Below are 288,358 nucleotides of genomic sequence, written 5' to 3' on the forward strand. Positions count from 1 at the left end.
AATGAAACAGGATTTCAGAGTTTAAGTACATTATTCCAAGTTACACATGTCCTACCAGGTGGAGATGAAACTATTACTAGTCTTCCTCTAGAACTCAACATTTACCCACTATGATAAACTGTCTCATACTCACTGTGTCTTCTTTATTTACTCTAGTAATTCTTGACTGGAAGAGCTGTGTATAGGGGGGATTGAATAGGGGAAATGTACTAATTAGAATTTTTGAATTATGAAAATTTCAAGATACACCTCTTAGATCTTCCTCCCCAGAGATTCTGATCTGCCCCTTGATGGTAGGAAGGATCTGTAATTTGATCTAAGAAAAACTCCCCAAGGAATTTTGCTTCGTCCTCTCTGGTTGAGAACCATCAGGGAACAGTTACCTTTGCTGCATCCTAGACTGCATACTTCTAACTTCACCCTTTCAGACATCTGATTTCCAATTGGACTTTTTGCTGGTTTTTGACTTTCATCATTCGTCTTTGTTCTGGGTGTCTGGCTTTGTTTACTAACCCCACATTAGATGGGGAACCACAGCTCCCAGGTTGAGCTCTATCTCCCATCAGCTGCTCCCAAAGAGGCTGCAGACCTTCAGGTTGGGCTCCCTCGTGGCCTCATTCTGTCCACAGTATAAAAAGATTCTTTCTTCATTTTCAATATTCCCCCCCTTGGGGCTTTAAGTAAGTTTTAATAAGAGGTCAGTAATTGTAGCACAACAGATTTAGGGAAAATCGGTTGCAGAAAAAACGTCCTAGAAGATATATGACCAGAAGTCAATTCCTCTGTTTGGTGTTTTCAAGTGACCTCTGAGACATGAGAATGCTTGATGGTAAAAATAGCAAAAAGAGTTATCTGCTGACTTTGGAAATTGTGTACTTTCCTGGCATCATTTAATTAAATCCAGTAAGCATTTGTTCAGTTCTTAATACACTGGGCACTTTCAGAGGCATTGCAGATGATATCAAAGTGAGTGAGACATACATACACTGCTCTTAAGAAACCTAGAAGGAAGAACACAACTGCAACTAACAGTAATAAAAAGCAGGAGAACTACAGCAGAGGTGTAAAGCAATGCTCCTGGAATCCTCGGAGGCTGTTAACTTTTTTAGTTGTAGGTATCTTGGGATTCAAAGCACAAGAACCACATCACAGCTGAGCCTCCTGGGAAAAGTACCTGTTAAACCACTAGGAACTGAAGCAGAGAAGGATGAGGGAGATCAGCAGGAGGAGAGGCTGGAGAGGAAGGGAAGGGCAAGTTCATGCAGAATGTCGAGTACTATCTTGTTCAGTATTATCTATCTTTGGGTTCAAATTATACAATGTGCTTCATTTGTGGAGCTGGTGAATCTGCTAGGAACTAGCTGATTGTGATTTCCATTGACTAGACTTAAGGGTACTGGTGGGCTCTCTTCTCTCCTAGCTATTCAGGAGATTGACTCTGAATGTGTTTCCCTGAGAGTGACAGATATGCACAAGCTCTTTTTCTTTGTTGTTGAGCAAGTCTGTGTGACTCATACCAAACTCAGGGCAAAATGAAATTAAGAGAAGCAGGTAGAAACTACTGTTTCCATAAGACAGCGCTTATACATTATGTGCCCATGACACCAAAAAGGAAAAGATAGATCCTACCATTAAGAATGATTGCCCTTACTATTAATTGACCTGATCAATCTGTAGTAGTCTAGAAGCTAATTTTTAATCGCCAAGTCTGAGATTCAGAGACAGAAAGCTTGTTATTACGCCTATTACTTTTCTGCCAAATTTACGCCCTCTACTAAAAACACCACCACCATGTAATTGTTTTCCTTACTCCCATCCCATCCTTTCCTCTTCACTTGATCTCCTAACTTATGTTCCATTATCTCAACCTAAAAAATTAGGCTAAATTGGTTAATCTTTTGCATGCAGTAAAAATCTTCTTCCTAAAATCTCCTTCCTATTCCCTTTCCTGAGGCCTGAGTTATCCCATTCTTGCCATATATTTAGGCCTATTAGCTACATTTTCTCAAGGAGACCATTCATTACCCTTCTTGAGTAAAGAATGAAATTTAAGTTTTCCTTTAAATGTCAGGAATCCAGGATTCTGTTTGGATCAGTGACTTTGAAATGTTTGCAAGTACATAAATTTCCATTTATTGCCACTTTAAAAAATATAATCTGACAAAAGGGGCATGAAGTTACTTATTACAAACTATGCAATAAATTATATCTATCTACCCATCCATCTATTCAACAGAATTTTATTGAATTTCCCTTAGCTAGTTTCTTGGAATATAAAGGTGAACAGCAATTAAAGCTGATCTACTTTACATATTCCTGTGACTTATGCAGTATTATATTAACAAGGAAATAATTATACTACACAAAATCCATCAGTAAGCCTGCTTGCTTTAGAACTTTAGTAATTAGTCACTTAGGAAGGATAAGGAGTTTACACTGGTTGATATTGATCCCATCTACAAAAACAACTCATAGATGAGGGAAATCGGTATGGCCTCTGGTAGTTAGGAAAGAATTAGCAGAGAAGCTGGGACCACATAGGAGCCTTGAAAGATGATTAGTAATTAGATAAATTGAAGGCAAAGAGATGTTCTTCCTACTGTGGGAAGGTTGAGAAATACATTCCTTTCCCCCAATGGCAAAGCTGTTTTCCACTCTTATATATCCTCAATTTCATTATGTCTGGCCATGCAAAGCAGGACCAGTTTGAAACCAACACTTTAGGTTTTAGGATCCTTGCTTGTGGCAACATTGACAAATTATCATTTGGTCTTTTGCTTATATCAGTCAGGTGAACAAAATATATAGAAACTTAGAGAAATCATCTCATCTAAAGGGTGTCCTGCAATGTGATCTATTTACCATTTTTATGTGAAGTGAGGGGATACTCCTTGAAGGCAGGGACAATTTTTGTTTGTTTTGAGTTTTTGCTTCCCCCCCCCCCATTTATTGTATAGAAACTTGTTTATAGTAGGCATTCAATGAATATTGAGGATATTGGGTAGAGGAAGGGGATAGAAATTATAATTCTCCATTGCCTCTTAGGAGGTAATTTTATGTAGGTTTAATACAGGTGAGAATGAGGAAACTATGAACCTGCAAAAACTGATTTTGTTGACTAACGAAAGAACTGAGTGCTGAGAAATTATTTTGTTTCCTAAAATCATAGACTATTAGAAACTTTGCCATCTGGAAACCATATTAGTAAGAATGGAATAGCCCATTTTGCATAGAGGATCTTAGTTACTTTGAGTCAACTAGCATTGCTAACCCATGTTTAGAGCTATAGGTGAGTGGTTTCTATGTATAACATTCTAAATTTATCTTAACTTTGTAGTTTCCAAAGTAACAGAATCTTGAGTCTACTTTGCAGTCCAGACAGGATGTACACCTCTTTACATCAAACCCTTGCTTTGCTTTGAGCCAATCAAAACTCTGTTTCATTTAAATTTCACCTAAACTCCACCCTTCCCTCGAATCCTACAAGAACCCTGCCTCTTCCTTTGTTTGATGAGAGTGATTACATAGTTACTCTGAAGTGGCATCCTTGTTGCAGCAAGAAAATAAACCTATCTTCTTTAGAGTGTAAATTTGCTCCTATGGTCTTTATCAGATGGGCTTTATCAAACCTTAATACTTGAGATCGAGATTTTAGGGAAAGAGGAGACTATTTTTCTCCACTTGCTCAATAGTATTTGTTTCAAAGATTATTGGTCTTTGGTTAATAATCTTTGTTTTAGCTAATTATTAGTCTCTGCTCAATCAATAATCTTTGTTTCGAATAATCTTTGTTTCAAAAATACATGCACTGTCCTTAATGGAAAAGGTTATTTGATGTAAACTAGAGGGACTTGGGGTAAATTGCTCCTTATAGAAGCATGCATATAAGAGTGTAATATCCTGGTCATTCCAATGCTTGGGGATGTAAAAAATTAGATAATTTCCCATTGCCACAGGGCAGAGATGTTGTCTCTTTTGTTCAGTGATGTATTCTAAGCACCTAACAATTTCTGGCATGTATTTGGTTCTCAACGCATATTTATTGAATCATATGCTTGCGCGCGTGCAGACACACACACACACACACACACACACACACCCTCTGTTACACATACACAGAGCTTTGCTGTGAAGGCCTGGAGGGAATCAAGTAAACGTATAATTTCAGTCTTGAAGAAACAAAGAAAGGCAATTGTTTGTTTCACCTTGTTTGTTCCTACCTTTTATAATCTGGAATATGAAGCTTTACTCCCATTCACACTGTCCCCATTTATTATACCTTCTGGATTATAATAATCTTGAATTGCTTTTAGTTACTTACAAGATAAAATCAAATTCTCAGCTTGCTAACAAAAGATCTGTGCATTCTGACTCAGTCGACATTTTCATGTTCTTATCCTGTTACTCCCTCATTAGAACAAGAAACTATTTTTTTTAAATCCCAACTTGTTGTGACAGTGATTGCTCCCAGGATATTCATGTGCTTCCCTGACATATACCTCTACCTTAAGGGACCGACCCAGTGACTAGTTTTGGCAGATGAACTGTGAACGAAGTGACAGGATTCACTTCCAGGTTAAGGAAGTTAGAAGCTGTTGTGCCTCCTTCTTCTCTCTCGTTCCCTAAAAGACAAACTTGGAAGCTACGTGTTGTAAATGACTCAACACCAAGATAGATGAGAGGAGCTTGCCTATATCAGAATTCACATAAGAAACATGAATGACAAACAAAGCTTTATTGTGCTAACACATTGGAATTGTCAGCTTTTTGTGTTATAGCAGTTAGCATTATTTACTCGGCATAATACAACATTTATACTGCAGGGGAGCAGAATTTTCTACCCCTAAATGTGTCTCTATGACTTGATTATTTTTAAGAACAAAAGACTCAGGAAGAAACTTTGACTTTCTCCATAACTGCCTAAAAGAATTTAAGATAGAAGGCCTGTTCTGGGAAGGCGCTATCACCATAGAGAACTATAGTATAATGTGAACGAGGTGTGGTAGACAGGGAGGAACCCAGCAAGGCCCATTTGATCGGAGTCCTCTCCCTGTCCCATTGTCTCTGCGTGGCATGGCAAACATTTGTTTATCAAATATTTGCTTTTCCATCTCCATGTGAATTACCAGCCTCCCCTTTGAAGTCCCAAGCCACTTCCCCAATATCGTCTTTTGTCTTTAGCTGAAGTTGGTATTAAAGGTGGTAGCTTTGGCCATTTTGGTGAGTTACTCAGTTTTCCTGGGTTTCTCCCCTGTATATATGTTATTAAACTTTGTTGGATTTTCTTCTGTTATTCTGTCTCATGTCAATTTAATTCTTTAACAGCCAGAAGAAACTAGAAGGATAGAGGAAAATTTCTTCCTCTTCTGTAATATTCAAGCTGTTCTCCAATCTGGGATGCCCACATTTCTACATCTCTGTCAGAAGCCTTCCTATTTCTCAAGGTCCAAAAAATAGGTCCAACAATTTTGAGAAGCCTGCCTAATTGCTTCAAATCAAAGGGAAAGATTTATCTGCTTTCCCTCTGATGACCCATTGCATCTCTAGTCTGCAACACTTATTTAGAATTAGCTGTTAATGGCCTAGAGAGTATAGCCTTGATTATTACTTACCTCTTTAAGTACAGTGGTAATTTGTCCCCTACCTTCATTATGACTTCTGCATCTTTTATTGCATTGTGATCCCCAAAGACATGGGACAAAATGCATGCAAGCTCCTTCTAGTGATTAATTCTATGATGGATTTTTATCTTATGAACATTCTAATGAAGAATTTTTTACTGGAAATGTCCAGCATGTCGAGACATGTAGATATTTTTCTCAGACAATTTTTGAATAAAACTTGCTCCTTTCTAAAGCTATTTTTATTCCAATTTGAGAAAAATTGAAATTGATGTAAGGAATTTTCCAAAGTGGTTACAAATGACATTACCCATTGCTTCTCTGAAGTGGTAATTTAAATGATAATCTAGTGTAGTCACCAAGGAAAACTGCACATCTTCAGTGAAACTCAAAACACCTCTCCTTGACCATGAAGATTTGACTATGTGATGGGGCCATCCTTTTCCCCACATTGTGGATATACAAACCTCTACCCTGCATTTGGCCTAAGTTTTCCCCTAACTATTTTCTTCTCTGATGTTATTCTCTAATTATTCTATGTGCCCTGCCAAGGACATTGTAGAGGATAGGATTATCTAGTCCTGGGGTAAGCTGGTCTCTTAAACTACTACATTTGTGACAACATGGATGGACATTGAGGGTATTATGCAAAGTGAAATAAGTCAGAGGGAGAAGGTCAAATACCGTATGATTTCCTTCATTAAGTAGTAGATAATAACAACAATAAACAAACACATAGAGACAGAGATTGGATTGGTGGTTACCAGGGGGGAAGTGGGGAGGGAGGAGGGCGAAAGGGATAATTCGGCACATGTGTGTGGTGATGGGTTGTAATTAGAATTTGGGTGGTGAACATGATGTAATCTATGCAGAAATAGAAGTATAATGATGTACACCTGAAATTTATACAATGTTATAAACCAGTGTTACTGCAATAAACAAACAAACAAACAAAAAACTACTACAAGTATTAAAATAAGAGATGAATGGTTTGAAAATTACTAACGTTAAATGAGCTCTTTGTCCTAGTTTCAAATGTTGAGATACTAAGCCCGTTTGAACATATTTCTGTTTATGAGTTTAGACCGGTTTGCTATCACTGTCACCTGGCTCTTTTATGCTAGTTGAACTGATATGGTTGTTTTTTTAAAAACAATATTCTCTTCTGAACAGATTAGAAACTTCATAACTGACTCACCAGGAAGCCTCCAATCTAGTCTTGCATGGAAACAACGAGTTGAAAGGGAAGAGGAGTGCTCCTTCCCAGAACTTTAGTCCACCCCTTGTGTACAAAACACTGAAGATGAGGCCATGTCTTACTTCCACCCATTACACCCATCATGTCTTTTGTTTTCTCCCTACAATGAGGCAGACAAAACGCTGATGGAATTCTGTGATAGCTGTTTCAAGGTCAATGTGTCTGTAGCTAAACAATAATTAGCTGCTCCCTGAGTATATCTGAAAACATGAATCTTTTTCCAAATTGAATTGTAGAGACTAAGTTAACTGGAGGTTTATTTCATTTTATACCGTTGCTCTGAAAAGTCAGGTGTAAGTCAAACTTTATTTGAAATGCACTAGGGAAGCTGGCTACGTAAAGAGACCCCAGGTTAATGCTTTTATAGTTTGGATGATTACCATTGCATCAATGGGGAATTTTATAAATTGGCTTCTGAAAGCAAGGACCACCCTATAGTGTGTTACTAAGAGTTCCATGACACTTGCGTTTCTTTGTCATATCTATTCTGATATTCATGGGCTGACATAAAACACATGCCCTCCCTCTCTCCTCAGATTTTCCCTCTTTTGTTTTACAGCTCCACCAGTCATTATTATTATTTTATCATAAAGATTGCCAGAGTGTTTTGATAATGATATTCACCATTGTGAGAAATTCTGCCACTGTGAAATCAATTATAAAACACTTTTAACTATAAGATTAGGTTCTATACAGAACCTGGATGCCAGTCTTGCTCTGGGACTCCAAATTATTGCTATTTAAAGAATTTTGCATTAAAAAGGAAGCAAAAAGAAGAAGGGGATTGTTTTCAAAATGGGCTTGTTATTACCCCCATATTGTATCCATAAATTGTAATTCTGTATTAAATTTGACATGAACTTCAGCTTCCACAAGAGCAATTCCAGGAAACATTGTCATTTCAGGTGGAGACTATATTCTGAACCCTGCGTTGTCCCATTGAATAGATTAGTAAAGTGATAGTAACGGATTCGTAAACTGAGCATAAGAGAGATCAAGCAAACAGCTATATTCCTTAGAATAATGCCCAGTTCATAGTAAGCACCCAATAATGTGTGTCGATTGAATGAATGAATGAACTTGCTTGAGATCAACATTTATTAAAAGAAAAAACAACACCTGGGCTTAGGTTTCTTTGATTCATAAGTCCTTTCCACCATATTCACTCAAACCTCATGACCTGTGAATTGTCCATTTGGATTCTGAGAGGTTTAATAAAAATTTTATTTTCTTCATGACTATTTTGACCAAATTAAGTGACAGTTGAAAATAATATAATGAGAGGCTAAAGTATATGTTAGGCATAGTGTGAAAGACAGCTATGAATTCTACTATTGACTCAAGGCTGTTTTAAATGAGTCAAAAGGAAAGAGCTTCTATATAAGCAAAAGTTAGTAGCAAAGGCTCATTTATTTCAGGTTTCAAATAGTAGTGGAAAAGAAAGCACAACTTGAGTAAAATAGATGAACAGGAGAAAAAAGGACCCTGTGTTTTCCTGCTTTTTTTTTTTTTTTTTTTTTTTTTGGTGAGGAAGAGTGGCCCTGAGCTAACATCCATGTCTGTCTTCCTCTATGTTGTATGTGGGATGCCACCGCAGCACGGCTTGATGAGGTGCTTTGGTCCGCACCTGGGATTTGAACATGTGAACCTTGTGCTGCTGAAGCAGAGGGTATGAAGTTAACCACTATGCCACTGGGCCAGCCTCAATCTTCTTGCTGTTTTAAGGAGGTATTTAAAGAGAGATTCTACTATTATTGAATTGGATTTAGATGAAATCAACAGCAGTTCATTCAGCTCATCCAGAATCCAAACATCCAGAATGCCTAAATATTTCATCTTGAGGAAGACGGGTTGTGCAGAGAATATCTTAAAAGTAAGAAAATTCTAAACAAGAACTTTGACTGGCTAGCTGGCTCATAAAATTGCTCGGCACAGACACATTATTCAGCACACACTTAGTAACTGTCAGCTATTACTGCTATTAAGGGAGAGAAAGGTAAAGAGATGATTCTTCTTGATTTCCTTGTCAGCTTCTGTAGAATTTTATCTCCAAAGACTCCTTATTTATAACTGTCTTATAATACCTGGAGCCTTTCATTTTGCCTTGTTCAACCATATTTGTTGTTGTCTTATTTTCCCTAGTAGATTGTAAACTAATTGGATGAAGAAACCAGCATTTCTTTCTGTTCTCACCACAAAACCTAGCCTGGTGCCTTTCATACGGTATTTAAGGCAGGGAAAAGAAGGAAGGGAAGGATGTAGAAAGCAAGGAGGAAATGATATTTTCAAATAATGGCTTAAATGTATTGAGTTTTTGACAGATTCCAAGTTCTTCACAACCACTGTCTAATTTAATTCTGCCAATAATTCTGTGATCTAGGCATTATTAGTTCCATTTTATGGATGAGGAAGTTAAGGCTTGAAAAGGGTAAATAATTTGCTGAAGATCTCATAGTCAATAACATTGCATTTTTTTTTTTTCTTTTTGGTGAGGAAGATTAGCCCTGAGCTAACATCTGTTGCTAATCCTCCTCTTTTTGCTGAGGAAGATTGGCCCTGGGCTAACATCTGTGCCCGTCTTCCTCTACTTTACATGTGGGACGCCTGCCACAACATGGCTTGACGAGTGGTGTGTAGGTCCGTGCCCGGCATATGATCCTGTGAACCATGGGCCAGCAAAGTGGAGTGTGCGAACTTAACCCCTATGCCACTGGGCTGGTCCCAAGAATCTATGTTTCATCCATTATTCATTGCTACTGTTGGGGCCCAGGGCAGGCCACCCCAAAATATCCCACAATAGCATATTGATTATTTTGCATTAAAGTTACCTGAGCAGCAAAAAGGGCCTTCTGACCCTCCCGTCTCTGTTCCCCTGAAAGCAGGAAATAAATCTCCCATGGGAAATGTGCTCTCCCAGCATCCTTATCACCAGAGCAAGGGAATTCAGGGCTGAGAATCCTGCATAAACAAACCTTGCTAATTTAGTACCTCAAGCCTAAATTCTGCTTAAATTCCTCACCAATTACCTACTGCAAACCTAAGTTTCTTTGCCCTGTCAATTCTTTACAAATTTACTGTTTCTTTGTGTAAAAGATATATATACTTCCTACTTTGTTCACTCTCCGAGCACCATTTCTTTATGGTCTCCAATATGTGTGTATTAAACTGAGTTTTTCTCCTGTTAATCTGATCTTGTGTCAATTTTATTATTAGTCCAGCCATAAGAACACAAAGAGGGAAGAAAGGGGATTTTGCTCCACCCTGACACTACCTCTAAGGAAAGGAAGAAAGAAAGGAAGGGTAAAGGAGGAAAGGAAGGCAGACAGAAAAATCGGAGGGAAGGAAGATAGGAAGAAAACAAGAAATCAAGAAAGTAGGAATGAGGAGAGGACTGTGTTTTGGACCTGGTCAGTAATTAGGAATAAGCTTTGATTTGCAAGAAGCTATTGCAGTTCCTGTGTGTGCTTTTTGTGCGTGTACGTGAAAAGTTTCAGATAACACTGAAGTTATAGGGTATAGGTGGGTTCCTAAAACATTGCCTTGAAGAAATTCAATTCCAATTGGTTCTTTGGCGAGTTTCTCTCTGGGATAGAAGATCACTTCCATATAACCAAAAACCTTAGAGTTACACCAAACCTGTCACCTTAACTGGGCTGGGACTATGGCCGTGGAGAAAGGGTAATGAATTAATTGCCCTTAACCAACCAAAAGGTTTAAATCAGGATGTTGACCTTTTTGACGGCTTAACAATAGTGTCATTTTGTTAAGTCTCTGGTTAAGAGGCAGAACAATGCCCAATTCCTTTCAGAACCTGAAAATCCCCGTTTTACATTGTTTTCTGTCAAAATATGATTTGTTTTAATTTTTGGTACAACATTTAAGATATTAAGAAATGTTCTTAAGGATGACCCCATGTGGGGTTTTATTCATACTATATTATAACCTCCTTATGGCTTGAGGAAATTTATTTTGTCAGGGAGATAAGTAGAGCTGGCACTTTTTGGAGTAGACAATTGTTACAAATATTTTCATAGCTCTTGAAGGAGAGCAGCATTTGTCACCCCCAAATATGCTTCATTGGGGTAAGGGTTATTTTAGGTTAATTATTTTTAAGAAACAGCAGACACGGGAGAAGCTCTGAAAACTGAGTAGAAGTTAGCCTTCTGTAAGATACATTTACATTTATAAGGGAAATCTCCATTTGTAAGGGTATCTTCCTCTCTGTACCAGGAAGAGGAGGATGACTAAATCTCTAGAAACTCTTATCAGTGGAGATGGCAGAGACTTAAATCTGCGTAACAACCATACCCTCAAATTCTCCCATAACTGTCTCCCCACCCCACAACATCTCCTTTTGTCTTTAGCTGGAGAAGGTATTTAAGGTGATGGATTGGGCCATTTCCAGGAGTTACTCAGTTTTCTTGGGTATCTCCCATGTGTGTAGGAGGTATACATGTTATTAAACCTCTGTTTTTCTCCTGTTAATTTGTCTTTTATTACAGGAGGATCTCAGCCAAGAACTAGAAGGGTAGAGGGAAAATTATTTTTCCTCCTCCACATTCTTTAACCCACCCATAATACCTACCACAACTCCTGACTTAGGACGACTTGTGTTGCTTAAGCTCTCCATCCTTTAGAAATTATTTTGATTAGAAATGAGGCAGATTCAGGCTGAGAAGGAAAGATATATATAGAGTCCTGTGCGAATTCTTTTTCTTAAATTTGATCCCCTTAATAAAACAGGCATTAAATAAATAAAGTTTTTTACTAAGTCTTATAATCATTACTGAAATAAAATCTTAATATAAATTCCTAATTTAGGGAGAGAAAAAATATAAGACAAAAAGAAGGCATAGGAAGCAAGAAAGAAAAGAGCAGGTACAGAAAATGTTAATGGAAAGATGGTCTTCTATTGAGAAGTGGGGGCAATGGAAGTCCTCTTAGAAAATTAAGGAAAATTCCCTCTCCTTCCATGACACCCCTAACCTTCTTGCTTTGGAGAATGATGAAGGGAATAAGGACGACTGACATTCTTGTAATCCTACAAGCTGATTATACTTATTCATTTTACATATGTTTGTGGCATGCCTATTGACATCAAGGAGTGAATGCCAAAACACCCTTACATCATTTAACCCTGTGGGGGAGGAATGAATTTCCCTCTACCCTTCTAGATTCTTCTGGCTGGTCTAAGAATTAAATTGAGATAGGTTATTAGGAGAAAATCAAATTTAATTGATTTTGTACACAGGGGAACCCCACATACATGAGTGGGGCAGAGACCCTACACACATGAAAGGTTCAGAGACAGAAAGGTAAAATGAGGTATTTACGCTATTTTGAACTAGGAAATGGAATAGGAGCCTGAGGCTTTAGAGGAGAGGAGCGAAATTCATGGGACGATAAGAAGAGCAGATGTTCACTAATTAGAGGTTTGCCCTGCCACACGGATAGATCATAAAAAGTTATTTTTGGTAATAACTCTTATTATGGGCAAGGTCCCCAATTTAAATTCCTTAAGGGAGAGGTAAAGGTTTCTTTTGAGCCTACAGGATCTCGATTGCCTTTAGCTCAAAATATTTCACAGGCTAAAGTGGCACATCTTGGGGAGGCCTGTTCTGAACTCCTTCCCCCTCAAAATCCTGTGAAGTGCTATACTCTCATATAAAAGAAAAGTCACATGACTATTTCAAATGCATACACTGAGTTTGGAATGGAGCACAATACTATGCTTAAAAAAATCATGAGTTGGGTCAGGAGCATGAAGAATAGAGGAAACTTGAAGGATAGAAGAAATTCCAATATGACGTGATAGCTATGGGCACAATTCTCTGCTATTAGTCTTAATGTGGAACTGACATAAGGTGAAGATAACACAGGAAGTAAGAGAGTGAGTGTCTGCTGGTAACAGAGAGAATGATTACTATTTGCTATTTAGCACTTGTTAAGTTATTGCAGTTCCCTAAGGCTGTAGGAATTATGTTTGAAGGCACATATGTTTTTAAGTTAATAAAAATTGAATTAGAAAAATTATAAAAGTCTTACTATGAGCTTTGGAAAATAAAGCTCAAATCAAATATACACCATTGACCTGGTAAAGGTCTCATGTCATGCTTTCTCATGATCTTAAGTATTTCACCATTAGTTTTGCCAGAAAGACTATGAGAGCTTATGATTTTTTAAAAACTAAAACCTTTCTAGATGGTCTTTGAAAACAAAAAGACAAATGTCAGAAAGCTACAGCCATACAAGGTATTATATGATATAGTTGTATTATATTGCTTGCATTTAAAAATAATATAATTTTAAAGACATTTCCATGCTAATTTACAATAGAATCAAATTTTCATTTGAAAGGAAATAAATCATATATTAAATTCAGGGGGAAAAATATCTCAGAAATATTACAAAATTACACTTTGTACTTTACATTTATTTGACTGAGGAAATCTTTTCAGAGGATTGGGATATGAGTTGTCAAGAATTTTTTTTTTTTTTTTTTTTGGTGAGGAAGATTAGCCCTGAGATAACATCCATTGCCAATCCTCCTCATTTTGCTGAGGAAGATTGGCCCTGGGCTAACATCCATGTCCATCTTCCTCTACTCGATACGTGGGGTGCCTGCCACAGCATGGCTTGATAAGCAGTGCATTGGTCCATGCCCAGGATCCGAACCTGCAAACCCCGGGCTGCCGAAGTGGAGTGCGTGAACTTAACTACTACGGCACCGGGCCGGCCCCAAGAAATTTTAAAAAATGAAAATAAATGCAAATGAGCAAAATAAAAAACAGCTGGTCATAGCCAAAGTGAATGAACTGGTGACAGGGACAGGGTAGTGATTATGTAGCGCAGGCTCAGAGATCCAGACCTCCAGATTCAAGTCCTACCACTGCCATCTGCTACTTGTATGACTTTGGGCAAGTTACTTGGCTTCCCTGTGACTTCTCATTTTCTTCTTCTGTAAAATGGGGATAATAATAGTACCTATTTCCTATGGTGTTTGTGAGGATTAAATGAAATGTACATGTCACATAGGAGAGTGCTTGACACAAAATATGTTCTATATAAGCACCTGTTGTTATTACTGTTATCTGAGAGGTGTTGAGGGGTGGGTAGCCACCTTGACACTGGGAGATCACTGGGAAACTGAAGAGCAGAGTAAGGAGGGATTAAGAGCAAACTTTAATTATACATCTACCATGGGAGGGGAAGATGATAAGGATTACCAGCAAATTTAAGCCCTAGTTGATGACAAACATGCACACTTTTTATTTCAAGACACAAAGGAAAAAAATAAAAAGATGTCTTAATAAAAATTAAAAAATAATTATTTAAAATATTATAAAAATATTTCCTAAATAGAGAACAATTTGAAAGTAAGTTCAAGGCTTCTAATAGAGAACAAAATTGTATGCATTTTCATGACTTGCAGATATTGGTGAAGTGTTATTTCTCTATAGATTTTGACATAATGTCTACCCTTTGGGCATCAAGTTATTTGCTTTTATTTTAGTTTTCATTTTCACTACTCACTGTTGTCATATTTCTAAAAAAGGGAGGCTTCCCAGAAGGTTACTTTTAGGCCCATACTCAGATAAATGAACATTTTCTTTTCCTTCATAAAAAAACATTGAATGCAAATTATCACAAATTGAAGTGTATGGAGTAGGGTGGAGAAAAGAAGGAATAAGAAAGGGTTGGAGGTAAGACCTGACTTTAGAAGAAATGATTGAATATGCACACTATACAATAGAAATGGTTTCCTCGACCCCTGAGGAGATTTCAAGTGAATCCAGAATAGCAGAGACTAACAACAGCTCTCAAAGTTAACAGGCCACCGGGCAAAATAAATACTTAGGATATTAATTAAAGCAGCAAGAGAATGAATTATGCGTTAACCAAGTGAAATTTACCTTGAGTGAAGGCTCTGAAGGTAATTAAAATGAAATTAAAGCCTGCTGTTTGAGCAGGAGTAGTGGCCTTTACTATTTCTGAAAAGTTAGAGGGGAGTTTAAATAAACAGCTTGATTTGAGATTTAATTTCAATTTTAGCATGACCTTTGTTAGAGCAGGTGTCGGAAATAGCATCGTATGAAGGGAGGGTCCCTTAGATGGGCACAGCAGTGAATTGCCAAAGAGGAAGGAGGCATAGGAACAAGTATAGTGGTAGTTGGAAAGGCGAAGCACTGGGGTGGAGGTAATGTGAAAAATTAAGAGGAGGGAGGAAGGGGCTGGCCAAGTGTTATTACTAGTACGTAAACCTAGGCAAATCACATTCCTTGTGAAGTCTTGACTTTTGCTTTTTTTCCCTAGGCTTAACCACATCCATACATCCTGGCTAATTTAATACCTAGGGAGAGTAAAATTAATTGTCAACTGATTCCTAGCCACTGCCTTTTGGAATTTAAAGGGGATCTTTAGTTCCAAATCCAATTGCAGCAAGTGTATTGACTATTTTAAAGATGACATTGAGAAAGAAAAGTGTATTTGAAAAGGTAGGATTGTTATGTTCCTGAAGAACCCCCCACCCATCAGTGTTCTTAAGAACATTATTAAGATGAGAAGACTGAAGAGAGGTTAATTGAAGACAAATTGGATATTAAAGTTTTAAATATGTAAACCATAGCTCTCCATCTAGATCAATGAAATAGCTGATGTCCAATGTCTGAAACAGTTATGGGTTTGCAGAAAACTTTGCTTGAAGTTTCAACCTGGAGGTTTAGGTAAATTTTGCCATGAAGAAATATATGTTTGAGGCTATGATATTTCATGTGTTTTTCACATGCACCTGTCACCGGCACCAGTCAGATCGGTGCAGTGTGTCCCAGGTTCTTGTTCCACAGACACAAAGGAATTTGAGAGCAGACACACAGCAGAAGTTTTGACTGAGGAGGATTTATTAGCAAAGTGCAAGTACACCCCCAAGGGGAGGGGCGGGCAGGCGTCAGGTGAGCAACTGCCCCGAAGTAGTGGTGGTCGGGGGCTATGGAGGTGGGGGTCTTGGGGTGGGTGAGGGCCTTGGAAGGCCCCCAATGGGGGCATTGTGTCCACCCCCATATCAGGAGTGGGGGATTTTTTTCCTTACATAGGCATCTCCGGAACTGTCATGATGGTGATTTCCCAAAAGGGGGGTCAAAACCGCAATGCAAATGAGGGTATAGTGAGGCTTGGGGCTACTCTCGGTCAGGGCCGGGGGTAGTGCTGGACGTCCAAAGAGCCCCTGCCTGGTAATCAGGACGCTGCACCTGTTGGAATGACCTTGCTCCCAGCTCATAGCTAGCTTCCTGCCTATCTCACACCTACCTGTAAAAACTGTCTTTGAAAGGAACAGAGGATAAGTCCACCTTTTCTACCCTTTTTTTTCTCAATCAGTATAATTCTTTGTCTCCTTAAGTCTGATGAATCTGATTAATTTTTAGTCTGACCCAATTTCTTTCAAAGACATAGTTTTATTATCGAAGTCTCTAATTATGGGCCGATTAGGCAGCTTCTATCTAATGCTATTTGAAAGGTGCATAAGGCTTTGTTCTTCCCTAATATCTTATCTACAAGTCTTTAAAGGAAACCATGTGCCTTGGCTGTGTGGGCTAAAATTCTGCGAATTAAAATATTTGCTATGAGTTTGTCAATACAAATAATGATGTCTCCATTTTGCCAGTTTTAAAATGCAAGTGCATCATCATGAGAAAGAATGGCCTTGAGATTGCCATAGCATGTTCTTATTAGAAAACGAATACTTTTTATGCGTCATGTTTATTTCATCTTGGAAGAAATAGAGACGCTAACTTTAAGAGAATGAATAGTATAAATCCTATTGGATGAGAGTGGGTGGGGAGGACAATATGTAGTGGAATAAATAGAATAAGCCCAAGGAGAATCTCCAATGAGAGGTCTGGGTTGGAGCATTTGGGATGTCAGATCCATAAGTGATGGCTTTCCATTGTACATCTTGATATATGAGATCTGACGAGGAAGGGCTAATGACAAAAGTAGTTATAAAAACAAATAGTTAATGAGCAATAACTAAGTTCTCTGTTAGGGATTACATATTCAAGGATGAATAATATGTGATCTTTGATCTCAAGAAGTTTGCTATCTATTGGATAGTCAGATGCTTTTAGAAAACATGCAAACACACAAAATATGGAAAGTGCTATGCATCAAGGGTGCACAAAGTTCTAAGGAATGTTAGAAGAGAGCACATCCATTGTGTATAGGGCAATCAGGGAGGTCTTCACAGAGAAAGTACAATTTTAGATGAATCTTGAAGGGTGAATGGTAGTTTATCATGCAGAAAAGAAAGAGGAACATTCCTGGTAGGAACATGGAAAGAAAAATCAGAAGGTATTTAGGAAATAATGAATTATTCTGTTTGATGGAGAGTAGAGTTTTTGGATAGGAGGAGTTGTAGCAAAAGGATTAGAGGTAACAGGGCTTGGAACTCACACAGGACTGGGAATAGTGCCTGTTCCCACCACACAGACTGGAAACCTTCGAGTTTCATGGGGCACTGATATGAGAACACAAAGTGGGCTTGCCTCAGCAGAGGGGAATAATTAACCCTGGACTGATCACTGCTCTGGTTCCAATTAACAAATCTTAAAAGCGAGATCCAAAAGGATCAAACCAATTCCAAGTAACTTAAGTGTATTACAGAACCAGGCTCAAGAATATTTATAGGAATATAAAAATATCCAATGCCCAGCAAGGTAAAATTCAGAATGTCTGGCATCCAATCAGAAATAACCATTCATGCAAAGAAGCAGGAAAATACTACCCATATTGAGGAGATAAACTGAGAAATCGAAACTAACCCAGACTGACAAAGATTTTAGAATTAGCAGAGTAGGACATTAAAAGTTATTATAAATGTAGCCCATACTTCAAAAAGGTTAATAGAGATACGGAATATATGAAAAAGATCTAAATTGAACTTCTAAAGGTGAAAACTACAATGTCTGAGATGAAAAATCCTCTGATTGGGATTAACATCAGATTAGATACTGCAGAACAAATGATTAGTGAATTTGAAGATTTGGTAATAGAAACTATCCCAAATGAAACACAGGGAGAAGAGGGAATGTATTACTTTTCTATGGCTACTTTAATAAATTACCACAAGCTTGATGGCTTACAAGTAACAGAAATTTATTCTCTCACAGCTCTGGAGGTCAGAAGTCAAAATCAGTTTCACTGGGTCAAAATCAAGGTGTTGGCAGGGCTGTACTCTCTTTGGAAGACTTAGAGGAGACTCCATTTCTTTGCCTTTTCTAGCGTCTAGAGCTGCATTCCTTGCATTCTTTAGCTCATGGGCCCTCACTTGCTCTTCAGAGCAGACAGCACAGCACCTTACTTCAGTGGTCACACTACCTTCTTCTTCTGTGTTAAATCTGCCTCTGCCTGCCTCTTAGGAGGACACTTGTGATTACATTAAGGGTTCACCCAGATAATTCAAGATAATCTCCCCATTTCAAGATCCTTAACTTAATCAGTCTGCAAACTCTCTTTTGCCACAAAAGGTAATATTCACAGGTTCCAGGTATTAGGGCCTGGATGTCTTTGGGGGCTGTTATTCAGCTTACCATGGGGAATTTTAAAAAATGAACAGAGGATAGCGTTGTGAGACAATGTCGAGAGACACAATACACTTGTATTTAGAATCCTTGAAGGAGAAGAGAAAGAGTATGAAAGAAAAGAGTTGAAGAAATAATAAGCATTTTTTTTTCCAAATAATAAGGAATTATTTTCCAAATAAACTCACAAATTTAAGAAACACTGTGATTCCAAAGCAAAAGAAACATAAACATAACTACACTAGGGCACATCATACTCAAACAGTTGAACCCAGAGAAATTTTTTTAAAAACTCCAGATTAGAAAGACATTACATAAGAGAAACAAAGATAAGGATGACAGTAGACTTCTTGTTGCAAACAATATAAGTGAGAAAACAATGATGCAATATTTTTAAAGTACTGAAAGTAAACAACATCAACTTAGAATTTTATGTCCAGTAAAAATATCTTTTAAAAATGAAGGTGCAATAAAGACTTTTTTTAGACAAAAACAGCAAAAAATTATTCACCACCAGCACATTCATACTATAAGAAATACGATAGTAAATCTTTCAGACAGAAGAAAAATGACAACAAGTAGAAATATGGATATACACAAAGGAACAAAGAGCAATGGAAATGGAAACCTCATGTGTAAATATATCATATTTTTTCCTCCTTTAATAACTTCTTTACAGACTAACAGACTGTTTAAAGAAAAATTATAGCATTGTGGGATTTTTAACATATGTAAAAATAAAATGCATGACAATAGCACAAAGTTAGGGAGGAAGAATTGGAAGCATATTATTGTAAGGTTCATATACTGCATGTGAAGTGGCATAATACCACTTGAAGGCCAACAGTGATGAGTTAAAGATGTACACTATAAACCCTAAAGCAACAATTGAGCTATGAAAGCAAAGAGCTATACCTAATTAGCCAACAAAGGAGAAAAAAATATAATGATAAAATTATTCCATTAATCCAATAGAAGGCAGGAAAATAGGAAAACGAGAAGAAAGGCTAGAAGGGACATTTAGAAAACAAACAACAAGGTGACAGATATAAATATAATCATATAAATAATTACAGAAGTGGCATGATCCATATATGCCAATTAATAAAATTGTCAGATTAGATAAAAAAGTAAGACACAACTTTATGCTGCTTATAATAAACATACATCAAATACAAAAATGCAAATAGATTAAAAGGATGGAATACCATGCTAACGCTTATCAATATAAAGTTGCAGCGTTATATTTATATCAGACAAAGTAGATTTCAGAGAAAATAATATCATCAGAGGTAAAGAAATCATTTCATAATGAGAAAAAAGACAATTCATCAAAAGGATATAATACACCTAAATGGTTATGCCCCTAATAATAGAGCTTTCAAATACATGAAACAAAAAAGATAAAACTGTAAGGAGAAACAGAAAAATTCACAATTATAGTTGAAGATTTCAGTACCATTCTTTTAATAATTGACAGGCCAAGAACACAGCAAATCAGTAAGACTACAGCAGCATGATCAACCAAGTTAAAGATATAACAACATGATAGATCAAGTTGACCTAACTGACATTTAAACAATATGCCACTCAATAACAGAGGAATATATATTTTAAAAATATTTAAATGGACCATTTACAAAGATAGACCATATTCTGGGTCATCAAATAAGTTTCAATAAACTTAAAAGCATTCAAGCCAGACAACATGTGTTCTTTCACACCAGTGGAACTAAATGAGAAATCATCAGCAGAAAGATGCCTGGGAAAACTCCAAATATTTGAAACTAACTTACAAACTTGTAGATAACCCATGGGACAAAGAAAAAATTAAAAGTAAATTAGAAAGTATTTTAAACTGACTGAGAGGTAAAACTCAGCATATCAAAATTTGTGGGATACTGCTAAATCCATACTTAGGGAAAATTTATGGCACTAAATACTTGTATTAGAAAGGAGAAAAGTGTCAAGTCAATTACCTCATCTTCCACATTAAGAAACTAGAAAAAAGAACAAATTAACCCAAAATCAGTAGAAAAAAGGAAATTACAAAGATGAGAGTAAAAATCAAGGAACTAGAAAACAGAAACATAATAGAGAAAATCAATAAAACCCAAAGCCAATTCTTTGAGAAGATGAATAAAATTGATAAATCTCTAGCCAGACTGATTGTGAAAAAAAGACAGAAGACATAAATTACCCATATCAGGAATGACATAGGTGACGCCACTAGAGATCCTGAAGAAATGAAAAGAAAATTAAGAGAATATTATGGATAACTTTTTGCCAATAAATTTAACAACTTAGATAAAATGAACAAATTCCTTGTATGACACAAATTACCAAAGCTCATACTGAAATAGATAACCTGGATAGCCCTCTATCTATTAAAGAAATTGAAATTGTAGTTTAAAAACTTTCCTACAGGGGCTGGCCTGGTGGCATAGTGGTTAAGCTTGCGGGCTTCACTTCAGCAGCCTGGAGTTTGCAGGTTTGGATCCTGGGCGTGGACCTACACCCTGCTTATCAAGCCATGCTGTGGTGGCGTCCCACATATCAAGTAGAGGAAGATAAGCACAGATGTTAGCCCAGGGCCAATCTTCCTCAGCAAAAAGAGGAAGATTGGCAACAGATGTTAGCTCAGGGCTAATCTTCCTCACCAAAACAAACAAACAAACAAACAAACACAAACTTAAAAAAATAAAATAAAAATAAAAACTTCCCTACAAAGAGAATTCCCATCTCGATAGTTTCATTGGTGAATTCTACCAAACATTTAAGGAAGAAATAATACCAGTTTTACAAAACTCGTACAGAAAAGAGAAGAGACTACTCCCCATCCATTCTATGAAGCCAAAATTACTCTGACACAAAATCAGCCAATAGCAGTACAAAAAACCTACAAACCAATATTCCTCATGAATGAGAATGTGAAGTTCTAAAGAAATATTTGCAAACTGAATCCACCAATATGTAAAAAGAATACTACTTCGTGATCAACTAGGATTTATAGGAATACAAGATTTGTTTAACATTCAAAAAAATCAACCAATGTAATTCATTATAATAGCAAACTAAAAAGGAAAAACTGTGATCATCTCATCAGATGTATAAAAAGCATTTGAAAGAAAATCCATTGTTCGTTCTAGGGAAAAGAACTCACCAAACTAGTATAAGAGAATTTATTCAAGCTAATAAAGGATATATATTGAAAGCCCACAGGTAACATGATACCACATAGTGAAAGTGTGGGTGCTGTACCCCTAAGATCGAATACTAGACAAAGATATCCACTCACTATTTCTATTTGATATTGTACTGGAGGTTCTATATAGCAAAAAGGGCAGAAAAAGAAAATGTATTCAAATGGAAAAGAAATAGGTAAAATTGCCTTTATTCACAGATGACATTGTCATCTATGTAGCAAATCCTATACGAAAAAGCTTCAAAAACTAATAAGTCAGTTTGCCAAGGTTGTAGGACAAAAGATCAATATAAAAACCCATTTTATTTCTATATAGTAGCAATGAATAACCAGAAATTGAAATAATAGTGTTTACAATAGCATAAAAAATATGAAATACTTAGAGATAAATTTGAAAAAAGAGTGAAAGTCTTGTACAATAAAAATCACAAAACATTTCTGAAAGAAATTGAGAAATATACTGTGTTCATGGTTCAGAAGATTTATTATTATTAAAATTCCAACTATCCCCAGATTGATGTATAGATTCAAAACAATTCAATCAAAATCCCATCATTATATATTAGGAAATGCAAATTAAAACCACAATGTGATACCATCACTCATCTATTAGTCTAAAATTAAAAAGATTGTCCATACCAAATGTTGTCAAGGATGTGAAGCACCTGGAACTTTCTTACAGTCTGGACAGATTGCACTCAGTGAAATAGTGCAATCACTTTGGGAAACTTTTGGCATTTTCTTAAAAAGTTAAATGCATACCTACCATATGATCCAGCCATTTCACTCCTAAAAGACTATGTTTACACAAAAACTTGTACATGTTGGGGCCTAGGGCAGGCCACCCCAAAATATCCCACAATAGCATATTGATAATTTTGAATTAAAAGTTTCTTGAGAAGCAAAAAAGGCATTCTGACCCTCCTGTCTCTGTTCCCCCTGAAAGCAGGACGTAATCTCCCATGTGAAATGTGTCTCCCTGCATCCTTGTCACCAGAGCGAGGCAATTCTGGACAGAGAGGCCTGCATAAACAAATCTTCCTACCTCAAGCCTAAACTCTGCTTAAATTCCTCGCTAATTATGTACCCCAAACCTAAGTTTCTTTGTCCTGTCAATTCTTCACAAATTTACCGCCTCTTTGTGTAAAAGATATATATACTGTCTGCTTTGTTCACTCTCCGAGCATCATTTCTTTATGGTCTCCAACATGTATGTATTAAACTGGGTTTTTCTCCTGTCAATCTGATCTTGTGTCAATTTTACTATTAGTCCAGCCGTAAGAACACAAGAAGGGTAGAAAGGAGATTTTCCCCCGTCCCAACATACACTATGTTGTAACTGCTCTGTTTTTAATAGTGAAAAACTGGAACAACCCAAATGTCCATGAAAAGGTGAATAGAGAAACAAACTGTGATATATTACATGATTGAATACCACTCAGTAATAAAAAGGAATGAGTTCTTAATACATGCTCCAACATGGAAAGATCTCAAAATACTTGAGTGAAGGAAGCCTATACAAAAAAAAAGCACATAATGTATGACTACATTTTTGTAAAAATCTAAGATTTGCAAACTAATGTTTACCAACTTATAGCAGATAAGTGGTTGCTTGGGGAGAGTGGGGACAAGAAGGAGTGAAATGAAGGGATTACCAAGGTGTAAAAGAAAGTTTTGAGTAGTAATAGATATGTTCATTATATTGATTATGGTCATGATTTCATGGCGTTTACGTGTGTTAAAACTTACCACAGTGTACAAAATAAATATGTGTAGTTTATTGTATGTTAATTACTTAAGTCAAAAATACTGCTTTTAAAAAAAATTCTGCTTTTTTTTAAAAAAGAAATTTCTGGGATGGAAAAATAATTATGCTTAAAAGTCTGAAGTAAGCCTTTCCTTTTTAAAGATACTAAAACATATATATTTGTAAACCGTCCTATAATCACAGATGCATAAAAGTACAAAGAAATTCTTTTATTTAGAGACTTGAATTTCTGCAAATACTGTACCTGAAGCACAAGTACACTATTTAAAAATGAAACAAAGTACAGGTGAAAACAGAGGTCGGAAATGCAAGACATGCTAATTCAAAATGTAATTTTGACATTTAGTTGATAAATATCTTACCTTCTGCATTTGTACAGAATTGAAAATTGACTAGGACATTAGTGAGAACACCCAAAGACTATTTACTGGACCTGAAATGTAAAAGTAAGGTGGCATGGGAACAGTGATTTATGAATATAGCCTGGTTCAGTAAAAGAAGTGAATGTAAAAATCTCAAGCATATACCTTGCTAAATAATTTCTCAGTATAATATTAACTCCATGGGCTGAAAATTGCCCAAAAAGAAACATAAAACTGGTATCCAGGAAAAGCTAAGAGGGCAATTAGTCCCTTCCTTGTCAGATTGTTCCTTTGTAGGCACTCACTTTTATTTGACCTGATGTGGTTTTAAAAAATCCTTGTAAATGGATTATCATCCAATCTCATTTCAATCACTTCCTTCAAGAATCTGTTCTTTAAATTTGTTGTCTTTGACGTCAGTAAAATCATGATCTTCCGTATATTCAGTTCTCAATTTTATGTAATCAACTTTATCTCATCCACTGATGGTTGTAGACCTGTTTTGACATTTGTGCTTTTCTGATGTCTTTTATTCAATGGATTAACATTATTCAGGCTTCCAAAAGCTTCTATTTCTTCCCTTGGCTGTCTTCCTTTTGGCTATTTCTCTGGTAACTTACACCCTTAGTCGTGTGTGTGTGTGTGTGTGTGTGTGTGTATTCTCTCCCTCTCTTGGTAAAATTAAACATGGCAACAGTCAATTAGTAATTCTTGTTGTCAGCTTAATAAAAATATTTAGTAGGAAGAGGTTAAGAAGATCAAGAAAAATGAGTTTAGGATTCCTCTGCCATCAGTTTTTTGCAGCTTGCCTTTTACCACTAATGGGCTGAATTTCTAATAGTCTTCGTTTTTAGTGACTATGCATATTTCTCCTGAGAAATCATAATTTCTTTATATTAATAAACAGTTCTGTCTTTTGAAACTTTCTACATTGCACTTAGAGACCAAGATTCCATCCAAGAAAGTTGTATTTGCTTCTTAAGTGACAGGATGATTATCCTGTGGTGCTTTTGTTGTGTGCTAACAACAAATATGGGCAATGCCTTAAGGGCAGGGGTGAAGAAGGACTTGGAAACGAGGGTCAATGAAACATGTATTTATTCATTAGTTTCACCAGCAAAATGTCTGCCATATCCACTTTCAATAGGGTCAAATATTATTCAGGAGGGAGGGTAAATATGTTTGATATCGCTATAATGAGGCAAGAGCTAAAATGAATCAGTTTTTTCTGAAATGATCTTTTGACTGTGCAAGTGTTCCCATTAGCTGTGAGGACCAGCTGCAGATAACATATGTGTTGTGTATAGTTAAAAATTATCAGGGGCCGGGCCTGTGGCGTAGTGGTTAAGTGCCCACGCTCCGCTGCTGGGGACCCGGGTTCATATCCCGGGTGCACACGGACGCACCGTGTGTCAGGCCATGCTGCGGTGGCCTCCCGCATAAAGTGGATGGATGAGGAAGATCGGCCAGATGTTAACCCAGGGCTAGTCTTCCTCAGCAAAAGAGGAGGATTGGCAGATGTTAGCTCAGGGCTGATCTTCCTCACAAAAAAAAAAAAAAAATCTAGGTATTTTAGTCTCTGATGGTACCCTAGTGATTCAAGCTCACTAGTCTGCATTGAGACTGAAACAAACTTTGATTTTTAGTATGATTAAGCAAGCTTGATTTAGTCCTTACATTGTGTTAGGTAAAAGTATATTTTATATAACTGTTTTTCCCAGTGTTACAGAAGTTTATTCTGAGTGAAAGTACTTTCAACTTAACCTCATCAACAACAGCTAATGAGCTAAAATAAATTTGCTCTTAAGTTGCTGGCCAATGAGGAGCTTGTAGAGACCCTGAATATGTGCTCAGACATTAACTGACTTGCCAGACTAGCCCCATGAACCAGTCTGGGTAAAAAAAATTTTTCCCTTTGACTCACTGGCATGGTTTCAACTGTGATGTTTTGTAAACTAGTGAGTATAGTTTGGGTGTTAAAACGTACTGTAATGAGTCCAATAGACGAGATGAAAATACGCATTCCAAAACATTTCAGACTCTGACGATGTAATGGGACCCTGGATAAGCAGAGAATGAGCATTTTCCTGGTGAATTTCATCAAAATAGAGCATGATTTAACTCACAAATTACTTAATATATATCCTGCCTTATTCCTAAAATGATTTGATGATTTGAAAGGAGGTTCAAAGGTTTAATATCAGCAAGAAAAAAAGCAAATAAGCAAAGTGGATAATGGACCAATACGTTATATAGACAATGCTCTAAACCTTTGAAATTTCTCACTGTGGCAACTTCTAAGCTGTCTCTTACTCTTCCTCCTCCTTTCTAAAATATAACAAATGTATGAAAAACAAAAATGAAAAAGATGGATGCTTCCAAGTTGGGTATATTCTTGTACCAATCTTTTATTTTTTAATAGTCTATACTATTTAATGCTAATGAGTCCATTCACGTTTTGGAAACAGAATAGACCTCCATCATAATATAGCTTACTTAGATTGGGTAATAATTATGATAACTGTTAAAATTTACTGAATGCTTAATATATGCCACCTCCTGTTATAAGCACCTTACATGTGTTAACTTATACAATTCTCTCAACAATTCTCTGGAATAGTTACTATTATTTTCTTCACTTTACATATGAGGAAACTGAGGTACAGAGAAATTAAGGGCTTTTTTCTAAGGACACACAGCTGGCAAGTACTATAACCCAGATGGTTTGATTGTGATTTTTTTCTTTTTGGTGAGGAGGATTAGCCCTGAGCTAACATCTGTTGCCAATCCTCCTCTTTTTGGTGAGGAAGATTGGCCCTGGGCTAACATCCATGCCCATCTTCCTCTACTTTATATGTGGGATGGCTGCCACAGCATGGCTTGATAAGCGGTGGGTAGGTCTGCTCCCAGGACAAGAACCTGCGAACCCTGGGCCTCCGAAGTAGAGCGCATGAACTTAACCACTATGCAACCGGGCTGGTCCCAGTTTGATTGTGATCTTAAGCACCTTAACCAAGGTACCCTGCCTCTGTGAGTATACTATGACACTTCTTCTAAACATGGTAACTAAATAAAGTACATACATGGTAACTAAATAAAATAAAGGACATATTGTACTTCCTGTCACTAAACCAATCAATAATTATTACATTCTTAAGCAAGGATTAAGCTTTGTCATGAATTGTGCTCTAATACATTTCAAAGGGACTCCACTGTACCTCACTAGTTTATTTGGATGTTTTGAACGTTTTTTAAGAGGGAAGTTACTTCATTTCTGTTTCAACTAAAGTCAAGAAATTGCTAAAATAATATACTTAAATATAGGTTTCAAATCTATTGATATTTGGTATCATAGTCCAGGGAAGAGCTGAGGCCAATTCTACATAGTTTAAACAGCAGGCTTTTAGCATTATTATTAGTCATTTCAGACATCATTAAAGGGCTGACTTGATCTCTGTGAATTTGGGTCTACCTGCTTATACGCTCTTGCTATTGTTGCTGTTCTGCTTCTGTGTACCACAGTGACTGCGGTTCTGGCAACCTATGTGAGGCTGGGCAAATTCACAACCCTGTGATGGCTCACTTTTCTTATCTCTGAAATGGGGATGAGAATATAAGTTCCTGGGGTAACAGAGAGGGATAAATGAGGAAATTTGAAAAAAAACGCTGCTATTATTATCATATTCTTATCCCTTGACTTTGATTCTTGCCTATTTGTCAAATATGATTTCTTGGATAGCTTTTCCTTAAACTTTTACTGACTCATGTCTGTGCACTTGTGACTCTTTGGCACTTGCTTCATTGACTGTCACCCAACCATTCTACAAACAGCAAATGAAACCCTACTATGTTGCAGGCATTTGCACAATGCATTAGGAATAAAAAAAAGTATGATTGTCCTGTTACTTTTCCTATGATTAATTTACTCATTAAAGAATGATTCATTTTTGAGCAGTATATTCCAGACTCTTCTGGATAAAGTGTGCTAGAACACAGGACAGAGTATTCCTCTTTGTTCTGAATGTATTTCAACTAGTGAGATGGTGGAGAGAGAAGTGCCATGTCACTAAGTAACATCCAGGTTAAATACTAATGAATGATCCTTTCAGCTCTCATGATTTGAATATATATGAGTATTTTTAAAGTTTTGTTTTCCCCATGAGATATGTCTCTGGCTTATCTGATTTAGCTAATTTTATAGGCTTCTCAGTTCCCTTTCATTAGCCCTCTCATTTCCTAGATCAACATCCAACATGGCTTCAGCAAAATATAGGTGCAAATTATTTGAGCACTCACGACATATTGTTTTGAGGGATTCAAAGGGAGGGATATTGGCGCCTGCATTTGGTACCAGTGTTATGTGGCATTATATTTCAGATTACAATCTAGTGTATTTAAGAATTAATTCTCTATGTGAGAAAAACTTCTTTTGAAGGAAGAAAATAAGCATTCTTTAGATATCTCAGTTCTGACAAAAGATTTGCTTGTCATCCTGTCCACTAACACAATTTGAATTGTAGATTTGAAACAAGTATTTGAATCTTTTAACATTCCCCTAAATAAACATATGTATAAGATTTATTTGAGAAACTGAGAAATAAGTGTCTCTCCTTTACATTTTCTTGGTAACTATCTCAGTTTTCCATTTTACAAAAGCATATCTCTTAACTGAATTAATGGCCACATGGTTATTTTATGTTCTAGTTATTCTCACAGAAGCCTGTTCACTTCTACTATCTAACTATATTGCTTTCCTATCCAGGGAGATGGATGGGCATGGAAGAAACTAGGTGATGAAGGTTAAAAAGAAAGTAAAATATAAATTCTAGTTCAAAATTAAGTTAATTAATAATAGGAACTTAATAAATATTTCCTGAAGGCACTGAATAAAAATGACATTAATATTTTGATATTTTTCAGAATAAAATTAGCCCGTTCATTTTATTAGATATTTTAGGGATAAGGCTTAAGTATAAATAATACCCTGCAATCTTTGCAATTTAGGAGGACTGGTAAAAAAAGGAAAGGCCTTTCCTTCCCATAATGATAAAAACATAACAAAAATAATAATTAGATACCACCTTCTATATTCCAAGCACTTTTCTAAGAGCTAGTTTGCATAAGAACCTCACGAGGAAAACATTATGATTATCCGCAATCTATAGATGAAGGAACTGAGACACAGAAAAATTAACTCATACGAATGATAAGTGGCAGAGCTTCTCTAGTGTTTGTATTCTTAATATTAACATTTATTCCAAATATAGTAATTTATTTGTAATATATGTAGGAGTGTTCTTTACAAAATTAGTATGTATTTTCTTTTATTCATTCAAGAAATATTAAACATTTGTCATACACCAGGAACTATATAAAGTCTTGAAGCTGCAGCACTGAACAAGATAGATACAGTTTGTGTCTTCATATAGTTTACAATTTAGTGAAAAAATTTAAATTTTGAGCGCCTACTTAGACATACGCTATCTACAGACATAATCATTGATGACTCAAAAAGAGGGCCATTTCTAGGGACCAGTGGAAGTTGACTTTCTCCTCCCTGTCCAATTTCACTTGCTCCACAAAATTTTGACCTAATATTCAGACTATTCCAATCTTTCTTACGTTGAATTTACTTGTAAATTTCACATATCTGATGTCTCTTTCTATCATGTCAACATTGTCTTATATTGTTATCTGAAGGTTTTATGCATGAATATCTTTTATATATTTCCCATGGCTGTAGGTTTTTTGGAGATAAGGACGACGTGTTATGCTTCTTCAGTGTTCTCCCTCTACATATCAGAAGAAATACTAGACGTTTAATTAGGTTGTACTGATGGTGACATCTCAGGTTGATAACACAGTGCCTTTTTCATTTTGGCAAACATTCTTTGGATTGAATTGAATTAAATCATAATTTTCTTGGATTAGATGACTTCTTGAAGTGCTATGTGCAACCATATCTATCAAAAAAAAATCTAATTAACAAAATTTAATTTATTGTTATGATTTTCAGCCAAGATGTATTAGCATGCTTTTTAAGAAAAGCTAGTACACAGATTTAAAGCCTGGGTTCTCCTATAAATTAAATTGTGGAGATAAATATCTGGTACAATTTGGCTATTAGGATTTAGGAAGTAAATTAAGTATTTAGATCTCAAAAAGGCCACAGATTTCCTTTCTTGTGCACAGAGGGATGGATAAGAAAATAAAGTGAGGCACAGGAAAATAGTTGCAATGAAACAAATACTTGAAATACTAAAAACTTCCACATCCTGAAAGGCAAAAATAGAAGTACTCTTTGATGTTGAAGATCCCAACAAAAGTAGCCTCTCTCTTTTACATTGGTCTGCCTGCTACCCTGAATATTTTCAAAATAATTTTCAAAATAAATAGGTGTCTATGTTTGTTTTGGTGTTGGACTATGTGAACAGAAGGCAGAGAGGCAGGCAGCCTTGCGGTCATGATGTCAGTGACGGCTGAGATCCTGAACTCCATTTCTATCCTGCGTCACCTTGTTTAAGTCTACTCCTGAGGGGAACGTGAGCATTTGGTTTGATTGGAGACCCACTCAGTGCCTTGGGAGTAGACTGCATGTCAGTATTAATGAAAGGTGCACTGCTTGTGTAGCTTGCATTAGAGTAGCCATAAATTGACAAAAGTGAACCATGTGCTGCAATCAGACAATATATATATTTTTTGTTTTACCAGAAAATCACATCACATCTATGCATCTGCCCAGTGGGACTATTTAAACTCTGACTCAATCTAGAAGTCACTATTCCCAGCCTTAAAAAAGTCTCATCTATAAAGTATGGAACAAAAGATAGGGGCAGGTTTCAGAGTTAGCAGGACCTGAAGTAGAGTCTCAGAGATGCAGTAAGCAGAGAGCTTATTAGAATAGAGCAAGGGGCCATTCTTGGGTATAGACTTGGTGACAGACCTTTTGGAGATTATCACAGCAACGAAGGGGCTAAAGAATCTCTATTACATATCTAAGTGTTGAGGCTTTGTGGGTTGAGACCCTAATTCATATTTAAGGTTCTTTGTAAAGAAGTTTTGCCCACTGATGAATGGTGTGGAAAAAAGAAGAGTGTGAGACACACAAAAGGAATCTATAAACTTTAGGCAAAAAAAAGGAGAGACATCCACATCAGATTAGAACAAAAACATGTTTTATAACTCGTGGTTTCGGTTTTTATCAAAGGCTCACTATATATTATTTATAATTTATTGTATTTGTTTGTACTTTAGTTGACCATGGTTTTTACGTTATAATAGATGGGTTCAGGTTTTCTTAGTTAATTATTTTTTGTATATGTGTGTTTGTGTTTTGTTATCTTTTGTATCTATTAGGAATATATTTAGCTACAAACTATTAAAGACCCAAAATATCGAGGGCTAAACAATACAGAAAGGTCTTTCATTCTCACATAGATGAAAAGTGGAAGTAAGTAGTCCAAGATTGATGCAGAGAATCAATAATCATCAGGGACCCAACTCCTTCACTCTGGTTACTTGGCCATTCTCAACACATGGCTATCACTGCATGGGCCAATATGGCTGCACAAAAGCCAGGCATCATACCTCATTCCAGCATATGAGGACAGAAGGAGGGCAGAAGGGACAGCCTCCTGGTCTATCCTGAAAGTCACATATGATTGTTCTGCTTACATTTTTTGGCCAGACCTTAGTAACACACCCCCATCTAGCTGCAGGGGAGTTGGGAGGGTGGTAATGTGTTTATTTTCCTGAGTGGCCCAATGCTCAGCTAAAATATGTTTTTATTCTAAGTAATGAAGAAGAAGAACAGACATTTGGAGACAAACCAGTTTCTGACACATTTTCATAAAATTGGCAGTCCAGGCTTTCCCAGTGACGTGTGGACCTCACTCATTATTCATTCAACATTCCACAATATACGGCAAAGAAGAGAAGAAGAGCCAGATAGAAAGCTATTGCTTTAACAAAGCTTAATCCTACTAAGTTTTGCTAGACTTACACTTACATGTCTGATGAAAGAAAAATTCAACTGAAGCTATAAGGTTTTTGTATAATAGTGTTGTTGAACCACATATAGTTGCACTACAAGATACTTCTATAAAGCAATGAATTAAACAGCCATTTTGCACATACTATTAAAAAAAACTTGTAGCAAGTGCTTAAGTGATGAACTTGAAAACTGCATGCTAAGATAAAGTGTGGTTTTGATAAATAAACATGCAACCTCAAAATTTTAGGAAAACAGTACTTCTTTCTTTATAATAAGTAATAAGGAAGACAATTTGTGGCAAATGAATATAAAAGTGCTCTACCCTACTGAACCTCTTTCAACATTGATGTCCATTTTACCAATAAAAAAATCCAAATGAAGTAGAGAATAATTAATCACAAACTACATTAATATGAACTAAAAGTCTATACTTACTTTCTGTAAAATTAACCAAGGAAGTGAGGAAAATGTTAATGTAATATATAATGCAAATGTGATTTCCTGTCTTTGGAGATTTAAGACCTTATAGTCTCTTACCTTAGGGAAATGGGTGATGGAATTTTAAAAGCTAGAGAATAAATTGACAGCTTTGTAATTTTCTGAGAGTATTACTCAAGTGGCAGCAATTATTTTAAAAGATTATTGAGACGTGTGGAACCTAGAGGATACTTATGATTTAACTGTCTATAAATATGCTCTTCATCATGTGTGAAGATGTTCTTTTCATCCAGTCTCAACAGCGGTGACACATCTGCAGTATTCCATCCCTTCTTCCTCTCACGGTTCCAGAATGGCACACAAGGTGGGTGACTTTGAGGGATTAGCTCATAGGTTCCAATATCCCTTGAAAGATAAAAAGAGGATCCCCAAAACCTTATCCATGTGCATCATATTCTCTCATGGCTGACCAACTTTTAAGTGGGTTGGTCAACTGCCTAAAAATTATACCAATGCTTATTTTACAGATTTAGAAAAAAAATTGAAATGGAGATCATAGTTATATTGGTCTGAGGGTACCATACATCAAGTCATCACAGTGATGTAACCTTCTCATGCATGAAATTGTAGCCTAACTTGCACTTTCATTTTTTGCCTCATTCTAAAGAATAAATTTTATCTTATGTCTACCCTACAACTGTGACAATGAGTTTCAGCCCAAAGCAATGATGTTTTCTCTTGTGACTTGGTATCATGTTAGAATTGTCATTTGCTGAGCTCTCACCATATGCTAGGCGTGGTAAATACAATATTGAAAGCTACCAACTCTTATTCTCATTTTCAGATGGGAAATTGAGATCCAGTGAAGTTAGATAACTTCTTCAAACTGGGAAATTAGAAAATTCTACTTTGAATCCAGATCTGTCTGACATGTAGACTCATATAGATTTTTTAAATGAGAGCTTTTAGATTAGAGGACACTTTTGAAGATTCTTTAACAATGAAAAGTTTTAGACCTGGTACATGACTTAGGTTTCAATTACAACGAGGTATCTTCTGAGGAGATAAAATTTTATGTCATTATATTTCCCCTAATTCATTTGTTTCCAGTTATAATTTATCCTCAGGAAACTAGCTCATGATCCTGTTGTTTTACATACTGGTCCCTTATCCAAGTAAGCATGGTTTTCTCTAATCTACATCCAGGTGACCTATTTATAATTTTGGTAAAGAGTGTAGACTCTGTATTGTGGAGGAATTTCTGAGCCCCAGATCATGAAAAATTAAAGAACACAAACTACCCATTGCTTTTCTGGGATGATCCATTCAGGATCAGAAAGGATACTAGCTTCTTTCGCCTGAGTATAAGCATCAGCTTCAGTTTTGTTTGTTATTGTTAAGGATGATACATGATATTTCCCTGGGATTGGGCTTCCAGACTGTTTTGAGATTTTTAAAGTCATTAATGATCCTACTATCACAGCTGACAAAGCTGGAAGCAGATTCCAATCCAAATGTACCAGATGAAGTACTCCAGATTAGGGAGTACTTTGTATATATGGTATGGATATGATACATGGGATATATTGGTCCCCTTGGATATATTGGTCCCCCTTGGATATATTGGGGATATATATATATATATATATAAAATAGGATATATTGGTCCCCTTGGACAATGCCAGGACCATATGGGCTTCTGAATGTTTCAAGAGCAGGTTTTGCTGCGATGTTAGAAGAGTTTGGTGCTGCTCTGTGATGACCATGTAACCTAGGTAAGGTCTAGGGCTTGTTGAGTGAGAATGCATAAAAACTTAGCATGTTCATAAATTCTTGGTAATTCTGAGTTCCTGGTGATGGACTCAAGCTTAATTACAAAGGCAGAAGCGACTCTTTATCTTTTACAAATCTTCTCCACTACTGCCTGCCTGCAGGAGGCAGCGTGGTGGAGTGGAAAGAATATAGCATCTGGATTATGCTAATCTCGGTTAGACCCCTGGCTGTGGAATTTGGAGGCCATGTGGTCTGGAACCAGTCACCTGACCACTCCAAGACAATTTTCTCAATCATAAATTTATCACAATAACAAATATATTAACAGGGCTGTTGTGAGAGTCTAATAAAAAAAATCAGATGCAGCTGTCTATAAACGGAAAGGAATTGTTCAAAGGCTAGCTTCCTCAGAGCCTTTTTTGGAAAGGGATTAGCAGTATATACCCACTAGAAAATATGTTAATGCTCATAATTAACTAAACTAACTATAGTTTAACTATAGTTAAACTGTTAAACTATAGTTAAACTATAGTTTAAGCTAACTATAACTAAAAATAGTTACTATATTTTTCTACAGATGATGCTGACAGAGTCAAGGTTAACTAAGGAGAAATCTTGCAATGGTTTGCAATAGTAAGTGACATAGAAGGTAACTGCATTGGGTACAGATTAATGAAAGTCTACAAACACTAATTTTCTTTTGCTCTCAATATATTTAACAATAGTTAAAGACTATAGAAACTGGGAATTCCATACAATTCTCTTCACGACTGTGAGACTTAATTCTTGCATACCTCTTGAAGCAGTTTCAATTAATATGATGGGGTAGCAAATAATGTGATCCACACTATCTATGTAATTAAAATTTTATTTCTGTCTATTCAGCACTACAGTACATGAAAACTGCTTGGTTTATCGGCAAAAGGTTTGGTGTGTGTGACTGAGATTTTCTCACAAAATATGGGTTACATTACATCCATATTCACTTCAGAGGACCCTGGGGCAATAGAGGCTTGCAGGGCTGCCGATCGGGTGAGGCACGATTCGTCCCCAGCAGCTGAAATTGTTGTCTATCCAATAGATGTTTCCTTCCTATTGGGTGAGACATGTCCTACGTATTATGTCATCAAGATGAGGATTCTAAGAAATCTGTACTGAAGTTCTAGAAATTACCATTATTGTCAAGTTCTGAAAGGTGTATGCTTTCCTACTAGTAAGGTCAAATTGGAGCCAATATCGAAATCCCTCAGAAAAACGGAAATGTTCATTAACAGAGAAACATCCAGACTTGACATTCAAGAAATTTCAACAGGATGCAATATGAGGGGATGAATCTTTGCAGCAACCTCCACTACCTCTGATTTCTTCAAGCTACCCATTTACTCTAAAATAACCACAATTCCCAGAGTCTGTCATGGGCATTGATAAGTCACTAAGGCAGATGCGCTGATCTGTAGAGGCTGACTTGTGAACAAGCTGCTTTGGAGATAGGCAACCTCATACAGCATGCTCTAAAATATGGGGCAGCAGGGATGAATTCATCTTTGCAGAGTAGAATAACAAATGTGCCATTTAAAAATAAGTTTTGTTATGAAGTAGAAAATTATGTGTTTATATTAATTATTAAAATGACAAAATGATTATAGTATAGTTCTATTAATAATATGTTAATGTTGTTAATGAAATTTAAAATATTTATAGATCATTACAAATTATTTTCTTGAACAACACTGGCATAGAGCCAATTAGTAGTGATAATACTAACAGCTGACACGTGTTGATCTCAGACTGTGTCCTGAGTGTTTTATTGGCTTTATCTATAATTGTCAGATAAGACATGTTAAGGCTTGGAGAAATTAAGTCATTTGCCTATGCTTACTAATTCAGCAAGTGTTGTTCCGGGACTCACACTGGTCAAATTCCAAAGGCCACACTCTTCAGGACCCTAGTACATTACCTCCTTCCCGTCACATGCTTTCTGCTTGGGTTTTATAAGCAAAGTAATAAGCAAACTGTGGTACATTAGCATGTGCTTTTCTCTTCATTAGGAAATTTCATTCCCCAGAACTTCTACTCATCCACTCTCTGAACATCGTTGAAGGTTCTGATCAAGTCCCACAATTCTTTACCAGTCCATGCCGATGTTTTTCCTGTCTCAATTTTTATTACCGGGAGAATATACACTCATGCCTCTAAGCCCTCAGTTAACGACATTCTTGTATTGTTTTCAAGTCTTAAAAAAAGAAAAAAAAGTCCTGCAAGCTCAGGGATAATGTCAGGGACATTGTCTTCATTTGTGTATTTTGGCAAAATTCCTTGTACACTCCCGGACATACCATAAGGTAAAATGAAGAGTTGTTGATTGGTGAATTTATACAAGTTATGCTCATTTAAATGCTTATTTTTAAAATCGACTCTCATATAGCTTCTCCCCTGCTCCCGCCCCCAGGTGATTTAGGGGTGAGTCCTATGTGACCTCCCAAGATCTCATTCAATGCAAAGATTGCAATATCATGAAAAGCTGAGATATTTTGCATTGAGAAATGTCTTTTAAATGGATGCAATTTAAATCTTACATTCTTTCTTTCCTATTTTCTCTTGCTAAATGTGCTGTTAGTATATATTTGTGTATTGGGATGACCGCTGTTCCTTGCATTTTTTTCCACACAAGCAGTCCAGAGTATTTTGTTTATAAAAACTGCCATTCCCCACGAAGAGGTGGTGCACTTTAAATGAAGAGGTCTTATAAGCGATCATCTTCATGAGAAAATTATTTTCCCCATTTCAAGTAGGAAATGTAAGAAATTTCATTTTATCATGTTTCTCTAGGCTCCATTTACATTAAACATTTGCCGTTGTTCTTGCCTTGATATATGAGTGATATATATGAGTGATTTTTCAAGACACTCAAATCTGCTGAGCTGCAAGTCCTCGGTTACTCATGACTCCACACTGGAAAGTAGATGAACAGAACTCATTTTTGTTTTGTGGTGGATAAAGCAGCTCCATTTTTGTTTCTTGGGCATCCCTTTTGTAAACCATCATTCATTCATTTATTGAGAGCTTCTTATGAATAAAGCACTGTTCTAGGATCTGACATTACAAGAATTCAAATCTAAAAAGGTCCCTGCCCTCACAGAACTTACATTTTAGTGCAGGTTGACAGATAATTAACGGCAACAACAAAAATACAGTAACTTCTGAAAACCAAAAGTTTTCTCATAACTCATCTCCTGGCATCTTTTGACCTGAATTAATGAAAGACTGTTTGTAATCTTTATTCATCACAATTAGAGTGGATATTCATATATTTTACTATAGAATAGTTAATATGCTTGATTTGGGATTGCTGCCCCAGGTCCTATGGGGAGTGTAACAGAAATAGAATGTATGCACTGTATTGCTTTTCTAAAATTAGGAAACATCTGAATTCCCAAAGGTATTTGTCTGTACGAGTTTCAGATAACTGATTGTGACCTGTATAATGTGGGTAGTGATAAATCCTATGAATAAAATAAAGTAGGGAAAAGTGATAGGAAGTGCAAGGAAGGGCTCTTCCCTTTCTTGAATTTTAGTTTATTGAGTTCTTGTTGTTTTCACAGCTCTCTGGTGTCTTTAAAATGTTTATTTTTGCTATGTGTTTTTGTTCTACAGTGGGAGCTTTGGCCTACTGCCTCCCACTGCATTTTATTCAGAACCAGAATGCTGATATCTGCTTCTTTCAAATTGTGTCACAGATGTAGAAAAGTTAAATATCCTCAAATCCAACCATTTGGCTATAATAAATGTCGATATATACGTATATCTAAGTGTTTATTTTAGATACCACACCCAGGAGAGTCTTAATTCATACTATTATTGACTTCATTTTTCTCATTAGCACCTAATATCACCAAGTCACTCTAATGATGAAATACAGGAATTGCAGAATGCGTCTAATTTTTCTCTCATTCCTGTGATATTATTTCTCTTAGTCCCTCAGCAGGTGTCAGACAACTTGTGATGGATCTTCTGGGTAATATGGTTAAGTCCATGTTTTTTTCTCTCTACTCGATTGAATAACATCTCCTTGTATTTTTTTTATCACTTTACATTTATAAAGAATTTTTTAAGTTTATATTGAAGATAGTTTTATTCTAAAATAATATCCTTTGTTAACATTTAAGTTGGGATATATATGGACTATCAGCTATGTGACCTTGGACAATTTAAACTCCCTGAGCTTTTTTTTAAAATTTATCTTTAATTGAGAATGATAAATAAACTTGCCTGTCAATATCACTCTACTGTTACTACCTTTCTCCTTATTTTTTATGATTTCTACCTCACTGGATTGTTTTGAATATCAAATGCATTAATGGATATAAAGTAGTCAGCTCTGGTGGTCTAGTGGTTAAGATTCAGCACTCTCACTGCCGTGGGCTGGGTTTGGTTCCCAGTCAGGGGAACCATACCACTCATCTGTCATCTGTCATTTGTCATACTGTGGTGGCTCTGTGTTGCTGTGATGCTTAGATATTTCAAACACCAGCAGGGTTACTCATGGTGGACAGGTTTCAGCGGAGCTCTCCAACTAAGACAGACTAGGAAGAAGGACCTGGCCACCCACTTCCAAAAAAACTGGCCATGAAAACCCTGCGAATAGCAATGGAACATTGTCTGATATAGAAGGTAAGAGGATGGCACAAAAAGACCCAGCAGGGTTTTGCTCTGCTGTATACAGGGTCACTAGGAGTCGGAATTGACTCCACAGCACTAACAACAACAAAAAATGGATATAAAAAATTCTTTGAAAATGCTAATTTCCATTCAATGTTATTTATGGTTCTTGTGATTAGTAGAATAAATAGGTGACATGTAGGAATAACCCCAAAGAGAATTAAATTAAATGATAATGATATATAAGAAAAATATCCATTCATCAATTCTAGGAAATAATGACTTATAACAGGCCACATGTTTGCAAATATGTGAAACTTAAAAGTAGGAAAAATATCAGATTTGATGTTAGGAAATGAAGGTTATTATATCAGTAAACTTATCAAAGTTAGTATGACATAAAATGAAAAAGACTCTAACAAAATTTATAAGACATTTTGTCCATGCTTTACTTCTGCTTTGGTGACAAAAGGAACACAATTGTAACAAAAACTCAGAAGGACACAAAGGTTTTTATTCACTCTTACCTGGAGCAATCGGTTTAAGAGTAAAAGTTTTGAAATAGCATATATTAAAGAATTTATATCAAAAAACAAAGATTAAAAAAAGTACCTGGGAAATTATCTGGTATAATTTTTTTCTAGTTGCAATACATTTGTCACATCAGACAAAATAAACTTAAAAGTCAGATTTACTCTAGATTGATTTTCCACCTAATTTTTAAATATATATTAGACAGGTTGGTGATAAAATATTCAAAGGTGTTTTTAACTACTTATTTTGCATTGTATTAATAATAAAACATCCTTTTCCTTGCCTCTAGCAAACCCAGAAGCAAAAATTACTTCTAACACCCAGATGGTATATTTTTAACATTCATTGAAATCAAAAACAAACATGACATAGTTGCCTACCTGTCAAGCTTGTATGCGGATATTCACTGTTCACATAAAACTGCTTATGTTTTGAAATGATAATTTGTATTGCAGTAATATAAATACAGCTTTTACAGTGATGGTGAGGTAGTCTGATGTAGAATAAAGAAGTCTAAATGAGAAAACAGGACACTGGGTTCTGGTTCTGACTGCATGAGTAAGTTTGTGCCAGTCTCTTAACTACACCAGACTTTTGCTTTTTTATTGGCTAAATGACAAGGGTGGAGTAGACAACTTTTAAGATTCCTTCTAGTTCAAATATGTTTTAATTTTATAAGCTATGTACCCAGGTGTGCAGAAAAAGTAATTAATTTTTTTCTGTGAATCAACTTAAATTCTATAAAGTGCCTCTTCTGCCTGATACCAGACAGTGTAATTTTGGTTTATGCTCACTAGATTTTGTCTGGTAATATTTAAACACAATCAGTTAATGATTGTCCCTTTTTTCTCATTCATCGTAACTTGGGTGGCATCTAAATTGCTACACTGTTGGGGGGGGTTACCTGGTCATCAGTTTGTGTCTGCCCATGGTGGCATCTGCTGAAGTGCACACAGTCTCCTGTCTGGTTTACGGGCATCACAGCCTTCCACAGTGAGGTCCTCTGAAATATCTGAATTCGGCTCTATGTAGTCCGGGTCACTCCCCCTTGTTATGATCAAAGATGCTTACAGATGTCTTGTCTTTCTCTGTCTCTTTCTCAGCTAACATCTACAACTTTTTTTTTCTTGGGGGCATAAAAAATATAAGCTGCTCTCCGGTGAAGCCAAATGGAAGCATCTGGATGCCGCCCGGGCCAGTCTCAGCTTACCTATACCTCATTTTCTTATCTGTTACCATGAAGACCCAATGAAAACTCCTGAACCCGGGTTTGGGAAGCAGGGTCAAGTCCTCTCCACTCTCAGATCTTCAAACCCATCCAGGGTTACATCACATCCCTGTCCAGAATATAGCTAGAGAGGTGCGCGAGACGCAGCTCTGCCGAGTCTGTCACGGTCTGATTTTCTTGCTCCCTCTCCAGCTCTCCTTTTTCTTCTCTCTTTGAGGGTTCTCTGTCTAATCTCAGAAAGGGAGGATGGTGACTAGAACAAGATCACATATTCTGCAATCTCTATTGTTAGACCAGGATCTCGGGCCTGCGATGTGAAAATGCTTGTAACTCAAAAGACCTTTTGTTCTTCAACATATGACCATGGACATCAAAATTCTACCTTAAAACTCAGTACTGAGAATTGACTCATATTTTATCTGCATATCTTTTCCTTTGCGCTTTTGGCTGAGGAAGATTCGCCCTGAGCTAACATCTGCTGCCAATCTTTTTCTTTCTTTCTTTTTTGTATGTGAGCCGCCACCATAGCACAGCCACTGATAAATGAGTGGTGGAGGTCCACGCCCAGTAACCGGACCTGGGCCACCAAAGCGAAGCATGCCGAACTTAACCACTAGGCCACTGGGGCTAGCCTACTCTGTATTTTTTGCAGTAAAGACATTTTTCTGAGGGCAGATGTGAAGGTGGAGGGGTTTTGCTTCTTGGGACTAGGAAGAGATTTGTATATTCCTCATTCACATATGAGTTCATATTTGAAAATGTTATCTCTTCACATAATTTTCAATATTTTATCCTTTGGTCTCAATTTTTGTAGTAAGGTACTTTTGATAAATGATTCTTTTTTTAGGCTATCATAATACACACAGGTAATAGAAATGGAGTTTGATTTTTTAAAGTATATCAATATTGCAAAATCCTGAGGTTACTTAGGCACGCTCAATAAATACCTTTTATTTTTGTGGCCCTGAACAGGGATGGAAATTGTGAAGTTATTTCATTTTCAATATCACTGGAAATAGACTACTTCCCAGATTCTTTATCATACAGAAATAAATAATTTGGACCTAAAATTTTGCTTTTCAAAAAAAAAAAAAATGTCAGGGTGGCATCAGAAAAATGACAGAATAGACAGCTCCAACTTCCTGTAAACCAGCACAAAAACATCAAAAAACAAGCAGAAACTGTCAGAAGCAACTTTGTCGGAACTATGGGAAAGAGTTAAAGTTTACAGCAGCCAAACTAGTGCTAAATAAAAAAAAGGCAACTTAAAAATGGTAGGAAAATTTTATGGTGTTTTTACTTCCCCTTGCCCTGCCTCTCCCCAGCTCAACTGGCAGTCTTGAAGGTGGCAGCCCGCAAATCCAGGGTGGGATCTTGGTCCCTGATTCTGGAAGGAGCGGAGCAGACGTTGTTTGCACTTTATTGTGTATGTCTGTTCTGACCTATCTGGGGGCTACCTGAAGTTCCGATGCAGGGCACTTATCTTTGTTTTACCTAACTTGAAATTCATCCAGGCTGGAAAAGTATTGTTGGAAAGCATTGTAAGGTAGAAGAGCAACATGCAGGTGCCTGGGGCAAAAGATTGTGGTTGAAACATACAATAGACTACTCTAAAGCCGGAGAAGAAAAGCCTGGGAGAGAATTTCTTAGGAAAATTAGGGTTTTTTCAAAGCACGTGTGTGTACAGAGGAGTTTAACACATGCACAGGAAGAAAAATACAAGCTCAGAAAACATCTGAGAAGACCCTAAGCTTTCAGACGCCAAGCAGGCTGATCTCTAGGCAAAGTGTAAGCTTGGTTAAATGTAGCGGGAGGGCCCCAGCACAGAGACAATCTGCAAAGATTTGGAGAAGTTTTTGTTTTCTTTCTCTTTATTTCTCTCTCTCTCTCTTTTTTTTTTTTGGCTCCTGGCATTCAAGGAAATCTCTGTCAAAACATGAGCTCACTAGCTGAACACAAGCTAGTAAACAGAGCCTTCAATAATCATACACAGCAAGGAATAAAGTCTCTGTAAAAATAGTTGGGAAAAGTCACTAAACAATGGATTACTACAGCCCTCAACAATAAATACAACATCAAACCATGGATACGAAGGAGAATATTATTTCCAAAATTACTACCTTATAATATTCAAATGTCCAATATTTTTTTAAAAAATCACAAGGCATACAAAGAAACAGGAAAGTATGGCCCATTCAAGGAATAAAATAAATTCACAGCAGTTGTCCCTGAGGAAGCCTAGACATTGGACTTACTAGACAAAAACTTTAAAATTCCCTTTTAAAAAGTGTTTTAAAATAGTGATATAATATATATAATGTAAAATTTCCCATTTTAACCGTTTTAAGTGTACAATTCAGTGGCATTAATTACATTCACTTTGTTGTGCAACCATCACCATTATCTCCAAAAGTTTTTCATTACCCCAAACATAATCTCTGTATTTGTTAAGCAATAATTCCCCATTCCCACCTCGCCCCAACTCTTGGTAACCTATAATCTACTTTCTGTAACTATGAATTTGTGTATTCTAGATATTTCCTGTATGTGGAATCATACACATTTGTCATTTTGTTTCTGGCTTCTTTGACTTAGCATAATGTTTTCAAAGTTTATCCCTATTGTAGTATGTGTCAAAAATTTAGTCCTTTTTCTGGCCAAATAATATTTCATTGTATGTATATACCTCATTTTGTTTATCCATTCATCTGTTGATGGACACTTAGATTATTTTCACCTATTGGCTATTGTGAATAATACTGCAACGAACATTGGCATACACATATTTGTTTGAGTTCATGTTTTCAAGTCTTTTGAGTATATATCTAGAACTGGACAGGAAGAATATTTGAAGAAATAATAGCCCAAAATTTCCCAAATTTGATGAAAGACAGGAATCTACAAATCCAAGAATCTCGATGACCTCCAAAGAGAACCACATCAAGACACGCTGTAATCAAACTGTTGAATGGAAAAGACAAAGAGAGAATCTTGACAGCAGCAAGAGAGAAGTGATTCATCATGTACAAAGGATCCTCATTAAGATTAACAACAAACTTCTCATTAGAAAGCATGGAGACCAGAAGGGAGTAGGTTGACATATTTAAAGCTGTGTGGAAAAACAAAGATCTCCAGTAATGGTAACCACATGGGAAAATATCTAAAAGCCTGTATTACTGTATTTTGGTTTGTAACTCTTCTTTTCATTTTCTATTTGATGTAAAAAATATATGCAAAAAGATGTATATAAATGGTTAAAATGGTAAATTTTATGTTATGTATGTTTCACCACAACAAAAAAATGTGAAAGCATGTCACAAAGTATGAGAATATATTTTTATACATATATTTAACAAAAACTCATTTTCAGAATACATAAAAACTCCTACAATTTCATAATAAAAAGCAAAACAACCTAATTTTTAGAAAATGAGTAAAGACGTGAATAAACATTTCACAATAGAACAAAAGTCAGTAAGCATAGAAAAGAGGCTCAGCATCATTAGTCATCAGAGAAATGCAAATTAAAGCTATAACTGGAGACCACTTAATACCCAGTATAGCAGCTAAAATGAAAAGGATAGCAATAACCAAATTTAGCAAGGATGAAGAGCAATTGGAGTTTTCATTCATTGCTGTCGGGAGTAGAAAATGAAAAAAAGAGCTTTGGAGAAGTTTTGGCACTTTCTTATAATGTAATACTATGACTTAGCAACTCTACTCTTAAATTTTTACCCAAGGAAAATAAAAACATCATACACACATGAAAAACATGTACAAGAATGTTCATAGAGGCCTTATTTATAATGGCACAAACTACAAATAACACAAATTTTCATCAACAGGAAAATGACTAAGCAAACTATGATACATTTATATAGTGAATAGAATACTATTCAGCCATGAGAATGAATGCACTGTTACAGACACAAGAACACTGATAAACCTCAAAATCATCATGGTGAACAACAAAGTCAAATGCAAAAGAGTTCATTCATTATGAGTCAATTTATATGAAATTTAAACACAGGCAAAACTAATCTATGGTGAGAGAAAATACGCTGGGGTGGAGAAAGATTGAAAAGGAACACAAAAAAATTTCTGAGGATGGAAATGTTCTATATTTTGATTGTAGTAGTGTACAAATATTTTACATATATTTGTATGTATATTTTATCATGTATAATATATTTTATCATTAATCATATAAATGATATATTTATATATTTAAAATATTTATATAATACGTGTGTGCATTTGTCAAAGTTCATCAAATTATACACTTATGATCTATGCATTTATTTTATGTGTCATGCCTGAAAATTAATAGAAAGAGTCAGAAACATTAAATGTAAGCACTTACGTATATATACCAACACACGTGCAAACACTTTTAGATAGCTGAGTATAATTTCTATATTTTAGGTGAAAAAAACTAGATAAATGATTTAGTGGAGACAATAGGGAATTTAAGTATTGAAGAAATCTTGGTTCGTTTGTTTGGGCAAAATACTTGGCTGCTCTGAGCTTGGATTCCGCCATTACTAGAATAAATAAAATAACATTTTATTCATTTAGTTTTTGTGTTTTAAAATATGATAATAAGAAGCCTTAAACACAGAAGGTACTTAGTGAGTATTGGTTTAACAAATGTAAGTATGTAGGTATATATGAATGGATGAATGGACGGATGGATGGAATCATTGTTCTTAATTATAAGGGATAGGAGCTGTCTCTGACAATAGTTCTCCAGTACACTACAACAACATTTAATTAAATATAGTTAGTATTGTAGTTCTCCAGTACACTACAACGTAATAGTTTTCCAGCTCTCCAGTACACTACAATAAAAAAACTAGTTCTCCAGCGAACTACAACAAAATTTAAACAATGTATTATTATTAGTGCTGTTCTTTTCCATCTGATCCTCTTTGTTACTCTCACCTTACCTCCATTTGTTGCCTAGCATGGTGCTGAGCATGTAGTTGATAATAAATATTTGTTGAATGGGTAAATAAGTATCAGCAAATAGTGACATATACACAAAATATGCAATATCTGGGAATTTTAAGTTAAAAATGGAGGTAGAATATGGCTGAAGTGTGTATAATATCTTTGACGGTCCAAATGATTTATCTTATTATACATGGGAGAAGTCATTAACAAGTTAATGTACTATATGAATCTCAGACAAATGTGATGAGAAATGTGTGTTAATTAATATTTTGTAAAAGTTAAAAAAGCAGGCTTTCCGAATCTGTCATCATTAAATGTAGATAAACCTCTAATAAGTCAGAAGTAATGAAATGCTGTACTTCAGATTTCCAACTTTGAAAATCACAGGAGAATCCATATGGTGAACTATGACCATGTTGGGAAAGAGAGGCCATGGCAGAGGCCATAGACAGTGATTTATTAAAGCTCTTACTTTGTATTAGAAGATCTGTCCTTTAGTCAGATGCTCATAAGGGTAGGACAATTTGATTTTTCTGAAAAATCTAGGAACCCAGCTTTTGGTAATTTCATGTTCAAATATTCACATTAAGTGAGAGAAACTCTGATTCTAAAAATACAGATCGAAGTAAGCTACATGAATTCAAATAATGAAAATGATACTTGTTTGTAAATTTAAATTGCTATAAAATATATACGGATTAAATAAAATATTTGAACACATAAGATAAGAAAATGCAGAAGAACAGAGACTAGGACAGAAAGAGAAACAAGCAAAGAGAACAAGTGGAAGGACATTTTTGCATCTACTTCTGTTTAGTTCTTATGGAGTTGGAAAATATGTAGTGATTAATGGAAGTGTAGTAACCGTACCCTGGGCATGTCCTTTTAGAACAAAAGCTCAGTGACCCAATGATCCCTAAATAAAAAGAATTAGGTGTTGAGCACCTGAACTCCAATTAATATTCCAGTAGGATCTCTTTATACCATACATCAATACATTTTTTTGAAATGATTGGAGAGATAGATTTTGAAGGCAGAATCTATCTTAGGGTTGCCAGAAAATTATATATGTCTTCCTGTGCAGAGCCAGTGATCATGGTGACCAGGGTGCCTTAAATAAGAACAGTGAAAATGTGACTACAACAAGGATAGCAAAATTGGTAGGAGTGCAAGGAATGTAAGCAATTTGGTCTCGGAACAATAGCTTGTTACACAGTGATACGGGAAGAGAAGTTTATTGAAATAAGAGAGCCAAGATTCAACTCCAATATTTTAATTGACTGTGTATTTTGTAAAGTCTCTGAGCCTAAGTTTCCTCAATTGCAGAATAGGGAAAAATAGCACCTCATATGGCTATCGTGAGTATTTGGCATAATACGTATAACATTTTCAGTATAGTGTCTAGTACTGTATCAGTTGGTTATTGCTGCATAACAAATGAAAAAAAATCAGTGGCTACAAATAGTCATTTATTACTATAGCTTATGAATCACAAGGCAAGAGGTCAGGAGATCTCAGCTGAGCTCACTTATGAATTTGCAGTCTCTGATGCGGGTCAGCTGATCTGGGACAGCCTTGACTGGAGTGAGTCAGGACATTTGGTTGTGCTCCACATGTTTCTCATCTTTCAGAAAATATGTTCTCATGGAAATGGAAAAGGCACAAAAGAGCAAGCAGAAATACACAAAGCCTCCTGTGTCTTAGCCTTGGAAATGGCACATTGCCTCCTCTGTCACATTCTTTTGGTAAGTTACATGAAAACCAAGATAGAAGGATTGGGAAAATGGGCACCACCTCCTCACTGAGAGGAACTGAAAAGTCACATAAAAGGGTATGAATACTGGGAGATATAAAGAAATGAGGCCATTAATGCAATCAATCTACCACAGTTACAGAGACAGCACTCAAGAAATGGTAACTACTATTCCTACAGAAAACTGGTGTCCAGTAAAGTCTACTATTGACAATGATAAATTTGGCGAATTGTTTAAACATTTTTCTATATTTCTATGACAATTTACTCTTTTATTTATTATTATTAATTGCTCTTTTAATTGGTATTTATCTTCAGGAGTGCATACTTTTTTCCTAGAAAATACTTGCTTCTGGTGTGTAAGAGAAAAAAAGCACAAACTCCCTCCTACCCACTCCCCCAGGGAAATGCAAATCAAAATGACAATGCGATATACTTCACACCTGCAAGGATGGCTCTAATCAAAAAGACCAACAATAATGTGCTGTTGAGGATGTGGAGAAATTTAAACCCTCATACATTGTTGGTGGGAATATAAAATGATACAGCTGCTTTGAAAAAACAGTTTAGCAATTCCTTAAAAGTTAAACATAGAGTTACCATATGACCCAGTCAGTGTATTAGTTTCCTATTGCTATTACAACAAATTACCACAAACTTAGTGGCTTTATGAGTACAGATTTATTATCTTACTGTTCTGTAGATCAGAAATCTCACACAGTTCTCACTGGATTAAAATCTAGGTGTTGGCAGGTCTGCATTTCTTATGAAGTCTCAAGGGGAGAATCCATTTTCTTAGCTTTTCCAACTTCTAGAAGCTGCCCACATTCTTTGGCTCATGTCCACTCCCCCCAACTCCCATCTTCAAAGCAAGCAATGTCAGACTGAGTTCTCACATTGAATCACTTCAACTTCTTCTGTCTCCTTCTTCCACTTTTATGAACTTATGACTATGTTGGGCTCACCTGTAATCTAAAACAATCTCCCTATGTTTAGGTCGAATTATTAGCAACCTTAATTTAATCTGCAACCTTCATCTTCCTTTTCCATTTACTGTAACACATTCACAGCTTCTGGGGATTAGGACATGGACATATTTGGCAGAACTTTATTCTGTCTATTACAGTTGCAATTCCACTCCTAGGTGCATACCCAAGGGAATTGAAAACATGTATCTACACAGAAACTTGCACATGAGTGTTTATAGTAGCATTATTCATAATAGCCAAAGAGTAAACACAACCCAACTGTCCATCAACCAATGAATGGATAAACAACAACAATATAAGAGGCATCATCAATGCAGTGTGGCCTTTACATGAAGAAAAATTCACATTCAATATTAGGAAAATCACAGAATGTGAAAATCAGGGAGGAGGTGAAACTTAAGCTGAATCTTGGAGAAAGAATAAGAAAGAAACAGAATTAATGATTTTTTTTTCTTAGACTAGATACACATTTTAATTATAAGATGTTATCACTCAATTACTACTTTAGCAAGATTTCCTGCAAAAATCTGGTAGTACAGGTCATTATCCAATTTCAGTAGACATCTGTTTTCTCCAAGAGAGTAGTATATTACTATTCTCATCAATCAAATAAGATGTGTTTTCTGCATTTGGGATGTATGGGATGATAGAAGCCAGAGTTGTTTATGTTCATGAAAAGCATCTTAATCCTATTTCCTTTAGGATTAAAAACTAAAGTAAATAGAGCAGTTATTATTAAAGAAAACATTTACGGAATCTACTGTTCATTCAAACTATACATTTCATACTTTGGTCACAATTTGAGTGTTTGCAAAAGCCTGTGGGTCTGACAAATGTAGCTAAATATTTGTGCCTGCCTTCTTTTTCTGCTCCTTTATCCCTTCCCAAACAAGAAACAAGTCTATTCTCTTTACCTACAGGGACCAAATGCAGATTAATTTATCTATTACTTCTTATATTTTGGCTATTTTAAATAGTTCAGTTTTACTCAATTGTGTTTTTTCTGTAGCAATATAGAACATTTCTGAAACTTTCCATTTAAATGAGGAGAAAAAACACCCAAGTGATTATTGTCTTTGACACAGTCTTGGGAAGAGTGAGTACATATGTGTCTTTCTCTATATCCTGAAAGGTGATGAAGATGTAAGGCAAAGACTAAGCCTGAATTTATATATCAGGAGTTGTTAATGGCTCCATATTGTTGTTCTCTGCTTTCTTCAATGGTATTCGATTTGAATCTTTTACTATTTGGTAAAAACTTCAAAAAGCAGACTTCATGAAAATGGAGTTAGAGTAGCAAAAAAAGACAAGTTACATCACAATAAGGCAAATGGTAGAGATCTGAAGTAATTTATTGGCTCATTCTTTCTGCGGAAAGGAAACTGTTATAAATTCTGTCAGATTACCTAGCCCTGCAGAAAATGCAGACGATGTATTTGAAATCTAAATGCATTTTCTAAAAATTCATCACAGAGGTTGGTTGAAGGCATACCTCATCAGTATTCAGTGCCTCTGTCTTAAGATGAAAGAGGCGAAGAAACTCCTTGGGTGGAGAGAAAATAGAAGTTACTTATCTGAGAGCAAAAGCTGCCATCATTTACTCATACCCAACTCCCATTCACTTCAATCAACTTCAACCTCTCAGCAGGAAGAACTTGGCTGCAGGATAGAAATTTGAACTTCACTAATAGTATTACAAGGGGATCAAGGCTTTCATAATGAGTTTAATAACTTGGATGCAGAAAGGATCATTGGACACTGGAGAGTCTTAAAAAATTCTGTTCGCTTAATGAATTTTATCTTTTCTGAGATGGAAAATTTTAAAGTAAATGGATGTATTTATATAGATGTGTAGTTGCTTGAACTCAAAAATAAATATGAGACCATCACAATGTTACATAAATAGTTTCCACTCATGGGTTGAGGAATTAGGGTATTTGGATTCTCAAATAAGGAATTTGAATTATAATGGATTTAATTATGAAAATAGCAGGATTCTTAAATTTGACTCCCATAGCATCCTTGTTTCTTTTCCTTTCGTCCTACCCCTCCCAATTTCTAAAAAAAAGAGTGAATAATAATTAACATTTTTGAGTGTTTCCCGTTTGTCAAGTAATATGCTATTTAGTTTTACGTGCATTGTTTCATTATTTCTTATTACTACCACTTGTAGGAAACTCAAGGCAAGGAAGGTTAAACAACTTTTCCAGGTCACACACCTAGAGGGGTGATATATAGGAAATTAAACTCAGGTCTGCTTGAAATCAATGACTTTGATGAATCCGTTGATGGAACCCACTGAATCCTTCCTTTCTCTTCTATGTAGAGCAGTTTAAAGTCAATTTTTTTTTTTTGCCTGCTACCCAAGTTTACCTGAAAAAGCAGCATCTTCCTTACCAGGGGTAGCTCTGTAGTTGGAGCCATCCATAACCACATTAGACGATTTGAAAGGAACTAGCCTGAGTTCCAGCAGGGGGCGCTGTAAGAAGTCAAGCACCGCCCTTGTTCCCTGGTCTCCCTTCCCGGGTGGCCTCGGCTTCACACGAGGAGACCTGGAGCTCTCACGGTGGCTGCCACCCGCCAGATCCCAAGGCAGCAGCGACCCTACCTGGTGACCTGCTGGCGGCGGGGGTGGCCTCCTAAAGCCCAGACATGGTGGCTCCCTTATTCCCACCAGGCCATGACGCTGTCATCAAGCCGCAGTGTGGCAGGGTGGGAAGAAGCGGGGCATCCCCAATGCCTCAGTACGCCGGCCGTGAGGGGCCTCCGGGGCGGGGGCTCCGCCGCCTCAGCCCCAGGCAGAGGGCTGCGCAGATCTGGCGCTGGGTGACTGCTGTGCCCCCTCTGGAGGACTTGCCACCTCGTCCCAGCAATGACAGGCGAAGACCTCATGGGGCTTGAGGGTGAACAGAGCCCCAGACGGTGCTGGGAGCAGAGGCCAGCGGGCTTGCTTCCACCGGACCTTGATATTGGAAGCGAATAAGGTGAGAATACATGTACCACATTTGACCAACACCAAGTGCCCACCATCCTTTACAATTTACTGGCCCGTGTACTGGCCTATGGAAAAGCCCCTTTGAACTTCAAGATGTAAAGAAGTTGCTCACATAATGATAGAGTTAGAAAATCACATGTTTTGTAAATGGGCTTTTGTAAATAATAATAATAGTAAGTTATAGAAAAGAAATGTCTTTTGGAAATGACTTTTGGATGTGGAATTGCTAGACTACCTCTAGATGCATCACTAGGAGTGACACAAGACCATACTTTTTCAGTGGGTTAGAGGAGTTAGAACATGAGGCCTGAGGAGGAAGAGTTTTCTGTACTAGATTGGTCATATTTAGAAGACATTTTGATATTATTACTATTGTCATATGTGGGCATTTTATTTCTCACTACTAAATATATAGTTGACAATGTTAGGTATTTTTTAAGAAATATATAGGGGCCGGCCCCGTGGCTTAGCGGTTAAGTGCCGTGCGCTCCGCTGCTGGAGGCCCAGGTTCGGATCCTGGGCGCGCACCGACACACCACTTCTCCGGCCATGCTGAGGCGGAGTCCCACATACAGCAACTGGAAGGATGTGCAGCTATGACATATAACCATCTACTGGGGCTTCGGGGAAAAAAAGGAGGAGGATTGGCAATAGATGTTAGCTCAGAGCCAGTCTTCCTCAGCAAAAAGAGGAGGATTAGCATGGATGTTAGCTCAGGGCTGATCTTCCTCACAAAAAAAAAACAAAAACAAAAAAAGAAATATCTAGTCTTTCTAGATATTCTAAAGTGCCTGCTCTGTGTTAAATGTAGAGGTAGGAAAATAACACGTTGTGTAAATATCCCATTATTAAAATTCATATGAAATGGCTAAACCACCTCTTTACACACTACTCGTTGTGTTTGTGCTCTGGTCCCAGGAAGGAGGGAGGAGAAGGACATGTGAAGGACTCTATGCCAGTGTGGTTATAGGTAGGCGATGTTAACCATCATCTCATATGTTCTGTGCATTTTATTTTACTTTGCTGTGTAATTAGTGTATATAATGGACAAATGAGTCCTAATTTTACATCTAGTCTTTCTAGATGTTAAAGAGATTGCCAGTGAACATAAGAGTTAGTAAACTAATACATTTTGTAAATTCTGTATTAAAATTCATGGGAAAAAGTATCTTCTGAAAACGACTTGTGAAAGTTAAATTGTTAAAGTGGCCTCTTATCAAATCAGTTAAGACCTGTGGATTCTATTAGCATTTCTGGTTTTCTTAACTTTGTTTCTGGAATTAGGCTGTTTGGGTTAGAGTCTTGCTTCAACAATTTGTTTAAAGCTCTCCAAGTCTCCTGTTTTCTCATCTGCAAAATAAGGTAATAATATCACCTGCCTCAGTGAGTTATTCTGAGACTAAAGGCAGATAATAAGTAGAAAGACTTAGAATGGTCACTGGTGTATATAACTTCTCAGTATCTGTAATCCATTCTTACAGTTCTGTATGGCCAGAGAATAGCATTCTTCTGGAAGAGTAAGAGAAATTGAGTCTGAAAAATAGGCCAAGGCTGGGTTGAGAAGAGCCTTATTACCCTAAGAGTTGGGATCAAATTCTCCGTGTAAGAGGGAACCATTTAAGGATCTGCTTAAGATGAAGAGTGTGTGATAAATCTTGTGACAAGTCTTTATCAACAGATTAAACATGAGGCTCCTATGGTAGTCTAAGAAGGCCATGATGTGGTCCTAAGTGAGGCAATAGAAGCGAGGGTAGTAGAGCAGAATGACTCTGAAGAAATATGACTTGTGATACATTGAATATAGGTGTTGAGTAACGGAGAGAGATCTAGGAAGAATTCCTTTTTTCTTGTTTGGGTAACTAAGCAGATACAAGTGCTAAGGTGAATGCAAAACAAGAAGTAGTTTTGGTGCATAGATTATGGCTAAGATAAGTTTGGAAAGTGTTAAATATATGATACCTCAGAAACTGTAAGGTAGGCATGTACAATACATAGTTGGAGGTAAGGGGCTGGAACTTGAGAGGTTGGGCTAAAGTTATTGATTGGAATTTATCAGAAATATAATGATAGTTAAATAATGGATGAGCCCACCAAGCTAATAAAAAATACAGGTCAAGGGTGGAATTGCAAGAAACAATATTTAAGTGAGACAAGGAAAATGTTTATGAAAAGTCTGAGCCATCTGATAATCAGAAGAGAATGAGGTTAAAAGGAAGTTAAAGAAATGAGCAAATTTTAAGAAAGGAGTGAACAGTGTGAAATTCTGCAGAGAGGAAGTAAGATAGTAACTGAAAAGACCAACTGGATTAGATAACGAAGATGTAATTGATCTTCTTGGTGAGTGCAGGGCCAGTAGAGTGACATGAACAAAAAGCAGATTGCAGTTTTTGGAGAGAAACAAGAGTGGACATATTGGGAATATCAATGTAGACCAATATTGTTTAAGAAGTTTAACAAATTGGAAGGAGAGACGGGCCGTTAGGTAGAAGAAATCTGACCGTTGAGGGATGTGGTTTTATGCTGTTTGTTTTATGCTTTTGAAATAAACAAAGGATGTTAATAGGCTAAAGGAGGAGACTGTGGGAAAGATGAATTTACAGAAGAAGGGGCTTGTTTTATCATGTCTCTAATATTTAAATAACCTGTTTTCTTTTCACCCAGCCTCATCCACTCATTTTGCTCTTCTAGATATTTCCCCATTCTCCTTTACTCCTTTTTTGTTCCTTATCTCTTCTTCTTCCTGCCTTTATGCTTACTCTGGCGCTTATATTCTGCACCTGTCTGTTGACATCTCTGTCCACTTGGACCTTTCCTATTTCTCCCCTGCTATCTTAGGGAATTTGCAAGGTTACGTGGCTATTTTAATGAAGTTTTATGCTGATATGACATTGTTGATAAGACTGATTGATGGTTGTGGATAATACTGGCATTTTATTCAGGTAACACTTGTGTATTATCGGGTATAGTTAGTGCTTGAACTCAACCCCGTGACCTAAAGAGAAACCCGGGTCCAAGATATGTGAAGTAAGAGTAGATATGTTTGCATAGTATTTTGGTACTATTTAAATAACAGTTTTTAAGAGAAAAAACACAAAGCAAGGTATATGCTATTTTCTGCTTCACTTGGGCAGGTCAGAAAAGGACCACACTTTCACTCACAAATACCCTGAAACAGAAACCTCCAAATCTGAAATTGTGTAACATCTCAATGTTTGCTGACTCTCCTTGCCCTCTTAGATTGCGTTTTTGGGACGAATGTGACAGTCCCCAAGCTATGAAACATTTAAACAATCAGGGGAAATCGAAAGCTCTAGGTGGAAGCCCATTTTATGAGTGCTTCAGAAAGAGATCAGAAAATAATGTTTTTAACGTGCTGTTTTCTCTGAGATTGCTGGCTCCTGATGCAGATGGAAGGCAAACAGTTGCTTTTTCTCTCTGGGCCATTTTGTTCCACACTGAGTATACTAAGTACCTTGTACTGCTCTAGAGCAACAAAGAAATTGGAGGACATTTTCTTAGTGTCAGAACAGACAGCCTGTAACCATCAGAGCCACTGGCATTGGGTGATTGCATACGATCTCTAAGAAAATGCAGTGCTCAGACGCAATTCAATTCCAACTACAAGATGTGTCTCCTGGCAGCAGGCTCACATTAGGCCATGGTGGTGCGACATTGTGCCTTGGCTGGAGGGGTATGCCTGTAACACAAGCAAAGGGAAAGCATATCTCTGATGAGAAAAGATTCTTAGAAAACTTTGTCTTAAATATATTTACTTTTAGTGTTAGGGAGACAGTAAAAGACCTCAAATTTATGGTCCTGAGAGATGGTAAAAACCAAGTTTAGACCACAGGCTTTGGAATCACATATACCACGTTTCCAACGTGGACTTTGGCTCTTACTTGCTGTGTGACCCAGGCAAGTTACACAACCTTCTGGTGCTGTAGTTTCCTTACCTACAAATAAGACCATAATACCTATCTCATAGGGCTGTAATAAGGATTGTTATCTAATATGCACTAAGCTTCTATTACCATTCCTGGATCTTCCTTTATTTCTCCCAAGTTATTCAGGGAACTAAATGTAGGGGGAGAGGAAGGCGTGATTGGTTCAGAAAGGAAGAGATTCAACCCAAAACAATTACTAAAGAAGATGGCAAGCCACATACAAACCCAAAAGGTCCTTGTTTGTTAGTTTTGCATCTTTTCTTACTTTAGTCTACTTTTACATGTTAATTCTCGTGTGCTAATACCATTATTTAGACATTCTGACATTATAGGGCTCACTTTGCTTGGGATAAAGAAACACTGGCCTTGACCTCTCTAGGAAGTATTTTCACATTCTAATTCCTTGATCTTGGTACCAGAAAGACGTATTTGTCCCAGGAGTAGGAGGATTATGCCTGTCTTCCGCAAACCAGATGCTGGAACCAATCGAATTAAGCCCTTCTAGCACCCAAGCTCTTACACCGGAGACCTATTTATTGGTCCTGGAAGTTGACTGCTTCTTGCAGTAACTACTTATGGACAATAACCGTGTCCTCCCAAATGCCAAAATGAATGGATGAATAAAGCATAGGGGTTCACTGTGGAGTCACCCTGGTGTGCTGAGGGCAAAAGAAGGCCACTGATTGGTAAGATCTGAAGCTGCAATAGGCGTGTAGTCCACGTGAATGGATATTCTGTAGGGGTAATGAACTAAGATTTAGATACTAGAGAAGTGGAAGGGAGGTCAGGAGAGAGCTAGGAAGGGGAAAATGTCGAGCATGAGGAGTAGTTAAGATCAACCTCAGAGACTGGGCTATAGGAATTAAGTTGTGCAATTGGCATGAAAGTTTCTGCCTCCCAACTAAGGGGGCTTCCAACCGACTCTGCTTAAACTTGAAGAAGCCGTGTCCCAAGGGCTGAGCCAATTGTGAAGTTCATGTGCTAGGAAAGCTGGTTGAGCAGTGGGTATTAAATTAATATTCTAATGCAACTCAGTCTTCCTACAGTAGGGAAAAGGGCTTGTGTGGTCCCCAAGGGTCAGAGGAGAGGCAAGTACCCTATTCCCACCTTGCATCCCCCTCCCTTCTCCACCTATGGGGAAATGAGGGGCTCTGCTTTTGACACCAAGAATAGTGTATAAATGGAGTTTGGGTAGAAAACTCCATGACCTTGTCTCCGCTTTGGCTTCTGACATATTCCTATCACTTTATGATAGCACAGTAACAACCCCCAAATCCTTAGCTACTCCCCCACAATGCCTTGAAACTTCAAATATAAATCTATTTGCCTAAATCCAATCCACCAAAATCCATTTTATCAATTGGATAATTTCTGAATGACTTATTAGCTAAATTTGCATGTTTCTTTAAATATTCATGAAATTTAGAGTAATTCATATTGTTTGGTTTTTGAAGCTTCTGAAGATCTCTATATGGTTTAGTTATCTGGCTCTCATTTCATCTTACTAATTGCCTTTTGAGGTTTGTTGCATTCGTGTCTCTACTATATTTTTACATTCAAACTTGGAGAGAGCTGGAGCAGAGAAAGAGGGGGAGCCCTCGTCTGGGGGAAAAGATCAAGAGGAGAGTTCATTCCAGGAACTGGGCATTTGGTAAGTAGATATTGGATGAATTGACTTTTGGCAAATTAGCTGTCAGTGAACTGGCTTGCTCTCTGCAACTTCAGGAACTCAATCTAAAGGTTGCCTACTGCCTTTTGTAGGAATATTTTTTTCCCCCAAATAAGAATCAATTTTCTAGCAAGTAGAATTAAATCATGCTGGAAGAAGGAGCTCAAAATAAAAGGGGAACCTGTGCACTTAGCGTGAAAAATAAGTTATATTAAAAAATACAGAGGCGGAGTCAAGATGGCGGCGTAAGCAGACTCGAACTCACCTCCTCCCGTGGACACAGCCAATTTACAACTACTCGTGGAAAAATTACCCCTGAGACAGAACTGAAAACTGGATGAGAGGAACTCCTGCAACAACGGACAATCCTAACTGAGGTAGAAGAGGCAGAGACTCCCTTCTGGAGAGGAAAAACACCGCCTTCACAAGCCGCCAGCTTCACGGCCGCCGGGAGCAGCTCACAGGTACGCACCCTCCCTGGAGGCGCGGGGCCCCGAGCCGGGGAGCGCCCCCGCTGTGGGCATTGTGTGGACCCAGCACAATCGAGACCAGTGGCATAATATCTGACTGTGCCTGCTACTAAAACACTGGGGAGTACGCCCAGAAAACCCGGTTCACAAAGAAACTAAAACTGGCTCTTAAAGGGCCCGCGCGCAAACTCACCCGTTTCAGAAAGCATCCTAAAATCACCAGAAAGAAAGGTGTACAGTGCTTTGGTGACAAGACTCACCTAATAGGCCCTGAGTGCATCTCGGTGAGGGGTGAGACCTCTCCAGGGACTGGGACATTGGCGGCGGCCATTGTTGTGGCCTGGTGTGAGCGTGCTGACACAGACGCCATTGGAGTTCTCCCTGAGGCCTGCTAGCCCAGGGTCTGCCCCACCCGCTAGAGCACCGATTTAATCCAGCTCAGCCAGGGCAGGCAGCCCACCCTAGAGACTGGCCCCACCCAACAACAAGCCCTCAGGCAACTTGTGGGCCTGCATAGATTGGTAACTGGATTCTCTGCAGCCTGGCAACTGAGCCGATGTGAGCGGGGCAGGGTGTGCACAAGGAGCGGGTGGAGAGTGTGGGGCGGTGGCGGAGTGTGTGGGGCTCCCGCCGTGGAGAGACTGGGTCCACTTGGGGAGGTCGGGGCGCTCACACGGGGCAGGACTGTGTTGACTGTGTGTGTGGACCTGTGGGCGGCAGGGCTTCTCAGCCACAGAAGGCTTGTGCTTCTCAAAGACCCAATAGGAGGTTTGCTCCACCTTCCAAAACCTGAAACAATTGGGTGCTCCTGTGCCTGAGGCCAGCCCCACCCAGCTGCAATCCTCAGAGAGCTGACAAGAGACCTAATAGGCTAGAGGCTTACAGCAATTGTAAGGCCCTGAGCCTAACAACCTGCCACGGTGGGGGCCTACTCACTTAAAAGAACTACTGCAACACAAATGTGGTATTAGAACTTGCAGCCAACTGTGCTGGGGCTCCCCACACCTGATAAAGAGACTGAAGGGCCCACAACAACTACAAGCAGCTGAACATTACAACAGCTGGCCAGGAGCATAACTCAGCCTCCCTGGGCGCCTACAGAGAGAGCAAACAGGCCACAGCAGAAGGATACACGTAGCCCACATAGGGGTCACCCCTGGAACATTGAGAACTGAGGGAAGCACACTGGAAGCCTCCTAAGGCATCACTTACATAAGGCCACCTATCCAAGAGCAGGAGACGTAGCTGACCTACCTAATACGTAGACACAAGCACAGGGAAAGAGGCAAAATGAAGAGGCAAAAGAATACATTCCAAGTGAGGGAACAGGACAAAACCCCAGAAAAGGAACTAAGTGAAACAGAAATGAGCAACCTACCCGACAGAGAGTTCAAACTAAGAGTGTTAAGGATGCTCACTGATCTGGGGAGAAGAATAGATGAACTCAGTGAGAATGTCAACAAAGAAATGGAAGATATAAAAAAGAACCAGTCAGAAATGAAGAATACAATACTGGAAATGAAAAATTCACTAGAGGGACTCAAAAGCAGAGTAGAGGATGCAGAAGAACAGATCTGTGTGCTGGACGAAAGACTAGAAGAAGTTACCCAAGCTGAACAGGTAAAAGAGAAAAGAATTAAAAAGAGTGAGGACAGTCTAAGGGACCTCTGGGACAACATCAAGCGCAATAACATCCGTGTTATAGGTGTCCCGGAAGGAGAAGAGCGAGACAAGGGGTCAGAGAATCTATTTCAAGAAATAATAGATGAAAACTTCCCTAACCTAAGGAAGGAAACAGACATCCAGGTACAGGAAGCACAGAGAGCCCCAAACAAGATAAACCCAAAGAGGCCCACACCAAGACACATCATAATCAAAATGTCAAGAATTAAAGATAAAGAGAGAATCCTAAGAGCCGCAAGAGAATGTCAAGTTACGTACAAAGGAAACCCCATAAGGCTATCAGCTGACTTCTCAGCAGAAACCTTACAGGCTAGAAGAGAATGGCACGATATATTTAAAGTGCTAAAAGGAAAAAACTTACAGCCAAGAATACTCTACCCAGCAAGGTTATCATTCAAAATGGAAGGAGAGATCAAAATTTTCCCAGATAAGCAAAAATTAAAGGAGTTTGTCACCAAGAAACCAGTGCTACAAGAAATGTTAAAGGGACTGATTTAAGGGGAAAAGAGAAGACCACAAATAGGAAAAATCATCTATTTCCATGATTAGAATGTAATGGATACAAATGCACAACAAAGAGATTAGATATGATATCAAAAACATGAGGGAGGAGGGGAGTTAAAGAGTACAGCTTTCAGCCAGAGGTCAAACTAAAGTGACCATCAATTCTGTATAGAAGAAGAAAGGAACAGAGAAGGACTACTACAACACTGAGGAAAAAAAAAAAAGTTAAAAAATGGCAGTAAGTACATACTTATCAATAGCTACTTTAAACGTCAATGGACTAAATGCTCCAATTAAAAGGCATAGGGTGGCTGACTGGATAAAAAAACAAGACCCATATATATGCTGCATACAAGAGACACACTTCAGACCTAAAGACACTCACAAACTGAAAGTGAAGGGATGGAAAAAGATACTCCATGCAAATGGCAATGAAAAGAAAGCTGGGGTAGCAGTACTCATATTAGACAAAATAGACTTTAAAACAAAAACTGTAAAAAGAGACAAAGAAGGGCGTTACATAATGATCAAGGGAACAATCCAACAAGAGGATATAACACTTGTAAATATCTACGCACCCAATGTAGGTGCACCTAAATATATAAAACAATTATTAACAGACATAAAAACAGAAATAGACAGTAACACAATAATAGTAGGGGACTTTAACACTCCACTTACACCAACGGATAGATCATCCAAACAGAAGATCAATAGGGAAACATTGGCCTTAAATGACACACTACAACAGATGGACGTAGTAGATATATACAGAACATTCCATCCAAAAACCGAAAAATACACGTTCTTTTCAAAGGCACATGGAACATTCTCCAGGATTGATCACATATTAGGCCACAAAACAAGTCTCCATAAATTTAAGAAGATTGAAATAATACCAAGCATCTTTTCTGACCACAACGGTATGAAACTAGAAATCAACTATAGGAAGAAAATCAGAAAAGCCACAAATACGTGGAGATTAAACAAAATGCTACTGAACAACGACTGGGTTAACGAAGAAATCAAAGAAGAAATCAAAAAATACCTGGAGACAAATGAAAATGAAAATACAACATGCCAGAATTTATGGGATACAGCAAAAGCAGTTCTAAGAGGGAAGTTTATAGCGATACAGGCCTATCTCAACAAACAAGAAAAATCTCAAATAAACAATCTAACAATGCACCTGAAGGAACTGGAAAAAGAAGAACAAACCAAGCCCAAAATCAGTAGAATAAGGGAAATAATAAAAATCAGAGCAGAAATAAATGAAATAGAGACCAAAAAAACAATAGAAAAAATTAATAAAACCAAGAGCTGGTTCTTTGAAAAGATCAACAAAATTGACAAACCTTTAGCTAGACTCACCAAGAAAAAAAGAGAGAAGGCACAAATAAGTAAAATCAGAAATGAAAGAGGAGAGGTTACAACAGACACCTCAGAAATACAAAAGATTATAAGAGTATACTATGAAAAGCTATATGCCAACCAATTCGACAATCTGGAAGAAATGGATAAATTCTTAGAATCATACAACCTTCCAAAACTGGATCAAGAAGAAGTAGAGAATTTGAATAGACCAATCACCAGTAAGGAGATTGAAACAGTAATCACAAACCTCCCCAAAAATAAAAGTCCAGGACCAGACGGCTTCCCTGGTGAATTCTACCAAACATTCAAAGAAGACTTAATACCTATACTTCTCAAACTCTTCCAAAAAATTGAGGAGGGGGGGAAGCTCCCTAACTCATTCTACGAAGCTGACATTACCCTGATACCAAAACCAGACAAGGACAACACAAAAAAAGAAAATTACAGGCCAATATCACTGATGAACATCGATGCAAAAATCCTCAATAAAATACTAGCAAATCGCATACAACAATACGTTAAAAAGATTATACACCATGATCAAGTGGGATTTATTCCAGGGATGCAGGGATGGTTTAACATTCGCAAATCAATCAACGTAATACACCACATTAATAAAATGAAGAATAAAAATCACATGATCATCTCAATAGATGTAGAGAAAGCATTTGACAAGATAGAGCATCCATTTATGATAAAAACTCTGAATAAAATGGGTATAGAAGGAAAATACCTCAACATAATAAAGACCATATATGAGAAACCCACATCTAATATCATCCTCAATGGTGAAAAACTGGAAGCCATCCCTCTAAGAACAGGAACCAGACAAGGATGCCCACTGTCACCACTCCTATTTAACATAGTACTGGAAGTCCTAGCCAGAGCAATCAGGCAAGAGAAAGAAATAAAAGGGATCCAAATTGGAAAGGAAGAAGTGAAACTGTCACTATTTGCAGATGACATGATTTTATATAGAGAAAACCCTAAAGAATCCACCAGAAAACTTTTAGAAGTAATAAACGAATATGGTAAAGTTGCAGGATACAAAATCAACATATAAAAATCAGTTGCATTTCTGTACACTAACAACGAAGTAGCAGAAAGAGAAATTAAGAATACCATCCCATTTACAATTGCAACAAAAAGAATAAAATACCTAGGAATGAACTTAACCAAAGAGGTGAAAGATCTGTACACCGAAAACTATAGAACATTTCTGAAAGAAATTGAAGAAGACACAAAGAAATGGAAAGATATTCCGTGCTCTTGGATTGGAAGAAGTAACATAGTTAAGATGTCCATACTTCCTAAAGCCATCTATAGATTCATTGCAATCCCTATCAAAGTTCCAACAACATTTTTCACAGAAATAGAACAAAGAATCCTAAAATTTATATGGAAAAACAAAAGACCCCGAATAGCTAAAGGAATCCTGAGAAAAAAGAACTAAGCTGGAGGTATCACACTCCCTGATTTCAAAATATACTACAAAGCTGTAGTAACCAAAACAGCATGGTACTGGCACAAAAACAGACACACAGATCAATGGAATAGAATCGAAAGCCCACAAATAAACCCACACATCTATGGACAGCTAATCTTTGACAAAGGAGCCAAGCACATACAATGGGGAAAAGAAAGTCTCTTCAACAAATGGTGTTGGGAAAACTGGATAGCCATATGCAAAAAAATGAAAGTAGACCCTTACCTTACACCATACACAAAAATTAACTCCAAATGGATTAAAGACTTGAATGTAAGACCTGAAACTGTGAAACTTCTAGAAGAAAACATAGGCAGTGCGCTCTTCGACATCAGTCTTAGCAACATCTTTTCAAATACCACGTCTGACCGGGCAAGAGAAACAATAGAAAAAATAAACAAATGGGACTACATCAAACTAAAAAGCTTCTGCACAGCAAAGGAAACCATCAAGAAAACGAAAAGACAACATAACAATTGGGAGAAGATATTTGCAAACCATACTTCTGATAAGGGCTTAATCTCCAAAATATATAAAGAACTCATGCATCTTACCAACAAAAAAACTACCAACCCAATTAAAAAATGGGCAAAAGACCTGAACAGACATTTCTCCAAAGAAGATATACAGATGGCCAACAGACACATGAAAAGATGTTCAAAATCATTAACTATCAGGGAAATGCAAATCAAAACTACAATGAGATATCACCTGACGCCCGTCAGAATGGCCATAATTAACAAGACAGGAAACAACATGTGTTGGAGAGGATGTGGAGAGAAGGGAACTCTCCTACACTGCTGGTGGGAGTGCAAACTGGTGCAGCCACTATGGAAAACAGTATGGAGATTCCTCAAAAAATCAAGGATAGAACTACCATATGATCCAGCTATCCCACTGCTGGGTATTTATCCAAAGAACTTGAAAACACCAATTTGTAAAGGTACATGCACCCATGTGTTCATTGCAGCGTTATTCACAATAACCAAGACTTGGAAGCAACCTAAGTGCCCATCAAGCAATGAATGGATAAAGAAGATGTGGTATATATACGCAATGGAATACTACTCAGCCATAAGAAACGATGAAATCCAGCCATTTGTGACATCATGGATGGGCATTGAGGGTATAATGCAAAGTGAAATAAGTCAGAGGGTGAAGGTCAAATACCGCATGATTTCCTTCATTAAGTAGTAGATAATAACAACAATAAACAAACACATAGGGACAGAGATTGGATTGGTGGTTACCAGAGGGGAAGGGGGGAGGGAGGAGGGTGAAAGGGATAATTCGGTACATGTGTGTGGTGATGGGTTGTAATTAGTATTTTGGTGGTGAACATGATGTAATCTATGCAGAAATAGAAGTACAATGATGTCCACCTGAAATTTTTACAATGTTATAAACCAATGTTACTGCAATAAACAAAAAATCAAAAAAAAATAAAAAAATAAAATAAAAAAAAAGTAATTTTACCATAGGTTTGTGCAAAACAATAAACTTAGGTGCAAAGTATTTATGAAAAGATACGTCTTAAACTGGTTTTGACATAGGAGGACATTTCCTGGAGAGGCAAATACAATAATACTGTTGTAGAAAGAGGACATATGATAATTGGAGCTAAAAGAAAATAAAGCTGGGACATATAAAAGACAGGACAATAGTAACATACCATAAATATTTTAAAGTCACAGACTCCACTGGGAAAGGATTTTAGTCAACAAATGAAAACACTATCTCTAAGCAACATCTTTACATTTTTAATATTTGTTTTTATTTTACTCTCTGCACCCTATGAGCATTCAATACTTAATTCACATATTTTGTAACCCTTTAAAACTAAATAAACTTGTAATAAATGTTAAAAAAAAAAAAATACAGAGCCACATAGTTAAGGAGCCAGTGTTATGGAGATCTTGGAGATGACTTAAAGTGATTTATGCTTGGGATTAAAAAAGGGTTCTAAAAGAGTAACCTCCAAATTCTAGGAAGGATGATTTCAAAGCTCACTGAAAAGCAGGATCTCTTCCATTAAAAGGAGTTGTTTTTCTTCTGGCAGCAAAAGAAAATCCTATTGGAGAAGTGAGTGCTAAGTTATCCAGCAGTACTGACTCTCAGAAGGCAGCAGCTGTTGCTGGGAGCAAGAGAACATACAAAATTGATTAGAGTTTGGACTGTGATGACAGCTGTGAATGGAAGTCCTACTTCTGGAAGGGCACACTAGCTTTTATGCGGTGAGAGCATTCAAAGATGAATGAGACACACAACAGCCTTCTTTCTTCTTTTCCATAAGCAAGTTACTAGCACACAAGTTAACATTCATGGGTTTGCAAATGTAGGCTGATTTCCCTCTTGTCATATATATTTTCCCATGACAATTGGTGAGTGAGCATAAAAGAAAATTTAAACCCAAAAGAAATTAGTTTATACGTTATTGATATTGCTGTTATAATTGAGAGAGCTGTGCTTTTAAAGTATTGTGGAATTATTTATTGATTGTGGCTTAAGAGAAGAAAAAACTAGTTTATCTTATAACAAATATACATTTAACTCGTCAGATTTGTCTGTTGTGTCCATCAGAAAGAGTCAAAAATGGAAACAAAATTTGGTGGTACAAACAGTACAAAACTAATTTTACAGAGAAAAATAAATTTGATAAGGCAGAGAAGTTTAAAAATTTCCGGGTAGGAATTTTTCATGTTGCCTGACTTAGTAGTATAGTCTAAGTTGAAAGTACAGTCTCATATGAGCATAACAAAATCTAGGAGCTAACCTGGTTGCGTAGTGGTTGGGTTCGCACGCTCCGCTTTGGCAACCTGGAGTTCGCAGGTTCAGATCCCGGATGCAGACCTATGTGCTGCTTATCAAGCCATGCTGTGGCAGGCGTCCCACATGTAAAAAAAGTAGAGGAAGATGGGCACAGATGTTAGCCCAGGGCCAATCTTCCTCAGCAAAAAGAGGAGCATTGGCAATGGATGTCAGCTCAGGGCTAGTCTTCCTCAACAAAAAAAAAAAAAAAAGAAAGAAAGAAAATCTAGAGTGTTATGCAAAACATAGTTCAAAGTGAAGGGCTGCGGGATAAATTTCAGAAAGCAAGGGAATTCTGCTCATGTGAAACATTCATGGAGTCCTTAGAAATTCAGCAACCAACTGATTCCATCAGTATGAAAGAAAATTTTCTTCTTTAATTGCCTTTACTTCAATAATAAGGCAAGTCTATGACCTTTTCTTTCCACTTGGAGAACAACATTTCCATTTTGTATTTTGGGGATGGCAATGAGGGTAGCATTCAGTTTTTCCTGAGTCTGGGACCTTGGCTATCACTGCAGAGAGTTCTAATATTTAGTTCTATTGTTTCTCCATTTGTTCTTGAGGTGGCCTATACACTTAGCTATGCTGGCTGCATATACTTCTACCAGTTCTTTAATATCATTCTCCATCAGTCTTGAATCTGAGGATACAAGAAGGCCTTTGCTTGTTTCATTTAATTAAAATTGGCATCTTGAAGGAGAATTTCTTCCTAAACATGTATATCCATACTCTGTTGTCCTCTTGTTGAGTTGTTCTTCTGTTATTAACAGACTCCGAGGACTTTTCTCACCTTTTCCATTTCTATTACTCTTCTTCACAACTTGTACAGTCTCTTAGCTGTTTTATATTCACTCAGTATCCAGCATTTGGAATTTTAATGGTATATTTACGCTCTGCTTATTTTTCCTATCTCCTGAAGAGTGTTTCCTGACGAGTTATGGATATGGCCATAAAATCCAATAAAGATGCATTTGTCAAACTGATTTATTTTCCAAACTCTGTCCCTGTTAAATTCATAAAAGAAACCAGATTTCCGCAGATATTTGACTACTGTAGTGGAAATGATAAGAAGTGCAAGAGTCATCCAGGCAAGGATATTAAAAGAGCCACTCGAGAAAAGGCTCTGTCACTTGATACTAAATTGTTCCTTCTCAAAAGATGAGGCAGTCGCCTAAGTAGAAAAATTAATCATAAAGCATGTTAAACCATTGTGCATGATAAAAGTTGGGTTTTATGATTCATGATAATTAGTTTGGAGAACTAGAAGGTATAACTAAATAGACTTGTGAGAAGAACTCACAACTGGGTAAGTTCATTTTATTTTCAGATTCAGCAGTCAAGGCGAATGCTTTACAAAAAAAAAGTCTCCTAGATTTACTTGATCATTATTATAAAACTTACATTTTTAAGTCCTGGAGCCTCAGCACCATAGTGTGATTTTTATATACCACCTGGTAAGTAAATAAATGACTCTGGGTAAAACCTCAAAATAAGAGACTAGTTTGTCTTCAATTTTGTGTCCCATTCTCTATCATCATATTTCCACAAAATTCAATGCTTTTTTTTCTTGTCCCCTGGCTGTTCCAGAGTCACAATAATAGTAGTAAAACTGTATCACCCTTGTTCAGCTGTCACAAGCAAAAATAGCTGGAAATATCAGACTTGAATTTTTCTTTACTAGGTCAAGGGAGTGGAACTCCAATGTACTGTGTGTGCTCGCAATCAGTTGTGACTATCAATTTTTTTCCACCTCATATTTTTTGTCTTCTCCTCTGACACTCAAGACATAATCCACTCATTCTCTGGTCACTGTGTTCACTTCCAGTGGAGAGTTTGTTCCTGTTGTGTTTCTTTCATCACCATGTTGGCTCCCAGGTTAGGACCATTGTGAGAATTCACGGTTTATGAAATTGGCTTAGCTATTTTTTTGCTCAACTTCAACCGGCACCATGCTCCGTTTCTTTTCTTAAGCCATGTTTCCATGTGGTTTTTCTCCTCTCATTTTGAAGATACTTTGAAGACACAGCTTGTTGACACATTTCTTCTTCTCACCCTTTTCCCCAGGATTCTCTTACAAGTCACTTTGGGCTCGGCCAGAAGATAATTTGACACAATGGAATATAAACAGATTTGATCCTTCTCTTCAATCCTTTTACATTGTCCATGCACCAAACCTTGTGCATCTTTTCTCCCTTTACCCTGGGACAGACCTATCAGGCCTCTTTTGAGAGGTTTAGTGGAGCCCTTACTGTCTGATGGATTAGAGGTGAACGGCCTGAGGACTGGCCATTAGCCCTGATGTGTCTAGTTGTTAGTAACACGATTGGGTTTTAGTTCCTTTCTTGTCTTCACTCACATAGTAAGGCAAGTCTACAGTCAAGGGTCAGGCCTGGAAACATCTGATTTTGCCATGGACGTAAAGTTCAGTTCTGTGGTACTTGCATTCTGTAGACATTGTCAAGTTACAAACCAGAATTATTTGCTTATTACTAAAATATTTTCAGGAGCTTTATACACATGTAATTGGTGGCTCCCCACACCTTATCATCACGTGAAAAACAGGGCTGCTTTTCATAGAGGTCCATATTTTCCCCCAATACAAATCATTAAATATTTTTTGGAATTCATGCTTGTCTTTTCATATAACAAGCTAGACCTAATTTAAATTAAGATGGAATTGTGAATTGAAAAACCACAGTATTACATTCAGTCTTCATCTTTAAAATGTATTTGGCCATCTTTATCAAAATGTCCTCAAATTAGGACAGCATTGTTAATCTTCATTTTGCTGATAAGGAAATGAGGGACAGGGTGAGGTTAAGTGAGTCTCCTGGGACTACACTGAAGTCAATAGGAAAACTTGGACAGAAAATAATCTTACTGACTTCCTAGATACCTTTGTTATTTGGTTTGTTTACTTATTGTCTACTGAGCAGGAATATCTCCTAATATAAAGAAAAATTGTAGTTCAAGATTTTTAGCCTCCTACAATTTATTTATATTCTAAAAAATATGCAGGAAAATAAAAACATAACCTTTGTAAAAAATACTATAATATAAGGATGATTTAGCCGTTATTTAAATAGTTTATCAAAGACATCATGAAGTGGTGCTATTTGAGTCTACGTAGTAAACCCTTTTTGGAGCTAATATAATATGTCAAGATCATAGTCATTCAGATTCTTGCAGCATCAGCAGAACAGAGTTAGGAAAATATCTCAGGCAGTTGTTTGAATGAATATATGTGTAAAATATAATGACCCTCTAAATTCATTCTTTAATCAAATATTGAGCACCTACAATATGTGGATTTTATTCTAGGTGTTTGCTACTGGGAAAATGTGTACTTAAAAATGCAGTACTGGGGAAAATGTGTACTTAATCTTTTCAGAATTGGTAGTAGAGTTTTGCGTGCATCTTGAAAGCCAGTTTTGCATAAATTTTATTAGTCTCTTTTTGGGTTCCTTTTGATTTTTCTTTTCTCATTTACAAGCTCATCATCAAACGATTGATTAAAATACTGTCTGCTTCTGTTCTGCATGTCAGCCTTTGTACCATGTCAGAAAATGTATGAACTTACTTCCCTTTTCCAGTGTTTTATATCTCAATTGTCAATTCCCAATTATTTGATTCTTCTTGCTCTGACTTATGATTTCAATTTTCCTCCTTTTATTAGCTTTGTTTCAGATTATCTATTCTCTTTTATCTCTGCTTTTGTTCTTTTTTTGATGAATATTTCTTTGAAACAACTCTGAGATCAAGGCAATAACACTTGACTTCATAGCACAGAGATTGGTTAGAAGTCTATTTCCTTTTGGAAAATAGCCATTTCTAGAAAGCATTGTTCATAAAACCAACTTTTGTTCTTTAGAGGGATTTTTTTCAGCTTTGCATTAATTATATTTTAGGAACTCATGGAACTTCATAATAAATTATAGACACATTTATTTATTTTCTTTTTCTGGGGGAAAATACCTGTTAGATGGTTTCTAGAACCTAGAATGAAACTTGATTATCTCATGCTCAGGTGGAAAAAAATCTGTTTGATTTCTCTTTAACCTATTGAGAAAAGGAATTTAAGATATCTCAAAGATTAATCAGAGTACATTGACATTTGACTCTACTAAAACAAGTATCTCTTGTCAATGTTGTGAGTTTTAAAAGAAGAGGCATAATTACATTTGATGTTATTTTGAAACACATTTTAGAAGGGGACTAAAAAAAGGACAGATTGATGGCAAGATATGCTACTTTTCTTGTAAATCTTCCAATAGTAATAAATATTGGTAAGATGCTTTCTTCAAAAATGTATTAATATTTATTTGATTACTTGTGTAGAAAATACTGCTAACTTTTACATCTGTTGTAAACCAACATTTTTGCTTCACATATATCAACTGAAGTTCTTATAATTGTGAATTTTATTAGTACAAAAAGAAAACATATTGAATGGTTTTTATGCCATGTAAACATAGCATATAAAAACTTATGTATATTCCTTGTATTTAAAGAGTATTTCTCCCAAAGAGTTTGTGTCTTTAAATATATGTATTTAAGGGACTACCTTGGTCAAAAGATTGAACACTATCAGCATATATGTATTATTTACCTTCTATTTGAGTTTTTGGAAGATGAATACAGTCAGTGTTCCATATTCATTATGTTCACATGTTTTTTCACTGTCTTTGCTCTTCTGATGACTACTAAAATGGAATTGTATTACAAATATTAATATTCAAGGCACGTTCATGAAAATGGTTCCTTAACTGTATCTGGAAGACAGGAAATCAAACACTCTTTTCCTTAAGTTCCTCCTTTCCGCAGACCCCATCATGAGTTACAACTTTCATTTGGATGGACGCCACTTCCTTTAAACATTCCTCCCTTGGTTTTCCTGGTGCCTCTCTAACTGATCCCTACAACTCTTGGGTTATGTAGGGGCACTAGGCTATGTGCCCTATAGCAGCGATGTGTCCTTCTGGCCCCCTTCTGGGCAGGATGCCAACCATCTGTGATTTTTAATGGTCTAGGGCCTATCCAACCTGGATCTTAACTTATGTCAAAGAACAGCACATCTTGAAGGAACACAGAACCCTTCCACATGAGCTACGTTCCTGGGAACACTGTCGTACCAAGGACAGTCCCTCTTGGCAAACACGTAGTCTTTATTCTCTTGCCTGTATAAGCAACCCCCTTTCTGCCTGCGGTAGTGGGTGCACAACTCCGTCCAGCTAGCTGCCCCTGGACACTCCCTATACATAAGTCCCAATAAACCTGCATGGCTCGTATGCCTTCTCTGGGTCTTTTCTTCGGTCTCTCCACACCCTCTCCTACACTGCTTGCTCAGCTGGATGTGCTGCCAGACAAGTTACTTCACATGAAAATTGGACAAAAGATCATCTCTTGTCAACTTGACTATTTTCACTCCATGAGAGACACTCATAAAAATTTCTATGCTTTGAAGATGTTTCTCTCTTTTCAAGTCTAGTTTACAAATCTGGGTAATTGCCCTGGGAAACTTTTCTTGTTTCTCTCCATAGCTCTTCTTGTTGCTCCAACTGGGAGATCACGTCTAGTTTCAAAGCTGATGCCTGGGTTGCAGGGAAATACTCAGGACTTTGGGGAGGTTGGTCCAGAGAGACTAGGTTCTTGTGCTTCTCCAGCTTCACATCTCTGTCCAGAGTCGTCCCCTTCTCCTGAGTGAGGTTCACAGTCACATCTTTGAAGTTCACTTCTTCTTCTAAGTACGCCCGTTGGTGGCCTGCAGGCTCATTTGTCCTGCTCCTCTGTGTCTCCTCCAGGCATCAGCAGGTTCTGAGGACTCAGGGTTTGCTGCTTTGGAAGCTGCTTTGGTCAGTGTCTTCATGCCGACCTTGTCCATGTCTGGCAATTCCAGCCAATGCCCAAGACTTTCCCCATCTCTATTAAAATATGACTGCACATATATCTCCTCCTGAGGTCACCTCTAATTTTAACCTTACTTACCATGAGATATTCTTTCTTCTGAACATTTAACATTTATAACTGGATCAATACATACTATTTATTTTACCTTGGCACCAATAGCTTGGTAAATAATCTTCAATCCCACATGAAAGTTATTGCATTCTTGTGTAATATGTTAGACAAAACTTGTGAAGTATATTTTCCCTCCTTTCCCTCTTCTACTAAAAAAATTAACATGTGTATATGGACTTATTCTGTGAATTTGGTCTATGGATTGGGGATACATGAGACAGAAAGGAAAATAGTTACCATATCTAATTTGATGTAAATTGTATTCTTTCGGTGGACAGGTGCATTATTATTGAAGATCTTGATTTGGCTAAGCATTATCTTGGGTACTACTTGGAACAGGGGAAAATAAAGAAGGAATAAGGGAAAGAAATGAAACACAGCACTGTGAACGATGGGGATGAGCCTAATAAGACATGTACAAGGCCTAATACCAATATTGGAACAGGTGCTATAACTTTTATATGCCTTAACTCTGGCCTCTTTGTGGGATTTGTCACTTAAAATTAGTAGGTGTTGTGTAAAGTGATAAGACTTTCCACCCCCAGGTCATTCTAAACACAATTTACCAATTGAGCAGAAATTTTTGGTAATTGGAAAATTAATATTTATCACATCAGATGAGAAGGATTTGAAGGTAATTCAATGCTACAATTGTTTCAACCTTGATTTTTAAAGCTTTTTGTCTTAACTGATTTCATTAAATTCTCAAAACAATCTTTGGAAGTGTGAGAGCAAACATTATTATTCCCATTTTATAGCTGATGAAACTGATACTTAGAAGTGAAACAATCTTCTCTAAGGCTAGTGCATATTAGAGTCCACTAATATTAACTGTCTAAACTTAGTGACTTGGATACAAACTAAAGCTAAAGAAACTTCCATTTTTTTTTTTTTGCGTATCAATGTGGGCTTTTCTCATGAGGGAAACCATTTTAGAAGCTAATTCTGGTACAGTGAGAGAGAACTTTCTTTATATTCTGGGCTGTTGCGTCAAGCTGAGCAGTCTAATCAGTGACTCAGACCTGGAGGGAGGAAGCAGGGTGTGATTAATACCCCAAACCTCTGTATTTCTGCTACTTGCAGCAAAGGAGATGAATTGGTGTTAATGCAATCTTCAGCCTCAAGGGAGAAATTCTGATTTCTGGCCCTCTAGCAAATACTGAGAGGACTAAGAACTAACCAACAACCAGAGTCCTCCCCCCTGCAGTGAGGTCAGGGCTGGTTCTTGGCTAAACATTTAACCAATGCTCGAGTCCTTCCTTACCCAGCTGTTGTGTCACAAGTGTGGCAATGGGGAAAAGGGCCGTCTGTGTATAAACTGAACAAACTGGCCTCACTGATACCTACAAGTCCTACAGTGGAATGGAGCATTCATAATACTGGAAGGGATGGGCTTCCTTCACCTTCCTCTTCCCACCCAACACAGACTGTGAGCTCATGCCTTGGTTACTCCAGAATTCTAAATATGGAGAGAACCTCAACTGTCAAAGTGATAATGCGGTAAATAGGCTCTACCTTCTAACTCATGGGTCTCCAGGTTTTGGGGTATGCTTTCCATGTTGCATGTTTGCTCAGACTTTTGGAATCCGTATTCCAGCAGGAACACCAGGGGAAACACTAGGGGGAAAAAGGACTTTCAGTGGATCAATCCAACTTACTGGGCTCTTCTCTTCAAAGCAGTATTAACTAGGCTTGATCCCACTTGGGCTAGATAAGCACACTTGGAGTTCTTTTACTTTTCATGATTGAAGAAGTAATGGACTTAGCTCAGTCAGTGGGATATAGATTTAGAATCATCTACCATGCATATTGTGTCAACTGTTATCCTATTTTGTACTCAAGAAAATACACGGAATATATTAATTATATAGTAAAAGTTTACTTATCTGATGGGAACAGCTCTTTTACAAGTTTCATAAGAATTGGTTACATCTGAATGTAAGAACATTTAAATCTTTGAGGAAATATGTATCATTTTTCTTGTCAATTTTATCAATTTTTGACAAAGTAACTATTACCCTTAGCAGGTATAATTATACCTTCTTCTTCCAAAGTGGAAAGGTTCTGAGTGATATTTCTTTATGAGGCATTTATAAGATATTAATTTTGACAAGTGTTATAAATCTATCTCTTTGTAAGAGTCTTTTACATTTTTGGTGTCTATTTCTTTTTTTTTTTTTTTTTTTTGTGAGGAGATCAGCCCTGTGCTAACATCTGCCAATCCTCCTCTTTTTTTTTGCTGAGGAAGACCGGCCCTGGGCTAACATCCGTGCCCATCTTCCTCCACTTTATATGGGACGCCGCCACAGCATGGCTTGAAAGCAGTGCATCGGTGCGCACCCGGGATCTGAACCGGCGAACCCCGGTCAGCCGCAGCGGAGTGCGTGCACTTAACAGCTTGCGCCACCGGGCTGGCCCCTTGGTGTCTGTTTTGATGACTTTAAATTGTTTATTATTTAAACTATATCTTGGACAAGTTGAATGGTGAATAATATTTATTAATGTCTACTAATTTTTGGAAGCCAGAAAATTACTTTTTTCTCAAATGAAAAAATCATAGATTGAATCATACTGTAGACAGAAAGGAGTAACTTGAGAAATTACTGCCTCTTAGGTAAGTTATTTTTATCTGGAATTAATTTGGGATTGCTCCTTCTATTACATGAAGTATCAATTATGTCATATGTGATCTATGATTTATGACATATATATTAAACTTTATGTGCACTTACATTTGGAGTAAATGAATGTGATTTCAAATGATTTTCTCTATCAAAGTTATCTTCAATTGGCGAAACATTACTTGAATTGTTAAGTCACATTCTGAAAGCGTTACAAAATATTTAAAGGGATATTATTTACTAATTTATAAATCTTCAAGTGATTTCAAGAATAAAGACTGAGACAAAGAGAAAAAAATGTAAATGGTACAGTTTATGAACTTAAGGTCAGGGGACCCAGATGAGCGTGGATATTGTTGATGGCTTTTTGCTATTCTCATTTGGCTGCAGATGGTTTTCTGAAATACTGAAAGAAAAGAGAGGCTTGGATCAACAAGAGCTCAAATGTAGGACTACAAATTTGTCCTTCAAGTGGGTAGTTCCATTCCACGCAAATTTCCTTTGTTTGAAATCAAGAAAAACAGTGTATCTTTTATGTCCTGTGTTCTTACTGCAATTGCAATGTGGTTTTATCGCATTTAGGTACACGTTAAAGAACTAACGGGTGGTAAGTTGTTAGAGGTGAACAAACTTGCTTGTTCTCTGCAATTATAAGACCAAACCTGGAACAAGGAGTTTCTGTTTTCTGCTGGGCAACTTTTCTGTCTAATTTTGAGTTGGGATCCTAAAGCCATTTATTGAATTCCACAAAATGATTCCTAGGGGAAGTGTTTCTGCTTCCATTTTTAGAGTTGCAGTCAAGTCTAGTGGTTAAGAGCTGGAGCTTGAATCCTTACTTTATCACTTACCAGCTGTGTGACGTTGGATAATCTCCCAAGACCTCAGTCTCTTCATCTGTAAAATGAGAAAAAAGGAAATGATAATTACAAAGAAAAGAGAAAGATTAGAATGAATCCTGTGGAGTGCCTTAGAATTGCAGGAACCAATATGAAATCATGGTTTTATATATGTATGAAATAGATAGAGAAATGCATAAGCATGTACAAATATATACCATATATATCACTTTTTTTCACTAGCTCTGAGAGGGCCTAGAAGTAATGAAACCTCAGTACCAGTAAGTACACCTAGAGTCTACAGCTTGTTTTCTAAATTTTATTCCCTTCCTCCCATCAGGACTTAAGGTTGCCTGGAGAAAAAGCTGGTTTCAAGACTGAGGCATAGAGAGTATAAAATGAGCCTGGAATATTTTGCACTTTATAGTGAAGAAGGCTAACAGATACCACTTAAGTTAACATCTTCAACAATGAGACAAATCAGCATCGTGAGCCTTTTGATATGAGAAGTTACTTCTGTGGTATTTTTGCCCAACTGACTAACGTAACTTTAATCATGAGGAAATATTAGACAAACCTAAACTGAGAGATAGTCTACAAAATAACTAACCCAAAGTCCTCAAAAGTGTCAATGTTATGAAAGACAGACAGGGGAACTATTCTAGATCAAGGAGACTAAGCAGACACGACAACTACATGCAGTGCATGATCCTCCACTGGATCCTGGACACGAGAAAGGACAATAGTGGGATAATTGGCAAAATTTGAATGAAGCCTCAAACAGTAGTCAACTTTTTTTTTAGAAGTTTTAAAATATTCACGTTTAGTAAGGATTTGACTTGAGTTGGCATTATTGTCATGCTGTATCCAAAGAAGTGTGTGTGTGCATGTGCACTTGCAGTGGAAAGAGGGAAAGACTTGTTTCTGATTGTCTCTTCATAATTTCTCCTAGTCATAGAGGCACAGTGAAAAAGAATGATATAAGTGGAATGCTTTCAATTTCAATGGAGATCTGAATATTTTATTTCAGCCGTTAGTAAGAAATACTACATAGAAGTACAACCACGCCAGGCCTAACATTCCCAGTAATTTTAATATGCAGTTTCTCTAATTCTCTCAGTGACAACAGAGGTTGAGAAAGTGGCATTGTAAGAACTAAAAGTGAAATCAGTGGAATATGGCAATAGTAGCAAAAGCTGATAAAGTAATAAAGAACTAATAAAAGAATAAAAAAATAAGACAGATTGAAAGTAACTTTTCTAGTAAATCCTTTGCCCATAATGTACTTGAGAAAGAAGTAGGCATAAGAAATTAACCTTGGGTGACTCCTGAAGGAGGAGGGGTCTGTGTTTGGGCAAGTTTGTTATTCCCAATAGTGAAGCCTGACAGTGACTTGGAATTAGGATGAGGAGTATGCCTCTGCAGCATTGAGTTTCTCCTTTTTCTTCTGGTGATAGCGGGAAAAATTTTATAATTTTGACCACTTTGATTAGTTTAGCTTTATGTGATTCATTTTAACTATAATATTAGTCTTAATTATAATACTAGAAACTATTAGGGTTCTTGCTAACATTACCTAATTTTATCAAAATTCTAAGGTAGCTGTAGTGTCTTTATTTTGCTGGTGAAGAAACTAGTGTTTAGAGAGGTTCAGTTATTTGCTTGAGATCACAGAGCCTATAATAGGTAGTGAATCTGGGATATACATTCAGACTGAGTATTTCATTTATCTAATCATTCAGAAACATTCAATGAGAGCATGCTATGTGTCAGACCTGGATTAGGATTAGGGGTCACATCAGCGAATCAGTCAAGTAAATCCTCTGTACTTGAGGAGGTTACATTCTGTTTGGGGTGAACAAGTAATAAACAAGTGAAATATTCTTAAGAAATTTTGATTGTTTGGAGATGAGCTTAGATGGGCCAGCTGAGTCTTTATCCCGGATGCATCAGACAAATGCTTCCTAAAGAAGCTTCTCTAAAAGAGGGAAGGCTCTACTCAGTTTCATAAATTCAAATCTAGAAATCTCATCTTTCCAATTAAGAGCAATAGCAGAGAAATGCTTAGGCCAGTCTATATACCCTAGTTCTTAAGAGAGTACTCGGCTCATGGAGGAATAGACTTAAATGTCTTTGAATAAATAAAACAAGACTAAGAGAACTCTTTATTTAATCAAAGAAAAACAGACAATTATCCTTGGATTCTTTTGGCAGTGATTCACATGACAAAAATTTCCTTTTAAGTAAGGAAATATTAAATAATGGGGAAATATCACTTGAAAATTTTATTTAATTTGCTTCTGCTTTGTTTTCTTGCATTTCTGAATTCAAATTTGGGCAACCTTGCAGTTATTAAACCCAGACTAAGTTTTCACATAAGGACTAAAAGGATAACATGTTATTTTAAGACGATTTCTCCTTTTATGTAACTCAGAGATAAGTGTAAGTTTATGTTCCTCTAATAAATTAAATGTGCGAAGAGTGACCAGTAATTCAACCTTGATAATGGGATATATTTTCTTTGCTGTCTTTTAATCCTAAAGTTGTTTTCCCTTTAAATGAGTGTCCTTAGCCTGTCTCAAAAGAAAAGCTTCTGGAACTGAAGTCCTGTGATCTCTACTAAGCGAAGTGGCACTGAGGAAATGAAAAGAAGCTAAAGATAATTAGACTAATGCCACCCATTAAAAGTGAAAGTGCCACTATTTTCCAAAGCCTCAGTGACTGTGGTCAAGCCTGATGAGAGACGTTGTCTTATTTATGTCAGGAAAAATTGTGAAAGACTTTGAAATGTGCAAACAGGTTACTGTGAGTCTTTTCAATGGAATACTAGACATAGTCTTGCTCACTCTTCTGGGTTTTCTGCTTCTGTAGGGGTCTAGGCCTTTCTTAGACTTTGAACTATTTTATAACTTTGTATGTTTTGAGAAATTAATAGTAATGCAAATAATTCTTGTCTATTAAAACACAACTGAATTTTTTCCAGTGGAGATGCAGTTCATTCCCTGTCTCACTGCTGCAGACAAGGCCAATTTTATATCTATTAATAAATTCACTGTTCTTTAAATTCTCCTTTGAAACAGGGTTTTACATGTTACTGTTTCCCTTATTGATTATAAGCTAAATAAAATCATTGACAAATATTCATTTTATATTTGTATGACAGTCATGATTTTACCTTTCTTAAAAAATATATTTTTATAATTCCCCCTTCAAAATGAAACTCAAGGATCTAATTTCTTTAATGTAAATAGCATCTTGATTTTTTTTTTTTTTTTGATACCTATGTATCTTCCCAGGCTCTGAAAGCAGACACTATTGACTTCCTTTACATCTTAAATGTTTCAAAAGGTAGTTGAAATATCCCTTAAGGAAGACATAATGTGATCTTTTAACTCATTTTGAGTACAGGGTAAATGCAGTAATAATACTTTCTTGTTATGATGAAAACGATTTCCTCTGTACGTTGTACTTTAGTGTTTTCAGAGCCTACTCATCTGATTGTATGACTCATGGAAGGACGAGGACCATATACATCTCATGTGCTTTGTTCTGAATTACCTTATTCATAAAGGCAAAATGACATAGATGGCGAAGTTGGGTTATGGCCATTGTTTTCTCTCTCTTTTCAAAAATCTCCTTCTTCCTGGAAGCACCTCCCTCACGTGTGCTGGACACCTCACATGTCTCATTGAGGGTTTCCTGGCACTGTCCTTCAGAAATAAATTCTGTGTGTCAGAACTTAACGTTCGGGTGCATTTGCCTCTCAAAAGCCCACTATGTCATTGCTTCTCATCTTGGCCTCATGGTTATAAATATCTTGTGATTCTAGTCTCCCTAAGAACCACATGACTGTGAATGTGGCCTCGCATTATCATTTTGGGAGGCCTATAAATTTTAATTGGTATTCTTAGACACTTAAAAGAATAAAGCTCTAATGGTGAAATTTCAGGCAAATTGCCAGGCTAAGAGAAGCAGTTCTCACTATGCTTTCCAAATTATACTACATTAGTGTCAGTTTATTCTATTTGCTTTTAATATTCTTCCTGCCAAAGTCATATTCTATTTGTGCTGATGACTAAATCAAATCATGTCACTATAGCCTTATCAGGTCAACTGAAAGAAGGAAGGAAAGAGGAGATTATGAATGACTTTTTCATACTTTATTTAAAAAAATTTTAGTCTTTTCTGTTTTAAAACAATGAATTCTAGTAGAGATGACTTACTTTTCCTTACTTTTTTGGGCACCCTTAAAATAGTGAATTCTAGTAGTTTCTCCTATATTTTCAGGCAGAATGCTGGATCTAGGGTCTTGCACGTGTGAGTCTTTATGTGTATATTGTTGTGAACCTACTAGTAGACACAAGTGGACAGGCCAAAGTATGGGGTAGAGAGAAACTGAAAGACTTGGCAGCTTTGTCAAAACAAGTTAGCTTCTATCTTTTATTGATTTTGAAATCGTGTGAAACCTATGTTTGACGAATATACTCCAGGACTGTGGAAAGGAGGACAGTGGCTGCTCACTCTCTTACCCATTTACCTCCTTATCCTCTCATTTTGCCAGGCTCAGGAGGCCCCTGGCGTTGTCAGGGCAGTGTGCTCCCGTGAAGAGAGCTCTTGGGAAAAATAAGGGAAAGATAAACAAGAAAGGGTATCTATAGGAAGCAGCACAACAGAAATTGCAATTATGCTACAGCTAAATTGAATTGAATAACGTATGACACTTATCCCACCTTCAGAGTGGAAATTGGGCCTAGTTATAATTGGATTCTAAAACATAGATTTTTTTTCTGAAAAAAATTAAGAAAATAAATCTAAGAGAACATTTAGAAAGAAGAATCTTGTAGAACTTCAGTTTAAATTTTTAAATAAATAAGCAAGTTAGGTTTCCTTGCAGGTATTGAGATAAGGACAAATACAAATTAAAAATAAGAGGCTGAATTCTCCCTACTGAAAATAAAGGAAGAAACTCCCCACTCCCTCCCTTTTCCTAGAGCATTTAGAAATTATAAGGTCTTTCTCTGTCTCTCTGGAAAGTATATTAATCTTTTTAAAAGCTAAATAAGTCTCTTACCAGTTTTACCACCCAGGACTGTCTGTCTCAAGGACCTGAGGGTCATCTCTTTGAAATGTAGTCATCAAGGAAGATAGAGCCCCTGTCTCCCAGTTTCTGTGAGAGATAGGAGCCTAGCTTTGGTGAGTGCATACCTCCAAGTTGTAAAACTAATTCTTGTCATAAAGATATGAGAAGTTTATTTTTCCTGAGAGTAAAGCCTATTGGCAAGCACAGATGGTCATCCCCATCACCAGGTGAATTTAGGATGAACTATGTGTGTGACCAATGGTGCTGTCAAGTCCTCTTACTTGGGGACTAGTTATGGTTTATCTTGAGAACATGTATATAATGCGTTGTATCTACTTGGCTGTATAACAGGGTTAGATGTATCTACTTGGCTATATAACAGGGTTAGATTTCTTTCTGCCTTTGCAATCTCTTAGCGGATTTCCTGTGATGTGCGTCACATTCTGGTTTAATGCTTATACAAGACTAAAATTGTCTTTGTTCTCTTCTGCCTTTGTGGAGAGATTTTCTGGTTTGGGAGGAGATTTTTTTTTAATTATATTTCTCCAATAGTGTTTTGGATAAAACCTTGAAAGTGTATATTAATAATGGCTAATATTTCTTTAGCATTTAGCCCTGTTTCGTTCTCAATGTTTCATGGGCAGTATTTACAAGCACACCCAGCTAGTAAGTTATGAAACCAGGATTTGAAGCCAGGCAAGATGAATCACCTGCACACACGTTTCACAAGTAGCTGTCCTGCTTCCCTACACAAAACAGGGTGAGTTCTAGCTCAACATTTTAGTCACAAGAATTCTCATCAAGATGGTAACTACTCTATTAGGTTATTTAGGGAAAATACACTGGTTGGAATTTCCATTTGCCATATTAACTTTGAAAGACAACCTCCTTCAGTGTGAATTACTTTGATTTGTTGGCCAGCAATTTGTGGCTACTGGTAACTTCTAATTATCTAGCACTTAGTGCGTCTGTATGAGCCCTGAAATTGGTGAGGAAATGATGAAAGCATTGAGAAAATCCCTCTATTACATTCATTTGAATGTAAATTTTACTAATCTAATTCTCTGCTGGGCTCCTGAAATCTTTTAGATTTTTTCCCCTTTTTTAGTATGCATGCAATAGCTCATTTTAATTTCCTTTTAGTCAGCATTTTTCTGGAAAAATATTTTCAAACTTGTCTCTTTGGGTGGATGTTAGGAAAAATCAGGCCCCAAGATTTGTTATATTATGTGGTGGGCTTGGATTCAGATTTTCTAGAATATGCTAATGAGGCTCCAGACCCACTGGTAGAATCCTGATTTAGGGTGACTAGCAAGTCCACCCTACCCTGATGGGGTAAGTCCCTGAGTGTGAGATGTTACAAAATATCAATTGCTTCCTCTAGGTTTTATTTTCCACCTTTACAGGTTGTGTGGTATGGAGGGAATTGGGGTGAATGAGGTGATTTCTAAAATCTTGTTTGGTGATGGTGGGGATGGGGAGTGGTGGTGGTTGGTTGTACTCGTGTAGAAAGAGAACATTTAAAAATCAATAGGTTAAGGGCCAGCCTCAATAGCCTAGTGGTTAAAGTTTGGTTTGCTTTGCTTCAGCAGCCTGGGTTCCGTTTCTAGGGGCGGAACCACATCACTTGTCTGTCAGTGGCCATGCTGTGGTGGCAGCTTGCATAAAAGAAGAAAAGAAAAAGAGGAAGATTAGCAACAGATGTTAGCTCAGGACTAATCTTCCTCAGCAAAAAAAAAAAAAAATCCATATGTTAAGACACCAAAAGCCAAGGCAATAAAGCTAAAATAAAAATTAGGACTACATTACACTAAAGAGCTTGCACAGCAAAGGAAACAGTACTTTGAAAAGGCAGCCTACTGAATGGGAGAAAATCTTTGCAAACCATATATCTGATAAGGGGTTGATATCCAAAATATATAAAGAACTCATATCACTCAATAGCAAAAAAGCAAATAATCCAATTAAAAAATAGGCAAAGGACCTGAATAGACATTTTTCCAAAGGTGGCATCCAAATAGCTAACAGAACATCAAAAGGTGCTCAACGTCACTAATCATCAGGAACATGAAAATCAAAACCACAATGAGATCTCCCCTCACACCTGTTCGAATAGCTATAATCAAAACAACAAGAGTTAAATGCTCGGGAGGATGTGGAGAAAAGGGAACCCTTATACACTGTTAGTGGAAATGTAAAATGGTATAGCTATATGGAAAACATTATGGAGGTGTATCAAGAAATTGAAAAATTGCCATAGGATCCAGCAATCTCACTTCTGGTATATATTCGAAGAAATTGAAATCAGTATCTCAAAGAGATATCTCCACACCTGTGTCATTGCAACATTATACATAATAGCCAAGATATGGAAACAACTAAGTGTCCATTGAGGGATGCATGGCTAAAGAAAATGTCATATATATATATATATCACATTTTATGTATTCACTGGCATATTACTCAGCCAAAAGAAAAAAGTAGGAAGTCTTGACATTTGCAATAACATGGATGAATCTGGGGAGCATTATGCTAAGTGAAATAAACCAGACAAAGACAAACACTGTATGGTATCACTTATATGTGGAATCTTTAAAAAAGTTGATTTTGTAGAAACAGAGAAGAGAATAGTGGTTTCCAGGGGCTGGAGAGGGGGAAATGGGGTGAAGTAGGTCAAAGGGTACAAATTTTCAGTTATAAGAAGTTCTGAGGATCTAATGTCCAACATGGTGACTATAGTTAACACAGTATTGTAATATTATTTAGAAATCAGTGTCTGTTGTCTCTTTTCCAAAATAATGGCTAGTTTTTTTTTTTTTCTTATTCTTTAGATTTCAGCTCCTCCTTTGGGAAATTTTTTAGAGAAGGTTCCCTTACCTCCAATCCAAAATATGTTTCTTTCTATACAATTATTTTCTAAAATATCTGCACATTCTTTTTTCATTTCCAGCAATAATAAATCTAGCACAACGTTTGATTATTTAAACTCATTTCTCATTATTTGAGGTAGTTACGTTCTATGAAGTCCTCACAAGCACTGAATTAGCAAATACTAAGCCATCGCTCCTGGGGAAATACGTTAGGTGCCTGTGAGCTGCCTCTGGTGACACAGTTTTGTCAACCGAGTAACACACAACTTTGTTTTATGTGTGTTTCTGTTTAAAAACAGCTTATTTAGTATGTGTTGTTGATTCAGTAACATCGAACTCAGGGCCAACAGCAGTGTAACTCAGACCTTAAACAAAGCTTATGTAACACTTGTATTTTCTCCCTCAGGCATATCACAGCTTCCTTGTGCTTAGAAACACTGGACAGCACTTCAGCACTATGTTTGGGAGCCATTTAAAACAGTGAAATCACCATAAAAAGAGCAAAAATGAGAAAAACGTGGCACTAAATAGACTGTGGAAAGGACACTTGTTTATAGATGAAAGTTGAAACAAGAAGGCAGAGCGTGGCCTTGTTCTACCTCAGCGGGAATGAGTGCATTGGGTGACCCAGATTTTTCACTGCTCTACATGTGTTTGTGGAATGACTGTGAAAGTGCTGTTAGTATTGATTTTGGTGTTACTAATACTTTAGCAAATAGATAAATTTGCAATATTGGGATCTGTGAATAATGAGGACTGACTGTATTTGTTTATTTATTGACTTGCAGTTTGCCTACTGCACCACACTGTAAATTCCAGGAGGGCAGAGATTATGATGTCTTTTTCACTGAAACTAGAACTGATGCTAAATAAAATATTAAAGAAGCACCTAAGTTTGGCATCGGTATTTAGCCAAAATTTAAGATTTGGCTTCAGTTTTGGCCTCAGACATAGGAAGGCTGAATTACTGAATGACTACTTCAATGACATTTCTGACATCCCTGGTCTTGCAAATGATAGATGATGATGAAATCAGATAGTTTAGCATCAGACTTAATCAGCATAGCATTTTCAGTAATGTGAACAAGGTATATCTTTGGGATTTATTGTTAATCTGAGTATTCACTTTAAGTATACAGTACTGTTAGACTAAAAATCTCCTTTTGTCCTTTATATGTTGAAATTCTATGTGTGTTAAGGTAAAATGTATATTTATTACAATAGTATAATTTTGCAATAATGATAATTGTGAAAGCTGTACATTTTATATCCAGAATAAATATTAATAACTTTCAAATAGTTACATAGATAAATATATTTTCAATATGAATATCAAGAGAAAGTGTGTTAGATAGATAACTTTATGAAAAATATCCTTTTTGAAGTAACAATTTTTATAAAAATTTAAATAGTACAGCAGAAAAATGAGATTAATTTATATCACAATCATAAATTTGTTGAGTTGCATGCTATACTAGTATATTTTAAAACTGAGATATAATTTACATATAACTATCAGTTTCTGGTATAACATAATGATTCACCACATTGTGAAATAATCACCACAAAAAAGGCTAGTTAACATCTGTTACCGCATATAATTATAATTTTTTTTCTTGTGATGAGAACTTTAAAGATCTACCTTCTTAGCAACTTTTAAAGCTATCCTAATATTTTAATAATAAATATATGATCTTTAAGAAATCCATTTACTTTTTCATTACATAATTAATCTTAAGTAATGAGTCATGAGTCTTGGGCATGAGTGTAGAGAAGCAGAGTCACTTCTTTGAGGATATTGTATGCCTGTTAAGGACCTTGGATTTTATCCTGAAAGGAACAAGGAGTCTTTGAAGGATTTAAACAGAGGAGTGATGTGTACAAACCCACATTTTGTATTGATCACTTTGGCTTTGGTGTGGACAAATTTAATTGGGCCAAGATAAGATTCTGGGGTACCAATTATTAGATTATACCACAGTCCAGGTAAGAAATGATGAGAATGGTTACACTAGAGCAATGTCTAGTAGATAAAATTAACATGGTCTAGTCTTTTATTTTGTTAAGGATAAAGCAAAGATGATCCCAGGTTCTGACTTGTGTGATGAGGTGTATAGTTATTTCATTGAGATTAGATTAAAATTGGAAAATCTGGTTTGCAGCAATCAGAAGTTTTGAGTTTTGGACTTGTTAAGTGTGAGGTATTAGTGGATATGTTTGACAATGGATATGTTTAGGAGTGAGTTTTATTTGTCAATGTAGAGATTATAAAGTGTTCAGAATATAGACACAAATATAGATTGAAGAGTTGTCAACATATAATTATTTACATAATGAGAATGGAGGAGACAAACAATAATAATACAACAATAAACAATAGGAGAGTGAGGTCACCCTGCAATTTAAGACATAAGCAGAAAGAAAGGTATCTATAAAGGTGATTGAATTAAAACATTCTTCAGAGAAATATGAGATGAATGATGAGGATATTGTATCATGAAAGCTCTTAGGGAAAGCAGAGAGTGTGAAGCGTCAGAAGGAGCCAGAAGAATAATCAGAGAAGGTTTCATTGGCTTGAGCAATAGGAGAGTCATTGGAAATTTTGGAAGGAATGGTTTCTAACAATGGTTAGGAGTAGCAATAAAAAAAAACTCCAGTGGACTGAGATGTGGGTGGAAATCCAGAAGTAGATACTCCAAATAGAAAGTTCCTATTCAATAAATTTGCCTAAGATAAATGGAGAGAGGTCCTAAGTCCTTTCATTGTTCTCTCTAATGTTTCTGATATTTGTCTTTTTCTTTTTATTTCTTCTGTCACCAGACTGTTTCGATTCCTCTCTAGCCTCAGTTACTCTAGCAAACTGTTAATTGGTTTCTCCAGTTTTATTTTCTCGCCTTACTACCAACCGATTGCTGTCAGATTAATGTTCCTAAAATGGTGCTCTCGTCATATGATATGTTCGGAAATCTTCAGCAATTCCTTATCTTCCTCAGAATACAAGTCAGTCTCTTTAGCATGTAATTCAGGATCTTTTAAAATTTGACACCAGGGGCCGGCCCAGTGGTGTAGCGGTTAAGCGTGCGCTGTCTGCTGCTGCAGCACAGGGTTCGGATCCCAGGTGCACCAATGCACCGCTTATCAAGCCATGCTGTGGCAGCGTCCCATATCAAATGGAGGAAGATGGGCACGGATGTTAGCCCAGGGCCAATCTTCCTCATCAAAAAGGGGAGGATTGGTGACAGATGTTAGCTCAGGGCTAATCTTCCTCACAAAAAAAAAAAAAAAATGACCCCAATTTACTTTTCCAGAGTTATCTTTCAATAATGTTCTATATGTAACATTTAGGCCAGCAAAATGAAATTGTTTACTCAATGCTCTGCAGACATGTTCAGCCTTTTTCTCTCTGACTTTACTCATACTAAATTCAGCTTTATAATTCAAAATTTTACATGTTCAAATATTACTTCTTTCATAAAGTCTTTCCTAATCTCCATTTTAAAGTTTATCTGGAGACTGATTTATACCTCTTGTAGCACATTGACTGTTTTATCTCTTATGATAAATTGTTGGCTCCTTAGAGACAGGGAACTATATTTGTATATGTATGTATTTGTGCATATAAGTGTGCACACTCCCCTCCGCCACACACACACAGAGCTGTGTTTGCACTATATCCGACCCTTCTTTCTGTCCCCTAAAGTGCATAAACTGTGCTCATTGAAGTGAAAATTAGAGTTAGCCTGAGAATGAATGTAGAAAAAACAGTGCAAGTGGTGAGATGGGGAGGGGTGATCTTTGTTTTTCTATCCCAACAAGTATTCCTATGTATTGAAGCTGTTAAGAGGATGATAATATTCTAATCACACAAGACACTTGTATGAAAGTTGTATCTCGTGGAATTTTCTTACACCGTTACGTTCTATGAAGATCCTATTACCAATATCTGTGCAGAAACATATGTTGGCCTGGAAGAAAAGTAGAAGTTCATGTATCTTATGGCCTCTTCCTTGGAGGTGGCATAACCAGTCCTGTACAGGCACAGCAAAGGCAAAATGCAGTCTCCACTTCTGGGGTCACCTTGGTACTCTGTACCCGCTAGGTATGCCTGTGTTTTGGTGGTCATTTATTTCCCCTTCTTCTGGTAATAGTGACTCAGATTTCCTATGGAAATTATCTCTCTTTCACTCTTAGTCTACGTGGCTCTAGCATGATTAATGCCAACCCCCGCACCTCCATCTTTAAAATGGGCATTTGGCCCAGACTTTGCTAACCAGACCACTACATCTTGTTGGCAAATGAATGACCTAGACAATCCCAGAAATTTTGTTCAAAAAATAAACTTTTTTTAAGCTAAATTTGCTAAGTTCATGGAATATATGCTTGAAGTTGTTTTGTTCTTTTTATCCCATTGTGGGGAGATTCTGTCTTAGGAAAAAAGTTATTACGGAGAAAATTAGAGCAGACATGAAGATAGATGCCTAATGACATCTGAGCACCTGGATTGTGCTTTAACTGAATCTGAATGTGAAGCTATAATTAATCTTTTTCATTAGTTTCTGTCACTTGCAACCCCAAGAATCCTAAGTAGTAATCGTGACAATGCTACATCTACAAGAATACAAGTCAGGAAGTCAAGAAAAATTTGGTTATGCCAATTCATCAAAAAGCAGAATTAACTTAATTGCAGATGACAAAAAGAACTTTTGGAGTAACTTCTATGAAATATCTTAATAACAAAAATTTTCTTTAAAGTGTGCAATAGAACTTAGCTTAAAAGGAAGAGGTATACCTAGGAGATTTAATAATAGAGAAAAGCACAGGTCTCTCTGTAATTTTTACCTCCACACAAAGACCTGTGTTGTTTATAACAGTATCCATAGCTCTTATCAAAATGCTAGGCACAGGGTAAACCTTCAATAAATGTCTGATGAATGAACACCTGACTGAATGAGGCCTGGGCATATTGCCAACTACCTAGAAAATTCAGAGGGAAGGGAGGAATTGTTGTAGAGAAACAGAACTCAAGAATTATCACCCTTTTTCAGAAAGAGACAGAGAGAGAGAGAGAGAATGAATGTGTTCCTCTACATCATGTGGTGTAATCCAAAAACTCAGAGAGGTCACATGAAAGAAAATTAAACCACACATTCAGGGTGTTAATTTGTCCTGTGCATTGCTGTTAAATAAATTCTACAGTAATTTTATGGGGATCTTAGGATAGTGGGAAAGGGTAGTTTAACATGGATTTATTAGAGGGGAAAGTGGAGTTAATTTGGCCAATTAATTCTTTTGTTCTATAATATAATCTAATGAAGGATATGCCCAGGAAAGAAATATGGTAAGAGTCCGCATTGGTGTCAAATAAAAACAAATCTGGACTTAGATAAGGAAAGCTTTTATTCAAAAAGGATATTGCAATACGGAGAACACTCATCTAGAAATCTGCAAGCAGCTCAGAACCAAACAGAGCAGTCTTTTCTTTTATAGAGAGGAGTAAGCAGGACTAGTAGAAACTTTTAAGGGGACATTGGGCAAATGAGGAAGAGTGAGCAGACAGCATGATAGGTTTGGTCTCACAGTAAATGCATCTCCCTCTGGTCCAGCAGGTTCTTTGAATGTGCCATCAAGGTGGGAGAGGGGGCATGTTTTGCATTTTAGTCCTTGCTCAGGTGAGGGAGCAAGCCAAGGTACAGAGACCTGTTGGGAGGAGAGAAGCTAAACTAAACTTGACTAAACTTAGGTCAAGACAAGGCAGAAGATAAGGGATGGGTAATTGTGTACACGTGGTTAGTTGCTGGAATGATAGAAAGTCCCGAATTTTTCCAAATACAAAGTGATATTTCCAAGGAATATATAAAAATCCTATAGAATAGATAAAAATGAACTGGCAAACTGAAACTGAATGGGAATTTATAAACATGTCCAAGTTAAAGAGTCTGAAAGGAGGACTTGATATATTTCAGATAGGGGACTGTGATTGGAAAATTAAAAATGTTTTATATTTATGTCCCAATAAGTCAAGATTCATCAGTAAACTTATTGCTTAATAATTATATGCCAAGGTGTTGACAGCATGAAAGATGGGAAAGAGGGGCCCTGATTGATATACTTAACAAGTAGCCAGTTCTCTAGGCAGGGGAATTAAAGATTAGGATGGTGTGGGATATTGTGAGTATCTTTGGAAACCGTAAGCATGATGCTTATTATGCAGTAAGACACCAATACATGTCAAAAAACAGGCAGAAGTTCTGGGATGCAAGAATTAAAAAACAGAACCAGTACATTAATAAAAGTAAACGGATGCTCAAGTGAACACTTATACATATTTTTGTGTATATCCTGCCAGAGTAAACAGTACTCTGAATTTGTGTGACTTGAACCCACACTATAATAGAATAATCATATCCCAATAACAATAATATAAAATAATCAAAACTAATATTTATTGCAAACAATATAATATGTTAGGCACATTCTAAGCCCTTTACATATAATATCTTGTCTAATTTTTATAATCATTTGATGAGGTAGGAAATTTTTTTATCTTAATTTTACAAAACAGGAAACTGAGAAACAGGTTAAATATTTGGGCAAAGGTCATATTTTGCTCTTATCTACTAATACATGTAAGTGGAGGGGGAGCCTAATAGATGGATATTCTACCTCTTTTTTTTGCAAGAACACTTAAGTTCTATTCTCTTAGCAAATTTCAGTTATATAATACATCATTATCAACTATAGTCACCATGTTATACATTAGATCCTCAGCTTTTATTTGTCTTGTAACTGAAAGTTAGTATTCTTTTACCAGCCTCTCCTATTTCCCCCATCCTCCAGCTTCTGGCAATGACCATTCTACTCTCTATCGATTAGACTTTTTTGTTTTAAATTCCATGTATAAGTGATACTATGCAGTATTTGCCTTTCTTTGTCTGGCTTATTTCACTTATCATAATGCCGTCCAGGTTCATCCACGTTGTTGTAAATGACAAGATTTCCTACTTTTTTAAGGCTGAATAATATTCCATTATATAGAATATAGAGAGCATTATATAGAATATAGAATAATATTCTATTATAGAGAATAGAGAGAGAAATAAACCAATACATATACATTCAGTTAATTTAGGACAAAAGAGCCAAGAATATAGAATGGGGAAAGGACAGTCTTTTTAATAAATGGTGTTGGGAAAGCTGGACAGCCACACGCGAAAGAATGAAGCTGGACCACTATCTTACACCACACACAGAAATCAACTCAAAATGGAGTACACGTTTGAACGTAGAGCTGAAACCAGAAAACTCCTAGAAGAAAACATAGGTGTAAGCACCTCGACACTGGTCTTGGCAATGCTTATTTGGATTTGACATCAAAAGTAAAGGAAAAAAGAAAAATTAAACAAGTAGTACTACATCAAACTAAAAAGCATCTGCACAGCAAAGGAAACAATCAACGAAATGAAAAGGTAGCTTACAGAATGGGAGAAAATATTTGCAAATCATATATCCAATAAGAGGTTAATATCCAAAATGAACAAGGAACTCATAGAGCTCAACAGAAAAAAAAACCCCAAAAAACAAATAATCCAATTTAAAAATGGTCAGAGGAATTGAATAGCTATTTTTCCAAAGAAGACTAAAAATGGCTAACAGTTACATGAAAAGGTGTTCAGTATCACTCATCGGTAGGGAAATGCAAATCACAATCACAATGAGATATTACCTTTCACCTGTTAGAATGGCTATTCTCAAAAAGACAAGAAATAATAAATGCTGGCAAGGATGTGGAATAAAGGGAACCCTTGCACACTGTTGGTGAGAGTATAAACTGGTATAGTCACTACGAAAAACAGTATGGAAGTTCCTCAAGAAATTAAAAATAGAACTACCATATCATCAGCAATCCCACTTCTGGGTATACAGTCATCTGTCTCTTAATGAGGGGAATACCTCTTGAGAAATGTTCCATTAGGCAATTTCGTCCTTGTGTGACCATCGTACTTACAGAAACTTAGGTGGTATAGCCTACTATATACCTAGGCTATATGGTACCAATCTTATGGCATTATCATCGTATATGCAGTCTGTTGTTGACTGAAATGTCGTTATGCGACACATGACTGTATATTGATTTTGTATGCTGCAACTTTACTGAGTTTGTTTATTAGTTCTAACAGTTTTGTGGTGGAGTCTTAAGGGTTTTCTATATATGAGATCATATCGTCTGCGAACAGAGACAGTTTCATCTCTTTCTCTGTGATTTGGATGCCTTTATTTCTTATTTTTATCTAATTGCTCTGGTTACAGCTTCCTGTACTATGTTGAATAAAAGTGGCAAGAGTGGACATCCTTGTCTTATTCCTGATGTTAGAGGAAAAGCTTTCAGCTTTTCACTGCTGAGTATGATGTTAGCTGTGGGCTTGTCATATATGGTCCTTATTATGTTGCTTCTCTACACAATTTGTTGAGAATTTTTTTTCTCATGAAAGGATGCTGAATTTTTTCAAATGCTTTGTCTGCATCTATTGAGAAGATTGTATGATTTTTATCCTTTATTTTATTAATGTGGTGTATCACATTGATTGATTTGTGGATGTTGAACCATGTTTGCATCCCAGGAATAAATCCCACTTGATCATGGTGTGTGATCTTTTTAATGTACTGTTGAATTTAGTTTGCTAATATTTTGTTGAGGATTATTACATCTATGTTCATTAGAGATATTGGCCAGTAATTTTCTTTTCTTGTAGTGTCCTTGTTTTGTTTTTGTATCAGGGTAATGCCGGCCTCATAAAATAAGTTTGGAAGTGTTCCCTCCTCCTAAATTTTTTGAAAGGGTTTGAGCAGGATCGGCATTAATTCTTTACATGTTTGATAGAATTCACCAGTGAAGCCATCTAGTCCTGGACTTTTTGTTGGGTGATATTTTTATTATCGATTCAATCTCATTACTCGTGGTTGGTCTGTTCACATTTTCTTTTTCTTCATCATTCAGTCTTGGTATGTTGAATGTTTCCAGGAATTTATCCATTCCTTGTAGGCTATCTAATTTGTTTGTGTGTAATTGTTCATAGTAATTTCTTATGATCCTTGGTATTTCTGTGGTGTCAGTTGTAATGTCGCCTCTTTCATTTCTGATTTTATTTATTTGACTTTGTTTTTTTCTTAGTTAATATAGTTAAATGTTTGTCAATTTTGTTTATCTTTTCAAAAACCAGCTCTTAGTTTCATTGATCTTTTCTATTTTCTTTCTAGTCTTTATTTTGTTTATTTCTGCTCTGACCTTTATTATTTCTGTTCTTCTACTGACTTTGGGCTTAGTTTGTCCTTCTTTTTCTAGTTTCGTGAGGTGTAATTTTAGGTTATTTATTTGAGAATTTTGATTTTCTTAATGTAGGCATTTATTGCTATAATCTTACCTCTTAGAATTGCTTTTGCTGCATCCCATAAGTTTTTGTATGCTGTGTTTCCATTTTCATTTGTCACAAGATATTTTTTGATTTCTCTTTTGATTTCTTCTTGACCCTTTGGTTGTTCAGGAACATGTTTAATCTTCACATATTTGTGAATTTTCCAGTTTTCTTCTTGTAATTGATTTCTGTTGTCATACTCTTGTGGTCAGAAAAAATGCTGGATATGATTTCAGTCTTCTTAAATGTATTAAGACTTGTTTTGTGGCCTAACATATGCTCTATCCTGGAAAACGTTCCATGTGTACTTGAGAAGAATGTGTATTCTGTTGCTGTTGGATGGAATGTTCTGTATATGTCTGTTAGGTCCACCTGGTCTAACGTGTAGTTTAAACCCAATGTTTCCTTAATGATTTTCTCTCTGGATGATCTGTCCATGTTGAAAGTGGAGTATTGAAGTCTCGTTCTATTATTGTATTGCTGTCTAGTTCTTCCTACAGAACTGTTAATATTTGCTTTATATAATTAGGAGCTCCTATGTTGGATGCATAAGTATTTACAGTTGTTATACTCTATGATGAATTGATCCCTTTATCACTGTATAATAACCTTTTTTTGTGTCTTCTTATATTCTTTATTTTAAAGTCAATTTTGTCTAAGTATAGCTACCTCTGCTTTCCTTTTGTTTCCACTTGCATGGAATATCTTTTTCCATCCCTTCGCTTTCAGTCTGTGTGTGTCCTTAAAGCTTAAGTGAGTCTCTTGTAGGTAGCATATAGTTGGGTCTTATGTTTTTATCTATTCAGCCATTCAATTCTTCTTTTTTATTTTTTATATTTTTTGTGAGGAAGACCAGCCCTGAGCTAACATCCGATGCCAATCCTCCTCTCTTTTGCTGAGGAAGACTGGCCCTGGCCTAACATCTGTGCCCATCTTCCTCTACTTTATATGGGACGCCACCACAGCATGGCTTAACAAGTAGTGCATCGGTGTACGCCGGGGATCCGAACCGGCGAACCCCAAGTCGCCACAGCGGAGCGCGTGCACTTAACAGATTGTGCCATGGGGCAAGCCCCCCATTCAATGTCTTTTGATAGGAGAATTTAGTCCATTTACATTTACATTAATTATTGATAGGTGTGGAATTACTCTGGCCTTTTTGTTAATTGTTTTCTAGCTGTTTTGTAGTTCCTTTGTTCCTTTCTACTTCTCTTGCTCTCTTCCTTTGTGATTTGATGATTTTCTCTAGTGGTATGCTTTGATTCCTTTCTCTTTATCTTTTGTGTATCTACTATAGGTTTTCGTTTTGTGTTTATCATGAGGCTTTCATAAAACATCTTAGAGTTATAACAGTCTATTTTAAATTGATATCAACTTAACTTTAAACACATACGTAAGCTCTACAGTTTTGTACTCCCATCTCCCACATTTTATGTTTTCAGTTTACATGTTTTCATATTAAGTATCCCTTAGGAGATTATTATAGTTATAGTTTTTTAAATACTTTTTTCTTTTAATCTTTATGCTAGAGTTATAAGTGATTTACCTACCATCCCACAATATTATAGTGTTCTGAATTTGACTATATTTACCTTTACCAGTGTGTTTTATTCTTTCATATGTTTTCCTGTTACTAATTAGCATCCTTTCATTTTAGCTTGAAGAAGTCCCTTTAACATTTCTTGTAAGGCTGTTCCAGTGGTGATTAACTCCTTAAAATTTGTTTCTCTAGGAAACTCTTAATCTCTCCTTCAATTTTTAAGGACAATTTTGCTGGGTAGAGTATTCTTGGTTGGCAGATTTTTTATTGCAGCACTTTGAATATATCCTCTCACTCCCTTTTGGCCTGCAATATTTCTTCTGAAAAATCTGCTGATAGTTTTATGGGGGTTCATGTGTATACAAAAAGTTGCTTTTTTCTTGCTGCTTTTAGGATTTTCTCTTTGTCTTTAACTTTTGACAATTTAGTGTCTCAGTGTGGGTCTCTTTGGTTTCATCTTATTTGATACTCTTTGGGCTTCTTGGATCTGGATATCTGTTTCTTTCCCCAGGGGAGGGAATTTTTCAGGAATTATTTCTTTCTATAGCTTTGTGCCCCTTTCTTTCTCTCTTCTCATTTTGGAATCCCTATAATGGGTATATTGATGGTGTCCCATAAGTTCTAAAACTATCTTCATTTTAATTTTTACTCCTCTAATTGGATGAATTCCACTGCCTTGTCTTCAAGTTTTTTGATCCTTTCTTCTGCTTGATCTAATCTGATGTTGAACCCCTCTATTGAATTTTTCAGTTCAGTTAGTGTATTCTTCAGCTCTATGATTTTTGGTTTAGTACTTTTTAATATTTTCTATCTCTTTGTTGAAATTCTCACTTTTGTCATGCATTGAGCTCCTGACCTTGGTGACTGTCTTTATGACTGTTTTTTTGAATTCTCTAATGGATAAATCACTTATCTCCATTTCATTAAGATTGATTTCTGGAGATTTATCTTGTTCTTTGTTTAGAACATATTTCCCTATTTCTTTATTTTCCTTGACTTTCTACATTGATTTCTGCACCTTAGCCACCTCTCCCACTGCAATTGGTCATTTTGGCAGATTGGTTTTGTGTAGGAATGAACTTTGTCAATCAGTGAGACCCAAGCTCCTGATAGCCTCTCAAACCTTTGTTATTTCCATGCTGCCATCTTTGTTCTTAGTTGCTCCAGTAGTTGAGGGTGTGCCAAGACCTGTTAGTGTCCCAAAGGGGAAGATCCCAGTCAGCACCCAAATGAAGGCTGATTAGAAGCTGAACTTTCAAGAAGTAGCTGGGAAAGTAGACAGTCAAACCCCTTCCAGGGAGAAACTGGGAGACAGGCATTTTGCCTGCTCCCTTGAGCTGAGCCGTGGTGTATAGCCATGAATTATACTCCTGTGTCCATTTAAGAACTACTTCGTTATTTGCTATAGTCTTGGGGGACTTTTAAGCTTAAACCCCAGTGGCTGTTGGATCTAGGTGATTTAGGGGCTCATCCCTTGTGTGGCAGCCTTAAAGTTTGGGGCACTAGATCTGTGGTCCAAAGCCTCTGCTTCTCCTTAGGGAGAAGGTGAGAGTTGGGGTTCTTTCCTGATTGTATGACTCTGTGACAGGGGTGGGGTTTACCGTGAGAGTTTGTCTCAGCCTTCTGTATCCATTTTGATATGGGTATTTTCTCAGTCAACTGATGTGTAAGAGTCACTCAGAGGGAATTGCTCTGTATGTAGTTCCGAATTTGGTGTATCTATGGGAGAAGGGGAATTCAGGAGCCTCCTTTGTCACCATCTTCTTTCTGTCTTTGAGATGTAGTCTTGGCAGATATTTTTTTAACATCTTTGGAGCAAGATTTAAAGCCAGTTAAAAAATTACTGTATGATATTGTTTGGATGATAATTGCTATAATAATCAATATTAACCAGTTTTATATCAAACTTTGCAACAATATTTTAGCATTATCTCTTTCATTGAGAATAAATATCCATTGTTTCAAATTCTTCTTTGTACCAGTATACTATTTGGCTGTTTCCCTCATTAGTGAATTTTATAAATCTTTGACATCTGCTAACATTTATTTGAATGAGTGTTATATTTTTAACTATTTTGAAAACTGTACTTTCAGCGTATGTTGACCATGTTTACTTCTTTTGACTTCTTTTTATGAGCAAGTTACCCTTTTCAAAGTATACATTTTTCTTTAGGTGAATTAATATCTGTGATTTAGATATAGCTGAGCCTATGGTCAAAGGAGACATTCTTTTACCTTATGCGGAATATTAATTTAATTAGTTTGATTCACACAACTTTATTTCTCTAATCCAAGTTTCCTTAAAATCTGCTCTGTCCTGACTAAAATGGGGATACAAATGTGAAACATTTGTAAGTGAATTATGACAATCTATTTAGAGACTATGATTCTATAGACCTGAACTGGGCTCAGGAAGCTGAATTTTAATAAGTATCAGGCAACTGTCTTCTCATACTTACCCTGAGGCACCTCAGAGGTGCTGCTTATCTGCTGACTTGATCTGAACTGCTAATGTTACTTATTGAGCGATATTCAGAAAGGTTCTGTTGTCACGGTGCAGTTAAAGTAGTAATTGTTCCATTGGATGACAAACTATGTCTGGGTCACATGTGGGTAGCCTCAAGTTGGAAAGGCCAGGATTTAAATCACATTGTTAAATATGGGCAAATTTGACCAACTTGTAATGTGGGGTTGGTTTTCATGGATCTGCACAGGGGAAGGGGCATGAATAGAGATGCGGTTTTTGTAGCAGGTTGACTGTCAATGTCTAGATATTCAAGCTGTGTAGGAGGCTGCAGTATCTATATAAAGATAAAACTCAGGTTTATTCTGCTCACATTATGAAGGACTAGGATCAGGCAATAGTTTCACCCAGTGCTGCAATCAGCAAGTGGTTCTTGACTTGATCCCAGGGCAGTGACTGCCAGCCTCGCCTCCTGGATTTAAGCAGCTCTTGGGGTGTAAATGACTATGGGTAGTAAGTTCCTGTTGTTCTACAAAGCAAGGCAGGGTTTTCTGGATAAAGAGGATTGCCCTGGAAGTCTAGTTCTTCTGGAGGCTCCTTATGTTTAACCTTCTCCCAATATCTCCAGCTTCTACAGTTGTTCCATAGTATTATTTTGAATAAGCTCATCCTCAACAAGAATTTATGATCTTATTTTCAGGAAGTGGAAACAAGAATACTATGCCAGTCATTACTTAATAAAATCTTCTGTCAAGTCTTCTTTTTTGGCTCCTTTTAGTTTTTTTTTAAAACCTTATCTCAGAAAATATGACCCTAATATTTGTGGCAAATTATATGGAAATGGTTACTAGCTTGGACTTAAACCAGTAAAATAAAAGCTACTTATTTTAAATATAATCATTAATTTTTACACAAGTATGTAAAAAATATTAGAATGGAAGACTGAGCACTGTAAAACCTGGATGTGGGATTGAATGAGTTCTAAATTTTCTTTGACTCTAATTTTTTTTTTTTTTTTGGGTGAGGAAGATTAGCCTTGAGCTAACATCTGTTGCCAGTCCTCCTCTTTTTGCTGAGGAAGATTGGCTCTGGGCTAACATCTATGCCTATTTTCCTCTACTTCATATGTGGTATGCCTGCCACAGCATGGCTTGATAAGCGGTGCATAGGTCCACGCCCAGGATCCGAACCTGCGAACCGCGGGCTGCTGAAGCAGAGCGCATGAACTTAACCACTATGCCACCAGCCGGCCCCTCTTTGACTCTAATTTTATTTATGTTTCCATTATCTTAAAATAGTTCTCTTTCTTCATGTTCCTAGTATCTTATTAGCAACCTGAATTTTTCACTTTTATGCAAACATTTCCAGAGCAGTTGCAAATAAGATGTGGTGTCTACTCACTTTATTTTGATAGTATCCTTATTGACCAAATAATCTAATTAGGGAAAACAACAGGCCTTAATTTTTAGCTAAGTTTTTTTTTTCCCCATTTTGATTAATATTGGTTTTGCAGACCTAATCGGAAATTTCCCTTGGTTTCTATTACTTTTTTTTTCTTTATTTTTCTATTTGAGTCGTCATATTCTTGATTGGACTAATTTATTTAGTTTCTGGGTGTATTCTGCCCTGACATTTTATTTTTTAGAAATAGTCAAGTGGTTGAAACTGAACAAAAGGGAGGGTAGATAACTTATGACAATCGCTGATACCTCAGTGTTCACCCCCTACTATTCTGCCTTTGTATCAAATAGTCAAATTATTTCCTTGGTTGGGTCTGCTAGTATTCATGGATCCTGTGGATTTGCTCCAGACTTCTGATTTATGCTAAAAATTAATTTATTACCCATTTTCATTGCTTATTACATCCTCTCGTTAGTGGCAACCTGAGTGCAGACATGGTCTGTTTGTTGAGGCTGCAATAGAGATTCCAGCAGGGAAATTAACATTAGGACCTGAGTTGGAACTATGGACCTTTCTGGCATATACTCTGTCTCTACCGTGAAAGTGTTTTGAGGAGAAGACCTAATCTTTCCCTATGATTTTATCTCAAATGGCCAAGAATGAACCCTAAATATTAACCCATCAGCAGGTATTTAATAAGCACTGAGTACTTATTCATTTCATTCGTTCAGTGGCTGCTTACACACTAGAGGCTCAGTATGGCATGGTGGCTAAATGTGTAAGCTCTGGTGTCAAGTTGTCTGTGTCCAAATCTCTTCTTTGCCACTCATAATCCATATAACTTGGGCTATTCATTTAAACTGTCTTTGTTCCTTAGAAATATTTCATGCATCATGGGCTCAAATTATATTGATAGTATTAGCTCATGGAAGCACTAAAAAAATGTTCACTGTTGTATTATGCACTAAACATCTTGCTAATAAATGTGAGGAATCTAGAGGTCCTTCAGAAACTACCCCACCTGTAGTAGCTTACAGTTTAAATAAGAAACATGCATAAATAGTCAGTGTAATCTCAACATGGCCGGCAGCCTTGGTTTTTACTTCTTGCCCATCTTAAGGTTTGATTTTGCTTTTTGCTGCATCTGTCCTTTCTCTCACCACAGAAAAAGAAAAAAATTCCAAAGTCATTGGTAATTAATGTAAAGTTTACTCAAGTTTCGTTTAGGAGATGGCGAGGAATGTTATATGACACATTGTGAATTTACTAGTTAGCTATTTGTCCTCTTTCCCATAGCTCTCTTTAGCTGTATAAGTACCAACTCTTCACTTTCAATTTTCTTTTCTTCTGCAAAGTGTCTCCAAATTCCCCTTCTATTCCAGGACAGTCAGCTTTTGTCTAGCCTGCATATTCCACTCAGCAAAGCAAAATCCTAAAAATCAGCAAATGTAACCTCATGTTCCACAGGAGTTTCAGTTCACTCAGTCCAGATACAACAAAGTAAAGTGCTGTATCAAAGAAATAAGAGCTGTGTGGCCATAGGTGGAAGAGTTTATTTCTAACTAGGGATGCTGAAGACTTTCAGGTAGTAAGTGACAATTCAGTTGAACTTTGAAAAATAAGTACAATTTGGACATATTGAAATGGATGGATGAAGGATGGGAAATGAGAGAAGAGAGACAGGGTATTTAAGATGCAAGGAACTGAAAGTGTGTGGGAGCAGAGTGAAATGCTGTGCCGTGTATGTTAGGATCAATGTGCAGCTGAACCAAGCACTACATTATACAATACAAGCTTGCATCACAGTAGACAGATAAGGCTTACTCAAATAAAATAATTCAAGAATATTACAAGGCAGTGAGTGAATGCCCAGTGATGTGGGACAATAAGAGTTCAGAGGAAGGAGAGTATATGTGGGTAGAGTAATCCAAGGTGCCATAATGGATGTCTTGAGCTAGACTGGAAGGGCCACAGCAGATCAATCTCAAAGACAATGGTTCCCAACACTTTCCCATGAAATGTTAATTCTCTAGATTCTCCACAGAGCAAAGTATTTTCATGACCGTATTAATTTTCTAGGGCTGCCATAACAAAGAACCACCAATTGGGTGGATTAAAGCAATAGAAATTTATTTTCTCACAGTTCTAGATGCTACAAGTCTGAAATCAAGGTGCCAGCAGGGCCATCCTTCCTCTGAAGACTCTAGGAAAGAATCCTCTTGCCTATTTTAGCTTCTGGTAGTTGTCAGCAATCTTTGGCATTCTTTGGCTTGTGTCAGCAAAACTTAAATCTCTACCTCTGTCTTCACACGGTTGTTTTCCCTCTGTATGTGTCTATGTCCAAACTTCCCTCCTCTTATAAGGACACTAGTCATTGGATTAGGGCCCACCCTAATCCAGTGTGACCTCATTTTAACTTGATTACATCTGCTCGAGCTGCTATAACAAAATACTATAGACTGGGAGGCCTAGACAACAGAGCTTTATTTTCTCAGAGTTCTGGAGGCTGGGAAGTGCAAGATCAAGGCACAGGCTGATTCCGTTTCTGGTGAGAGTGCTCTTCCTGGCTTGTAGATGGCCTACTTCTCACTGTGCCTTCATGGTGGAGAAAGAGAGAGAGACAGAAACAAAGACAGAAGGAGAAAAAGAAAGAGAGACAGAGACAGAGAGAGAGAAAAAAAGAGAGAGAGAGAGAGGAAGAGCTCTCTGGTGTCTCTTCTTATAAAGGCTATAATCCTATTGGATCAGAGCTCAACCCTTATGACTTCATTAAACCTTAATTACTTCCTTACTTCAAATATAGTCATATTGGGTGTTAGGGCTTTAGCATTTGAATTTTGGGAGGATACAATTTAGTCTGTAGTATCTACAAAGACTATTTCAATAAGATCAAATTCACAGGTACCAGGGGTTTGGACTTCAATACATCTTTTTAGGGGACACAGTTCAACCCACAACAATGGCCAAATAGACTTTGGAAACATTGTTTGCCTGTGTTTTATTTTATTTTATATTTTTTGCTGAGGAAGATTCACCCTGAGCTAACATCTGTTGCCAATCTTCCTCTATTTTGTATGTGGGTCACCGCCACAACGTGGCCTCCACTGAGTAGTGTAGGTCTGCACCAGGAACCGAACCTGGACCACTGAAGCAGAGCATGCCAAACTTAACTGCTAGGCCAAGGGGCTGGCCCCTGTTTGCCTGTGTTTTAGACATTCACAATGAAAGTTAGCATATTTTAGGTTCTGAAAAGTCCTAGGGAAAAACAAAATAAAACAAAACTTTTATAATATGTCTTTCAAAGGTACATGCTCATGAAACTGCCTTTTTAAATATATATAACATCTATTGAGTCATTCTGAAAAATGAACTCTGGAAAAAAGTGGCCTAACTTATTTCAAAATTGGGAGATTACCTCTTCCCCACTCTTGAAAGGGCTATTATCACAAGCTGTGCAATAACTCACCTGAAACTTCTTTGCCATCAAGGTCAAGGTCAGGGGAATGGCAACCTACTTGACATACCCCCTTCCCACTATGTTATGACAAATATTCTTTCAAATCACAAGTCATTGTTTTAAAATGTCACTGTCCCTTCATTTCTATTTCCACGTACATATTTTGTTTGTGTGGGTTTTTTTGGTAGCTGTGGAAATTGGGGACAGTGACTAAATTTTATGACTGTTTTGATGTTGTACAACTTCAGAACAACATATGTACAGACAGAAAGCCAGGAGTGAGCAGGAGAACACAGGCTGTGGTCTTGGCGAGAGACGCTGGGACGGTACTGGTCTTCCACAGGGTAAGAAATGTGATTACATCCTATCATTCTAACATCTCAAGAATAAGGGGATCTCAGCAGACATCTGGATTTCAGAAGATGGGCCAGAGGAGATTAGACTTGATGACTGAAAGAACTCTTCAAGAGCTAACACTTTGTGACTTCATTTTTTTGTCAGATTGGAACTACATGCAGAATTACATTTAGAAAATTATTTGGAGTCAGGTTACAATGATTTTCTTAGTTCAGCCTTCCCAATTTCTTGTCATCATGACCAGAGAATCACCCTGGTAGCTGCTGTACATGTCTGTCATTTTCCAAGAGCCAGGTTCATTCATCTTTGATTTGTAAGACTAAATGGTTAACTTTGGCTTCTGCCTTACTATCTATAGAAGGACGCTGGTGATTAATTGAAAAACACGAATATTTTGAGAGCATAAGTCATTAGTTAAAATCAGGAATAACTGGAACCAGACACATTCATCCTCCAAAGCAATTAACTACAAAGCCATATTTTTTACGTGACCAGAGACTAATTCAGTTGAGATAGCCGTCTGCTATCACAAATAAAATACTAAATATCTCCCACAGAACCATATTCAAATGAAAATGCCAGAAAAAAGGGAAATTTTATAGCTAGATCCTGATCCCAAGCCTTCTCTGAACAGAGGGCAGGGCAAATAGAAAACTTCATGGAATTGACTATTCAAAGTACAAATGAATTCATCGTTAGTAATTAGAACACACAAATTTGGGAAAGGAGTGCACCTAGGGAGTTATTTAGCTCAATTCTCTAAATTATAGACATGAGAAAAACTAAAACCCAGAGTGGATAAGAAAATCAGTTCACATTTATCAAATACTTGTCTGTGCCAGGCATTGTGCTAAGAGCTTTTCGTAGTTCATGTTTATAGTAACTACGTAAGGTTGCCACAGCTATCCCAGTTTTACAGAGGAAAAAATAAAGTTTTAAATTTTTCATAAATTGCACAGCTAGTAAGAGTCAAAGCATGAACTTAAACCCAATTTTTCTTCCTTCAAATCTTCTTCATCATTTTAAGATGAAATATTTTGCCCATGGCTTAAGCAAGCATATCCATCTCTGACTTCTAGTCTGATTTTTTTTTTTGCTGCACTATTTGAAAAATATTATGCTAAATTATTGATCCAAAATCAATCAACTGAACCATCCACTCCATGGATCAAATAAAACTGTATACAAAGAAAAACACATGTAAATATGTGACCAGTAGCACACAAGCAGCATTTTTAAAGAAAGGAAATCCTAAAAGCGTGATGAACCGCTATATGTCAGAGAGAAAAGCATGAATGAATTGTCCCATGTGATAGTATAAGATGTTATTTTAAAGTGCCCTTGTTTTCCAGCATGGCCTAGGAAGGACAGATGGATTAGGTAAATAAATATCTATGCTCTTAAACATTTTTGGCAGATGCTGACTTTGGTTCATGCTTTTATGTATGATGCTCAACAGCGAAACATTATGTGCACAACTTGACACAAAAACTTTTACCTATTACTGAGTAAATATTTGATATTTATATCTAGATTAGTAATTGATGGTCCCATTGTGCCTACAGGGCTGTAACTCACTTCAGGATTTTCTGCTCACTTTATACATTGCAAGAATATTATCTGAGTGCTTTATTACTAGTTTCAAAATCTGGAGGCTAAATTTAAAGCTCTGGAGTATTCACTCTAAGGACATATTTTGTTTCCCCAAATTATAGAACAAAAATGGCTTATAAGATACTTAGGAATTGTCATCCAATTATTTAGATATTTCTAGAATAAGGACAGTATGATGGTCAGTCTTACTTGTCAACTTGGCTGGGCTATAGTATGTGGTTGCTTAATCAAACATTAATTTCAGAGATGTGGTTAACATCTTCAATCAGTGGATTTTAAGTAAAGTGGATCATATATATAAAATATATATAAAATTTATATGTATATACAAAATGATGAGGTTCTAAGAGTTATATGCTATTTCTTTGACAATGAAGACAATTATCCTTTAAGTGTTTTGAAAGGTTGTTAGTCACAACTCTTGTAGTTGAAAATAAAGGAAACCAAATTACAAAATGGGAAATTGTTGGCTCCTGCCACTGGGAAGTGTAGCGGATACAATTAAGCCTTAAGGGTCCTTGAAACTAGATGAAGGGTGAGCCAGGACTCTCACTCCACTCACAGCTTTGCTTCTCCATGTATGTTCTACCCACTTTATCACCCTACGGGCAAGCTTCATCCACATGGTGGGAAATGCTACATCAAGAATTCTTGAGCATCAAACCTCACAGCTTCCAGCTCATTGAATCCCTTTCCTCATTTCTGTTTAGTAAAACCTTGACAGAAGACTTGATTGGCTCAACTTTAATCAGGTGCCATTCCCAGGACCCTCAAATGTAGCCAGAAGTGGGGCTATGTGAGCTTTTTTGCAACTACTTTTGAAATAGAGATGGGAGAAGGGATGATACTTGGCTGACAACACCAGAGGATTCTTGAACCAGAATAAGAATTGGTTGAATTTGTTCTGAATTTGTATATAATAGTTCATAGATTGAACATTTTTTCTTTTATGAACTAGGGAAATGGTACTAGTCAAATGATATCTGAATATGAATCAACTATGAACTACTCAATTGAGTGAATAATTTTAGATTAGGAAATAAATGATTAAAGGGACTTGGAGTTTTATGTAGGTAGATGGACAATAAACTTGTATAGAAAATATGTCAACTGGAAGGGTAGGAATCTCAGCTTTGGGCTGTGCAGACAGGTTGATATGATAGAATAATTAGTGGATTATGAATCAGAAAACTTGAATCAGATATCCTTGTATAGCTGAGGAATCCTGATCAAATAATATAGCACTTTATTTATGTTTTCTTAAAATAGAAAGGTTCTAGAAAAATGTCCCTCTAAAATTTGATTTGATTACTCAAAATATAAAGATTATTATCACTGGTTAGAGAAGTTACAAGTGGGCTAAATATAGTTATTTTAACCAAAAGGAGATTCTCAAATAGTATAAGTTCTCCTCAGCTGAAGAAATTGTGAGTTGAAATATATATTTCATTTGTACACAACTGGCTAGATGAAGAGAGAAAGTGTCTTCTTGCCTTTCAACGCTTTTGGCCATTTCCTGATCTGTCTCTTTTCTTTGGAAAACCTTTTCAGACTTACCCTTCATTATGACTCAACATTGCGCACTGTACTCTGCCTCCTAAGCCATTACTTCTTTTTCTATCTATACCAAAAGGTAGACACAGTTTCAAGAGTGAGGTCAAGTTGAATTCCTCAGAGGGGTCAAGACAAAGTAAGGAATAGGCGGATGGAATTTGGATTTTCACATGCTATTTTCTTTGCCACAAATACCGCTTACTTTCTTATACATCTAACAAATTTCTACTCATCTCCTAAGATTATAATCAGGCATCAACTCCTTTTATAATGTAATTATTTTTGGATGCACTTATCATCCTCCTCTGACTGTGAGCTTCTTGAGAGTAGAATTTTAGTCCTAGTGGTCTTATCCCCAGTACTGAACACGGTGTCCCAAACATAGAGCATTTAATTAATGCTCAGTAGTGTTCAGTCTTTATCCACATCAGAGTCCCCTGAAAAGACACAGAGATATGAAAGAATATGTAGTATTCAGGTACCTGCACATCCAGTACAGCAGTTGGAGCCCAAGGAACTCAGAGTGATGCTGGAAAAGTAAAATGACTTGTATGTTGTGTTAAAGAGTTTGGATTTGAACCTGAAGGCTCTGGGGTAGGTTTTGTGCAGGGTAGTCACTTGGATGACCAGTGTTGTGCTAGGATCATGCTGGCACTAGTCAAATAAATCTGGCCCAGATTAATATATTGGACTTGCATATGCAGAATTAGTAGAAAAAGGCATTTTGGCAAATGAAAAAGGTTTATTTGGATTCTGCCTTCTTCCTCTCATTGTACTGAGTGAAGACTGCTGGCCATGGGAACAGTCCTAGGGTTTATTATGTTTGAATACCTGAATTTATGTGAGTAAAATTACTTGCAGCAGCCAGGAGTGGAAAATGTCAGAGGAAAGATATTTTAGAGAACATTGTAGATCAAACTAGGAAAACCAAGATCAGTCGACAAGTCTAAAGAAGAGGAGAAGGGAAAAACTTCACCACCACCAAAAACAACTGGAAGTGAAAGTGAGGAGCATAAAGGAAGCTTGACCCTGGGAGAAGACTGATTACAACATGAGGGGGGTAGGGTATGTGGGGTTGTCAGCTGCAGCTGTGGGAATGGGCCAGGCTGGGTTAAAGGGATAGGGACAGGCCTGGGATGTGTGAATTAGAGAAGAATGGGACATGAACTTGGAGGAGTAAGTCATAGTTACATCCCCTGACATACATTCTGTGATGCATAATTGGCAGGTATTATTAGCAAGTGAGGGTGACATCCTATGATTGTAAAATTAAGAAAATAATATGGCTTACATTCCCTCAAAAAGTCCTGATATAAAACAAGACCAAAATACTGACTGCCTATTTAATTTCCTCCCTTATGAGATAATCTTAAAATACAAGGACAATGCAGTATCATAACATCAATCACACGCTTAGTCAAATATGTCAATAGACCTGAGGATGAAACGTGACAAGCTCCAAATGGATTAAGAGTACTAATAACAACAGCAGCATATTGCTTTTTCCATTTTCATTCAGCAGCAGGATGGGGAAAAACTGCTTTTGACACTGCACCTATCAATGATGAGGCCTGTGGGCCACATGTAATAACATAATGATGCTGTACATCTACAGAGAGCCTTTCACATCAACAGAACAAATGAATTCTCAGTGGCAGCATCATTATCCCCACTTTGTTGAGCAGAGGGACCTTCACAACTGCCTGGGAGAACAGATAATTTTTATGACTTGACCTGGCTGGCGACTGCTTCAGTTTATTTGGAGGATGAATTCCTTTCAATTCTGTAGTTTGTCCTCATGACCCAGATTCATTCTCTTGCTCCTGAAATTCTTCTCCTCATTAACATGCTGAGGGGGTGTTGAAACTGCTTCTGGATCCCTCAGCATCTGTATTTGAGTAAGTTATAAATACAGAAGAGTATGCATGTATATATGTTAAAACAGATTTATTGAAGTACAATACACATACTATACAATTCATCCATTTAAAGTGTACAATTCAATGATTTTTAGTATCTTCACAGACTTGTGCAGCCATCAGTATCTGGTTACTTTTGAAATTGCCTTCAATTTCTCGGGTTCTAGAGTATGGATACTGGATATAAAACTTGAAAAGTGAGGGGCCGGCCCAGTGGCGTAGCGGTTAAGTGCCTGCGCTCCACGGCGGCGGCCCCCAGGTTGGCAGGTTCGGATCGCAGGTGCGCACCGACGCACCGCTTGTCAAGCCATGCTGTGGTGGCGTCCCATATAAAGTAGAGGAAGATGGGCATGGATGTTAGCCCAGGGCCAATCTTCCTCAGCAAAAAGAGGAGGATTGGCATCGGATCTTAGCTCAGGCTGGTCTTCCTTACACACACAAAGAAAATAAGATAAAAAAATAAAACTGGAAAAGTGAAAATTAGCAACAACAGTAATCATAGTCTGAGTCTGTCTGATACTTTCAAATAGATCACCTCATTTAAACATCTAACTATACAAGATAGGTATTAATTCAATTTAAGATGAAAAACGCTGGTGCAAAAAGGTAAAATAAAATATCTGAGGTTAAAATAATTGGCATAGCCCAGATTTGATCTAATGTCAGTGCTATGTTACAATTCCTTATCCTGCTATATCAAGGAATATATTCACTTTATGCGATATGGTGATTCACTCTACAGAATATGTTGGTCTAATATTTCCATCAATGTAATGCCTTCTGACTTCATCTATTACCGTGTGTGTGTCTTGTTCAATTGATCATTTAGTGTTTGTTTTGCATGATAGCTACTCTGCTTCTACTTCCACACATTATCTAAAATGTCTCATTTTATTTAGACTTTATTTCTAAAAACAAACAACTGTCTCAGAGGACAGAGTTTTACCCAGGAAAGGTGAGATGAGGCAAGGTGAGCAGACAAGGAGGGCCCATCTAGGGTAAAGTCATGAAGTATTGGTAGTGGTTTGTGAGTTATGAGACAGCAAGCTTCACACACCTAGTGTGCCCGATGAATTCCATGAGAAGCAGGGAGGGCATATGTTCAAGGTTGTGCTGTCATCACAATGTTGTCACGATAGTACCATGACCACATCACCATCACCATGTAGCATCACACTGCCCTCTCACTGAGCCTGGTAAAAGAATCTGCATGAATGTTCTTTAGCATCCATTCCTCTGTACCTATTTGATATTATGGTCTATAATTTTGTTTAGCTCCTCTGTCTCTACCTTGCTTCATCTACTGAAACTTACACACCTATAGTTTCCCCATAGTCACCCTGTACATATCTCTCTTTCTGATTGTTACGCATCAATAGAATGTGCCGCAACTTAGAGCAGAGCCATGCTCTGCCAAGGAGACTCAGGTCATGATGATGGATAGCACATTAGTTTGAAAACAAAAGGATAACTTTTTATATTTATATATATTTTACATTTATATTTATAATATTTGGTTAATTTTGAATTTAATATAATATGAGAGATCTGTAAGAGATCTTATGTAACACAGCAAGAGGAAGCCAGAGTTTAAAATATTGAGAAACACGGTCCTTTTGAGAACCCTACTCTGAGAGACTAGAGAGGGTTGCATGGTGCAGAATCTTAGGGTGAGAGAAGATGAGTAACATTTCAGCATCTTTGATTCCTTTCACTAGCACTCTTCTGCTCTTTCTTCTTCCACTTTTTTCCTTTAGATCTTTTAACTGTTAGGCCATAGAAATAACATCAAGTACTTTGCACCTATGGTGACTGCACTTTCTTTGTTCAGTAAGATGTATTAGTATTTGTCTGACAGTGCTAAAATATCTAAGAGTAGGAGGATATAGTATTAATGCTCATACCATGAGTAGCCTGAAAATTAGATGTGTTTAAGCACATACAGAGGAGACAATGAGGTTAACATCCACCAATATCAAAGACGCTTTTGTGGAGCTATTTATCTTCAGGAAAAACAAGATACACTAGCTTGACGTAAGAAGGATGATCCAATGCCATAGGGAAGCGATAATTTTAAATACAATGGTATATACAAAACAGATTGTACTTCAGATCTGCCAATTCTCTAAAAAAACCTTTTACTGAAGCCATGAAGAAAGGAAAATGTAAAGAAAACAAGGTTTATGTCACTAAAACCTATTTTTGATATTTGGAGCATATGATAGTACTCTTGGATCAAAGTGCAATGTGAAGGAGATGTTCCTCATTTCAGGAAAGGGATTGCAGGAGCTCACTGAAAAGAAAGGACAGGCAGTGGAGAAAGAGCACAGAGTTAAGAGCAGGGGACCAACCCACCTACAACAGATCAGTTGCCCAAGAGCCTGAGGACCCAAAGTGTCAACCTCGGGAGCAGAAGTGCATCATGGCTGTCTGGATGCCAGAGCATGACACACTGAGCAAGGAGAGAGAAGGAGGGGTAGAACTTTCACTCAGTAAGAGTGACAGGTGATAGCCTCCCTACTCCTAGAGTTAAGGAGGCCATGCAGTAGTGTCAGCAGGGGTAGAAAAGGGGTCAGGGAGGTAATAGGGATGGGCCTGTTGTAGTCCTCAACCAGTTAAAAGACCACACAGAGAGGAGAAGTCAAGATGGCCGCGTAAGCAGACTCTGAACTCACCTCCTCCTGCGGACACAGCCAATTTACAACTACTCGTGGAAAAATTACCCCTGAGACAGAACTGAAAGCTGGATAAGAGGAACTCCTGCAACAAAGGACAATACTAATTGAGGTGGAAGAGGCAGAAACTCCCTTCTGGAGAGAAAAAACGCCGCCAGCTTCACGGCCGCCCGTGAATCTCGTTGAATAACTCAATGAGAGTTATTGTTGTGCCAATAATATAGTGTTTTTGTGTGTGTGGGTTTATGTGTGTATTTAGTAGGATTATGAGTAGAAAGAAATGGAATGGCACAGAAAATTCTCATCAGCTATGTAAAAGTAGAAACAAGATTGTATGCCTATGCTGTTGCCCAAGTATCTTATTTTTGCCTCAGGATTTTCTGAACATGCAAAAGATAACTCTCCCATTGTCCCATTCCAAACTTTAGTGCTGGGACTTCTTTGTATCACTACATTTCTACTTATTTACTTTTCAAATCATAGCTGATATGTCTAGTACTTTCATACATACAAGAGTTTGAGACTCAAACTTAAATATCTATATACTTAAGTGGAAATGAAGCCCAAACTGACTATTCTTTGGGCTAAATGATAAATAACCAGTTACTGTACAGAATTCAGTCTATGCTATGTTGAATGAATCTGGACATATACTAAATCACTTTCATGGGTGTAAGAAACAATAATAGTGCTGATTTTTGGGGCCACAAATGGGCCACTTAAGGAACATGATAAAGAAACAACAAGAGAAAACAGAAAAGTTGAAATGGCTAGAGAAACAGAGTCAGTCTAGCTCAGAGGTTGAGAATAGGGCCTGGGGAGCCAGACTGCCCGAGTTTGAAGCCTGTCTCTGCTGCCTATAATGTATACTTGAGGAAGGGAATTTACTTAATTTTTTTATATTGTTTTTTTCATCTGTGAAATGGAGATAGTATTATAATGCCTACCTCATAGGTAAATGAAGACAATTCCCCAATTCTGAAAAGCTTTGTAGTACATTTTTTTCTCATAAGTTCGGTACTAAAATGCAATGGGCAACAGAACTGGACTGAAATGTACAGTTATGCCTCTTTCATTTGCTGTCCACAAATATTTTAGTACTTTTTGTTTTTTTTGGTGACTTGGAGTTTAATTGCACTGGGAAAAGGTAAACAAGTAAACAACTGTTAGAGCCCCAGTGCCCCCCATGTGTTATAGTGAAGGAGTAAAGGAACAGTTTGTTATAATCAGTAGTGCATAAAATGGAGTTACTGCCCAAGGCTGATCATTTTAAGTCTTTTAGAAGACTTTTATAAATGGAGTATCTAACTGAAATATCTAACTAAAGAATACGATATGGGAAATATGACTTCATATCTCTTGAGGAAATAGAAAACAAGTTGTAGAAGTTTCTCAGTGACAGGGATAACCAAAAACTAATTTAAAAAAAGAGAAAAAACTGATCCTATGAAAAAATCAAAACAAAACAAAAAACAAAATTAAGATTCCAGTTGTGTTTTGAGTGAGTGGACGCAACAACCAGGAAGTGAATCTGAGCTACTGACTGGTGTATGGGTCAGAAAATAAACTAGAATATACCATAAAGAACTGAATGTTGAATGTGAGTGTGTATATTCAAAATACTGGCTGCAGAAATTTCAGAAGCTTCGTGGTGTAACTTACTTGAAAATTTGTTGTTTAAAAGTTGCTGCTGATCATAAAGCTGCATATTATATTAGCAAACTTGCTAAGATAATATCTAACAAAAGTCTGAACAAATTTACAATGCTAGTGCAATAACTTCTTATTGGTGTTAGATTCCTAGAAAAACAACAGCAGAGACAGACAAGAGAACTCAAGAGGTTTTATGGACACTGAGTGTAGGTTGACTGTTCACAGATATGCTGATGCTGTAAGCGAATGCAAGATAAAGTCAATAGTGACTGGAAAAAACTAACATCCAAAATGTTTAAAGGGTGCATGCAATTTGTCTGAACACGGGTAACCAGAGACATGTTTTTTTGTGGATTTAGTTACTACAATCAGTATAAGATCATTGCAGGCAAACTTAATTAGAAAACAATATAAAATTTTATATTTTCTAAACAATCATCACTACATACCCCTTCTGAAATTTTATGAGAAGTAATGTTTTCAGAATTTACTTTTCCCTCATGTGACATGTGAAATACAGCCTTATGAACAAGGAATCTTATACTCCTTGAATGGTGAGTATAAATACTTTTTGGGAAAAATAAAAATAAAAACAAAAGGAGTTGTTTGTTCTAGTTAACAGAGAAATAAGAACTAAAACTGAAAGATTTCAGTCTTAAGGATGGCATTCATTAACTTGTCAATGCTTGTAAATCTACTTTAGTTGATAATGTTGATGAATTTATATTAAAAGGTTGACATCTTTGGGTTAAAATAAATTTGGAAAATAATCCTGTACTTGAAGACTTTGAAGGATTTTTTGTAACTGATAAGAAAAAAGTTATATCAAGCATTTTACCTAAACCAACGGTTGGTGGGCAGAAAGAGTATATCAGCCAGAGACAAAAATTACCTATCACCACATTAGTGGGTCATGAGTCGGGAGTGGTCGATCCCTGTGTCAAAAGAGACAACTACTAGAGTTGTTCTAAATCATCAAAGCTCCTCTAAGACTGGAGATACTGAGAAATTGTTGCATTCATAAAATATTTCTATTTCTTGAGAGACCTGGCTGTGTTTGCTTTCTCCCCCAGATCCTCAAGATCCTTACAAGTCCCCATTTACAGATGTACATGTTTGTTTATGTCTTCCTTACAAATTAAGACATCCTGATTTGACAAAAATAAATGTCAGTGCCCCATTCATTTGGGATAAAATAGCAAATTTTTATATTTAATTCATTTTGGAATTTTGTATTATTCTTGATTTGCTTTATTGACTTATATTATTGCTTGTTTCCAGATGATGTTTTCTATCATGATCAAATTTACATAATCAATATATAACATATAAAACTTGCCTGGGTCCATGTCTTCAATTCCATTGATTTTGTTTCTAGATGGGATTATGGAAAAGTTATTATTTTCAACTGGTATATTTATATAAAGTATTAGATTCAGACTAGTTAAATTTACATCAAGGCACTTAATTGTTTTCAAATATATCTGCATGCAAAATTAAAATTATGATAGATAAATTTATATAAATAATAACCAAAGATTTATTGTTTTCTATAGACTGCATAATTCAACATCTGTCTTCCGTGAAATATAACCTTTTCTGACAAACTGTATGATTTTTATTTTTTTTCTATATTGTTGGCGCTGAGCCCTTCTCAAAGACTAATCTGGCTTATTTTGATAAATCATGAATTACAGGTAATCACTCTCAATTAGCATATGGGTAGCATTATGCAGAAATATATTGCATTAATATATCTGCTCCATTTTATGTATTTGACATAGTCCTGTTGCTCTTCATTTAGAGCTAGACTAAACCATACTTTTAAAGGATTGCCTATTTTCCGCAAAATGAATTGTATTTAAATGTAAATTTGCTTTATGAAGCTTAGGAAATGTAATTTTTAGACACAGAAATTTGAAAAAGGTAATGAAAGGAACTGCTACAAAGAGCAGGAATAATCCTTCAAGTCTTAATTAAAGAAAGGATATGTTAGTTGTTCCGAAAATGTCATAGTTATGACAAATTCAGAAATAAGTTAATTGTAATAAAGAAAAAAGAAAAGAAAAGGCATGTCATTGTCAAATTCATGTGAAAGGAAGAAATTAGCTGATTCAGTTAGTGAGGGAAGTCTGCTGGTGGACGTTTTAGAAGGTGTCTTTAGTAACATTATTCATTATTTTACACGTTTCCTTCTGAAGTCTGGAACTTTTGTAAGATAAAAAAGGATAAATAAGATGACTTTTATTTATTAGGTTAAAAATGACTTCTTGTTAAAGAGATGAACGAAATATGTCATGCTAATGTCTGGATTTTCTTAGGGAAGGATCTCTGCCTGTTTATTTCTTGTGTGAGAAACACTAGAGGTAATCCCCAAAGAAAGTTCATAGTGCTGATAATTGGAGCTAGAAAGAGTGTGGGAGTATTTTTGCATTTGTGTAGAGTTGGGACTTTTTGAATAAATTTTGCTGAAATCTTAGGCTGCTGGGCTAAGAACAAGATGTGGGAACTTAATTTACAGCTGTACAGATAGTGAGAGAACTCTAGACAGATTTTAACTCCAGAGATATATGCTTACCTCTCAAGGGAAGACAAGGCTCAGAACCTTGGGGACATATCTAGGTCAGAAAAGCCACAGACACTGGGTTTATCTGGTCCTTGGAGATATGTATTTACATCCCAGAAGTTTAGAATGAGATCTTAGGATCGTTTTCATCCAGTCTCCAAAGAGCAAAGGTTTTTGTCCTTCCTTTCAAGCAGGGAGGAGGAGGTAACTACTTCTTTCTCCTGTAGGTAAGCAGATAAAATCCAATTTTCTCCATTCCTCACCTGTAATATAGACTTTGAAATTTGTGTGTGTAGGATATCAGACCTGGCTTTCACTGCATCACCCTAAGGGTAAGAATTGGGGTGTAGGGAACCATGCAGTCATTATTTTTAAGTGAATAATGATAATTTGTCTTTGATCCGGAACACCTTGTATGCACATTCAGAGTAAAATTAATAAAGGTGAATGTTAAAACCCCAACAAAGACAAAGAGCAGATCAAAATAAAATATGTGATAATATCTAGATTAAGGATAGAATCAGCAAGATCGATAACATTAAACTTTTGAAAAGCCTTATTTTTGAACTTTTTATATATCATACAACTTAGAACATCAGAATATTTCTAGATGATACAAATTGCTAATATTTGGTTTATTTACCTGTAACTTCAACTGAATCACATTTATAATCTGTTGTAATCATCAAAGGCAATAAAATAGAATCCTGCTGAAGTGATTTCTTTATTAGTTTCTACAGATGTAGTTCATATTTTTGAGTTGTAATTCTGCCTTTATAAAGATTAATTATAGTATCATTCATCTGATGTTTTCAATTTGTAAAGACTTTGCACTATAGCAACTGCATTTAGTTTCTTAAAACAGTGGGAAAGTTGTGCTAAAAATCTTCTGTACAGCAAAGGAAACCATCAACAAAACGAAAAGACGACCTAACAATTGGGAGAAGATATTTGCAAACCATACATCTGATAAGGGCTTAATCTCCAAAATATATAAAGAACTCATGCATCTCAACAACAAAAAAACTAACAACCCAATTAAAAAATGGGCAAAAGACCTGAACAGACATTTCTCCAAAGAAGATATACAGACGGTCAACAGACACATGAAAAGATGTTCAAAATCACTAACTGTCAGGGAAATGCAAATCAAAACTACAATGAGATATCACCTCACGCCCGTCAGAATGGCTATAATTAACAAGACAGGAAACAACATGTGTTGGAGAGGATGTGGAGAGAAGGGAACTCTCCTACACTGCTGGTGGGAGTGCAAACTGGTGCAGCCACTATGGAAAACAGTATGGAGATTCCTCAAAAAATCAAGGATAGAACTACCATATGATCCAGCTATTCCACTGTTGGGTATTTATCCAAAGAACTTGAAAACACCAATTTGTAAAGGTACATGCACCCATGTGTTCATTGCAGCGTTATTCACAATAGCCAAGACTTGGAAGCAACCTAATTGCCCATCAAGGGATGAATGGATAAAGAAGCTGTGGTATATATACACAATGGAATACTACTCAGCCATAAGAAACGGTGAAATCCAGGCATTCGTGACAACATGGATGGACATTGAGGGTATAATGCAAAGTGAAATAAGTCAGAGGGAAAAGGTCAAATACCGTATGATTTCCTTCATTAAGTAGTAGATAATAACAACAATAAACAAACACATAGGGACAGAGATTGGATTGGTGGTTACCAGAGGGGAAGGGGGGAGGGAGGAGGGTGAAAGGGATAATTCGGCACATGTGTGTGGTGATGGGTTGTAATTAGTATTTTGGTGGTGAACATGATGTAATCTATGCAGAAACAGAAGTATAATGATGTCCACCTGAAATTTTTACAATGTGATAAACCAATGTTACTGCAATAAACAAAAAATTAAAAAAAAAAAAAACAGTGGGAAAGTTGTGTTTAGCCACTTTTTAATTATCTTTTATTATTTTTTTTTTTTTTAAAGATTTTATTTATTTATTTTTTCCCCCCAAAGGCCCAGTAGATAGTTGTGTGTCTAGCTGCACATCCTTCTAGTTGCTGTATGTGGGACGCGGCCTCAGCATGGCCGGAGAAGCAGCGCGTCGGTGCGAGCCCGGGATCCGAACCCGGGTCGCCAGCAGTGGAGCGCGCTCACTCAACCACCAAGCCACGGGGCCGGCCCCTATCTTTTATTATTTATTTTCGTGAACAGTAGCTCCAGTGTAGATCCTACCAGAAAACAATACTCAATAAAGCAACACCTCTAGTTCTTGACGTTTATTACTTGGCTTCTTTCTGACGTAATGCTTATTGGCAGCTGAAAAAAAGTGTAATTTCAAGGTCTGACTCCTGTGGACCAGGGGTTGGAAAAGTGTGGTTTGCTGTTTACACGATGTCAGAGGAATCCATTTAAAATGAAATTTTAGAAAGTTCAAATAGATGTTGGTTTAAATGTTGCAAAAAAAAAAAAATGCCTTGAAAATGTTTTTCCATTAAAATAGCTGCTATTTAATGGGGTTGAACAGAATTTTAAAGATCACACAGTTAGAACCCAGTTTCATTTTTCAGGCCTGTGGTAACAAGTCTTATTAACAAAATATTTAAAATTCATTGAAAATGTATAGCTTCAAAACATTCATACTGAGCACAACATAAAGTTACTTAAGAAATATGTCAGAGGGCTGGCCCGTGGCTTAGTGGTTAAGTGCGCGCGCTCAGCTACTGGTGGCCCAGGTTCAGATCCCGGGTGCGCACCGTCGCACCGCTTCTCCGGCCATGCTGAGGCCGCGTCCCACATACAGCAACTAGAAGGATGTGCAACTATGACATACAACTGTCTACTGGGGCTTTGGAGAAAAAAAAGAGGAGGATTGGCAATAGATGTTAGCTCAGAGCCAGTCTTCCTCAGCAAAAAGAGGATGATTAGCATGGATGTTAATGTTAGCTCAGGGCTGATCTTCCTCACACACAAAAAAAAACAGAAATGTGTCAGAGGTACTTCACAGGGAGTGTCTGTTGGCACTGAATGAAAGCATTCAAATGCCATGCATATGTTCACTGACAGTGCTGTCCTACATCGTGCAGCATTTTATACTGCAGGGATATTAACGTATACTTTTGCACTTATGTGAAATAAAGCTAGAGCCAACAGCCGGTGCCTCATAATTTCAATTTTCAACATACTGATATTGTATGGCACAGGATTTAATCACTGTTCCTGTAACTGAAGCTTTCCCCTCTGAGCTAACTCTTTCTGGTATGAAAAGATCTATGGACCCTGCATTTACTAGAGTGGCTTCTGGGAAACATTACAGATTAACAGATAAATCCAATGAATAGAGTTTCTGTGGAAGGTTTACAGGAGAATCTTTGAAGTGATTATATTCCTTATGTCCTAACGTGGCGCTGTGGGGAATGCCTGACTGCACCCACACCATTTCTCTGAGCTTGAAACCCTGAATGCTTTTGCCAGTGTAGTGGTACTTTTCTCTAAGAAAAGTTGGGTTGCGGCTTTTGGTTTAAAATGGTGGTTTGAACAGACACATTTATGCCTTTTCCCTCACGAAACCCCACAAAAGTGAGAAAAAGGATTTTTAAGATGCTTATTTTGACAATGACAGAGTGTGAGAAGAGAGAGTAGCAATCAAAATTTGGAATTCAGAAAGAAGATGATGAATGTGATTGATTTATGTCCCAGAAAGTTGAATCCTAACCTGGCAATAGGTAAAGTCAAATTGTTGCCCCATAGAATCCCCGAAAAGGCCCAGGAATTGCTAGAATTCAGGACTCCTGTAAGGAATAGATAAAGGTAGGGATAATAACAGGAGGATTGTTTTATTTACAAAGCAGATTGACCCATATCTTCTCCCTATTCTGAAACCTGAATGACTGCCACCTCATATCCTGGGAGAGTTCTGAAGATTTATTATTGAGATTTATCTGAAGAGGATAAACAGATCTCTAGACTGGAGGACAGAAGGCAAAATGGAAAGTACAGGTTATAGGCTGAAAATGGGAATAAAGTGAAAGTTTACATTGTGAATATGGAGACCCTCTGTCTTTGCTCGTATGACCTCCAGAAAACTGAAAGTAAATGTTGTATCATCCAGGTAGGATAATAAAATGATTTTGGATGGAGTATCTCATCATCCCACGGAGAAAAGCCCTAACAATACTGAGATGGGGGTTTGCCAATGAATCAGAATATTTTGGCAAAGCTGACAACCAACACACCCGACCCATGGACATGGAAACTGATCTACTAAGATCAGTTTGGAGACGTTTGGAGAAACCTCAAATATGGAAGTCAAAGAAAAAAAACAAAAAATCAATTTGAAACATAGAGCATTCAGGGAGGAGAAGATTGAAAGAGGGGAAAGAGAGGGAGGGAGAGACAGAGAGACAGAGAAAGAGAAAGAAAGGAAGAAAACACCTGGCTTGGACTGTCCTCTATTTGTTCTTTATGCAGGTGGTAAGGCAGTAAATTTTTAAGAGACATTTTATCTTAACGTGCTAGGCCTTGGTGATCGGCAATTAATGCTTTTAAAAATGCTATCAATCCCATAAAGGCATGCCTAGTGTTGGGTTTCTTGGACACTGAAGGGCCTTTCATTAGTTGATTGAATGATGTATGTACGTGGGTGGTAAAAAGAGTTATCCCTCCTACACTCATGTGTGGGAGAGTCTGTCATTGGAGAGACATTGCCTTCCTTTAGCATTTGGATCACAGGATAACTTTGGGTATGCAGAGGTGATTGGATAGTGAAACCATAGAGACTATGCCTTCAGACTCATCACTGTATTATCCTAATCTCATAGGGTAGTTGTACAATGTTGGGATTTATTCCTCATGTCTCTGACTTCCAGATAGTCTGTTAGGTACAAAGCAGTCAGTTTGAGTGTGCCCATCCTTCAGTCATCATTTGATGAACATCCTCTATGCCAGTGTGTGTGTATGCATGTGTGCACACAGAAACACTTGTGTGCATGCATAAGTTTTTCAGAAGGACTTCTCTCAGTAGTTAATCATAACCAAGAAATTCTCTCTCAGGTGATCTTATTGCCCTGGGTCTCCTATTTTTAGAGAATAAGTGGGGCTGGTTCTTGTGAGCATCCAGTGACCACATATCTCAAAGGCTGGCTGATTTGCACCAAATGGACTTTTCTCTTCTTTAAGATTGGTCATTATCCTCTGGACTCACAATCCACTTCTAGAGAGCCATGGTATATGCCTGACCAGATATACATCTCACCTTGCTAACTCTTGTGTAAATGAGGGGAAATGGCGGGAGAGCAAACACACACTAAATGTACTGGAGCAGCATTTATTAGGGAAAATTTATGGAGATACGAGTAGTAGCTGGTATGTGAATCTCCCATTGTTCGTTGCATTCTAGGTCAGTGCCAAGAATTCAGGCTGGGCTGGAAATCAGACTTGGCAAGAGGCACTCTGTCGGTTTGGCCATGGGATTTTAAATTACATAATTAGGTAAGCTCCAGCCCCTCCTCTGGTGTGATTAGTGACTAAGAAACAATGGGAACATGTCATGGCACAACCTTGGCTCCACCCCTATTGTGACAGAAGTCTGGCTGCAGCCTGTGCCATAGTGAGATGGAGACTACAGGTACTACTATAATCAGAAGCACTTTGGGTGACTTCCTAGATGGAATATACCCATACCTTTGCCCTGTTTTATATGATAATTTATTTCCAAGTCCAAACATTATGCCATGTAAGCACTATACTGGCTTTTCTCATTCTGAATACAAGTTAGTGTACTTCAACCACATCAGGAACATGGGAGTGGGTTAGTGTGATGGTAATAAGGAAACCACTAGTCCCCATTGAGGTGACTCCTCTTGGCATGGGACAGAGACTGTGGATACATTCCAAAAAAGAAAAAGATTCTTGCTGAGTAAGATGGGAACACTGAATTCGTTGGAGACTGGAAGTAGGTACACACTCTCTTGCACTTGGATTTCTCCAGAATTCCCACTAAGGCCATCCCAAATTCTTTGTTGCAATTTTCATAGGTGATGACTTTGTTTCCCTGTCCCTAATATGCCAACAGGGGCTGGTGGTGGGGGTAGATAAAACACCCCCAGCATCGCTAACACACCTATCCTGCTCCTGAAACTTGTAACAAACTTGATCTATATGCCATGTAGTAATATTGGCAAATGAAAGTGATTGCCACCAATGGATCTTAGATCCCAAGGTTTAGGAGAAAGCTATTTGGGATGGCTCTCTCTTCTTCCAGAATGATAGAGATCATTGGAGGGTACTTGGGAGAAATCTTAGAGGTCCTCAAAAGACTTTCCCAACCCTCATGCTGCATCTGTGGATGGCAGTCTTACTAAAACTTTCCATACTACATAGTGTACGCCTTTTGGAGTGTCCATAAAAATGGTCTTATCTGATCTTTCTTGGGAGAAATAATCTGCAAAACTGAGGGTAGTTATCAGGCATTGCTGACAGTCTTCTAGTTTCTCTTTTGGCAAATTCAATTCTTATTCTCACAGTCCTTAGAGGACTGATAATGGAATGGGATATTTTGCTTAGAGAACACGTTTTGTGATCAGGGTAATGGACTGAGAGATTAAGGTTAATATGCCCAACAATGATTCCGCTCAAGTCTGGCTTCCCAGAAAAGGAATTGGTTGATAAAACTCCATGGAAACTGGCTATAGTCTAATAATTAATCTTGGTCAACTATGGGTCTTTAACCCTTAGTCCCGGATCTGCCAGTGAAGATATATCAGTTAGTTATGCCTACTTAACAAACTACCCCAAAGTTTAGTGACTTAAAACAACCACCATTTATTATTCTTCACAAATCTACATATTAGTCAGCTTGACATTTCTGCTCGTCTGGGCTGAGGTTAACCGGTCTTAGCTGTGTTCTTTCACATGTTTTGGGGTCTGCTGGCTGTTGGCTTGAATAGAATAACCTCAACTTTTTCCCAAGTGCCTCTCATATACCTCTGGCAGGCTTGCTTGTTCCTATGGTGATGGCAGAGGTCAAGAGAGAACAAGAACCACTGTGTAAAATAGCAAATGGAAATTCACACACGCTTTTCACTTCTCTGATCACAATGCATTTGCTAACATCTCACTGACCAAAGCAAGTCATAGGCTGATCTCAGAGTCAGAAAGGGAAGAGATGAGGAATTTATGGTGCAAAGAGTATGGATATAGGGACAACATTAATTGATGACATTAATGCAATCGATCTACCATAGTCTACCCTCTGTTCAAAATTATTTATGTGCCTCCCAAATGCAAAATATCATCCCCTTCAAAGGCCCTCTAAGCCTCATCTTAGCACCAGGCTAAGAGTCCAGTGTTTTATGGTGTATTTTAAGTTAGGATGTGTTCTTTGTAACCCAGAGACCCATGAACATGTTCATCAATGCCACATACACCCAACATATGGGTTAGATTGGGCGATAAAATCACCAGAGACATGTCCACTCAAAAAAGGGAAGAATGAAAACCAGATAGCAGACATTTGTCCATAGTCAGTCCGAAGTCTAGCTGGGCAAATGCTGCTAGATGTTCCTACTCTGGGGTCAGAGACTGTTCCTGATGAGACCCAGTTCTGCTATTTGGGAGTGGCTCATCAGTCCATTGTTCTCCACGGCTCTTTGCTTCACCCTTGAGGATGTACTTTGTTTTCCATGCTTTTTAACCACTTTTGAATAGGGCATCACTGCTCTCTGAGCAGTTTTCTCAGCCTTTCCTGCCTGTAGAAAGTTGGTGCCCATTTGGAAATGGAGCAGATGAGGTGCTAAAAACGCAAACTGTTTCTTTAAGATCACACAGGGTCAATGTGATGTTTTTACACAGTTAAAATATGAAGTAAAATATGCCGCTGTTGCTTATTATACATAACTGTGATTCTAGGAAATAATCTCATCTTATTGGTTTGTTAATTTAACATCATATTTTACCTTAAGAAGTTTCATGAACAAAAGAGCAAAACAATGTTGCCTCAGGTTGTTGTGTTACCACGGTAACAGGCTTCTGCTGATGAAGTATGTTATTCAGCAACATTATTGTTTCACATATTGGTGTCCTCCTAGCCCAAGGCATTGTCCTTTCAGTTTTGAAAGAGGGAACTTGAGAATGATATGGAACAGTAATAGTGTGCCATTTCTCATTGACATTAGTTATATCTCTTTTATGACATTATATGTTCCTTTACTATATTTTTTGGCAGAGGAACTTTTAAGCTATTTTAAATATCCTTAAAAAGGATGACAATGGCTCATAGGCCTTCAGTATTTCCATAAGATTAACTTTGTGAATAATATATAGTAAAGAAAGGGTTTATTAGGTACACAATAAATGTTTGTAATTTCAAGAGAACTTGGTTTAAAATTATTTTCCCATTTTAACCATTCTCATATCTCACACTAAAATGCAATAAATTTTTTGGCAGTTTAATGCACTTTAATGTACTTATTACAAAAGCCACAAATTTTAAAATTATTTTTCTCATTTTGACCATGTTATGCTAAGTGATTTTCTCCAAGTCCATTCTATTATTTTTATATTCCCTTTCCTCTATAATTTGCAGATTATGGAAACCAATGACTTATCTCTGGGATGATTAGGTGACATAAATAGTACTTAAGTTTCTTAGAGAAGGGTTGTCATCAATATATTCTGTAATTATTATGTTAGTAATATTTGTTGAGTTAAACTAATATAACCTAATTGCTCTCCCAATCTCGGGTAAGAAAATCATTTGAGGAAACATGCAAGTAAATGAGCTACTGCAATAGAGCAATAAACATCAATAAGAGTAATTATATTTACTCTAAAGTTCCAAGTAGGGGGAAAAGTATACAAATTTTAATAGCATTGGTAGCACTATAATCACCCATTAGCTCTACAAGAAAAATAAATAAAGTAAGAGGTAGAGGAATAGGATAAGAACATAATAAAAAAGTAAACAGATTAAAACAAAAAAACAAAAATTAATATTTCTATGCCAGGTCTTTGTTTTAAGATTTGGAAGAAGAACTTTCTCTCTTCCTTTTCCTTCTCCCCTCCCTCCCTCCTTTATCTATAATATGCAATGATAAATAGCCATGTTATTTATTACAACATGATGAAATTGATTTCAAGGTGTCATGAGAAGAAATAACGCAAGTTACCTTCCTTGGTTCCTATTTGTAATGGCTGGAAAGAGAAACTAGAATACAAGTCAAAGCAGAATTTTCATTCAACCACAATAATGACAACTTCCTTGAGCTCTGAGACAATGGATTATACTTTTTCATTTACATCTCAGGGAATAGTCTAGTACCTTGCTCTTGGTAACCTCTCAAAAATTATATTTAATAAGAAAGTATATGTTTCTAAAAAAGAACAAAAGGATTTTCATTTCCACAGCATTTTAATGATTTTCAAAATGTAATGACAAATGGAAAGGAAGTGTGATATAAGAGTTGGTAGAGACAGGTCCCAAACTTAGGTAGTCCATCAGCAAATCCTGTAAGTTATCTTGACCCCAGATTTCTTATTTGTAACATGAAAGGGTAGAACTGGAGGACCTCAAAAGTATTTTCAGCTTTATGGCTTTTGAAAAATATTTTTAAAAATCTGAAAATTTATTTGCTCATTATTATGATTTCATCGCATTTCTTTTTGTATAATTCATTCTACAATTGTGGAATGCCAACTCTATGGCAAGTATTGTGTGAAACTCCAGGATAGAAAAATGAATAAGGCAAACTTTCCTCAAGAGTTTATAATTTAGCTGGAGAGACAACAGAATAAATTTATTTCTGTAATAAAATAATACAAGCACTATGGTTGAAGATGCACAAATGAGTGGTTCTAGTCTCACTAGATGTCTTAGTCTGTTCGGGCTGCTGTAACAAAATGCCATAGACTAGCTGGCTTATAAAGAACAGAAATTTATTTCCCATAGTTCTGAGGGCTTGGAAGTGTAAGATCAAGGTGCTCCTAGATTTGCTGTCTGGTGCGGACCGACTTCCTGGTTCATAGACATCTTTTTGCTGTGTCATCACGTAGCAGAAGGGGAGAGGGAGCTCTCTAGGGTCTCTTTTATAAGAGCACTAATCCTATTCATGAGAATTCTGCCCTCATGACCTCCTTACCTCTCAAAGGCCCTACCTCCAAATACTATCACATTGGGTGTTAGGATTTAACATATGAGTTTTGGGGGAACACAAACATTCAGTTTATTGCACTGGAGAAAACAGTGGATGGAAAGTCAAGAACTAATTTCTAGAAGAGATATTGAGTGTTCTGAATCCTGAAAGATGATAGTCTTTGCTCATGGTCATGGTAGTAGAGGAATTTCAAGATTTAAGGAACAGAAGGTGAAGGGGCAACTATGAGCAATGTGATGTTATCATTGTAATAGTGGAACTGAAAAATTTTTGTTCACCCATTTTTTCTTTCACTGAACTAATAATTTTAGTATTTCTCCAGAAAACGTGGCTCTGGGAAGGTAGTCAGGGCATTTCCTGGAGGATTTTGTTTGTTTGTTTGTGATATTAATAAGGTTATATTTTAAGGAACAAGGAGCCTACTTTTTTTTTTTTTGGCTTAGCAGTAGGAATGTATAGACTGAAGGAGAGAATTAAAGGAAGCAGTTGGGGAAGGAGAACTGACACATTATCCTCCTTATTCTTAGAGCTGTTTTTCACACTTTAGTTTCCCTTACTTAACTATTTTCTTTCAGGACCTCTCTTAAAAAAATATTTCTGAGAACAAATGTGAACTGCTTAAAAGACAGTTTTATTGCTGAAATGGGACAAGTCACCTTCTCAGCTCTTATATTTCCACTAAGGTTATTTCCTCACCAGGGTCGTTGACTTGAGAACATGCAGTATCTTGGCACTAAATGAGCCATGAGGGAACTGGTGAGCAATGAAACAATGGAAAGGGTGTACTCAAACCAACACTACTCTTTTTTGTTTTATTGAGGTATAATTGACATATATATTAGTTTAAGATGTACAATATAATGATTTGATATTTGTAAATATTGCTAAATGATCACCACAGTAAGTCTAGTTAACACCTGTCACCATACATACTTACAAAATTTTTTTTCTTGTGATGAGAACTTCTAAGATCTACTCTCTTAGCAACTTTCAAATATGCAATACAGTATTATTAACCATAGTTACTATGCTGTACATTACAACCCTGTGGCTTATTTATTTTATAAGTGGAAGTTTGTACCTTTTGACCCCCTTCACCCACTTCGCACTCCGCCCCCCATCTCTGGCAACCATCAATCTGTTCTCTGTACCTATAAACTCAGGCAGCTCTACTCTTGAGGTAAGGAGAGTCTCCACTATGTGGCCATGGATATTTCTGTCTCCCACTAATGTGAACAAGATAAAGATATCTGTGAACAAGAAGAAATGTGTATGTAGGTACTCTTGAAAGAAATACCAGAGATAAATGAAACTTCCTCTTTTTGATGAGGTAATAGAGCTAAATATCAATCAATTAAACAATTATTAGTGTGCTTACTACTGTGTATTTTGATTAATTGGACAACAAAAAGAAAGTTTAAAAAGATCACAAAAATATCTGAGGAAAACCATCTCATCATGGCTGAGCTAAAAGAAAATGTCGTCTAAATGCTGTGGAACAATAATATTCTTGATGGTCAAAATTATCTGTAAAGCTGAAGTTGAAAAAGTAGCCATGTTCAAATACTCTCCTTTTTATCAGTGATTCTATAACTGATAAGTCCTAGATGAAATACTAGAAAACTGAAGTGCATTTTACAACTGCGACAGATATTAGTTAAAATCTAGAAATTATATGTTGAGAACAATCTAATAGCAATTCTAATATAAATCAGAAGTGGGAATTTTGTGTTTTATATCAGCTGGTTGTTTAGAAATGATTTTGCAGGATTTCTCTCCCTCAGATACAGTCACTGAGTAGCTATTTTGAGGCATAATTGAATTTGAACCTCATCCAAATAGTCAAAGAGACTCTTATGGGGAAGCCGAATCCCAGGAGTGTCATGAGAATACAAGCTTAAAAATGAGAACAGTGTCACAGTGACTCCGGAATTCTTCTGAACACTAAGCTACATCTTCTCATGCATTTTGCTAGGATAGGCCAGTCTTTTCATGACAGATAGCTAAAAAATTCTTCAAAAAATCTGGGGAAATCTCTTTGGGGGTGCCTGCTATTTGCATAAAATGTCCACATCCATGACTTCTGTATTCATTTTCCATCCTAACCAATATGTATGATTTGCTAGGCTGGACTGTTCGTTAGAGAAGCACACAGGATTCACTGTGGAATAGCACATTTGCTCTCCTTTATATCATCCAGAGACATAAATGAACTCTAAACATCCCTGCCTTTTCTCTTTGAACCATTGTATATTTGTCATCAATGAATTTAGTTGCGTAATTTTGCAAAAATGCTGAACACTCTCTGAGTGTTTTTCATAGAGTTGATGTATTTAGTGTCAAGACTGAAATAAACCATAAGAATTATTTAATAAAGTAGTTATTAAGCTTTAGGGATTTACACACTCCTCTTGACCCCTTTCCTTCACCAGATTGCATGGACATAAAGCCCTTCCTTGTACCTTGAATTAAAATTGTAAAGAAAAGTATTTTGACTGATATATGTGGTGTCTGAGGCCAACCAAAGTTAAACAACTTGTTTAGAATACATTCCTAATTAATCTCAGCCTTAGCAATGTGACCCTTATAACTCGATTTTAAAATTGATGCCCTTCTTAATATGAGGTGGTCTCCAAAAGATCAAATGCCGGTTGTCTTAGTCACTAATCATATGGCTTATAAGACCCTGTTTGCCTTGCTGTGCCTTCATAGACTCTGCATCAAGCTTTTACCAGCATTTGTTCTATTCTTCACTGTCTCTCATTAGATGGTGGTTGCATCAATTTCTTGATCGATTTGGGTTTTCTACTCTGGCCACCATAGTTTCGTCTTTCTTAGGTCAATGTGAGGTTTGGGGTGGGTGTCTAATAAGGCATGATCAGATGGATATAAGTGAAACCTACTTTCACAATCTGTGTGATATATTTAAATACTGTATACTTAGTTTTTAAACATATCTGAGGAAAAAGAAATAATTAACCCAGAAAAAAATGCATCTTTAGTGTGAGTTACTTTTCAAAGTTTCCGATCTTGTCTATTTTTTATATGGGTTTCTGAAATTGAGTTTAAATGGGTAGTATTGCAGATTTGCAGGGCCTTTCTCTCCTAAGAGACAAACTGTTCCTTGATTTTTCTCTTTTTTAGTTTATTTTAAAAGACTATCATTTGTCTCTATAGTTTTAAACACTATAGAAATTCTTCAGGTTTTTGAGTAAATTGAGATCACTGGGTGTGCTCTATTTAGTAAGTTTAACAGAACAGACAAAAACAATACCAGACTTTCCTTATTGGCTTTTTTCCTTCCCACCTTTTAAAAGAAATCCTGTATGCTTGTGAGGAATCACGCATGCCCAGCTCTATCAGACTGAATACGATACTTGCTCAATCAATATTGAGTTGATGAAGTTGTGTGGGCCAGAACAAAAAGGACAGAATTTCCAAATAGCTTGCCTTTGGTCCTTGTATTTTTTTGTCTGAGGATTTTAATCTATTCAATTTGTATTGGACTTCAAATAACTTCCAATAGTGAGAATAGAAATAAAATAGCACAAATGGCCAATGTATATATTAGAAAAGATATTTTTAAGAAGCACCTGATGGAAATATCTCTCACCGTATAATTAAAATTTCTTTTCTTCCAGCAACTGAAAGCAACAGCTGCATAAAAAAGTATGAACTCTTCTAAGAAATAACTGTTGGTGTTTAAAATACTGTACATGCTAAATGTAAAGAAATGTGCCCACTTGGATGTTCTGAACTGAAAATATATATGGTACTGATCTCATTTCCATTGCAAATTCCAATCTGCATGGAATTAGAGGTAGAGATTATTTGGAGGCAGGTGGGCTTCTCCTTGGATACTTTCTTTGAGTTTAGTTGTTTAATTAGGTTTGCTCCAATGCTAAATAGTTATCCTGAGGGGTGCAGATCATGGGTCCATATATCAACAATTGACAGGGTAGTACATCTTCAAGTCAGCCAATGAAAAAAATGTTAGAACTTTACATTTAGGAAGCTGGACTTGTTAAGCCAATGGCCACAAAAATTTTAAAAGCTAGATAAATACCACTTGCATTGGCTTAGACTAAATTATTTTAACCATAGAAGGTTATAGCTGGGAGGAACCAAGGAAAGAAAATAATCCGCTATCAAGCATGGATTTCATTAGCCAGGTGCTTCGGTAAGTGCATTACACACAGCATCTCACTTAATCCTCATAACAACTTATGAGATAGGTACTATTGTTATTTCATCTCACAGCTGAGGAAATAAAGATTTTGAAGGGCAAATAATTTTCCCAAGGTAATTAGTGGAGCCAGATGTTGAATTAAAGTTGGAATACACAGTATATTCTGTTAATGATTCTGATAGACACTCATTTTAGGGAACTGCATTTCAGAGCTTCAATGAATTCCTTAAGATCCCACAGCTCATTGGCGGGAGGGCTGGGGCTTGCATCCAAGTTAAGTGGAAAGAAGTAAAATCAGAGATTTACTGAGAAGTGTTTTCTTAAGATGATCGCATAATATTCAAATGGATTAGAGCAGGGCCAGAGTTCATTCCAGTTTGTGGAGCTGGGCAAGCTGCCAGCTCCTCAATGATCAGTTCATTTGATGGAAATGCTTACAAAATGCCTTTATTACCAAGACTCAGAAGCTGTGCCAATATTGCCTAATGTACATATGTACCTCTAGGTGATGCCGTCTGCCTTCAAGAAAGGTCACACCTGACCACAGGGGAAAAAAATATAAACTCTAAGTTAGATGTTTAGAGCCATCCTTGACTACCTTTCATCCTTTCCTCTTTTCCTGTCTCACTTCATTTCTGAAGTACCCTTTTCCTTCCTTTCTTCTAATAAAATCAGATTCTAATAAGAAGAAAACTAATTGGCATAAGGCTTTATGGTTGGTAAGTGCTTATGTATTCTTAATTGCTTTTGATCCTTACACTAACCGTTTGAGACAGAGAGTTTTATCTCAACTACTTTAAAATGAGTAAATGGAAGCCCAGAGTGCTAAAGTGCCCACCGGCCTGTCCTGACAGAGGCAGGGTTTGAACTCAAGAATTCTGACACAAAAACTAGTTTGCCTGCCACACTCCTTCTGGGCAGGATGACCATAGGGCAATCATCATCTATGCCTGTTGCCTTGGCGTAATTGTTATCAGTGTCCCTTTTCATTTTCAAAGTGTCCAAGTTTGAATGATAAAGTCGCATTGGTGATACTAATGAAATCAGCCAAAAATTTCTTTCTCCTAGGGGTATCAAATTATAGGCCTTTATCTCTACTTTGGTGAAACTTTCTTTCTGTAAAGAAATCTCAGGCTTCAGTGAATAGGTGAGGGATGCTTGTTTGTGTTCTGAAGTCTTGTGAATATTTCCATGACCTTTGAAGCCAGAGATGATGGAACTTTTGCGTCTTTTGCACTTCCTGAGAGCCAGCTGAGCCCTGAGCCTGCTTCATACTGCTGTGATCTGAGTGCACTTGTGCTACTTGTGTTAGTCAGGATTCTAGCTATTCAGATCACAAAACCTCTTTTCAAAACTTGTTTAAACAAAGGAATTGTTCACAAAACTGTGAGGTTCAAAGAGAGTGATCTTATTTGGACATACCTGGCACCAGAGCTTCAGTCTTTCTCTGTATCTTTCTGTGTGTCTCCCTCTCTCTTCTCTTGTCTATGCTTTTCTCTATATGACCTTTATTTCTCAGAAAGGAACTTTCATTGTGGGGACAAAGAAAGTCACCAGCAACTCCAGCGCTGCATTTTACCTTTGGCACAAGCTAAAGGTCTGAGGCTGATTCTCATTGGACTGACTTGGGCTATATGCCTATTCCTGAACCAATAATTGTAGTCAAAGGTATAGAATGTTCTGTTTAGATAGATATGGATCATGTGCCCATCCCTGGAGCTTATAGCAGGATTTGTCACAGCCCAAGAACATAGAGGTTGAAGAGGAGTACTTCCCTAAAAGAAGATAAGAATAAAGAATGAACAATGAATGGCAGACAAAACAACACTACAAAGCAAAACAAACACAAGCTCATCACTATTCTAATTCTTTGCTTAACTGAAATAAATATGAAATGAATGAGGTAGAGGTGGTGTAATTAGAGGGGTGTTATTCTTCTACAAGTGATATGAATGAGTCTCCATCATGGTTTGTTCTAGTCTGGAAGGGAACTGAGAGATCCTAGTGCTTCCTCAATTTGTGGAAGACTACTTCAGGCCTTTTGTTATAAAGATTGAGTTTGTGCATGCAGATTAATTTCCTATTGCTCCTGAAACAAATTATCACAAATTAAGATAGCTTCAAACAACACAAACTTTTTATGTGCTGTTCTGAGTCAGAAACCCAAAACAAGTTTTATGGGGCTAAAAGCAAATGTCAGCAGGGCTGTGTTCCTTCTGGAGGCTCCAGGAGAGAAGCTGTTTCCTTGCCTTTTCCAATTTCTAAAGGTTGCCTGCATTCCTTGGCTTGTTGCCCCTTCCTTCATCTTCAAAGTGCATCATTCCAACCCTTGCTTTCATCCTCACATCTTTTGTGACTTTGACTCACTTGCTTCCCTGTTATAAGGATCCTGGTGATTACATTGGGCTTATCTGGATTACCTGGATAATCCAGGATAATCTCCCCACCTCCGGATCCTTAAATTAATCACATCTTCAAAATCCTTCTTGCCATGTAAGGTAACATATTCACGGGTTCCAGGGATTAGGATGTGAGTATCTTTGGGGGAGCCCTTATTCTGTCTACTACAGTATGCTTCTCTAAATTTGATCAGCCTTGGCCTTCTCACTTAGAAATGTTTCAGCCATCACTCTCTGGATCTAAGCACTGAAGCTTTGGTAAATAAACACTCTGCCTTTTATCCAGGCCAGGACAGATTTACTAAATTTGAACACAAGCAGTGGAGGGTAAATGCGTAACTGAAAGCTCTTTAAAGATCATAACTGTCTTATAGCTTTAATATATATATATATAGCTTTCTTCCTCACTGTGTGTCCTGTCCTACTAGGTTCTTCCAGCTTGCTTCATCCATGGTTAGTAAATAGTAAATATAGGTTGAACTGAAAGGTATCTTAGAGTCTTGAATGTTCTGTCATTGCAAAAGAGTTTGAGAGGCGATTCCTTATCCTAGGGCCAATGTTAGATTTGGAGGAAACACATGACAGCCCAAGAATACTGTTGTTTGCTTGTATGCTAGGGAAATTCATAACACAGCTTGTGGTGGATGAATGACATATAACTCTATAAGGACATATAAATCATTCATTTATTCATATATAAGAAACATTTGTTGAGTGCCTATGACATGCTAGCCACTAAATTATTTACCGCTTTGTAGATTATTTACTGCCCCTAGTCCCATGGTAGAGCTTTTCTTTATCTCTGCTGAGACACCTGTATAGAGAAAAATCAGTTAATTTATGGCAAGTGTTCTTAATCAGAGGTGGACAATGAAATTACTCAAGGAGCTTTACCAACATCCATATGCCCACAGATTCATAAGTTCTGGAGTGGGACCTGAAGAATTATACTTTAAAAAATCTTCTCAGTTAGTTGACATACAACCCTGACTAAAACTAGGCATTTTATTCTAAGGGACCAGTCAGAATGGCTCTAAGATCCTTTGGTCCTTTCTCAAACCCATAGCCCATCACTCTGAGCATAAGAGTAAAACTAAAGAGCTACCTGGGTAATGATGCAACCAGAGGTTAGGGTTTTTTTAGTCGTTTCAGTTCTTGGGGGCATGGAGGGACTCTACAGCATTCACAGAATCTTGGCTTTATGGGGTTGAAATACTCAGGAAAGTGCAAATGGAGAAGAGTAGCTAAGACTTTATTTTCTTATCATGAGAATAAATCCATGGAGTTTATTTCTGTTGCAATTTTTAATTTGGATGCAACATATTTCTTAACTGCTTTTATGGTTATGGCTGTTTGTATGTCAGACAGACAACTGTTGTGAAAAGTTATTAAAATACCACTATTGGCCAGGGATGTCACAATAGCCTTTTATTAGAATTGAAATATCCTCCTCTACCTCCTCCTTTCCCCTTCTTTTTATTTAAAAGTCAAAGAAACTCAACTGAGACTTGTTTAAGCAAAAAGAGAATTTATTGACTCATGTAACTTAGAAAGATAGAAGTGGTACAGTCCTTAAGCACCATCAGGTATAGGACTCAAAAATGCTCTCTTCCTCTGTCTTTTTCTCTCTCTCTCCTCACTATATGTAGGCCTCTGGGTAGTAAAGAACTTGGCTTTGCCCAAAGAGAAAGTCTGGCCTTTGCCCTTGGTTTCTGGGAAGTAACATCTGGGCTCTTGTAATGGTATGCCTGATAGGAATATCTTTGTCTGAGGGCCTTGGGTCCTATGGATAGTCTTAAAAATGTGATTTAGGGTGGGGGCTGGCCACACCTGTATAGATAGGGTGGAGGCTGGCCATGCCAGCACGTTCAACAGTGTGTGTTGCGGGTGGGGGGCGGTCTTTAGGTAATGTGGCATCAATCTTCCTGGAGACTGAAATCAGCCATATAGGCAATCAATTATGCCTACATAATGGAGCCCCAATAAACACTCTGAATACTGAAGTTCAGGTGAGCTTCCCTGGTTGGCAATACTCCATGTGTGTTGTCACACATCAATGCTGGGAGAGTAATGCATCCTGACTCCATGGGGAGAGGACAACAGAAACATTTGTAACCTTCCTAGACTCTGTCGTATGCACTTCTTCCCTTGGCTGATGTTAATATGCATCCTTTTCCTGTAATAAACTATAACTGTGAGAATAATACCTATCTATGAGTTCAATGAGTCCTCAGACATGAGAGTGGTTTTGGGAACATCTAGAACTTGCAGTTGGTATCAGAAGTGAGGGTAGTCTTGTGAAGGACTGTGTGCCCTCTCACTCAGGGCAGTTGGCTAACTCTATCGCCGCTGAACTCTTTGCAGCCGTTAATTCCTCTGCTGCAGGCAGGTTATTTCTGTATGAAGCAAGTAGAAGAGAGGAAAAGGATGCAGATAGCTCCAGGTTTGCATTATTGCAATTAGGTAATCTTCTAGCAAAGCGAGAAACATCTTTCTCAAATTCAGTATATAAAAATATGGGGTAAGGGGTCTGAATGCCTTTGCTTGAGACATCAGCCTGAACTCTGGAATAATTACCATAGCTAATGAGTATGATAATATGATTAGAAGCCCCACCAGGATGACATGGATATGGGTGGTGTGGGAGAAGCAATTCCCCAAAAGAAATGAGTGAGTATGTATGTGTGTTAGGGAGGCGGGGGTGGAGTCTGAAAATGGTTTGGAGTTGTCTGGATAGAAAAAGGCAGTTGGGTAGAATAAAATAACCTGTGTCATTAACACCTTTCCTGAGCACTAAAGCTCAAATAAAGTATGGGTTCTCCCAGTAGCCTTCTCACTCAAAGTTAGCTTTCAGCAAACCTTAGTCAAGTTAGGTTTTGCTGTCTGTGAGATCATGCTCCAAGGACCTGGGGAATTCACAAGAAAATATTGGTTTAATTATGAACACACACACACACACACACACGCACACACGCACACAGAGAGAGAGAGAGAGAGAGAGAGAGAGAGAGTATAGTAGCCTAATGCTTTATTTAGTCATGTTAAGAGTATATCTATCTCAGGGGTTTATTTTTGTTACAGTTTTCAATCCATCACCAAAATAGTCCCCAGATATTGTTACTGCTGTCATTGTTTTTTTAGGATGCTGAAAATTATGGCATAATTTGATTGTTGTGCAACAGAAATGGAAAGCCCCTGGGAACTTGGAGTGTTCTCCTCTTCCCACTCTCTTCTACCTCTGTCTCCTCTTCTGTTTCTCTGTCATTTTATTCTGCCCTTTTTAATAAGTACTAAGAAATTAGAAATGTCATGATTAATCAGAATAGCAATTTAATTCAAATAGCTGGTAGAGCCACAGTTTCTTTTATAGTTTTTCACTAAGAAATTTGGAAACACGAAAATGTGACTTACACCATTTTTTTGCACAGTTTTACATTTAAAATTTTCTGAAGCCAAGATTATTTTAAAACTGATATCAAAGGAAACTTGCTAGCCATTTTCTCTTGTTTTCTTTTCCTGAAAAACTCTTTAACTTTATGGTTCATTCTACGATTAATGACCTTTGTATGACAAGAGGATTTGACATTAACATTACACTGAGTGAAGTGAGTCGCACAAAAGCAGGTCCAATCAAAAAGGAGAAAAACTCATGGCACAGACGCTGGGGACAGATTATTTTGGGAATAGGGAGGATCTCTGGTTCTGTTTCTCACTGTGAACTTGGGCAAGCTATGTAAACTTTCTGTGCCTCAGTTTCCTCATTTCTAAAAAGAGAGTAATGAAGCTACTCATATCATCGAGCTGTTGAGAGGAAAAAATGGGTTAATATTTATAAATGCTTAGAATAATGCTTAGCATGTAATAAATGCAATATATGTGTTAATCACTATTATTATTATTATTATTAGGCTATTGGTAAAACTTTTTGTTGCATTTTATGAACCACATACATAAAATGCTGGACAAGGAATTCTCACCTTCAAGGTCAAGATAGTTGAAATGTTTAACAAATTCAGACTGGCTGTAAAATATTTATGCCAAAATAAGTGCTTGCTCAAGCTTTGTCTAAAATGACATTGTGTCTCATTTAAAAGAATAAAAAACCAAAATAAACCAAGTACTCTAGAAATGTTTAAATCTTATTTTGAAGGTTAATTCAAGTTATTATTGTATCTGCATTTGTAAGAAGCTTGGAAAGAAATCACAAATTGGGTTTTTCAAGAGGCCTCAAAATGACACGATTGTTTATGATTAGACACAAATATATTGATAGAAAATGTGGGACTTTCTTATGCAGTTAGATGTTAGTTGAAATGAGAGTGCATCTGGAAACAAGGTGAAATGGTCACAGCAGGAGAACTTGATTACTGCACTGAAACTTGATTGGATTTTCCATTGAAGAGACCTTCTGTTGCAGAAAGTAGAAAAAATGCTCAACAGCACAACACATTAGGTGAAGCCATAATACACCATGATGCACATTAAAAGGGGGGTTATTTTCTGAGAGAGGAGAGTGAAGTTTTCTTCTCAAACTTATTTGTTAATTTTAAGGAAAATAAATTTATTATTTAAAATCACCTTTATAGTATACAGGGCCATTTCTCTATGAAATTGACAATAGTTATTTCCAGATCCTGTAGAGGCATTCAGGCATTAAGTGATTGTCCCCCTGCTGTATTTTTCTCATTGTAAGTTTTTCCCCAGTAAGCATGGGCCACAGAGATTAAGTCATTGTTTTTTCTGTTATATTCAAAGTAGGGTCTTATTCTCTAGAAATTGCTTAGATAGAGTATATGAGTGTATCTGAGTACTGGCTGCCATAAAGTAGTAACATATATATAATTGGCGGAAGAATGAGTAGGTAATTTTTCTAAGTCAAAGTCTGTGAAACACATCATATTCGTATGTAAGGATATGTGTGTGTTTCTGTAAATGTGTTTCTACTCAGACAAATATATAGGAAAAGTGAACATTTTGCACTGAACATGTTGTCTCAATACCTGGTTATTTCCCCTGTTTTAAAAGGAACCGACTACCTTGAATGGCACCCAGTAGACAACACAGTCTTTAACATCTATTACACCCAGAGAGAAGTACACCTTGTTAAGATGTGATTCCGTGAAGAAGTACTAGCTAATTTTGCCATATATGGGCACTAGACTTTGTGATCTTTACAGAGTGTTGACCTCTTCTCATGATAATATTTGAAAGGTGTCTTGGGATTTTAAGAAGATGTGAAAAGAGCTTATAAAAATAATTTTGCCCATCCTCTTTAATGATAATTATATATTATTTAAAACTCAGATTTATGTGTAATGGCACATTAAGGATATATAATAGATTTGCCATAAGTCTCAGTTATTCCTCACTTAAAATTGGATGATAACCCTTAACCAGTGTGATTGAGGAAATAATTTCAAACTGATCTAGATTTATCTCCTGTCTCTTGTGAATTCCACATTGTCATGTTCAATACGTCTTATCTTAGGTGTCCATGTCTACTTCCTAGTCCTTTATTAGAGGTGAAAACTTTGTTTACACTTGCATAACTTACCTAAGGACATTTATTACAGCAACTTTTTCTTTTAGTACAACTGTTGAAATAGATTTATAAGAAAGATTTTTCCCATATTCCAATATAATTTTTAAAATACTGGATGCCTGCTGTTTGGCTGACCTCAATGTTACCGAACACAAACACAGATTCGTTTACCCACCACCCAAGAGGGGGCCAAAAACTGGACGCCAGGCTTGTGGCAAGGAAAGCAGTTTTATTTCAGGTGATGTGAGCCAGGAGACGAGAGTAAGCACTCAGATCCACCTCCCGGAAAGTTGGGAGGCAAGGAGTTTTAAAGGTTGTGAGGAATGTGAGTACTCGCAGGGAGAGGAGTGTGAGATACGGGAGTCTGCAGGTGAGTGTCCTTGGTTGTCTGCTTCCTTATGGATGGTGGATTCCAGCATCAGGAAGCTGATGAGTTGGAGTCTGGGAAACTTGAGTTTCTTGATATTCTCTGGACATCAGTTTTCCTGCAATAAACTTCAACAACCCGTAATTAGCCATGACTTCAGTGTGGGGCCCCCTGGGTTTTAACTTATAACTTCTATGTGCATTGTGCACTGGGCGGGCAGGGTGTGGGGGGTCAGTGCTCTAATCTCAAGACTAGTTTCGTGCATATGTGAAGCTCAGGGATACAAAGGTTAAAGAAACTGATATTTACATATGAAGCAGGGAAAGGGAATGGGTGCTTTTCGGTGTTAACCCCATATATGCTGGGTTTAATGTAGGGGAACCGATGTTAGCGCCAGTATCATCAAGAATGTCAGCATAAAGCTCTAACTCTTTTATCTCTCTCTGTGCTCTTGGCCAGCTGGGTTTTCTGCCCACATGGTTGATGATAGTCCTATTGTAAAATCTTCTTTTGTGGGAAAAAGTCACTTCCTTTTGAAGTCAGCACTGAAAAATGTCCCACCATGATACTTCCTCTATAGTGTTATGAAGCATTTCAGCAGCTAATGCTCTTTATAATCTTAAGTATTTCAAGCTCAGTATCATATCAGGTACAAGTTCTGAGGCTTAGGAAATGGGGGGAGTAATGTTGTCCTTTAATGCAAAAAATAGTGCTATTGATTTTTCATTGTCCAGTTAAATGCTGAGCTTTGGTGATACAAATAAAGAATTTTCACAACTGCATTCACAGTGGGGAGATGTAAAGATCAGTTATTAAGTGTATTAGTTTGCTAGGGCTGCCAAAGCAGACTGGGTGGCTTAAACAACAGGAATTTATTTATTTTCTCACAATTCTGAAGGCTAGAAATCCAAGATCAAGGTATCGGTAGGGTTGTTTTTTTCGGGGGCTTCTCTCCTTAACCTGTAGATGGCAAATTCTCCATCTTTATTTATTCACATTATCTTTTCTCTGTGCTAGTCTGTGTCCAAATTTCCTCTTCTTATAAGGACACCAGTCATTTTGGGTTAGGGTCCACCTTAATGACCTCATTTTAACTTAATTACCTCTTTAAAGACCCTATCTCCAAATACAATCACATCTTGAGGGACCAGAGATTAGGACTTAATATATAAATTTTGGGGAGACACAATTCAGCCCATAATATTAAGATATTATGCTCAGAAAATTGACAGAGTAGGGAAACAATTTGAAGAAGAGTCTGGCAACAAGGGTGATGATTTCAGGTACTTATTTTTTCACCGTCATTGATGTTTGTGCATTGTTCACTTCTTCACCTTATACAAATGGACAACAATAACGTGATAAGAAAGGCAAACACAATCTTGACCAAGAAGAAAAATAAAATGAGAGATAGACATATATTTTTAACCTGAGTAGATTTTAGGTAGGAAGTTCATGTAATTTATTTCCTAACAAGGACACACTACAGACATTTGGGACACTGGCAACAAGAATAAACTGAAATTGTCCTGGGCAAACCATTTATGAGCTCACCCTAGTTTCAGTGGATGAGTGAATCCCCTGAAATAGTGTAAACACTGTGTTTTTGTTTGTATGTGCATTTAGGGGTCAATGGAGAACACCCAGAGCTTTATACAACTTTTAAAATGGGTCTGTTTCCAAAGAAAGGTTAAGAACTCCTGGTTTGAGCTATTCTATGACTAAGAAATGGAAGAATATTGGAACACCAGGGAAAGTCACTCAGGAAATATGAATGACGAGCAGACAAGTTGTGCAAATGATTGATTTATGAACACATTTATATGTGAACATATAAATTATGGAGATATTCTCAATATTTTATCAGCTCTTTTTAGATATTCAGTGTATCAGTCCCTGAAATTTCACCAATTTAATTATGAATGGATTTTTAAAAATCTCAAATAATGGTAAATAAGGCTTACACTTTTTTGATCTGCTAATATCCCATATAAATTCTAGCAATAATAATGGTTTAGATAATGGAGTCAAGAGTTAGACAGAGCTTGGTTCAAATCCCTTCTGTAGTCCTTAACTTATTTGTGTAACTTTGGACAAGTCTTTCATTCATTCTAAGCCTCAGTTTCCACATCTTTGAAATGGTTAGGGGGCAAATAACCTCTTCATATGTGTGCACTGAAGATTAAATGAGATGATGTGTAAAAGCTGTGCTGAGGACAATGATTAAACCTTCGTTAAGTTCACTGAAATATTAGATCTTAACATTATTGTTGTAAATGTACAAACTGTGCTGTTGTCATTGTCTTCTCTATAAGACTTCTGAAAATAGAGACCATTTCTGTTAATCAGGGATCTTCAAGTTCATTGTCTAGTAACTGTTTCATTGCACCGTTTGGCTGAGTCTCTGAAATCCAGATGATTTATTACATTTTAGAACACAAATAAAATTTTAGAATTTTCAATCAAATTGAGAGTTCTGATACCAACAACTGGATGATAGAGTATACTACCATTTAATTTTTTTCTTCTGAAATTTTTCTTCTTTATTCCCTAAGGTAAAAAATTTTATTAATAATGCCTCCAAAATGCTTGCTATTTAATTTATATTAGTCACAGTAGACTCTGTCCAGGTTATCATTTTAAATTATTAAAAAGATAATATGTTGCTCCCTAGGAATTTACTAACATTATAATAGCCTTAAAAGACTTGTAGATAATTTTGAGTCTGTTGAAGTATGTATATATGCTAAGTGAGAGGGGGAATCTTAAATGAATTAATTTCTCCCCTGTTTATAAAAGAAGCATAAATTCATTGTATGAAATTTAAATAAATCAGACAGGTGACAAATGCCCCTACATCTCTTATCCAGCTGATGAAACAGTCTTCTGACTGGACTTGTTGATTTAATTTTTTTTTTTCTCTCTCTCTCCTCTACCTTAGCCAGATGGATCTTTTTGATAAAATGCAAATATAATAATTTCACCACCTTGCTTAAAAATATATTTAATGGCTTCCTAACTACTAAGATTTAAGCTTAAACTCCAGAACATGGCTCATAAATTACTTCTTAATCTAGTTCCTGCTTTTCTCTCTACCCTAATCCCTTGCCAGATCCCTCCTACTTTAGTTCTTATCTGACTGAGATAACACACCATTATCTTTCAGACTTCGGAGATTTTGCATCATACACTTTTCCCTTTGCCTTCATCCTTGTCTGTCCACTAATTAATATCACTTCTTCTACAGAGCTTTCTGTCACCCTCCAGGTTAATGTTAGCTGCTCTTTCCATAGGTATTTGCCTTCTATTTCAGTCTACCATTTTATTTTAATAGTCACTTCTTTGTATCTCACACTATTATTATCAGATCATGAGAGTAGGGGCTGTTTGTATGTCATTCATTGTTTTATAGACAAAGTATGGCACATACTAGGTACTTAAATATTTGAATTAGTGAACAGATGAAGTATTGTTAAGGGAAACCACTGAATGATATTAATCAAGAGAGTAACAAAGTCAAATTTAGAATAATTATGAGCATTGACTCTGGAGCCAGACATGCCATCTTTGAATTCCATCTCTACTTCTTACCATTATATAATCTTGGGCAAATTACTTAATCTTCAAAACTGCAGTTTCCTCATTTTTAAGAATATCAATAATTATGTTAATAAGGAAACTCATTTTGTTTGAGTTTTAGAGCATTATGAACATTCATTTTCACTGAATTGAAACCAGATGAGAGATAGACGTGATAGTCAGATATATGGAGATCAAAATGTCGTTATGTCTTGCTGATAGAGATGACGTTGGAAAATACAACTCAGTATGTTAGCTAAATGGTCTTATTTTATATTATATTCCGGAATTAAGTTTCCTACCCAATTATAAGGAGCGTTGGCAGAACCTATACAAACGTGGCATATACATTGAAGAATACTGTTTGTTAGCAGGCAGGCAGTCTGATCCCAAAAGAAAGGGAGGAGGTGAGCCTACCAGGCACAGTTCTTTCCGCCAAGCTTTCCAATCAGAGAAACTGTTTTTCTACTATGGAGAGTGAATAAAGTAATGTAGAAAGGCCAGGGATGTCACTCTTAGCAGTGATGCTTATATTTGGCAATTTCTGAAGATATATTTGGTTGTCACAACTGGATGAGGGTTCAATGGCGTCTAGTGGATAGAGCCTAGGGATGTCGATAAGCATCCTACAGTGCACTGAACAGTCCTCCAAAATGTCAATAATGCCGAGGTTAAGAACCTTGCTGTACTGGAAAGTTTCTTGTCTCAAATTATTTATTGTTTGATATTATTATATTTTGGTTAATATTTGCCTAGTACTTTGTACTTTTTTGGGTTTTTCTCCTATAAAGGGTATATCTGAATTATTTTTCCAAATTTTAAATGCTAGGTTGGGAGTTTATTGTGTTTCCATTCATTGTGATTACTATCTTGGATTTAATGTTACAACCTTTTGTTTTTTTATGCTTTGTCTATTTTCTTGTATTTTTATAATTTATTTACTGTTTATGCATTTATTTGTGTATTTATTTTTTTATTCTAGGTTTTTTTTTCCTCTTCTTATTTGGAGGTTATATATTTATAATATTTTAATGCTTACCTAAGAATTTTTACCATTGTATTTGTCTGATTGGGCTGCCATAACAATTTACCATAGACTGGGTGGCTTAAACAGCAGAAATTTATTTTCTCACAGTTCTGGAGGCTGGAAAGTCCAAGATTAAGGTGCTGGCAGATATCTATGTCCTCATGTGGCCTTTCCTCAGTGTGTACATGGGGACAGGCCGGGGGGGCGGGGAGAGATCTCTAACGCTTCTCATAAGACAACTAATTCCCCCAGACCTTTATGACCTAATCTAATTACCCCTCAAAGTCATATCTCCAAACACTATCTCATTGGAGGTGAGGGCCTCAACATATGAATTTTAGAGGACACAAACATTTAGTTGATAAGAATCATGAAAACTTAAAAAATCTAATGTCAATATTCTAACCACTGTATTAAATATTTCAAGGATCTTAGAAGACTTTACCCACTTATATGTTTTTTACACAGTATTCCAGTTCAGTTAAAAACTTTACATTATTATCATTTTTTTTTTATACAGGAAGTGTTTGATCCTATTTACCTACATTTTACAAATCTTCGCTCACCGTTTTTCTTCCAGGTCAGATATTACTTCTTGGCTTATTCTCCTTCCTGAAATACAACCCTAGGAAATTCTTTTTGTGAAGTTATGTGTTGGTGGTAAATGTTCTTAGTTTCTGTTTATTTGTAAATAACTTTATTTCACTTCTCTTTCCTGAAAGATGGTTTTTATGGAATATGCTTCATTGATGGTTATATTGTTTTATCAGTTTAAGGGTATAATTCTGCTGTCTTCTGGTTTCCAGTGTTCCTGGGAGAAGTTTGCTAAAAGCCTGGTCTTTATTCCATTGTAGTTTATCTGTCTCTCATCTCTAGTTCTTTATAAGATCTTCTTTTTCCTTTGTATTTTGCAATTCAAGAGAGTGTGCTGTACACTTTATGCTTCTTGTATCTGTGGAGACTTTTCCTTTATTAGTTCTGGAAAATTTTGAACTTTTTTCACTTCAAAATTGCCTCTCTTTCATTCCTTCTGTCCTCTTTCTGAGCCACTAATTAGATTCACGTAAGACCTTTTCTTTCTATTCTCCATATATTTTAATGTTTTTGTCTTAACATTCCATTTTCTTGTCATCTGTCTGTGATGCATTCTGATAATTTTCTTCATATATATCTCATAGTTATGAATTCTGTCTTCCATTTAATGTGTTTAATCTTTTAAATCTAGCCACTGATTTATTTAAATAGTTGTATATTTTTATTTCTAAAAGTTTTCTTTTTTTCAAATCCACATAGTCATTTTTGACTATCTCTATTAGCTCATTTTTAATTCTATTTTTTGTTTCTTTTAAATTTTTCATATTTTTAAACTTTTCTGTAAATATAACACTTCCAATATATAAAGTCCTTGAGGTCTAAAACTTTTGTTTATTTTTTTCTGTGGACTTTCAGGGTAGTTTATTTTTTTATAATTCTGTGAACTTGTGTTGTGAGCTTATGGTTGTTTAATTTTAACCCGTGATAATCTTAGGATACTAAATTGGGGATGCTTTCCTCCAGAGAGGATTTGTAATGCTACTGGTCAGAGCTAGAGTTGCTAAAGGCCTGGGACCTATTTCATCCCCTTCAAGAGTTTTGGCCTAATGCCACATAGCCTCAGGCTCAACTTCTCCCCCTGCAGCTGAGTCAGTCAATAGGACAGGGAGGGGAAGAGGCTGGGGGACAACAGAATACCACAAGCCTCATAACCCATTTGGTTTATTTCAGAATGGAGACAATTTGTGCAGTGTTTCTGGGAAAGCAGCAAGATTCCATATTTCTTCTTGTCAGGACTTTTGTCTAATGTTTTCTGCTGGTTCTACTCTGGGGTCCTAAATACAGTAAATAAAGTCTCTATAGGCATATTGAAATCCAGTTCTTTATAGCTCAATCAGTTCTCTATTTAAAAATAGAAAACTCAGTAACTCAAACTAACCAATGTTCTCTATTGGTTAAAAATAGAAAAAAGTATTTAAAAAGTTTAATTTTAATATAGACTTTTAATTTTTTATGTAAATACACCTTATAATGCATAAATAACATATTAAATATATCGAGTCAATTTTCAGTTATTTCACATTCTACTTTTAACCATGTCTCGAATGTTTATGAAAGCAAGAGCCTTTTTACTTGCAGATGACTGGATTTGACTCAAGTAGACTGCCATTCTAAGAGTTGTCATTGTCTGATGACTGGCAGCTGCTTGAGATGCTATGAGTTGATGTTTTTATTCCATCCTTCAAAGAACACTTACTACTGCAAAAAAGTGGGCAAATATTTTTGCTGTTTTAGGAAAGAAGCCAATTTGTAAATGGTTCTAGAAGAGAGTTATAGATTCAAAGGGCTTAATTTAGGGATGCATGATATTAAAATCAGAGAGCACTTGAAATCATAAGACCTGGGATGATGCCCTGTGTTGAGTAAATAGCTGTATGGTTTAATTTCTATTTCTAATAAAATATGGCTTCCATAATAGATGGCACCTAATAACCTTGCCAGCACTGGGGTTCCTTGCTTAGGCCATGAGGTATTTACATCTTTTATTTAGATCACAATTTTAAAAATCTACCTAACATTCAAAACCCCTGAGAGCTTTGTTAAAACATTGGTTCAAGTCTCCATCCCTAAAGAGGCTGACTCATTAGGTCATGGATGGGGTCTTGGAATCTGCATTTTAAAAATATCTCCAGAGATAAACCAGGTGATATGATGTAGATCTAATTTCAAACCACAATGAGATGAGTAAAGACTGGAGCAGCGGGTTAATCCTGCAACTCAAAGACACTTATTTTAATTTTAATTCTAATTGGGAGTAATAAAAAACTTAGAAAATACAATAAATATACCAAAAAAAAATCTTAAAATCATTCATAACACCTCTGGCTAGAGCAAAAAATGTACTAAGAACTTTTTTTTTTTATTTTTGTGAGGAAGTTCAGCCCTCAGCTAACATCTGATGCCCATCCTCCTCTTTTTGCTGAGGAAGATTGGCCCTGGACTAACAGCTGTGCCCATCTTCCTCTACTTTATATGGGACGCCGCCACAGCATAGCTTGACAAGCGGTGCGTCGGTGCACACCCGGGATCCGAACCTGCGAATCCCAGGCCGCTGAAGTGGAGCACGTGCACTTAACCACTATGCCACCAGGCTGGCCCCTGTACTAACAATTTTTGTGGGTTTACTTTTAACATTTTTGGTAAATAAGTATATGTGTGCATGTGTGTATATGTACACACACAAGTATATGTACAGACATATGTGTATATCCACACATACATTCATATTCTAAATGTACAAATTGTCTATCCATCTAATTAGGTATGTCACATTCTATTTTGCTGTTTTATTTAAACAGTTTGTTTCCAACTTTTATGATATCTTCAGGGTAGAGCCTTAAATATGGAATTATCAGATCATAAGACTATACTAAATTGAAGCAATCGTGTGAAATGTGGTCAAAGACTGAACTAAGGTTAGTGCTGTCATGAAGATTAGAAAGATAAGAATTAATTGGTCCAGGGTTGTGCAGGAAGGTCTTAAGTATTAGTAATTGAGCCTTGGATTTATCCTTTCACAAACAAGGCCATATTGCATGGATAAAGAAGGTATTACTAGATGAGAAGAGAGAAACTGTATATGTAATACCATCAAGCTTCCTCGTATCTTTTACCTTTGTAGTGCTTTCAATAGTTAGTGAAAATCAGTATCTGGGATGGCTAAGATTTGGCAAACACTAATTTTGAAAAAAACTCTGCCAGTGTTTTCCTGAGGCAGAATTGTTCAAACAACTCTGGTAGTATTTTTGGTATATTTAGTTATAGAGTTCAAAATAATTGGTTTTAGATATAAATGAAAATAATTTTTAAAAATCTCATTGACGACCCTGACTCTTTTTTTCTGAGGTAAATTTTCAAGCCTTACTGTTTATCTCTGCTGTTAATTATCTGAAATTCTTTCCTTTATTTTAAAATTTTTTCTTAATATTTACTTGTATTCATTTTAACCTCTCAATGGTTGTTTATTTACTGATATATCTAACATTGTTAGGGGTTTATGATTAAACTGGTGGCTCTGTGGAAGGAGGGAAGAATGATGCTCTCTACCCATCTCAGAACCTGCTTCCTCCCAGAAGTTTCCATGGCTCTCTCCCCACCCTCATACACAGACATTTACACATGCATTAAGTTACATCTGCAGACACATGCCAACACACACATGTATTAAAAACTCAAAATGGTTGGGGAACATTAAGCTAATTAACTGAAAACTAATGTCTCTTAATCCTATCTTATTGCAACAGACCTATAATTGGAGCAATTACATAAAATAATCCTGTCATTAAAATGAGAATAAGTGGGCACAATATAAAGTAGACTCAAAATGGTAACTCTAAACCAAGTTTTTTAAGTGGGTGGCTGGTAGAGACATTGACTAAAACAAAGAAGTTGGTTTAAGTGGAAAACTGAACCACCTGGTTGGAAGAGAGTAAGAATTAGAGGGAGAGACAGATTAAATCAACAATTGTCTGTTATGAAAGATAGGCTGGCAGATTAAAAATGGCCCCACATCATTTCTTGAGTAGAAGTTTCAGGCTTATTCTGGGCTGAGCACACGTCTACATTCCCTGTACTGGAAGCATAGAAGAGAGTGCGTTGGATGGGCCATCTATTTGCAGGCTTGTTGAATTATAACTGTGGCTAGTCTCAATTGATTGAATGCTGAAAATCCCAACTGTTTGAGATGATGAAATTTTGGAACCAGGGGGCTTTCATTAATCTTACTCAACTTGTCAGATAGCATTGCTGACAATTAAATCATTGGCAAAAGGCAGCTTTATTTTTCCAAATTGTGTGAGTTGTCTCTGTGTTCCTTTTCTTCAACTTCTCTTTCCTGCCAACCTACTTATCAGAAAAAGGGGATACAATGTCTCTTATAAAGAAATTAGTTTGTTATTTTAATACCTTCACTTTGCTATTTGGTGGGCAAAGAAGTATAATTTGAGGTCCAATTTTTGAATAATGGACTTGTAGATCCAGAATAACTTCCTCATTTCAGAGTCTAAACAAAAGTCCGTGGAATTTAGATGACTTACCTAAGGAAAAACAGCTAATTTGTGACAGAGCTGGAACTCGAATCTCCTTATCTCTAGTCTAGTGTCATTGGGTCCTACCATAATGGCACTTCTTTCATTCATCTGCTGAGAAGAGCATCGCAGGTGTGGCAGCAATTCACAAGATCAAACACAATCATCATACGATATTGACTACCAGTGGCTGCTGACCTGGTCTTAATGCAAACGAGTGACCCCAGCAATAAAGTCATGAAACCCTAGTTTCTCATTTCCAATAATCTATCAAAAAGAATTTGAAACAACTTTTTTATTAGCAATAGCTCACATTTTATAAATACAATATCACAAGTATATTTTCCATACATCTCAGAAGATACATAGCTACGTTATGTAATCATGTTCTTGTTTCCTTATAAAGTCTCATTTTACCTAAAATATTTCACTCAAGATGCATTGGTTTCGCTGTGCTTTTCCCATGTCATTGTTACTGCCCAACGTGGGGCCTTCTGCTCACCACAAGACATGCGAATAGTCAAGAGGCAAGGTGGTAGGAGAAAAAGGACTTTTTTATTACAGCTTGCTAGCAAGAGGGAAGACGGCTGACTCATGTTCAAAAGAACCATCTTACGGGGGCATGAAATCTTACAGCAGTTATATAGGCCATTGTGTTATTGGGGAGGGGGTTAGGAATGTTGACCTTCTGGTGTTACAGACTGGGAGCGCCACACCAGGTCTCAGTCTTCACTGATGATGGCTATCAGCATAGATTCTCTGTTTGGGGGTCATCACATTCCTAAGGAACTCAAAAGAGCAAAGGTATCATCTTATTGCAGCTGGGAGGTACATGCACAAGCAGGGGTGGTAAAATCTACAGAGCAGTTAGATCTCTTGGAGGGTGCATATCCAGCTGGGTTAGTTTGTCAGAGGTCACTCAAAGTTACAATAGTTTTTCTTTTCTACAATATGGCTTCCCTTATGTCAACCTTGTCTTGAGCCGGTATCATCATCATCTCTCATTACCAAGCAAGGACCCCCAGGCCTACTCCTCCTGCCACTTATGCCATTTTAGACTCCAGCAACTCTACGTGTTTCCACCAAATGAAGATCAAGGCAGGAGATTTTGCTAAATTTCAAAATGTCAAATCCATTTCAGCACTGTTTTGATCCTTCTGGGTCCAAATCCATTTCCTTCATGTATTCCTCTTAGCTTGCAGGAAACGATCATTGCCTCCTTTTCAATATGATGAAAAAATAAAAATGCCCAGCAATTAGGGGCTTAAAACTCTGAGCAAGAATTTAACAATTTTCTCATCATTACAATTTCTCTAAGTTATCAATATAGTTCAAAGTTGTTAATATCTTTTATGTATTTTGAAAATTTTTTTTCAAAAATTGCCTTATGATCTGTGCCTGTAAATGAAGGTTTGAAGTATTCTATCAATGCAGCTTAACATGAATAATATTTTACTATTAGAAGTGATATATTTTTATATACTGTATGATTAACTAATCTATTTTGACAAGCCCCAAAGCCACTTTGCCTTGGTATATCAACTTGGAAATATACATTAAGTCTATCAGGGTTCATGAAGTTACCACTTAATGTAGTAAATGAGCACTTCATTCAAAAGGATTATAATGAGCAAGTGCCTGAAGATATCCCTTAGCAGCAACTAACTGTCACAGAATGACTTGGACATTGAGAAAAATAAAGATTGTAGTTATTATGCTTACTAATTTAAGCATATTGTCACCGACTAGGTGCCTTGAGAAACTCAAAGGTGGGTTTGGAAGCAATTAACTGTTTTCCCAGGTTGTTTCTTTTCCTTTTGTGTGTTAAGGAGATGTAACCACCAGCCATGCTGAAACTGACCAAGTGAGGCACTCAAGGGAGATGTAGCCACCAGCCGTCCGGAAACTGACCAAGCCTCACCACAAGAGCTATGCCCATGACCTTTGCCTCATTTTTAATGCAAAGATCCCTCCAGAAGGAGCTTAGGCCTCATTATGTGGAAGCATGTTCTCCAATTGAGCCTGTGCAAGCAAATACCCGCCTCTCCCTTTTGAATATTCGTTCCCCAACCAAATAAAAGTTCCTGCTTTCCTTTGTTTGGGGATGCCATGACTTTGGAAATGATTCCTCATGGCCTCCTATTTGCTGCAAATACACTTCACTTTGTGAGACAACTTCCACTGGTGTAGAGTCTTATTTAACTCACCAGGAGGCGAGCCCACTTGGTTTGGTATCAATATGAGTGATTAAAACCAAATGATAGATGTTAATTTGCCCAATCACATGGAGCCACTTTCCTGTCTTACTGAGGTACTTTCAGTTCTCCAGTTTGCCTCTTGCTCCCCCCTCTTCAAACCCTATTAGCTACTTGAATCTCTGCCCACACCCGTGGCTACCTAGCTGATTTTTACTCATGTTTTGTGCCTTAGTATCAACTTAGCCACGGCTTCCATCCGGAAGCCAGTCATTCATTCTCTGCCATGGCGCTACTGCCAGTAAAGGATGAGTGCCCCTTTTACGTGTTCCTGTAGCACTCAGTTATAGTGTTTACCATGCTATTGTAATTGCCTATTAAATAGTGAGAGGTGGTGGGATATAAGTCAAATGAATAAGTTTAGCATTATCTCTCCTCAACCCTAAGCTCCGTGAGTACAGGGAACATGTCTGTCTGCTGTTACACTGTGGTATTCCTACTGCCAAGCACAATGACCGTATAATGGGGACTCAACATATATATTTGACTGATATTATTTCTTACGACAAATGCCAAAAAAACTTTTAAATGTTAAAAAATGACTATTTCTCAGGACAAATGTTGACAACATATCAACTTTATGTTGTAAAAACGAATCCATTGAATCCTAATGAAAACCTTTTAAAATATTTTCTAGATTGTGTTTTTTAAAGGAAGCACTATCAAAGTATGATTTAAAGTATCCCCAAATGCTCCTATATACCAAATGTATGTGCCTTATAGTTTACTGGTTATCTTGAATTACTTGCCATTTCAAAGAAATGGCTGAGAATTTGGGCAAACTAACAAATGAACTAAAAATATTGTTCAAGGAAAATGACTGAAAGAGAGGCCCAACCTCTTTATCCAAAAGAGTAAATTTCAATCCCAACTCTATGTTGTTCATGAAATGTTAGCCCACTGCCTCAGATCACTGGTGTTTTATGGCTGCTTGTACTAGAACAGCTGCAGAAATTATCAGGGAAATAGGGACCTTGATGCCTCAAAAGAAGTCAAATGCACTCAAAGAACATGTATGGATTGCATAAAGTTAGCACTTAAATAAGTCAGACACCAAAATGTTATCATATGCGTGTGATAGCAATCTTTAAATTGGTCTTGATCCTCATTATTCATTTAATTCCTCTAAGGGATAATTTATTAGTTTCACAACAAGAATAATGGAACAGTAGAAACTTTTGAAAGTAGATGCTCACAAATTGTTAGTAAGGATTAACACATGCATGTTCTGATATCTATCAATTAGCATTCTGTTCAGAAAATTAGGGACATGAGACAGCATTACAATGGATATTTTTTATCACCTCATCGTTCATTCAGTTATCTATTCATTAAAAAACACTTACTGAGTGTTTATTATGTGGCAGATGCTGGGTTTTATGCCTGGATTACAGCAGTGACTCAGACAGGCAAGTTTTCCCACACTTGAGGAGCTTGCATTCTGGCAAGTGGGATGGAGAGAGCAAAACAATAAAAAAGGTCATCAAAGGAGCAATGTGATTTCCAATGGTGATATGTACTATGAAGTTAAGAAAGCAAGGTGATGTGGAGGAGACTGAAAAGCAAGAGCAGGTGGTTTTTGTTGAGATGTCAAGAAAGATGTGTCTGACGAGGTGGCATTTGTACTGACAATTAAGCGACAAAAAGAAGCAGGCAGGGGGACATGGTCTTCTAGGCAGAGCTAAGGCCAGAATAAAAGCCATAAGGCAGAAAGGATCTTTGCACATATGGAAAACAAAATCAGAGGTAATGTGTCTATGTATAGTGACAAAGGACAGCATAAAGGTTGGCAAGAAGTAGGTAAGGATGGATTTGGATTTTAATGTAAGAGCAATAGGAAGCCATTGGAGATTACCGGTATGTTGTCTTGTTGTTGTTGTGTCGGTGGTGGTGGTTATTTTACACTCTTGGACTTCAGGCACCGAGAGTTGAGTTAATTATAATCTTTAGTAATCAATGTGAAAGGTCTCTCTCTTGGTTAATTTATTAATCCTCATTCCTCTCCAGCCTCCATTCTTATTTTTCTCACCCTGGGTCTCCACTCTAATTCTCTGATTAGATTGTTTTTATTAAAGAATAATAACTATTCAGAAATGTGCAAAAAATCATGAGAATAAGCCCAGTGATTGCGGAAGTTAAACACATTCGTGTAAGAGAATGAAAAGACAAGCCACAGTGTGGGAGAAAATATTTGCAAATCATGTTTCTGACAAAGTACTTGTATCTAGAATATATGAAGAACTCTCAAGACTAAACCATGAGAAAATAAATATTCTAATTTTAATAATGGACAAAAGATTTGAGTGGACACTTCACAAAAGAAGATCTTTGAACGGACAATAAGCATATGAAAAGATTCTCAATATCATTAATAATTAGACAAGTGCAAATTAAAACCACACTGAGTTACTGTTACATACCTATAAGAATGTCTAAAATAAAAAATAAATTGGCTATGCCAAATACTGATGAAGATGTGGAGCTTTCAGAACATTCAAACATTGCAGATGGAAATGTCAAATGGCACAGTCACTTTGGAAGTAGTTCGAGGAAGTTTCTTATAAAGTTAAACATACACCTACCATATGATCCAGTGATTCCACTCCTAGATATCTTCCCAAGAGAAATGAAAACTTATGTTCATACAAAAATCTCTATATTTGTTTATAGCAGCTTGCTCATAATCACCAAAAATGGAAAACAATCCAGATGTCCTTCAACCACTGATAGAAGTGTCAATGCCCTTCAGACAATAGCCAGCGGGAATACACTTGTAGTTGAACAAGTTGAGTTTATTATTCATTGAAGTAAGGGAGAATGCTCACCCTAGGGAACTGTGAGGTGTCCCAGTACGAAGGCGTTAGAAAGAACTTATGATATGATTTGGTCTTTGGTTGGTTAATTCTGGGGAGAGTCTAAGGAAGCAGAGGCTCACCCTAGATTAGGTATAGTAAGAAAGTGGGGGCCATTCAATGATTGACAGCTCAATAAATCTTATCTATAGACAGGGCGAACAAGAATAAGGTTAAGCTGAAATTGGTAAAGAAGTAACAATTACTCATTTAGTGAGAGTGCGATGTTTTGTATTTTATGGCTTTCACAGTGACTTTGCATGAAGTGGCTATTCTATAAGATTGTTTATGTCAAAAGAGGAACAATGGTGGCTTAGTTGTAAACAACAGATCAGTTTGTAATAACATTGAGGCCTAGCTGTGAACATCAGATAAGTTCTTGGAATTCAGGGGCTGATTTTTATCTTTCTTAGGGTAAATAAACTGTAGTACATCCATACAATGTAATACCACCCAGCAAGAAAAATGAATGAGCTATTGATTTACACATCAACATGGATGAATCTTAAATGCATTTTGCTAAGTGAAAGAAGCCAAACTGAAAGACTACATATTGCCTGATTCTATTTATATCGCACACTGGAAAAGGCAAAAATATAAGGAGGAAAACAGATCAGTGATTGCCAGGAGTTGGGAATGGGAAGAGGGGTTGTTATAATGGTGCAGTGTGGGAGAAACTGCTGGGTAATGAGACTGTTTTGTACGGAACTGGGGTGGTGGGCACATGACTCCATGCATTTGTTAAAACCTATAGAACTGTCCACCACAGAAACTGATTTTTACTATGTGAGAACAAAAACAAAACCAGTATTTCAGAAGGGGGTGGGGGATGCTGCAGACTGTGGCAAGTAAATCTAACTGTGTCATAAACGAATCACATAACCACACCTAAGCAGATGGAGAAGAAAGGAACTGATCTAAGTAACATTGACTGGATACTATAAAACAAAAAGAAGTATATACAAACAATAGACGCTAGTTTGTGGATTTATTTTTCTCAGGAATCTAGGTTAGAATTTTGAAATTACTTTGCTTGTATACTAGGATTGAACAAATAAATAAGCATATTCTAGATAATGAGAGGGCAATTTCCCACTACTGGAGAGAGAAGTTACAAAGAAGGAAAGGAGGAAGGCTAGAATGAACCCTGTCATGCTAGACTGGAGTTGGAGGTACCAATGTGGACTCATTTTTAAAATTTATATATAACTTATAAATAGACACAGATAAGCAGATACAGAAATAAACATAGATATGTGTCTGTGCACAAGTTAGTATACATACATATATTTCCTAACTCTGTCTACTAAGAAAGATTTAAAGCAATGACAACCCAGTACCAATGAGCACACCTAGAGCCCAGATCTTGGTTTCTAAATACTATTTTACACAAAAAGAACCAGGGCTCTTTGGGGAAGTGGTTGATTTCAGGACTAGAGCATGAAAAATACAGGATGGGCTTGGAGCATCTTGTGGTGACAGAATATAAGGAAGTGCTTAAAAAAATGGAGGCATATAAAAAGGTTTAAAAATTTATCTTAAAGAGCTCTCAATTGCCAAAGCTAGAACAGCTTGAACAACAAAATAAGTATAGTAATGGATTATAAACTGAAGAATAAAATAAATATACATGAGTCCATATAAATAACTGAATAAATGATACACAAATGAAAAATATTAAGAAAAATTCCAGTGAATAAGTATATAAGGAATGAGAAAAATATAAAATCACTATTAGAATAAGTGCCATAGACAAAACCCATGGAGGGATGCTGAAAGAGTTGGTGAAAGTTGAAGCAGAAACAGGATATGTGCATAGTCTCAGATTTTTTTTCCCTGAAATACTTAGTAACTATAAAGGGAAAAATAGTAAATTTCCAGGGAAGAATCCTGCCAGTCACCACCTTAGCCAAATGATCAAGGTTAATATCCTCAGTAATACATATCAATATCACATACTTCTCGATATGATGCCCTGAGAAGGGCACATCTCGTCTGTGCTATCCTTCCAAATAATGCAAAATTTCATGAGAAATCATGAGAAAACATCAAACAAACCCAAATTGAGGGACTTTCTACAAGGTAATGGCCCAGTGCTCTTCAAAAGCGTTAAGGACATGAAAGGCTGAGGGACTGTCACAAGTTGCAGGAGAATAAGGAGATATGACAAGTAAATTCAATGTGGGATCTTGGAATAGAAAAAGAATATTAGTGGAAAAAATGGTAAAATCCGAATAAATTCTGCACTTTGGTTAAGAGTATTGTACCAAGGTTTCTCTCTCCCTCTCCCTCTCTTTCTCTCTCTCTACACCTTCACACACACACACTCAGAATCCTAGAGTCAAGTTGATTAGAAGTGAGCATAACTGGGTCCAGAGAGAATGAGGAGAGGTCTCCAACAGGCAGTATTAGCATCTAATGGCAGCTAACATTTCTGAGCACTTCACTATAAGGTGCTTTTAACACTTTATGTCATTTAGCCTCCAAAAACCTTGCGAGATAGATACCATTATTTTCCTGCCCTAGAAATGGGAAACTAAGGGTGAGAAATTTTAAATTACTCATCTAAGATCACATAGCTGTATTCAAACTGACTTCATATGACATTGGAGTCGGTACACTTAAATGCCAACACTCGTCGCCTGAATTAACAATGACTAGGAAGAAATCCACAGACTTCCTTTTTCGGAATTCAAAGAGAGATCTTGGTCTGTACATTCTCTCAAACTTCACATTTCAGTACATTATTTACCCCCTCCAGCTGTTTTGGTTCCTGTTAGTCACTATACCAATTCATAGCTTATTGGCACACGTGTAATATGTAGCATTAAAAGATGCTGAAATTCTTCTTGAGTTATATTTTATTGTATTTATCCAGTACAATATATATTATGGACTTTATTAGAGATAGATATAATATAATATAATGTGATATAATATGATATATGATATAATATAATATGATATAATATAATATAATGATTGTGATAATCAGATACAGTCCATATAATCCTAGAATCAGTATGCCAAGTCCTAGAGGACTTCTAAAATGCAGGACATTATGAAGCAAAACGTTGTAAACATTACTGAAAATAATCTCTGGAGAACTGTGCACATTCTGCAGCCTTGTTCAAATATACTGAAATATAAATTATATAAAATTTCTGAAATCAGTGCTTATTTTTGTTTTTACTAGGCTTAATTTTCCTCAAATAGTTTAGCTAAAATAATAAATTTCGATGCTTGTCTACTTGAGGCCCTTTTCTGGGGATCCTAGACAGGTTAATGTGTGCCGAGATGTCTGTTTTTGCTTTGGGCCTGTATTACAAATTGTAGTCTTTGAGTGAACATTTGCTCAGAGTACAGATTTTTGCTATTGATTATTTTACAATTGATTTCTCTCGAAGCTTTTGCTTCCCTCCATTAATTATGTCCCCTGGCAATTTAAACTCAGGATATTAGTTTTAATCATTAAATGTCCCCAAATAAATGAGATACTTTGCAAAATGTTTTCTGCAATTTCTTGGAATAGCTTTTTCTTTTCACTCGATTCAGGGATTAGGCATTAGGAAATGTCTTTAGATTTCCTTGGCTTTGGTATGAAAAAACCTGCTCGTTTGATGAAAAAGTGATTGATTCTATTTTATTTTTCGTACTATATTGGTAATCTGACCTCTGTCTAAATATTTCAGAACATACAATCTTGCTATTTAATTATGTCATACCTGGTGTGTATTCAGGTTGCTCTAGCATGGTCTGAAGCAGTAACAGCAAGTGAAGTTCGTCTACAGAATGAGCCTTAGCTGTTAGCGAGTGACAGCCTCATCCAGGTTCAAGAGACAAAGAGTGGCAAGAGCCATTGTGATGTATGTCATGGTTGGAGGCCAAAGTGGCAACTTATATGTATTAGCCATCCATGAAAGGGTCCAGAAATTTTATATTTTATTTAAAATCTCACTTCTGTATTATTTAATAGGACTTGAATGTTATGGTCTAACTATGTCAATTTTGTATTATGCAGATTGAAATTTGAGTTATCTACTAACAACAAAAAATTTCTACTGTGCTGGGAGAAAAGTCAGTCAAAGAAATGCTGAGTCAATGGTCTCTGTCAGTCTTTCAACCATGTTTGCTGCTGTTAATAGAGGGAGCCAAGGCCAATTATCACCTGAATGAAGGAAATGTCAATCTGTGAGCTACGGCATGGTGCACTGAACAAGGCCAAATCCAGATAAAGCAAGGTAAAAATGTCAAAGTGGACCAGCACCTGGAGATTCTCTACCAATCTCCAGGAAAGAGGAGTGTCATTTATCTTTTCCTAATGACGATCTGTCTCCCTCTGATCCCAGTTGATTCCACTCTTCCTCCTTATGGAGAATACTTCTTTTATCTACTTGCTTTCCTTCTTTCTGAGCCTCTCCATCAGCACTGATGCTAGGTCTTCCTACAACAGACTCTAGTTATTCCGTTCTTCGGTGTGTAAGGGATGGTGTGAATGCATATGACCTGAACCAAGCTAGTACAGACATCATAGACTCTCAGATGGAAATTCTTAGTGTAATTAGTAGGAAAGCAACTTGGGAAATACATTATAGTTTGCTATGTCATCTTTTCTTTTTTTTCTTTTAAGATAATGCTCTCCTATTGCTCAACAATGTGAATGTATTTAATGCCACTGAACTGCACACTTAAAAGTGGTTAAAATGGTAAATTGTATGTTATTTGTGTTTTATCACAATTAAAATAAAAAGATAACTCCGTATAACTGCTGATTAATTCTCTCATTTCAGAAATGCTACCCTTAGTGAACTCATCAATAAATAGTACCCGGGAGCTGTCAGATGTTAAATATAAAAGGGTTTAGTGGAAAACATTAACTGTTTCAATATTAGAGACACCTCAAAGAACTTTCAGTCTTTTAATTATCATCAATCTTTTGTAAAGCTGGAGATTTTAGCAAATTCTGTAATGTATATTAAAGGCAGTTTATTTTCAGTTCATGTTTCATATTCTTTTACTACCATCATAATCAAGCCTAGGTTTGAATATTAGCTAAATGGCCATGGGCTGTCTCTTAAGTTCTCAGAGTCTCATTTTAGCATCTAATTTTAAGGTGGTCATGAGGTTCAAAAGAGTTTATGAATATACAGTACTGGGATCAACATAGATTGTTGGTTAACCACCGAGACTCTTGATTCAGAGTCTAGGCTTGATTTGAATGGGATGGGGGGGGGTCATCATTTACTAGCTGGGTGGCCTTGGGCAAGTTATTTAATCTCTCTAAGGCTCAATTTTCTATTATGTAAAAGTGGGACAACAGTGGTCCCTTACAATACAGGCCATTATATAGATGAAATAAGTTAATAATAAATCACTTAACACAGTATCTGATACATAGCAAAAATTCAGAAAAAGGGTAATAATAGTGCCTATCTCAAAAGATTCTTTTGACGATTTCGTGAGATAATCTATGCAAAGTACTTAGCATGGTTCCAGACATATTATAACAACTCAATCAAGGCCAGCTGTTAATACCATTATCGTAACTATCAAAACCTTACAGTAATATATTGTATTATGATTCAGCCATTTCCTTAATCCTGCATCACTGCAATAGCCTTCGAATGCCCAGCTTGATCCTTAGATTCTTCTTTTTGCGTACTGGTTTTTTACAATATCACTTTCCTTATTGCCAGTTGTCTGTTCAGAAATTTTCAGTGATTTCTTCTTGCTAACAACTTAAGTCTAAGCTTTTAGAGACAAAGCTGTGAATTGATTCGATGATCTTAGAACCAACCTCAGAAATTCTGGATCTATCATGAATAGCCATAGGAACCATGTGACAATTGTTCAAGTTGCTCTTTTGATCTAAGTTTCAGTTACTTCATCTGTAAAAAGAAGACAATAATAGTCCATATTCTGTAGGTTATTGTACAGATAAAAGAAAATAATAATAAGGGACTTAAGAAAGTACCTGGAACAGAGTACATTTTCTGTAAAGCTAGCTCATTTTTTCTTATTGTTAGATAATTTCAGTTATTAGAACTGTCAAAGAAAAATTGCACTGGACAAAGTTAACAAGCAAGAAAGACTTTATTCAAGACTGTTGCAATAAAGGAGAGAGACTGAACTCAACTCTGCTGAAACAAAGTGTTGGAGAGTTGTTAAGAGCTGAGGTGGGGGAGAGGGGATCATAGGCTACCTGTGTCTGCTAACTGGCCCTACCCAAAAGAAAAGTAAACTTTCTTGTATGTTTATGACAGGAGGTAGCTGTACAACTTAGAACAAAGTGCCAACTGAGTTTAGGCTTTTATCTTTCCACAAAGACTGAGAGATAGGATTATTATCTTCCTTGACGATTACATTTCAAAGGAACTGCTCCCACTTCCTTCAGAAAGACATTCCCTGGGATGAGGCTGGCAAGAGGCTTTTAAGGGGACTTATACACATTTCAAAGAGGCAAAGCAAGAATTTTCAGTTACAAGTTTTCTAAAGTAAACTCTCTAAGAAAAGGGAGGTTATGGGCCCAAAGTCAGGAAGAAACCTGTCTAAAGTTTAATCCAGCTGAGGGAACCTTAGGACTGTGTTGGTCAGAACATTCTTTGTATGATCCCAAAACCTTCTGTCTTATCCCATCTACTCTTGGGTTCTAAAGCTGTCCTCTGGAGTAACACTGAGTCAGTTTATATCCCAAACTTACTTGAATCTCTTACTCAATCCTTGTTTGAAATGAGCTAAAATGAAGCCTGTTTCAAGAGTTCCAGTGGTCAACTGGAGGTTTTCTCTGTGGCTTTTACTGCCTGATGGCTCAAAAGAGGTCAACAGCAGGTACTTCTTGGAAATCAATCAAACAAAAAAGCCCAGGTGGGGTCAGTAAATACAGATATTTTGTTGTTTTATTTTTTTCAATGATTTGCAGTATGAAATCTTTAATGTATTTAGATGCGAAAAGTATAACAAGTTCCAAAAACCACTTATGTCGGGAAACTCTTTATGGCTCCATCTTTTGGTAAGAACAAGGAAATATCTTTTCAGGAGTAATTCACCTGGGGTTAGGAGACAGACTTAATAAGGAATTTTAGTTACTAATGAAATGTTTCTTCATTCCTTCATTCCTTCATCTAATGCTTACTTATCAAACCCGTACTATGTATGCACTGGGAATGGAGCCAGGCAAACTAAGGTGTATTGTATATTGGTCCTTCACATACTAGCCCTGTCTCCATGGACAAATGGTTTAACCTTTCAAATCTTCTGTAAGTATAAATTAGTAGTGCCTACCTGTTATAGGTTGAATTGTGTCCTCCCCCAAATGCATATGTTGAAATCCTAACCCTCAGTACCTCAGAATGTGACTGTATTTGGAGATAGGGCCTTTAAAAAGGTAATTCAGGTAAAATGACATCATCTGGGTGTGCTTTACTCCAATATGACTGATGTCCTCATAAGAAGAAGAGATCAGGACATAGACACGGACAGTGGGAAGACCATTTGAAAACATTGGGGGAAGATAGTCATCTACAAGCTAAAGAGAGAAGCCTTAGAAGAAACCAAGTCTGCCGACACCCTGATCTCAGACTTTTAGCCTCCAGAAATGAGAGAAAATAAATTTCTGTTGTTTAAGGTATCCAGTCTATGGTGCTTTGTTACGGCAGCACTAGCAAACTAACAGACTACCTTAAAGAACAACAGGGGCTAAATGAGAAAACACACGTAAAGCATATTTTCAAGATCCTGAAACCAGTCTCCATACTTCTATCTTCCTCCAACTTAGCCTGTACCCTTCTGTTAGACAATCTTAACACATAAATGCCACCCACCATATATTCCTTTATTTAAAGAACTTTAAAGGCTTTCTTGTTTTTCTGAGTAGAATTCTTTATCATTACTTTTCCAAGGCTAATAAAGGTCTGTGATACTACCTCCCCCCCATACGCACATGCACACATTTCCGGTCTTGTCTACTGCTGTTTTTGGATTGCATGTTGATTCCCAAGTACACCCCCACAGCTCACAGCTTCATGCTTATGCTTGCACCATTGTCTCTGGCTAAACTGTTGGATAATCTCCTCACCAGCAATCGAACCTCTTTCTGTTATTTAAAGTTCAGTACAAATGCCAGCTCCCTTGCAGAACAATTCAAGGTTCTGACAATGAGGTGATTTTCTCCCCTCTGTTTCCCAAGGATATCAGTTTGTATAGACATCCTTTAATGCAATGTTCTTGCTCTGCTTTGTATTTTCTCTCATCTCAGTATTTAGACGAGGAAGGTGCTCTTTGATGTGAGGACATGTGACTCAACTTTATCTTTGAATCTTTTTCAGAGGTTAGACCTGCATATTGCAAACAGCATATGAAAATTCAGATTTTTTCAAATTGAATTGAATCATTTGCTTTGTGCATTCTGGTGTGGAGAGAATAAAAAAAGGAAATGTAGAAATATAATAATCGTTGTGATTGAGATTTTTCTAGATGTTGCCAATTCCCATTTACTTTCAGCAGCAAATAGACCTGTAGCAGAATCATTAGACTAATTTTCAAGATGTGGATTCAATTGTCTTTTTAAATGGGCATCAGCACACTGTGTGGGTAACTGTTAAAATGTCTTTTTGTGTTAGGCATGTGGTCAGAGAAATGATCATTGAAAGTAATAGAGAGCAGATAATAATTTTAATTTTTTTCTATTCTCCATATAATATTTTGTAAGTATATCTATTAGCAGGACATAGTAATCATTTCCATATTTATGACTGCTTTATTAGAAGAATCATATTAAAGAAAACCATAAAATATATTTTTCATATTTTACCAGAAAGAAAATAAAGACACTCACACTCAAACACACACACACACACACACACACACACACACACACACACACAACCTTTGGGGTTTTTTTAATTCAATCAGCCCACAGTGTGGTGGGTGTGCCAAGGCAAAGTGAAAAAAATACTACTTCCTCAATTTCCACTTTCTGATTTTAATGCCTTTTAATTAAATACTCCAACTATCAAACATAAGTTTAAACTTATTTTTAAAGGAAAAGCAATACTATAAGTAGCATTAGGTATTTGCCTGATTGCAGGTCTTGTATAGTTATAGAATTTGATCCCTAGTTTTAGGCAAGATTTAATACAACTGTTATTTCGGAGATATATAGCTTGTAATATAAGTCTAATTTTTGAAGCCAATAACATTATTAGATCTTAAAAAAGAAAGTTGTTTTCATAACCGATAAGAATGTAGCTTCTATGTTTTATATTTACAAGCTAGTCTGTATTACACATTGTAGAATCAAAATCTAGGCAGGTGTATTCTCAATCTTTCTCTACCAACCTCACTGAGTTGGAAAATTTTGAAAATATATTCTGGGTGGCAGTATTTTATCTCTCATTACTGAGTTAGAATAAATCTGACACCACAGGTTACTTTGTCACTGATCTTGAACTTCAATGGGTTGCTAGGGGCCTTCTCTAATTTAGTAGCGTTAGAGGCAATTTGTGGTAATTTGAAAACCTTCTTTCATTGTTTTTGTGTCACTTTCTCAAGAACCTCATGAGAAGGGCTCCTTTTAATATATAAACAAAATGAAGGTTATTTATCAAAGCTTAAAAAGATGATAAGATTTCTAAGGGCAAAAATGTAGAGAAATGAGCACTCTGGCTCTGATAGGAAAATTATAAATTATATAGCAATGTGATAATATCTATTAAATTTAGAAATGTTCATCTTTTTGACTTAACATTTCTAACTCTAGTAAAAACTGTCATAGAAAATAAATGATAGAAAATAATGGTAAATATATAAAACAAACATGCTATTTGCAGCATTGTTTGTGATAGTGAAAGACTGGTAATAATTTAAATGTCCATTGAGAGGAGAATGGTTAAATACATTATGTATAGCCATTATGTAAGTGATTTAATATATAAATAGAATACAATACAGATAAAACAGATCTTTCTGTACCATCCTGGAAAGTTTTTGCAGATAAAATATAGTAGATAGATAGATGATTGACAGATAGATAAAATTATATAAGTAATATCTGAATAATTTCTAATTATAAAATAATTTAAACAGTTTAGGGAAAGGTAAATTTTTCTTGACAATACCTCATGTCTGCGGTACACACTATTATCCATTTGGTATAAACTTACTAAACGTTTCTCTATACATCTACATATATATCCCCATTGAATATAAGGATATTTTTGGTGAATGTTTTTGCATTAACAATAGCAGTGGTATTGTTTATATCATTCTGCAACTTGCTTTTATTAATTTAATATGTCTTAAAGATACTTCTATTTCAAAGTATATGTATATTTTTCATTCTATTTAACATGTCCATAGTTTTCCAAAATTTTTTCCATATGGAATAATTTGGAATTTGGAATAATTCCACTTATTCAATTTGGAATAAATTTTCAAATACTACAATTGATGTATTTATAAAACAATATATTTGCACATGTCTATTTATATCCTTTCTTACTAGGTACTATAGACTGAATGTGTCTCCCCAAATTTGTATGGTGAAACATAACACCCAATGTGATGGTATTAGGAGGTGAGGCCTTTGGGAAGTGATTAGATCATGAGAGTGGAGCTCTCATGAATGGAATTAGCACTCTTATAAAAGAGATTCCAGGGAGCTTCCTTGTCCCTTCCACCATGTGAGGACATAGAAAAAAGACAGCAGTCTATGAATCAGGAACCGGGCCCTTATCAGACACCAAGCCTGCAGTGCCTTGATCTTGGACCTCCCAGTCTCCAGAATGGTGAGAAATTGATTTCTGTTGTTTATAAGCCACCCAGTCTATGGTATGTTGTTATAGTAGCCTGAATGGACTAAGATACTAGGTAAGAATTGGGTGTATGGTTTGGGGTGTTTTTTGAGCCTCCTAAAAATGGAATTTTTGTAAAATTTAAAGCTCAATAATATTTTGTTGGTATATATCTAGAGAGGACTGTAAATATGAAAAATTACTAAAGCCATTAGCAGTGGTTACCCTATGGGAGGGTTGTAGACATTTTACTTTCCACATCATGTATTTCTGTAGCGTGTCAATTATGTATAATAATTATTGCTTGTGCAATCATTAAAAATATAAAAGAGAGAAATTTTGCCTTGTTTAAGATAACATAGCTTTTGAAGGTTAGACTCACATTTTGAAAATGGATCTTCCTGACCCCAGAGCTCATTTCCCCCCATTCTTCCTAAAATTTTCAAAGTTATCTAAGAATGGATTTAAATATTCATAATCCAGAATTCTTTATGAAATAAGAAACTACTACTCTCCTCCGTTATTCATTCTTCTCTTTGTACTGTTTAGCAATGAAATAAACAGACTCCTAGTTAGATACATGATTACCCAGTTATTGACTACCTTTCTCAGCCTCCTGCAGCTAGTTCTGGCTGTGTAACAACATTTTGTTCAATGTAAAGTAAGGTCAATGTAGAGTAAAGTAAAGGAAATAAAGGTGTTGTATCTTGGGTCATCTTCTGGAACAATGACCCTGGCCTTGGACCACCTTCTTCACCAAAACTGGCCATAGTAACAGTGGAACCAGCCATCTTGGATCAAGGAAAAGAAGCTACCTGTTGGGAGTGGCCGACTTGATTTGCTAGCCTGGGTCCCTGGATGACACTATGGAGCAGAACTACCTATCTATCCTAGACTTCCCACCTACGTATAATTTATAATAAATTCTCTCTTAAGTCACTGTATTTTAAATTTTTGTTTTGTTTTTAGAGCATCTTAGTTTATACACTACTGAAACAGAATCTGTAAAGGACAGCCTAGGAATATGCATATTTTTTGGTAAAAGTCTTAGTTGAATTTTATGGTTAGTCAAAAACTGCTGCATTCACCCAGCACCAAGTAAATAGCTAGCTATAGTCACAGTCAGGGGAGCTTATTTCCTAATCATTGTAATACTACCAATTCTAAGGTAAGGTATATTTTGATAGCACAAGTTAAAAAATTAAATACATATGCACACATATATTCTAAAAATTTACTTTAATTATGAATTTAAATCTAACTTCTCTCCAGACTACTGTGATAGCTGTTAAGAAAACATCTGGTCAGGGTATTTTTTGCCTTTTTTTTTTTGAAGAATTGAAGTTCAAGAATTGAAGTGAAATAAGAGAGATTGCTCCTGGCCCGAAAAAGATAATGCAGCATTTATCCAGAGCCATGTTTTTAGGGACACTGACCTCTGAGAGTAGAATGCTAATTATGACAAAATGTTAATCATTTGTTTCAACATCAATGTCAAGAACTGGTTTAATGTGCATTTTCCTGCTACCTTCAAGCATAAGACACTGTATCTAGCACTGCTAACACATTTCTTGCACGCTAAGGGTCTATATCAAGAAACACACATACAAGGTAGGAATGAATCCCCAATAGTAGATTTATGCACTCAGATGCCAAGAAGGCTGAAAAACATCCATTGCAACATCATTTTGACAAACTTAATTACACAGTTCGTTAAACTATAGCAGATTAGAAGAGGAGGGATGATAAAACTGATACATTATTAAAAATTTCTTTATGAGAGGGACTTTGCTATACATTTCTTACATTATTGGTTAATACTCACATTTAATCCTCCCTATGGGGAAAGTTGTACATCTGTCTTTACATATGAAGATGCTGAGGCTTATCAGCATGATGACAGTGGCCCCAAATGTCTCAGGAGAGAGATTCTAACCAAGTTCTGTCTGATTCCGTGTGCAGTCTTTTCACTACCCATGCTGATTCTCTAGCAGCATGAGGTTAGAAGATGATGATGATCCTAGATTTAGGTACCAAAACAGGAACAAGAAGTTTTATCTGAGCAAGGAAAGAGCAAAAAGCAAGAAAAAAAATAGACAACATACCTCAACCTCAGTAACTAGAAATAATAGCTTTTGTGTGTGTGTGTACTCTCAGATACTTTTCCCTCCATTTCTTTTTTCCCTTTTATTATTAATTATGATATAAAAATTATATATGTTTAAGGTATACAATATAATGATTTGATATACAGAGTGAAATGATTACTACAATCAAGGTAATTAACTTATCTGTCTCTTCACATAGTTACCATATTTTCCTTTTTTTCTGATTGAGAGCACCTGAAATTTACTCTTAGCAAATTTCCAGTATTCAGCGCAGTATTACTAACTATAGTCATCATGCTGTACATTTGACCCCTAGACTTATTCATTCTACATAACTGCAACTTTGTATCCTTTGACTAACATCTCCCCATTTTCCCCAGCTCCTTGCCATTGGAGACTACCATTCAACTCTCTGCTTCTATGTATTCAACTTTTTTTAGACTCCACATATAAGTAAGATCATGCAGTTTTGTTCTTTTTGATCTGGCTTATTTCACTTAGCATAACATCTCCAGGTTGATCTGTGTTGTTGCAAAAGGAAGAATCTTCTTTTTTAAGGCTGAATAATATTCTATCATATATATACAAATATATATGATGGAATATATATGTGACATATATGTCACATATATGTGGTTTGGGCATGTTGTCTATTTTTTTCATATCTATATGGTGGATAATAAGATCAATATGAATAAAGAAGATCCACATCTTCTTTATCCATTCATCTATCAGTGGATACTTAGGTTGTTTCTATGTCTTGGCTATTGTGACTAATGCTGCAATGAACATGGGAGTGCAGATGCTTCTTTGAGGTACTGATTTCATTTCCTTTGGGTTTATAACCAGAAGAGGGATTCCTGAATCATATAGTAGTTGTGTTTTTAGTTTTTTGAGGAGCCTTCATACTGTTTTCCATAATGGCTGTACCAATTTACATTCACACCAACAGTGCACGAGCATTCCCTTTTCTCCATATCCTCACCAGTACTTATTATCTTTTATGTTTTTGATAATAGCCATCTTGACATGTGTGAGGTTATATCACTTTGTGGTTTTGACTTGCGTTTCCCTGATGGTTAATGATATTGAGCAACTTTTCATGTACCTGTTGGTCATTTGTATGTGTGATTTGGAAAAATGTCTATTTAGGTCCTTTGTCCATTTTTTCTGCACACCCATTCAGGCTCCCAGAGTATTACTAATTACCTGCCCTGGGGCTCACAGATGCAGGCTAATTAGAAGCGCAACCCTCAGGCAGCAGCTGGGGACAGTGTAGTTAAACCCGTGCCAGGGAGAAACTGGGAGGTGGGTGTTTTTGTCCTCTTACTCCGTCCTGAGCCTGGGGGAGAGAGCCATGGGAAGTGCTTATACCCAGTTTAAAACTGCCTCTTTGTTCTTTGTGGTCCTGGGGTACTATTGAATGCTGAATTCCATCAGCTCCCAGAGCTATATGATTTGGGAGCTAGTCTCTCTGGTGGCACCTGTAAAAATTGGGGCATTAGATGTGTGATCTAAACCCTTTGCTCTGCAGGTAGGAGCCAGGAGTTGGGGGTTCCCTCTTGATTGTAAGTTGCTATGCTGGGAGTGGGGTTTATGGCATGAGTGTATCTCAGCTTTTCCTATTTGTTTTGATGTGGTGTTTTCTCAGTCGCCCAGTGTGTAGGCATCTCTCATCTAGTTTCTGGGTTTCTCTCAGAGAGAATTGATCCACGGGTAGCTGTTTATTCAGTGCATCCGTGGGAGAAGGGAAAGTCAGGAGCCTGCTATTCTGCCAGCTTGCTGATGTCACTCCAGAAGTAATCTCTTCTGAGAGTATTGTATAAAGTATACCTTAAATGATCCTAAATTATCCAGAATAAATACTGTTAACAATTCTCTAAGAATGCTGAAAATTCTACATAAGAAAGATTTCATCAGGAAAGGTTAAAATACAGTTTAAAACATAAAATTGATCAGCATCAAGTACCTGGAAAGCTCTTCCTCCAGTGTGGCTGGCTCTGTGGTTTTACTCTACATGGTGCATTCAATCTGAAAGTAAAATGCTACTTGATCTGCTGCCCTGAGTCATGAAGTTCTTTAGAGGTGAGGTGGTGCTGTAATTTAACTTTACACTTTTTTCTTCTAGATGGGAGCAATTTCCCTTACAGCTTTCTTCAAGTCTTCAAATTCCAAATATGAACACATTCATTTCCCACCTTTTTTATATATGTATCTAAGAATGTCACTATAGTTCTGACTTTGGGCGTTAAAACTATGTATATAAATTTGAGATATACTGACCTATTGCATGTGTTGTTTTAATTTTATCATTTGCATAGCTATTCTTTAAAATATTTTGAAGGTGAGAATTATATTATTAGTCAAACATCTATAGTCATTCAAATGTTGGTGTGATGTATCTTCTTTACCAGCTTCATTGATGTTCATTTGCATTTGGAAATGCAACTGCTAAAAGCTAGGAGGAAATAGGTTCCGTCAGAATTGTGATGCAATGTGAGCAGTTTTTACCAGCAGCCATTTCTTTAGGCCAGGTATTGGATTTTATTAGGGATGTGTGTTTTTTCTTTTGTTTAGTAAAAAGATAGAGTAGAGGAATTGAAATGGGAAAGATTTTTTTTCTCTATCTCATGTGAGTCATTTCAATGAGAGATTGCAAAGACCTAAAAGGTCACTACTTCTCTTCCTCCCAATGCAATCTTGAAGCCCTCACCATTCCTCGGTTTTGATCCAGATGGTATTAAATATTTTCAGGAAATGTAGTGTCACCACTTCCTTGAGGAAATGTTGTGTATTTAGTGTCTGAATTTGGACTTAATCTTTGACTTTTCCTCTCTAGGATGTGGTAATTTCATTATCAGTAAATATTTATAGACCCTATACCTGTGTCCAGAGCTGTGAACATAACAAAGTACAAGATATGGACTCAAATAAAGTAGACAAGATGGACATCATTATCGACAATTCACAAGTGTAAAAAATGAGGCCCATAAAATTATGACACTTCCACATAAGAATAGGTGGACCCAGGATTCAAACTTATATTTGCTGGCTTGTAATTCCATATTCTATTATGAATGCTATCTGTTAGGAAGAAGATAATTAAGTGTTAAAACTAAAACCTTAATACTAACTTTAATTATAATTTTCATTCTATTACCCTGCACCAATCTTGCAGAATCTATGTCCTGAGACCTGGGCATGTTTGGCACCAGTAAAATTACTTAGCCGAGTATAATGATAGTTTTTCAAATAGCACAAGGATGATTTGATCCTTTTTGGTTATGATCTAGGATTTTGCAACATTTATTCAAGTGGCAAGTGACTTGGTGACTGACCAAGCAATATGTAAGGTTAATGGGAGTTATTCTAATTTATGATTCCTTATTAGTGATTTTCAGGATGGGACAAGAAATCGGAAAAGTCTACTCTTAAGCTATAAATCAGTAGCAGTTGAAATTCTTCTTTCTTTAATCCATTTTTCTTCTTTGTCTTGCTATATTGCTAGAAATTCCCACAATATTAATATCTTATAACTAAGGCAGGACAAATTCTTGTTAAACAAATATTGGTTTCTGGAAGAAATAATACCTAAAATAATTTTGTAAAATCAAAAAAGAAGATGATTAAAAGGGCCTTGACTAATGGGCACAGGGTTGAAATGGGAAGCAGTGTTGGGTGTCTAAAGCTTGGATCGCCCCAACTTGGGATGCAAATACTTCTTCTAGCATTTAAAGATAGATCTTAAATAAAATGAAACCATTGGATATATGGATATATTGGATATACAGAGTAACATTTAGAAGAAATAATGCTTTTTGGGTGGATTGTATAGATTTGGAAACTGTACACAAATAAATTTCATACTTCCATTTATATAAAGTTCCAAGTCTAGTTTATGGTATTAGAAGTCAGGATAGTGATTGCCCTTGGGGATGTAGTGATTAGAAAAGGGCATGAGGGAGCTTTCTGTTGCTGCTAAAGATCTTATTCTTGACCCGAGTGCTGTATTCACTTTGTGAAAATACATGAATGATTTGAGTACTTTTCTGCATACATGTTATACTTCAATAAAAAATTTTATGTAAGAAAACAAAAGTTAAATAAAATTCTTAGAAATGTATTTTATTTGTCTTTCACCAAAATTCCTTATTTTTTACCAAAAACACTTTTAAACTTTAATGGATGCATCATAATGTGTTAGAAGGAGCATAGATTTTTGTTTTTTGAATCTTCATGGGTGGTCTAAGTTTTTTTAAAGATTAAAAAGCATTATTACCTAGATTAAAACCCTGTTAGAAATTGCATGGGAATGGCATCTTAAGATCTGAGTTCTAGTCCTATTTTTACCATTAAATTACTATGAGCATCCATTTCCCTATTTGTCAGATGAGGATGGTAAGCCTTCTCCTGAAACACAGAGATTTTTTATGAGGCTCAAATGAGATGATACAGCTAATAATATTTTCTAAACTATAAAGCAAAACAAATGCAAAGTGCGCTTGTTTCTTAGTCATATGTCAAAAATAAAATTGACAGTACTTATTTTTAACTTTTTATTTTTAAAAAAGTATATATATTTAGATTAAAGGAATTAGTTAAAAATCTTATGTATTGCTAGTGTCTTCTGTTATAAAAATATTCAGTGCACTGCATTTCTGTGGGTTCAATATTGAGTAAGACCTAGCTTTGCTAGCTTTGCACTCTTTGTGCTCTCCTACTTTACAGTTCTATGGTATTGGAAGATTAAGCTGACTGGTCAAAAACAAGAGAACCTTTCTCTTCTACTTTGTTGCTCTCTATATAGTCCCTACTTCCTGCATATGTATTAAATAAAACTAGAAAGAGTTGTGAGGCATTTAACTAAATTGATGACTCATTCAACTTTGCCAAAGAGCCTGAATATGTTCTTTCATCCATAATATTACACTGGTGTCTTATGCTGCTTTATCAACCTGTTCAAACTTCATTATCAACCCAAGGAAGGAACATTCATTCCTCTCCTCTTTTTGGCATTTGGTGGAGATATGTTTTGCTCAAAAATAGTATATTCCTTACTCAAGAATTTTATTCTAAATAAAGATGAGAACTTGCAAAAGAAGGTATAACAAATAAGCATGAAATCAAGGAATTTTGAAAAACATTTTGGAAATACTAAAGTAAGCAAATTTTGTGCAGTCAAAATTAGTCTAATTTAATTTCAGCTACAAATGACTCTCTCTCTCTTTTTCTTTCTCTCTGTCTCTTAACCTCTCTCACTAAAGCATAGTCTTACTGTTTTTTTTAGAGCACCTAATACAGCAAGCTAAACCAAATCTTTCTCTTCCTTCCATTGCCTTATAAATTGGTTGTTTTATAACAACTAAGAAAATGTCTGACGACATAGCTAAGGTGTGCTGAGATGCAAAATGGGACATTGTGCTACGCCAAGTCAACAAAAATTAAGTTATTACAGTGTTAGCAATAGTGGCATAAGAATAATGAGGAACAAAAACAGGTAGCCCTCAAGATTTTTTTTTTTTTGAGGAAGATCTGAGCTAACATCTGTTGCCAATCTTCCTCTTTTTCTTTTTTCTCCCCAAAGCCCCAGTACCTAGTTGTATATCCTAGTTATAAGTCCTTCTAGTTCTTCTATGTGGGATGTAGCCTCATGGCTTGACAAGCGGTGTGTCGGTCCGTGCCCAGGATCTGAACTGGCGAACTCCGGGCCACCAAGCGGAGAGTGCGAAAGTAACCACTACGCCACTGGGCTGGTCCTCAAGAATTTTATAATATAGTTTAATTGGGGGAGGGGAGAGCTCAGGGTGGTTTACCAGATTTTGCTTTTTAATCCAGAAGATAATTTTAATTGAGACATAGATGAAGCAAGTTAAAAAAAAAAGAGTTTGTTATGTTCTGTTTATTTAGTGGAGAATTTCTTTTGTTTGCCAGAGGAAATAATGCAAAAATAAACTAGTCTGAAGAAAGGTAACAGTCATCCAGAAGGCAACTAACCACTTCCACACTAGAAAGCATTCTGTGCTAAAGGTAGTGATAATAATGGTATCAGTAGTTGAATTATCTTAAGAACAGCCTGATTTTCTCAAGATACATTGATAAAATTATTGAAAGTTACCCAAGAATATTACATTGTTAACTACAAACTATGCTTGGAAGACAGCAGATATTGCTTTTGTCTTCACTGGTGCGTTTAGTGCTATTTGTTTTAGAGTAGTTCAGGTTATAAATTTAGATTGATTTGACTCCTTCAATGATTGTGAGGGAAAACCTTCAAAGACTTGTGGATTAATTATACTACATGACACAAGACATGTCACAAAATATGCATTAAATGTATATCTGTTGAATGAATGAGTGAAATAATGTATCATTTGAAATCTGAGGTCTCTAATGCATCGCTAGAGTCCGTTAGTGATTTAAAAAAAAATAAAAGGAACCAGGCCTATTATTAGACTTTTGTGGAACTATTAAAAACATAAATATGGATTATTTGGTATCATCCTTATAGTGCTAATTCAGTAAGTCTGTGTTGGGCCCCAGTGTGATTCCAATAACCACACATATTTGGGGTCCACTCATTTAGAAGACTTGGTTCATTAAATGATTGGCTTACCTGTTTTCCTCCCAGTTCTGTTGTAAAATCTGCTGTCAAATGCTGGTTATGTGCCCATCAGAACCATGTTTCAACCTGTCCTTTAGTATCTACTTATTCTACTTTCACCATAGCCACTCCTTTGGTGAATTAGGAGTTGATCCAAATATATGTTATAGGGTCAGTGAATAGTACATTGAAATTTCTCTAAAATGCTTCCTTTTGAAATGTGAGGAAGAGTATGGTTTACCCACCAATATGGCAGGACTTAATAAAGGGAATGAAGGCAGCCATGTTTTATTGTATTTAATATGAACTGAACTTGGAATATCTGTATTAAAATGGGTTTAGAATTGAATACTTTGAGGGCCTGAGCAAACCACGAGAAACAAGATTTAAATAGCTATCATTGGACTGGTTAATATTATTCCTAATATAGAAAATTAGTAATAATAATTAGTAAGGGAACCAGTAAAATGGTAAAGTTGATTCCAAGAGCATTTGAGGAACTGGCTATTTATAGGAATAAATAAAAAGAATGTTAGGATAAGATTGATAGGTAATATCCAAAACTAGATCCTATAAGACAATACCAAAATTTTTAGTTATTGTTTTTATTGAACAAAAATCTACACCTAAACTGGGATCTACTCAAATAGAAAATATCATGCTTCATGAAGTCAGTTAAACAATGCCCTGTATAACACTGAAAGAATATGGTCCCCCATCTAGTTGCCTTCTGCCCAAGTACTGGATAATTTCTCTTAACCCTATGAAGAAGAATAAGAAAATCAGTCTTAATCCATCACACAGAAATAATAATTTCTTTCTTTCTTACCTCTTACCTATTCATTTGGTTATACAGCTGCACATGTCTGTTTCTCTTTATATATAATAGGAATCACATGGGGTATGCAATTTTATGTTTCACCTTTTTTTGTGTGTGTGTGTGAGGAAGATTAGCCCTGAGCTAACATCCAATGCCAATCCTCCTCTTTTTGCTGAGGACGATTGGCCCTGGGCTAACATCCATGCCCATCATCCTCTACTTTATATGGGACGCCACCACAGCATGGCTTGACAAGCGGTGCGTCTGTCTGCGCCTGGGATCTGAACCCACGAACCCCAGGCCGCCAAAGTGGAACACGTGAACTTAACTGCTACGCCACCGGGCGGTGTTTTAATGGTACATTTCAAACCACTCTGGGAAGATCAGGAGAACTGGTATTCTAATCTTAGAGATAAGGAAAATTAAACACATAAACTAAAATTTCCTAGCCACTGGCAGAGGCTGAAAATCCAAGTATCCTGGTTGTTAACCTTAATTTCTTTCCACAGGGCTACCTAGCTTAATTCGATCTCTGTTTTTTTCTTTCTCTGCTTAATTTTATCTCTTTTTTTTCCTGTACTTGAATTCTCAATTAATTAAATAAATTATTTCAATTCAAAATGATGTCACTAATCTTAGTACTTCTTGATTTGGTGAATTTTCTGGTGAAAATTCTCCTTGGGTATTATATATATTAAATTGCAGTGATTTTAGTTTCATCAGAGAGATTAGGACATGTGCTATAAATCCAGAATTCTTTATATTACGTTTGGCCATTTAAATTGCATTCTCTTTGCTCTGTTGGTGAGTTTACATTTCAAATTAAATGAGCTGATGCCTGAATGGAGATTTAAATACGCGTTGATTCTTATGAAGCTTTTCAGTCTCTTTAGTATAACATATTTATTTGAGTCTATAAGACAAAACAAAATGTTGTCACATTTGCTGCCATGTTTAAAATTACACATTTATACATAGTTAATACATATAATACCAAGATATCAATTTTAAATATTTTGCAATACAGGGGAAGATAGTTTGCAATGTTCAATTTGAGGTTTCTGAGAAACTTGAATGCCATTTCAGAGGTTGTTTTCTAGGGATTTTCTCCCCACAAATACCTGCTGATCCCACTACACTGAAGAGTAATGTTTGTAAATCAGGTCATTACTTTTCAATTCTTACTACAAGGAAAATCTATAGAAACTGAAATTAAAGCACTCTTTATAATGGAGAGTTAGGGTAAAACTGCAATTGAGTCATGAAGTTGCATGAAAATCATTCCAGAATAACCATTAACTTTTCAAAATACAGTGAGAAACGATGTGTCCAAATATAAATGGATTCCTAAGGATAGCTAATTGTTTCCTAAGGCCTAATGGACCTTTTGGCCAGTTTTCCTTCAAATTATTACCTCTGGATATGTTGTCAATAATTTCACACTATGAATTATATGACATAATTTACTTGCTTATCAAAACTATGCTAAATCAACCAAGAGGAGTTAGTATGACAGAGTTTGCTCCCCATAACAACATGGTTTGGTTGACCTGGCAGATGGCCCAAAGCAACATTGTGCTGATTTGGTGCTGGTAATTTCTATAGTCTGAACTCTTCTGTATTATATATATATATTATATAAACTCTTCTAGCATTTATTCTCTTTGAAATTTGCAGAATAGTTTGTAATAGAAGTGGGAAGGGGAAAATGAATGAAATGAATTGAGTCATGTTCATCGCCCTCGATTACTGTTATTGTTATTAAACAGTAATTATTCTTCTCTACTCCAAATATACCATCTGCTTAAATCACCTTCCAAAATCCCAATTAAACTGATAATTATCCATCCAAACAAAACAACATAGCTCACTCAAATTTCAAGGGACTGAAAGAATAAAAAAGTAGTGTGGATGTGCTAACAACGCTTTCTTCTATCAGATTTAGACGCCTTCTTGGCAGGTGTGGGACATAGTAATTATAGCACACATTTATTTTTATAGTGTATCTAAGAACTGTTAAGTCTTATATATTGATATTCTCACTTAACCTTCATCACAACCTGATGAATAGATACTATATTCTCATGCTCATTTAACTGGTAATAAAATACAGATTTTGAGAGTTTTGAGGTGTCCTGTCTAAGGTCACATCTGCTGCTGTGTGGACTTGAAAATAGGCAATGTGGCAAATTGTACCTTCCAAAAATGGCCAAAGTGATTTTTCTGTGACATATAACCTAAAACCTTGCTATTCTTCATCAAGAGGTAGAGTCCATACCAACCTCCACCCCTACTGGGAACCTTGTTGGGCTTATGATTGTCTGTCCAATGAGTGTGACTGACAAAAATAATGTTCTGTAACACCTGAGGCTAAATTATACAAAGGGTACAGTTTCCACTGTCTCTTTTTGTGTCAGGACAGTCACCCTAGGAACCCAGCCTCCATGGAGGAAATTCAGGCCACATGGAGAGACCTCATATAGGTGTTCTGGCTAAGAGCCACAGCTAAGGATTCAGCTGACAGCCAGTATCAACCTCGACAGTGAGCAAGCTTGTGCTGAATGAACGTTTTCCAATGATTCCAGCCTCTTGCCATCAAGTCATCTCCTGTCTTTCAGTGTTTCCATAGGAGGCCCCATATATCATGGAGCAAAGACAAGCGTCCCCAATATGTCATATCTGATTTTCTGACCTAATGAATCCATGAACATAATAAATGCTTAGTTAAGTTCTGGAGTAATTTGTTAAGTAGTCCTAGTAAATGGAATAGGCAATCTAATTTCAAGCTACTATTTTAAAATATGGGAAAATATTGTCTCCATCGAGGGAAACTGAGCATAAGCTATGCTAAATCTTTAATTTTTAAAGATTCAGAATATTTCCTCAAGCATAAAAATTATATACACAATTCTAGGCCATAGAACTCGCAGTATTTGGGAGTCCTGCCTTCCCCCATAGTCACTATATGACTTCTAATTCCTTCAGGATCAGAAAGGGGAGGAGAGATAAAAGGAGACCAGGACCAAGGAAAACTCATTTAACATAGCTGAATCTTTTGTCATTATCTTTTTGCCTGTCACACCATCCGACTCGGCAGATTTCCAAACACTGATTTTTTCTCATTGGAAGGTTTAATGGATTCTTTAGAGGCCCACTTCCTACCCTCATAGTGGAATTTTTTGCATGATACAATTATCTGACACAAGTGGTGCAGTTTCCGGCTGATTTCTTATAACCCCTAGAACTTTCTCTCTGCTTGCTGACATACCACAAACTCTTCCTGCTGGAGTCACCTTGCCCCACCACACAGACTTCTTAGACAAGATCCTTATAAGTTAAAGTTGGTTCAAGAGGGAAGACCACTTGTGTTGTTTATGCTGATCCATTTAAAATAATGTTGTGCATTTTTGTTTCATGTCCCTCAAACTGAAGGGTGCTCCAAATATCTTTTTGTGTGTGTGTGTGATGAAGATTGGCCCTGAGCTAACATCTGTGCCAATCTTCCTCTATTTTGCCTATGGACGCCACCACAGCATGGCTTGACGTGTGGTGTGTAGGTCTGAACCTAGGATCCGAACGCGTGAACCCTGGGACACTGAAGCAGAGTGTGCGAACTTAACCACTACACCACCAGGCCGGCCCCCAAATATCTTTTTTTTTAATTGACAAAATTAACAGCATTGTGCAGTCCTAGTCTACGTGTGACCTTTTACATAGCAACAATCATCCAGTCAGAGGCTGAGTTTCCAGTTTTCCTTCTTACAGACAACTCCCTCTCTTCAAGTGGTTTACCTGAAGCCCCGCTTTCTCAAAAGAGGTGGGAGGAGAATCCCCTCCTCTCATGAAAAAGCACGGACACAGTCAGTCACAAGAGGGAAAGGGACATATGCAGCACACTTTATATGGCAGATGGCTGTATTTAAAGGACCTTCCTAAAGAATGTCAAGCTTTTTATCTTTTAGGCTGAAGATGGATAATGGGCTAAGTGTTGTGGTACTGGTTTTCACCGCATCTTAGCAAGTCCTTTATTTAGAGCAGAGGAATGCTTTGAAATCTGTAGCTTTGGCTTTGGTTACCAGTGAAAATCAATAAATAGGAAAAATCTCATTTTTAACATGTCAAGAATCTTATTGTACATGGATAAGCTAACCATACTTTTCTAGGTTTTGAACTCCCATAGTGTTAAAATAGAATTTTGAGGCTTTTTTGTTTCTTGTGGTTTTTTCACACCCTAGCGATTAATTTTTTTTTTTTTTTGTCTTGGCAACAGTTCGACCACTGCAACCTGCAAAGAATATGAGGAAAATAAGGTAACAGGAGAGCCTGAGTTTTCTCCTGGGTATCTGAAGATAACTTACAGAAGTAACTGTTGAAAAAAATAGAAAACATAGTTTGGGATCATTTTATTGACAGTGTTTACTGTAAAACCCTAAATATCTTTTAAAATTTCTATTTGAAAATGATTTCAAATTTACAAAAGAGTTACTAGTACAGAAACATACCTATGCACTTTACCAGATTCACTTATTAACATTTTACCCATTTTGCTTTATTATTTTTGCTCTATCAATAATTATCTACCTACCTATCTATCTATCTAACTACCATTATCATCATTTCATCTATTGATCTCTATCTATGGTAAGTGGAATTCTAAAGATATGCTCCGTCTAGCCCCCAGGCTCCTGTTTCTTGGTCATTCAATCAAACATTAATATGGGTACTGCTGTGAAGAGATTTTGCAGGTGTAATTAAAGTCCCAAGTCAGTTGACTTTAAGATACAAATATTATCCTGGTGGGTCTTATATAATCATGTCAGCCCTTTAAAAATCAAAAGTCAGAGAGATGTGGTAGACGAGGAGATCAGAGAGATTCAAAGTGTGAGGACCCACACACCATTGTGGGTTTGAAGATGGGTCATGTGCAAAGGAATGTGAGTGGCTTTAAAGAGCTGAGAGTTTCTTAGCCAAGGAAATGAGGAGAAATGAGGCCTCAGTCTTACAACCATAGTAAACTTAATACACTACCTATCTATAATACTTGTCTTTTTCTGAATCACTTGAGAATAAGTTTTAAATACAATGTCCTCTAGATAATGTCGTTAGGTAGCTCTTAAGAATAAGATTACTTTCTTACATAAGAACATAATTATCAACGTAAGAAAATTTATCTTTGATTTAATACTTTTATCAAATCTGTTACACATATTTCAGTTTTTGATCTAATAATTTCGTTGGTACCATTTTTTTAATTCCATTGAGAATCCAGTCTCAGATCAGGTTTTGCATTCAGTTATCATGTCTCTTTTAATCTAGAGTATATTCTAAGCCTTTCCCTGTGTTATGTTAAATTGTTACTTTTGAACACTACAGTCATCTTTTTAAATAAATTGTTTCTCAGGGCCGGCCTGGTGGTGTAGTGGTTAAGTTCATGAGTTCTGCTTTGGCAGCCCGGGGTTTGCAGGTTCGGATCCCAGGCGCGGACCGATGCACCCCTTGTCAAACCATATAAAGTAGAGGAGGATGGGCACGGATGTTAGCCCAGGGCCAATGTTCCTCAGCAAAAAGAGGAGGATTGGCATCGAATGTTAGCTCAGGGCTAATCTTCCTCACAAACACACAAAAAAGTAAATAAAGTGTTCCTCATTTTGGGTTTGTCTGATGTTTCCTCATGATTAGATTCATGTTTTGCATTGCTGGCTAGCATATGATGCTACTTGTAAATAATGCTGTGTACTTTTTAGGGTATTACATCTGAACTTACACAGTGTCAATCTGCCCTTCATTGGTGATATTAACTTTGATCATCTGATCAAGATGTGGTCTTTGACGAAGTATAGTTACTAATTTTTCCCTTGCAACTAATAAGCAATCTGTCAGGAGATACTTTAGAATCATGCAAATATTCTGCTCACTACCAAAATTTTCTCCGAAGGTTTAACATCTGTTGATAATGCATATGTGAAATAATAATTACTTTGATGGTTACAAAGGGATGATTTTCTACCTCTAGCACTCTCTGTATATTTACCAGTCAGCATTGATCATTGTATTGTAAGGAGCAGCCCAAGAAATTTCTCCCTTCTACCCTATTTATTCATTTTGTATCTGTTACTATTGGTACAGACTCATATGTTTCTACCTTTTTTTCTATATTTTATAATTTATTGTGCTTCTTAATTTTGAGGGGTGGGGAGGAGCTGAAATTGTCTGAGATTTGGCCAGTGGGAGTCCCTTTAAGCTGGATGCCATGTCCTTGGGGCACTCACCTATCACTTCTTTGAAGAAGTTCTTTACTCTCTGACATAATAAGATGACCGGATTCATCTTGTGTCTACCCTCACTCAGCCTGGAATCAGCCCTTTCTCCAAGAATGCTTTGGAATCTTAGATATTTTCACTTCAGGAATTATACAAGTTTTTTTTTTTTTTTAATTGATGTTTTAATAGTTTTCAACATTGTGAAATTTTGGGTTGTACATTTTTGTTTGTCCATCACCATATATATGTCTCCCTTCACCCCTTGTGCCCACCCCCCACCCCCATTGCCCCTGGTAACCACAATACAGTTTTCTCTGTCCATGTGTTGGTTTATATTCCACATATGAGTGAGATCATACAGTGTTTGTCTTTCTCTTTCTGGCTTACTTCACTTAACATAATACCCTCCAGGCCCATCTATGTTGTTGCAAATGGGATGATTTTGTCTTTTTTTATGGCTGAGTAGTATTCCGTTGTATATATATACCACATTTTCTTGATCCAATCGTCAGTCATGGGACACTTAGGTTGCTTCCACTTCTTGGTTATAGTGAATAATGCTGCAATGAACATAGGGGTGCATAAGCCTCTTTGGATTGTTGATTTCAGGTTCATTGGATAGATTCCCAGTAGTGGGATGGCTGGATCATAGGGCATCTCTATTTTTAATTCTTTGAGGAATCTCCATACTGTTTTCCATAGAGGCTGCACCAGTTTGCATTCCCACCAGCTGTGTACGAGGGTTACTGTTTCTCCACATCCTCTCCAACATTTGTTGTTTTTTGTCTTGGTGATTATAACCATTCTAATGGGCATGAGGTGATATCTTAGTGTTGTTTTGATTTGCATTTCCCTGATCATTAATGATGTTGAACATCTTTTCATGTGCCTATTGGCCATCTGTATATCTTCTTTGGAGAAGTGTCTGTTCATTTCCTCTGCCCATTTTTTGATCGGGTTGTTTGTTTTTTTGTTGTTCAGTTGTGTGAGTTCTTTATATATTATGGAGATCAACCCCTTGTCAGATGTATGTTTTGCAGATATTCTCTCCCAGCTGGTGGGTTGTCTGTTCATCTTGATTCTGGTTTTGTTTGTCTTGTAGAAGCTCTTTAATCTTACAAAGTCCCACTTGTTTATTTTTTCTTTAGTTTCCCTAGTCTGGGGAGGCATGTCATCCGAAAAGATTCCTTTATGACTAATGTCAAAGAGTGTGTTGCCTATATTTTCTTCTATGAGTTTTATACTTTCAGGTCTCACCTTCAGGTCTTTGATCCATTTTGAGTTAATTTTTGTGAATGGCGATAGCAGATGGTCCACTTTCATTCTTTTGCATGTGGCTGTCCAGTTTTCCCAACACCATTTATTGAAGAGACTTTCCTTTGTCCATTGTATGTTCTTAGCTCCTTTATCGAAAATTAGCTGTTCGTATATGTGTGGTTTTATTTCTGGGCTTTCAATTATGTTCCGTTGATCTGTGTGTCTGTTTTTGTACCAGTACCATGATGTTTTGATTACTATTGCTTTGTACTATGTTTTGAAGTCAAGGATTGTGATGCCTCCTGCTTTGTTCTTTTTTCTTAGGATTGCTTTAGCTATTCGGGGTCTTTTGTTGCCCCATATGAATTTTAGTATTCTTTTTTCTGTTTCTGTGAAGAATGTCATTGGGATTCAGATTGGGATTGCATTGAATCTGTAGATTGCTTTAGGTAATGTAGACATTTTAACTATGTTTATTCTTCCAATCCACTTGCATGGGATATCTTTCCATTTCTTTATGTCATCATTGATTTCTTTCAATAATGTCTTGTAGTTCTCATTGTATAGGTCTTTCACCTCCTTGGTAAGATTTATTCCTAGGTATTTTATTCTTTTTGATGCAATTGTAAATGTTATTATCTTTTTGAGCTCTCTTTCTGCTAGTTCGTTATTAACATACAGAAATGCAACTGATTTTTGTAGATTGATTTTGTACCCTGCAACTTTGCTGTAGTTGTTGATTATTTATAATAGTTTTCCAACTGATTCTTTAGGGTTTTCTATATATAAAATCATGTCATCTGCAACTAGTGAGAGTTTCACTTCTTCGTTACCTATTTGCATTCCTTTTATTCCTTTTTCTTGCCTAATTGCTCTGGCCAAACTTCCAGTACTATGTTGAACAGGGGTGGTGAGAGCTCGTTCCTGTTTCACAAGAATGGCTTTCAGTCTTTCCCTGTTGAATATGATGTTGGCTGTGGGTTTGTCATAAATATCCTTTATTATGTTGAGGTACTTTCCTTCTAATCCCATTTTGTTGAGAGTTTTTATCATAAATGGGTGTTGTATCTTGTCAAATGCCTTCTCTGCATCTATTGAGATGACCATGTGGTTTTTATTCTTTGTTTTGTTGATGTGATGTAGCACGTTGATTGATTTGCAGATGTTGAACCATCCCTGCATCCCTGGTATAAATCCCACTTGATCATGGTGTATGATCTTTTTAATGTATTGGTGTATTCAGTTTGTCAATATTTTGTTGAGGATTTTTGCATCTATGTTCATCAGCAATATTGGCATGTCATTTTCTTTCTTTGTATTGTCTTAGTCTGGCTTTGGTATCAGGGTGATGTTGGCCTCATAGAATGATTTAGGAAGTGTTCCATCTTCCTCTATTTTTTGGAATAGTTTGAGAAGGATGGGTATTAAATCTTCTTTGAATGTTTGGTAAAATTCACTGGAGAAGCCATCTGGTCCTGGACTTTTACTTTTTGGGAGGTTTTTGATTACTATTTCAATCTCTTTACTTGTGATTCGTCTATTCAGATTCTCCATTTCTTCTTGGTTCAGTTTTGGGAGGTTGTATGAGTCTAAGAATGTATCCATTTCTTCTCGATTGTCCAATTTGTTGGTATATAATTCCTCATAGTATTCTCTTATAATCCTCTGTATTTCCGTGGTATCTGTTGTAATTTCTCCTCTTTCATTTCTAACTTTATTTACTTGAGCCTTTTCTCTTTTTTTCTTAGTAAGCCTGGCTAAGCGTTTGTAGATTTTGTTTATCTTCTCAAAGAACAAACTCTTTGCTTCATTAATCCTTTCTACTGTTTTTTTGGTCTCAATTTCATTTATTTCTGCTCTGATTTTTATTATTTCTCTCCTTCTGCTGACTTTGGGCTTTGTTTGTTCTTCTTTTTCTAGTTCTGTTAGGTGTAATTTAAGGTTGCTTATTTGGGCTTTTTCTTGTTTGTTAAGGTGGGCTTGTATCGCTATTAGTTTCCCTCTCAGGACTGCTTTTGCTGCATCCCATATGGTTTCGCATGGCATATTTTCATTTTCATTTGTTTCCAGATAGTTTTTGATTTCTCCTTTAATTTCATCAATGATCCATTGGTTGTTCAGTAGCATGTTGTTTAATCTCCACATTTTTGTCACTTTCCCAGTTTTTTTTTTCGTGGTTCATTTGCAGTTTCATATCATTATGGTCTGAAAAGATGCTTGTTATGATTTCAATCTTCTTAAATTTATTGAGGCTTGCTTTGTTTCCCAACATATAGTCTATCCTTGAGAATGTTCCATGAACACTTGAGAAGAATGTGTAGTCAGCTGTTTTTGGATGGAGTGCTCTGTATATGTCTACTAGGTCCATCTCGTCCAGTTTTTTGTTTAATTCTACTATTTCTTTATTGACTTTTTGTCTGGATGATCTATCCATTGATGTAAGTGGGGTATTAAGATCCCCTACTATTATTGTGTTGCTGTTAATGTCTCCTTTTAGGTTTGTTTATCGTTGCTTTATGTACATTGGTGCTCCTATGTTGGGTGCACATATATTTATAAGTGATATGTCTTCTTGTTGGAGTCCCTTTTATCATTATGTATTTCCCTTCTTTGTCTCTCTTAACCTGTTTTATCTTGAAGTCTACTTTGTCTGATGTAAGTATGGCAACACCTGCTTTCTTTTGTTTGCCATTAGCTTGGAGTATTGTCTTCCATCCTTTCACTCTGAGCCTGTGCTTGTCTTTAGATCTGAGATGTGTTTCCTGGAGGCAGCATATTGTTGAATCTTCCTTTTTAATCCATCCTGCCACTCTGTATCTTTTGATTGGAGAGGTCAATCCATTTACATTTAGGGTAATTATTGATATATGAGGGCTTAATGTTTCTGTTTTGTCACTTATTTTCCAGTTCTTTTGCATTTCCTTTGTTTCTTGTCCCATTTGTTTTGGACTGCCAATTCAGTTTAGTTGTTCTGTCTTATGACTCTTCTAGTTTCCTCTTTGTTTGTCATATGTGATTTTGTTATGATTATTTGTTTAGTGGTTACCTTGAGGTTTGGGTAAAAAATATTGTGTATGAGATCGTCCATTATCTGATGGCCTCCTATTTCCTTATACTAAGTCAATTCAATCACTTTCCTCTTCCCCTTCTAAGTCGTTCTTGTTATACCTTATTCTATCTTGTGTTGTGGATGTGTTTTTACAGTGATGAGGTTAAATTTATTTTTGGTGAATTCCTTCCTTTGATCTTTGATTTTGGTGTTTATGTGGTTGCTAACCTATTCCGGTAAAGATCTACTATTTTTCTGAGTTTGTCTACCTATTTTTCTCCTTGCTCCAAGCTTTGCATTCCCTTTCTCTTCTTTTTTTCAGGCCTGAGGGCCTTCATGAGTATTTCTTGTACTGGGGGTCTTGTGGCCATGAACTCCTTTAGCTTTTGTTTATCTGGGAAAGTTACTATTTCTCCATCATATTTGAAGGATATTTTTGCCGGATAGAGTATTCTTGGCTGAAAGTTTTTGTCTTTCAGTATTTTGAATATATCATTCCAGTCTCTCCTAGCCTGTAAAGTTTCTGTTGAGAAATCCGCTGAGAGCCTGATGGGGGTTCCTTTGTACGTTATTTTTTGTTTTTGTCTAGCTGCCCTTAATATTGTTTCTTTGTCATTGACTTTGGCCAGCCTTACCACTAGGTGTCGTGGAGTGGGCCTTTGCCTGTTGACGTATTTAGGTGATCTGTTGGCTTCGCTTACTGGTATTTCCTGCTCCTTCCCCAGATTTGGGAAATTTTCAGCTATTATTTTGTGGAATAGGCTCTCTGTTCCTCTTTCCCTCTCTTCTCCCTCAGGAATACCTATAATTCTTATGTTCCATTTCCTAATAGAGTCAGATATTTCTCAGAGACTTTCTTCATTTCTTTTTAGTCTTAGTTCTCTCTCCTCTTCCATTTGGAGCATATCTGTATTCCTATCCTCTATAATGCTAATTAGTTCCTCTATATTGTCAGCTCTGTTCTTTAAAGATTCCAGATTCTCCTTTATCTCCTCCATTGTGTTCTTCATCCCCATCAGCACTGATTGGTTTTTCTTTATGATTTCAATCTCTTTTGTGAAGAAACTCCTAATCTCATTGAATTGTTTGTCTGTGTTGTCTTGTATTTCGTTGAGTGTTTTTATGATAGCTATTTTGAAATCTCTGTTGTTTAGGTTATGGATTTCTGTGTCTTCAGGGTTGGTTTCTGGGTGCCTGTCATTTTCCTTCTGGTCTGGTGATTTCATGTATCTTTGCATTGTGGTTCCTGTATTGGCTTTGATTTTCCTCATCCTGGAAATATCTGGTTGCAATTTCCACCTGCCGCCACTTGTGGGGGTAAAGGGCTGTGTAATCTGAGCCCCCGTGCTCTGCAGCAGCTGTTTGCTGCGATCTGCCAGTCGCTTGGTCTGGTCTGGTCGGCTGAGCTGCAGGGTCCGGTTTGCGGGGGTGGGGGGGTTCTCTCTTTTGCCCGCTGGGTCCCTGGCATGGGGGGCTTCTCTTTCGCCCCTCATTATCCACTCTCTGGGGTGCTCAGATGTTGATGGTACCCCATAGCACTTCTGAGTCCTCTGTGTGGGAGTTTCCCACTGGCTGAGAGAGCCCAAAGAGCTACGGTTTCCCCACAGGGGGCCGCCCCTCCCCCCTCTCTGGGAGCCACCTGGACTGAGATCACTGATCTGATGGGGAGGGAGAGGAGTTCTCCCAACCTCTCCCCACTTCCTCCGGGGCCCAGCATGTTCCATTCTCAGATGTGCGGCAGTGTGGATCTTTCCGATCTTGCTTTTCACTGTCTAGGATTCCGTTGTTGGTCTGTGACTGTTCCTTTTGTTGTATCTTATCAGGGGAAGAGTTTACAGGAAAGCTCACTCCACCATGATGCTGATGTCACTCCTACAAGTGAAGTTTTGCTGGAAGAATATTAGTCTTGAAGTAAAGTTTGAATTAGAATGCATTGTGGATGGACTAGGAAGACAGGTTATGAGACTAAAAACCTTTAAAGTTGATTAAATTATTATTGTTTTTTTCTTTCCTGTAGATCTTGGTAAAATGCTGGGATGAATTTTATTTCAGAAGATCTGAACAGACTACTCCTTTCTTCCTCTCTTCCATTTCATCAGAGGAAGAGCACTTCATGGCTTTACTCTGGTAATTTCTTACAAAAATTTAGCATCTGTACATATCTTTGACATCTCTGTTTAGCTATACATATAGTCAAATACAGATTTAAAAACACATCTTTCTGAATAATTATAGAGTTAGCAGTTTGCAGAGAAGAGCTTGTTGTAGGCAGTACGTTCTCACTAAACCAGAGGTGAAAAGGCAATAAAAGTTTGCATGCTACAAACCAGCAAAGAGCACTGACTGATGGATATAGATTTATAATCCTGTGTCCTAGAAACTGAGACATGATTTCATATGGAAGTGTCAGTGTTCAGTGGGCAATATCGAAAAATTTTACCCTATGAATTTTTGAGGAAAGCAAATAGGATTTGAGGAGTTGCCTATATTTAGAAATCAGACCTTGAGGCTGGATTAGAGGCAAATTGGTACCATTTTAGGCCACATTATGCTGTTGATAACTAATGTGAAGTTCTTGTCTTTATCTCATGGTCATACTTATAAATATGATGCCTATTTCCACACTCTTATGACCTTTCTCGCTGTTGGAAGGAAGGCTAACACAAACTGTATGTTGTAAATATCACTTAGTATTGATTCTTGAGTCTAGAAGGTACTGGAGAAGAATAAGTTGAGGGCTAATTCATGATCATGAGAGGAGTTATTATATAGAGAGATGGTGGACCTTCTGAGCATCATTTCCACTAAGCAGAATAATCTTGGATTAGGATTAGATGTAAAAGCAGACATGAAGTTATCTTCTCAAAAGCTGATGAGGATGTAGAGAACTGAATTTTGTATCATGATTGTAGCCTTAGAAGTTAAGGACAGGAAGACTATCCTCTACCCACTCTGAATCTTTTCTGTCTGGGCTACAAATTAAATTGACATGAGACCGAATAGCAGAAGAAAATCAAACAAAGCTTTATAACATGTATACATGGGAGAAACCAGGGAAACTGAGTTTCTCAACAAATGGCAGAGATTTTCTCCTTAAATAGCCTATTCAGGTAGACAAAGGAGGATGTTGGGGGTAGGGAGAGTCAGCTATGGGAAATTACCAGAAATCACAGTAAACAAGAATATGCAGATTTAATTCCTTGCCTTCTGCACTGGTAAGAGTTTTTAGAGATAAGGTCATCTCCCCTTCTTCCTGGTACAGAGAGGAAGATACCTTTACAAATGGAGATTTCCCTTAAACAGACTTTGATAAGAATGGGCTTAGCAAGGACCTTCACAGTCTATCACTTTTAGGCAGTTTGCGGGAAGGTCAGAGAAAATAATCAAGGTAAAGAGACATATTTTGAGGTGGCCAGTTTTGATCTCCCACAGAAGCTACATGTGAAAAATAGAATATTAATAGTTTTTATTACTAAATGATTTAACCATGTACAGACACAGCATAAAACATATTAATTTATATTCAACCATTTAATTCTTAACCTTATGAGGTAGGTACTATTATTATCCCTACCTTACAGATGAGGAAACAGACACAGAATGGTTAAGTAACTTGCTCAACTTCCCACAGCTTGAGGGTTGGAGTTAAAATTGGAACTCAGAAAGTCTGACTTCGAACTACTCCATCATCTTAACTTATTAAAATCACACACATATTTTGAACAGTGGCTCCCCCGTGATTGATCTTGGGACTCTAAGTCAAGGATTAAAGACTCAAAATTTAAAATGGGTGTAAGTATCTAAGAAAATGGAAAAAAGAAATGATAGTTTGTGAAAGAAAACTGACAGCTATAGACAGATTGCTTGTCATTCAGTTGTAGCTGGAAAGAAATCAGACAACATATTTAGGTGCACAGAAGGAAAATTCAGATAAAAGATTGCTGTCTTTCCTAATTAGTGATAAATTATTTAGTATACAAAATATAAAAATAGAACCAAAATTAATGGTGACTGTTAGGAGGAGGATCCAATTATCAAGTGATTTTTATAGAATTATGGGTTTGGAATCTGAAACATAATACATGGTGTGATAGAAACTACAGTGTGTGAATGTTTAAAAAACCAGGGCAGACACTTTTCCCTGAAATAAAGAAAATCAGCATGAAAATGAATCTTAATATCTGAACTTGGAAGATGACTTTCTCTTAAAAAACAAGAATGTGTGGACCCCCCAAAATAGCAAATAACTCAAACTTTAGAAAATGATTTTTTCATATCTTTGTTTAAAAAAACACAAGCAAACAAAACTCAAAACTGAGTTCATAGGCAAATCTAAATTATGGGTAACAGCTTAAAATATCCCAGACTTTGTACCCATATCCATAACTGTTTATTCAATGTACATGGGACTGTGATGTTTACTTTTGAATTGGAGCAGACTAAGTAACCAGTAATCAATGAATGTGTTAATTATGATAACACCTATCATCTATTGAATGTTTTCTCATGCCAAACACTACGCTTTCTGAGAAGCATAGTACTTCGTCTCATTGATCAAGTCCTCTTTTTGAGAATTACAATTATTTTATTAAAGCCCAGCATGGTCAAGCTACTAGCTCATGGTCACATATGTCATAGCAAGTTAATGACAGAACCCAAGCCCTACTCCCAACTCCAAAGATCATGTTTTTTATCATTACATACTGTGGCACTCCCTTTGGAAGTAATTCATCTTTTAGAAAAAAATGTGTATGCATATATTATAAGTGTGTGTGTAAATATAGATAGAAAGATAGATAGACAGACAGACAGATAGATAGAGTGACCTTGGAAGTGTATGGATTTTAGATGCTCATGGGAAACATATAAACTTGAAAAGGGTTACTTGTTTATATTGCCTGAGGTTATAACTAGATGTGTCATAAAGGATAACTACTACTCATTCAATTTTTATTTTATCTTGTGTGGTCACTACAGAGAAAAAGAATTTGCTAGTACATATCCAGAGAAGGTATTTCTCTGGACTTGCATTATTTATTTTTAATCGGCAGCCAGCAATAGCTCCAAGTCAAGTGAGTACATTTATCTAGGACTTTCTGCAACTGGGGATTAGTATCAGACACAAATGAATTGTTTTTTAAATGCATGTAGTTTTTGAATTTACTTTTATAAAACTCACTACATAGATTAATAAGGGGATTTATATTCATTTTTGCAAGAAAGAATGTCCAGAATTATTGAGGACAGTACCACTGGAAGGGTGGTCATGAACCACTATGATCTGTGAACTGTTTGTCATTGGCCCACAAAACAAGTTCAGAAAGTGAGAGTAAACATTTGGAAACTGTTATTGAAATTAGCATTGGTATGATGTACAAGAATGTGATCATTTTTCTAGTAATTTATTTTATTGTAGTTTCAAAAGTATCAGTTCACTGTGGGTTGGAATTTAAAAAACAACACACACACAAAAATAGATTCTTAATTGCAGAGTTTCTAAGGTAATAATCTACAAAGTAGAAAATTAAGCCCAAACTAAAGGTCCACCTGAAATATCCACATTTAAGAATATTTTTTAAATTGTATATGCCTGTGTGTTACTTAAATTTTCTGGACAAATGTCTCATTTTCATTTTTTGCTCTAAGAATTATCTTTATATGTATAAAAAATAAGATTCTTACTTCCCGCCAAATCTCTTTGGCCTCTTTTCAACTCAATTGTCCGAGAAAAATCAATTTTTATTTCAATCTTAAAAAGGAGTCATTGTTACCTATGCTTCAAAGCTTCCTCTGAATCTAATTCAAAGTTTGCATCATGGTGTCAGGAGATCAGAGAACTAGTTCTCCTCTAATTCACAAACTCTTTTGCAATTTAGAGCTTAGGAAACATCAAGGACACAAATTTTGATGAGAAAATTAACCAATGTCTTGTGAATAAACTGTGGACATAAAGCACCCAGCAATATCAAATTAAGTTAGATAGTTGGCAGGAGGGAGAAATCAATAGCCTCTTGGCGTGTTGATGGGAAATGGTGACTGATCTGTGGCATCATTCTGAGCTCTAGGCATCAGTTACTGTATTTTTTTCATATTTATTATATAATGCTTATTGTTTTTTATAAAATCATTACTTGATCATCATACAAAAATTTAAAACCATAGAAAGCTGTAATGATTAGATTGAAAATCACACATATTCTTACCACCCAAGGATAGCTGTTTGCAAGATTGTATCCAGTCTGACATATGTATTTACTCTTTGTCAATTGGTGTTATGTACATACATTTTGATAGCAATTTTTCTTACCTGCTACCACACCGTTATTTTTTTCTTATGTAATCTAAAATTCTTCAAAAACATGACTTTAAAGATCTGCATAGTATTTTGTAATATATTTAACAGTTTCCTCAGTGTTGAACATTTAGTTATCTATTCTTTAGAACAAAAAACATTATTGTATATACATATTTGTCTGCATTTCTGATTATTCTTTATGATTTATTTTTAAAACTATGTCATTTTATTGAGTTATATTTATTTCCTATTGAAACACTTCATTTTAGTTATATTTTGAAAGCCATATTTTTCTTTTTATTCTAGTATATATAATACCTAGTTTGGTTCATTGCAAAATAAATGTAAGTTCTTTTAATTCAGTTCCTAAAATTGAATCTGTATGTTCACATAATGATAGAAATATAATACAGAAATACATAGTAAAAAATATTTAATACTTCTACAACCAAGCCTTTCATCAAATATATAAAACTTTAAATGGTTTCTGTTTTTAGTTTTTGTGATTACCACTGTAATGCTTAATGATATTGTTTGATATTCACTTCTTGATCTAGGAACACTGGGCATTTTCTATAGATTGTTGCTACGAGAGATAAGGGTTTCTCTCTCTTATGCTCCCTCCTCCCACCTACTTCCTCTTTTTTTTGACAATTATATTGTTATTCTTGCCTTTTTTAAAAATTATCTCTGTAACTCTATACAATACATTTAGGTTATTCTTTCTTGTACTCTCCACTGTGGCTGGTTTCATGACTTATTCCTACGTAAGACAGAGTTATTTGCCCTTACAATTTCACCACATTTTTCTTCATTTTTAGTTTTCTACCTTCTGTCCTTTGTACATTTAATTTTACATTCTCAAGAGTGAAGAGGTTTATATTCCATTCTGTATGCACAAAATTCGGTTTTCTGTGCTTTCTTTGTATGTTGATGCAAAAAGATATCAAATAGAAATAAATATTTTATTAGTATGAGAGAATAAAGATATTGAATCCATGTAAGAAAATGTAAGAGATATTCAAGGAGGTCTAATATATGTCACATGGGAGTTCCAGAAAGAGAGACTGAGAAGATGGGGCAGAGGAAAGGATCAAAGAGACAAGGGAGGGGAGTATCAAGAACTAAAGATGAAAGGAGTCTCCAATCTTTTTCAAAGTTATTACAGACGGAATTCTAGGGCTTTTGCATTTCTGTTACAAATTTAAAGTAACTTTGTCAACTTCTAAAAAATAAAAAAGCCTATGGATGTTGATTGGGATTGCATTGAAGCTACAGATCAATTTGGGAAGAACTGTTTTCTTGACAATATTCAGTTTTTGTCTTATGAACATGGTATTTATCTCCATTTATTTAGGTCATCTTAAATTTCTCTTAGCAAAGTTTTGGAGTTTTTAGTGTACAGGTCTTTCACATCTTGTTACAGATCTATCCTTAAGTATTTGATATTTTTGCTACCATGGTAAATGATATTTTAAAATTTCCACTTGTCTGTTACTAGTGAATAGGAATACTATTGATTTTAGAATATAAATCTTGAATCCTGTAACCCTGCTAAACTCACTTATTAGTTCCAGTAGTTAATTCATAGATATCATAGGATTTTCTACATTGAAAATTGTGTCATCTCTAAATAAAGACAATTTTACATCCTTCTTTCCAAATGTGATACCTTTTATTTCTTTTTCTTGTCTCATTGCACTGGCTAGAACCTCCAGTACAATGTTGTATAAAAGTGGTGTGAGCAGACATCCTTGTCTTGTTCTTGATATTAGGGGCAAAAAATTCAGTCTTTCATCGTTAAGTACAATGTTAGCTGTTGGGTTTTTGTAGATGCCTTCATCAGGTATAGGAATTTCTCTTTTATTCCTAGTTTTCCAAGAGTTTTTACCAGAAACAGACTTTAGATTTTAAAATGATTTTTAAAAAATGTATTTGGATTATTATTGTTTTAAAACTATGTTGATGCAAATAATCCATAGTCAATCTATAAATCAAAATTAGAGTGAGTTTATTATGAGCCAAGTTTGAGGACTATAGCCCTGTGCCTTCCTTCCCAAGGAGTGTACAGAGTGTACAGGTGTACAGAGTGGTTATATACTGTCTTGGAACAAAGAGCATATATCATATATAACAGGAATATCTCTTCTACTACTGTCATGAGATGCTTAGCTGGCACAGCAAGTTGATGGTCAGCATGTCAGTGGTCACAAGGTGAGCACAGCAGGTTGGTCATTAATCCTTAGTTTCCAGGAAGAGATGCTTATCCTTAAAGAAATGTCAATACGGGAGGTGTTACATTCCTATCTTTAAGGGCATTATTCTTGTCTTTGGGACGTAGTAAGTGTTTAATGCAGATGTACAATGCCACGTCAGGCCCTTTTGGAAAAACAAGGTCAGGCCAAATTAGTTTTACACCAAATGGCTTCCTCATGTACTCCAATATATCCTATTGCTTTTCATTTATTTAATAGCTATAACTTTTAGGTCATCTTTTTTATCAGAGAGAAATCTACAACATAGTGTCTGAGCTTTAATAAAGTCTAGTAAAATCAAAGACATGTACATTCTCTTGGAGAATGGGAAAGCAAAAATTGCAACAAAGTTAAACAACAGGGAAAACTTTATTGAAGGCTATCACAATAGGGTAGAGAACCAGAGCTAAAGTTTGATCTTAGCTACTCTGAGACAAAAGACAGGAGAGTTTTTAATCATTGAGGTGAATGAGTGGAAAAATACTGGAGGGTATTAGGGGGGAGATTGATCAATGGAACATGTCCAGCACATCAAGTTATTCCTGAGTTTTCAAATGTTTTGCTCTGTATTTAGGCCTTCGGTATTTGCTAATTGGCACCCATTGAAGTTAGACTTCTACCCTCCCACAGTGACTGGGAGAAAGGAGCTCTATCTTCCTATCTTTGGGATGGTTTACAGGTCTTTGGGAAAGACATTCCTGCGTCGTAAAACTAGACAGAGGCTTTTAAAAGATTTACATACATCACAAAAGGAAAGAGAGACTTTACAAGTTTTCTGAAGTAAATGTTCTAAGAAAAGGTAAGTCAGGGGCCTAGAGTCTGGAAGAAGCCTGTCTAAAGTTTAATCAGGCTAAGGGGAATGTTTAAGTTCATTTTGGTCAAAACTAAATATTCCTTGCTTAGGCTTATTAAACAATGTTCCTGTATGACATTGAAAGGACATGCTGTATTCCTTTTTAATTAAAACTAAAAAAAAATTTTTTAGGTAAGTAGACAAGACTTACTGATTGAACAAATGTGGGATATTAAAGAGAAGAGTCAACGATGAGACCAAATCATTGTTTTTTTATCTGAGCAATGGAAAAAAGTGGAGTTTTTATTAATTTTGCATTTATGGAATTGGTCCTCAGGTTAGCAATCAAACTATGTCTTGTCTTACATACTGTCTTTGAGTTTTTCCCCCCACGGTAGGTTAGTCCCCTGAAATATTCCTTTCCCACCGTTTCGTATCTAATGCTTAGCCTTTCTTTGAGAACCTATTCTTATGCTATCTTTTCAATGAAATCATTTCTGTTATCCCCAGCCTGGTATGATGATGACAAAACAATGTTCCTACTGTTGTTGCTAAAATTTTTGTTGGTTATACTCTGTGCTTGTACTAAGTGAATGTACTAAGACCTTTACATTAGTTGTCTAATATAATCCTTATAGCAACTCAATGAGGTATTACTATTATTATTTATTTGTTTTTTACAAGAGAGAAAACTAAGGCTTAGCAATGTTGTCACTCTTAGAGATGAAGACACAAAGCTAAAAGTAGTGGCATCAGTATATTAATTCATTTCTGGTTAACTCCAGAGGACCAACCTCTTAAACTTCTAGAATGACTAATTAAATGCAATTGTTGATGAATGACTATTTGTTCTGTAACTTGTGCTTAGTTTCTCCTGAGGTGATTGCATTTGTGTTTAATTAATCCTGTGCATCCATCCTTTCTTTCTCCCAATTACCCCTGTGGTTACTGTTGCTATACGCTATTCAATTCTTTTTGCTTTATAATCCCCTACTGAATTATGTTTAAAAGAGGGATGTTTCTTTATTCTAAAAAACGTAGCAAGATCCCCTGGCAAATTATTTATATAAAGCAAGTGGGTTTTATTAAAGGTTGTATTTACCTAACTGACAATTTTTCTATCTACTCACATTGTTCATTACCTAATTATTTATTTATTAACTTGTCTTAATGCATTTTTCATAATGAGAATAATATACACTGTATTGGAGAATTAGAGTTAGGAGGAGCTTGAACATCATTTGGTACATCCTTCTACCTAAAGGAAAATTCCCCATACAGCATCTCTGACAAAGCACTGCTCTATTTCTGATTAATTATGGCAGTGAAGGGAAAAGCAGAATGCCTCAATGCATTCAGTTTTATTATTGAATGAATATGTGTGTTCAACATTATCCACAATAGTTACTTGAAATCTTCCTTTTGGTAACTTTTCAACCATTGCTTCTAGCACTACTCTTTTAAGAAATAAAAATAAATTTAAGATACCCACTATGCCACATGCTCAAACACTTCAAGATGCCCTTCATATCCCTCCCAAGACTCTTTTTCCCCAGGCTAACTCTGCTCAGTTCCCTCAAATACTCTTGATGCCCATCTTACCCCCTCTCAGTGGGCTTTAATTGTTTTTCCCCAGCAAGAGGCAAGAGAAATAGTCATTCCCATAGCCTGCAATATTGATAGCAAATAGGCCAATTCACAAATGCCACTGGGATAATGAGCTAATTCCTAAATCATTGATCTTTCCATGTATTGATTCCAATCAGTAGATTATGGATTCATGAACACTTGTTTTATTGACACTAATCACTGTATAGACAATGTCCCTGAAATACCCAAGATATTTGTCCACATCATAAGCTCTCTACAGTCTCTCTGATAGACAAGTTCTGTCCTTCCTCTTTTGATCTCTTTCTTTGTCTTCTGCACAACCAGTTGTAAATCTGCCAGATTTTCCCTGATTAAGAGCTGGTAAAGATCTTTTCTATCCATCTAAAATATTCTTTATTTCTTTTGTTGTGGTTTTTCTAATTAATGGCATTAGCATGAGATGATCTTATATCTTGGTCAACTTGGAAGGGAAATTGTAAAGTTTAGTTTTAGCTGGAACTTCTGCTACACATATGCTTGATTCTCCTTATTCACCACAGTAATGCTCTAGAAAGTTACCATAGGCACTGAATTAGTGAATACTGAACTTTTGCTCCTAGAGGAAATACAGGTTTATGTTCCTGCAAGCCTCTGGTCACATTTTTATCAACTGAAACACCATTTATGTTGTGTAGGTTTGCTTGCCAACTATGTCCTTGTAAAACAAGCCAGTGTCTTTTTTGTTGAAAACCTGCTCTTCCCTACAACCCTTTTCCTGAATAACACTTAGCAGGTATTTTTAAGATTCTTCCACGTGGTCCTGACTTGCAGAACCTGCCTCATCAGTAAGTTTAACATTTTTCATGCTATATTACCTTTTGAAATGTCCAAGCCAGCCAGCACTAGCTGAGAAGAGTTTAACATTTTCCTGATCCTGGGTAATATGACAGTAAATTTCTTTGGCTTTCAGCCTCACAACAATGCTGTTTACTACACTTTTTAAAAAATGGGTCAGCACCTCATGAATCCACAAATTTAGCTGCTTTCTTACCTTTTCCATAGCTTCATCATGCACTATAGGTGTTACTTTAGCATTTTCTGTAGTGGTCTCACGTACAGATTGGTGAATTTCCTCTTCTTTTTTCTGGACGTACCTTATTGTTGATTCATTAACGTTGAACTCATAACCAACAGCACTCTAACTCCTGCATGAATGAAGTTATCTAACACATGTATTTTCTCCGTAAAGCATATCGCAGCCTTACACTGAGGAACACTGGACAGCCCTTCAGCACTATGCTTGGGGGCCATTTTAAACAATTAAATCACCAAGAAAAAATGCAAAAATATAAAAAACATGGCACTAAATAGACTGAGAAAAGGAGACGTCTACAGAATGGGAACTGAAAGAAGAAGTCAGAACTTTGCTTTCTTTAACTTCAACTGGGGATGTGTGTGTTCAGCACCTCAAGTTTTTGTCACTCTGTATGTCCATGAATAACTGCCAAAGTGGCAATTGATTTTGAGGTTACAAATAAATGTTAGTGAGTAGGCTAATTTGCAATTATGGAATTTTCAAATAATGAGGATCAACTGCATTAGAGTTAAAGGATGTGACCCTTCAGAATGAGAGAGACCAACACAAAACCCTATGCCATGACAGATCATTGTGAACTTTCAGAACATTAAGCATAAGACAAGATTCTAAAAGCTTCCAGAGAGCAAAAAGTGATTTTCCTCATAAAGGTTATTTAGACCAACCTTATCATGACAATAATTAAATAGCTCTTATTAATGAACTTTTAAAATATCTTACACTGGAGATCTAAAAACATAAAAAGAAATTAGCCCAGCTAATTTTTGTTTTTTGAACAGAAAATGATGATTGAGTCAAACTGTATACAATTCAAAAACAGAAAAACTAAATAATATCTTAGGGATACATTCATAAATTATACAATATAAAAAAATCAATAAATGATGATTATTCTTGCCACTATAGTGGTATCTCTATGAGGAGAAAGAGGTTTATGACTAGAATTCTAATCTATTTTTTCATGTGGTTATAAAGATGTTAACTTTGTGCATTTATTACACATTATGATTTATTTTAAGTATTTTTTGTGTGTACACTGCATTTCACAATTGAAAAAATTTAATAAAGGTCCTTATAAAACTCTACATTCATGTGCCCTTCTGAAGGGAAAAATACTACTTAAAAATGAAATGCAATCCACCTCAGGTTATTCAAACTGAATTGTGTTAAAATGATTGGTGGTATATAAATAGGCCTAAAATTTGGGGGGAAATTTCATTAGAGAACAATTTAAATGTTACAAATTTGACAAAGTAGAAATAGTAACAAAGTTTCAAAACCAATTTTGGAAGGTGGGAGATGGAAAGTTGGGAAGAATTGTAACAATGATAACTTTCTCAACTTTAATACCTCGCAGTCAGTATTGAGATATTAAATCTAAACATGGAGTCCAAAAAAATAGTTTCTTCAATTTCTAGTGTTGCTTTCTTTTTAACTTCAGAAATATTTCTTTTCAGAAAATACCATGTTTTTTTGTGGAAAAATATTCAGAAAACTTTTCTCTTCAGTCACCTCTTTTAGTTGTATTTAAATAATTAAAATTTAGTGTTTTAAAAGTGGAAACATCTATTCTATGATTCTGTTATGTAAAATAACTTCCACATGCATATAAGTATGGAAAGAGGCCTATAATGAAGGCTTCCAGGGGTACTGAAGTTTTTTTTAATAACAGTTTTGTTGTTTTTTTTCCTTCTCTCTCTTCTTTGTATTTTTCAGTAGGGTCTTAAAAATGAACTAATATTATAATAAAGATCTGACATACCTTAACAGTATAAAGTTTTTAATATTAATATTTTAAATAAAACATATCAATAGATCTGCTTGTATATGTATGTACACACACACATATATGTATGTTTATTTACCTATTGTTTATAGGAAACTTTTAGCAGAACTAGCACTTTTTAGGAGAATTAGAGAACTAAGAACAGCAAAAATTAATGGGTCACAGGAGTAAGTGGAGAAGGCTACAAATTCAAAAGACCACAAAAAAATGCAACATTGGCATCCACCATTAATCTGTCTTTAATGAGAGGCTCAAGACTGCACATTGCAAACAATTAATTGTTATAAATGTCTTGAATTCCATTAATTTATAAAAATATTTATTTTTGCAAAAATGTATGGAAAGAATTATAAGAAAATTTATATATAAAATATATATTTGCATATAGCACATGCATTTGTACATAGAATATATATGTGTGTATATATATAACATTTTTTGAGGAAAAATTTTTACTAGTGTAGTTTTATGGAGATATTTGGTATAGAATATCTATTTAGTTAATATAAAGTCACGGATTGAAGAATACACATTCCAGTCATGTCATGTTGATAAAAACAGAGAAGAGAATGAGGATACAAGTTACAACTACGTGAGAAGTGAGCCAAGATCACAGCTGGATTTCAGCTACTATAGTATTTCTCAGATATTATCTTTTGATTTTCTCCATTCTTTCCTTGTGAAATGCCTATTAGTTTTTCCATTGGACCACTTGGTTAGATGATCTCTGTGTTACATTTATTTCTCTCATTTCCATATCTTTGCCAAAATTATTTTCCGTCTCTTCTAAATATTTATTTCATAATTTCTCTAAGTTTTCAGGAGAAAGGTTTCTTGTTTTCTGTTCCCTTTTCATTAACATGCTATTCTTGCTTTATTGACTGAATATTTTTTTAAATTTCTCTTAGGATGCCTCCTAGAGTTTCCTGCCCAGATTCTCTGTTCACTGGAAAAATCTGCTTGGGAGCTCTCTGTTCTGGGTGGGGCTGGCCTCTGAATGGGCCTCACTTCCATGTTATTAGTTGGGGAACTAGCCTCTGTGCAGATGGCTCCCAAATTTCAGAAATTAGAGGTCTTTGCTTGAGAAATGCTCATCTTCTTCTGAGTAGAATCTGTCTCCCACCTTATTTTGTCTCTGACGAAATCACACAACTGCTGGGATTTTTTTTGCGTTCTGGGTGGAGAGAGGAATGGGAAGTCAACTTTTCGTGCAATGCATCTGCACGTTTTCAGCTTCAGGTCTCATCTTTCTTTAGTATCTGGCAGTTCTGATCCTGAGGCTCTCTGGATTTCTGCCAGACCGACTTGCTCCTTTTGGGTTATATCCTCCACCTTACAAACTCAAAGACAAGTTTTTTCAGGCCCACTGTGCTGGTTACTATTATTCCACTATTACTCCACCTTTTTTTTTTTTATTTTTAGAAATTTATTCCTCTTTTATCTTCTACTGATGGTCCTCTTCTTGTGTTCTCCTTAATTAGAGGTTTACGCCTTTATACGTTTTTTATTATCATTGTAGGAGAATTATAACAGAGAAGAAAAAAGGCACATTTGTCCAATTTTCCATTTTTCACTGACAGCTCAGGGACTGAGAAGTGAATGTGCTCTGTGGTAAGCAGAAAGTGGACAATCCTCTGGAAATTGGATATGGGAGAAGAATAAAGACCACTTGAAATACCTGAAATGTGTTTTCCCAGAGGATCAGGTAAATCACCTGAGCTGGAGAAGAGATCACTGACATGAGTTAAACTTTAGAATATAGGTTTGGAAAAGGTAGATGAAAACTTGTGGCGGAATAGTGAGTGGCTGTAACTTCATATTTTTTGACCCATCCCCTAGGAGACTGAAAATGCTTTTTTTATAGGGAGACACGATGTGAAATCCTAATCAACATTTTCTAGTGAGATACAATGTGTTTCTATAGAATGAAACCACATATTTGTACTTGATGTCTTTTATTTGAAAAATGCTAAATTTATTTTATTACCAAAATCTATACATACTATAGACTCTAGAGGAGAAAGACGTGCAAACTGTTAGAGCATTCAGGCCTATGACTTAATGCTGGCCGAAACGAGGACATAAATGATCCATTGTATCATTATTTTCTCACCAAGAAAAAAATAGAATTAAAGCTTTGTACTTTGTCAACGTGTCACCTCGGTAATGGAAGAGGAGGCTGAGCCTGAATAAATGTGATGGGAGGGATACATTGATTCAGGTTCAAACTGAGATGTGGTTGTAAGAGAAATTTACGCACTTAATTAATATTCAGGGAAATACAAAAGCCAAAAAACAGGGCCTCATATAAAATTAATAGCTTTAAAAATCTTGACGGCAGAAAAAGCCATTAACCATTATTCTCAAAAACAAAATAACCACCTGCTGTAACCTTTCTTACCTTGGCATGGCAGAACAAATAATGTGCTAGAAAGAGCACAACCATAAGGTACCATTTTATTTCTGATAGAAATCAAATATCAAGATTTGCCAAAGTCTTATGACACTTCTGGAAGGATAATGTTTCTTTTTAGAACTTGGTGATAAATCTATGTGTATTTGTATTGTTGAGTATTAACCAATGACGTTTTTCTAAGATGTTACTTTTATCCTGAATTTGCATTATCCTAGATCACTTGATTACTGGCTCATGCTATAATGTCACACAGAAATTCAACATGCATAATAACCTGCCTTCAAAATTTATACGTACATAAATAGATTACAGGAAATTAATGGATAAGTGACATAAAATAGATGAATGTAAAGAAAATTGTGAGTTCAGAGGAAGTGATGTTACCTTGTTCTACAGAGATGATGTTATTTTTTAGTAGGTCTAGGAAGGGGGAAAGTTACTAATGAAATTAATATTTAAGCAAAAAATCTAGAGAGACAAATACGTGCAAACACAGCAGTCTTAAGAATTTCAAAGGAAGTGTGAGCAAGGTGTGTGAGTGAAGAAGAATCTTTCATTAAAATATATGAAGAGCTTCTAAACAGCAAACATAAATTATTTCATAGTTTAATGAGCCATACTGCCTATATGGAGTTTTGTAAAGAATTCATGCACATTCAAGGATTTAGTGAAGATGGACATTTCGGCCAATTCTTAATTAGCCAAACATATTGTTTCGAGAATGGACTATGGAAAGAAGGTAGATGCTTAAGGTAAATCTGAAGAGAAAAGCAATGAGAGAGAGGAAAGATGGAAGCAGGGAGGAGGGAGGTGGGGAGAGAGAGAGAGAAAGAGAGAGAAATAGAGAAACAGAGAGAGAGAGAAGCAGACATGAAAGTATGCGGCAACCAGAAGAGCGGGTTGTTTATCTTCCTAACGGTCCATTTCAACATCCACATTAGTACTTAAAGCCTTGAGTTCCATGACATTTCTCTCTTTCCTCAGTAGTCTCATTCCTTGATTACATATATATTTTTTCATTGAAAAACAAAAGAGCAGTATTACCAGCTTCAAAGGTTGTTTTTTAGGATTGCATGAAGTATTGAATGCAGAAGTACGTTGAACAGAAAAACGTACAGTGTTAAATGAATGATATATTAATATAGAGGCAGCCATTTTTATTGCTTTGAGATTTTTAATCAATTTATACTTCTTAATGGCTTTTTAATAAATTATTGTGAAAAATGGTTGATGTTGAATTTGTGTTAATCTCTTCCTCAACTTTGTTGCCACGTCCACATAGTCTATGAAACGAGGCAACATTATTGGGGTCAGATAGACCTCGTGGGTCAAATTTTAGACTTTAGAATTATTCATCTTTTTTATAGGCAATTATGCATGTCTTCAAAATCACTTGTATGTCAACATTGACCTGTGAAAGTCAAGATCAGTATTACGGATGCTCACGTGGTGTGTTTGTTCATCAGGGGGAGACAGAGGTTCATTGAGAACATCAGTATACACTTCTTTCTGTCTTTCTCAATACATTTTATTTTTTTTACACAGTGCAGACTCTGCAAGGGGAAGGTGAAGATCAATCTTATGGGGTGGCAGAAGGGTTCATTTGAAATTCCTTCAACCATATGATGTGCCGTTATGCTTCAGGGAGCAAGGTGCACAAGAACCCTTCTCTCAAGTGCTCACATTTTGTTGGAGGGAGATAGACAATAAATAAGGAAATAAATAAATAGTTTTGATAGTACTAAGCTCTAAGAAGAAAATAAATCAGAATGATGGGCAGTACTGGGGAACACTCTACTTCAGTTAGGATGGGCTGGGAATAGGTGTGCCAGCTTAGATACTCAGGGAAGGACTCTCTGGGAGGGGGGACATTTGAGCTGAGACAGAATGAGGAGGAGGAGGCAGCCACGCAAAGGTCTGGCAGAGCGTGCAAAGACCCAAAGGTGGAAGGAGATGGGCATGTCTGAGTCCAAAAAAAAAAAGAGAAGATGCAAGTCGGGGATACATTTCTTTTAAGTGCGTGTAGCTAGGTAATGGGTTATAATCCAGAGGAAATTCTTAGACTTTTGCCACAGAGGACAAATTTAGCTGATAATTTAGTAAAATTTACAGTTTTAAGATAATGTCATTTTTGATGCTTCTCTAGAATGCATTGTTTGCATATAGTTTTTCTTGATATGCTTTGCCTTTGTTTTATGGTCACTCCATGTACAGTAACACTCTTGCAGTAATGCCTTAAAGACTATTGTAATTATTCTGATCAACTGTAAAAGCTGTATTTTATTCTTAACTCTTGTAGTCTGTATCCATGGATGGTATCTTCTGGCTACTTATCTCTATTTTGAATAGTCATGGAGTTGTTTTGAATATTAGAAGGAAGAGCAAAAACTTATCACAACAATCATTTTCTGAATGGCTATTTAAATTTTTCTTTTGCAGGTGATTTAGTGTATGTGTGTGTGTGTAAATATGTAGACACAAGAAGATTTTTTTTCTCAAAGGAAATCGTGACCATTATTCTTTTGACTTTAAGTAAATCATTTTTTCTGGCCCTAGATTTTAGTGCTCTCTGCTTCCAACGGACTCACAGCACTAAAAAACACAGATAGAACCTCAAACCACAAATAATACATTTATTTTTCTATTCGCAGAAGACAAGAAAACTAAGGAGCAGCTTTAGAAAGATTTTAACAGAAGTCTAATGGGAATTAGATGAATGAACATTCTTTAAACACACACTGCTTTGCAGATGCTCCCTTCTGGTGTAGTCAGCATTAGCTTTTTTTATTTTGGAGTTGAAAAGGTCTCAATCACATACACACACAGAAACATGCACAACCTACCCACCAGGGAATATTGATATTCAGCATACAAAATCACACATTAAAATTGTAGGTAGTTAAGTCCAAGCAGATGGTTGCCCACAGCATTTATGTCTTTGGTTAAGTTTTATTTTGATTTATTAATGGAACTATAAAATTCCTTAATGAAGCGTGTTCACAAAAAGCCAAAGCAGAGAAGATTACCTGGCTTGTATTCCTGAGGCCATAAAAATTAACAAGTAAACATAGAAAATGTAACTGTCAAATTATTTATCGGCTTCTCTTTAGCATACATATTTTTAAGGCTGTCTGTATGTATCCAGGTAGATTTGGCAGCAGATAGGGTGGAGAAATCCAATCAGAAAATATAAAAACAGTTCCCCAAGTCCCAGATTATTTAGCAATAGCATATTAGGGTATGTAGGGCAACCAGGATCCAGGGTAGGCTGTCACTCAGGGTACTGAGCCAGGAGGAACCTGTGGATATTGGAATTTAGAAACAAGTGAAGATTTGGAATAAGCATTTATAAGACCAAGGCTAAAACTTATATAATTAACACTTTCTGGAAGAGATAGAACTCCAGAAGTTTGAGAAAAAGTTCAAGGAAAAAAAACAGATGGGAGTTATTAGTTTTAAATGTTTTAAAGTCCCATGGGAGGCAGAAACGATCTTTAACATGCTTTTAAAGAAGGTCCATAATGAAAACAAAATATTGTAAATCCCATAGAGCATTAAAAATTAAATCAGTTGCTCTGCTTGGCCTTATGATCTCTGCAAAATTTTCTTCATCACCTCCCCAACCCAGCTTTAGGGCAAGGATGCACTCTCCAAATGGACAGAGGAGGAAAAGCCTCTTGCCTTGCTGGGTTTTCTGCTCAGTACAGGTGGATTCATCTCCTCTCTGGTTTGGGTAGCATTTATTATATCTATTGCCTATTTATGTACGTCTTTGATCTCTCATTTGATTAGAAGTTTGTTGTTGAGAATGAAACTCACGTTTGATTCATGTTTATATCTTTTCACCAAGCACATATGATGTCTTTTATGTAGTTGGTATCAATACATCTTTTAAACAGTTTGATTTCCAAGCACTGTCAATGTGCTTTAATCACTGTAGATTAAATCACTGTCATAAGCCTAGAACTCCATGATGCTAGAACACTGAAGTGAATGTGGTCAGTTTCGTTCTGCTGCAATGCTAGCACAATGCTGACCACAACATATTGGTGGGTAATTTTTTTTTTTGTGTGTGTGTGAGGAAGATCAGCCCTGAGCTAACATCCGTGCTAATCCTCCTCTTTTTGCTGAGGAAACATCTGAGCTAACATCTATTGCCAATCTTCCTCCTTTTTTTCCCCCAAAGCCCCAGTAGATAGTTGTATGTCACAGTTGCACATCCTTCTAGTTGCTGTATGTGAGACGCGGCCTCAGCATGGCCGGAGAAGCGCTGCATCGGTGCGTGCCCAGGATCCGAACCCGGGCCGCCATTAGTGGAGCGCGTGCACTTGACTGCTAAGCCAAAGGGCCGGCCCTGGTGGGTAATATTTAATTTAAAAAACTTCCTTTTGGGAATTGCATTGTAGTGCTAAAGAGGTATTAGGCATCCAAAATAGTCTCATATTCCTTTGGATTATTTTAAATTATATGTTAGCTACATTTTTTGAGAAATTTATGCCAGTCGCTGTCCAAAGCGTTTTGTATGATCGAAATAAATCTGTCTTTTTTATAGAACTACTTGTGTTTAGCATACAGATGAGATCATTCCCTTTTTTGTTCTTGTTTTGTGTTTGTATGTCCATTTTCTGAGTCTGATAGAAAAACGAGTACTTTTTAGCATGAGTATGAATATTTCTCCCTCAATTTAAGCAACATTAAAGATATACACTTAATTTTATACTATGATAAAAGTAAATGACAGAATCTATATTTATGTATCTAAAATCAATATACATAAGTATAATAAATATAGTTGTATACATATATGACTAAATACAAAATAGTTACTTAAAATTTTTTTCGCAGTAAATATTTATGCTCTGATAATATCCATCAATATACTTATCAATCCAAATGTCACTATTTATTTTCTTTTGAAATTTAATGGTGCGTGAATAAATTTACACTGTGACTATCATTTTCTAAAATGATATAATATATTTAGGAAACTGGTAAAAAACTATGAATCACACAAAGAAATCATTAGACTTGAAAGGATCTGTTCAAGGAATAACTCCTATGAGAATTCTAATGCTCTTAGACTAAAGTTGAGTTAATAATAAAGCAATGTAATGTACTTATTATTTTTATATGCTTCAAATATGTATATTAACCTGTAAAGATTTATACTATATGTATAATTTGAAAATTGATATGGATGTGAAAGTTATTTACAACTAAAATGATTTTTCCAGTGTAGAAGAACATTTATCTGTGCAATGGAGAGATTTAAAAGCAGAATAAATGCATGAATGAAAATGACACATTTTTCATTTGGTTTGAGCCCCTGGTCCCGTGTAGAGATTATCATTGATAAACCATAGAAAACCAGACAGATTACAAATTTTAACTCCATTTTGTTCAGTGAAATTATAATAGGTTTTACATTATATACACAAATGTTTCCAATGGCATTTGTTTAGATTTTTGCTTGTAAATAGCACAAGCCCATTTTGAAGTAGTTCAATCAAAATATGATATATTTTGGGAAGTTCCAATAAGGAACTTGGTTGTCTCATCAAACCCACAGACAGAATTGTGGCTGGGATTTAGAAACAATTATACTCAATGACTCGTTCATTATTAGGAATCTCTCCATTTTTCCTCCTTCTTTGCATATCAACTTCATACTTTTCTCTTTTTCTACAATTCTGCTGCTTTCATTTCTCAATCTTACATGACAGAACATAACAGTGGCTGACAGATTGCAAGGTTAATATTTTATAATGCTAGCCACTAGGAAGAGAGTAGCTATCTTATCATCCTTGAGAATGAATTGATTGATCCAACTAGGCCAGATACTCACTGCTGACCAATCTGTTTTGGTCTGAAGTGGGGTCATATTGAACCATGGCTGTTCCAGCTGCCATACAACAATGGTATGATTGTGGAGGGGGACAGTCCCCAAGGGAAGTAAGAATGTTGGTCAGATAATCCCATGGATTTCTAATAAAATTAATCCCTTGGAATCTCAGCCCACATGCATATCTTTAATTTCAAATTAAGAAAATCACATAATATACCTGTTTGTTGCAAGTTGGAAAGTAGACACTGATATAGTGATTATTGTGCAAAAGTTTTCATAGCGAGTTCCATTGAGAGAAATACCTGTGGAAGGAAAGGAAGGGATGGAAGTCAGATTGGGCGGAGGAAGAAGTTGGGCTGAGATCCAGTTTCATTAGTGGCTCAGCTGACCCCGTGGAGAGCTCTACAGTTGGACTGGCCTAAGTCGGGGTGAGATGTTTGGGCCTTTATGTCCCTGCATTAATATGTCAATGGATGTCAGCTGACCTAGGAAGGGAACATGTCCTTGGGCTGGGCAGCTTGCTTTAACTAAGGCAATTCCTGAAGAGAGTCCACAGCTGAAAGCTGACTATTGGTAGCACTCCCAACAACAGGGGAAATAAGTCGCTCATCCCTGAAGTGGGATCCAGGCAGGCAGTACAGCACAGCACATGTTATATTCCTCCCCTTGTGTTTCCTGGATACATTTCTCGTATAATTCCAGAGACTAGCTCCTCTAATATTCCACGGAGTCTTTATTCACGGACAGACTTAGTAGAGGGATGATAGTGGGATGAATGATAGCTCTCCCTGAATATAGACTAAGGGTTGCAACTGATGCTCATCGTCCTTCTCTGCTAACATTTCAAAAGTGTTCTCACTCTCAGCTAGTATTTTTGCTGGTCTCAGTGGCTTAAGTGGTAGTGTGACCCAGACCTCATCCTTGAGAGGCCTGATCCCCTAGTCAACATTTTCTTCACAAGCTGTAGCTCCTGTGATTGTTATTTACCAATAAAATTGTGCAAGGGGTACCAAGAGGCACCCAAGTGGGTCACTTGTATATCAAAATGTTCTTGTCTGCCCCCATTACTAATGATCATAATGTATAAAACCCACCAAGATGACAACTCCTTACCTGCCGAGTTAGCACAAGGAGCCTGAAGAGCCCAGGCAGCACCCATGGCTTACAGTTTAATCGAACTCTTGCTCTGTGTTCTGGTTCTGTGACACAGGACCTCCCAAGCTGCAGAGCCCAGAGTTGTGAGGATGGGAAGCACACATTTCCAAATAGGGACGATGGAAATGACAATAAGTGAGACCACTCCTGCTTCCACCTCTTGCTTTCCAGACCCATGCATTCTTCCCATAGGTGATAACCCTTTCTAAAAGTCTTGATTGAGTGCAAACTGTGTTCTGGAAGAAGGCACCCTATCCTCACAAGGTATCACATCGGGCCTGGTAGACAAGCTGTGCCTCTGTTCCATCAGGTTGGCAGTTTCTGAGTGATGTGATATGTGATATGACCAGTTGATTCTATGGTTGGTTGCCTATCACTATTGAAACTCCTCTGCTATATAAAGTGGGTTCTTTGGTCTGATGTGATATCACATGGCATCTCATGCTCAAGAAATACATTCTTGAAGCTCAAGGATAGTGGGGCTAACCGTAGCCAGGTGGGCAGCAAAGCAAAGCCAGGCCTCAACTTTGTTTTTATTCTTTTCAAAATGAATTGCTGTCCCTTCCAGGGTATAGCACAAGTCTGTCCTGGTTTCACTGTTACTTAATCTTGGCTATTAGTCTAGTGTGCAGGAGGATTTGTGGAGGCAGATCCTGAAAGGGCTCATGTTGTCCTATAGGGCGGTGGTAAGTCTCTATGTGATCTTCAAATAGATTCTAACATCTCATAGGGTTCACAGCAACCTGTGCATCAATCCAGATGTTCACAACTTATGTCTCAAGATCCCATTCTTTCTGGACAGGGACCTTGACCTTGGCATCTAGGCTGGGAATTATACCTTCTTTGGTCTTCAGCTACTCTATTGATTAAGTCTTAGGGCTGGAACTGGACTTTCTCTGCTCTCACGTTGAAGGGGATAAAAATTGCTTTATATGCTGCTACTTAGGAGAGCTTTTGGCTTTCATATTTGGCTTTTAATTACGGATTCACCACTCCCAACCTTTTGTTTTCTTTTCTCCATGGTGTTGATTAGCTGCTTAGCAACAGCTCTCCAATTCCACTGTTCTTATAGTTAAACTATTTTCTTGAAACTCCTTAAATGTCTGATACATTTCCCACAAGAATAAGATTCCAGATTTTACCATTGGTGAAAGTTTTAATAATTGCACTGCAACCTTATGCCATGTTTAGTTGCAACACTGTCTCATGGAAGGCCTTAGCCAGCCCCACAGCCATTGAGTAAGTTTAATCCATTTTCATTTGTTATGAAACTAGCATATCTGGAATTAGTTTTTGCATTTTGCTTTGTGTTTTCTGTTCATCATGCTTTCTCTGCATTTTGGTGTCTTGTTTTTATTTTCCTTTTATGTACTTATTGAAGTAATTACTTATTGTTCTGCTCATGTTGCCTCCTCTACTTGTTTCAAAGTTATATAGTTTATTGACTTTATTTTAGAAGTTACTTTTAATTCTTTAAATGCAAACTCTATTTAACACAATGTAAAATTAATCATTATCTTCTATCCTCTTCTAAGACAATACTTTAACTTTGAGTACCATATATGTGGTGCTCAATCTCTCTGTGTCTCTGTCTCTGTTTCTCTCTCTCTTCTATGTATGTATCTATGTATCTATCTATCTCTATACTATGTGTATAATATATAGTATGTATACACAAATATATACTATAAATACACTACCTGTCCACACACACACATACATGTATATAGTTCAATTTCCTTTCTTTTGAAGGAATATGTATTAGATATATACATTAACTTTCTGTTGTTGCTGTAACAAATTACCATGTATGTAGTGACTTAAAAACAACACAAATTGATTATATTACAGTTCTGAAAGTCATAAGAATGAAATATGTTTCTGTGTGCTAAAATCAAATTGTTGGCAGGGCTGTGCTCATTCTGAAGCCTGTAGGGAAGAATTTGTTCTCTTGCCTTTTCCACCTTCTAGAGTCCACCTGCATTTCTTGCCTTGTGGATTCTTCCTCCGTCTTCGAAGCCATTGATTGAATCACTCTGATCTCTGCTACGGTTATCACATCTGCTTCTCTGACTCTTGTAAGTACACTTGTGATTATATTAGATCCTTTCAGTTAACCCAGGATATTGTCCCCATCTCAAGATCCTTAACTTAATCATATCTGCAAAGTCCCTTTGCCATGTAAGGTAACATTCACAGGTTTTGGTGATGAGAATGTGGGACATCTTTGAGCAGCCATTATTCTGCCTACCACAATATTCTTTCAATGTGTCTAGGTGTAGATTTATTTAAATATATCCTGTTTGTGTCTTTTTATGCTCTTTAAAACTGTGGGTTCATGTTTTCATTTCAAAAATAATCGTATCCATTATTTCTTCAAATATAGACTACGACTAATTTTCTCCCTTCTCTTTTTCTGAGACTACATTTAAACATACATTGTTGCTTTATATTCTGTTCTCCATACCTCTCACCTAAACGCTTTCAACTCTTTCAGGGCTTCGAGTTTCGGAAGTATCTGCAAATTTACTGATTTCCTTTCCAACTAGGTTTAATCAGCCATTTAATTCATTCTTTGAATTTTTAATTTTAATAGCTATATTTTTAGAAAGTCTTTGTTTTTCAAACCAGTATTTTACATTTTAAACAATTCTGTTCTTCATGGTGTCTATTCCTTTTTTATCACTTTAATTAGTTTTTACTTTCTTACTTTCTTATTTATAATCACTGTAAGAGGGGTTTAGTTTTCAGATAACTGTTTTATCAGTTAACTCCAAGGTTAGGCTGGTTTTGTATGTGCTTTATAATTTTATGTTTTCAGCATTTAAAATTTTCTTTTCTACACATTGCCCATTGACTCCTTACCACTCTGCTCTAAAATTTATAGACTTCACGGTTCTTAGAAGTGCTATGTTTTACTCGAAGGCTCAAATCTATTCCTCTGTCTGCTTCAGGCCTAAGGCCGTTTCTTTCCACACTTGAGCTTTCACACTCATTCCTTAGTCCTATTTTAGGTCCTACTGTCCTGGGAGATGCCTTGATTTCAGTTGCTGCTTACCATTCTTACTTTCTTGTTAATTCTGGCACAATGAAAATTATTTTTGAGCTTATTTCTTTTGAGTAGGGTGATGCATTCATTGTTGATAACTCATATTTTATTCAGTGTTTTTATTTGCTTTAGCAACAGGATTATCCTTGTATACCAACTTATTCTGGCATATTACTGGGATAGTATTTCTTTGAAAATTCTCTAATTTTCCAGTATCTCACAGAATTTTTTTTCAGAATGTATATATTTTTCTTTGCTAATAACAAAGGAGCAGTGTGACATAAGGGAGAGGACTGTGAACACGTGGTTCCATTGTGACTATTGTGAAGGGCTGTTATATGTTTTGGATTTATCACTTGGGGTGGTCATCAACTGTATTAAAAAACATGAAGCATATGTTTTAGAGATTGAATTTTAACTAATACATTTTTAAAGCAGCTATTTAACTTAAAATGCTGAATAGCTAGGTCTATGGATTTTCATATTAGATCTATGACTAATAATGCAAAATTGATCCTAACCATACTGCATAATTGATTAGAGAGGAGGAAGCTCAAGTAAAATAAGGAAGTGTCTATTGCCTTACAAATGAAAGATATTGTGATGTTCTATAACTTCTTGGCTCATTAAAGTATAATTTTAAAATGTCAATGAAATGTCTTTTCTAATAACCTAGACCAGTTTCCGATTATTTTACTCTGCTCAGAAATTTTGACCAGTGACTTTTATGTCCTGTGGCCTCTTCTCTTCCCATCTGTTCTCAGTAGTTGAAACCCTTCTAAATGGCCGTTTGACAATTAAATAAAACTGGGTTAAACTTCCTACCTAGGAGTCAATCAAAGTGACCTGTAGCTAAACTGGTAATTTAATAGATTTGTAAAATATTCAATCTTAAAGAGAAAGAAAATATTTTCTGACTGATGAAATTGAGCAAGAATAGGAGCTCAATTTTCTCCCGTATACACAGACCTGTGAATTGATGTAACACAAAGTGCATATAGTTTTGTGAAAGACAAGCTAGATGCACTCGTGTCCTTCTTAAATTGTCTGTTTTAGTTGGCAAAATTGATGCAGTATTCATCTCATCTCTTCGGGTAATCAATACATTTGAAAGATGTATTTTAGCAGAAGGATACCCTTCTGCACAAGCTCGAGCTTGTGCAGAATTTTCCTTTGATCTTCAACTTGCATTGACTGACAGAGCTGCTGGAAGATGTGAGGTGACTGCAGGACTAAAAACAGTTTGCTAGACCTTATCGTTATATATTGAAGGTTATGGTTATTTGTTGCACATTGTTTATAAAGTGCCACTATATATAATTCTCCTTTTTTATTTGTAAAAACAGAGTGTGATGATACAACATTCTTGACTGTGCAACCCAAAACCCAGGAAATATAAATGGAAAAACTATCAATTTTATAAATAATTTTTTAGCACTTCTGGAATGGTAGTTTGAGGGGACATATTGAATGTGGATTTCTGGACCCTAAACTCAGAGATTCTGATTCAGTTGTTAATGGAGTAAAGTCTAAGCATTTATCATTTTTTTTAATGTTCTATCAACTACACAACTGAACATCAAATGTAACATTATTTCGAATTCAAGCCTTTTTAAACTTTGGATAACTTCAGAATCACTATGAAAACAGGAGAAATATGGATGACCAGATTCTCCCCAAATCTACTAAATCATAATCTCTGGGTTTAGGGCATCGATACCACTTTTTATTTATAATCTCTACAGATATTTCTAGATGTCCACCAAAGTTTGAGAATCATTTATTTAATGATAAGCAATCTAATTCAGCCTCACCAGAGCCTTGATTTCAACCTACCTATAGGGACAAAAAACTTTCCCTTGGTGCTTCTTGAATCTGTGTGCCTTTGGCTGCTAGAAAATGTAACTTTATATTGTACCAGTTTATATCTCGATGTATATCTCTATGTATATCTATATGTATGTGTCTGTCAATGTCTGTGTTTATGTCTGTGTCCATATCTACCTATAGACAGATTACACTATACATATAGATAAATTATTATGGATAGATTATGGTATATTATTTATATGTATAATCTGTAATTTTCACCTATTAGGACAATATCTACCCCTTAAAGTATATCTGAGGCTGATGAAGGAAGTATCTTGGTTAAAATCTTTCTTTTTACCATACAGAAATGAGGGTATTCTCTTTTACTACAAATGAATTAAACAGTAAAAAAACTTTGCTTATTTGTCTTTTAATTTTATGTTAATTATTGTCCTTTAATTATTTAATTTTAATTTAAATATTGAATGCTCCTCTTTCTTTAAAAATCAGGATGAAAGTACCTGATTTATCGAATTGCAAGGGTATAGCTCAGCTGTTTTAAAATTCATTTATTATTTTGTGGGAAGATTTAACTATTGAGCAGTGAACAGTCATCTTTAGCAGTCCTCTACTTCCCATAAAAGTTGCTTAAGAAGCGAGTTTTTAGCTCTTAGCTGTTAGGCAACTGACATGCTTCTAAATAATTGCTGATTTAAAAATCAAACCAGTTTCCATTGGTTCCTATTTCTTTAATAAGGGTTTTAAATTTATCTTCTGGAATTTAAAAAACAGTACTAGACTGATGATATCTTTGCCTGGTATATGTGAATGTTGATTGATTTGGACTAAAATGGAAAAACCATTCTCAACTCATGGGCCTTATAAAAACAGGTGATGCATGGATTTGTTTCATAGGCCATCCCCCCTACTCTAGAGGGGTTGGCAAACCCTGTGGGTCATAGTTTGTGGCCTCTTGAGGTGGTCCAGTAGAAGTGTATCGTGTGATACTAGATGTGGAAAATGTTGTAGTTTTTTGATCTCTTATATTCATTTAAACATTGTTTTATCTTGATTTCATGTTTCTTGTCCTGCTTGTACATCATTGTAGATATATTATCTTTTAGCTATTGTGTCTCCTGTGGGTATGGTGTCTTTAGGGTGACAAAATGCCCTGGTTTGCCCATGACAATCATATTTTACTTTTGTCCTGACATAATTATCAATGGACCCTCCTTTCAATACGAAAATTTCTTGAGTTAGTGATAAAATATATGGTGACTCTAACCATGACTATAAAATGCAGCACTTTGAGGGCTTCTACTACTTGAAACAGCTTGCGAGTGGACATTACTCATTCCAAGATACAGCAGGTTAGTTTGTGATGTTATTTAGCAAAAGCAGTTTTGTTCATTTGAAGCTGATGTCTGATGAAATTGGAGTGATTTCCTGGGGACTGGTGACTTCTTAGTGCTTGATTATAGGGTTTTCTTTCTCCTCCAAGTTAAGAAAGGGTATAGAGTAGAAAGTCTATTAGGAATTCACTCTTTCTGTGGAATTATTTGTTTCTAAATAATTAAAAAAATCTTTCTTGGGGAAGAGATAATTTTATCACCTCAGATATATGTTTCTATATGATAAAAGTGGATAGTGCCCTGATGGTGACATGCACTTTATCATTTACGTTTTTCCAGACTTAAGTTTTTCAAATACAATAAGTATTCTTATGTGTCACTCAATATTTTAACTTTAAAAATATAGATTTACTCTGCCGTTTTGAAAGTTTCTGTTTTTATTTATATCTTTATTATAAATGCAAACTGGAGTTTGAAATGGTTTTACTTGATATTAGCTTTCAGACTGATAAGGTTTTCCCTAAGTACATACTTTAAGCAGTTAGACTGTGATATCAGATAGATTTGATCAAAATCTTAGCTCTGCCATTTTATAGCTCAGTAACTTTGGGTAATTTATCTCCCAGAGGTTCAGTTTCATCCTTTCAAAAGGTTGTTGTGAGAATTAAATACATTAAAACATGTTGCGTCTATCACAGTACTTCTTACATAGTAAGTTTTAAGAACTGGAGACCATTATTATTATCAATGTGTGTTTTTTTTTTTTTTTGGTGAGGAAGATTGGCCCTAAGCTAACATCTGTTGCCAGTCCTCCTCTTTTTGCTTGAGGAAGACTGTTGCTGAGCAAACATCCATGCCAATCTTCCTCTATTTTACATGTGGGACACTGGCACAGCATGGGTTGATGAGCAGTGGGTAGGTCCATGCCTGGGCCCTGAACCTGCGAACCCCAGGCCGCTGAAGCCCATGGCACAAACTTAACCACTACGCCACTGGGCCAGCCCCTATCAATGTGTGTTTTAATAGGAATATAAAAGATGGAATTCCTGGAATGTTTGTTCATACCAATATCTTCCCAGAAGTCCCCAATGAATATTCCTCTTTCTTAAAATAAAATGAAAATATGGCTCATTTAAAAGTAATTTATAATGGCAGAATATTTTTTATTCCAGGGCATAACTGAAAGGAATAAAATAATTGTAAGGGTCTAAAATAATTTTAGTTTTCTTGAAGTGGTAGCCTAACATATGGAAAAAGGAACATTAGTGCTTATGCAGTGACATTAGGTATTCTAAGAGGTTACCATGGGAAAAGGTTAGTTATCAATGAAGGCAGTCTGATTAAAGAATTGGCGCTGAAATGGTTTTAGGATCTACTGCTTATAATGCCAGATGTCATTTTCCAGAAGACTTATTGCCAGATTTTAGAAGACATGGAATTTACAAATGTCCCTCTTGGGAGATGGTAAATTACACAGAGAATTTGACATTTTCTTCATCCATCTCCCCAATCACTGGCTCCCATCTCAATTTATCATGGAATGTTGCTTGGTCAGCTTTATAGGAAGTTAAGCACAGGCTGAACAGAAAATCTATTTACATATAATGATAATTTTGGTTTGATTTTTAAAATGTTTTATAAATCTTTAATAATAAAACATATTACTCAAAACATTTTCTCTGAAATAATTTTAAGGATTAAAGCTGAAAGTCCAGTTAATTAGATTTGTGACCTGATTAAAGCATTTAAAACAATAATTTTATCTTCAAAATGTATACTTCTTTTGCTAGAAAATTTAAGAAATGCTATTAATGACCTGAATTTCATGAAAAATTGTGGCAGGCTTATGTATCATTTATTAACTAAAGAATAGCTGTCAGTTATTATTAGAAATAACCTATCCAAATTTGAAATGTACATGGTAACAATAGCTATTGTCCAAAGAGATTTATATAGATTGATGTTATCGTATCTGTCTTTTCTAGAAGTTTCAAGTTAAAGTGTTTGTCCATGTTTAAATATTTCTTCATAATTTACTGATTACTATGTACAGCATTGATTGTTCTATGTGAGAAAAAGCCATAGTTCCTCAAACAGTTTATAAACACAAGTAATTTCCAACAATTATGAGAGTCAAAAAGGTGGCCTGACTAACCTAGGGAAGAAATTGCTTTTACTTATCTGAATGCTATAGCAGTTAAGCCAGGTCAAGCCAGCTGTTAACATCGGTGCTGCTTTCTTGCTAAAAGGTGCCATGTCTTTGCGTGCTTACAGTGGCTAAATAATGGCCTCTCAAATATGTCCATATCCTAATCCCCAGAATCTGTGAATATGTTACTTTATATGACAATGCGATTAAGAATCTTGAGAAGGAGAGATTATCCAGGCGAGTTCAATATAATCACAAGGGAGGAAGGAGAATCATAGAGAAGATTCCAGGATGGAAGTGGAGTTCAGAGATAGAGATGGGAAGATGCTACACTGCTGGCTTTGAGGATGTAGGATGAGGGTAGAAGCCAAGAAATGCAGGTGACCTGTAGAAGCCAGAAAAGGAAGGGAGATGGAATCTCCCCTAGAGCCTCCAGGAGCACAGCCCTGCTGGCAAGCTGATTTTAGACTCTGACTTTCAACACTGTGAGAGAATAAATCTGTGTGTGTTAAACCACTGAGTTTTGTTACAACAGTAACTAGAAACCTATACAGTGTTGAACAATAATAATAGATATTTTTCTACCTCTAATTTTATTTATTTATTTATTTTTCCCCAAAGCCCCAGTAGATGCTTGTATGTCATAGCTGCACATCCTTCTAGTTGCTGTACGTGGGGCGCGGCCTCAGCATGGCCGGAGAAGCGGTGCGTCGGTGCGTGCCCGGATCCGAACCCGGGCCGCCAGCAGCAGAGCGTGTGCACTTAACCGCTAAGCCACCGGGCGGCCCTCTACCTCTAATTTAGGTCTTGAGGTTGCATAGTGGAGTCTGAAAAGGCATATTTAATACAGCTAATGTTTCTGTGCTTGAATACGAACATAAAATTCAACGAATACCTCTAGAAGATAAAGCGAGCAAGGGAATGAATTAAAATACTGGATCAAATGAAATTCAAACTTCTTGGTATGTCACTAAAAGCCTCAAGGAAATTTAAAATTTAAAATCTGGGAACCACTTGAAGATTTTTGAAAACAGTTCCAGTTGTGTGATGATTTTAAATATCTGGTTACTTTATATCAATGTAGGTAACGCAAAGCATTTCCTATAGTTTGCGCTTAATCCGTATCCTTGGTGCTCTATATAGACAGGCTTCAGTGACCTCCTTTTACTGTCCTTAGTACATACCAAGGCCTCCCTTGTTCCAGACACTGTACTCGAAAGTGTTTTATTAATTGTATGCTATCCCAAATGCCACAAATAATAACAAATTTAAAAATGTTTATTACTTTGGACAAGAGCCAATTAATAATTATGGCCCATAAAATGAGAATGTGTTAGACAAGTATTGCTAAATGAGTTTGGTGTCACAAATACATCAAATGGACAAATTTTGGAGTCTGTGGTTTTTCTTCATTAGCTTGGTATCTAGGATATTACATCTCAGGGACTGTGTTCACAGGAAATCTAACCTTAACCCTCAGCAACAATAGTGAAGTCACTACCAATTTGGTTCAGATGCAACTTTTTAATATGCAAACAATGCATTTACGCATTGTGTGTTGAAGTGAAATGTTTAGAGCTCTTTAGTTGAAACTAAATTTTAGTCTCTATAGTTAAAGGCAAGCTGTTTTTATATTTTATATTTCTGTCTTTTTCAAGTAAACAAAATTAAATCATCTCAATTGGACAAAATAATTCCTAGAAACAAATGAATTTTCCTGATGCTGTGGACATGACGACAATCATGATTCATGATTCAGAACTGATAATTTTATTTTTTAAAATTGGTTATTGTTTATATTATCTTTCTGAGATGTTAGTATTACAGATTCTCATTCAGCTTTAGGGGAGAGACAATAAAGAACTGTAAATGATCATTAGTTAAGAAAAGTGGTCAAGGAAACTAAAGTTGGGTGATTTATTTTAGACACAATTTCTTTTAGTTTGAAGACATCGTCTCACCTTGTTCCTATTTCTATTCTGTTAATAGTAATTGTCCACTAGTCACTTTGAAGAATCAACATATGACTAAGTTTTTATAACTGTAACAGTGATAACTATTTCTCTCATTTATGTCTGTGTTATGAAAAGTGAATATTACTGCTTGAAGAGTATGTTGTCTTTAAGAGATTTGTTACATTAAATATATTTAACAGGGTGATGACAATTATTTGAAGATAGAATATTGACTTTAAATTTTTCAGAATAAAAATAGAGGAAAAGTTCAATAATTCTACACTTTAGCAAAACTATTTTCATTGTTGTATGTTCTCTTTGAAAGATTTTCCATACACAGAAGAGTATTTCTCACAAAGAACATACACATGCACACATAGATACACACACACACACACAATTTTGTATCCTGCTTTATCCTACGTAATACTATATGAAAAGGATATTACCATGGTGCCACTTACATTTCATTAAGTATCATTTTACCAAATATAATATTTCACCTTGGGATAAAAAGTTTACTCAATATTGCTTTTTAGAAAGATTTATTGAGGTCCCTAGTCTAATTCATTCTCCCACTGGAGAGAAGCCTTTGGAATATTCCAAAGGCTTCAATGTGCCGCCTGAAACTCACAAACTGTTATTAACAAAATGCTCTATATCTTTAACTTCTGCCCTGCATATTTAATCATTTTTCTCTGAGACAGCGCTTTCAAGTGGGGATTGTATTTTTTCTCCCACATCCTATCTATTACAAGTCCTAAAGATGGAGAAGGTATTCTTCATAATTGTAATTACCTCTTTCTGACCATCAAAAAGCCCAACCCCTTTGAAGCGTGGGCCTCATGCAATCTAAGGCTGGTCGCTACCAATCTTGCAATCACATCCCCATCTTTACTGGAGATTTTAGCCTCTAGTTCGATGACTTCTTTTCCACTGTTACTCCTTTTATCATTTATTGAGACTTCGACATGCACATAAATTATTTGTCTGGTTCCCTGGATTCTTCCCTCATTTTTCAATAAAAGTTGTTTGACCCCACGTTATTCTCCCTCTCCCGTAGTCACATCTTAGATCTCATCCTTTTCAATATCTGCATCAGCTCTGAAATCTCAGTTTCAAACAGTCCCACTCTTGACCCCCACTCCTATTTCTCCAATTCACTTACTCTAGCTTCAATGCTAAGAAATATGACCTTGTCAAGACCTAATATCCATTTACCCAACAGCTGTTATTTTATCGCCAGTCCAGTTCTCATCTCTCTCTTTACTCAGCTTAAATTCTATGACCCATCACATTAATCACTCTAATGTATACCCCTTCAACTACACGTGCCCTTAATCATACTCAGTTGCAATTTCAGAACTAGAGTTATTACCCAACTTTCTTACTATTCTACATTTTCACTTATGTGGAAGGAAGTGGAGGCTAAAAAGATATATACGCTCTTACCTTAAATTTAACATTACCAAGATCAACAGATCCTTCAGTACTATCTGTCCATCCTAATACTTTTCCCTTATTGATAATGTTCTTTTTCACCCTTGGAGCCAACTGTTTCATATCTCATCCTGCTTTCTCAAACCATTTTACCCCCACTTCCTTCCAGTGACAATTTACTTTTTATTTCACAGAGCAAATAGAAGCAATCAAGAGAATTTCTCCATCTTACTGCCAAATATCTGCATGAGGACTGACACAAAACTTAAGTGCTTGGCATACCTACTCAAGAATGTTTCTTTGTCATTATCACTTCTCTCTTTTAATTCATATTTTTCCCACTTCACTGGATCATTCTCACCAAAATAAAAACTTGGTTTATTATTATTCATCTTAAACATATTTCCTTTAACTCACACCACTCTCCAAGCTTAATTTCCCTTTACAGGAAAGCCCAAAGCCCAAAGCCCAAAGGGGCTTTTCCCTTGTCTAACAAGAGAAGTCCTTGTATATATCTTATCAAATGTTATTGACCTGCTCGATTCTTTATATCTGATCCATTCCATGTAGACTAAAGACCAGAATTGAATCAAGCCTCTTTTCTAAGCATCACGTCAAGAAATATAGCTACAGGGAAGTGAATACTTGATCTGATATAGTGATTGAAGAACTGGACTCTTAAAAAGTTTTATAGCAGGAAGAAGAGAGAACAATTTGGGCTTCCATGTTCAAAAGAACTCAAAATCAAGACAATGGCACTGTCAGAGGGCAAAACTCAGTCAACTACTTTCTAAATTAGTTTCTTTCCTCCCTAGGAATAAAGTTTTAAGTTTAAAAAATCAGACCTACTTGTTTATAATTAACTATATCAAATTCCTTTTTTACATGGTTATACATCGTTTGAGTTTTTATATAATTTATTATCCAATCTTGAACCATTTTGAAAGTGAATGGAAAAGGGGAAATGTGAAGTCATGTGAGATGCTGGGGCTCCTCACTGTGTGTTTATTCTGATGCTTGTAGCATGTCGAGAACCATTCTGAGTGGTGGCTTAATCTTACATCCACTGTAACTCAGCAGCTTATCTCCTTCTGCTTATTATCTGACTTTCCCCTCAGGTAGTCACATCACAGCATCATAACAACCATGCAGAGATGGTGCTGGGGATATTTCTCTCTCTCTCTCTCTGGTTAGAAAACAGATTCATTTCTTATCATTTAACCTTTTTGTTTTCACTTCTTGGATAGAAACACACTGGAAACAGATAGTGAAATATAACTTGAACTGACAATTTTTTTTCCTTTAGAAAGAACTGAGAATGTAGTACTCCTAGATATTTATTAGATGATAAAAACAAATATTTATATTTTTAAAAGCCTAACAGTCTATCATTATTCTCCAAGGATCAAATTTCATGAAAGGCCTTTTTTTCCCCACAGTTAATAATGGGACATGTTGGTTTCAGCCTTTTTAGAGAAAGAACAGGGATGACTAATTCACAAATGCACATTTATCTTTCATCCAAATATATGCTGATTGAGAATTGAAGGTTTTAAAAATCAAATTGACGTATTATCCAGTCAAAAGTGATTGCTATCTTACTAGTGAATTTCCTCAGTCTTTTTGAATATTGTCATTCAAATACCAATTTTCTAATAATAAAAATCCCATTTAATTTAGTATTTTCTTTCTTAGGCATACTTTCATACCCATGCCCCAGTTTTGAGGAGAAAATAAATGAAATTTTATGGACTTTCCCTATCGAGAAAAGAGGAATTTAGAATGTAGTAGCTATACTCCAGAGTTCACTCCATTAATGTTATAAGTAGAAAAAAATACTGCAGTATTTTATGCCTTCTTTACACCCACTCACCAATTTAAGCAACAAAATACCTCAAAAAGCTAGAGGCACTAAAATTTCATTGATTTAATTGAGCCAGGAGCAGCAACCAGATTTTCTATCTTTAAAAGCAGATAACACTGCATCTGTCTTATTCAACAAATGGTACAGTCTCTGGAAAATAAGAGATGTTTAATAAGTATTTTTGAATGAATTGATAAACATCAATAATCTGGACACCAAGAGACAACATGATAACAGATAGATGGTGGGGGGGGGGGCGCTTGAATTTGTGAAATACTCCAGAGATTATTCCAAACTCTCTCTGAGTGGGAAGGAAGCATTTGGAGGGACTGCACATATAGAAGTGCCTTTTCCTCCTGATTAATACAATGGGACTTCTAGAATGAGAGGAGAGCTGCTGCTACCTAATCTAGTCCATTTGGTCACTGTATTAATTGGCTTGAGCTGCTATAAATCAAAATACCATAGACTGGATGTCTTAAACAACAAAATCTTATTTTCTCACATTTCTGGAAGCTGGAAAGTCCAAGATCAAGGTGCCAGCAAATCTGGTTTCTGGTGAGAGCTCCCTTCTTGGTTTGTAGACAGCTGCCTTCTCTCTGTGTCCTCATATGGCCTTTCCTTGGTGTGTGCAGAGAGAGACAAAGAGAGAGAGAGAGATCTCATCTTCTTATAAGGTCACCAATCCTGTCAGATTAGGATCGCACCCTTAGATGTTATTTAATCTTCATTACATCCTGAAAGCCCTGTCTCCAAATATAGTCACATTGAAGGTTAGGGCTTCAAGGTATGAACTGGGTGGTGGTGGGGGGAGGTGGTGGGAAGGTGCACAATTCAGTCCATAGTAATCACTTTTCCTCTCAGTTCTGCCACCTTATGAGTCCTTCAGCATCTGTTAATAGCCACATCCTCCCTCTACCAAACTAATTCTTCCTTACAATGTAACCCAAAGTATTTAAGTATTTTTAGAAATATTTTTCTAATTATGAATCTAATCATGTCACTTCATTTCTTAATGTCATTTTAGTGACTGTTCATCACCAAACTCCTTAACAAGAACTAACTGCATCTACTATCGCGTCATACTAAATTATTCCTGGCCCTATCTCATAGTTTCCATCTCTTGAGCTGGCATTTTAAGCAGGATATACATATCTCCAAATGGACATTTCTGTGGCAGACTATAAAAAGACTAGAAAAAGAATGAATTTGGAATATCATTTGTTTTTTAAATATCAGTTTCCATATTGATAAAAGAGAAAGAGTCAATTTATTTTTAAATTGCTGGTAAGAATTCAAAATGGTACAACACTGCTGTGGATAAACTTAGCAATTTCTAGCAATATGATATAGTCAATCGCCCTTTGACCCAGAAATTTCACTTCTAGGAAGCTCTGTCACTTGGCAGAATTAGGAAAAGATACATATGCAAAGCTATCCATTAAAGCAACAATTTTAACATTCTGGAAACAACCCAAATGCTCATCCATCAGGTACTAGTTAAATCAACTGTGGTACATCCATATAATAGTACCATACAGAAATGAGGACTATTACTATTCACCACCATAGAGTGACCTCCAGAATATATTATTAACTGTAAAAAGAAAGGTGGAGAAAAGTATGCATAGAATGCTACCAATTATCTAAAGGGATATGTGCATATTTTTGTGTGGGCATGACTATATTTATCTATATTTTTGGAAATGGAAGAAAAAAACAAAAACTGAAAACTGGTTACTGTTAGTTATAGGAATGGAACAGTCTGGAAGAGCTAGAGACAGTAGATGCACTTTTCTGAATATATCTTTTTTCTAATGTTGACTTTGGAACAATGTTATTATTTTAATATTTATAAGACAAATTTAAATAAAAGCAACACCTAAAATTGAAAGCAAAATGAAATGAATGAGCCCATGTATCAATTCAGAGTTTTTCCACACAGGGAGGTATTCCTTGAAATGATTTTAAACCCAGTAATTAGTCTGCTTGCCTAGTGGAGTATTTAATATGGACATAAGAAGCCAAAAATAAATTAAACTATTTTAGCAATCATAATGTAAGTTGAAGTGTGGCGATTGCTATTCCGAGACAATGGTCTATATATTTGTAATATATATATTATATACGCTATATGTGTGTGTGTGTGTGTATTTTGTAATAAAGAAAAATATATATGTTGATGTTGTTTAGGATAGGATTTTGAGCATGGGAAAAAGATGATACACTTTTAAAATTGAAAGGATCAAGTAAAAATCTTGTAGTTCTTAATTTAACTGGGAGTATCATTATGAAGTAATAATGTATTTTAGCAATTAAAGTAAGAATTTATTCATCTCTGTTCACTGAAAAAAACCTAGAAAAATATGACCAACCTCTAGGAACCCTTAGCCACCTAGGTTATAGTATCTATATAACATTTTCCAATAAAAGGAATAGTGCTCCTTGGAGAAATGGCTTGTTTCAGTTCTGGGTTAGGATATAAAAAAGCATGCAAAATAATTCTGGAACATATTATCATATCAGACAGTAAGAAAGTTATCAAAGACTCTTGGTAGGGTCATGGCAGAATTATTCGGAGGCAAACTTGAAGAAAATGTCCCTTGTCAAAGAAGAGACAATTCAAAATTAATGAGAGTAATAATTGCAGTGGTTTGCAACTCATCAAATACAATTAAATGCATGAGTTCATAAGGATACATAAAGTAGCTTTGGATTATGCTAGGAAACCAATTCACTACTTTATTTTTTTCCAGCTTTATTAAGGTATAATTGACAAATAAAATTGTGATATATTTAAAGTGTACTATGTGATGATTTGACCTATATATACACGTTGTGAAATGATTGCCACAATCAAATTAATTAACACGTCCATCACCTTACAGTTACCTTTTTTTGTGAGAGGAACACTTAAGATCCACTATCATAGCAAATTTCAAGTATACAATACAGTGTTATTAAATATAGTCACCATGCTGTACATTAGATCCTCAGAACTTATTTATTTCCAATTCACTATTTTAAAAATGGAAGATAAACAAACATTTATTTTGCTTTTCTTGTAAAAACCATACCTCGCATAACCATGTCACTGATGATTGAAGTATCTCTTGATAAAAGTATTCCAGCTAATAATTAAAGAAAATAAAGTACAATTGAAATATTACTGCTATCCAATCCCCATGACATAGTGGATCTCGGCAATGATATCAATGTTGGTTAACCTTAGAAAAAGACAGAGGACCAGAGTTTATGTGCATCTTCAGGAATTACGCAATAATACCTATGAAGTATTCCTGTAAAAAAAATTGAACAAATCTTTGGATATAACTACAGATGTACAGGAAATACAGTGGCAGAGAATCATTACAGTGGTAGACATTCTCAGACAATCCAGACTATGGAAAACTTTATAGGTCAAATTACCTGGTTCATCAACAAATAAATTACAAGAAAAAGTAAAGGGAGGGAGACATATAGATTGGAAGAGATGTAAGAGATAAAACAATCAGTTGAAATTTATGGACTATATTTGAATTCTGATATAAACAAACTGAAAAAAATGAGACATTCAGAGAAATTTTAACATGAGCTGGTGTTTGATGAAGTTAAGGAATTATTATTAATTTTATTTTAGGTGTGATAATAGTCTTGTGTTTATGATTACAAAAGCATTATCTTTAAAGATACATACAGGAATATCTATGAATGGAAAGATATGAGTTGTATCTGTTTCAAAAGAATCCAGAGAGTAGAGAGGGTGCTTTGGTTAGAGATAATGAAACAATATTGATTGTGAACTGATAATTATTGAAACTACATGAAGCAACTTTTATATTTTTTGAAACTTTCATAGTAAAAATTAAAAGTTTTTGATAGTATTTTCAAGTGTTGGGAGGATAAAACTGTATAAAGTATGGATATTCATTTATGGGAAAATAATAACTTCCCTGCTTTTCTTAAAAGGTTACGTGCAAGTTAACTTTGGAAACATCTAAACCCCATGGAAATATAAGAATTAATTATAAAATAAGTATAAATTATGCATTAAAAAATTACCCATAAGTATTAATGTATGCTATTATTATTTAAGCTCTGTATTCAAACAACAAATGTGTTGTGGAGATAACTTGAAAAAAATAAATCCAAATAGCACACACTTATATGGCAATACTTACACCCTGAAAATAATGAAACTGCCAAATTTATTACTTAATACCAATGTTGTTGGGCATAATCCTGATGTGACATATAAAAGGAATGTGATTTGTCTGTTTCTTCCAGTCTTTCAAATAGGCAGTTTACTGAAAATCTAGATATTTTGATGTAATCCAACTGCAAACCAAGTGAAATTTTCAAAAGAGTAAGCAATAAAGGGGCAAATTATGAATCAGCACCAAATCTTATTACAATCATATTTGTATGAAAAAGAATAAAGCAGGTGCATTTCTTCTTGGAATAGTGAATGAATTACAGCTCCAATAGAAACCTTTGAAGTTTTATTATTTAAATTTTGGATGCGTCTAAGTAGACTCTTCTAAGCCCAGTGACAAAATTCACCAAGTAGAAATCAGACGACTAATTCCATAGTTCATTCCATGCTGTGTGCAGAGACCTCTAATTAAGTACCTTTTCCAGCCATTTCACTGTAGCAGGAGCCTTGGTTTGGACTTAATATTGTTCATCATTATATTTGTTCAAGTACCTCATATAGTGCCCGGAATGGAGTGTTTGCTCAGAAATTATTTATTGAATATCTGATGAGCGTTTTATCACTCCCTTAGAAATAACTTTCCTACTATGTGTCTTGATGGGATGTGATTGGATAAGTTAAGGTACTATTAGCTGATGATTAATTTCAGGTATCAAACTTTTAATGCAAAATCTTATGCAAAGAATGAACTGCTTATATTGGAATTTGGCTAGTTGAGAGAAAATTTGGAGAGACACTTTAGGTAATTTCCAGAAATCCTTTAATAAGATTATATAGATGACTGTCCAAGTAGCATTCTTAAGGTTAAGACCAACCTCTGGTAAATAATTGCCTTGGTTCCCTGAATTACCTATAAAACAACAATGAGGTAGAAATGCTATGGGTAAAGCTAATTCAATTGCATACATATCAAATTAGATACTTATTACAGTCACTAGATTTCCCTCTGCACTTCATGGAGATATACCTAAGAGCAATAAAAGGTAGCTAGCTGAGGGGCCGGCCTGGTGGCACAAGTGGTTAAGCACATGCTCTGCTGTGGCAGCCCAGGGTTCGCCGGTTCGGATCCCAGGTGTGACTGACGAAGCGCTTGGCAAGCCATGCTGTGGCAGCATCCCATATAAAGTGGAGGAAGATGGGCACGGATGTTAGCCCAGGGCCAGTCTTCCCCAGCAAAAAAAAAGAGGAGGATTGGCAGATGTTAGCACAGGGCTTATCCTCCTCACAAAAAAAAAAAAAAAGCTAGCTAGCTGAGATAGGTTTTTGAATATGTTTTCCTCTCAATGGGTTAAGCAATTGTTTTCTTGAAAACAGCATACACTGTATTTATGCAGCAATTGAAGTATGCATTATATGTGGCTTTTATTAAGCATTAAATGGGAAAGATAGTTTGATTCACCAAAAAACTACTTTAGAGACCTTAACCAAAGACACCATGTTTCTTTATTTTTATTCCTCTAGGCAATGAACTTGTGGGCAGCACAAAGTAAGATGAATGACAGAGCTATAGACTATAGCTGAGGTAAGAATTACATAATTGCAATTCACACAGATAACATTTTCCTGAACTGCCACTACCTCCCACAGTTGATATCCTCCATTTCTGAAATTATCCTACAGTTTTATCTACCAATGGGCTATAATAAAATTCAGAGAAATGTATAGTTGAGAGTTGAAAAGATACTAAAAAAATAAATACGCCTTGCTTTGATTTGCAATTTCACTATATAAAATCAATAATCCAAAAGATTCTCTCTCTCTGTGTTTTCTAACACTTGACAGATAAATAAAGGTTAGTTTCGATGAAATTGTTTTAATTACATAATATTTTTTCCAGGCATGAGACTAATATCAAGGCTTGGAGCCATCACACCTGGGATAAGATTCTGGCTGTCGCTTATTAAATACCGGGAATATTAAACTGGTTGCAACTTCCCTGAGATTTTGACCACTTGCTGTATTATGGAATGATAGAAGTACAGGACAAAAGCCTGGAATGGGGGTAAAACTTTGCTAATTCAGTCCAAGCAAACTCCCGGATAAACCACCAATCAAAAAGAAACAGATGCTGAGGCATGAACTTCTCTTTCCACAGTTTGGATCTACATAATGTTCTCAAGGGTCATTTTCTTTGATTTAGTAAATGTAGCCTAATTGCAAAACCGAGCATTTTCTCATTCCCTTAGGATTAGCTTCTTTACTATATTTCTTGATGGGAAGTATATTTCTTATATTTCTGTGGGGTTTAGATGTTTCCAAAGTTAACTTGCATGTAATCCTTTAAGAAAAGCTGGGAAGTTATTATTTTCCCATTTTAGAAACGAGGAACCTGATGCTCAGAGATGTTAAGTAGTTTGCCCAATAATTGACACCTAATAAATGACAAAGTCATGTCTTCTAACACTTTCATTTCACTCATTTACTTATCTATTAATTTAATCAATAAATATTTATGTGACACATTCTGTGTTCCAGGCTGTATATGAAACGTGTGTATGACAATGAACAAGGCGGGGAATACAGACAATAAATCTAATCAGACAAATAAATACATAATTATAATGTGACAAATGTAACGAATGACAGAATAACATATGAAGAACTTTCTAAATGAGAGACTTTTTAGCAGAAAGTAGAAATATGTGAATGAGCCAGACAAGAGAGGATGGAGCGTGTATTTCAGGCATGTAGAACAATATTTGTGAAGGCTTCTCACCTGATCTTTTCTATTGCCCCTCAACGCCATAGTTAGAATACTGTATTTGCGAGGGTGAGTGGGTGGGTCTATGCCTCTACTGCGGGCCATGGCTTCTCGAAACTCCACTAGCTGTGTCTAGCAATGTCTTTAGTACAGCTTATTTGTGAATGTAGAGTGGGATGGATGGGAAAGGGAGAAAAGAGAGAGGACTTATGTTTGGTGCCCTTTATGTTCATGTTGAGAGAATTTAGTCATCAATGATTTCCACTCCACTCTGCTAGCCCTGTGACTTTGGCAAGACCCAGTCACCTAGTGTGAAGGGAAAGGGTCAATATCAGCAAAAGTCTACATAGATGCTGGCTCCTATGATTCCTTGCAAAATGGAACACACAAAAAGTACTCTCGAAGGATGATAGCAAGATGATACCCCTGGGGCGTTTCCCAAAGAGCTGCAATTTCATATTGTTTTCTCAAGATGAGTCTTTTTTTTTTCTGAGGAAGATTAGCCCTGAGCTAACATCTGTGCCAGTCTCTTCCTCTTTTTTTGCTTGAGAAAGATTAGCCCTGAGCTAACATCTGTGCCAGTCTCCCTCCAGTTTGTATGTGGGTTGCCGCCACAGCATGGCTGACTAGTGGCGTATGTCCACACCCAGGATCCAAACCCACTAACCTTGGCCACCAAAGTGGATGGAGCATGCCGAACTTAACCACTACACCAAGGGGCTGGCCCCTCATGACCATTCTTGACAATGGTATTCTGCCATCAAGGAGACCTGTAAGAATTTCCTTAAATCACCGAAAACATGCATAAATTCTTTGAATATCAAGATCTATTTTTCTCATTAACATTTAAGTCTGAGGAAAGATAAAGTATTTTCAGCAAAAAAATAGAAGAAATGGACATATTTAAAAGATCTCAAAAAGAGAGTGCTTCAGTCTCATGTCATTCAAATACTCAAATATTTTCACAAGTGGTATTCTTATAATTTTAATAAAATTTATGTGTAAGAAGGCAAAGTGAAAATTTTAATATTTTTATTGAGGTATTGTTTGCATACTATAAAATTTACAATTTGATGGTCTTTATTAAATTTATAGAGTTATCCAACCATCACCACAACCTTATTTTAGAACATTTCCATCACCCTCCAAAATTCTCTCAAGCCCATTTACAGTTAACTCCCACTCCCACTCTCAGCATTAGACAGCCACCAGTCTGCTTTCTGTCTTTATACATTTGCTTGGAAAAGAGAAATTTACTGAAATGATTCGGTACGTTCTGTGCCTCACCTCCAACTGCAGCTAAATGACACGGCAAGGTTCTGAGCACAAGAGCATTTTAGGCCTTGTCTTTCCATATCACTCAGAGTTATTTGGGTTTTTGAAACTTGGGAGTGGTAGGCAGAATAATGCCCTATCCTCCGAAAGTGTCCACATTCTAATCTCTGGAACCTGTAAATATGTTAAGTCACATGGCAAGGGAGAATTAAGGTTGCAGATGGAATTGAGATTGTTGATCAGCTGACCTTGAGATCAGTAGATGATTCTGTATTATCTGGATGCCTCCAATGTAATCGCAGGCATTCTTAAAAGTGAAGAGAGAGGCAGGATAGTCAATGACAATGTGGTATAACATAAAAATGACTCAACCAGCCATTGCTGGCTTTGAAGATGGAAGGGGGGCCTCTAGAACCTGGGAAAATCAAGGAAATGGATTCCCTTTAGACCTTCCAGAAAGAACACAGCCCTGCTAATATCTTGATTTTAACCAAGTGAGACCCATTTCCTACTTCTGACCTTAAGAACTGTAAGATAATAAATTCATGTTGTTTTTAAGCCACCAAACTTTTGGCAATTTGTTAGAGCAGGGCAAAGCTGTTAATTACATAATGTTAGGGGATAGGACAAGTGCCTGTTTTTCCTCATGGCAGAATACTAGTTTTCAAACAGCCTGTGAAATCTGGTGACTAAAAAAGGGACCTACTAATTCTAATTGATATCCTCTAGATATGAATTTCTATGAGATATTATTTCCCTATTGCCTGTAGATATTCATTTAGTATTATTGGTGGTATGATTCTGCTAGAAAAAATTTTTTCTCAACTTTAATTTAGCTTACTCAAGAGTTTCTGAAATCTCTGCTTAGACTTTTCAGTCTTCCAGTTGTTCATTTCTGATGGATTTAATCACACTCTTGCATTACTCTTGCATTACAAAGTCAAGAATTTTGCCAAAGGGTGTGAGGGAATTTCTATGCAAATATTGGGGCTTTCCCACTATGGTTTCCTATTTTTTGGAGGGGTTCCTATTCATTTTCCAGCTGTTCAGGTAGCCCCAAATTCTGACCTCTAGCTCCTTAGATGAATAAGCCTGCTGCTGTCTGCAGATAAATACACATGCTTTCCAGGGCAATTTCTTTTTTCAGTGATTATCTCTTTAAACTTTGGGACTAGTTGGATGAAGTTTGAATCCTGACTCTGGCACCAACCTGTCAGTGGGGCTGTCTCAGGTAAGTCACTTAACACTTGTGAACCTTATGTCTTTCTTTTGTAAACTAGAGAAAATATAATCTACCAGGATGAGTTGATTTTAGGATTCAAGATTATTAGGTACATATATATTTACATATTTTCCCTAGGAACAAGGATTCGGTATTCGTTAATTTGATGTTCATAGCAACTATATAGAACATTACTACTGGGAATATTGAGAATCGATTGTATACATAGAATTTATTCTGGTTATTGACAGAATGTTAATATTATGTAAACTACACTGCCATTAACAAAAGAAGAAATTCGTTGATGCTTCTCTTCATTTTTAAGGACACTTCATGGTAGTAATACATTATAATTGTCTATACATCTCATAGTCTGGTACATAATCACATCCTTACCCCTAACTGCAAGTGATACTTGGAAATATATTCTTTTAGCTCAGCTAAAAGTAGGCTGTTTGTTTTCATAAGGAAAAACAGGAGGTAGGATAATAAGAAGCAAACTACAGTCTCTGCTATATAGGCAGTGATAAGAATAATTCAAAAGAAGTAGAAGATGCAGCTTATCCTTATAGAAGCACTCAAATTTAATTGAGAAACTGAGACTATCGTGTAGAGATCAGAACATTTAAAATATAATCTAATAGGGGCTGGCCCGGTGGCATAGTGGTTAAATTCACGTGCTCTGCTTCAGCGACCCAGAGTTCGCGGGTTCAGATCCTGAGCGCAGACTGATGCACCACTTGTCAAGTCATGCTGTGGCGGCGTCCCACATATAAAGTAGAGGAAGATGGGCACAGATGTTAGCCCAGGGCCAATCTTCCTCAGCAGAAAGAGGAGGATTGGCAACTTATGTTAGCTCAGGGCTGCTCTTCCTCACACACACACAAAAATAATAATAATCTAATGGTATGGGTTTTAAGGAACAAAGAAACAATATGAGAAAAGGGCAGCCTGTCTACAATGAGAAAATAGAAATAGGCACTGAATAAGCATTTATTGAGTATGTGACAGAATAAACGTGTAATTAAATGTTAAATTCAAAGATAACCAAACACGACTACTAAAGGTAAGATATTTAGCACTCTTTTTGTTTGTACAATTGACGTAATAAGATGAACTTAATATCACCTAAATTTTTGACAAATTGGGGAAACACTGGATATCTTAATGTGCAATCTTCATTGAATGATATCCTATATCCTAAAACTAATCAAAACCTTAAAAGTTTATCTTATCCTTTCATTTTAGCCTGGTAAAGAATTGTCATCCCCATTTTATAGCCAAGGGTTGTTAAGTATTTTATCAATAGGAAATCTCTTAATAAGTCATCATTCAGAATCTAGAGACACAAGTGATTTCTTTCAGTGAGTAACATCTCCATTTTATTGCTTATAAATGTTTGTTAACACTTTTGTGACTTTGGGTAATAATTTATATATGGAAAGCAATTTTTTAAGTTGATCTCTATCCTTTCTCAAAAGGGATAAAGGTGAAGTGTTTTAAGTATTTCGAGGAATTCTTGGCCATAAGTTAGTAAGAAATGTCCCAAGTGCAAATACCTTCTTCTCCCCCAAACAACATTCCTTCTCACAAAGCTTATAGATATGGCATCTCTAGAAACAAAACCAACCTCTTCCCATGTGGGAAGATAGTAACAAAAAAGTAACTTTAAAAACAGAACATTTAAATCTTTGTGCCATGTGTATGTAGGAGGTAAATATTGGTGTAGGTGCCATGAAGTATGAGCGAGTCAGGAGAAAAATGATATCAAAGGCAGAATTAGAACTTAACAGACTATTTCTTTTTGCATCTCTGTCTATTCTTTTAGGAAGAGAAGGAAATAATAGGTCTTCTACTGGATGAAGAGCCACTTGCAGAGATAGCAAAATGATATACTGTAACTAGTGTTTTTATTTTTGAGAATGTCCCATGTGCTTATGAATTCCTTGGCATAGTTAGGTCATTTATGGTGTTCCTTTGTGCTGATGATGTTATTTTTAAAAGATGACTAATGATTATTACATTCATTGAAGTAGCAAGAATTGGTTTATTGCCTGGGCTTTGGAACAAGTTAACAGAACAAATTCTTTTAAGTACAGAAAACAAAAATGCTTTTGCATGCAGGTGAAAATTAGAGGTACTGATAAATCTATTTGAGATTGCATTGCTAGAGGGCAAACTTTTTAGCTAACAACTTTGTACCATATGGGTAGGAGTTCCACAGCAAATCCACTAGGGAGTTTCTAGTGTCTTTCTCATTGCATTCTCTATGTACCATTCTGAACTTTAAAGGGAAAGCTCCCTCAGAGTGGAAGGAAAGTTAGGAGTAATAAACTTGTAAGCTGTTAGAGCCTAAAGTCCTTTCTTTTAAAGGTCATTGAGCCTCCTTCTCTCATTTTACACTTAAAGAAACTTCATCCTGTGGAGATGAAGAAGGTGAATCCAATCATCCAAAATCGTGTGGTCAGGTGAAGGCATATTCAGAACTAGGTATCCTTCTCTTGATCGTCAGTCTAGACCTGAATCTCCAGCAAGGTGTTTCATTTAAAGAATGCCAAAGCCAAAATATTCTCTGACAAGATCAAGGGCGTTGTTAGAAGTGTTGCCCTCTCATTTCTTAGAAGCAAATTTTTATTGGGCTAGAAATAGGTGGTTCTCTTTTTTGTTGTTTGAATTTCGAAATACTTTGTCCTTTTTTTTTTCTGGTCTTCCCTTTGCTCTTTTTCAGCATACTGCTTTCCTTATTGGGTTTCTAGTAACCTGGGAACCTATATCTAAGGCAAGCTTAGAGCTAGAATGTGATTATGTATATGTAAAAATAATATGGATAATCAACAACAATTAAAACGATGGAACCAATTGGATTTCCTCTTTAATTTTGCCACTTAGACTTTCAGCCTCTAACTTAAATCTCATTTTTATTAGTCTTTAAAATCCCGTAAACCCGAGTAGTACTTTTCTAATCTATCTTTGTTGCTACCATTCCAAGCTCTGCCTTGCTACCTCCTGCCACCTGTTCTTAATGTTGTATTCTAATTTATTTATGTATTATATGTATATTTAATTATATTTTATTAAAATCTGCCCAAATATTTTGTTGAAAAATGCATAAAATATATATAGCTATCGAGAATGTGAATTTCTTAAGTGCAAGGATTTTATGAAAAAAATCATCTTTATATTCCAAGCATCTATATTGACTCCAATAAATAGATGTTAGTAGGTGTCTTGATATCCTCATATATTTGCATTTTATTTTCGTGCTATCCTCTTATATTTGTATGCCTTAAAAAATACAGATAGACTCATTAAGAGTCCTATATAAACTATATATTTTTAACATGTGATATCATTTTCAAAGATTGGAAAGTACATAATTACATTTGTAAACAATTTAACTAACTCTCATGAACTTTCATATATACACATTTTTTCCCCCAGGGATAAAAATATCCTCACCATATTTGTTGATTCATTTTGGAATAATTGCATTCATTTTGTAAAACTAAATTGTTTCTCTGGAAAGAGATAATATTAAATGCATTATTCACTTAGTTTTAAATTTGTGATTTAAAACATACTTTGCTTTCCTTAAATTGCTGTTCTGAGAAAGTAAATGCCACACATGAATGCACACGTCTATACACACACACAGATACACACTTGTCTTCTGTTTTGCACAATTGAGTATTTTATTTAGTGTTTTGGTAAAATAAGAGGTTGGACAAATTAGAGAAAAACTGTTAATGAAAATTATGCTTCCCCTTAGTGCTAACACTAATGGTTAGATATTTTATTTTAATGTCCTTCTATGTTTTATCTTTCTGGACAGAGCAATAAGGTAAAGCATTATATTTATCTAAAATAGAAAACTAAATTATATCCCCAGAGGCCAAAAAAATGGCAATGTAATGGTTGTAGAAGAATCAAAAATCAAATAGCTAATTGCTAAACAAATGAAAAAGAATGTGGTTGCCAGGGGTCTGATTAGATAATGGTAGGTAATTGATAATTCAAATTGATCAAGTATAGACTTAAAAAATCATTATGCACTACTATTTTTCCCACTATAATTCAACAGCAGAGATTACGACATGCAAGTGGGGTCATTAATCTTAGATTATTCATATATATATGAATTGTACATACTGAGTTTATTCCCTCTACTTGGATGAGTTTGCCCACATATTATGCCAAACAGCATGGGATTCCTTGTAACGAATACCATACTGTGAAAAAACCTGAACTGTTTTTGTTCCTGTATAATTGGTATACTGATAATACCAATGGTACTTAACATTAAGTGCTTACTGTGTCAGGTCCAGTGTTTATCAATTTACAGTCAACATTTCACTTGATCCTTACAATAATTCTATGAAATCAATAAAATTATCACTGTTTTACAGAGGAAAAAACAAACAAACAATGCTTAGAGAATTTAAAGATTTTATTTATTTTATTTTTTCCCCCCAAAGCCCCAGTAGATAGTTGCATGTCATAGCTGCACATCCTTCTAGTTGTTGTATGTGGGACTCGGCCTCAGGATGGACGGAGAAGTGGTGCCTTGATGCGCACCCGGGATCCGAACCCAGGCCACCAGCATTGCAGCGCGCGCACTTAACCACCAAGCCACAGGGCCGGCCCTGCTTAGAGAATTTAAATAAGCAGCCACAATCTTACTGCTGGAAGGAGTAGGGTCCATGAAAGTCTCCACATATAACTGCGCACATTGTGTGTCCAGTGCCCAAAGATAGGAACACAACTTGCACAACTACATAGAAATTCACTCTGCAAGACAGTAGAATTCGGAAACTGCATGTAAAGAAAATAAATTCCACTAGATGATAAGATTTTGTATTTCTGATATGACCAAGTCTAAGTTGATATTTAAAGCTTGAAATTTTAGCTTAGCTGAAAGCACCAGAAATAGAGAAGGCAAATGTAGCAGAAAGATTGGGAAAATAAAAAAATAAACCTCTACAGGTAGCAAAAATCTTGGGTCTCAATTTAGAAGTTGCTTCCTTAGTTATGCTCCTCCTGAATCCTCAATGTCTGGGTGAATATCTTTTAGTGCTTTCATAAGAGACAGAGTTTTTCTCCCATAGCCTACATCACCCTACATGGAGTTGCCTGAACATGTGTGTTGCCTCCAATTTACTATAGTTTCTGTAAAGACAATGACCTACTCAGACTTTATGCCCAGAGCCTAGAGAAAGAGAGAAACTGACTAGAGAAAAAGACATTAACATATCAAAGACCGTCGATAAATATTTCTGAACTTTATTTAAATTGAGTTGTAATGATATCATGAATGATTAGAAAGAAATATTACTTCACATAGTAATAAAATGAACATGTTTTAGCATATCCCGTTTTCCTTTTTGTTCTTTCTTTAGTGAAAAGCATTGTGAAGTATACTTAATTAATTTGGGGAATAAAGTAGTATTTTTAATGTAATACACTAGTGAGCCTTTGGGACACATCATTGAATTTATTTCTCTGTTTACAAAATATCTTAAATGATTCTGTTTCTGAAATGTCTTCCAGGTTTGATAAAAGCAACTAAAATAAGGATAATGTATTAGTTAGGCTGCGTGGGGCGAACACCTGACTGGATGAATATCTATATTTCACAAAACATTAAAATGAAATTAAAGCTATAAGAAAAGGTTTAAGACTACAATGAAAAAGAAAACAGGAAAAGAGACAATAACAGAGGTGAGAGCAGGAGTTGGCACCTCAGACGGAAAATAAATAGAGCTGTAGTAGCAGGCTCACCAGGCTAGAGAAAACCGAAAACTAAAATGCCTGAATTAGGGCAAAACAAGAAAAAGCTAGCTGATTTGTGACGTAAAATAAAAAACTAGGAATTGGAATCACTAGGCAAATATCCCTGCTCTCCAGAAATCTTCAACCCCTGCAACCAGGTAACTGCCAGTCCCTATCCAGCAAAACATGGAGGGCTGACTTTCAGGAGATGTTCTGGCCTCAGTGACATCAATATCAGCTGAGATTCTAGATGAGGGACCAACCTACATATAAGAGAATTATGTTGAAGTCAACAGCATCATCTAAGAACTTGTTAAAAAATGGAAATTACTGAGACCCACCTGCGAACTACTGAATCTGAAACTCTGAGGGTGGATGGCAGCAACCTGGGTTTGGACAAACCTTCCTTGTGATTCCAACATACTCTAAAGTTTGAGAACCACTAATTCCAAGCACACCATCACTAGTTTAGTTCAAATTTGAAAAAGTCAAAACATCTTGTAGCAGTGTAAGGGGGGAATGTTGTTACATTAATTTTGAAAAGCTGAAATGCTTGTCCTCAATGAATGGAGGAAAAGATTTCTATTCAAAAATGTTTGCATGTTTATTTATCATTCTTCTGTGATAAACATAAAAGGATTCTTGACAGCTGTAGCAGATGCCAGTTATTAATGGATTTTATTTTGTTTAAAGATGCTTGAGAAAATTTTAGGGGTGATGAATATGTTCATGATTTTGATGAGGGTGTTGGTTTCAAGGCTATGTACACGTTGCAAAACCGACCAACTTGTACAATTTAAATACATGCATTTCGTATATGTCAGTTATACCTCGGTAAAGAATTAGTTTAAAAAAGGTGGGGTGGGATTTCCTCTTTTTTAAGGCTGAATAATATTCCATTGCATGTATATACCACATTATCTTTATCCATTCATCCATTGGTGGACATTTAGGTTGCTTCCACTTTTTGGCTATTGTGAATAATGCTGCAGTCCACATGAATACCTCTTCAAGATTCTGATTTCAATTCTTTTGGATAAATACCCAAAAGTGGGATTTCTAGATCACATAGTAGCCTCTATTTTTAATTTTTTAAGGAACCTCCATACTGATTTCCATAGCAGCGGTACCATTTTACATTTCCACTAACTGCACATGGGTTTCCAATTTCTTCATATCTTTGCCAACAATTGTTATTTTTTTTAATAATGGCCATCCCAAAGGGTGTGAGGTAATGTCTCATGGTGGTTTTGATTTGCATTTCCCTGATGATTAGTAATGTTAAACATCTTTTCATATACCTGTTGGCCATTTGCATGAACCTTGAGAATATTATGCTAAGTGAAATAAGCCAGTCACAGAAAGACAAATACTGCTTGATTCCACTTCTATGGTATCTAAAATAGTCTCACTCACAGAAGCAGAAAGTAGAAAGGTAGAGTTGGGGGAGAACTACTGAACCACACAGCAGCGTGAATGAGTCTAACAATCATTGTATTCACATTATTTTTTAAAAAGATCCTGTTCCCGTTATTATGGTTTTGCCCATACAATCTCAGCACCTGTGCTTGCATTTGTGTTTACAATAATATTTATTCCAAGAGAAGGTGAAATGATAGTATTGCATAGTATTTTTAGTGGTGTAAATAGAGAAAAATTATGGGAGGATTGTGACATCTCAATGCAAATAGGAACCTATATTGTATATTTTGGTTCCACATTTACCGTGCAAGCATATGTTTGGCTTGGCCCTCTTTCTGTGTTCCTATCACCTTTCAACAGTTTGTGAGTTATAAGTGTATCATTAAGATGGTAGGAGAAGACTTTTTTTTTTTTATAATTATGTATCAGTTGAAGGCAGAATTCCTTAACAGTACAATAAGGAATAAATCTTCAAGAAAACAAAAATCATTTACAGGATTATTAAATGAAACACAATTAAAATTTATATTGAAGATGGCTCTTTGGGAAAGTTTTTCTTAAGCATGATGTCTGATTATAGGAGACTAGCAAACTAAGCCTTTAGGTAACTTAATACTATTTTGCCTAACATTCTTATGGCCACAGTTTTCTTTATATTAGAATTACTGAAGAAAATGTGTAGGAAAAAATTAACTATAAATCTATCCCGAGGCTAAATGTTTCTATTATGACCCACAATAGTGGTGATTTTGACAAAAAACATCATCTGTTGCATTATATTGATGTGCTTAATGTGGATTTCATGGGTTTGAAGCTAATTTGTAAGTGTGTTTTAGTTTTATATATGTGAAAGAGTTCTAAGCTTAGGAAGTTTTACTTAGATGCAAAAATTAAACCTAAGAAGAGATGTTCAGCCACATTTGTAGCCCATGGTATTAAGAATAAAATAATGGTATAAAACTTGGAAAGGTTTCAACCAGCAGTGAATTTTAAATTTGTTTTATTACAAATTTTAATACAGGTAATAACTCTTTTTGGACATTTCAAGGCATAATTAAATTAAATATTTAAAAATGTTTAAGTAACAATATTATAGCAACAAAAATACCAGTATCCTAGTACTTTCAAATAACATGTTTATGGGAATAGAGTATATAAAAAATTAGTATTTCAAGAACCATAACTCTCCTCAATATTTGTTTTTACGTTGGGAGTGTGTTTTTTTAAACAGCTTTATTATAATTTCATTTACATGAAATGAAATGCACCTATTTTAAGTGGATAGCTCTGCTTTCTTTCCCTTTCCCTTAACAGGTATTATTTTCCAATAAACTATTTGCATTTCTATTCTATCTCGGTGCCTGCTCCTCAGAGATTCCAACTGGTTAAAGGATCTAAGAAGATGAATGATGTATGCCTCACTTCCCCCTGAAACCATAGGATGAGGCAAATTCACCAAGTGCCTTAAGACAAAACAAGCCATTCCTACAGCGAAGAAATTATGTATGAAAAGGTCTAAGGTAGGCCTTGACAACTTCCTCCCTGTTCTGTATGTACCCACCAGAGTCTAGGGTCTAGTATTTGGCTCTGCTAGATTCCTGTGAAATATTCCAGACTATGATGGCCAAGAGAGAAACCAAATGTTTAAATACATCTCCATGAATAAGCCCCAATAAATGCTATTGAAGGCTTAATGTGTTAGCCTATAATTCATCCTTGTTGGGTCAACATCCAGTCATACTCAAGAAATTTTTGTGTGACTTTTATTATGTTTTAGATTAAAGTATTTTGCCAGATAACCACTATATTTATATCAATTTCCACATCCACATTTGTATCTATGTTTTTGTTAGGCCTTACTTACTCTTACTGCTAATGATTATTATTATATTATTATTGCTATTGTTATGAGTCTGATGTCTAAATAGGCAACTTAGAGAGAAATTCATATTCACACACAGTATAAACCCTCCAATTTGTAATACAATTTAAATGCTGTAGTGGATTTCAAATCCTTATAGAATTAAAATCCATCAACATTTGACAGATTGGAGAGTAACGCAATGTGTTTCCAATGCTCACAAAAAAATTCACAGCCCCAAAATTTAATAGACCCAACATAAAATAATTGCTACCACAAATGAGACATTTAATCATATAATTTAATTAATTATAAAAGAGGCAATGGTCAGGTACATTGTGTTTTATGATTCTTTGTAGCATAAATAAAATCAAGAAAAATTAAGGGATTGTACTGTACAATGTTCATAATAGATGCTTTTATTAAATAGTGAATTCATTACCTCTTCAGTTAAATAATTAGGGCATTAAGGCTAAATATTAAATGACATTTTAATATTGTACCAAATGGGCCAGATTTCATTTCTCTGGTACATCATAGGAAAGATGAGGGAAATGAATCTTACCTGATAGGAATTGTAGTGCAAAGGCTAAAATTCTATAGCAAGTTTCACTCATGGACTGGAGATATGAAATTGCTCATTATGGTCAATTAGATATTGACCATAACTGAAAGGCTGTAGAAATCTCACAGGAATGAAATAATGTAATGTTTACTGTATCACTTTGCCTTCCTAACACTCATGTTACTTGGTACATATTACCTTATATCATCATTTGTATCTTAATATATAATTCTATCTTGAAAATTAGAGCAATGCTCTATTAGGGTAAAGCATCAGCCAGCAGGGCTTAGTAAAGTGCCCCACTCTTAACAGAGAATAAAAAAGTTTTGGGGTTTGTGATGGTTATAGTTATTTTGATTGTTTTTGCTCTGACAGAAGGTATTAATAAATCTTAGGCAAAGTCGCTTGAACATGATGTGGCTTATGAGAACCATGGAGGAACAGATTCCATCCTAAATAGCACTGTGCAAATTGTAGCCAATTTCAGTGACTGGAAGTTTCTTCACGTCGGTTACTATTCCAGTTTTTAAGGTACAGCATATGTCTGTTCAATCCTTCAAATATTCTTTATAGGATAATTTAATAGTATCTATTATGCACTAATCATTGTGCCAGGCTCAGGTGATTAAAAATACAAATCATCCATGGCTTCTTCCTCAAGTTGCTGACAAGCACTTCATAAATGAGAGCAGTGTGATACAAGAAATGCTATAATTGATGTATGGTACAGAAAATGAAGAGTCAGTGTGGGAGACATGCAAATGCAGCTGTCAGGATGACAGTAAATGAAAGCCAGGATGACAGGTTTTTAGTGGTACTAGAGAGCAACTAGTCCAGACTTGTAAGAGAGAATGTGGTAGGAGGAACTTCAATTATAAAATGGGGAACTAAAAAGGTACCTGATGTGTTTGCATATATTGAGACAACTTTTATAGGTGTCACAGAGCTTTTGGGTTGAATTAGAAATGTGTACCTTGAAAGCCTAACATAGAAAAAACTAGGCACATTTTAATTTCAGTAAATATGAAAAGCTGTGTAAAATGGAAAGCGTAAATTTGTTGTTAGTGCCATTGAGTTGATTCCAACTCCCAGTGCCCCTGTGTACAGCAGAGCAGAAGCCTGCCTGGTCTTTTTGCACCATCCTCTCACCTTCTATATCAGACAGTGCTCTGCTGCTATTCATAGGGTTTTCATGGCCATTTGTTTCAGAAGTGGAAGACCAGTTCCTTCTTCCTAGTCTGTCTTAGTCTGGAAGCTCCGCTGAAACCTGTTTACTATGGGTGACACTGCTGGTATTTAAATACCAGTGGCATAGCTTTCAGCATCACAGCAACACAGAGCTGCCACAGTGTGACAGCTGACAGACAGGTGGTCTGGCTCCCTGACGGGGAAACACACCTGGGCTGCAGGGGTGAGAGTGCCAAATCTTAACTAGACCACCAGGGCTGGCAAAGCATAGAGTGTACACTCTATATGTTGAGATTTCTGAGAGGGCCCAATATGTAGCACTTCTTTTCCTCACCTGAGTTTGTAACCAGATAAGTGAAAAATCAAATAATTCAGCAGACAGAATTCAGATTATCACTAGCTACTGAAATATGTGGTTTCATACTTCAGGTTGCTTTTGGGTAGTGAATCCAAGAATTAAATACCTTGACTCATCCAGTCCCAGGCGACTCTGGATGGAGCATGCCTCTGCATTTTTTTTTAAAATAAACTTTACATTTTTAGAACAGTTTTAGGTTCATAGCAAAATTGAGAGGAAAGTACAGAGACTTCCCATATACTCCCTGATTCCTTACATGCATAGCCTCTACCATTATCAACATCCCCTACCAGAGTGGTACATTTGTCACAAATGATGAATATACGTTGACACATCATAATCACCCAAAGACCCTAGTTTACATTAGGATTCACTTGTGTTGTTTTACATTCTATGGGTTTAGACAAATGTATAATGACATGTGTCTCCTATAACTGCATCATACAGAATCATTTCACTCCCCTAAAATCCTCTGTGCCCCACCTATTCATCTTGCATCTTTTCACAAGAAGTTGAAACATAAACTTACCATACAACTCAGCAATTTCACTTCTAGGATCTACCCCAGAAAAATGAAAATATGTGTCCAAACAATGACATATATGTTAATGCTCACAGCAGTAGTATTCATAATAGTCATAAACTATAAACAATCCAAATGTCCATAAATGATGAATGGATAAACAAAATGTGGTCTATTCACACACAATCAGATACTATTCACCAATCAATAATCTACAAATATATGCTACAGCATAGATGATCCTCAAAAACATTTTGCTAGGTGAAAGAAGCTATTGGTAGACATTCTTCCATGGGTCCCACGTGTTTGTGAATGTCTTGCAAGTGAGACTCTGGTTAGTCTTTGTTCTAGACTATTGGAAACAAGATGGGTAAAGAAACAATGCCTAACTTCCATAGGGTATGTTTCCAGAAAAGTATTATAAGTGATGTGACAATTGAACTAAATAAGGAAGATGAATATATTTTTTGCGCAGGGAGTTTGAGATGTCAAGGGGCAACTTTCAAGGCAAAACTAAGATCATATAAAAGGCATCAAAATCTTGGTGATGGTGGAGGATGTTGTGAGTAGTGACCTTAACCTCAGGGAGAAAAGGAGAAAGGAGGATGCACAGGGGAAAGTTGGGAAATAAGGCTGAAGAAATATTTCCATTGTTGGGCATCTGGGAGAAGTGGTCAGCTTTAGGTCAAGATTAGGGGGCTATTTAGAGAAGGAAAATTAACCCCCTCTCTGAGTGTGAGGTCTCTTTGGCTTAGACTCAGAAGCTGGGATATTCTGGAGTGAATCTAGAAGCTGGCAGTAATCGAGCCATGCAGATGCAGCCAAGGGTGAATCCAGAATCCCTCCTGCCTGGGTCTAGAATTATACAGGGAGTTTAAGTTATACTCTGTTGATTTCATCATCTTCATTGTTATAAATATTTAGTTCAAAATAACAAATAATTCTATATAACAAAATAATAATAACAATAAATCAAAGTAAAAATATAAACTAAATAAAGCTGAAAGGCAAATGACAAACTGAGGAAGTATTTTCAAGGTGCATAAAAGGAGTCTAATTCTTAATCCATAAGAAGAAAAATGCAGAAAAACAAGAAGAAAAAAATGAATAAAATAAATGAAAAGGCAGTATATTAATATACATACAAAGCTAAAATAAATGGCTAATAACCATATAATATAATTCTCAACCTAAGGTATGGTTAGAAAACTATAAATGAAAAATTTAAAGTTACCGTTTTCTCCTATAAGAGGGACAAAGCTTGAAATTTGTGAAAATTTAAGAAAACAAACTCACTTTTAAAAGAGCATGAATTTGTGTAAACTCTTGGGAAGCAATTTATAAATATTTACTAAAGTTAAAAATATGTATATTCCTTAACCCGATTAGTCCATTTTTATTAATTTAGATTACAGAAAACACACAAATGCCCAAACATACATATACGCGAGTATTCTTTGTAACATGTCTATAATGCAGAATAACTGAAACCAACAGATGGTGAAAACATTCAAATTCAGATATAGTATATTTGTATTTTTATTTTCTGAGGTGGGGAAAATCCCAAGATATTTGGCAATTAAAGAAAAAAAACAAATTGCAAAAGAATATGTGAGACATAATCCTAATTATTTAAAGAAAGAAAGTAAATGATGGAAATGGCTTAGAGGATACTTAAGAAATTTTTTACATTACCTACTTTGGGGAATTGACTTTTTGACACTGGAAATGGGCAGATAGAGAGTAAATTATAGTTTTGCTTTATTAACTTCCTTGTGACAATTTTTTACAATGAGAATATATTATTTTAATTGTAATAGCAGTATTGGGAAGATAGGGGTAATTACTGGGAGAGGCATAGAGGGATTTGGGGGGATAATAATAATGATTATTTTTATCATTTACTTGGTGGATTCACTTTGTGAAAGTTTTATTAAACTCTGTACTCATGATCTGTGCATGATTCTATGTGTATATTTTATTTCAGTAAAAAGTATGTTAAAAAGTTATAACATTTTATAGAAAAATTATATTAGCCTCATAATTTGAGTATATCAACTTATAATATCATTTTCCCAATGTATATCATTTAAAAGATGTATACACATTTTAAACAATTGATATGCTATTGTATTCTTATTTTTAATAAATCGGGAAAAATTATAATGGAAAAAATTTTTTTTCCATCTCATTTGAATTTATGTTTATTAAGATCTCAACTGAAAATTATTTTATATAGAGCATAGATTAGATAAAAAATAAAGTTAGCAGGCTATTAGTATAAGATGTTAGGAAAAGACATGGTGTTTCTTTTTTTATTTTTTTTTTTAGTTTCATAAAATTCTTTTTTTTTTTTATTGTGGTAACATTGGTTTATAACATTACATAAATTTTGGGTGTACATCAATGTACTTCAATTTCTGTGTAAATTACATCATGCTCATCACCCAAAGACTAATTACAATCTAATAAACAGAAAACACTATGGTCCAGGCATTCAAGAATTTGGACAATATATTCAAGAACTAAACATATCCTAAGTAATAAAACATATATTAAGTGGAGAAAATACAAACATGAATTCATTAAATGTTTTTCTTAGATGTATACACATATTTTACAACCTCTTAAAGATATTTTCCAAACAAAATATTCATTAGATCAAGTCAAAGGACACCAACAAGATTCTCATTGTTGAATTTATATAAGTATCTAGTCCCTTTATAGCTGGTTATATGTATCACTAATTATATGGCTCAGTTTTCCCCTTATCAGGGGTGGGGGGGTAATCAGCAATATCTTTTGCTGGCTTTTTCGTGTATAAATCTTCCTCTTTTTAACTGGAGATAGAGATGGCGTTAGCACAGGAAAAGGAAGCAGCAACTGTGATCTTCACATTTGAGTAATGTCCTTCACCCGTGAATCTTACTCCTTCACCTCACAGCTAGAATCCAAAAGTAACTTTGCTATTTGTTCTGGCATCTTGTCTTATTTCCTCAATGATTTGCTCTGCTATAGAAATGTTTTGACTTAAAATAACTTAAATTAGTGGATTAAGTGAATAAATCAATACCCTGGTAGTCTCCTGAGAAAATGACATACACAGTAAGCACATTTTGATATGTGGGTTGGAGGAGGCTGCAGCAATGATATGGGGAGTGTAAGAGGATGGGAGAAGGAATAAGAGGAGATTGAGAGAAGGAATGAAGAGGGAGAGAGAAGGGTAGCATATCAAAAGTATAACTGTAAGCTCTGAAACTAGGCAGAGCTGAATTCAAATCTTACCTCCATTGTGGTAAAATTGTTAACACTTAGACACTTGCATTTTAGTAAACTGAGAGGAAATATGAAGTAGATAGCAAAAGTCACAGGTTCTTTATAATAACAAGGATAGTGCTGAGGCGTTAAGTTCAGAAAAAAATGCAAAGGATTTTAAAACATTCTTTTTTTATTCCATCTTAATAGTAATGTCTTCATTAATAATATATTAATTAGTATATATGATTTTGTTCATTTGATTTCCTATCATTTTTTAATTGGGCTTGCCATATGGCAGAGATCTAGAAACACAGGTCTTACAGTTTCCATTTCTATCCACTTGGCAGTAGGTCTCAAAGGCGTGAGATGTAGTTTTCAATATCTGGTTATGTAGCAAAGGCATTTTTTCTCATATTTTATTGCAAAAATATTTCTTGTCTCACTGGTTATGTTTATGTAATGCTTCACAAATCTTGGGTGAATTTGCCCCTAAGACATTCCCTGCCTTCATAACGAAAGTTGATTTTCTGTTTAAGTGCTAATGTAAGCAACATTTTCAGAGCTTTTTCCCAAGTACTATACAGTAACTGTTTCAAAATGAGTAAGAAATTTCATTCTTTCCAAGAACAGGGTTTTTTTTTTATTTTGATTTTCCGTTTGTTCAATGAATCTGAGGAGATTTTTCTATCTTAATAATGGAAAAATAATGTCCATATCAATTATACGCTTAAAGGAATTCCCTTTCTTTCCCCATTGGTTGTGCCATTTTCTGCATCAGAGGAGATTGGTTGAGCAACATAGAACTTTTGTGTTTGATGTATGGGGCCATTAGAGCTTGATGAGCTGCAGATAAATACCTTTTTTTTTCTTTTTTGAGTTATGCATTTAACTTCTTTAGTACAAATGTAATTATTCTTTAACCTTTGAGATCTTTGAGGCAGGACTATTAATGTGTAAATTTTAACGTTTTGTACTTAAAATAATGCACTTGATCATTTGGAGGAAAAGGAAATTTATAACCATATTTTTGGATGTGTGTGTTTGAACAATAATAATTTTCATTAAAAATGAACATAGCTTTTCTCTCCAGATCAATTCCATGCAGAAGTTTGTGTAGAGGTGGCAAATTTACATAGTGTGGCCTCTGAAGTCCTATTTTACAGTATCATCATGAAGCCCATTATTTTGATTTGCTATTCATTGTCTAGCTCTTATTTCTTTTTTGTGCTATTTCAAATTTAAATTTAGATTTCAACTGTGAGATATTTTTATATATTTTGAAAGCACTGTATATGAAGCAATATTCCCACAAGAATTTGTGATAAATAGACCAGAAGATCTTATGCCCTTAAATATGCTGGTATAAAATTGTCAACAAGTGAAATAAAGAAAAAGGTAAAACCAGGGTTTGGACCTTTGATAGGCCAAATTCTAAGATGTCACCCAAGATTTCTTGCCTTCATGCCCAGAGCTGTGATTATAATGAGATATCTGGCCCGGGAGTATGTTACCTCACACGGAAAAAGGAATTTTGAAGATATAATTAAGGTTACTGATGATCTGTTATTTTAAGATTATCCAGGTAGGCCTAGAGCTACTAGTTAGGCCCTTTAAAACTAGAGTGTTTTCTCCATCTGGTAGCAGAAAAAGTCAGAGAGATTTCTAGCATAAGAAGAATCCAATGTGTCATTTCTGGCTCTGAGATGGAGGGGGCCCTAGGGCTACGGCCTGGAAAGAACCTCTAGGAGCCTAGAGGGAACAGAGGCCAATAGCTGGGAAGAAAACGGGAATGTGAATCTGTCAACCAAGAAGTGCGCTTGGACACCACTTTGATGGAGATTTATTAAAAAAAAAAATGATTAGGATTTTATTCAGGGTGTTTGTGAGGATCGTACAAACCGGAAATCGCTGACTTAGGAAGACCCTGGGTGTATGCTCCCAGTTGCTGGGGCAGGGAATCAAGCTTACAAAGGCAAAAACCGCGAAGTTCGAAAGATCGTTATTGGCGTTTGATTGGTGGGGTTAGAGTCCAAAGCCACAAGTTTGTAGAGATTGGTCAGTTCTCAGATATTCTGACCGCAAGATGTGGTAAGCATGGAAAGTTACCAGATGTTTGTTTGCAGATATAGCCGCCTTACGGGAACTTGGCAGGAACAAAGTTCAGCAGTTTACTTGGGGGTTTTTCCAAGAACTTTTGCGCTTGTGCGCAAGCTCACATCCTCCTCATGGCCGCTGAACTCCATCTTAGCTTGTCCTGACTAGCCTTTGTGACTTTATCACGTCTGGTTTTGTTCCACATTATTTCACAAATCCTACAACCTCAGGGAACTGAATTCTGCCCCAAACCTGAATAAGCTTGGAAGCAGATTATTTAATCTCCAAATAAGAGCACAGCCTAGCTGATGATCTTAATTCTGGTTTTGTTAAGTAGTATGGATTTACCTAGTTTGTCTAACCATTACCGGTTGAAGGACATCTGGGATGTTTCCACTTTTTAACTCTTACAAATAAAACTTCCCTATTTGTGTACAGGTTTTTGTGTGTATATAAGTGGATTGGTTCCTGTTGCTGATGCAACAAGTTCCTACAGACTAGGTGGCTTAAAACAGCTGAAATTTATTCTCTTATGGTTCTGGAAGCCAGAGTCTGAAATCAGTATAATTGGGCTAAAATGTGTCAGCAGTCCAGACTCCTAGAGCCTCTAGGGAAGAGTCTATTCCTTGCCTCTGCCAGTTTCTGTTGGTTGTTTGTATTCTTTGATGTGCATTGACTCCTCCTCTTCTCAAAATCTTGAACTTAATCAAACCTGCAAAGACTCTTTTTCCAAAAAAGGTAACATTTACACATTCCAGGGATTAAGATGTGGATATCTTTGGGTGGGCACAGGTGAAGGGGGGAGCACTTTTTAGCCTACACAATGTTTTAATTTCTCTGAGGTAAATGCTCAAGGGTGCAATTTCTGGGTCATATGATAATTGCATATTTAGTTTTACATGAAATTGCCAAACTGTCTTTATGGTTAAACAATTTTACATTCCCACCAGCTATGTATGAGTGATCCATATTCTCTGCATTTTATGTTTTTTAAACTATTAATTTTGTGGTAATTTGTTAAACAGCAACAGAAAACTAATAAATTATCTTAACCAAATTAGTATATTAGCATGGGCAATATATTTTTCACCTTTTCATATGTCTAAGATATCAAAAGTGTTAAAATGGAAAGATAACCAATCAGAATGCCTTTTAAAGTGTATCAAGCAGGAATAACTCTACTAGTTAAGCAAGATGATGGTATACGGAAAATATTTTTCTCTATTTTAGATATATGTGTATGAAAAAATTGCAATAGCATAGAGTGTAAAAATGGCAGTGGACTGGATTTTTTTTTTTTTTACTCTTTAACACACTCCAATATGACATTTACGCCATCACTCCAGCAAAAGAGCTCTCACATCTTGCTAAATTCAATAAATTCATTTTCTTTGATCTCTCAGCCCATCTGGCAATGTGAACATTCCTTTTTTGAAGTAGTCTCTTAAAAGATCCTCCAGCACACACCAGCTTCCTGTTTATTTGTTCGTTTTTTAGCGCTCGAGATACTTCTCTCCTTTAATAGGCATATCCTTTCTCTACCAGTCTATCAAATGCTGGAGTTACTCAGGTATTGGTCTTTTTCTCTCTTTCGCTCTCTCTCTCTACTAAATTTGTAGATGATGTCACCCACATACCAGGCTTTGAATTCCTCTACACCAATAACTATGGAATTTACATCTTTTTTCTTCCTAGCTCCAAAACCACATACCCAAGTGCATTTTTATCACCTATACTTGGGTAACACCTCAAACTCAGTATTCAAATAATAATGTCTGATAATCTGAATAATAGTAAAAATCAAAAATAAAGACTAATGACCTTTCTCTTGGCAATCTCAAACCTGCTTATCTAACACTAATCACTCTCTGGGAAAACTGTCTTTTCCTGTCAGTCTCTTGCAGAGTCATAAACCTGAGAATCATCATTGGGACATTGGTTTACCCAAACTCTCACCTGCATTTACAATCTGTTACCAGGTCGTGGGGGTTTTAATAACTTAATTCATTCAGTTATTCACATTTCTACTCCCATGTCTCCATCAGAGTAATATGAAACACAAGCTCATCTTAGCCTTTATTGGGACCACTGAAGTAATGTCCTGACTTCTCCTATCCCTCCTATTCACTAAGCATCCAGGGGGATTTTTTTAATATTGAAATATGACTGCCACCCACATATAAATGATATTCAATAGCTTTCCATTATTCTTAAGATAAAAACTAACATCCTTAATCTGACTTATAGGATCTGGCAAAATCTTTTCCTCATGCCATATGTATTTATTGAGTAATTAATTTGGTATTTACCATGAGTCATGAAATAATGAGCAAAAAATATATCTAAGCCCTTCCCTCTTGAAGCTTGCCAATTAATGGGAAACAGAGACAGTCATCAAATAACTTTATAGTCAGATATAAATTGCAACTATGTCAAGTATTACAGAGTACACACGGCTAGGCCTATGAGGCATAAAATCTTAAAAGTGGAATAATTGGGTTTTAGCAGCTGCCAAATGCCAATGAATACTCCTCCATCAATTTATGTGAAGATTTCATTTTATTTTATTTTTTACATTCATCATTCTGCTAATTCTTGATTATGATATATATCATATATAAAAACTGCACAAAATGAATATGTACAGTTTAAAGAAGAATAATAAAATAAATACCCATGTATTACCATCTAGGTAAAGAAAAGAGTATTGGTTCCTTGGAAGTCCCCTTTGAGCCTAGCGCTAGTTATTTCTACCTCCCTCCTCCTCCCTACTAGAGGTAACCATTATGCTAATTTCTTGTTAATTAGTCCTTTGCTTTTCTCTATAGTTTTGCCATCTATGTAAGTATATCTAATAATAATCTATTGTTAAGTTTTGCCTGGCTTTGACCTTTATGTAATAGAAATAATATGGTGTGTTTTCCTGTGAGATTTGCTTCTTTTATGTAGCTTCGTGTTTTGAGATACTCATATGTATGTAGATTTGTGGCTATTTCGCTTGTGTAGATATACCACAATTTGTTTCCAGTTTTTAAATCTATAATGAAGAGGGCTGCTTCTAACATTCTCATACTTGCCACATACGTTTTCAGGATTTTTCTCAAGGGTATATACCTAGCATGGACTTGTAGAGTCATAAAATATGAATCAAATGGTTTCCAAAGTCATTGTGTCAATTTCCCCTTCTACCAGAAAAGTATGAGAGTTTTTTTTCTACAACCCATCAAATCTCGGTGTTCTCAGAACTAAATTGCCAAGCTAGTGGGTGAAAAGTTGCTCACTGTGGTTTTAATTTGCATTAAATTAAAACCCTCCATTGATTTCTAAGATAATTTAAAATAAAATCCAAATTTGGTATGTGCTGTTTTGTTCTGGACTAGGTCCACATTTCCTCTCTTCTCTCCTGCCACTCTCCCTGTGGCCTTGAGCTCACTGCTTCCTTTATCAGCTGTGTGTCCCCTGAGTTTATAGGGTTGGAGCCTTCTTGATGGTTTCCTTGTAAATGATCTCTCCTCAGTGAGGCTTGGTTATCCACCTAATAAAAATTAGGCCCTCATTCTGACTCTTTCGTATTACCCTGTTATATTTTTTTCATATAACTTAATCATTGCCCAATATAAATCACTTACTTTTTGATTCTATTTTTTCTCTTTGAGAACGGAAACTTGGAAGAACAAGGAGATTATTCATTTTACCAAGGCCGTTGTTTCTAACCCGTAGAACATTTCTTGATACATAGTGGACACTCAGTAACTACTTGTTGAATGAAGGAAAGCTATTGTGAGATTTTAGACAGGAGATGATGAGTGCCTAAACATAAGAGATGGAGAGGAAGAGACAGGTATCCGAGATATTTAACAGGTAGAATTGATGAGATAAAGTGTGAATTAGCATTGTGGAAAGGTGAGAGAAATTTCTTGGATAATATTTAAAACCTTGCATGTAAAATGTTACTTCCTGTGCTTCACATTTGTACATCCTTTTGCTTTTCTTGCTGTCACTCTTCTTAAAGTGACAGAGGTCATGGGTCTCCTAAAGGCTAAGTTACTGTTCACTCCACTTAAATCTGTTGCTTTACCCCTAAGCAGACTTTAGTCATGCTTAGAAAACTGTTTTGCACTGACTTTTCTTTTTTAGTGGTGCAGTCAAATGCACAGGATAATGCAAAAGCCAGAAACACATTACTTGGCTACAAACTTAAGAAAAAAAGAGTGCATTCTGTTTCCATGAACTCTTTTGCATAATTGTTGATTTTTATAGAGTATCTCTCATAACATCAATACTTGAAACATTGTCTATTATCGTTATTCTTTCATCATTAGAAAATCATTTCAAATATTATATGTTGATGTAAAATAAAACCTTAAGGTTAACCGAAGGCATATATATTTGTATATATTTACTTTTCAACTTAAAAAACAAATTTGCTAGTTATTTTACCCTCAAAACAAGTTTATTTGGGAATAGCCAAAAGAATTGCAATTCTGGATGTGCATGCTATGGTGAACCATAGGCAAATCCAGAGAACAAAGGAAGGGGCTTGCTTTTATAGTGGAAAACGGTGAGTAGGGAGGGGCTGTTTAACCAAAAGTCCATTGGGGGAAAGTAGCAGTTCAGGGTAGCAACAGCTTCTTTTTTTTTTTTTTTTTAACATTTTATTTATTTATTTTTTTGTGAGGAAGATCAGCCCTGAGCTAACATCCATGCCAATCCTCCTCTTTCTGCTGAGGAAGACTGACCCTGGGCTAACATCTGTGCCTGTCTTCCTCCACTTTATATGGGACGCCGCCACAGCATGGCCTGACAAGCAGTGCATGGGTGTGAGCCTGGGATCCAAACCCGAGCCGCCAGCAGCAGAGCGTGAGCACTTAACTGCTACCCCATGGCCGGCCCCAGCAGCAGCTTCTTATTGGCTAAGCTGCAGCATTTCTCATTGACTGGGCTGTTGCCAGGTGGGGAGAGAAATCTTCCTTCAGTAGTAAAGTAGTTGTACTTTCTGTCAAGAGATGCAAGGTAGGTCTCTTTCAGTTTGGAGTGATTGACGATGTATGATAGGGCATGAGAGCTCCCCCTACAGGTCTTCTTGACTCCAGTTTAGGTGAGGTTTCTCTTATCTCACAGGAGTGTGTGTGTGTGTGCGTGCATGTGTGTGTTTGTGTGGTCATGGTAGTGGTCATGGGGCAGAGAGGGAGTACATACTCAAAGTGTAATCTCTGAACATTTAATACTTGTTTTTTAAGTTGTACTTATAGAAATATATATGGCCTGAGAAAGGCCATGCGATACATAATTTGTGAAGGAACATGTGTCAAATACCATTGGTGTTCATATGTCTACATAAGAAAACAACTTGCACATAATAGATGTAAAACAAACATTTATGGATTTGCTTTAAAAGGGACAGTCAAAGTCAGTCTATAGCAACAGCTCTTGACAGGGAGAGTGATGAATTTGGCCTAGGGAATATATGCCAAAATCCAGAGATATTTTTGTTTGTCACAACTGTGTGTGTGTGTGCAGGAGGAGTAGGGGACTGTTGGGGGATGCAGAGGGTGTTACTGGCATCTAATGGGTAGAGGCCAGGGACACTGCTAAACATCCTACAATGCACAGACGACCTCTATAACAATGAATTTTCCAACCTGAAATGTCAATAACTGCCTAGGTTGAGTAAACCTTGGTCTATATTAACTGACTTTCATTGACACATAAATAGAAATTAGCAAGGAGACCCCTGCAAGGAACTAGTCTACAGTATATCCATAGAAACCCCACCATTCCCAAGTCTTACTGGCTTATAAATGCATTTACCCATTAAAAGAATATCATATCTTTTGTGACTCAGCTAGTGAAGAACAGCTGAGTTTGAGAAACACTATCCTTCAGATGTAGCTTCTTGCATTTGCATAATCCTGGCTATCAGATATAACTTGGATAAGAGGTATGTAGTTATAAATCCATTTTAAATAACCACTGATTAATTTGTTTGGGTTTTATAATCACACAATGATGTTTATAATAAATTTGTATGTGTGCGTGTGAGTATGCACCTAAATATTTGAACTTTACAAACATACATGAGCATGGCATTTTAAATCCAATATCTAGATCTCACCAGAGCTCCAAAAAAATTAACAGAGTTTTCTGTAACTACATCAACATGTACAAACAGAATTTAATAATACAAAGAGAATTAACAACCAAAAAATTTCTCAAAACACACAGAACAGATATTGATTTTTCAGACACCAATAATGAAAACTAAAATCTAGATTACTGAAGCTTTGAAGAGAAAAGTATATCAGTGGAGTCAATTCATTAATTGAGTTATAAACAACAGAACAACAAATTTCCTCATGGCCTAGGTTTTTAAGTCCCAAGAGGTTCATTTAAGAACTAGGATGAGAACAATAATAAAAGTAATAATTTAATACGCCATTAGTACTATGGTATAATGGAGACAATATCTAGTTTTTACCCAGGGTTCAGCATTTCAGACACTCTTGCAATTTCCTGAATGATAGGAGTGTCTTTGTTATGCTAAAGAGATGATGTATGGTGGATTCTTACATAGCTTCTGGATGAGGACTGATCATCAAAAAGACCAACCATGTGATTAGAGAATTGGAATTTTGGGTCACCCTGACCTCTGGGAATGGGAAGGAGAGCTGAAGATGGAGTTCAATCACATGAGCAATGATTTAATCAATCATACTTGTGTATGAAAACTCTGTAAAATTTCTGAACTCAGGCTCATTGGACCTTCCTGGTTGGTGAACATACTGATGTGCAGGAAGGGTACCCTGACTCCATGGGGAAGGACATGGAAGCTCTACATCTAGGATCCTTCCAGACTTTGCCCTATGTATCCTTTATAATAAAACTATAAGCTTAATCATAGCACATAGTTTTGTGGACAACTTTACCCTTAACTTGTGGGTCTGCACTTTCTCCAGGTGATTAGTGTCAGAACTGAATCGTGTCACACTCACTTGGGTTGGAAACAGAACAAGTACTTTAATATTTATGCATTATCAGCTCAAAGTTTTGATCTAAATAATATAAAAGAAAAATGGCACTAACTGACAGAAACTGGATATGTAAATATGGAAGGCTCATGAAAGGCTCTAATAAATAATAAAAAAATAGTATGTGTGGATCTAGTTAGGTTTTACATTTTCCATAGTTAGGAGAGATGTCTTGGGAAATTTTATGAATAATAGTTTTCCACAATTTTACAGATACTTGTTCTATCCATTTAAAAAGATAAGTTTTAAATGTGCAGCATGGTGACTAGAGTTAGTAATACTGTATTTATATTTGAAAGTTGCTAAGAGAGTAGATCTTAAAAGTTCTGGCACAAGAAGAAAAATTTGTAACTATGTATGGTAGTGGATGTTAACTAGACTTACTGTGGTGATCATTTCACAACACATACAAATATTGAATCATTATGTTGTACACCTGAAAGTAATACAATGTTATATATCAATTATATCTCAATAAAAAAGTATGTTTTTCCAAATAAAAGACACTAAAAAAATAAATAAAAGAATAAGTTTACAAAGAAAAATCAATATAGCTCTTCTATGAAATACATAATCCCAGTTTCTCATAAGTATGTACTGGTAGTGCAGGGAAGAAAAGTGAATTTTTCAATAAAATTCAAGAACATTTATTGAGCACCATCCCTAAAAAAGTACTACACGAGTTTCACATTGTGGGAAGCAACTAGTAGTGGAAGTCCACCCTTATTTTTAAGAGATTTGGCCTAAGAGAAAGAAGGAAGACAAATGCAATCACAATAAAAGAAAGTTATTATGTAAAATTATCTGAATAGATTGTTTGCAAGGTATATATTAGGTGTGCAGAGAAAAAAAAACAGTATGACTTTAAGAGAGTTCAGGTCTGAAATAGATAAAATGAATGAAACATTTTTTTCTGAAGTGGATCAAATTTTTAAGTGGTGATACATTATAAAAGAGGGTAGATTATCAGGAGTAAAACCTGAGTTAACTAAATGGCAAATGGTGAGAAAAGAAGAAGAGGAGTACCTGGATTAGTCAACATGTCTGCCTGCCTGAGCAACGGAGCACACACAGGTAAGAGAGGAAACCTGTGGAGCAGCTTCTAGAACAAAGTCCAATGGCCTCATAGTGGTTTGGAGTCTGGCACTGAATTTTGTATGGAGCAAAATTCATAGTTTTAAAGATAAAATGTTATAGCTGGAGTTACCTCAGGGAACACTGACTACAAATCTGTAGGTTACACACTTAAAAACCTAGAAAAAAATTTTATTATTTGTTTATCTTTTAATTTTTATGTTCATTTTTTCCATTCTTCTATTAACTTATAAACACTATAGAGTATCTACTTTCTGACAGAATTGTGACCATAATGCAATAAAATTAGAAACAACAAAATTGTTGCAAAAACAAATCCACTTGGGAAGTAATACCGAAAAACAAAAAAACTCAGACATGTCTTGTTTTACAAAGAAAATCAAGACTAAAGATACAATTATTGTATAAATTATAATTACTGCCATATATATAAATGTATGAGATATGCTTTCAGCAATAATCAAAGGAAGTTATAGAGCCATGAATTAAATTTTAGAACGCAAGATGTATTGAATATAATTTCATTAAACATTTGGCACATTATGCTAGAAAATATTAAAAAACAAAACCAAAGAAAGTAAACTGAAAGGACTGGTAAAAATAATAACAGGAAAGAAGGTAAATAAAAAGATTTAAAATTAGTTGAATCAATAACATCAAAGCTTATACTTTGGAAAGACAATTAAAATAGAAGAAACTTTGGCAAATCTGAATTAATTTAAGAGAGAAAAGGAAGGAGGAGGAAGAAGAGGAAGGAGAGAGAAAAGAGGGGGGAGGAGAAAGAAGATGGAATGAGGAAAATAACATCAATACCGATATAAAAAGACATTGACAATATTTTCTATTAACATAGATAGGATGTCTTGACATGCCACAAATGTGTGAACTCTAAAATCTTCACCAATATGACAGACCTCTGACTCTGTATGGTTTGTCTCTTATGTTCTGGCACACATTTGTCTTACCAGGACATCCGGATTACTTGCCACTTCCTGCTCACAAGATCTGATCAATTGAGTGGACCAACATGATATTCTGCAGGAGATTGTGACAGAGGTCAAAATAATTAATGTAGCCCTGGGACAAGACTGTAAAGATGAGCCACTCTCTGTCCCAGACGGGAGCAAAGTACCTTTTATTCCCTTTTCTGATTGAAAGAATGCATTTTCAAGATAGACTCTTGGCAATTGTCAGAGGCTGTGTTGATCTGTTCTAGTAAAAAGACTATGTTAGACACTGTAGCTGTGATTGCGGTGACAACTCAGATGAGTTTTCAATAGTTGATCATTACCCATCATGATCCATTTCATATTTGCAGAAGCTGTAGTGGTCAATTAAAATATGATAGGATGGGACCACTAACCATATAGCCTTAAATCTTTGAGGGTTGTTCTTAACTGCCATTCCACAAGGGGTGTAGTATTGCTCCTGATTTTCTAACTTTGTCTCAGGTTGGTGAGGTAGCAATTGACCTTGTTGCAATTGACCTTGTTATCATGCCTCTTACTTCACAGTTCAGTGAACCAATCTTAGGATTCTGCCAGCATTTAAGAATATCTGCCCTGATTATACTCTCTGGGATTGGGGAAATAACTACAGGGTGACCCATTGGACTCATTGTAAAAATGAAATGGGCCAGTACTTCATTTATCATCTGGTGACTATATGCCCCCACTCTAATATGGGGTTATTGTGGTGCCCTGTGGGGTCAGCTCAGATACTATATCAATATATCAACAATCCTTAAATCATCTTGGCATTGGCTTTTTCCCAATACAATACTCTTGAAATGGCCATAGATTCTTTTGAGGAAGGACTGGTGAAATAGATACTACATATTCTTGCTGTGGAGCTGTAGGTTACTTCTTCAAGAAAACCTTTTAATCTTGTTCAATGGACACCTTTTAATCCATTGTCATGGAGGCTAAGAACTGATTCACATCTGGAAACTGGGCAAGGGCTTTTGTCAGCCTTCTTTTCAGCTACATTTCATTATATAAATCAAACAAAGGTCTCATTGGATGCCCAATTATATCACCTCATGTTCTAATACCCGTTACAACAGATTTCTACATGTCAGGCCTCCTTGATTGCCATTTTGATCTTGTTGCTTATTATGGTAATTGTTTCCTCCTTGCTTCTGATGGTTAATTACTGCCAACTGGCCTCTGCTATTCTGGAATCCTGTCATCACCAAATAACACTAGAGAATCCAGTTCCATAGAACATCTCCTGCTACCAAGCCTAATTTATAAATGGCAACCACCACTGAGATTTCATCAGTGCCAGTTCTCTCCTTCATCACTGTATTTTTTACCACCGAGAGCATCTGGAACTGAGTCCTTCTGGAACGTCTGGGAAATGGTATAGAACACATCTCTGATTTGTCCCAAACCAGAGTTTGGGAGGCTTGGGTATTTATCCACTAATTACTGTTGGTTTTCAGTTGAGTTTTGGACAGTGGTGTGCTGGTAAATGCTTAGCAATCAGCTCTCTGAACAAATAATCCTGATTTGTAGCATCAGCCAATTTCTGTGGTGGAACCACTCTTATCATGGCCAATTTCAGGCTCCAACACGACATCACTGAGTGTGGAGTTGGCAAGAGATGTACGGTAACAACCATTATATGGAATCGCCACCCTACAGATACAAATAAGACATTAAAAACCTCAAAAGCATAGATAATAGTAAAATGATTAGGAAGTGATGAGTTTTGAGCATATTTTACCCTTGTTTTTAATATAATTTATTTAATTTTAAGTTTATATAATTTAATTTTTAATAATGGTTGTGTTTAAGAAGCAGGTTGTAAAATTCCTGAAAATTTAACATCCAGCACTTGCACACTGGTACACGTGACTTTAGCACACCACTGCTCCTGTGGACGACAACTTCCCAGCACCTGTATTCTGACCTGCGCAAAAACTAGGCAGCTTCTATAGTCAGAGAAAGGAGTCACTTAGAGATTTGCGGGTACTTGCAGTAAGAAACCAGCAGTGTGCCTGGGAGTGGTAAGTGCCAAGTATTATTGAAAATATCTGCTGAATTACTTGCCCTTAAGAGTTCATTAAAATGTGCATGGATAGGACTTAAAACATTTGTTTGACATATAACTGAGAAGGGAGTTCTCATTTATTGCATACCAACAATGTATTAAATGGCCTTAATCTTCATATACCTATGTGTAGGCTGAGTTATCTACCATCTAAAAGTCAAGCAATAGTCTCACCGTCTCAGACTGGTAACTAACTGAATTAGAGTTTTAACCCAGGTTTGTCTGACTCTGAAGACCGAGCTACTTATTTCAGGCTAGAGTCAAGTGCAATTATTCACATTATGTTATATCACATAAGTAAGATAAAGATTAAGTCTGTTTTTTGGAAATCTCGGGTGCCACATAATAACTAGGGAATAAGAAGTATGTATTCTGCCTAGATTTCTTGATGGGAAATCTTTATATCAGAAAATTAGCCACAATTAGTAACTGACAATACAGTAAAAATGAATTTGGGCAGAAAAGATTGCCCCTTTCCATCTCGACATCCTGTCCATCTATCCAGTAAAAGGCAAAGATTTTCCAAGAGGAAACAGTCTTCATGAAATGTCTGCTATAGGGTGATATGAAAATCAGTGGTTGGTAAGAAACTCTCTGAAGGAAAAGTTAAAATTAAAATCCTCTTATTCAAACAACATTGCTCTAAGTAGTTTCCAACCTTGGGAACAAAGAATTCCCAGAGTTTTTCTCTTTATAAATCACTATCACCTTAGAAAAATGCCTGATTAAGTGATGGGAAGAAATCACTTGTAATTTCTTGTAATTACATGACTGGTTCCAAAGTCAAACAACTCACACTGAGTTCTTCATAATTATCTCCATTTCCCTTTTTTAGAGCTAATAAAATTTGCTATTGACTCCAGCTTTGCTTTGAAGTGACTAGAAATATAGAAAGGCAATAATGCCAAAGAAAGAGGAAATATAAGAAACTAAGCCAGTATTTTACAGTTAAGGCCAAGGCTTGGCACATGTTTTTAATAAAGGGCCAGATGGTGAATATTTTATGTTTTGCGGGCCATAGGTCTCTTGGCATAGCCCAAAAGCAGCCATAGACAATAGTTAAATGAATGAGCATGGATGTGTTGCAAGAAAACTTTATTTCCAAAAAAACAAAGGCTGAATGTGGCCTTCTGGACTAGTTTTTAGATCCCCGATTTAGGCTAATGAACCACATCGCTAACTTCCTGATCATTCTGACTTTCTTAAATGATACAAAGATGGTAATAGTAGATTCATAGTTTAATTCTTTTTCCTTTTATTGAATATTTATTTGGTGCTCAAAATGTGTTAGACACTGTTCTGCTCTGGCTACTGGTGATGCTGTAGTGAATCATAAAAGCCCCTTTCTCAATGACCTGTTATTTGAGTGGAAGTGACTTAAGCAAATAAACAAAAAAATAGAATAATATGTCAGATATTGCTAAAAGAAATAAAGCCAGGGAAGTAGATAGGATGCAAGAGGTTTTTAATTAGATAATTGTTCTGGAAAAACACAACAGATAAGGTGGAATTTGAATATAGACCTTACTAAAGTGAGGCAGAATGCCAAGTAAATGGAAGAATAGTCTCCTGGAAATAGGAAATCTTTGGGACAAAGGCCTTGAGAGTGTAGAGTGCTGACTGTGTCCGTGGCATAGTGAGAAGTCCATGGTTAGAGAGATAAAATGAGGAAGAGAAGAGAAAAGAATGTGTGAACAGAAGGTAAGGCCCAGATCTTATGGGCTCTAGAGTCCATGGTGAGAAGTTTGGACCTTATTCTGAGTATGTCAGGAAAAATGTGTTGATGTTGAGCAAGAGAGTGAAATCATCTGAGTCATATTGTAAAAGATTATTACATATGCCGTGAGGAGAAGACGAGCAAGAGGGACTGTTAGGATTCAGTCTGCAGCATTCTGGGTGAGAGAGAATTGTGGCTTGGATATCTGCGGTATCAGTCGAGGGAGAGAAATGGCCAGGTTATGGATGTATTTTGAGAGTAGAGTTGACAAGATGTGCTTCGCCAAGATTCCTGACATGCACATAACGATGTGAATGTTCTCTAGTGAACTGACAGTCTGCTGTGACCCTGTCTAATTTGACAGAATTTTCTTAACCAGGACTTTGATTTTCTTCCAATACCTCTCATAACACCAGGTTACATATTCAAAGTAATAAGTATGATGAGATAAAAAGAGCTGACAAGAAAGAGAATAGAGGTGTTTTCTACTGAGCGCCTTGTCACAGGAGAGGAAGATAAAGTTGCTGCAGTTTAGGACATCAGGCTGTGGCTACCAAGGCTGCTTCTTTTGTCATATGCTGGAGATTCTCTAGTCTCCCCGTATGAGGAGAATAGTTCCTAACAGTGGAATTTGGTGGGTCTTCCTGACCTTGTTGCTCAAGGCTCGCAAAGGGATCTAGTGGGAAATGCAAACCAATAGCTCTGATATGGCTCTGATATGATATAGAAATGGCTCTGTTGGAGAGAGGGCCTGCTGAACACCAGATGAGTCAGCCCCCCACATCAGCACTCATCAGCATGGAGGCAGCTGCTCTCACTGACATATCACGCACCTCAAGGGACGTCTGCACATGATACAGGACATTTCCAAGATTTGCAAGATCGCAGAACCCCAGAACTTATGAGCTAGGAATCGTCTTAATGGTTATCTCACCTAATAGACTAAAAATATACGGCAGCCAAAGAAGAAGGTAATTGCCTATCAACATACAATTGGATGGTGGCAGAGCTGAGACTGAATTTGTAAAGATATCTTCTGGTAGGAATTGGGGATGGAGAGCCATTGCTACTGTTTTACTTCTATAACATAAGTGGTTATAATTTTTCTGCAGAGTTTGTTATTCCTAATGATGAGTAGAGAAACCTCTGTTTCTCAGGTTTGAAGAGGTAAATAAAAATATAATCAGGCTTTGCGCACTATGTTGTAATTGTTCTTTTAATCAAGAAGCTTTGGATATGACTTACCATGAAATTCAAAGGAATAGTTAGAATAACTAAGAACAGATCAGGAAGTTCAAAGCCCCCTATTCTTAGAAGAACTCGAAGTCTCCAGCAAATTTGTATACCCATTAGCAAGTTGCTCTATACACTTACCAATTTTTGTGAAGGATGGGAAGAAGAAGGCAATGTGTACATATTAGGGTTGTAACATTTTTGTCAGATAAAGTTCTTGATGTCAACATGAAAAATGAAAGAAATTGTTATATTAGCATTGTTTCACCAGTTTTTCTCTATATCTCCACGTTAGCATCCAGCCCAAGACACCCAATCACCAACAGAAACTGCAGAAGAGGATATTTTTCAAGCACTCTATGTGTAAAAATAGTATCTTAGAGTTCTCCTTCCTTTGGCAATTTTAGTTCCTTATATTATAACATGTCACATACATCACAAAATTAGCCTTTCAAGTATTGTTTTTTACTAAATTTTTTAGGTCATATTTGTAGACGTCCAGAAAAGTTTACTTTACCTAGCTTTTGTATTCTTGAAAAATTTTAACTTCAAACTTGTGCTCCAACTGACGTCTAGCATAGTGCCAGATTTGACTGAGTGATATTCCCCAGTTTAATAATATGCTTTATTATTCTGTGTTATCTCTTTTGGGTTAAATTAAATTATTATTGTATGTATATTTAATATATTTTATATATTTGAATATATATTTATATCCTCATATCCAGTTAAACGGGAAAAAAAGGAACATATCTTTTCTGTCCAAACCAGGTTTTATAATATTTTTTAAACCTAAATTGGTATTTATAATTCAAGTAGTCTCTTCTTGTCAAATAGTTGAGCAATAATGTTTCCACAGGAGACCCATCCGCTCCCTGAATTGCAGGAAGATCTGACTTTCCATTCTCTTCTTACTTATCATTGGCACTAATACAACCATAGCAACGACGGTCACCGCTTACCACTCCTTACTTTGACATGATCTCAAAACAAGAGCATAGATGATTCTTCTTTTTTTAATCCCTAGTGCCTAATGCAAACCCAGAACACAGGAGCAATTCAATACCTGTTGGTTGGACTGAATCAAACTGATTGCTTCTCTCTACGCCAATTCCAAATACTTTAACATTGGAAGTGACAGAATGTTAATGCTCTTCACCTCTCAAAGGTAATCTGCTTTTTCCTAGTCTTACGACTTGTCACAGGTGACTCCTATTAATATTGATTTGTAATCTCTGATGTCCAACTTGTTGAGAGCTAGTAGGGTCATTACTCCTGATACAAGAACTCAAGGGAATATGTGCTTGTCTCCACAACTAGACTCTTAATGTGTTTCCCAGAAATAACTTTGTTATTAATGTGTCTTGGTTCTAATGCACCATTAATAATGTAAGACATGGGGAGGTATTTGGGAGGAAATAAATATTTATGGATCAGGGTCGGTACTGCTTGTTTTATATATTTTAATTCACCAGACTGAAGCTTTGTGGAGAATTAGTAGTATCTCTTGAACTAATTCTGTAGCTTCAATTTATTCTATACATTTATTCAACAAATATTTATGAAGTGTCAACCATATTCCAGGCTCTTTTATAGATACTAAAGATATGTCAGGAACAAAATTGATAAAAAATCTCTGCCATCATGGAGCTTTCATTATAGTTGGAGAACAAAGAGACTAGAGCAAACAAAGCAAGAAAATACATAGCATTTTAAGTGGTAACGACTACTATGCTGCAGAACACAGCAGGGAAGCAGGAATGGGAGTACCACTTGGAGAGAAGGGTTGTTAACTGGGAAGCAGTATTTCAATTAAAAAAGTTGGATGAGAAAGGGAACTCTGGGAATGTTAACATTTGAGCGAAAACCTGAAGAAGGTTAAGGTGTGAGGCATGTGGATGTGCATAGAAGCCAGTGCACAGGGACCTAGATTGGAGAGGGCCTAGTGTGTTAGAGGAACACCAAGGAAGCCAGCGCAACTGAGGCAGAGTGAAGAGTGGGGAAAAGTAGGAGATGAGTCAGATACATACTTAGGGCCTTGTAGGCCTTTGTAAAGACTTTATTACTTTAAGTGAGACAGGAAGTCATCAGAGAGATGAGAAATCTTTGGAGCAGAGGAGTTACATTATCTGACACAGTTTAAGTGGATCGCTCTGGCTTATGTTTTGACAATAGACTATAGGCTGACAAGAAAGAACCAGGGAAATGAGTTAGATGGCTGTTACAATGATCTAGGTAAGAGAGCCTTGGGCCCAGATAATGGTGGTTAAAGTGGTGAGAAATAGTCAGATTCTTAATATAGTTTATAAGAAGAGAAAACTGGATATTTTGATAGGTTGGATGTAGGGTGTAAGACAAAGAATTGTTGCAGTTGGGGTACTAGAGGGAGTGAGCTGGGAAGATAAAAAGTTGTATCAGAGAATGGAATATATGAAAATGAAATTGAAGGTGGAGTGTACTTATTAGGAAAAACAAGTTCAAGTGTGTTGTAGTGAACTAATATAATATAACAATATAGATATATACATGAAGACAACAAACTAGTACTCACTAATATTTTCTGTTTGCTCTCCTTTTACATTTACAACCATTTAGGAAGACCCCACTTTCACACTCCTTGACTTTAGGTATGTCCTTGTAACTTGCATTGGTCGAAGAAATGAGAGCAGAAGGGCCACTCTCATGTGGTGCATTTAAAAACCAGTTTTCTCCATTCTTGATGGTCTTGACTCAAGCTGCAGTTGTGGACATATTGAAATGACCATAAATAATGTAACAAATGAAATGTAATAAATATCCAAAGTCTTCTATAACCCATAGCATGTGGTAGCTCTAACCCAAAGATGGATAGAACTTGGCTACAAGGCAAGGCTAAACCTCTGCAAGGTTGAAGCATCTCGGACTATTCAACAACCATGTGGCGGTCAGTTGCCCAGAACTTTGTGGATCCACAGAGTATTTTACAAGGGTGAGAAATAAACTTTTCTCGTGTTAAGCCACTGAGAGTTGGTGATCTTTGTTACCACAGCATAATCAGGGTTTCTGGTTCACCACAAAAGTATGCTTATGGCAGTGAATGGCTGAGATAGGCTGCATGAGAAGATCACTGAAGGAGAGGAGGTCAAAGGAGGAGAAGCCAAGTGTAGAAGGATTGTCTATGTGAAAATTTAAATTGCCACAAATTATGACAGAATGAATTTGAAGAGAATGACAGTGAGCCAAGAGCCAAAATTTTCAAGGAATAAGGAGGAATGACTTGGAGATCTAACTAACTACAACAAGCAAATGATATAAGTGGTATAGTGTGAGGACATGAAATCCAAAGCTGAGAGATTTACGAAGGAGAAAGAGGAAAAGTTCTAGAAGTAGCTAAAGAAGAACTGTTGAGATCTGGCTGTTTTAAATGGTTACACACAGGAAGATCTTATTTAAAAAATTGTTGCGTTCTTCAAATAAAATACATTCTGCTGAAACATTTCTCCTTTTTCAGAACTTGAAAGTCTAAAAATTTTTTTTAAATAGACCCTTCTCCTAGCCCTTTGACTATGGAAATTAAATAAAAATATATTAAGGTTAGTTTTCTTATTCTGGAATCTCCGTGCATCAGGATATTATGTGGACTTAATTAATAATGCTCTCATATAATTTACAAAGCATGGACTTCACTAATTTTTCTTCTAAGTTTTTTTTTTAATTCACAGTTCAGTTCCAATATTTGCCTTTGCTATTAATAAATCAAGAAATGCAAATTTCTTCTATATTTGGAATTATACAATGTACCTCAATTCATTTTACATGAATTTCCATATATTCCATTTTCCTTTTCAAAAACTGAGTCACATATTTGACTTGGCTGTTTTACAATTAAGCGTATAAATGGTTCAGGCAGTAATGTTTAATATTTTTGCAAATTTGGTTCTGTTGCTTGATTTTATTAAGTACTTGATAACTTTAGGAACATGAAGAGTAATTATGAGTTAATACCGAGAATTTACTTCATGGCCAGGACAATCTTTAGTGCTATAGATTTAAACCTCATAACAATATTTTGAGGTAGGTTTTAACTCACATTTAAAGAGTAAATGTTACACTGGAAAATATGTCACAATGGAGAGAGGGGGAAGGGAGCTTTTGTCTTTAACAGTAATTAGAGGTCAGATTTTCTTTAGATCCCAGAATTACTAACATCCCTTTACTGTGGTTGTAGACAAGAAATTGCTTTAAAGATTCTTTTTTTGAAAACTATGCAAGGTTTACTGCATCATTAACAAATTCACGTAATTAAAGAAACTAAAATGTTCAGTATAGAGTAGCATAGATTTTGCATAGAAAATAGTAAAAGCTAATTGAAGTACTAATATTTTTACTGAGAATATTAAATTTTTATTGTCAACCTTTTATGTTCTTCTATGTTCCAATATAATTGTTTCTGTTTATTTCTGTACTTTTACTTTTGGCTATTCTATTGGCAGAAACATATGTTGTAGCTTGAGTTTGATCTTCTTTCTGTTCTTTGAATATGAACAAATAAAGATATTTGACATGAACCACTATTTTGGAAAATATCATAATTGTAGAACTTAGAAGAAATGTGAATTCTAGAACTGAAGATCTGCTGTATTTTTTCTTTATACTTTAAATGTCTATATCCACCAGATTTCATTATATCATGTCCTACAGAATCCACATTTAATTATACATTTAGCTATAAACCCACCCCCCCCTTATTTTGCCATTTTCAGAAATAAAGGAAACAAGGGTTTATATGAGCTCTCTATTTGCTTTATTAAATCACGCCCAAAGACCAAATTTCCATGATCTAATGTTTATAGCAGATTGCAGAAAGTTTAATTTTTCAAAATTAAGTGATATCCTTAATTTTACCAATCAGAGTGAGAAGATAAAGCATATTCCCTAAAACCTATCATCAGGCTTTGCCTGGTCCTCAGCTCTAATAAGAGTGCTTATTTTCTATGAGCAATATTCAGTATTTACTGCATGACGTGTATTATCCTTTCATTTAATCCTTATGACAATCTTGTGAGGTGGAATTTATTACCATTTTTTTCCATGAAGTTGTGACTTAGTGAATTTAAGTAGCTTGTTCAAAGTCACACAACTAGGATATGGATGTGTTGATAGACAATTATGGTTGTGTCTGTTTCCAAAGACTACTTCTTAACCACTAATGATTTTTCCAAAGTATGATCTTCAGATGACTTATCATGCTTTATGAAAAACAATCCAGAGGGTCAGCTTGGGTGATGGATCAGAACTTGCATTTTTACAAAGCCATCATGGGAATTCTGGCATGCCGAATTCGAGAAGCATTACAATCAATAACCTTTACAAATGGCCTCGCTTGCCCAGTTGTTGGATGCTTTGGTTCCCATCTTCAATAACCTACCTTCCTCCACTCTCTAGACCCAATCCCTAACAGAGATACAAGAAATGAAGTTGTAGGGCCCTAAGGTGATTAGCACCAAGTCAGCAGTCAGACTACCCTGATGTATCTCTTCCGCTTAAGCTAAATGAACTTCTGTCCTATGTCCTTTAAAGCATAGGGAATTGGACCCTTCCCTCCCACCTTTTTCTGAGTTCAGCTCTTTGGCTAAGCATGACCAGAACTCATCTACTTTCTACCAGATCCTGATGATGCTACCCTAATTGAATAGTGACCCCTTTATTTCCAGATATTTTCCTGCCAAGTGCTGCCCATCTTTGGGTTAGAGCTACCATGTACTATGGATCACAAAAGACTTTGTGTATTTGTTATATTATTTTGCTGGGCTGGTACTTTTTTCCGTCATCTTCGACTGAGTGTGAAGCATTCCACATGCTTCATTCCAGAGAGCAGGCTTGTTTTCTGGACTATTCCAGTGATCTGCATGAGCCCATGTCCTGAGATATGTCATGTATCATTTTAAAACAAAATACAGCAACTCTATTACATAGGAATATATCATAGAATTCAATAATATTAATAAGGGGTTTTGGTAGATCTGAAAAAGTTAGACCTAAGCCCAGCAGATGAGACTTTGAAACAGTGTTTTAGTGACATAAATAATTTTTTTTTCTGGACCACAGACCAGGTGCAATATAACAGAATTTTTGCTTAGTCACTTATTCTATTTTTAAGCAAAGATTATTTAATGTAAACATGACACATGTGCATTCTTAAGTACTATCTCAATTATTCAAAATCTCTTACAGCCTCTGCTTTGGTGATTCCATAATTGCACAATGTACATTACAACATCTCTTTCCCAAGTACTCCATGAGACACCTACTAAAGAAGACATTAGGTAGGAAAAAATGTTTCCTTCCCAGATCTTAATTCAAGAGGGAAATATGTCTTGAAAACTAAAATATTTTAACCATGAACTACAGTAGAAAAATTTCAGCCTTACAGACTCTGAAATAAGCCTCTTTTGCTGTTTACTGATTGCTATCTTTCAAATAATCAGAAATCCCATGGCTATTAATTGATCAATGTTTCCTTGGCAATCCTTTCACCATCTGTTTCTATCATGTATTCTCTTCCCTCTCACATCCTTCTCCTATTATGTATGTCTCTTTTTTGGCTTCATTAACATCCGCTCTCAGACCTTGTCAATAGAATGAATAAAACATATTAAGGAACTCCATAAGCCAGTTTGAGATTTTATTTCTGGTGATCATTCAGGTTGAATTAATTAGCATGCCTTTTGTGAATAATTTATAAACCAAGAATGAATAGGATCATTAATTGGGATGAGTTCCCATAGGTTTGTAAATCATTATTCCTGACTGATAGTTATTTAAAGAAAGGGCTTTATATCTCATTGGTACATTATCACATGGTTCTCCAGCTGAGGTTGAGAAAGAGTAATTGAGTGAATGACACTCTTTGGTATAGCAGCCCATAATGATAAAATTTAGGACAAATGCATAGAAAGAAATGTATTTGATTGCCAGGAGAGTTGCTGGGGGTGTTCATACTGTTTTCTTTACTTTCTTGTTCAGGATGTATCAACACACAGAGAAGGATGGGGAAAATTTTAGGATCATAGCCTTTTGACTAAGGAGTGATTGCTTCTTTTCTTCTTTCATCTTTTCCTGTTGCCCCATATATGAAACTTTTCCTGGGAAACTGGGTAAGGCAAACAGAAAGATGAAGATGGGAAAGATGCCTATATCTATATTATCATTCTTATGTGGTTGTAATCACTTTGATTAAAGAGTTTGCTCCTAAGTAAATTGGAGTAAATTATCTTTACTCTAGTAAATTACCTTTAAGTGGTTTATCAGGGTCGATAAAACTAAAACCAATATAAAAATTGAATGATAGTATGGTAGGCTGAATAATAGCCTCCCCAACAGTGTCCACACATAATACCTAAAACTTGTGAATAGGTTACATTACATGGACAGAGGTCCTTTCCAGATGTAATTAAGGTTACTGGCTTTAGGGCAATTATTGCGCATTATCTGGGTGGACCCATTCTAATCACATAAGTAGAGAACTTTCTCTGGCTGGAGTCAGAGAAGTGTGGGAGAAGGGGTGAAAAACTCCAAGCTTGAGAAGGATTTGACGTACCATCGATGGTTCTGACAGATAGGGATCACATGTAAGGACCGGAGAGAGGCTTTCAAGAGCTCATGGAAAGTGTGAGAAGGAATTCAGACAGCCTCTAGGAGCAAAGACTGGCCCCTGGCAGATAGCCAAACAGGAAACAAGGTCATGAGTCCAATAATTGCAAGGAACTGAATTAGGCTAACAACTTGAGTGGGCTTGGAGTTTGATTCTTTCCCAGAGCTTCCAATAAGGAACACAGCCCTGCCAACATCTTGATTTTAGCCCAGTGAGACCAGTGTTAGACTTCTAATCTACAGAACTATGTGATAATAAGCTGCATTGTTTTAAGCTATGGTAACTTGTTATGGCAACAATAGAAAATTAATCCAAGTAGTAACATAATATAGGTTTGTGACTTGAGCAAGTTATTTACCTTCTCTGTGCCTCCACTTCCTCATTTGTAAAATGGGCTTAATAAGGGTATCTAACTCACTGGATTGTTGTGCTATATGATTATTAGGTTGGTATACATCATTTACTCTATTTACATAAGAATAGACATAATGCCAACGGGCTTGCTAGAGTACAGTAAAATAAAATAAATGAATTAAAGGAAGTAAAAATTCATGCTATGTATAATAATCATATTTTATTAAATTGAATACAAATAAAAGAGGAAGCATGAATTAACAGAGAGTCGTCACCGTTCATGTGAGATATGTATTCCTGACGATCTCTTAATGCTTCAAACTACATAGAAAAACAGAGAGTACTTTGTTACCTAGCTAGAGTTGTGCCACAAGTTGGCAACAGTGTTAACCTGGCTTATGATTCAGTCATTCAGGATTCTTCAAAAGTATGCAATTACCCGCTCTTTGGGAGGCATTGAAATTATATTAAAAAATCATACATAAAGTAAATTTTAATAATGTTATTTCAGATTAATATAATTTGATTAGCATTGAATACAGCCACACTGCTCAGATGGTTTTGTTCTTTCCAAATGAGTTTGTACAGAGTCAGCATAGGCAGCATTCACTGAGTGCAAGTATTATATGTCAAAGTAGTTCTAAGCCTTTGTATCTGAGCATTAAATCTCACTACGTAATGGGATTTTTCATACTCAACATAGTGTTGGTTAATTAATGATGTTTATGAATTATTGCAAACTCACATGAATTTGTTATGTAGAAAACTTGATTAACACAGCCATGGAAAGAAGACCTAAAGATGTTATCTCTAGGCAAATTGGCTTGGTCACTTTAAAAACTTGTAGCTTTAAATGTTATGATTGTTTCATTTTCTGCTTGCAACCACTGATAAGGCTGACAACCCAATTATACTGTCAAAATATACATATATAGTTATCAAATATGACCTCAAGGAGGAGTAGAAGAGCTGTTCTCAGGAATTTATTCACAAATTCTCCAATGTAACAAAATCATGAAGAAAGGAAGACACCTAATAATAAATTACCAATGCTCTTTGACAGACATTCACATAGAGAGAAATTTTTTAAAAATCAAGGATATTCGCCTTTGCTTCAAAATCCAGGCATTTCTGGGACTAACTATAAAAGAATTGAGATGTTTTACCATAACTCTGATCAAAAAGTAATATGTAAGGATGGGCATTGCTTCTTGCATGATATTTCTCAGGATGAGCCTTCTCTAGAGATTGAGCTCACTTGGATACAGAAAAATAACAAACTTAGGTATAGATAAGGGAGAAAATTTTACTAGTTTATGGATGGAATATCCCAAGTTCTATAGATAATTTAAACTTAAATGTAGTTTGGTTAAGGTACTAGGAATAGTTGAACAACTTAAAGGAGTATTCCATTTGAATGAAGGTGGGGCAAAGTCTCACTCTTTAGAAGCACCAGACAATATGTCTGTACTATTCCATCTAAATTCTGAAAAAATTATGATATTGTAAGTTATACTTGTATAATTCAGGTATACTTGAGTGTAAGTTGTGCTGAAGTTAAGAAAATGTGTTGATGAGGAAGAAGTTGGAAGCAAATGGAATAACAAGTAGGTAGGGAGTACTAAGCCATAGAATTGTCTTTCGTTGAGAGCTAAGTCAGCCTAAGCTCAGTGGCTAAAGAAGTGTGAGGGACATGAGCTTGGTTTAGGAAGACAGTACCCATTCATGTGTTATAAATATAATGTATACTGATATTAATGATGATGAAAATAGCAGATGGTTTATTGATATTCAATATTTGTCAGGCATTATCTTTAATCCAATCAATCCTGTGGAATAGCTACCATTATTCCCAATGAGAAATAAGGACATATCTAGAAAATTTCCTTTTAATAATTGAAACACCCTAGTCGATAGATTATCAGGCAGTAAAGACAACCAAAGTCTGCCATAGTTCCTGATAAGAAGTCCTGATACAGTGGGGAAGTTAAAGATATGATATTCTCTGTTATTTCTGCAATTGAATTTGGGGTAGCCTTAGTGACTAGCTTGACCAGCAGAATAAGGCAGAATTATGTTTTCTATACCTTCCAAGGCTAAGTCTTTAGAAGTCTTTCAGCTTTTTGGCCACTTGGAATGCTCACTGTTGGAGAACTCAGCCTCCATGTAAGAGATCTGACTGCCCTAAGATATCAGGCTGTGAGGAATCCCAAGCTATCTATGTGGAGAGGCAGTGGAGGGAGCCACAGCTGTTCCAATCATTCCACGTCAGGCACCAGGCATGTGAGTGAAAAAGCCATCATGGACATTCTAGACCATAGTAGACATGATCCAAGATATGGAGAAGAACTGAGGAAACTAATCAAAAGACAAAATTGTGGGTCTGGGACATATGGTACCAGTCAAGCTGTCTCAGCCATCTATAGCCATTTGAGCTGCCCTACCTGAGGCTACAGTCTTTATGGAGCATAGATGAGCCACATTTGCTGTGCTTTGCCTAAATTCTTGATTGATAAAATTGAAAGCACAATTAAATGGGTTGTTATTTTATGTCACAAAATTTCAGTGTGGTTTGTTTCACAATCATAGGCAACCAGAACATACAGTATATACACATAAGGTTGCAGGGCATGTGAGGACCAGATTCCAATTATGCCACAGTAGTAGACTTGAAAGAAAAAAAAAGTCAGGACATTCATCAAGTTGGTTGGAATATAGTGCAGAAATTTTGTACCACATGGGGGGTCCAATTTCTAGATGCAGATACCAAGGCACATATCCAGTTAGTACTTAAATAAGAAGAACAGGAGCTATAGTTTGTGAAACTATTATGTGTCCAGAATTATGGCAAAACCTTTCATATTCACAATCTCTATTTTTCACAAATTACTTATTCTAGGTCATGTAGCTAGTAACTATGTGAGCTGGGATTCAAACCTAGTCCACCCGACATCAAATACAGTTTAATTTCCGTTATGTGGTATAGCTTCACTTGTAGCAACTGACATCATAGTAGAGGAGAAAAATCAGTTCTTAACCCTGCAGACATGATGGATTCAGGTTTTCTCCAAGTACTTAAGATACCATGTCTATGGCAGTACCCCTATTTCTTGATAGGCTAATACCATAAATATAATTGCACACTTGTTCTAAATTAACTCAGAATCTGGTTAAAGCAGAGCCTGTAAATGGAGGTCAACAGTGGCAGGCAGCTCACTAGAGCTAGGGCTGGTAAATGCCACTCTGAAGGTGGTCTATTGCTTTGACATATTTGGTTTTTATTTTCCAATGCAGATGGTTAATCTCTGGGTTTATACATCAATCTAGAAATGCTTCAGTCTTATGTTCTTCACTTTAGTTCTGTCACATTCACACTGAAATTCTTCCTCAACCAAGACTATGGTGGTGGTGAAATTTATCTTATGAGTAAGATTAACTGACTTAGATTAAAGAGTTGTGTCTGGTTTGGCCACTTACTCATAATATGCCTTTTTTAAGATATAAATTCGTTGAGCTTACGCTTCCTTACCTGTCAAAGGATGTAAGCATACCATATCACAAATTAATAGAGCTAATGCCTGTAAAACTCTGATATCCTCATCATCATATTATTTTCTTTCTTCTATTATACTGTTACAGAAACTTAATTTCATTCAAAGAATAGAGCTCTAGGTCAAGTTCCATTGAATCCTGTAATCATCGCCCAAATGATCAAGTCCTTATTAAATATTTTTGTACAACAAAGAGGGTCTCAATTTTGGATATAATTCCTTACTGATCAAGTGGTTTTAATTTTGATTTTATTAATTTACTCTAAGGAAAAGTTTCAGTAACAACCACATGTCACATAAGCAAAAAAGTATTGATTATTTTTAACTAGTTATAAGAGGAATATCATGTAAGTCATATAGACAATCACATAAGCTTGGATAACCTCAAAAGAATATCATGATTCTTTCCTAAAATCTATGTGTTTCCTCCAGCATTGTCTAGTCATCGATGGTCTGGTATATATTCAATGATGAGGGTTTATAAATCCATAGTGTTTGTGTAAATTTTTGTGATTTCTGTACTCCTGGAAGGCTACTATTCAAAAACACATCTTGCTACTTATTTGCTGGTCATTAAAAACATGGGATACAGCTATACTTGTAATTGCTGCCAAGTGAAGACAGATCTTAAAGCTAACTCTTAGGGGGATGCCAGGCAGCAGAGAATGTTTGGTATTAACCCCCACATTGTACTTCCTAGTTATCATTAGCAGGCATAGTTTATATTAAAGATCAGGATTAAATTATCATCTCCAGAACAGAATGGGTCTGGGAGAATTATGTATCCCTACTCGTGGTCATTTTGGGCTTCTCATAATGCCCTTTCGGCCTGAGAACCAGGACTGCTTCCTGGTTATATATATCAAGTAACTAAGTCAGCAGGCAAGGAGAATGTGCTATCCTAAGCATTTATAATGACAGATGCCAAGTTCTTGCTCATAAATTCATATGTGTGGAGTAAGCCTTTTATACAGGCTTTGCAGATGGTAACAAAGAACATTTGCTTTCCGTTAACTCTAGGTAGTTTCACATATGATTGTGCCATAACATTTAGTGCTTTGATTACACATTTTCCAATATTAAATTACATATATTGAAAATGGCATAAGGTAGAACACATAGACCATTATGTTGGCAAATGTCAGGATGCTGATTATGGGCGAGACTGTTCTAAGCACTTTACATATGTTATCTCATTTGCTTCTCATTCAACCTTATTGTTTACCCGTAATTATATCTCCATTTTAGATAAGAGAACTGAGATTTAGAGAGTTAGTTAACATGTTCAAAACCATACAGCCCATTAGTATTGATACCAGTATTTCCACTCTTGTCCATTTGGTTCCAAAACTCATATTATTAACCATTGTGCTATGCTGCTTTTAACCACTCTGCTTAAAAAAATCTTGCCAATTGTTAGTTGATGCATCACTAAGAGATCTTTGTACCTGTTCTCATCTCCTGTGGAAGTTTGAAAACTACATTTTTAGATTATTTAAAAATACATATGCTTGTCAAATCACCTTTTTCTGACAGTCTTTCAAATGTGGCATGCTTGAGAGATTTATTTTGTGTGACTTTTTCCCACCAAATGCCGTTTTATTTGAAAGTTTTCTGTATGCAATGTATTTTGGGGTAAACACATTAAATTACAGGTTATCTTCTGACAATTTCAACTCTTGAGATCAATGATTCTGAAAATAAGAAATATTTGAATAAGGATAATGAACAAAAAATAACTCTTTTTTTCTTAACATGTGTGGCATAGCTTGTTTGTACACTGAATGTCAGTATCTTGTAATTATTTGCTATTAATCTGCAACACAAATTTTAATCATACTGCAAGACCAACGTGTGAAGGAAGGTGGCAGAACTTAGAACAGACTGGAGCCACTGCCCAACATCGGTTGCCAAATTTAAACATTTTACACAGAAATTCTGTTACATAGTGTACTTTATTGCATTTCATATGGTAATTATTCACTAGATGGCTGAAAGTATTAGAGTTTGAAAAGGATTAGAATACAGCCTGAGATAATATCAAGGATCACTATGAGGTATTTTCGTAGGAAATAGTGTAAAACTTTATTAATTGATATTTTATTTCTTATGATAATTATTATTTTATTTTATTTTGTGATAAGATTAGCCCTGAGCCAACATCTGATACCAGTCCTCCTCTTTTTGCTGAGGAGGATTGGTCCTGAGCCAGCATCCGTGCCCATCTTCCTCCACTCCACATGGGACGCTGCCACAGCATGGCTGAACAAGCAGTGCATTGGTGCGCACCCAGGATCTGAACCAGCGAACCCCAGGCCGGTGCAGCAGAGCACGTGCACTTAACTGCTTGCGCCACCGGGCCAGCCCCTATTAATTGATATTTTAAAAGGTTAAATTCAGTTATCTATAAAATTTGTATTGTAAAATTACTTGTTACCAAGGAAATGGATCTGGATAAGTGGGCAGTACCTTTAAAGTCTTCATATTCAGTACAATATTAATTAAATCTCATACTATTTTGAATTTGTTGTTGTTTTTTATATTTTACAGACTAATTCAGTACTGATAAAGGTGATGGGATGTTAGATTTAACTAAAACCAAAAGTTGAAGGCAGGGAGATACCCTACAAACTTAAGTAAAAAGTTTCTAACAAAATTAAAATAAAGGAAAATAATAAATGTCCTATAGCAATTTTACAGCAAAAGTAGAGTGGTTTCTCCTCTGTTTTAGAGGATGTCTGTGAATGCTACATCTGATATCCAGATGCAGTATCTCCTCTAGTTAAAAGTAAATCTTCCCTTGACGGTGGTGACTCTAAGCAGATGATGGGAATGAATTAACTTAGAAAGCTGCCATCACTGTTCATATCATGTTCTATCACTTCCCAAACATGGCAGAGAATCTTACTTCAAGAAGGTCAGTTTTTACTGAGTTTAAACTAAACACCACACAAGTAGGCAGGATTTCCTCCTAGCATATCATTCTCACAGCTGGATGACCCTGTTTTGGAATTTAGTTCAGAAAGGAATCATACTCTCTTCCCCAAATGTCCCAATCCACCCTGCTCTGTTCCCGCTCTGAACAATAGTACTTACCTGTATCATACTGGGTATACTCTGTGTCTTTCTTCAGCTGTTTACTTTGGGAAAATTTCAGTTCTAATTTGCTAAGTAAACTAAGGAACGGGCCGTGTGTATATGTTTCATTTTCTTTTCATTTATTTATTTATTTTTTTGATGAGGAAGATTCACCCTCAGCTAACATCTGTTGCCAATCTTCCTCTTTTTGGCTTGAGAAAGATTTACCCTGAGCTAACATCCGTGCCAATCTTCCTCTATTTTGTGTGTGGGTCGCTGGCACAGCATGGCCACAGATGAGTGGTGTATATCCACACCTGGGAACCGAACCCAGGCCGCCAAAGCAGAGTGTGCCGAACTTAACCACTAGGCCACAGGACCGGCTCCTTGTTTTCTTTTTAAATGAGTTACATATTGGGATATTTGGAGATTGTGGGGCTTCAGTCATTGATGATGCGTTCCTGTGACTTCAAGTCTCAGAGGAAGTGTGTTCTATATACAGTAGATGAACCCATAATAAGGAGTTAGAAGACCTGGATTCTAGGCTTGATGCTGATTGTCTAACCTACTGGTCTTTGGCAGTTAACTCCTCCAGCATTCTTCTTTACTTGCCACCACCACAGAGAGCTATCTTTTCTCACCCGTTAAATGAAAGTACTAGACAAGACGCATCCAAGGACCATCCTACTTCAAACAAGAGATGAGTTACTCAAATAAAATTGTCCTTGCAAACTTAGGGCAAGGACAACATCACATATTTAATTTACGTTTCCTTCTGAAGTGAATACATATTGTGTAAGGTCCTATTGGGTGTCTAATGCATTGGGAGTCTAATACATATTTGTCAACCTGCTGATGCACTGCTGGAGACACTGAGGATAAATAGACACAAAAACTCAAAGTTCACTAGTTCTCTCTCTTTCCTCTTCCTCCTCTCTCTCTTTTTAAATGAATTATATCTCCTAAAGCTGAAGTGAACTCTTTCAATTTTCCACACTCTAACCAAAAAGACAAGTGATTAGATGACCAAGGACCTACCACAGAGATACAAATTTGCTTTTTTTGATCTTGGGGCAAGACTATGGTTACTGATTTGCAAAGATTTGTAAACTCCTGCAAAGCGGGGTTCTCTTTTTGACATCTCTGAAAGTCTGCCCTACCTCCTTCGCCCAGTGCAGCTCTTTGCACATAAAAACTGCTCAGTGATTTTGTTCCCTTGATTTTTTATTTGCCGGTCGATAATTGCAATCATGTCACTGAAGCAAGAGAATAAAATAATACTTAAGCAAGGAGTGCAATGTCTCCCAGCATAGAACTATTTTAGAATATTGGAAGCAGATTTCATCTAGATGCAGATGTGAATCAAATTTGACTTTGTCATTTATTGACTCCGTTGGTTTCTCCTAGTCTAGTATCATGCAGTGTGCAATACAGCCAGTCATGCAGGAGGTTTGAAAACACAATAAAAACTATGTAAACCATAAAACAGAACTACCAAATTTTCTTGCATAGCTTTGAAGCAACAACTTTTCATCTTTACAACCTGCTAACAGTTAGCACTAACAATTACACTTAAGTGTAATAAGTACAATGATTGCCTACAGGGGTAACAGAATGTTAGGATATAGGAACTATTTTTCAAAGAAAATATAAACTACTACTTTCAACAGAAAACTCACAGAATAGTTTAAGATCATAACACAAATCTTCTCAAATTCGTAGAATGTCCTTTATGTAGAATATGAAACAAGAAGACATTTCACACAAGTGATATTTTTTATATACTAGCAGTGAGTATTATTCTTTATATCGATTGACCTGAAAATTTTGAAGTGCTTTGAGAAACTTATAAGAAAAGGGAAAATAAAGTGTGAAATAGATTTAGTTTCACTACTGAGATAAGTGTATTTATTGAACTTCAACATTGTGGTGAAGAGCAACTTCAGGAGAGTGTTTATTTATTTTTATTTATTTTTTTGCTGAGAGAGATTCTCCCTGAGCTAACATCTGTTGCTAATCTTCCTCTTTTTTTATTGCTCGAGGAAGATTAACCTTGAGCTAATATTTGTCCCAATCTTCCTCTATTTTGTATGTGGGTCACCACCACAGCATGGCTGACAAGTGGTGTAGGTCTGCCCCTGGGATCTGAACCCAAAAACCCGGGCCACTGAAGTGGACCGTGCTGAACCTAACACTATGCCATGGGGCTGGCTCCCAGGAAGTGTTTAAATAGGAAACATTTATTGATTATCTTCTCTGCACAAGGTCAAGTGCTAGGAGTTTTAGAGCCACAAAGTTAAGCCAGATAATTTCATCTTCCAAGTTGCAAAATTTTGAATGGCTCTCTGTTGTTTTCAGAATTAATTATAGATTTCTAAGTGCATACTGAAGGCATTTTATACCATGATCACAAACTACTTATTCTCTGCCATTATCTCCTGAGACTTCCCTATGTATACTCCAGGTACATTAGAATTTCACTTTCCTCTTCCCTGAACACTCTCTTGCCTTGATGCCGTTGTTTATTCTGTTCCCAATTCCTGAGATGTCTCTACCCACTAGCAAAAATCCAGTCAATTTTTCAAGAGTACATTCATGAAGGTTTTTCTGACCTCAGTATATTTCCTTCCTCAAAATTCTAATATTTTTTCTTGAACTGTCTCCCAGAGCATTTATTCTATTAAGTTAAAGCGCTTTGTACTGTTTTTTGTTTGTTTAATTATAGTCATCCTAGTAGATGTGAAGTGGTATCTCATTGTGGTTTTGATTTGCATTTCCCTAATGACTATAAATATGAGAGGGTTCCCCCTCCCCTTCTTTTTGAAGAGTCTAGCTGGCTAAAAACCTATGTGTGTGATTTTTCAGGGCTGACCAGAGGCAATTACAGGGCTTTCCCTGGCTGACGTCATGGGGAAAAGCTGCCACCTCATACATAGCCAGTGCATTGCAGTCTTTGAAGAGCGTTACATTCGAGAACTCAGACCTCCTAACCAGCCATCCTCTTACACATATCTGCATTCCTACCCTGGGCACTTCCATTTGGAAGTCTCTTTAATTGGGGCTTTTAGCAGCTGTTTTCCTCAGGTGCCTCTGCAAAGACTTCCTTATAGGGGGTGAAAGACCTTGACAGTTTTCTTCCACTCAGACTCGGTACTCAGAATTTTTCTGCTGTTAGTCGTTCCACATCACTGCGCCCCGACCCCAGCCCCTGTGCCCTGGTTCATAAAACTGCAGGAGTCTTTTCTCAGAGCTCCTTCGCAGTCCTTTATCAGCACACCGTTCCATGGGGGAAAATGGAACAGTGGGAAGAGTTAGCACTTACTCTGGCTTAGCCTCTTGCTTATACTATTGCAGTAAATGATTAAAGTCTTGACTGTTTCTTTCCTTTTGGCTTGTTATCTTAACAGATTACTCCAATATCTGGAGTAATACTCCAGATATTCTCCAGATATTCTCCAGATATTCTCTCAATACTCTCAAGCTCAGGTGAGCTCTTGACACTTTTCACTTTTCTTTTCTTGAGTCTTCAAAAATTTGGTAAGTGGTCAGTATGTGTCAAGCACTTTGTTTGGTTCTAAGTGCCATCAAAGAACTAAAGGTTAGTATCAGAAACACTCAAATAAATCAAGGTTTGCAGGTTAGAAGAATAAGAGCTGTGACTGACAGTGCAAAAGGAATAAGGAACAGAATCATGAGTCAAGCCAATGAACAGACACCGTCCTGGCTAATAAAATTGAGACATGAAGAATGAATAGGACCTTGGAGGGTGCAAGGAAAAGTTAATTCCAAGCATAATAAATAATATAAGCAAATGTAGAGTCATGAAACAGCATTGTGGCTACCAAAATCATCAAACGATTAGTTACAATAGGGTAAAGGATGTATTTTCAGGATTGTTGGAAATGAGGCTAGAGAGAATAGTAGAGGAAGGTCAGCGTTGTCCCTTTGCAATAAACAGCAATCTATGAACATATTTTTATTTAAGTATTTTTTAATTTAAAAATTGACATAATTCTCATAACAAAAATTTCACTATTTTAACTATCTTAAAGAGTATAATCCAGTAGTTTTGTCACCGGCACTGGTTGAATCAGTGTGGTGGGGTCCCAGGTTCTTGGTCCACAGACACAAAAGAATTTGAGAGTGGACACACAGTGGAAGTTGTAATAGAGGAGGATTTATTAGCAAAGCAAAAGTACACCCCCAAGGGGAGGGGCGGGCAGGCTGGAGGGGAGCAACTGCCCCGAAGTAGTGGTGGTCAGTGGCTTTGGAATGTCCCCTCCGGGGTAGGTGAGAGTCTTGGAACTTGTGCCAATCCGGGCATTGTCTCCACCCCCACGTCGGAAGGGGGAGATTTTCTCCTTACACAGGCATCTCCAGACCTGTCATGGCTGTGATCTCCCCTAAGAGGGGGTCAAAACCACAATGCAAATGAGGGTATAATGAGGCTTGGGGCTACTCTCCGTCAGCGTCGGGGGAGCACTGCATGTCTGAAGAGCTGCTGCCTGGTAATTAGGATGTTGCACCTGGTGGGGTGGCTTTGCTCCCAGCTCATATCTAGCTTCCTGCCTATCTCAGTTTTTAGTGTACTCACAATGTTGTATAACCATGACACTAATTCCACGATATATCTATACCCTAAAGAGAAACTTCACACCTCCCAATTGCCCCTTCCAACATTCCCTGAAAACCATTCATTTGCTTCCCTGGAAACCATTAATCTTTCTGTATGGATTTGTCTCTTCTGATTCCATTTACTATAAATGGAATCATACAATATGTGGTCTTTGGTGACTAGCTTCTTTCAATTAGCATAATATTTTCAAAGTTCATCTGTATTGTGCATATATTCATATTTCATTTCTTTTCAAGTCTGAATAATATTCCATTGTAAAGATATAACACGTTTTGTTTATCCATTCACCAATTGATGGACATCTAAATTCTTTCCACTTTTTGGCTATTATGAATCATGCTGCTATGAACATTTATGTACAAGTTTTTGTGTGAACATATGTTTTCAGTTCTTTTGGGAGTGAAAGTGCTGGGTTATATGGTAACTCTCTGTTTAACTTTTTGAGGAACTGCCAAAATGTTTTCCACAGCAGCTGCAGTGTTTTACATTCCCACTAGCAATACATGAGTGTTCCAATTTCTCCACATCTTCACTAACACTTATTATTTTCCTTTTTAAAGAAATTATAGGCATCCTATGTGTATGGACTGATATCCCATTGTGGTTTTAATTTGCATTTCCCTAATGAATAGTGAGGTTGAACATCTTTTCATGTACTTATTGACTTATTCTTCTGAGAAATGTCTATTCCTATCCTTTGCCCATTTTTCAATTGGGTTATTTGTCTTTTTATTGTTGAGTTGTAAACATTCTTCATGTATTTTTGATAGTAGTCCCTTATCAGATATATGATTTTCAAATATTTTCTCTCATTATGTGGAAAGTATTTTCACTCTCTTAATAGTATCTTTTGACACACAAAAGTTCTTAATTACAATGAGTACAATTTACCTATTTTCCTTTATTGTTTGTGCTTTGATGTCATAGCTAGGAAATCATTGCCTAATCTAAATTCATGAGGATTTACACCTGTTTCTTTCTAAGAGTTTTTAGTTTTAGCTCTTACGTTTAATTTTTTTTAATCCATTTTAAGTTGATATTTGTATATGGTGTGAAGTAAGGATCCAAATTCATTTTTTCTGTATGTGACTATCCAGTTGTCACAGCACCATTTATTGAAAAGACCATTACTTCCTCTGTTGAATAGTCTGGGCACCCTTTTCAAAATCAATTGACTATGGATATGTGGGGCTTATTTCTGGACTGTCAGTTCTATTCCATTGATCCATGTATTCGTTAGGGTTCTCCAGAGAAACAGAACCAATAGGATCTATCTATATCTATATCTATATCCATATCTATATCTATATCTGTATCTATATGTATATCTATCTATATCTATATCTATCTATATCTATCATCTTTATATAGAGGTGCTATAATTCTAGTTTGAATTAGAAGGCCTGAGAACTAGGGGAGCTGATGGTGTAAATGCCAGTCCAAAGACAGGAGAAGGCCAGTGTCCGGCTCAAGCAGGCAAGCATGAAGGGAAGAAATCATCCCTTCCTTACTTTTTATTCTATTCAGACCCTCAGTGGAGTAGATGATACCTACCCGCATTGAGGAAGGCAATCTACTTTACTGAGTCCACCAATTCAAATGCTAATCTCATCCAGAAACATCCCCACAGACACACCTAGAGATAATGTTTAAATCTGGGCACCCCATTGCCTAGTCAAGTTGACAAATAAAATTAACCATCACTGGGCCGGCCCCATGGCTTAGCAGTTAAGTGGCATGCTCTGCTACTGGCAGCCTGGGTTCAGATCCCGGGCACGCACCGACGCACTGCTTGTCCGGCCATGCTGAGGCGGCGTCCCACATACAGCAACTAGCAGGATGTGCAACTACGACATACAACTATCTACTGGGGCTTTGGGGAGAAAAAGGGAAAAAAGGAGAAGGATTGGCAATAGATGTTAGTTCAGGGCCGGTCTTCCTCAGCAAAGAGAGGAGGATTGGCATGGATGTTAGCTCAGGGCTGATCTTCCTCACAAAAAAAAAAACCAGAAGAAAGAAATTAACCATCACAAGTCCATCCGTTGGGAACTTGGCACCTATATGCATCTCTTTAAACCATACTAAACTCCATATAAAGACAATAACAAGGTCATAATTCCTCTTAACATGGTATACCTATCCCACATACAACCAAAAACACACTAACTCCTTCCCCAGAAGAAGTAAATCTTGAGTGATGTTTATTCTTCCCCTTGATATCCTGTAACTGGCTCAAGTCTGGGAATTTATTGAAGGGCAATGACTCTCTATTTTTATGATTCAAGTTAGACTTTTGTTCACTTGACCTAGAACTTTTCTGCTTATACGGATCAAGTAAGAATTTAGTAGACTTCCTATTTATTTCACTTCTAGGAACACCATGATTAACTAGCCAACGCCGTAGGTCTGCATGCGTCAGACTATTTTGATTACTGTTTTGACTCTGCTGTCCATTAAGGTAACTATGCCCACTTTGCCTTCGGAGGTTGAGTGCAGCTACTTGGCCCCTGCCATCCTGCCATCTGGGGATCCAGTTACTCCCACTGCATTTAGATTTTCCAATTTAGTGGCTGCAGTTCCCACTGTAAGGTCTGGCCTACAGAGAAGAGTAATCACAGAGCACTTCAAGGATGCTGGAGCTCCCATCACAAACCTTTTTCTTAAAGTATTGGTGAACAGTATGTCTTCTGGATTATCCCAGTGTGGGTGAGCAGGTCTTAAATGACAAGTCCACTCTAACGTTCCAATCTTCCTAAGCCTTCCTCTACATTAAACCAAGAGAGATGGGGCATTTCCACTCACAGTGGGCCAACTTTTGATCCATATTTCAGCCAACCAACCAACAAATGGCTAGAACCCTTTCTAACTACTCGAGCTGCAATATTAAAAGCAGAAATTCTGCTTAGAGATCCCATATCAATAGATTCAGCCTGATCCACCTTTATGTTCCTTCCACCATTATCTCTACCCTTAACATCCCTTTCAGCACATGTTCCCCAGATTCCTGCTTGTATAACTTAGCAAACTCAAGTAATTCTTTTGGAGTTAGCATACCTCCTCATGGGTCACACTTTGTACCTCACCTTTAGGAACCTACAGAGACTTGAGTCTAGTTATAGGTCTAGAAGCAAAAAGAAATGGTGGGAGTGGGTCATGAGGAGAATTAGAATTGTCTTGCATGGCAACTGCCTCGGGGAGACCATTTCTTGAGTGGTGCAAGAAAAGGATGAGCTCCAGGATTCCAATTATATCTCTTCTTATGTCTGTACTACATTGTTTCAATTACTGCAGCTTTGTAGCCAGTTTGAAATTGGGAAGTGTGAGTCCTCCAGCTTTGTTCTTCTTTTTCCAAATTGCTTTTGCTCTTCAGGGTCTCTTGCATTTCCCTGTACAAAATAGGGTCAGCTTGCCCATTTCCGCAAAATAAGCAATTAGAATTTTTATAGGAATTCTACTGAATCTATAGATCAATTTGGGAAGTATACCATCTTAACAATATTAAATCTTCCAATTCATGAACATGGCTGTCTCTTCATTGATTTAGGTCTTTAATTCTTTTAACAATGTTTAGTAGTTTTCAACGTATAAGTCTTACATGTTTCTTATTAAATTTATTCCTAAATATTTTATACTTTTGTATTGACAGGTTACATTGAAAGCATCTTATCCATTGTTTAGAAAGTCTACTCTGGCAAAAAGATGGAATTAAATTCTAGGACTAAGATTGGAGACACGATAATCACTTAGACAGTTACTGAAAAATCCTAGACAAGAAATGATGAAGACTGATTAGGTAGTGTGAATGAGAGAGTGCTAATGGCATGATCTTCATCAAAGATGTATAATCTTTAGATCTGTTTACTGGTTTGATGTGAGGAGATCAGAAGTAGAGAAGTAAAAATGATAAAAAGGGTAAAACCATGATATGGAAATCTGAGTCTCCTTATTCATGGAGAGAATGAATTGATGAGAATGAGCAAATGTAAAGAAGAAAAGTATGATTTTTAGCATGAGGCATAGTGAATTTAGATTGCCTGTGGGACACTCAAATAGAGGTGTTCAGGAAAAAGATAAATACACATCTCTGAGCCTAGATTGTGCCCTGAATAATATATCACTATCAAGAGGGGAGTAAGAACTATAATCCCACCTATGCTTATAGTGACAAGCCATTCACTCTGACACTGGGCTGTGCCTCTCCCGGGGAGGGTATCTTTTCCTAATTTATTCATCTAGAGCTTGTACCTTTTGAAAATTACTATAAAGCTTCTCTTCTGTATGTGGGAGTGGTGAGCATGCTCAGTAGAGAGTCTATGGCTGGAAATAAATATGGGAGAAGGACACAGATGGTTGTCATTTTTCACGGCAGAATCTTTGGAACTGTGCTTACACTTACAGGCTTTAGAGCTGGACAGTTCTGTGTTCCCTCACAAGCAGAACAAGTCAGTCCTTTTGAACCTTAGGCTGGTAGTTTGTAATGAAAGGATAATGAATATATAACTCACAGTGCTGTTGTGAGAATAAAGAATACAATATATGTAATATTCTTACCAGAGATCCTGGAGAATAGTAGAAGCTCAGTAATATAAATGCTATGATTAAATAACCCAGTTATATAATCAAACACTAACCTAGATGTTTCTGTGAAGGTGTTTTGTAGATCTGATTAACATCTACAACCAGTTGACTTTAAGTAAAGGAGATTACCCTTGATAACATGTGTATACATCATCTAATCAGTTGAAAGACTTTAAGAGCAAAAACTGAGGCTTCCCAGAAAAAGAAGAAATTCTGCCTCAAGACTGTGAAGGGGAGGAAGACTATCCTCTACCTACTCTGGATCCTTTCTGGCTAGGCTACAAATTAAATTTACATGAGACGGAATAACAGGAGAAAATCAAACAAAGCTTCATAACATCTATACATGGGAGAAACCAGGGAAACTGAGTTTCTCGACAAATAGCGGAGGTTTTCACCTTAAGTAACACATTCAGATAGACAAAGGAGGATGTTGGGGTAGTGGTTTGGGATTTCAGAGGGGGAAAAAAGCAATTCACATGGAGATGGAAATGCAAATGTTTGTCATATTTATAGAGAATGTGGCCAGAGAGACAGAATTTTTGATAAGGTGGGCTTGTTTCTTCCTTTCTTATTGCATCTATTTTACATTATACTACAGCTATAATATGGTAGTGGCTCCTTCCTGGAACAGGCCTTCTATGTCAAATTCTTTAGGCAGTCTGGGAGGGGAAGGTCAAATGTCCTTCAGAGAAAATAATCAAGATAAAGAGACATATTTTGAGGTGGCCAATTTTGATCTCCCACAACTGTAATATCAGCTCTTGCACAAGCCTACCATCAGGTGCTACAAATTTCAGACGTGTCAGCTCTCACAACAACATGAGCCAATTCCTTGAAATACATTTCTTTATGTAAAGATTATATATATATCCTACTGGTCTGCTTTTCTGGAGAACCCTGACAAATACAAACTGGTCTCTTATTTTCTTGGGTTTGTTTTTTTCTGCCTCACCATGGAAGTCTATTTCTACTGGTAATCTCTCCTTTGTTCTTGTGCCCAGTTATAAGTAACTGAGCATAGCACATCAAATCTACCTCACCCCCTAAAAAATCACATAGATTTTCCTTCATATTATTATTTTTGTACTTTATACGGACATGTACTTATACAACTATCATTTGTCTGTATTCCTCAAATGTTCCCTCTAAGGCATTTTATTAAAAGGCCCATTTTTGCCTTCTACCTGGGTTACAATTAAGAATTTCAAGGGATTTGGCAAAAATATTCCACATTCATCTTCATGTGCTAGTCTACTCTCACTTCATTTCCTAGACTCACATATGATTTTTATTCTCAATAATAGCTATAGATATTCCAGAGTTCTTACCAGTAAATTAATGTATTAGTATTTATTAAAACCCATGTTACCACTACATGTACATACACACACAATTATAGAAATATCCCCCAGTCACTTTTATAAATACAAAATGATTACATTGTCTTATCAATTAAGGACAAGTAGAAGGGGCATGGTTATAGAGTTGCTTATGAACTCAATAAGGGCAGGAACTATGTCACTATTGTTCACTACTGAATTCTTAGGAATAAGCATAATCATCATTAAATAGTTTTTGAGTGACTGGATGGATCTAAGAAAACACAAAGATCCAGAAATCTCATAAGTTAATTTCTGTACAAATTTTTTAATATTGCCATCATGTTATTTCCTTATTTTCTGTCTTTGAAAATCGTAGCCTTTCATTTCTTTTTTGTATTTAGACAAGAATATATTCTCATTCCATTTACCTCCTAAAGTTTTCCATTAATCAGAGATGTTACTAGTGATTTGTTCATTTATTAGTTAGACTCTTCTAAAATTGTAATTATTGGGAGTCAAAAAGGCATGAGTCATATCTGTCAAAACAGCAAACATTTTAATTTAGACTTCAATATGAATTTAAGTTTTAATAAATCATGCTCCTAGGGGATTTTTGGATGAAAAGAAAGGCTCTTATTGTAGCTATAACTTAAGTTGCCTTAATATTTGCAATGCATTCAGGTTCAGATATAGCATATACTGCCCCTAAATGCAAGACATTATAGTAGCTTTTATAGTTTTAGAAGAATATTTACCTACCTATGACCTAAGATTCTTGATAATCTCTATGCAGATTGTGGGATGAGAAAAGCAATTTTTTTTTTCTGTTATTGACATAATTATCAACTTTCTTTTTTAACTATTGGGATTATTTATAGCCTACTTGATCTTTTTTTCTTTTTTAGCCTACTTGATCTTTGAAAGTTTAAAGTAATACATCCATTTTCACTTATATAGGACAATTTCCTAGATTTGAAACTTCTACGTATGGATGTTATGTATTCACATACACAAGGTGAGGTACCCTAGTTTTTCCTACGAGATAGTGAATTTGGAATTCATGGTGTCAATTTAGGTGGCATATACAACACACTTGTGTCTAGAAGTGCCCTGGTACCTTGATATGCACCTTGACTAAAACAGACAAATACTCAAAATAAGAATTAATTATTACAAAAACAGACATACTCAAATGAGAATTAATTGTTATAAGAGTACTATTTTTATGCGCAGTTTTGATTCTCTAGAAAACTTGAATTTTAAGAGCAATTTATATGTACATGCTTACTCTGATTATATCATTACAATCATTAGATTAATTCATTTCTATTTTGATTTTTTCTTCCTCAAAATTAGGATTAAAGCTGTACAGATTGCCAGATGATTTAGTCAATATGTTTGAGTAGCGACATCTATGATATTTTAATTGGAGTTGCAGTGGAGGATTTGTGGACAAACCTTTTCAAAGTCAAGTGAATTGTTAGCCTATCACCCTGAATTCTCTATAGAGTTTAGAGTTGAGGATGGTATATAGCAAGCTCCAGTGTTCAGACCCAGCAAACTATCTTTTTACAGGCGCCAACTAATTCTATTTGCTCTCTTAATCAACCACAATACTAAAGATTGATATGGTGGAGCAAAGTGGGCTTAGTTCTTTATTTTTAATCAAAGTATTTTAGGCATAATAATTTCTAAATAATTGGTCCTATATCCCTTTTAATTTCTATACAAATTTATAAATTTATATAATATATTATATATTTATATATAAACATTTCTCAAAAAATATTAAATGACAGAATTATTTTATTATGACAATTATTTATAGAAAAGTCACAGCACCATTAAAGAACAGTTGCTTTGAATATAGAGTTTATTTGGTTTGTTTTAACTTGAACAAATGTTGCTGTACAAGTTTTAGATGCCACTGAAGGCAATTAGAGCAGTTCCTAGGATTAGATTGCCACATCTTGAGTTGACTTGAGCAAAGAGATGAACTCTAGCTATTGTAAGCTAAAAAATGTGGAAAGGATAAGTATTATATTGGTAAGCTGTCTATTTAAATAAGGAACGTATTAGAAGCAAACAGCAATTCACTTTATGCAACAGATGGGACTGGATGATTATTCTCCTGTCTGAAGCTTTTTGTAAAATTATTGTATAATCTTAAGTGAAAGAGATGTACTGTCTACCGTGGAGGCAAAGAGAGGCTCCAAATAGTCTCTTAATTAATTCTTCTTTACCAGAAGACATAATTCCTACATATGATGGAAAAATTTAAGGAAAGTCTTTCTTCCTTCCAAATCCTAAGTATTATTATCAAAATATGTATCCTTTGGAGACTATTGAAACAATTAGTTGGAGAAGGGATTATATTGTCTACTGAATCAATCCAAAAGGGCATTGGCTGTTTCCTATAGACTTCAGACAAACAAAAACAGCTGCATCAGTTGACTGGTATTTCACAGAATAGAAAGCAGTCCAGAGGGAAGTAGCTGGGTGCAGTCAAATAAATGGTGGACATAGGTATCAGACACATATTTGTGTACCAGCCTCAGTGCTCACTCGTGTTACCGCGGACGTGTAAACTGCCATTTCTGAGTTACAACTTTTTCATTTATTAGGGAAGTATAATAATATGTACCTTGTGAAGTGGTTGGAACATTAAATGAAAGAACATAGGTAATGCAACTTACAAAGTGCTTAAAGAAAAACAATCCAAGAATCAGAATTCCTTCTTCTTTGAAGTCAAAATTGCTTCCCTGTAACTTTGTCTCATTAGCATAATTCTGTGCCCTAAAGCACCCAGAAGTCGTTGAGTATTTGAAGACAGTCGTGATCCCAAAACCCACTGTTAAGTTCTCTCTTTCCCCAGTTTAGCATTTCCTAATGGAGAATAAAACAGAATCGGCTGTACAGTATTTCTCAGAACAGGAAGGAATCTCTTGGGAAGTGAAATGGGTGCAATGAAAACAAAACAAAACAACAAGACCTGGGGAGTCTGGGAACTCTGTGGTGGTCTCTGGGTTACTGGTGATATCATGAGGACAACTAGTATTTGGGAGGACTAAACTAGGTTATACTTAATGTGACAGCAGGTTTAAGACAAATTTTGCAACTTAACATTTTCTCCAGTGCCTGCTATGTAGACTTTTCCATAAAATCTTTGAAGGCTTTTATTCTATTGAAATAATTTCCCTGTGTTTTTGCTGCTATGTGAGTCAATGGCTCATAAGTCCTTTTCCTTTGGTACTTCCTGTAATAAATAAGAGTTTTCTCTTTTCCTTCGAATTAAAAGAAAAAGAAAAAATTTCCTCTTTTGGCTGACAGACAGATCAGTTTAATGTGATGGTTTGTCTGTGGGATTCAGTAAGGAGCAATTATATAGGCGTGTTTAATCACTGCCCAATTTTTCTATAATTAGCCCAGAGATGCTGAAAAAAAGACAGGACTTCGGCAGTCTACAGCAACTGGTACATTTCCTAACAAAGTACTCTCTACAATTAGAGTCATCTTTTTGAACATCTTGAAGTTTTAGAGATTCATATTGGAAAGTGAAGTGGATTTCTTTGCTTTGAATGGCTTCCCAAATAGTTATAGCAAAAAGCTGATGCTGAACATCTTTAATCTAGGTCATCCTTTCCTCTACGGTGGGGGCAAGTCAGATAGTGCTACTTCTTTGCGAAGTTAATATCTGTTAGGACAACAGAAACATAACAATAAAAAAATCCTAAGAAAGAGTGCTACAGTCAAATAAATTTGGGTACACTTAAATGTAAAGAGAAAGATGGGGGACTCCATTACTTTGAAAAATTTTATAAATTAATGTATATTGTAAATCTTTCTGTTGTATATAGCATGTTTCTTAATTTTTAGGTAAGAATTTTTTTTTTTCTTCTTGGAGAAACATCTGTTCCTCTAATTTCATGGAATGAAATTTGGGGTCTCTTCTATGGGGAGGTGACATGGTGAAGTGAGGGGATCGTGGATTTGAACTTAGAAAGGAATGAGGTGGGCTCTTACCTCTACCTTGTACAAGCTATGTGAGGGAGGCAGATACTTTATTTGTCTACGTCCTTTTCTGTAAAATGTGTGATTGTATAGATTATTTGAATTAGTTATATAAAGCTTTTAGTATACAATAAACACAGCAAATGGTAGCAATTTTTATTAAAGGTAATAAAATGTATTCAAGGAAAGATGCAAATATTTAGATACATGTTTTGCTTGAGATAATATATAAATAAAAGTTTTTGAAGGAATAAATACTAAACTACCATAGGAAAAATTTTAATAGATTTATGTATAAATGCAATCTCTGATTTGGGTGAAAATT

At 36.2% G+C, this 288,358-nt stretch overlaps 1 long non-coding RNA gene across 2 annotated transcripts; it reads left to right on the plus strand.

Moving 5' to 3' along the window:
• The first annotated feature begins 56,959 nt into the window (after positions 1-56,959).
• Positions 56,960-225,063, plus strand: LOC147916852 (uncharacterized). 2 transcript variants are annotated; one of them, XR_015552489.1, is made up of 5 exons: positions 56,960-57,182; positions 64,295-64,469; positions 183,451-183,560; positions 223,963-224,023; positions 224,339-225,063. It is a non-coding gene; the product is annotated as an uncharacterized LOC147916852 (long non-coding RNA). The 2 variants fall into 2 exon arrangements; XR_015552488.1 differs by lacking the exons at positions 56,960-57,182; positions 64,295-64,469 and adding an exon at positions 154,576-154,789.
• The last annotated feature ends 63,295 nt before the right edge of the window (positions 225,064-288,358 follow it).

The sequence above is a fragment of the Ceratotherium simum genome, chromosome 6, assembly GCF_057802395.1.
Source record: "Ceratotherium simum simum isolate JZ-2026a chromosome 6, ASM5780239v1, whole genome shotgun sequence".
NCBI lineage: Eukaryota > Metazoa > Chordata > Mammalia > Perissodactyla > Rhinocerotidae > Ceratotherium > Ceratotherium simum.